At 36.5% G+C, this 288,358-nt stretch overlaps 1 protein-coding gene across 1 annotated transcript; it reads left to right on the top strand.

The window, feature by feature from the left end:
• Positions 1-55,319: 55,319 nt before the first annotated feature.
• Positions 55,320-192,342, top strand: TUSC3 (tumor suppressor candidate 3). Its single transcript, XM_082315221.1, has 10 exons — positions 55,320-55,446; positions 103,618-103,787; positions 114,167-114,284; positions 116,717-116,857; positions 117,426-117,566; positions 126,651-126,740; positions 165,378-165,441; positions 181,069-181,143; positions 183,611-183,701; positions 192,111-192,342. The coding sequence occupies exons 1-10, from the start codon at positions 55,321-55,323 to the stop codon at positions 192,124-192,126; spliced, it is 1,032 nt and encodes a 343-aa protein (XP_082171347.1). The 5' UTR covers position 55,320; the 3' UTR covers positions 192,127-192,342.
• The last annotated feature ends 96,016 nt before the right edge of the window (positions 192,343-288,358 follow it).

Genomic DNA, 288,358 nt, shown 5'->3' with positions numbered 1-288,358 from the left:
AAGAAAAAGAAACTACACAAAACAAGTGATACAAAGGCATTCACTCACCATCTCCCACAAGCAGACTGATGGATGCCCAGCCAGCCTCCAAGCAATGGCTACCTCTCCCCAGTTTTTATTGTTGAACATGGTGTTATGTATTAATTTGGTCAATCCAGGTGTGTCCTGGCTGTGTCCCTTTCAAAATCCTTGCCCACTCCCAGCCTACTTGCTATGGGGGGCAGAGTGGGAAACAGAGAAAGCTGTGAGGCTGTGCAAACATTGTTTAGCAACAGCCCAAACACTGGTGTATTATCAACAGCGTTTTAGCAACAAATCCAAAACACAGCACCATAGGGGCTGCTAAAAGGAAAATTTACTCCTTCCCAGCCAAACCCAGTACGCAGTCTTACTCTTTCCCTTTTTAAAATTAATCCTTGTATTTCATTGCAGCACAACGATTTTGTCATTTAGCCAGGTTAGCAGGAAAATGTGAGCATCCTGAAAGGTTCCAGGGCCATCTTCACCTTCTGTAGGTGTCCCACTTATATCTAGATAAGTGAGTGACATAGATCACTGCATCAAGGTGTACATCTCTGGTTAAGATAAATTATTTTCTCCGTCAGTCTTGGAAATGCTGCTGGAGCTTAATATAAATTAAATGTACTGCTAAAACTAGCATGTCTCATAGAGTATAGAAAAGACAGTTGGCTTCTGGAATCTGGGAAGCCAAAAACATCTGCAAATATCACTTGGTAAGTCAAGTTTAGTTACATATTGGCCATCACCCAAGCCCAGTAGCATTTCATTAATCTGAGGTATTGGACGTACATCTGTACCAGATATTACATTTAGCTTCCAGAAATCGATACAGAAATCAGATATGTTGGTAAGGTTCCGGAACTAATGTAATTAGGCTGCAGCATTCTCTGTGTGATGCTGTAATGACTAACTGTAGCATCTTCCATAATTTGCCTTTTACTGTATTCCATAACTGTTCAAGATCTGAGTCATTTGTAAAACTCTTCCAGGTTCAGGTGTTTCTGCTATAGAAGTAATCACATCCAAAAGCTTTTAATTAGCTATCTAACTTCTCCATGCTGCCCAAGAGCTGAGTAATCCCAAATGGTATTTCTGGTCCTTTCATCAGACTTCTGAGGCTCCAGCTGCTTCTGAAACAAGGCGCTTGCCATGTGTCTTCTACGTCTACCACTGTTTCAGGACAGTAACAGGATAAATCTGAGCTCTTCGCCATTTTCTCAGTAGCAATTTTTTTGCTAAATTTCCCTACGTGCCCATAACTTCAAAAGTCTTTAGACCAATAATTCATTTTCTCCAGTGGAAAACAACAATACCCAAGTGCTTATTTCTGTATCAGTAACAGGGTAATCTTATTAAAGAATTGCTCTGAGTACTGCTGCTGACTGTAGGGTTTTTTCCAGTGAAAGGATTGAAAATGTTTTGTATTTTCTTCTGTCCTAGTATGTGCTGTATAACATTCTGATTGGTGGTCCCTTGTTTCTCTCAGGATTCCCGAAGGTGGATCAGCAGTCCCTGTAGATTGTTTTCCAGAGAGTAACATAAAGGGTGAAAACCCTGTAAAATCTTCCAAATTTTGAAGATCTTACTGATTCTGGCATTCAATGATCATTCATTGGCTTTTCAAATGTTTTGTTTAGTGTACATTTGCACCATGCAGACACAGTGTCACGGGCAAAAAAAGATAGCTTAGACTTTGAACACTGAGCAGATAACTGAGTGTATGGGGAGGGTGAATATCTAAAACTGAAGCACACACAGACACTAGAGAAACCTGATGTAGGGGCAGCATGGTAAAAACTAAAGGGGTGTCAGAACAGCCTTTACAACGGTGTTGCAAGTACTTGTGGCCTCAGGTACCCCAGGGCTGGCACTCAGCTAACGTTGTGCACACATCCCTGGGACTGTCCGCTCACGCTGAGGGACTGTGCCATTTCAGACTGGGTCACCACTGATGGACTGGTAGTGATTCCAGTAGGCTCCAGGTGAGTATAACCAAGAGTCTCAACCTTTCTACTAAATCCCTTTAGGGATGCAGGTACTGGAAATAGGATGTGCCAGAACTGACTTTTGTAAATCTGTCTGTGACCCAGCCTGTAGGCACTTGATTTTCCTGATGTACATGTTTCCTGTACATGTTTCCTGTTTCTTGTCTGATGAGACACCATAATAATTACCTCTGTTACTGTAATCTTAGCAGGCAACATATCAGAAAATTACTCTTTTTCTATAGCTGGAATATCTTCACAGGGGTGAAGACGGGAAATAGATACTTAGCTATAAATTCATAATCAGTCATAATTTGAATTCCATGTATATCCATGGGGACAAGCTTTAAACAGCAAAATGTTAGTTTGCTTGCTACGTACTACGTGCTGTTATGCACTTCAAAATTATTGTATAGTTGTTGTCTGCTGCTAGTGCTGTGTAAAGCTGGACATTGTAGTTCATGGAATTTGGACACTTTGAATAGTCTCAGTTACATGGTTTTACATCATTTAACTGGTAAAGCACTTGTGGAACACTGACATCTTCTTCCAAGACTTGCTCTTCAAGGGTGTTCAGATTTCCATCGGATTGCTTCAAGGGAAAAAATAAACTGTTATTACTCCCTACACCTGGCAACACTAGAGAGCCAAAACAGCCGCAGGGCTGAGATAAATAGCTGAATAATGTGCTAGGGAGGGTTTTCCATCTCATACATCTTCAACAGAAGTGTTAACTAAATTCCATTAATGGTGTCAAATTCTGCCTTCAATTACGCCTGTGAAACCTAACGGAGAGAATAGCATGTGCAAAGAGAGACTTTGGCCTCGTAGGCACTTTTTTTGCCAGTAAATATATGACAGCCTGAAAGGATATATCATGTCTGAAATCTCAGGCTGAGCATGCAGGGCTGCAGCTGGGAGGATTTTCATTTTTTACCTAGTGGCTGAGTAAATATGGTACAGAGTCACTGATCATAAAAAAGTCCTATCATGCTGCTGTAACACTGACAAAAGTCAAGACTATTCTACAACTCAGGAAATAAAGATACCTCTATTGTCTCATGGTATTCCAGCTTAAGTTAAATAATATATGTCATGAACCCAGCTCGCATCTCAAAATCTACATTTTCTGAACTATTACATCATCAATTCAAAATTGGCTTGTTAGATGAGAGTGGAATAAAACTTGCTGTTTCTAAGAAATGGTAAATAGAAGTCTGAATATATTTTGTAGACCCTCTGAAATATGTCTGAAGAGTGTATTTCAGAAACTCACATAGAAAAGAATGAAAAGACTGCTGTGCTGCCATTAAATAAGAAACTACACTGTAAATCTAAGATACTGTTTTCATGATCAAGGTGAGATTTCTCGAAGATGCTGGACAACTGGAAATGAAGGGATACTTGTCTGCTAAATCAGGCCTAAAAAGGAAAAATGGCTCCTGCAGTACATGGCTAATCCTTTGCTATCACACATTGCTGGAATATTTCACTTCAAAGTTACCTAGAGAAAATATTTGTGAAGTTATTAACATTTTTTGTATGAAACTCCCATGACAGCACTGCAGGGAAGTTTTGATGCAGTTGCTGTATCTTTTCATAGAGCCCTGCACTGTGGATTTCAATGATTTTATAACACTTTTAGCACACACTTAAAAAAAAGAAAACACATTCTATCAAATTCTATTGACAGTTGCAAAGATCTCACTGCAGAGACCTTGTAAATCTAAACCCCAAGTGTTTAAAATGCAATAAAAAAGGATTTCCATATGTTATTATTTTTAGGAGAACATGATTTTTGAAGGTGTAAGTTTGGGAGTGTTGAGTAAACAGAACTCTTCCATTTCCTGGGAATCAATTTTATTTTACAGAAACATTTGTACTTATTGATAAAAATGCCATGCAGAAACAGCCAATTACAGACAAATAACAGGATCAAAGAACAGAAGACAAACTTGCAGAACATAAACAAAGAATTATAATATTGAGAACAGGAAGTTGAACTGCAAGCTCAAAGGCACTACATAAGAGTAACTTAGAGAGAAATATATTCAGACAAGTATTCACAAATGAATGATCCTATAGAGTCAATCACACCACAACCAGGGAAAAGTGCATGGAAAGAGAAGTGCATCCAGCTTGCAGCCCTCCCTCCCTGGGAAGCCTTCTGAGTGCACTGACAGATGCTACCACCTCTGCTCTTCCCCGCAGGGCTCTGAGGCATCTGTACTGAAGGTCAGGTCGTCTCTGACATGCAGCAGCCCTACAGCCCTGCACCAGACACCTGTGGCAACAGCTACGGTATGCAAAAGAGCTGTGGGAGCCTCCACCCATGCACCCTCTCCTCATTGGCTTGGGACCTGCATTTAAACTCCTGCCCTGACTTTTTTCTTGGACTTGTTGCCTTCTAGGTATGTATGTGTGTAGCTTTCCACATTGCTAATCCTTGTTCCACCTCATCTTGGCTTGCTGATTTGACTTCCTGGCTTCACCTCAGACCTGCCTTGTTGCTACAGGCTTTTCCAGCAGTTCCTGAGCTGTGGTTAACCCCAGTTACTGCTGTGGGACTTGCTCTGCTTTTCTTAAGTGCTTAAGGGCTGTATTGCTTGGTAGTGAGCATACCTGGCCATCATCCTCAGCTCCTGGTTTGTCCTCTGTTGAGGAGTAACTCAACTCTGGATGCTCCCTACCATCTTCCTGGTAAGTAAGTGTTTCAGATATATATAAACAAGAGTCTTTACAGAGCCTACTGAATCAGTGGGGAGACCGAGTTGCAAAATGACTAGGCAGAGTGTTAAATCTTCAGTTCTATAGTACAATTTAATGTGGAAGTAGAAGCTTTTTTGAATGCCAAGATTTAAGTAATGTAAGTGCCAACAAGCAAGGTATTTAGTGTACATATGCCACAAGATGGAAAATGATAAACACTAGCATCTAAGAAATGGGATTTCAGTTGCCTCTTTGTTCTCTTCACTTAATTATTACAACATAGTAGCATGGCAAAATATTCTCACTATAATTAGTCAAAGGAGACATCATAAAAGTCCATTTACAATGTTTAAATTTTATAGGTGTATATACGGGTCTACATAACTACACAGGTCTCTAGGGACTATGTATAGCCATAAGAGATAAAGGACTTATCTGTTAGCCTTTGTCATTGCTACATACCTAAATGTTTAAGGGAACTTCAGAATATGCCTTTTGTGGCTGTAATGCTAATATCTGAACTTGTATATAAAACCTTGAAAAGTGAATATTAGCACTATAATATATACCCCAAAGGAGACAGACTTTCTGTCAGTATTAAAAGATTCTGAATGCTTGACGTAACTGTTCGCTTCTGTAGATTTTTCCTGCAGTCTGGAAATACTTTAAGCATTGGAGGTAAAGAGTATGGTCAACCATCAATAGGCTTTTACTTGTAACATTTGACTTGTGGTTTATGATAATGACTGTGTGGCAATGTTTTGATAGCGGGAGGGCTACAGGGATGGCTTCTGTGAGAAGCTGCTAGAAGCTTTCCCCATGTCTGACAGAGCCAATGCCGGCCGGCTCCAAGACAGATCTGCTGCTGGCCAAGCCCAAGCCCATCAGTGACGGTGGTAGTGCCTCTGGGATGACATATTTAAGAAGGGCCATATTTAAGAAGGGCGGGGCAGGGAGGAAACTGGGCAACTACAGCCAGAGAGAGGAGTGAGAATGTGTGAGAGGAACAACTCTGCAGACACCAAGGTCAGTGAAGGAGGGGGAGGAGGTGCTCCAGGCACCACAGCAGAGATTCCCCTGCAGCCTGTTGTGAAGACCATGGTGAGGCAGGCTGTCCCCCTGCAGCTCATGGAGGTCTGTGATGGAGCAGATATCCACCTGCAGCCCATGGAGGACTCCACACCAAAGCAGGTGGATACCCAAAGGAGTCTGTGACCCTGTGGGAAGCCCGTGATGGAGCAGGCTCTTGGCAGGACCTGTGGACTCATGGAGAGAGGAGCCCATGCTGGAGCAGGTTTGCTGGCAGGACTTGTGACCCTGTGGGAGATGCACACTGGAGCAGTCTGTTCCTGAAGGACTGCACCCTGTGGAAGGGACCCACGCTGGAGCAGTTTGTAAAGAACTGCAGCCCGCGGGAAGGACTCACATTGGAGAAGTTCATGGAGGACTGTCTCCCATGGGAGGGACCCCACACTGGAGCAGGGGAAGAGTGTGAGGAGTCCTCCCCCTGAGGAGGAAGGAGCAGCAGAGGCAACATGTGATGAACAGACTGCAACCCCCATTCCCCATCCCCCTGCGCTGCTGGAGGGGAGGAGGTAGAGAAATCTGGAGTGAAGATAAGCCCAGGAAGAAGGGAGGGGTGAGGGGAAGGTGTTTTTAAGATTTGTTTTTATTTCTCATTATCCTACTCTGATTTGATTGGTAATAAATTAATTTCCCTGAATTGAGTCTGTTTTGCCTGTGACAGTAATTGGTGAGTGATCTCTCCCTGTCCTTATCTGGATCCATGAGCCTTTAATGATATTTTCTCTCCCCTGTCCAGCTGAGGAGGGGAGTGATAGAGTGGCTTTACTGGGCACCTGGTGTCCAGCCAGGGTCAGTCCACCACAAGTGATAAGTAATTGGTAAAGTCTAGAAGCTATTTCCTTCCTTGTTATGCTGGGTGGAGACTGTTTAGCTAAATATCAACTTCAGTGTTTCTATTCCTGCAAGTCCCCTTTTTCTAAGTGGAAAAGATGCTCAGATCCATGAAGCATCTTCTGTATGTTAGAGTTGTCATCTAATGCTAAGTTTATTAAAGTCTAATAAGATCATATAATCAGCTGCTTATACCACCAGTAAATAGGCATGAAAATCAAAGGGAAGTAGAAATCTGAACAAGCTGTGTGTAGTCTCTGCAAACATTCTTGTGTTATACTTCAGCTGAATTTTGCTTCTGGTTAAGAAACTGTAGGGATCAGTCATCATTAAAACTGCAGAAAGCAAGCTGAGCAAGCCATTGCAGTATTAGCCTGTACTCACCCAGCTGAAACCACAGCACTACAGCTGCTGACATTTCTTTTCATTCATCTGTGCCTCTGTTACTCTTCAGTAGGCCACCCATTGTTTGCTTGCATATTGCTGTATATGCACATTGGAGATTATTGCACTATCATGCTCTATTTCTCTAAATTTTCCTTTAAATAAAAAAAAAAACCCTAGGGCTTTCTAGATGCATGGCTTTCAACCAATATAAAGCTTGAATTAATGATGCCTGTAAACTCTTCTCTGGTAGGTGTTTCTCAGTTTAACACATATTGGCTAAAATAACAAGTTCACCACCTGTTGGTTTTATTAAGTAGTACTGGTGTCTGTAAGTAATGTTTGTTTGTCAGATTCAGATTATCAGAATATTAGGAATGTGGTAAAACTCAAAACTATTGAGGTGTCAGAAAATATTCTTAAGAATTAAGATTTTTTTTTTTTCCATCAAGAAGCTATTAGCCTGGAGCAAGTATAGAAAACGAGCTACACTGCATCCACTTGTCTGAAAAAATCTTCACATTTTCATGAGACAAGTGGTTAGGGTGACTGGTATTACCCTATTACTACTGCTAATTAGCCTTTATAAAAAAAGATAAAAACAATTATGTCAAAAGGGTTAACTGAAAAATGAACACAGGCTGAAAGAATAACCATATTCAGTGCCTGACTTACAAAATTCCATTGCAGTATTTTTGCCTTTCTGACAAGGGCAATGAATGTGTTAGTCAAATCTGGACAGCAAAGTGGCCACCAGCAGCCTATATTTGCACTGAGGAAGGAGGATTCTGGGGTTTTATGTATTAGGTTTTCTCATAGTCCCCTTCAAATCTGTTTATGGACTTGTACTTATGTACATCTTGCAGAACCCCCATGCTTCAGTGCACTGAATCCATCCTTCCCATACTAGGAGAACCTTGTATATTAGGGTTTAGGCTGAAGGAAGGTTCAGCTGTAAATAATCACTTTTGGTCCAGCTGACTAGGATTTGGAGTATAAAAGCTATTAGTACCATTGCTTGCTTGATGTTCTGACTTCTCTGCCTTTTGGCTAGGACATTTCTGTCATTTGTACATTAGGAACCAAAGTCTTGCTTGTTTTTCTCTTCTGAACACTGTTGCAGCCTGGAGTGTCAGAACCATGCTGAGCTTGGCTTTCTGGTCATGTTTCTCACACCAGCAATCGAAGCAGGCAAGGAGCTTGCACGGAAAATATAGTGTGGCTATTAAGGAGACAAAGTAGTCACACAAACAAGATCTGTATGTGTGATACAGACAAGTAAACCGAGATATCTGTGTCAGACTAATAGTGGTGGACTATAAATTTGTAAAGGCACATTGAAATTTATTCTTGCAAAGATGCTGTGGGTCTAAACTAACGTTCATCTTGGCACTCAGCTGGATTGGCAAACTTGAGCCTAAACTTGTGCATGCCTACCTTGAGGCAGTTGATATGTAGCCTTTCAGATTCTCTATGCCTCCATTAATGTAAATACTAATAAACTTAGCTCCTAACTTTAGCCTATTCACAAAAAACATAGATGCTGTTTATTCTTTGTGTCTCTGCTCAGTAAATGAATCAATAATGGATTTTTTTCTAAATATGTATATATTTGAGAGAAGTCAGTACTAGATTTACAAAAGCAGGGACTAGAGTAATTTTCTCATCAACAGGCTGGGTGAATGGCTCTTACAGCCACTGTGCATGCTTCTCCACATTATTCACCTTACGTGTACTACCGGCATATGAAGGTATCAATATCCACTTGCATCCTTCTGAGCCATGCATCTCTTCAAGAATTTAGTACGGTGGATTTCCCAAAAACCTGGTAGCAGTGTGTTTCATGATAAAGCAACCTTAACCCAGCATATTTCAGAAAATTAACATCCAAAAGGCTTTATACTGTGCAAGATTGCTTCAAACACAGCTCTGAAGTTTTTCTTAAAGTTGAAATATTTGTGGCAGACACTTATCTTTAGCTCTGCAATATTTAGTATGAAAAGCACTAGCTAGCATATTGTCCCCTGAACTAGCAGAAGTGGGAGGAAAAGATATTAATTACTTACAATGTAACATGTGACCTAGTTCTGTGATCAACACTGACTCATACTACGTAACTGTAAAAGCATTGGATTGGAAATTATAGAAGATGAGGGGAGGGGAAGCTCTGACTAGTGTTGTAAAAGCCTTTTTGTTATTTCTTTATATTACACATTACACTAATCCTTAACATCACTTTTAAAAAAAAAAAAAAAAAAAAAAAAAAACACACAAAACTTTCTGGGCCTATTTCCAAATTCTACAGAAGTCAGCCCATAAAGCAACTCCAGCTCTTCTGGAGATTTTTCTCATGATTAAAACATGATTATCAGATAAAGGGTACCAGAATATTGAAAACAGTCTGAAAATGTATAGATCAGAGATTTTTTTCCTCTGATCTGTTTGACCCATTCTATATGGTTTAAACAGCATACAGCAGGAAAGAAACGTATTAGTAATTTCTGTGGGATGTTTCATAAAACTTTGAGGATGTTTTCTATTATTCTAGCAAATTCCCTGCTACTAATATCAAAGTGAATAAGATTTGACAGGTGGAACTAGTAAGAGCTAATGTTCTTTCTTTCATTTTCAGAAAACACTGAATATTTATCTATGCTTTAAATTATAAGTGCTTAATTAATAGGATACCTAACCTTCTAATATTACTGAGACACAAGAACTAATAATTTCTGTGCATTAAGAGGAACACATTAACTAAATCACCAAAAGTTCAAGCTTACAAATGATTCTTTTGCATCATACCAATACATGTCTTAACACCCTTGGAGCTTTGTATTTTCTAGAGAACTTTCTTTTTTTCCTCCCTTTACTGAGACTTCCTAATCTCTCAAACAGGCATTTTCTTGTAATCTTATTATAGGGTGGCACTGTAAGAACTTGACTCCGTGTTCTTTTGTTGATTTTTTTACTTACTGTTCTAGACAGAAAGACTTACTGATAACTCTAGGAAATAACTCTGAGAAATAATGGCCACCCCAAAAGAAAAGTGCAAAAGTGAAAGGGGCATAGGTGAAGGTTTTGTTAGGAATTAAGGCTTGGAAAGGAAAATAATCTTGTAAGGCTAAAGTTTAGGACTAGGGGGGAGATGGACACACAAAGAAACAGAAGAGTTCAGGTTCAGGAATAATGTTATAGGATTGGGGATTTTGGAAATGTAAAAACTAACACGAGTTTTGGGGTATTCCCTAATATGTCAAGAGCAAAATGAGAAAGTAGAGCCCAGGAGCAGATGAAGGAAGGATGAAAGAAGCCCAGGCTTCAGAAGACTAGAGGCTTTCAGAAAATTCTAGGATGAAAGACTTGTTTACACCTAGCTCTGTGAGTCTGCAGTCCTTCCAGACTTTAAATTGGGTTTAAGGAACTGCTGAGATACATCTCTAGCTAAAGGTGCTGCAACCTGATGAGCAACAGACACAAAGGGAAACGTGAAACAAAGGCATGATCCTATCCTGGGTTTGAAGAATCCTGCTGTTTGGTGATACTCTAAAGAAATAACTCATTGGCTGATGGATATGATCAGCAATGATATGCTTGATCTGTTTTGTCTGGTAAAATGAAGTATAGATAACTTGTACAAATACAAGCTTTTTCTCTTGACTCTGAGAGGATCAAAGATTATTTTCATGTCAAATATATTTAAGTGAAATGTTGGAGGGAGCATAGCTTTTAGCAGGAAGTCTTGAACTCAGATATCTGTTACTGAAAGCATTAGCTTATTGAATCAATTTGATTATTCACTGGAATGAAGGTATACATAAAACTATCTGTTAGTGATTTTTACACTATTACCCATGGTTTTCAGCATAGGATTTTGGCAAAATTTGACTTGTAACTGAATATATTGTGCTCAAACTGTTCTGCACATTTTGCAGGATTTTCCAATAGTTTTCATAGTCTGGTAAAGCAGCACTTATCAAACTGGTGTTATGATGTGAGGGCAGGAAGAGCAGACAAGGTATAAAGCACTGCAATGGGCTCTTATCCAGCTGTCATTGTTCTGCAGCACAAAGTTGTTCAGTTTGACTGAACAAACTTTCAGTCAAAGTTTGTTGAAAGTTTGGTGGACCAAGAAACGGGTCTTAATACACATCTATTTACTTGTGTTAGTTACACAGATCATCCCTGTCCCATGTCCTATACTTTTCCTCCCAATAATCTTGATGAATCAAGCTAAAATGTAAGATACAAGGTTTAAAACTCTTTTCCACACTGATTCTAGGGCTCGGACAACTTTCTCTTTGCAGCATGTGTTTAATAAGAGAGGAAACTAAGATGCTGCAAAAGTCTGAAGTGAGTTGCTGGGTACTGAAGAATAGTAAGCAGTTTTTTCTGTAAATATGGGTGCTAAATACTTTTCCTAATTCAAAAGAAAATTCTCATGTTCTGAGAGACAGGCTTTATGGAATTTGTCAAATAACAGACTTTAAAAAGTCTTTTGATTGTTTCTTGTATAACTTTATCTGGCAAACTGGATGAACTTCTGATGATTAATTTCTCAGTTCTGGAGACCTCAAGGAAAATTGTTATATTTGTGTTAGCAGAGCCAGTCCTGAATTGCTTTTTGTATTTATAGGTGTATTTGCACTTATTTGATTTCCAGCTCCAAATCTGAAGTCATATGAACTTCAAACAAATTCAAGATTTTGGTTTCAGTTAAATAACGTACTACAATTTCTTTCCTATAGATATTTAGGACTTCTCATACTTATGAGCAGCAATTAAATAAGATCCAGTGTTAGTGATGGAGACCACAAAAGAAGTCTTGTATGGGTCTACAGAACAGATATTCTGGTGTAGTACAGAATTCAGTCTTAACAGCCCTGGTGGCAATACTCAGTCCAGAGTTATGCTTAAAAGAATATAATGAAGAACAAAAACTCCAAAGATCTGGAGAAATTATGTGCTGAAAGTCTATCCCAAGAATATTATTTGAACATCCAACTTTCCATGAAGTGTTCTGAAAGTTTAGTATTTGATCTCCATTGTATCCTGCTAGTCTCTAACTCAGGGTGATGACCTAGATGTGCTGGACAGACATAAGAAAACTGCAGGCATAGTTATCTTTTGCAACATCTATGCAAATGCCACTGATGTGAATGACTTTACAGAGGATAGGATTTGGGTCCACGTTCATAATTCTGTTCTCGCTAGAAGCAGTTAGCTTTGGATTTAAAAGAAGTTTTATGTTTAAAATCAGTCCTTGAAGGGAAAGTCTGCATTCTTGCTCTTCCTGAATACCAAGGAGGGATACAGAAATATATTACTGGTGCTGTGCTAAGAACTGAGTGAGAGGCAGTAGTGTTTAGATAGTGAAAAGGAGTTAATTTTGAGGGCTTTTCTTGTAATGTTAATTAGCAAAAGAGGGAGAAAAAATGTTCTACAATTCTTCCCTTCAAGGACTTCCATCTCTTTGTAGGGAGAACCACAGAGGACCATTGTGCTATAAAATCCATGAACATCAGTTCACTTCCTGAAAGTCTCTTGGCTGTGCAGGAAGAATTATCAGACTGTCTTCCAGTGCCAAGCACCAATTCCCTCACCAGACTCCTTTGTAGAGGCTCAGTTCCTCCCTGTTCCCAGAGTCTGGCTCCCTTTTCCCTCTTCCTCCTCTCAGCTGGAGCCACTCAATAGACTGAAGGAGCTCTTGTTGCTGCCTGTTTTGGGAAATGGCAGATAATAGACAGAATTGGAGCCCACCACCATTCTGAAGGACTCCAATACCACAGTTGGTGCTTAAAGTGATGTGAAGTGGGGTATCCCAGCCTTTGGCTTTCTGCCCTTCTATTTTCAGAGTATTTCTCCTTTTTTTTTTTTTTTTTTTTTTTTTTTTTTTTTTTTTTTTTTTTTGAGAAAGACCTGTACTGTGATAGGTTCACTTGGAGTGCCTGAAAGAAGTGCTATATGGCTAGGACCTTCTCCGGTTGAGTTAGAAGACACTGTTGTCATTGTGTGTGATAAAGTGATGGTCGCCTCCCCTGCAAAAGGTGGGGATGTCTGTACTATACTGCCACTGAACTCATAGCTGCAGGACTCTCCTACCAGAGCCAAACCCCCTTTGATCACAGAAATTGGCCAAGCTGTCACACAAATCAACTGTTGACAACCATATTCTCCAACTTTACCCTAGTACCAAATAAAACCTGGAGATGCCACTCACTATCTTTATTTCTACTGGATAGATAGAAATAAATAAAGACTTTGTTCAGTGAGGGACAAAGTCTGACCTGAACTCACCTGAATACAGATGAAGACAAATTATCTCACAACATATCACACTGAATATTAGATGAGTTATATTTGACAAGTTTTATTGTTTTTAATTTGGGGGGACTGAGAAAGAATTAAGTAAATGCTAAATGTTACGCCGAAATGAGTCCCAAGATGGAGGTTTGTATAAAATGTCTATTAACAACCTTGTAACACCAAAGGCATTAAGAGAAGTATAGGGAAGGACTGGAGGAGGGAATGTTTGACGAATAGTAAGGGGGTGGATAAATAAGGAAGAAGACAGGCATTAGCCAAGAAACTCCAATGTCTCAATTGCCATTTCAAAGTGATTTTTTTTTTTTTCTCCCAGCATACCTTTACTAGGTATCAAATGGATTTCTATATATAGATCTTCCTTCACTGATTGGTGTGGTACTTAGCCAGGAATCTTAGGCAACTGTTTTATATCTCATTGCATAATTTCAGTGCTAGACACATGTTTAGTGGTGATATAGCTCACTGACTGCAGAGAACACATCATATTTCTTCTATTTTATTTCTGTCTCATAAAACTAGAACTTCAGTAACTTTTTGAGACAGAATATCCTTAATATAGGAGAACAGTGAATCTTAGGTGGAGAAATTTTACTTTAATGAAATAAGTTATTTAGGATGCTTTCTGGTTCATAATATTTTGTTTCTTTCATATCCCATACTTTCAGCAAATGCTGACAGGCTTTTTCAGGGCTCCAGTGATAGTCTTGAAACATTCCCAAGAGCCTGGCAGCTATCCATCCCCTATAGATCTCTGCTGCTCACTGAATGTGCCATTTTCAGCTGTCTACTTGGGAAGCTTCATTTCCATATGCTCCAGATTCTAGTAATTCCAAATATACCTTCCCTGCTGAAATGGAAAATAATTCCCTCTCAAAAGTTTCCCACATAAACATGATTATTCTGAAAAATAAAAAAAAATCCTAACAAGACTGAAAAGAAAATTCCTCACTTTTTTTTTATTATTTTAAACAATAGTCCTCCATTTAGTTGTGAATGCCCCCTGTAGTACATTGATCCCAAACTGAAATGGCATCAGTTAATTGCCTATGCCTTGTTCCCAAAGTAAAAACTCGTACTTGCTCTCTTTCCCCTTGAAATACTGGGAAATGGCTGTGGAGTTGCAAGAATCCACATTACTGATAACCACCACAGTGTTTTGTTAGCGCATGGACATAATTTAATGAGTTTCATTCCTCTATCTTACCAGTGCAAAGAAGTTTCATTTAAATTTCAGCTTACTGGGCAAGAAGTGCAGGGGAAAGGAGGAGTTTCATTCTTGAGATCAAAGAGATAAAACCCATATAGATGCTAATCCTAGAATTTCCAGAGGCTGACTATAGGTCCTTAGCGAGTGCATTAATTAACTGTTACTGTCAAGGCTGCAAATAACTATTTCTAAGACTATATTTTTAAGCTGTCATTTCTCTACAGCATAATGTACACGGAGACATTTTCTCTTGCTCACTTTGGCTTGGTGCTGATAGTGGAGCACTGCAAATGGGGCAGCTGACTACCACCAGAAAGTTTATTGCTGTGTTTTGTAGATTTATGTCTGCATGTTTAAACAACTAGAACTTGAAAAAGGCAGTGTTAGCCTGCTGCCCCCTTGATAGAACTGCCACATATCTGAGCTCTCCCAAGCAGTTTTTCCTATGCAGGATTACTTTGGATGACCTTGGAGACTGTGTTTGGGATTTCCAGATGTATTTCAGCTCTGTGTCGTAGCTTCTGTGCATCCAGGAAATCCTGCATGCGTTCACCATATGTGGCTCAGTCCAAGGGCACATACACCATACAGTGGATGCTCTTGAGAGCTCTCACACTGACGATGGCATTGCAGGGGAGTAGCTGGTCTGGCGTATAGCAGACCCAGCAATGTTCAGAAGAGGGGAATGAAACACTGATGCACTGCACATGTGCAGTGTGAGTGACAGTCTGAAACCCTGCAGCTGACTGCACTACTGATAAACTGTGGTACGTACTTGCAAAACTGAGAAGGGGTTAAACCGTTTTCTGGCATTTGAAGGCTACCATAGAGGGGAGAGAATGAACTGTTCTCCATGTCTGTGGTACACAGGATGAAAAGGAATGGCCTTTATGGCAGCAGAAGGTTTCCAGTCAGACACTGGCTATGTTTTCTTATGTGTAAGGACTGCAAAGCACTGAAATGGGTGGCTTAGGGAGACTGGAATCTTCATCACTGCAAATACTTAATGACAAGTTAAACAAGCACCTGTCAGGAGATAGATCCTGCTTTAGAGACGACACTAGGCTAAATGATCTCCCCAGGTTCCTCCTAGGTTTATTTCCTTATGATTGTATGCACAATAAGTCTGACATGTCCCAAAAGTTTCCAATTACTGTGCATGAACAGACCATCTGTGCAAAGCAATCTCAATATGCCTGATGCTTCCTGGAAGCATTTTACTTAGTGAAACAGGAATATAACAGTTCTGCCCATTTATACAAATGTCTGTCCAGAGTCACTGGAAAAAAGTCTGTTAGAGACACCAATCAAAAAATGTTTTGTTTGTTTACTTAGCATCTCCTGTTGAATTTGAGTAATGCCTGATTCTCCTAAGAACAGTGTATGTTGAAGATACCTAACATCCTGCAAGTGTTAAGATGTAGTCATGCCTTTCCTTGAAAATTACCATAGGATCCCATCCCATGAGTTCTTGAGGGAAACGATTCACCTTAGACATGTAAAGCAGTATTTGTATGTTTTCAGGATCAAGTCCATAACAACAATTCTTGGTATTGTATTGAAAGAGTTACTCTTGTTTAAGAAATGTATTAAACCTCTTTCTTTAAACATTTCCTCATGGAAGGAAAAAACACATCTAAAGCTGAATTACAGTACTAGTGGATGGTATTTGCCAAGCTGTCTGTAATTGCAGTCTTAACATGGTAGGCAGTCATTTGTAAACAGCTGAACTGAATGGTTGAACATGGAGTCAAAGCCTTTAAGCGAACTGAAATTCCTCAGCCTCAAAAAAGGTGAGGTTCAAAATAAAAATTACTCTTAGATAAACCACTTATCATGGAAGGCTACGTGGGCAAAGACGATGACATTATGGACATCTGAGAGCCAGTGAATCAAATCTTAAATCACCCATGATCACTTCTGAAACTTTCTTAAAGTGATAAGCATGCCTTCAGTTTATATTATTTCTGCAGAGTTGCATTATTCTTATAGACATGAATATTATAATAACGTTTGAGGTTTATATAGCATATGCAAAGAAAACTATCAATATATACAGAACAATAATCTTTAAAGCCTATTTGGTAAAAATGCAATATGTAGTTAACATAGGAACCTGTCTATTCAAAGAGTGGAATTTGGTAAGAACAAAAAAAAAAAAGTATGTGAAGATATCTCTCTCTGTCTTTTTCCCTTGTTTGTTGCTATTGCTGCTGTTCTCTAGTGGTAGTAGCTCATGGTACAGATTACATCTGGGATAAGTTCAGAGACACAAAAAAAAAAAACAAAAACCTTATCCTTTCTGGTGCTCATACTGCAATGAATTTTGCAGTCTTGGAACCTCTCTCATTTCTAAATGAATAACATTGTGATAATGTAAGTCAGGAGTGAGGGGAGTTTAGTATAGATTTTGAGTCTAAAAGAATGAGGCAGAAAAAAGGTGGAGGCTACACACAGAAAGAATAAGCAGAGGAAAGTTTGCCCAAACCATCTAATATTAGTTTGTGTTTTATACTTACAGCTGATCTTGTTAAAGTTCCACACTGTAAATTGGACTCTGCTGAATCAACAGACATAGAAAGTAAGCTAGCAAACCCCCAAAATAATATCTGAGTTTCACTAAAAGCCCGAAGGATATCACATCCATCCTTCAGCCCTCGGGGGATGAAAAGGAGCTCTATTTGCAGGAATATACTGAGAATCAAGTTTTCTAAACTAAATGTTTAGTATAAACGTTCGATGTGTTGGTACATTCCAAAATTTTATATAATAAGGTAAAACTTTTTAATTCAACCAAGTTGTGCTGCTTTTAAATAATTAACTTTCTGAATAGCATAATAAAAAAATCTCAAATGCCTGTTCCCTCTACACAAGAAAAGAAGAGAGAAAAGTCAAAAGACTCAGATCTGAATTGGAAAGTCTGGGTGTGGAAGCAGTGAAGGAAGGGTAGAAGAATAAAATTGGCATGGGTTAACAGCATCTTCGTCAGAAGGTCATGAATATTACTGTAAATCCACATGCAGCTTTCAAAACACCTAGATCAGAAAAACAAGACAGCCTAAAACAAACAACAAAGGAGACACCCAGAAAAAAGTGAGGGACAGACTGAACGAAACAATAGGTGGAAGCCAGTAAAAGATGATGGCAAGAAAATAAAGAACAAGTTGGAGCCGTTAGACACCGAGATAAGGAGATAGAAGCCAGTGAGTAGGAGCATCACGCTCATCAGCATACCATCAGCAGAGATGCCTAGTGACTCACTGACTTGAGGCTGGAGACAAAAGATCACAGCCATTGACAGCTCCTAATGTGTGCAAAAAACAGCACATTGTCCCCAGTTGAAAAAGAACTCAGAAAAGGTGGGGAGGACCTGAAAGCCAACATGTTTTTGGGTTTTTTTTTCCCCTTCACCCTGAAAAAGCCTTTCATCTGGCATCTAGGGCACTCCTGGGGAAGTGGCTTTGGTCCCTGCAGGAGATGAAAGCTGAGCCTTAGTCTTTTGCTTCCCAGGGACTGTTAGGGGGAGCAGAAGCCTCTCCAGTGACACAGGCATTGGGGAAATGGAGGTGAAAAGGAAAAACAACATCCTGGTCAAATACGTGGTGGGGATGGGGAGGAAGGGTAAGGAAGTCTCTTAGGGGACTATTTTGGGTGGTGGATAGAGGGTCACCTTAGTGCTCTGAAATAAGATGCCCGAGGGAATTTGAAGAACAGCTCTTGTACCCAGTATTTCCTATTAACTCAGTGTCTTCCTGCTCAGCTTGCTGGGTAGCTATAGCCCATCCCAAGGCACTGATTTGCCTCAGGCACTCTTTTGAAATTTAAGCTCCCTAAAACTAGTGCTGGGCTTAACAGGCATCACTTGCAACTGTGTCATTGAGAAAACACTTTTTTTTTTTTTTTTTTTTTTTTCCCCAAGAGTCTTAAATCTTTTCCCGCTGCTAAAATTTAGTAACATTGCCTGAAGTAATTTTTGTTTTTTAAAAAAACCTGTCTTTGGCTTTGCTTTAATTGTTGAATTGACATGTCAGTTACTTAATGATGGGAACAGCTGAACACTCTGGTTTAAATCAAGTTTCTATACCTTCTAATTTGGAGTAAGGATGTAAAGAAAGTATGCTGACTCTGTCCCTTTAGACAAAAAATACCTGGTCAAAAGACAATGCAGAGGGTGGTGATCGGAATAGAAGCAGAGTTTAGGTGGGATAAGTTTGCAGTTTCAGGGACGAATTCTTAGATTATATGAACCTGGGTAGTTTCACTAAACAAGACTTATATACCCCAACAAAGATTTTATCTGGCATTGTCTTCAGTAATGGTTCTGTGACTTTGTAGAAAGAACATTTTGTTTGCATCTTTGGTGCTAGGATAGCTCCTCATTGTAATCCCTTTAAGATAACTCAATTTAGGAAAAAGTCATGAGAGAAATTTGTCTGCTGAATGCTACTTAGCTCTGTACCCTATGTTGACTGCAGTTACAGAGCTCCCTCTGATACTTCTAATGTAATGTGAAGACTGAGGCTCTTTGCTTGATATACTGTCTGTTGATGAATTACTGTTTAACTATTGGTCTCTGTGTTTTATATACATATTTTCTTGATGTCTTGCAGTGTGGAAGAAAAAAATTCCTTTTTTGTTGTTGTGGGTTTTTTTGTTGTTTTTGTAGAAGCGAGCCAAAAGAGAAAATTAAGTAGTTGCAGTCTCAAAACTTGTAATGGCCAGATGAGAAATCTGTGTCACTCCTATGTATGACTGAAGTATTTGATCTGTTCAGGAACTGCCTATTTTAGGATGACATTAGTTACCACAAATTAGTAATCAAGCTAGATAAACCTGGAGGAAAAAAAAAGAAAGATTAAGGATGTAGTGAACAATTCATGTATATCTCTGCCAGTCGTAACAGCTGTTAGAAATGTCTGTTAGATGCTTTCATCAGCTTTGCTTTCATCCTATGACGAACATGATAGCTGAAAAGACATGTATGGGCTTTTAAATTTTCTTTTAAAATTTATTTCATAAGATGAGTTACTTTAGACAAGAGGTGAATAAGAGGGCACGTAAGAAGTATACTGACTAAAGAAGAAAATGGAGACATAAATTTTATAGTCAGATCCTCTCTCACAATGAAAGAACATTAAAAGAAACTGGAAGACAATACACTGTAAAGCTAAGTATATTTGCAGGAAAACACTAAATTAGAAGCACTACAGATGGCATAGACTTGAACCCTTACTGAAAATATGGCAGTTTCTCATTGGCTTTAATGAGCTTTAGTCTCTTATTGTGAGATGAATTTGAAAGCCGAAAGAGGGAATATGAAAGGGACTTGTGCCTAGTGAGAGAAGAGCACACCTCATTCCGCTGGGGGTTAGTTTTGCTGCGTTTCTGCCGGTGGAAAGCTTTGCATTGTAAGGCATCGGCTCAGAGCTGGAGAGAAACTCCCTCTCTTTGATCACAGCAGAGAAGGGAGAGAGATTTCTAGACTTCTACCAAAAGACAGGTCTGTTTATCACCAGCTTGAATGTCAAGAACAGGTATAAAATATAGCACCAGAATTTTTGTTACAAGATATGCACCTCAGGCTAAAAAGGATCCATTTCAATATGCAGAAGATCATCTGGCAAATTTCAGAAAATAATGCTTATTAGGACTTACCTGAATAGATGCAAAAAGTCCATTGGGGCAGGCAGGAAAGATAGTTAAAGCAGTGGAAACTTCTTATTTTCAGTGAAATTTTTTTGACCTGTGGGAGGAAAGGGAAACACAGCAAGGAAGATGAACAAATGGCTCAAACGTTAATAAATCTTCAAGGGAGGTTGAAGAAACCTTGAGCACTTGGAAGTGTGAATAGAGAAGGGATTACTTACATTGCAGCCTAGAGAAATAACATTGTTTGGGCTCAGGTTGGTCTGAACTGGCGAGAAAAGCTTTAAAAAATGAAGAATTTTGGGAGGTATGTATGTAGCTTTACACGTGACTATAAAACGTACAGAGAAGCACTGATAAATGAGGGTATAGCAGTAAGTAAAACAGTATCAGACACCAGAAAGATGTATAGTTACAGGTGAGAACTGCAGGTAAGTAATGTAAATAGTGAAAGCCTTGGATGGGATGACAAAACAGCAAGCAGTAGCTGAAAGGCTTGTGCTCAGTTCAGGACCCCAGACATCAAATAGTGCCACCAGAATTACTAGTGTAGAACCTGAAAGCAGTTATTAACATGGCAATCATGGCAGAGCACAGCTGCTGACAGGCACAAATCGTTCAGGAAAGACAGATATAAAAGTAAAGATGATGAATACCACTGCATGTGGTTCTGTATCAGATGCAAAGAAAAAGAAGAGACAGCCAGGAATAAACAAAAATCTGCTTCAAGACAAAATTCATTTTGGGGAAGGTTAATAAACCAGATTGTATTGGAATAGTACTATAATAGAGTCCCTGGATCAGATTTGGATAGGAAAAAATGATGCAGAGCAGGAGAATAAGTACAGAAGATTGTCAGTAATGAAGACCTTAATTTCCTAATGATAGACCTGACAACATAGTTACAGGTCTGTATATTCTGGAATCTCATAGCTGACAAAGTTCTTCACTGGCTAATCACTAATAAAAAGTGATGCCAGAAGCAATTTCAGTAAGACATTAAAATATGATCAAAATGGTGGTCACAGGGGTGAGAGAGGGGTGGGGAAAAGTATTATCAACAATCATAACTTTATTTCTGTTAAACAGAAGATTGATAGGGTTCTGTGAGAAATTTTTGCATTTCAGAAGCTCAAATTTAATCAGTGAAGAGAACTGGTTAGTAAAAGTATCTAAATTAAGAGCTGAAGGGCTTGAATTTAGAAGATATTCAGAATTTCTTGAAATCAAAGAAATCTGATTTCTAAGCAAGGTAAAAATGTTATCAGAAATTTAAATAGATTCAAAATCCCTTCATAGGACATATTAGGATTAAAGGGTGAATTTAGAAAAAGTGGGACAAAAAGCTTGATTTTAAAAAAGCTGAATGTTAGAGATCAAGAACTGCAGGGATAAAATAAATATAGCCTAAGGTGGGGCTTAGTTTGATCTTAAAATAGTAAAACCAATAGTAAACATTAAATGTTCTATGTACAAAAAGCAAGCTACACAAATAAAAGCAGAATAAGGAAAGAGTGGTCATTAGCAGTTCAGATGATGTCGATACAGTCCAAAAGACAAAATGAAACCTGCATCTCAGTTTTTCCTAACAAGGGAAAATGGTGAATAAATTGGAAAACCAGACTATTAGAAATGAGGATAGAGAAATTTCCATTACCAATTCAAGTTGAAATCATTCTCTAAGAGTTTAATGCACTGATATTTTGAGGAACCAAGAAACTCTTACTAGGAAATTCAGTGAAAAAAAACACCACAGTAATGAACAAATGAAGTGTCTGATTCAGTAGCAAGGATTTTTAGTAGGTCAGCATGTACCATATGACTCTCTATGCACATAGCTAAAACAAAGACGTCAATGAACAGTTTGAATTCTTTTAAAACAATCCTCACAAGAAACTTGGAAGATTCCTGATGAAACTTTCAGGTGTCACTAAGAAGGAAAATGCTGTCAGTGCACAAAACAGAGGAGATATTGTACTGAATGTGCTCAAAGAATGGATGGAAGTCAGTGGTGCAACATGCAAGGTACCTCTTACACATTAATAATTCCTGCTTTGATCTTTATCTTGTTAGAGAGAAATAACTGTGATGGAGACATGGTTGAGTGGTGTATCAGTGAGCTTGAGGTACTAGAGAGGCACAGGATGCCCAGACTACTGCTGGCATATGGCTGTGCTGAAAGAGGGAGGGAGAGAGGAAGATGCGGCTACCTGATGCATTGGAATGGGCATTTCCAGTAGTGATGCAGGGGAGAACCAGAACTCAGTTCAATGAAGCAACATCTGAGGGGATAACATTTCTCTCCATAAATAAATCAGGGGCAGGGATATATAGTGGGAGGGAGAACTGTTTGAACTAAATGATGGTGCTAGTAGAGAACAGGGGGTTCAAACAGGTCGCAACAAAATTCATCTAGAAGGTTTAAGTATTGCAGGAGTGATGGTCTGAATGAATGAGGCTACCAACTGGAGTATAAGGAGACAAGAAAACTTCTGTTATAGGTAGTGCAGTCAGTCTAAGAAAAGAATTGCATGCTATACTGAGCGGTAATATCTCAGGACTAGACCACAGAGGCCCCTTCTAATTCTTAATTACTGGAGTTACTAATTCTAATTTTTCTCATCCTTTTTCCTACGAAATTCTTCCCTCCATGACATTTCAGGGCTTTAAATGTCCAAATGAATTATGCAAGGGAGTTCTCCTTTGTCACCTTCATTTTGACAGACTTCATTCTTATATCTTAGGCATAATTTTTCTTGCAAAATTATACTGACTATTCAAACACTCAAAGCAAAAATCAACAGAAATTGGGAAAGGAAAAATTAATCTGAGTTGAATGTATAGTTTATATGTATTAAAACTGAAGTTACAGACTTTGTTCATTTGTCCTTTCCAAAAATTTTTAGGATATATTACTTGAAATTATTGTGGAAACATTGAAAGGCATTCAAGGCATCAGTACAATAAAAACAAAGCCAAAATCCTAACAAAAAGAACAACAAAAACTACATACAAGAAGATTAAATGCTTTGCTCTAGCAATCGGTTTTATTTCAAAACTAGCTCATCCTTAGTTCCTGCTGTGCCTCTTTAGCAGAAATGTTAGTGCCTGGGTCTCTGTCTGGCCTTTGCTGTAATTAGTGCTAAACTTCTGTTCAAAGCACTTCTGAACAAGTTGTCGTTGCAGCTTCAGTCTTGAGCAAAGCTAAGCTTCTCTTCGAAGTATGAAACACCAAATGAGTCTTAGCATTTTCGGAAACAAACCTTAGTTTGATGCTCCCTGTGTCTTTCTCCCCATGACCTAAGCACTCTTGTGGTTCAGCGAAAACTAATTCCTTCCTCTGGGAACTCCTGCCAAGGACTGGGAATACCACATGGTTTTGATTTCTTATGCTGCAGAAGTACAAGCCATAAAATTTCAAAGACCCTCCAGCTAATTTTATTAAGGAAAATGACATCACTCAGCAGTCCTGAAATTCTAGTTCAGTGCACATAGAGGGGAAAAAAAAGTTAGAGATCCAATAAAATCTCTCTCAAAGTATTATCATTAAGTTTCAAATCTCAGATACCATAAAGAGTAAAGCTTTTCTGCCTGTAAGCTGTCTGCATAGAAAATGTTGGTTTTGGGTTTTTTGACCTATCTTTGTTAGGCTTGTAGGAAATTTCAGTAACAGAGATGAAAAATGCAATTAATTTGCTGACTTAACATACCTGCCTATCTTTGCACATACAAGTTTTTATGTCCATGTGCTGGCATGTAACTACACATCACTGCAAACTACTAGCTGAAACATTCGTTAGACAATCCCTAAGCCAGTAAGATTTCTTTTGAGTTGCATAAGGCCTTTCATCTGGCAGATGAGCTCAGTGCCTACAATGCAATTCATTAAAGATTGCACACAATTTGCTTGAGTCTTTGACCGAGTGATATTGTCTGACAGTACATTCAATACATCTTGCATGGAAATTCAGACTTCATTACTTGTTCATTGTTTAGAATGTTTTAGTTTATATGCTTGTATGCCTTTACTGTTCAGCATATTTTCCTCCAAATTCTGATTTTTGTTCATATACTTGATTTGATTTTTTTTATGTCCCTAATTCAGTTTTAGTACTTTCCAAAAAACTTACTCCTTACCAATGATGGCTATTTATTCCCTGGCCCTTTGGCTTATGTCAGGTTTTAAACACACTTCTGTAAAGTAGTAACTCAGGGTTGCTAGGGTTCCTTCAAGACACGTAGCTCATAACATTGGTGATAGAAATCACAGCAGTGTTCTTAAGAAAACCTCTAGGAAAATGCCATTATGCAGAATTTTGCTGCAACCATTACAGTATCTGTTTTCCTCTACTTACTTATGATCCTAAATGGGAAACAGTCTGACTTGAACAGTTTTTCATGCACTTTTAAATAGTCCCTTTAGATGTACTTTAGAGATCAGTAGATCCATATATGTTACAACCAAAATACATCGTACAGGAAGCCGTGTACAAAATCATTGTATGAAATCTATGAGTTGGTTTAAAGCGGGGTTAAGCTCATGCTTAATTCATTGACAAGACTCACACCAACTTCAGCTGGAGCTGAGCTCAGCCCCAACTTCAGCCCCTGAAGACAACCAAAACATTCTTAAATTTCATGCCACAGTATGCCAAATGTTGTGTGACACTGGAGATGCGTTTCTATGCCTACTGCTATAATGCTTAGTCTTTTATCACTTAGACTAGGAGAATCGCCATTAATTATTAGCAATGTTGTACCCATAACACAAAATCAGGCAAGCCTGTTTCTGTTTAGTAGAAATCACAGATATGCTGTAGATGAGAACATTGATCACTCTAATCCAATATATTCTGCCTGACAATGATCAGTGTAAGTCAGAAAAATGCAAGAATAATGCAGTAACCTACTTTTAGAAGTTTCTGTTCAATTCCCCCCAGTTAGTGGTTGCACACATCCTCAAGCATGAAAATGTCAATGGCTTCTCTTCATTTTCTCTAACATAACTGTGGAAGATCTTATGGTGAATTCTGAACTTGCCTACAGAATCCATACATTTATAAAAAGATATGTAGATTCTAAAATGGATTAACTACACATTCAGGTAACTAAAGCATTTCCTTTATCAGCTTTTAATTATCTGTCTTGTAACTTGGGCATGGCTTATTTTGAATGACAAGATGAAGGTTTTTTTTTTTTTTTAGTTAACTTAAATGCTGTTAATGCAATTTTATTTATCCTTCCCTTGTTTCCTTATTCTCTTATCCTTAAGTGGTAGGAAGATTTTCTGTTGAGCCATAAAACTTGATTTTCATTTTGTCATTCATGCCTTGTGATATGAAAGTAATGCTTTCATTATCGGATGAAGGGCTCCGGTGGCAATGTTGATTTCAGGAACCCCTGTCACCCTCTGATCCCTCACCATGTCTGCTCTTGTTATTGCTCCTGCAACTTGCCAGGTTGTCGGCTGTGTCAAACCAAATCATTGCATAGCCATATTCAACCTGTACCAAAATACTCCCTTTAAATACTTGTCTCTCTTCCTCCCTCCCTTTTTCTCTGTGTGCGCTTATGCTTTAAGCGGCCCTCAGCCCACAGGGGAATCCAGCAACCAGCTGAACAAAGGGGACAGTGAGCTGTGACAGCTTGCCAACGCAGGAACTCCTTAAGCCATACTGTTTCCACAAACCCAGCATCTTCAAATTGAGGCTTTTGTCTGTTAGAGAAGCTATTTACTAGATTGGATTTTTCCAGGGAATCAGGAAGAAAGTTTCATTGCTTATATATAATCATCTGACAGGTATGGTAATGTGCCTGCATTAACCCCCGTTCAGAGAAAGCCTCAGCAGCTATTATTTCTAAACTTCTGCTGATACAGGTGCAGTTCTTGCAGGTTGCACTTCAGTTAGCTGTAAATGTTGCTTTAACTTGTTTGAGCAGATTTAAACTGCTGGTTTTCCCTTGTATAACTCCACTGCTTCCCAGTTCACATCAAGTGGAGGTCAGACTCTTATTTCTCTTACAGCCTTTCAAATATAGTGTGCAATTTTCATTTTAAATTAGTCAGGGGAAGGTGGTTGTGTGTAGTCATTTCCTAGTTTTATAAAGAGCAGCGAAGAACCTAGATTGTAGTAAGTGATACAGTAGATATTTGTCTGATTACAAGGTCTAATTTGCATGTATTGATCTGCTCAAATGTCCATCAGCTTTGTGTTTTACTCCACATTCTTACAGCTGTTGCTTAAGGTTTTGCAGATGAAGCAGCAAAGACCTGCTACATAGAAAAGTTTTCCATGTTATGAAGGCTGAACAACAGTTGAAGCCTTCTGTGACCGTTCTAAGGAAGACAAATAAAACAATTTTACCAGCAGCTTAGTTCCTCTAGATCTGCTCCTTGTTCGGCTTTTTTGCCAAGATCTCAGACAGTTTTCAGCCCATTATTTACATCCAGGATATGCTATTTCTGCCTCAATTCAAGTGCTTATCCTGATCTGTTGCTGAATTCTGTTTTTTCCTGAAAGTTGTAAGCACTTAAATATAATCTACAGAAGCTGTAGATCATGCCCAGAAACCATCTTGGGTTTATAACTGCACAGAGAGAGTACTTTCTCAAGCTGTGTGGCTCCAAAGATGTTAAAGTTTATAGCAGCCCTGCCCACACAAAGTAGGTGACATTAAATGTGGTCTTTTTTGCACTAAGGACACTTTATATTTTTCTAGCAATCTAATTTTGTCTTTTTTTTTAGGCTGAAGCTGCACTACTAGAGGTAAGAATCAGCCATTAGAGAAATGAACTAGATCTGGATTCTGGAAATCAGATTTCTTCGGATTTTATCATTCAAACTTGACACCTGAACTTTCAATTTCAGTTTGAGACAAGGAGGAAATGTGAAGCTCTAACACATGGGTTTTTCTACTACATTCTTGGATCACTGAGATTTGCAGACACCTGGTTATGTCTGTGGAGTATAACCAGTTCAACCATACAGTGCATCTACAGTAGGGCCAATGTCACACCAGCTGCGCATGTATTACACAAATGATTCGACTTGCTCAGGGTGCATGGGATATATATTCTCCATACATTTGCAGTTCATGCCTAGCTCGTCTGACTCCTCCAGAAGGTATAAGGCTCACTGCATGCATGCTAAACAGGACCTGTGTACATACCCCTGCTCAGAAGAGCCCCAGCCAGAAATAAGGCAGTCTTTCCTTGAAAATTAGCTGGTATGTATTCCAAAAAAGATTAATGTGGACAATAAAACCAATTTATAAACAGTGTAATTTTCCCCTGTAAATTATAATGCCAGAGTTGCTGTACATAAAATGACTGTTATTCTGGCAAGTATTTTTTTTTTTTGGGGGGGGGGGGGGGAGAAATGCAACTTAGTAACAAATATGAAGCATATAAGGCTTATGTTTTTAGGCTTAGAGTTTAGCACTATGAGTCATCTTGTTCAGAAGTGGTAAAAGTACTTTTAACAAGAAATCAGTCATTATTTAATGGATTAGTGAATCCATCATACATGGCCAGTTAAGAAATCATTATACTGTGAACAAAATTTCTGGTTAAATATCATGGATTATTTGGTGAATCAGAAGTTTTGCTGCTGGTCATATTAAGGTGCATATTTAAGAGCTGAAAATGATATTGATGCATATCCTAAAAAATAGAACTTAATTGTCCTTTAAAAAGGCGTTGCAAAAGATTTACGAGCATCTTACTTTAAAAATGTAGATGCGGTCACAGTGACAGTGACCACCATTCACTTTCTACAAGGAAAATGAATTTTTTATTTTCTGGGAGAAGAATGGAGGAGAAGGGAAGAAGGAGAGGGATGCCTGATCAGAGATTTTCTGTAATTAAATACTTAATAACTAGCAGTCCCAAATCCATTCTCTCTCATCAAACCTTGAGTGGTGGGGATACAATTTAGCAACCTCACTGCCATTTCAAATAGTGTTACCAAATAAAAAGAAAAAAAAATAAATCCCTGTTTTCAAGAAAACATAATGCAACATTTGGTAGCTTTTTATTTCTTCTTTCTTAATTCCTATAATGCTTGGTACAGAGGAACCATGTGAACTGCTTAAGCATTGTTAGAAATGCTCACTACTAGTGATGAGGATGTTTTATAGTTTTTCATTTATGTTTCTTCACAAAAAAAAAAAGTATATTTTCTTCACTCATTTCACTTGCAATCACAGCACATGGTCACTTCTTATCTTGGTTGTGGGGAGCACATGTTTTTCATGTGAACAATTTATCTGCTTATAATGGTCTCTGCAGGGCTATTGTTTCCAGTTTTGTGAAAATGGAAGAAACTAGGTTTGGCATGTTCTCATTACCCATGAGACCCAGACATTTGTCCAGTCTTTAAAACTTGCTTAGAAACTTAAGCCAGATAATTGACACAGATTTCATAGAAAAGTTCAAGGAATGTCTGTGCTATAGCTTGCAGCGGACTAACGGATGCTATGTGCTATAGCAGGAGACAACTTGAACCAGTGGAGGATGAGCCTCACAAGAAGCAGTGCAAGTCCAGCAGTGACCTGACCAGAGCTGGCTTCGGTGCCCAGTAACTCCATGCAACACATCACCTCTCCTGTCCTGAGTCACCACCATAACAGATAGACCCCAAGTCATAGACTAAGTGAACTGAGTAGACATTTTACAGGAGTGGCCCATAGACTAAGGGAATAATATCTATATAAATCAAAGGAGGGGAAGGGGATTGGTGGTTAATGGAAATGACTTAAATGGTGTGGAATAAGGGGTGGAGATTGTACTGGTTTTGGCTGGGACAGAGTTAATTTTCTTCGTAGTTGCTGGTATGGTGCTGTTTTGGATTTGCGACCAGGACAGTTTTGGTAACACAGGGATGTTTTATCTGTTGCTGAACAGTACATCAAGGCCTTTGCTTCTCACCTTGCTCTGCCAGTGAGTAGGCTGGGGGTGCACAAGAAGTTGGACCCAGCTGACCAAAGGGATATCCCCTACCATATGACACCATGCTCAGCAATAAAAGCTGGGGGAAGAAGGAGGAAGGGGAGGCATTTGGAGTTATGGCATTTGTGTTCCCAAGTCACTGTTACGTGTGATGAAGTGCTGCTTTCCTTGAAATGGATAAACATCTGCCTGCCAATGGAAAGTAGTGAATGAATTCCTTATTTTGCCTTTCTCGTGCACACAGCTTTTGTTTTACTTATTAACTCAACCCACGACTTTTCTCACTTTTACCCTTCCAATTCTCTGTCCCATCCCACTGAGGGGGGGCTGAGCAAGCAGCTGTGTGGTGCTGACTTGCCTACTGGGGTTAATGCATAACACCACAGTTAGTGAAACCATGACAACAACAACATTGAATAGGAACAGCACTGCGGATGGTAAAAAAACCCAACTATTTGATTTTTAAGAATATAGTCATCCATTTAAAGTAGAAAATAATTTGTATTTTACTCTAGTTCACAATTGTATATTTGATATGATTAGATACATGGGGAATGGTGTTACTAAGGTTGTTGACATGAAACGATCACCGTTTGTATTTCTGCATATTGCAGACGCAAGATCCCATATATAGAAACCTTTTCTTGGTAGCACCACTCTATCATAGGACTGAATGAAAAAATCAAAACCTAGAGTGCAGAGAAACCTCTAGAAATACAAAAGTAAGAGACAGGGCTCAATTCTAGGAGGAATTGCTTGTCACTGGAAAAGAGCTGAAACTTGCTGTAAAAGTTAGGCGAAGCAGATAAATACCTACTTGGGACTGAAACTTTCTCATCTACAGGGAAGCTCTTATGTTGCTTCAAGAATATAAAGGGTTTATTGGGCAACGGTATGTAACAGAAGACAGTGCTTAGCAGACTGGCAACCTATCATGTACACTTGTAAAGAAAAAGCTTTCCCCCTTTCCACACTAAGGGCTTCCTTTGAGTTATCAAAGGAGTTACTCAACGGGCATCTATGTCCTGACCTCAAATGTGGAGATATTTATGTTCTTTTGTGTCTTGCCATTAACAACTGTAGTCTGTGCAAAGTCTTGTGGAAAGACATTTTAGACAACGTGGAGGTTCAAAACATTTTCATCCTCGCAGTTATATTAAAAGATTTATGGGAGCTTGTCTGCAAGCGGGTGTTAGTACACAACATTCAAGGCTGTACTTTACAGCATTTGCTACTTGATACTACTTCCACATATTGGCACTCATAATGAGCATTAGTTGCTCAAAAGCTTACCTCGCTTTTAATGTTCCCCTGCCCTGGGTGTATGAGCCAGCAGGTGAAGGCAGACATCTCTGCCTACACCATCTTCAAAAGAGAAGTGCAAGGGAATAGAGACAGTCAAGTTGAAAGGCTCATCTCTGGATGTAATGGTCAGCTTTGTTTTGGGTTTTTTTTTTTTTTTTTAATGTTACAGATTAGTGAACTACACTTCATCTAGACATGAGCTAATACCCTGTGGCCTTAGTACTCTAGGTGTCCGTTGCTCAGATGAGTTCTTTAATTCACGTTATGACATGTGTCTGCCTTCAGTATACATTGAGAGTATACAGGCTAGGAACTAATAATGGTTTAACTAGAGGAACTATAAACTCACAATCTAAACTAGTTGAAATTAACCTCAGATAAATCTTAAAAGGGTTGCCATTGTCATGTTTGGAGATGTAAGCTAAACAACCCTTTTTCTTTTCTCTTTAGTAGGGGTTGTTTTAGAAAATTAGTAAAGTGGTTGTACTAACAGTAAACCATTAAAAACACTACTTTATCACTGATCTTTGTAAGAAAGATGGATATTTTTCTTTTTATCATGAGCCAATTACAGTATCTTCCATAGTAAACATAAAAGAAAGGAGCTATACAAAGACTTATTTAATTACATAGACTATTATGTTTTTATTAGGCTAGAATTACATCAAAATGTAAACTATTATTTCTATTGCATCTCCATAAAGGGAAAATTCAATATAATACTAAAGGTTGGGCAGTAAGAGGACAGCATTAAACTGCTCTAAAGCAAAAGCTGCATCTTTTAGATGTTTTTAGAGATAGTTCATGAAAGTGAGATTTTTTTTCTTGATTCAGCTGTATTTCACATGTGCCTTTTGAAATGTGCATTCAAATAGGTTAGTGCATTGGTTTTAGAGGAGGAAATAAGGCACAAATGATTCCCATTTTGACTCTTATTAACAGGCCAGTGATTGAACCATGACAGTCTGTGCGCTTTGTTTCACAGGCAAAGACGTTGTACAGTCCTGAGTCAGCAGGATCTTTGTTAATATAGAAGTAGGGGCTATACAACTTTACAGTGAAGGCTTGACAATTCAGAAAAGATCAGATCAACCTTGCTAGGGTCCCAGCATGCTCACTGGTAATTGAAGTGATCATTGTGATCTTTCTTTAAGAGCTACTACTCCTTTTGCCACTGGCAAGTACCTTCAAAGATGCTGCTAAGCCAGGAAGGATGGTTTTCTTGCAAAACAGATGTGTATTACCTCACAAGGGGCCATACTGTGCCCAGAAATTATGCAGATGTATGCAGAGAGAGAGAGAGGGGAATCAACTTTTTCTCTTCATCCAGAGCCTGTGAGGCTTACATAAGGCCATTGCATAATTGTAGCCTTTGGACTTGGTGGAGCACAGGGATTTCTCCTTTGCTACATTTCTAGGAGTGTGAGGCTGCCCCAGAAGGGAAGTAGGAGGAGAAGTAATGCTTCTTCTAAGCCACCTATGTCAACTTGAAATATGTAGAAAAGAGAACATAGGTGACACACTTTGGAGATCAATTACCCAAGCAGCATTCAAGTGCCTTGGCTTTATGGCTAAATACAACTAAGAAGGTACCTTATATGCAAATTATCAAAACACTCTTAATTTACTCATTTGCCCTTGAGGCATTACTGAGAAAACCCCTACATTAATAGTAATTACCTCTAGAAACAAACTAAGCAATGTCTCAACTTATTGTCAAGAGCAAATTTCCTGCATCATTTTCTGAACTGTGAAGTCTTTAAGCTTAGTCATTAACATGCCATTTAGATATTGATTATGAACTCTTTAATCCTGGTCATAGAGTTGCTAATCAAAATCTACCTATGAAGTCTTGCACTTGCTTCTGAAATTGAGATGTTCTGGACCTCACTATTACAGATATAGGAATAATCTTTTATTGTGTGTACTTTTAATTAATTTCTCTAAAAACTGTCTTTAAACTCAGACACAACAAATATTTCAATGAAACAGCCTTTTCTAGGTATTAGGACTTATTACCAGCCACGTTTTTAGATTTGGCCGCAGAGAAAAATATCATCATATTAATTTTGACTTTTGTTAATTTGTTGCATTCATTCTTTTCTCTGCAAAAAATAGTGTATTTGTCCATTCATAGAATTAACTTTCAATCTTTAAGAAAATATGTAAATGAGGTGAAGATCATTTTGGATGAATTACAATTGAAATTAAATCCTCCTCAGTTTTCTTACGGTTGGCAAACTTTTGCAGATATTCTTTTCTAGTACTACTTCTACTAGTATTATAGGATAGTATAAGGTAAAATACCCAGTTAAGGTTTTATTGCCTACTAAAAAAAGGTTTTGTTAAGAATGTTGATTTTCTTCTGGCTTATATGGCTAAATCACCTAAGTAATTGGATCAATTCTTATGTTTGAGTACATAAATGACAACCAGAGGCAAAGAAAAGCACAGACTTAATTTATCTAAGGAAAAAGAATGACTGAAATTAATTAATAGCCTTTGATCCAAAGTTTTGGATGGTTTTGACTGATTACCATTGATGAGTTTGGCATGCTGTTATGTGGTGGGAGAGCACCTAACATGATGGGTTAGGTGGGAGCCAGGCATTGCTGATGCCAGCCTCCTGATGCAGAAGACGTATATGCATTGCAGTATAGTCACTCATGATCTGTTAAGTATTCCTGGGCTCCCAAATAGCTGTGTGAAGTTCCTTTTGAAGGGACTTGGCTCTTTACACGCACTAGATTCTTCTGCTGAAAAAAATATTTTGTGCTCTAGCAGGTGGGATCTGCATAAGGAGTAGGAGCAATCCTATTGCTAGACAACATAATGTTTGTGGTGAAAACTCATCTGCTGGTTATCTGCTTGCCTACTTGATGAAGGATACAAGTGACTTGCTCTTGTTGATACAGAAACAGACCTATATTTTACTTCACTGGGCTATTGCGGCTCAGATTTTGTCCACATCAAGACTCTAACTCAATTTATATACCATCGTTTGAGTTGATTATATCACATGAATTAAGTAGCTTTGTTTGCCATAATATTCTACTCAGATTTCTGACTGTAGAGTTCAACACTCAAAGAAGTAGATGTATATTATTAGTATCTACTAATGAAACTGATTATTAGCATCTACCCTGCAACACACTATTGAACACAGATGTCATTTAGCTTTGTAGTTCTGATACTTAATATTCATAGGGTTTTTGGGGAAGGTATTTTTTACTTGTGTTTAAGGCCAGAAGGGAGCATTAGATCATCTATTCTGAACTTATGTATGATATCTGCCATTGAATTTCAGCCAGCTGATACCAACAGCTTATTTCATAAAAAGACATTTGGTCTTGTACCAACAGTTCAACCAAGTACCAACCAAGATCAACAGTTAGACTCTGTCTCTTTCCCTCAGTTTGAATCAGTGCACAAACATCCCTCTTTTTAAAAATACATGTCCTCTTTCTACCTGGACTGTGTCTGGCTTCTAGTTATTAATGGTTTATTAAAACCTTTCTTTGCTGAGGTAGAAAGACCTTTAATGCCAGGTATTTGCTCCTCAAGGAAATACTTACGCATTGTGTCAAATCACCTTTCAGTCTTCTTTTTGACATGCTAAACAGATTAAGTTTTTAAGTCTCTTCCTCTAAGGCATTTTCTCAGCACTCAGTGATTTTTGGTTCTTTTCTCCAATTTGTTAAATGTGAACAGCAGTAGAATATGTAGTATTCCAACACTGCAGTCAGCAACATCACCCTGAGAGATTAAGTTCCCACTTATTTGTTTACAGTGAAGGATCAGATTACACTGAGGTTACTGTGAACTGGTTTTCTCTTGTAAATCATTTTCAGGATTCCCCTGTCCGTGACCAAGGACAACAATTCTTCTTTATAGATGTATAAAACATTATTTTCTTGAATATCTTCAGCCTGCTATGTGATCTAAGTGATTCAACAAGACTGTTTTGTTATTATCACCAGTCTCCAGGTTTTTTCAGCAGTGTGTCTAAGGACTTTTTTTTCTAGAACAGTAATAAAAATGTTTAATAGTAAGTAGCATTCAGCTGCTCTCTTCAGAGCCCTGCTAGAAGCATGCTGATGTGATGATTATTAACAGATATCCTGATATACGAGAAGTAGCTGTTCTAGATCTTCTTTATTGAAGATACTTAATGTTAATTTGTTAAAAAACATGTTCTTGCATGTAAAAAACGTGTCAAAAGATCAAGTTTATTAGATTTACAGTTACCTTTATTCACCAAAACTGTACTCTCATCAAAAGGTGAATATAATCCATGTGGGTATATTATATCCCCAGTAATTCAAAAACCCTGAAGATTTCTTTTACATGTTGGTAATGGACATGGAGTTAATCTGAGTGTTGTGTAGTTGTTGATAGCAAAGTTACACTAGGTGTCATAGTGTGTCACTCTATTTGCAATTCGAAGTGTCACAGAAAGCCAGAACAGCAATTCATCCTCACTGTAAATTTCACTAACCAACCTCCTTTAAGAAAGGAGTGGGCAAAGTGTCCCTGCTAGTTGGCTGACCTTACTGGGGAGTGGTGGTAGTCATCAATATACAACACCCATCACAGAAAAAAGAAAAAGTAACTGGGAAAAATCAAAATAGGTGTTCATCATTCTGCTAGAATGAAAAAGTCTGTTCAAGCAGTTGTGACCGCCACATTACCCATTATTAGCAACCTAACTAAAAGGTCAGGAACATATTTGCAGAGGCCATAAAAGTTTGCCATTTTCCTGATCCCTTATAATTTCTTAAGCCAGCTAAGTGGACTTTGCTTTCTGAAAACAAGTAATCAACAACCAGAGAGCAAATCTAGACATATCAATCAGGAGTTGAAAACTAAACAAAAGTAAGTGAAAAAAAAACTTCCCAGAGCAGAAGTTTTACAATAACTGCAAGCCTGATCTCAGAGGTCTATGGGTTAGGAAATTGTGCTACATTTGTTGCAAGTAACTTAGCCAGTATCACGTACAGATCACAATCTACCACAAACAACTTAAAATACATTGTCATTTAAGGTAAAAAAAAATCCCAACATGTAATTGCTCAACTTTAATCACCTGTAAGAACAAAAAATAATAAGCATAGTAAAAGTAATTCCTAAGTGCATTATGCATAGCTAGTCAACTGAGATCATGTGGGGGTTTTTTGTATCCAGCATTTTTAACATCTAAAAACGTTGACTTTGTGTAGACACAAGTATTGTCCGAGTTTCTCCTAGAGAGGAACACACACACACATATTCTTCTGTTCTTGCATATAGATTTGACTTCTTAATGGTCAGAATTTTTACTTCAAACTAACTTGAAAGTAATTTAAGACTAAAGGAATATTACTCTCCGTGTAAAGAAAAAAATTACAGTATTCAAATCTGGTAAAGGCTTTAAGGTTTTTTTTTGCTTTGTTCCACAAACAAACAAGTATGAGAGCAACACTCTTAAAGGTTGTTTCCGAATCTGGCCATCCAACTGTGTGTATTGCAGTAAGTCACTGAGAGTTAGTAAGCAATATGCCAAAGTAACTTGTCAAAAGTAGTAAGATCTTATGTGCCCTCCTTCTTGCCTGAGAATCAGTCCAAGGTACCCAGCTGAACACCAGGGTTCAAGCAGAAACTATATAGAGTCTTTACAAGGCAATCCACCACAAGCAAGGGCTTATCGTCTTTTTAACAATGAAAGAAGGAATGTGAGTACAGTACAAATATTGGGTAGGTGGAAGGATTTTCCAGAAGATACAGTGGGTGGCATTATTGACTCTACCTTTCAGGAGGGGCATGGGGGGAGGAAAAAAGGGGGGAGGAAGATGAATTTGAACACTCAACAGAGCATAGCATGCAAAGTGCCTACAGCTTTATTTAAGCCAAGACTATCCAGCAGCATATAGGAGACATCAAACTCTGAAAATAGACTCTGACTTCTTCCCTTAGCATATGCTAAGGGAAGTAAAAAGCCAAATCTTCAGATTTCTCTTAAGTAACTGCTGTTTTCTGTTATTGCCTGATACCATATTCTGTGATTGTTGTGGTAGAGGGTGATAACTGTAGCAGTTACATCGCAGTTAAATAGAAACAGGTGATCTCAGTATTGGAGGCTTAACTGCCATCAGCCTGAAATTGTCTTCCCAGACTCTTGGGAGACTGTCAGTAAAGCCTACAAGATTAAGATGCTTACATCTCACGGAACTGCCATAAGGACAGGACATCTACTTCTACGGGTCCCACAGGAAATTCCACGTCATTTCTTTCGACTTAAAGATTAGATTTTTAAATTTTAAAAGTAATGCTGCAGTTCAAAAGTTGCAGATATTATTCTGTGTTTCAGTACTAATAAGCACAGAAATCTGAGTAAAATACGCAGGCACACTTGTCTTGAAGGTTAGTTATCTATAGCAACAGAGGGAAGATAGATTGGCAAACAGTATTGTGTCCTCCTTAACCTGCACCATTCAGGTGTGACACCATCACAAATACACTCTTCAGTTTAATGCAGGCATAATAATGATGAGGCTTCAAGAATGAATGGTTTGAGACTGACTGACCCAAAAGTGGAATAATGTGCAATATGCCTGTCACAGATATTATGTTAGCATAATTAAATTGGAAAATGTAATTAATCTAGCATCCCAAGTAAATTTGTGTGGATAATTTTAATTTACACCTGTCCAAAGGCAATGTAACAGCCTACTAAATAGGGATGGTAAAGAATTTGCCCTTTGCATTGGTTTAAAGGTCTTTGCAAGGCACTGTTGAGAATCAGGTACACAGATTTACTTAAGTATCCTTTTGGGATGCTGCTAATTCATCTGTGACAGGTATGATTCATGGAAATATTTGTGAAGAGCAAATGTTTCTGAGTGAGTTTAGCCCAGATCATCAGAAATGTGTACTTGAAGTTTAGTGAACGTGATACAGCATGGTACTCAAATTGCATTGTCTGCAATCTAAAGACAAGACAGGGATGAAGACCTTGAAACTTAAAAATTTAAAATGTTTAAAAATTTAAGTGCCTTTCGTTAGGAGTAAAATGAACATCAAGTAAGTGTTTTAACTCCTTATACAGTTAAGGACAAAATAGTTGCTTTAGATGGACAGAAATGAATACATATGATGTTTTACATGTATCCACTATGGTAATGGCAGGCTGTAAGAAATTGTGACTTTAATAATTTTTTTTTATTATGCTTCACCTATACTCCTAGCTTTACTAAAGGAAGGTTTCCTAATTCATTTGCCAGTGTACAGAGGTTATATCTTCCAATGTTTAACCTTCTAAGGGACTGCAGTTTTGTTGCCTGTTGGGAAAGGACCTAAAGTTCACTGCAATTATCTTTCAGATCCTTTATGTGTTGTAACTTTCCTATTACTTCTCAAATGGAAACCAGTATGTAATTACTGACAGCTAAAACTTTAAAAAGCAGGTCAAACCAATATTTTGAAAGAAAACCAGTGCAGGTAAGAGTATGAGAGTTAGGCTGGGTATGTCTGATAATCACAAGAACAATCTGTTCCAAGCTTCTTATCAGGAAGGTATCTGCTACCCACTCTACAGAGCAGAGATAAGGAAAAGCAAATGCTCCTTCCCATTGAAGCAGAACTTGGAGCTGGAGCATTCAGCTTACAAGAAAAACCTTGTTAATGATTTAAGGTGAGGCCCTCTCTGAACTGAATTCAGCTTTCTCAGTCTTTTCAAACTTCCCATGCAGATAGATGGTATAGTTCAGCATATTGAGCTTGTTTTTTTAAAAGTGAGATATAATTATACTATGAACATATAAAAATACAACTTAAAAGGTGTATGTGAAATAACAACCAATGCAGTTCTACTGTTCTGCAGACAAAATAAACTTTGGGTGCTAGTTTCCGCGTTTCAGCACAAATTTTAATTGTACTCATATCATATCCAGTGTTCCCTAGGACATCACTGTTTTAACATTTTATTTATATGATCTGTTATTTGTACAAACCATCTAACTTCCTGTCCTTGGTGCCTCTCAACTGTATGGTAAAAAGATTACACCCTTCTTTTGACTAATGGGTCCATTCAGGTTTGTACTCCTCAATGTGTCTGTGTGTGTGTATCAACCAAGTGGCCAAGGTCTGTGCCCAACTGTCGGTATGATTTCTAAGGCAAACTCATTTTACCTATTTACGGTGGGACTCCATCTAACTCTGGACAGAAGCATGATTGAAGCTCAACTGCTGAATAATGTGGGTCAGGCTTTGAAATTAATTTAAAGCACCTTGCTTTACCTTGGGCTTGCGCCCAGTTGGATGTAAGGCAGGTTTGGTGTGAAGTGTATGTTCAGGCCTGTGCTTAGAAATAGAGTGCTATATATTCACTGCAGCTATAGTTTAGTAGTTTTACCCTGTATATTTTCCTTCATGGTTATTTTTGTTCGCATCCCCTTTTTTATTTTATATTTTTTGTTCATAATGATAAACTGGTAAGCTCTTCTGAAAGTTAATCCCCTGTTAGCTTTGTAGCTTCTATGCTAATCTCTTGTTAGCTTTGCTGCTTGTATTCCTGGAGCTGATTTGCATTCCCTAATCCAGAGCTGAATCTCTTTGCTCCAAGTACTTACGTTTGTATGGATACGTATTTTTTAAATAATTAGCTGAAGGATCCTCCCCATAGAACTTAACACAGATTGAAGACATTTTATATAAGCTGATGTTTAAATGGCCTTCAAGCCAACTATGATTTTTTTTCTGATTTATCTTTTCATCTGGGAACAGACAAACCATATGTTTATGATTTTTAAAATTGACTCTCAGCTCTAATTCTAGCATAATATTTTTGAGAAGCTTGTTTTAATGCTTGTGAAAGGATTGCAGCAAAATTATGGGCCTTCCTCCATCTGACTTGTGCAATTCTAGACACACAACTGTAAGGTAAGTAGGGCTGGACTTGTGAGAATCTTCCTTTCCCCGCGATCCTTGGGAGACACAGATCTGTTGCCTTCATTGTACTGTAGCCATTTGTGCAAAAAGGGATGTGACCACTGCAGTCGCCCACTCAGATTATTTGGTTTGCAAACAGGCATTTACAAACAAAAGCAGCTCTACCTTGTGTAGCTAAGCCAGGAGTGCCCAAAGATGCTCAGGATTTCCATCTCCTATCCTTTCTTCCCCAGTGACTGTGACAATAGGAGCTCTGTTGTATTAGGAACACCGCAAAGACTACATCAATCTTAAAAGCCAGATAAAATCCATTTTTCCAAATGGTTATTTTGTTTCTGAGAATTCTGGCAACATAACTCCCAGTCATCTACTCCACACATAAATTACACACATTTTTGTCATGATATATTCAGCATGGGTCCATAGAATGTAAGAATGGCTGTACTCAGAGTATGTAGCCTGATATCTGATCTTGAACAGTGAGCAGTACTAGATGACCAGGGAAGAGTATAGAAGTGGAGTATAAATGGCATTTCTGGTCTCTTTCAGATTGCCATACTCTAATTTCAGTTAAGTATTAGGAGAGATGGTCATTGTCTGCTTGCCTTTTCCATGACTCTCTCCTGCAGGTGAAGAAGCCCAGCTCCCCTTACTGAAGTTGTTTCATATCTTTGATCATTCTGGTTGCTGTTCTGTTGAAACTTTTTAAGCTCCATTCTGTCCTTTTGGAGCACCCCTTCAGTACTGTACTTTTCATTTCTAGTTTAGCACAGACTCCAAAATGGTCAGAGAACCAAACTGTTGTAAAGCCGTTGTAACCAGATGTAAGAAATCTCCCTTATTCCATAGTTCTCAGTTTTGCCTATATTGTGCATTTACCAATTTTTAACACAGCATTGTTGCTTAGTCACATATAATTTCTAGCAAGAGCTATTAAACAGTCACTATTCTCCTTTGTATATTTATGGAATGAATGATTCTAAGCTACATATAATAAAAACATACATTTAAATAAATGCAGTCAGAGAAGATATTACTTCCACCAACTGGCTGCCAAAAAAGGGCATATTTACATTCTTTTGACACATCTGACTGCAAACAAATGTATTAAGACTAAGTGAACTCCACTTAGCTGGAACTTACATTCAGAGTTACCTTCATGCAATAAATATGAGTCCATGTCAGGCAGAACAGCACGGCACAGGACATAAGGTTGAAGAGGTTGGACTGGTCACCAGGACTAGAGATTACTGTAAGCCCTTAAACGATTTTACATGCAATAGAAATCTTACTGAGTACAGTAACAACCCAATGATCAATCCCTTTGAGAAGGCAAACTTGGGTGCATGCCCTGTCTATGGGATTGTAACCCAGCTCTGACAGGCTGGAGGAATTTTCTTGGGAGTTAGCGTGGCATCAGATTCTGCTAACTGAAGAGAGGAAACTAGAAATCAAACCAATCATGTATGTCCTGTTTTACTTTCCTGTATCCGTTTCCAAATATAATATTTGATTTCACTAGCTTGGCTTTTTACTATAATAAACTTACTTAGCTTTTAGATCAGAGCATTCCAGATAATGTAAGTGATCTCAGGGGAGCTGCCGAGTCACAGGAATTTAATTCCCTAGGAAGAGACAGGTCTATCCTCACGTGCCCAGCACAAGGTCAGATATCCCCTAACAGCTTCTCAAGGCTCCAAAGAGCAACTGGAAGCTGGTATCACAGAGAACTATTTAGGGAGAAGTACCTTTCAAGAGAAACTATTAGCTAAAGTCTCCTTCCACTGCAGCAGAACAGTGAGGCTGTTGGTGGAATATTTGGCAGACTACTTGAAGAAAGTAACAACTTAGGTCATGACCTAACATGAAGTTTATTATGTTCAAGTGCTAGGTGGAATACTATGTTGAAAAGCTAGCCAGCATTCCCTTTGATGCCCATTCTATAATGAAATGATAACAGAATGGGTAGTATTGTCAGATTGCCACAAGTTTTTTTTTTCTTTTTATTATGTTTCCTTCTTTTGTTCCCCTCAGGATGCCTCAGTTTGCTTGGTTATTTAGCTCATTAATATATATTGTTATGGCTAATCATAATTCCTGAATGTTCGTTTTTATCTGTGGTTCACAGTTGTATGTGCTTGCCTGTCAGATATAAACTGGAAGCTGCAATTTGTCAGGCTAGGGCCATAACAATGGTGGAGGCAGAGGTCATGCCTTATAACAGCCCCAAATTGTGACTCTTCATAAATTAAATGGTAAGTGGTACTAGCAGAAACACTGTTGTTCTCTAAGGAATGTAACAGTCTGAACAAACCTTTCTTCCATTACACTTACCTACAGGGAAGAAATGCCTCCTTCCATACAACTACAACAAAGACATTCATACAAACATTCACTTTTGCCCTCACTGTCACAAGTCCTGAACATAATTTATCAATTTAGTATGCTCAGGTTATATTTTGTTTTGTTTTGTTTTGTTTTGTTTTTCACTTTGTTGTATTGACTGCAAAGTGGACACATGCCTGGATGTTTTCTCAAAGTCTGAATGTCCTATTGTCAGCTTGCAGCTGTAAAGCCAAATGAGCTCAGGTGTCCTCACACCACTTGCGTCACTGCACTTAGATCAAATGCACACAAAAGTAGCATTCAGATGTTTTACACTTGCAGTGTAGATATGTTCTTACTATACGATGCTGACTTGGCTCTGACAAGTGGGTTTTTGTCAAAGAAAAATGACCAAAAAGGTCAATAAATATTAACACACCTCACGATACTGGAAGTAGTAACAGTATAGTAACACAGAGAGCAGATTACCTTATTGGACTATCTATGAATAACACTTTTTGTACTTCTATGTGTACTGGAAAATATATTACTGAGGGAGGATATAATTGGTGGTGATTAGATTAATTAGACTGCTGGGATTCATTTTTCAAGAGGTTCTATCCATTTCATGCTTATATAACCCTAAATTGTGACTAAGCCATCGTATTAATACAGAACTGAAGAGCACTCGCATTTCATATTTTCTGAATACCCCCTAATTGGGAGAGATGATTCAATAAGATTCCCATTGAAGCGCTTAGTAAAGAGTGTAATTTTTTTTCATTTGCCATGATAATGATAGCACAAGCATGACACGACAGTTACCTTAAGTTCAGTCAAGAAAGGAAGAGTTAGTTGTTTGTTTAAAAATTAAGTCTAAGTCCTTGCTTATATAGCAAAAGGTTATTGCAACACTATTCTGCAGTGCTGTATATCTGCTGATTAATTTGTTTGATAGCGTATGGTGATACACTCATCTGCTGACATAAGATTCATTGCCCATCTTTTAATTAAATTTCTAAAGATGGAGGACACTAGATTGTGAGAATACTGATTATATTTTACTAATTTCAGTACAATTCTAAAACTTTAGATGTAAAAGCTGACTTGAAGCTTAGTAACATTTAAGGTATAATGTCTTTTTTTTGAGTTTTAATCCCAGCACACCTTTTCTGCACAGTTAGCATTTTCTTTGTATACTCTGTTTAGATGTTAAAAGTCTATGTAAATCATACACTAATTTATATATAGGCAGAAATAAAGAATGTAGTTATTTTGGTACCAGGCATATGTTCCCAGGCACAATTGTTTCATTCAAGTAATTTCATCTATTGCTACCAAATAAACAATCATCATAGTGTAAATGTAATGTAAGTCTGGAACACATTACTTTTGTCTGCGCTAACTTTTATCATAAACAGAGACCTCAAGAACTTAAGCATCTTGATTCTGTAGGACTGGTGATCACACCCAAATCATGGCAAGTCTTTCTATTGACTGAGTTTTGGAAAATGAAGGAACAGAAGTTGTTCCTTCCTGAAGTTCTCTTTGTTCTAAATCATCTGAATAAAATTTGTTTCATCACAGATTCTGTCCTCTGGGTTCCACCTATACCACAATACATATAAACTTCAATTGCTTGGCACAAAACTTGTCAGCAGTACTTAGTGAACAAACACATGCAAAAAGTTTTGCAGACTGAGGCAAATTTTTAGGAAACTATGACTACATAAGTCTGAGTGAAACAAAACAAGACTAACATCTCTTGTTTAATCATTCATTTTTACATATTTCTGATTATGTTTGTGTCGAGAATAATTTGTTTTGACATACTATTTCAGACAGTTTTTACAAATAAAATCAAGCAAGTAATTTTACCTTCCATAAATGCCCTTAAGCTGAAAGACATCCTTAAGCTTCTTTACTGTTGACTTTCTTAAAAACCTGCAGATTTTTTCAGTGTTTGAGGGTTAAGCTTTGAAAATAAAAATTGAAATATCCATTAATGAAACAAAACAAAACTCAAGCTAAACCATTGTATTAAAATATCACACAGATTTAAATGTAAAGAATACTCTTATAAACATGCTTTCAATTACCTGAAAGAGGCCACTGAATTTCATTTGGTCACTCCTGAAACAAGCTGTAACTTTGGACTACAATATATCTGTAAGAATGGCATTCAGTCTTGATTTCAAGTGATAGAGAGTATCTAGAGAAGCTTTTCAAACAGCACGCTGCTAATATTGTTGACATTTTGCACCTTACTTTGTCTGAATGAATCTAACTTCAGTTTCTAATCACTGATTCTTGTTAATGTCTTTTTCATATATGTTGAAGACCTATTGTCGGATGTCTTTTCTCTACACGTGTACCTGTAGACTGTAATCATGTTATGCTGTACTCTTCTTTGGAATTTAATAGTTTGAACTTCCTCAGCCTTTACTGTAAGATAAGCTAGAGCTCACATTAATCTTGTGAATAATTAGCCTTTATACATTATTCTGGTTTTAACTGCATTTCATGAAGTGTAGATATAATGTTCCAATTTTGGTCTCACTAGCTGCTATAGAAAAGCAGTAATACTCTCCTAATTCAATTTTATATCTCTTTGCTTACGCATGGAAGCCAGCACATGGCTACTGCATGGCAATGAGAGGTCATATTATGAGAGTTACTAACATAGCCCCTAGGTCACATGTAATTGCTGTTTTTCTATCCTGTAACTGTTCTCTAAATTTGTTCTTATGTTTTGGCTTTCATTCACTGTTATTAGAACGTGGTACCCAAGTTTAATAAATTAATGTAAATGATATTTTTAAAAAATGCAAGAGGATGCAGAATGAAGCTTCAAAAGGACAAGGATTTCCTCCCATGTTGTGAAGCTGATTCTATTAGTGGCAGCAGCTGTAACAAAGCTCACAAAACTAAGAACCTATTATATATTACATCTGGCAGACTTTGCTTAATCATGCAAGCATTTGAACTCTGCTTTGGCAATGGTCTTACCATAATAGCATCAGGTAACAGCTGAATCATTATGTAGGATATGTGTGTGATGTTTATAATAAGCTGTTTGAGATCGATGGTTTACAATTTTCTATCAGAGGTCAGAGATTATATTAAAGCTGGATGGAGAAAGGGTGAGGTGAGAGGTGGTCTTTACCAGCTAACTGTGAGAGAGATGATGTATGACTGGCAATAGTGGTTCTTGAAGCTCTCAATATACACAGCTTATGGAGGCATATTAGTCCTCATGTTAGGGAGGGCAGTACTGATTAATCTTATGAAGTTCACAAGATGCAGGCTGGCAGTTCTTAAGGGTACTATCATTTTTATTCTTTAAGGTATCATCCCAACCCATATTAGGAAAACAGAAGGACGTAGTGAAAAAGTTGTCCATCAGTCCCATGTCTTTACAGACTAGCAGGGGAAGCAGAGTGAAGGGAGATTCTTCTCACTACCCAAAAGGCTTCTTGTATGTATTTCCTCTCTTCCCTCTAATACAGCCATATAGGTAAGCTTTAAAATACATGTAAATGAAATGTTAAAAGTTTATCTATATGTAGGGGAGAAGACTGACTTGTGATAGCTTGAAAGACTTGTTCAGTGGAGAAAAACTCTTTTTCTTAGTATGAGTATTAAATAGCTTGCAGCATTCAAAGAATGCTGAGATGATTTCAGAATGATAAAAATGAAGTGCCACTGGGAGACATTCATAGCCTGTAAACTGAGCTGCCATCCCAACAGTATCATCTACTAGTCTTCCCACTTGGAGAATCTCTCCTGAAGACTTTCAAGAGGGTGACTAAGGCCTGCCTCCAGTGGAATTGATGAGTTTTTTTAGGAAATAAATAGGTATCAGCAAAAATCTCTCCCATATTAAATACAAAGTAGGAGACATACCAGTCATTTGAAATATGTGATCTTTCAGGAACAATAGTATTAAAAGTAATAATAGTTAGAAGCCTAGGAAATTCAGTGTCATTTTCTATCCTTATTAAGTTAGAATTGCTTTCTGTGAGGAATAAATATCCATAGGGATGCAAAAGAAGTCATTAAGAAAATTATAATATTTTACTCTGATTATTATAGGTCATTAAAATGTTTCCATTAACTTCACTTAATATCAGATGTTTAAAATTATCCTCATATGCTTGATGAATATCATCATTTCCATATTTATGTTGTTGCTTACTTTATTAAGTAAAATATTTAAGACAGTTAAACTTAGAAAATCCTTTTCCTCTGAAAATGTCATATGCAAAAAGCTTCAATACGCGTGCCTATTTTTGTTATGCCAGAGAGAGACACTTTACTCAAGTTACCATGTTTTGGTTTTGTCTTGCTAGAACCATTTGATTTTTCTAGATCATAGGGAGAGCTATTGAAAGCTGTAACTTATTGTTTTAACTAAACTTACTGTTTTGGTTAAAACAATAAACAGCCCAGGGGAGTTTCTTACAGAGCAGAATCCTGCTTCCTCTTTGAAGAATTTTGGGGTTTTTTTTAGGATCTTAAAGAGGTTCATACATTGCCTATCCATCCATGGTCTAGTCACCTCTCACAAACTGAGTCTGGGGCCCTTTACCATATTTTCATTCATTGCACACTCTCTAGAGAAAATTGGACCATTTATACTCACACAAAAAAGTCTGAAAGTGATGAGTACTAAAAAGGGGTAATTAAAATTTTGTGTGCTATCAGCATTCACCTAATAGTATGCTTAGGTGAATGCACATTAATTCTCTCTTAGTATCATTCCTTAAGAGATTATTTATAACTGAAATGTTGCTATTGCAGCTGACTAAATCCTGTAATGCTTATTTAAAGACACTAAACCCTCATTTTTAGTTTCATCTGATATTCTTGTCACCTTTACTGATTAAAAATTGTTTTGACTATCCACAATAAACTAGGCAATATTCAGTAGCCCTTAAATTATATTCTTTTGACTAATCAAACATTAATTTGTTCTTCCATGAAAAGTACACAATCTGAACTTGTGTTTAACAGAAATATTTAGTACCTTCAAGTAAAACAGCATTTTGATACTCTATTACAATTTTTATTGGAACAGATTAAACCTTACTCTGTGCAATAAAAAGACTCATTATTGATACAGAAATGACGTATATCTGTCTTAACTTTCCTGGAGAAGAAATAACTAGCATTCTCAAAGCTGTCATTTTTATTTAAACCTTTCCACAGGGAGTCATGTAAAAAGATACTGTTACTGAAATAACCACCTATGCTGCTTGACTTGGGATTTTTTTTCCATACTCCTCTCTTTTAATTTGTTAATGAAATATTCATACCTAAGACTCGTAAGTATTTTACATGTCCTTAATTTTGATAATCCTCAAGACATAGTAAAAAATGACCTGTGATCTTGGCATGCTGCACCATGTCCCTAAATTATAATCCACCAAGACAGTTATCAAGACAATGATTGAAACTGGGACTATAATTTTTCAATACTATAAATTTTTAAAATTTTTGTGCATTCTGTCCCTCAATATATTTCTGTCTTCCTCTTATAGGTCCTATACCAACTATATATTTACCATTGTATCTCTAGAAATCAAAAGCCATACTTTGTGTGGCAAGAGAAAGTTCCTATTCTAGGCAACCATTAGGAAATGTGACATTCAGGGTTCTCAGGGAAGTAACTGTAGTGACTGTACTTTAAAATGCAGACCACTTTCCATTCATTCACCCAAAGTGTTAAATTTATAGATATTTCCACGAATGGTGTTCATTTGTCCCAACTTCTACCAACCAACAGTTTGATGTCTACTCTGAAATAAGCTGCCTATACTGTCAATGAAAATAAGTGCTCTCAAAGATTCATTCATCTGATCCCTGCAAAAAATTATCTAAAATAGCTGGTATGTTTGATTAGTTTAGAAAAATTTAACTGAAACAGAATTAGATTACATGTATTCACTCTATATCCCTGGCAGGGATCACTTTGACATTCATTCATGCCTGTCAGTGTTCAAGAATCATTTGGACAATGCTCTTAGACACATGGTTTAACTTTTAGGCTGCCCTGTGTAGAGTCAGGAGTTGGACTCAATGATCCTCATGGGTCCCTTCAACTTCAGATATTCTATGATTTATATCAAACATTTACTTTGGTGTTGATTCTGGAGCGAGGTATTAAAATGCATAAGCAATTTCACATTCTTTTTTATAATCAAATGCCAAACTTTGACTTTTCATACAAAGTAGCATAGTTATTGAGAGAGGAATGGGTTATGGTGACACTCTTTTAAGAATTACAGGTGACCATTGGCAGTGTTCTTCTTAAGTTTTATTTTGCTACTATTTGCCAACAATGGAAAATTTCAAAAAGCTTTTTAGCCCAGATATTCATGAGTAAGAACTGGGCAGGTGACCCACAAATCAAGTATATAGCTTCACCATCATTCTAACCTCTTTAAGCTATTGAATATACAAACTTCTTAAAGACAAAATAAAATGTACATTTTAAATTAATTGGAAAATTGTATGAGTTTGCAGTTATTATAGAGTAGTTAAAAACCATATTCATTATTTGCAAATGATTTTGTTGTTCATGGGGGAACTGAAACACTTTTTCTTAATGTTTTGGTTTTCACTTTCCTAACTCAAGTTTTTCACAATCCAATATTGTTGATGTATGTCTGTAACTTTTCTTCAAGATTAAAAATATTTCTATGATATTATAGATGATACACCACTGCTTACAGATAAATTTTAGAATAACATTAGCCAAAAACCGTGTTAAATAACCAAACCAAAACAAGGTTTGTAACAAGGCTAAGAAAAAAACCAATCCAAATCTGAATCCACTCAAAATACAACTATGAAGACAAAGATCCGATTATACATTTATCCATAGTAATATATTCTTCCTAATTTAGTCTTTATGCACAGAGAAAGTGAGAAGTATGCTGCATTGACACTTTCTCGATAGATAAAAGCTCTGTCTGCTTAAAAATTTTTATTGCATGTACTAACGTACCAGCACTATGAGTTATTTACCTGCCTGTCACATTTTTCCCAGCCTCCTCCATTTCTTTATAAAATGTTTCTTTTGGAGTCCCAAGAGATACTTGCACAGTGTTTCTTAGTGCCTGACAGTTTGAACAATCCCAGGAAGTCTAAATGTCATCCCTGTCGCTTACACTCCCATTTCTCCATCATACGGGTGTACTGTAACAGCCTGAGAGTTATTAACAAGGGTCAGGATCCCTAACCATAACTACTTGTGTTTTATCAATATGGGTGCAAAATTAGACAAATCAGTAATGCAATCTGAGCTTCGGTCCTGCTCTCAAACATAAGAACCCCCATTGCTGATATACACTTACATCTATGTATATATTTATATCTTCAAATATAATATGTACTAAGAAAATTCTTGGTTATGCTTAGATTGCTGTTTTAGTTTTCCTGAATATATGGATTATTCTATTCTGAATGTGAGTCTGTTTATCCAAGATAACATGCAATGCATTCATCATAATAATATGAAATTAATTTATGAACAAAGCAAAAGGAAAGTTTGCAAACCAAAATAAATTTAAATGTATGGTGTGTTGGTGTAGATATAAATTATTTTGTTGTTCAATTCCATCTAGTAATTTTTTGTATAATATTTCTTGGAAGCTTAGTCAGTGAAATAGGACAATGATAGAAAAAATTACATCACTTGAATTGTACACATAAACACGAAGTTTACTAAAATTAAATGTAATGAAAAATACCAAAGTGAAGACGGTATGAGGTTTTGTAGTCAATCTGGTTTCATAGCACTTACCTTTTGTATTGCAAAAGGGGTATAAAGCATGCCAATATAAGTTATGTGCAACAGCAAACACAGCATACTTTGTTGTAAGTACCATAGCTGTATTCCCAAGGAACAGATCAGTGCCTTGTTCAGGAAGAAAAGATTATGAAAAAACTGTTAGTGTGGTTTCAATTTAAGAAGGCATTTTCTTTTGTTTAGTGAAAAAACCCAAACAAACAAAAAAGAGGAATGCAATAGTTCACTTCATAAATTGGTAAATTTGGATGGCTGACAGGTAGCTAGGTAGTTTTATCTTCTTTACTTAGAGTAAACAAAGTCCAGAACAGGAATCAGCAACTGCTACACTACTGCCAACCATACGCCATGAGTGTATTTTTCCTAATGGCATGTGTTAGGATCCGTCTGATGCCAAAACTCCAAGAGCCTCAATATCTTGAAAAGCACATCTCTGAGAGGTAATAGTCCTGTTAATGACAGCAACTGATTAATGGCAACTTGCCTCTCTGGGAGGCAGCATCTCCCAGCAACTCTTAAGTTTTGTTTTCCATGCTTCATCTTTAACAGGAGAAAGGAAAAATATAACTCAGTACAGCACCCTTCAGACCTGACTTGGATGTGATGTGGCTCATTGGTTAGAGAGAGATCAATGGCGCATGAATGAAAAAGAGCTCTCTGAAGGCTGACGGCTGAAAGCCAGAAGAGAAGATATCATTTCATTTGATTGTAGGAGTAAATCCATCTTTCAACATTAAAGTTTGCAACTTCTGAACTGTGACTGTTAAATGACCATATACAAGCAATAAAAGATTGTCCTTAAGAAACTGTGTTTGTACAGAAGTTTGTAATCTTTTCTCTTGGAAGTAGCCCTTGCTACTGCCTTTGACACTTTGTCTGTATCATAACCTACACATCACACCCACCTCCTACAGAACAGGGTTACACTAATATGGATCACTTTACAAGCCTATTACTTCTACAAATTTCAGATACAGGGATTAGAACAGAACTCTGAATTTCTTGCAGAAAGTTCTGACACATTATTTTGATCCCATGTCACAATGAAATTTACCTTTTTTTCATATCCTTGAAACTTTAATTAAGAAACATCAAAATATTTTAGCATCTTTAGTTTTAAGAAAAACATAAGCGTTCCCAGAACTAAGATGTTTCATGATAGCTTAATAAAATGACCAAACTGCTTCATTTCAGGTCAGTTCAATATTAAATTATACTTAACAAATAAAATTCCTTTTTCCATGAAGCTGTAGCACATAAGCCTCATGTGATATTTCTCTCATTGGGCCAGGCTGCTATCGTAACTAAATGTTCCAGTGATGGGCTTGATAAAAACCAAAACCACACTGCTGAATGGGTGTGTAGTTTCAGAGGATATAATGCAGTACTGCTGCAGAAAATGGGGGTTTGTGGAAATTTTTTCCAATTAAAAAAAAATACGTCCAACAAAAATAACCTAAATAAAACTAATGGTGACTCAAAGAAGTAGCAGACGATACCTGACTACCATAGTAGTAACTTTTTTTTTTTTTTAATACAGCTGGATATGGCTGCCTAACTCATATAACTCCTCTGTCAGGACTTGATCGGCTGTAACAAAGGTCACATTTAAATTTAAGGGGATTACTTAAAACAAAAAAAACTCTGCCTTGTTCCACCTATAAACATTTGGATAATTATTTTAAACTTTCTGGTTCTGTGAGAGCTGATTTTCCTCACCCATGAATACAAATTAAATAGCACACAAAGAATATTCTTATTATAAGAAAAAAAAAGCTAACAGAGCAGGTATGCAAGGTAAGACTAAATAATTCTTGAAGTGTTACTAAAACGCTTTTAAATAGTTCACATTTTTTTTTCTTCTAGGAAACTGCTAGACTACTGTTTTCCCCTCATGCAATAAACTTCATTCACTCTTTAAAGTTTTTTAAGTGTTTCTGGATTGCAAAGTCTGATTTGAGCTAATCTGATATGTTGGTTTGTCATGTTCATGTTAGCTGATCCTCATTTCACTCTCTGTAGCCAAGTTTCACCGCACTCCTTGGCTCCAGAGCCACACATTGGGCAGCTGCTTGCTCCCCTACTTGTTTTCATTTACTATTGTTTTAGGCACCCTCACTCCATTGCTTGCTCATGCACTCATCCCATCTCTGCTATCTGAGCCTCACGCTGCTTTTTTTGCTCTGATAACCACTCTAGCCAACTTCCACAGCTCTGCTCATTGGTTTTTGTATCACCTCTTAGGAGGGCTCATGTAATAATGAGAAAGAGCATAGTCTTCCAGTTCACAGAAGGCTTGTAAACACTCTTGTTTAACACATCTTGCAGGAAAGTTTAAGTTCACAAGAAATGCATAGGTCACTTTTTTTTCTCTCTTAAACCTTAAGACTTTTATGCAAAATGTACCATCCTTGTCCCAGTGTCTTGCATTTGTATCCCAGTACCAAAAAATGTTCTGTTTTCTCAGGTCAGGACACTCATCCCAGGCACATTTACACAGTAATTTGGGCCAGATATATGTGCACTATTACAAATACAAATTCTCTGTATAATTTTATGACAGAACTAACTCAACAGAGCTAACTCTCAAGAACAGTAACACAACAAATGTAAAGCAATGTAATCTTTTCCATTAATCTCCCCTTCTCCAGCACTGCACTTCTTTTCCAGGCTTACACTCCTTCCTCTGTCATTCCTTGAGGAAAGACGCAAGGCATGTTTTCCTTTCGCTTTAGGCTCTCCTTAGCAGCTATGCCTGTATATAGTATCTATGAGGCTAGTTCTATCAGCATAGACTCCAGACAGCCTGAGAGTCCAAAATATGTAGGAAAACACTTTACAGTTGCAGGTTCACTGGGTCACTTGTTGTATAGTACGTCCCAGTTATTGCATTAGCTGTGTGAAGTCTTCTTTATCCAGTGAGCTGGGAAAAAAGTATGAAAGTTCTGATTTATATGGAACTCTGGTTAGAAATCTGAGAGGAAAAAAAGTAAAGCTGTCCCTTTGCTGTTTCCCGCTTGGGGTCAGGACTTCAGGTGCCTGAAAATGGAGATTTTTGATTCAAAATAAATGTAAGGATTTTGACAGAGTTGCATTCTTTGACAAAAGAAATTTCTTAGTCTTTTCAGGGAACGAAGAGCTCCCAGTGGTTTTCATGTTCTCAGTAGTTTTAATGCTCTTTTCATACAGTGAAAACATGAAACGTCCACAGTTTATTAGGCTCAGGAGGAGACCAACAAGTTTCCAAACAAGGTTCCAATGAAATCACCTTCTGGATTTAACAAGAGTGGCCTGAGACTTTTTAATGAAATGTTATTTTTTTAGCACACTAATTAAGATATGCCTCTCTTGATCCAGTGCAAAGGTTCTATTGAATTCTTAGCTCCTAAATGAAGAGAAGGTAAAAAGGTCTTTTTTTAAAACAGACGGTTCTGATCGATAGGTATATCCTGTCTCTATAGAGCAGAGGTCTGTGTTAGAAACCTCTGTAATCCACTATAACAATGGCTATGTTACTCTTTTTCTAACCACTTACTATTCTTGTCCTCATTTTGGGGGCAAAGCAGGGAGAGAGGTACGACGGTTGGCCTGCAATACTATGTTCACGCTATGTTCACTAGGTCACTTAGCTTATTATATGGTTAATTACAGAAATTACTTAGAAGTGGCTAACATAGTATAGCGGTACTGATAGTGGAAATACTGAGACACTTTTTGTCACAGTCATGTTGAAGCATCTGTACTAATACAAATAATATAAGAGAGACTATCTTGGAAGTGTAGGCTTCTCAAGGATATGGCTCTGTCTTCCTTCCCGGTAAGTTGTTCCTGCTGTTCCTTTTTTAGCCACACCCTAGAAAGTAGGTGTGAGAATATTTGTAAGTAGATGTTTTAAAACAGCTGGGGGTTTTCAAGGTGATAAAAAGGCCAGTTCAATTAAAAGCCATATTCTTATCTGAAAAAAATACCCTACCTATCTGAGGTTAATGGAGCCTCAGAGATTAATGGTAGCACAAGGGGTTCCATAACTGAAATAGGATGTCTCCCTCCTTAGTTCACAAAAAACGACAGAAAAGATGAGATATAGTGATTTCTCCCTCCCTTTCTTACCCAGCTCATATTGGGGAGGATAGGTCTACATGCTCCAGAGGACAGGGGATCTCCAAAACACTGGAACACATATGGAAAAACCAAAGCTTCTCACCTCTAATCTTCCTACATTCACTTCACTCATTAATGTGACTGTCTTCTCCTCCATTTCCTTCTATTTTCAGTCTTTCTTTTGAACTCATTCCTTCCCCATTTGGAAATGGGGAGTAGCTATTTACTGAACAGTGTAAATTTGGGGTAACTGAGATCTGGAGTGACAGGATCTGTGATTTATTTTAAAAAAATAAAAAGTTGGCATACGGACATCATCTTTTTTGAAGATTTATGACAGCCCTGGTGTCTGCACTCAAAGTCTATAGTCAAGGCCTGTTGGGCCAACCTTCCTAAATACTTGAGAAGCAAGGCCCAGATTCCATACCACTTTTGATTATTATTGTCCAATGACAGTCAGAATCTGATGGATGTGGATAACAGATGGCCTGAACTCTCTTGACCTTAGACAGATCAATCTTAAGTGTCTGGTAGATGATTTGAATATGAGCTACAGTTCCTATGGATGTAAGTAACTTCTGAAAGGCACATTGCAAATATAACTGAAGGGAACACAACAGACTATTTAGTGTTTTAAATGCTCAGTGCTAAGATGTCAGCAGTATCATCAACTTAGCATCTGATATTATCATCAAAATACCATCTAAAAATTCTTTGCCCAAAATAAACAGATACTTTTGAATACTCTCTCAGTGCCTCAGCTTTCTATTTTATCATGGTGTTTTAATTATAAAATTCTTAAAATTTTTGAGTGATATAGCAAAACCTCTGAAGAAATGAATACTTCTGTCTTCGGAGCCTTCAGCACAGATGTGTGTAAATAACTAATGTAGTATAAGGTAAGTACTTGGAATTCTAGGAAAAAAAGAGAAGAAAAATTAAGTATACGCTCATTAATTTAACATTACCTAGCCCGTGCCTTGCAGTGTGTACTTTCATGGAATAAAATATGCAATCGCTGATTTGAAGACTGTACCATAAACGAGAGTATCAAATTAAAGCCACATGGTTAATGCTCTGGGAATTAAATTCAAATTAATTGTATTAGTGCATTACATTAATATTATTTTCCGCAAAGAAGGCTTGCTGTGTGAATAGCGAAACCTGAAAAGTTTATGCATGCAAACGTGTAGAAATAAAGGGTCTTTAGTTTTCTTTTTTTTTACACAGTCTGGATTCACGATTGCAGTTTGTGCTTCAGGTAGCTGTGGCAGGGAATTTAGAGCAGCGGGTAAAGCTGCTCACCCCAACGCCAGACGGGCTGAAATACCCACCAGCCCTGTGGGGACCACTACTTCTGGGGCCACAGCCCTTGTACAACATAATGCCCCTGATAAAGCTGACAGCAAGCCTCCATCGTGCATCACCTGCGTGCAGGGCAGGTGGCCAGCACCGAGGCCTACCTCAGCGACGGCCCCGGAGGCGCCCCGCCGCCGGGCTCTCCGCACCGCCGCCGAAACGGCGTCGAGCCGCCGCAGCAGGCAAGCGGCGAGGTGAGCGGGAGAAGAACTACATTTCCCAAGAGCCGCCGCGCCCCGGGGCGATGCGATTGGCCAGAGCCCGCGCCCAATCAGCAGGGAGGAGGTGGGCAGCGGTGCCGCAGGTGCTCGCCGGCGGAGGCCAGCGGCCGGGCGGCGGGGGGAACATGGCGCTGGGTACCAGGGCACCGCGGCGGCTGCTGCACCTGCCGGCCGGGAGCTGCCTCCTCCTCCTGCTGCTGCTCCTCCTCCTCCTCTGCGGCCAGCTCGGGGGAGGACAGAAAAAGAAGGAGGTAGAAACGCTCGCTTCTTTCGCCATCGCGCCCGGCTGAGGGGCTGGGGCTGCCCTGCCGTGCTGCCTCCCCATCGTCAGCGCCGCTGGGCGCCGTCCCCGTCCCCCTCCGCCCGGCGCTCTGCGCCCTGCCTCCCCCGCGCTCCTCCCGCCGCGGCCGCGGGCCGCCCTCCTCCTGCCCCCTCGGCTCCTCTCCCTCCCCAGCCCTGAGGGGGGCGCCCGTGGGGCGGAGGGCGCCGGGCCGCCGCTCGCCCCGCCCCGCGGAAGATGGCGGGCTGCCGGCGGCGGCGTCTCCGGGGCAGCCAGCGCCGCGCCGGGTGCGCCGTCCCCAGCGTGGTGTCCCAGCCCAGGCGGGTGCCGTCCGTTGTCGTGGGCCTTTAAGTCCCTGGTTTGGAGCAAGTAAAGGCAAGGGCCGCCGTCCTGTGCTCGGCTGGCCTCCGCGGCGGGCCGCGGGTGCCTCGGCAGCAGCCGAGCGTGAGGAGCGCTGGCCTGCGGGGAGCCAGCAGGAGAATGGAGTTAAAGCCCCTGTTTGTGGTGGCAACTAAAAGGAATGCCCAGAGTTAATAAATAACACTGAAGCGATGGCAGCAGGTGTGTGCGTGTGCTGGTGTAGGTGCTGGTACCGTCTTCAAGGTGTCTTCTGGGAAAGAGAGGCGTGGAGGAAGGAGCAGTTTTAATTCGGTTTCAGTAGCAACAGTCTGTCTTCAGCAACTTTTGTATTTAAATACAGAAATGTGCGAAAATGTGTAGTATAAATATTTGCCTTTTTCAGGTTTCAATGCTGCTAGAGGTTACTACATTCCTCTCTTCCTAGCTTGCCCTCGATTCCAGGCCAGCTTCTCATATACCCAGTGCTAGGCCAACCAGTAGAGTCTCTTTACAGTTTCTCTATAACTTCACTTAGGGGGCGAGATAACTTTTTACCAAACTGTGGAATTTTATTTTTGTTATTTTTTTTACATCTGTTTTCTGTTGTTAGTGTTACCAGAAGATTTGTGCTTTGCGGTGGTGTAGGAGGGAAAGAACAGTTTTGCTAACAGATCCTCTCTTTGAACTGTCTGCTCAGAAAAAGAGAAGGATGGTCAATAATTTTTTTGTTGGTTTTGATTTTCTTTAAAGAACTATGTAGGTTACTAAGGCTTATAGGCCAAAGAAGTAAAATAGGGGGGAGCGGAGAAGGAGGTGCTGATATCTTTCTTCTGGTGTCTGGTGACAGGACTTGAGGGAATGGCTTAAAGCTGTGTCACGGGAAGTTCAGATTGGATATTAGGAAAAAGTTCTTCACTGAGAGGCTGGTCAAGCACTGGAACAAGCTCCCCAGGGAAGTGGTCATGGCCCCAAGCCTGTTGGTATTCAAGAAGTGTTTGGACGATGCTCTTAGGTATATGGTTTAACTTTTAGGTCGCCCTGTGTGGAGTCAGGAGTTGGACTCGATGATCCTTGTGGGTCCCTTCCAACTCAGGAAATTCTATGATTCTAAAAGGCCAAAGTTAGTATATAAAAATCATTATTTAAGTATCTAAATAGTGATCTGACTTTGTGGTCTTACCAAGTTAAATAATAATCTGACCATTGAGATAAATCCCTTGGGTATCAATGTAAAAAACGAGCACCCTGCCTCTAGGCATTCTCTTTTTCCCTCTTTATGGAAAGAGTAGGCAGTAATGTGTTGCTTTTCTGCTGCTATAATTAACTTCTTTTCAAAACTGTAACTTATTAGGTTTTTTTAATAAAATGTGTTTAATGTTTGACATTCTTGATTCTCTCTTGCTGTGATGTGCTGGCATTGCAACTTCTGTTGACGCTTTCACATGGAGTGCCAGCTGTGCTACGAAGATAGCTGAAATAATCTTTATTTGTTTTTAAATGGAATCCTTTCCTGACAAGTAAATAATGGCAAATTAAAATGGACATCTAGAATTACTTTCTATAAAGTTTCCCAATTCTACTGCAGAGGTGGTACGTAACAGGATTGAAATGGATATATTTTGCTTAGCCACGTGGTACTACTGCTCAAGCTGATATTTCTCCTCTATAAAGGAGGATCTTTTTAACTGATTTAATTGATCAACCCTTCTGACTCTTCTGCACCTTTTACCTCCATTCTTTGTTCCTGCTTAATATTTTTCAGTTAATGCAATGTACTAAATACTGCTCATACAGACATAACACTGGTTTTGTGTAGACATACTGTATCTACAACTGCAACTGTACAGAAACTAGTGCAACATTGTAAGTGCTTGCTTCACTTTAAATGCAAGCTTAAAGGAAAGTGTAATTTGGTGGTTTTCAGGGTTTTTTACATTGTATGTATATTATGAATGTTGCTTTGTATGTGTCTGTGTTGTGTATGTTACAGCTAAAGTCTGGCTCCTTTTCTTGCCCTAGTAACCTCATGTTGAAAACTCTAGCAGTTTGCCCAATATATATGGGGGAAAAACATCCGTATGCAAAAGATGAAACTTGAACTTTCTTACAGTAAGTAGTTTGAAAATAACATTTTAAAACTGTTCTGAAGAAAATTATATGAGTTGAAAGAGCACAGGATCTTGTGCTGTGGGAGGTTCCTGTTCACAGTACTGTCCAGAAGCACAGTGGTAAAAGGCAATGATGGAGGTTAAATGTGTAAAGTGAACCAGTTTTTCTATACAGAGACTGATAAGGTTGCCATAGCTTTTATGGAAGTTGGGAAAATAGTTGAACGTACAGTGAATTGTTTCAAAGTGAACACTGCAAGAGGGAATTTGATGTAGTAGGGTTAAAATATATATCTCATGAGGTAAAAAGAAGTCACATCTCAGTTTCCTCTTTCCTACTTGCTTTGTGTGTGTCTTTGTTGGGGTAGTTCTATGGAGAGAGAGGTTTAGGACTAGAGAAAGGAAACTTTTTTCCCAATCAACTTTTTTGGAAACCTTGAGTGCTTGAAAATAAGAAGGACTTGAAATGTTGGAATTGGAGCTTAAGGAAGGAGAGTATCCTTGGTGAAGACAATGTGGGTTTGCATTTTTTTTTTTTTTTCTTTTAAAGCATTGACTACATAGAAAAGTATGTATAAAGTCTGAATGATTAGAGGTGTCTGGATCTGTTGTATGAGCCTGGAAGATGGAAATAATGACTTTGCAGAAAGGAGAGGACAGAGTTAAGGTTTTAGATGTTTTTGAAGGGCTTATTGCTAGCAGAGAAAGGTGAATGGACAAACTAGAGAACATTGGCTTAACTTTCTGTGTTGATTGTGAAATACTGTTATAGCTGTATTTAGAGTGGAAAATATGAAAGTTCTTAAATTACTAAAATACATTGTCCCGTACAGTAAAATATTCTTAATGATAACTAAAGAAACTTTCTCCTGTGGCAAATTACTGAAAAGTGCTGAGATCCATCTTCAATTTGATTAAATTTGTAAGAATTTAAAGAACTATTAGAGAATGGATTTGAATTCATTGATAATTAGTTATCTGGTGTCATGGAAGATATTTCTAGAATGGCAGCATGAATATATAAACATACAAACATTCCTATTGCTTCTCTTTAATCCTGCTGTTCATTTTTCTGTATTGTGGACACCCACGACAACCTTCGCCACTGAGGAGATAAATAGAAAACATTGGACTGTCTTAAACTGACGACAGATAAAATGTAATAATTTGGAAGTTAGATGAAGAGCGAAACCATAACTTTCTCCCATGGCTCACACTTAAGAGCTAACTAGATTTGAAAAGACTGCTTTTATGATTTTAATTCTGCTGCGGAGCAGTACCTTTATTTGAAGTGAAGTAAAAAAAAGTTCCTGGTTATGGAAACAGCAGCAAGTAACTGAAGAAGGACTGTTCTCTTGGAAACTATATTCATAATGGGAGAACATAATAATTGACTGTTTCCGCAGCATCTGAGAGAGTATATTTGTATTTACATACATGCATTTTCTGTAAGGCATGTTCCAAATCCTTTTGATGCTTTTTATATATCTTATACAATTTCTAAGGAGTTAAAACTATTAAAAATTGAAAGGAATCAGAATGAGAGTATTGCACTTGGCTTTTTATTATAAATTGCTCCATGGGCAATTTATATTATATTTATATAGATAAATAAGATTCTACTCTAGAACTTCTATAGGTAACCTATTACCTATGGCTTATTGTTAAAAGGAATTTTTTCCCAAAGATCTAACCTAAATTTCTGTGTGTTCAGTCCCCACATTTTTGAGCCTGTTATTTCTTGTCCTCATCATGACCATAGAGAACAGATTCGTCTTTGATGCATAGTTTTCTCCATTTAGACAGGGATTAAAGGTAGCATTTGACAGTTTTTCCAGGGTTATTTTTTTTCTTATAGGTAGAAGCAAATGTGTTTTTTTGTTTGTTTGTTTGTTTGTTTTTAAGACTTTGAGTATTAAATGTGCTAATTTTCCTGAGAGAATCTTCAGTCCTGAACATACTTTCCTCTGTTTTATGTGAAATTAACTGGGATAGATTGGCAGGATCCTCTTGTTTCTGCACAATGTGTTCTTGTTTTCCTTTGGGTTTACATATTAAGCCCATCTTGTTTATTCAAGGTTATTGATGCTTATTACTGTGTTCCTTCCCTTGCAGCCAGGATGGTACCTTTTGCTTAAAAATTCCTTTCCTCGTCTGATTCGTGATGGTGTTTTACCATAAATGTAGCAATTCTCACCCTTGCAGAGCTAGGGCCCGCAAAATGTGCAGCAAAGCTGCCCTTGGTCTCTGTTGCTCCAAAATGGAAAGGCTGCTACTTAGGTTCTTCCTCTATCTCCTGATGCTGTTTTCAATGACCTGTAGCATTCTTTCCTTCTGATCCATGTTCTGCCTCCATATTTAATTTAAAGAAAGAAATTATAAGAAACATGGTAGAGCGAGTGGAGAAAAAGAAAAGAAGAAAAAAGATGTATGATGAATGAGGAGTGTGCGGCATAGATTTAATGGCACATGTAGTATAAGAGACAGATTCTTGATCTCTCAGGATCTCTGATACTGTTTCAACAAAATAGTGATAATTAAAACTTAAGTTTCTTCTCTTTATCTCTTGGAATTTCATTTAACATTAAACTTGAATATAAAACCTTTTTGGCCTTCTAATCATTAAAATGTTGGTTTTTGGTATCCAGACTATGGAGCACTGCACATCTTTGCTTTTGAAACAGCATGCAAGAAAATGTTTGGCAGTTATACCAAGTATAGACTCCTCTTTAAAAACTTTATTAAAAGTTGAGCTGTGCAAAAGTTGAAACTTTGAAGGGAAAGTCAGTCCTGACTATAGATTTGGCTTTAAGCAATTTTACAGATGTATTTTAAGCGGAGGGTTTATATCCATTTGTGTAATTTACCATTTTATCTATTGTTGCAGTAGAGAGAGGAGGTTTTTTCGATCAATTCTTAAAGCTTTAAAATAACTGTCCTGGGTTTGAAGTGAAATAACAGCGATAAGTCATGCCTGAAAATGTAAAATTCTTTAAATGCAATTCTAAATGTTTTTCTCTACTCAGTCCTAAAAGGAATGGGGGGAAAAAAAGTGTTTGCAAGAATGCTTTATTTTCTGCTGATTTTTACAAGCGGCAAAAACCTCTATGTCCCTTCCTCTTCTATTCCTAATTAACTAAACTTTTGGAGAAACTTGACAAAATTAGCTAGCAGCTCTTATTTTAACAAATATGTATAAAAAACCTTGATATCTTCAGTGATTGCATATAATAAATGAAATAAAGGATGCTTACAGCAGCCTGATAGCATTTTGTAATTGGATTACTGAAACTTTTCTGTCCCAGATGTCTCCATTTGGCATCCTTGCTGTCATAAGACAGATCAGTGGCGTAATTGATCTTTTCCCCCTGTTCTGTTCTATAACCGTTTATGCAGCACATCCTGTGCAACCACATGGAAAATACAGATTGTATCTGCTTGAGTTCTAAGTGCTCTGGAAAAATCAGTCAGTACAATTAGAGTGGGAAAGCACTGGCGTTTTTTGTTATTGTTCTGGATCTTCAGATTTATTCTCATCATTTTAAAAAATGTTTTGAAGGTCACATTTTATTGGCTAAGCTAATGATCAGAACTAAAAAAGGAACTTTACCTGGTATTTGTTTTAGGCCTCTTGCTCTAATAAATCTGAAAGCAGGCATAATAAAAAAGTATTGTTATCTTTGCATCTAATGCTATGAGATATTATAATATATATATATAATAATTTCTTTTAATGTTTGGTGTGTATATCAAATGTAATAAACATTCCTCTTTTTTTTTGTTAGAACTTTCAGTAATGGGGGATTGCCATGAAATGAATTGAAAGATAAAATGTAGAGATCCTTAAAGCTGCATTTCAGATAGAGAAACTCATATTTTACGTGCTATTATCACAAGTCCTTCACATTCTAAGAAAGATAAGCAAATTGATATTTGCATTGAATTCATTGCTTCTCTTATGACAGAGTTGAAAGAACCTGGCAATATTTTGGTGACAGAAAATAATCTCAGAAATTTGAGATGTAAAAGATTTGCACCCTTGCCAGGGCAGACTTCTTTCTGACAACACTCTTCATGATTGCTAAAGTGGTGGCAGGACTTTTCCTGTTTCTCTGGGGAGACTGTTCTCCCACCTAATAAGATTTACTGTTAGGATTTTACTTTCTTCTGATGGTTGTATTTGATAATACCATTTTGGAATACCCGAAGTTCTTGATCTTCCCCTTAAGCAGTTGCAGACCTTAGCCTAATTATGCCATTCCATTACTTTTTTTTGTTCTTTTCTTCTGAATCTAAAGCAACTTATTTTTGAATTTCAGATGTACCGGTTGTTAAGCTTAGCAGAGTTTGGCTATATTGCATAAAAATTTGTATATCGAGTTTATAACAGAAGTGGTAATTACAGTTGTGCAGTCCCTTTGTGGAATGACATTTTGAGCTCACAGAGTTGCTCAGGGTTATAGGCTATAGCATCTGCTGCTTGAAAGATAAAAACTATTTTCTATTCTGCTTTTAGTTTGCTTTTTAATAATTTCATATCACTATTGCTGTTTGTTCCACTATTACAAAATTAACATTGACAGTTACTTCCCTTATCCAGTTGCCTTACATAGGCCAACTAAGACAGGGTCTAATCCCAAATCTTGCATATTTACATTTCAGTTTAACTTTTCTAGATTTCGATGTGTATGTGTTCATGTCTGAGCCATATAAATGTCTCTTCAATGGAGGTTTTTGAGCTTGTAGAGCAAAAGTGTAGGTAATATAGTAAAAAAACCTACTTAAAGTATAAGGTTCATTTCTGGGTTTTATTTTATAACTTCTACTAAACATTTTGTAAGCTTGATTGTTTTAGGATGTCCTTTGATACTTAGGCTTTTTTTCATGACTCATGAAAATAATTGACAGTTGTTCAGCTAATTAATTAGCTAATTCCCTTAATACTGCATTATCAGGTCCTGCTGACTACACATTCAGGCTTTTTCATGTATTTTGTTTCTTAGATCTTGTCAGTGGCAGAGGTGCATTCTGAATCTAAACTTAAGCCTTAAACTCAAAATTACACTATCCTCCAAGAGTCTGTTTGTTTAGAATAATGAATTGTTATATTTATATTGCAGTGTTTTTTTCTTCACTATGCTGAAGAATATGATTGTTTTAACAATGAAGTATGAGAGGTATTTTTTTGGTTGGTGCTGCTTAAACTTTGCTTGGTAATTGTAGCTGCTTTGTCTCTGTTTACTTCAGTGATTCAGATTATTTCTTAAAATGTTTTGTTCTTTTTCATTCTCTTAGTTATCATCAACTTCATATGACCCTCCTCCACTTTTAGTAGTAAACTAGAATGAAGTCTAAATTGCATTTAATCCATAATTACTAAATTCACTGGGGCACTGATATACTAAAAATATGAAACTTAAAATAATTTTAATTTTAATCCTATTGAAGTATTTTAATGTGAATCTTCGTCTTTCTATAAAAGACATAACTAAAGACTCAGATTCTGCAGGGGAGATTAATGTAAGGGCTGATAAAACTGAGCAGACAGGATGCTTTGAAATACAGCTCCTGTCTTTACTCTTTTTTCAAGGTTATCTAACTGTATAGAGAAGGTATTTGAATACAAGTAGAAATCTGTTTTGACTGACAGAAGTAATGTATATTTTTCTAGATACCCTAAAAGTTGCAGGTGTAGGGCTACATACAGTGAAGGAATAAACTAGTTATACCAGCATATGTTTAGGTGTTTTTCCAAAGAGAGGAATTCAAGCTACAATTAGGTGAGGCAATCGTAGAGCAACTTTGTAAGGGAAGGAGTGGGACACCTCATCATAGGTTGCAGTGGTAGCACTCTGTATAGTTGGTGATCTTGAACTAGGGAATAAGAAATGCAAAAGGATCTTTCTGAAATCTTATCCTTCTCTAGACTTTGGATGCTAAAGTCAGAACTATAAGGCTGTGCTGTCCACTCTGTGCTGTCCAGAATTTGGTATAACTTCCTAACATAGAACATGTCTTGGTAAAGTATTGTGCAGACTTCAGGTACAGGAGGAGATAGTGGTGATGACTGTATACTAATTCTTCAGCGAGGACTATATACGTGGTCCCTAATGGTGATAACAATAAAAAAGTTAAATAAGAATGTAATCACTCAATTAAAATATTGCTTGCTTTTTTTTTTTTTTTTTTCCTCCACATGGTGAGGTACTTATGGTTAAGGTAGTATATACTCTGGTTTCTGTTCAGATCAGGTAAGGTGGTGCAAGCATGCCCATTGATTGTTGTTTATAGGATATGGTTACAGGGGTTTCTCCTGAGATGTGGGACTTAAATACTTCCAGGTTGATGAAGATCACATTGAATCCACTTCTTACTTGGCCAAACACTCTAAAATTTAGAAGAGTGCACAAATGCACACAGCAATAAGTGGCTTTTGTTTTCAGGCTTGCTTTTAAAGTAAATCCTCTGTGATGCCTTTTACTGAGATGTTTTGAGGTATTAATTAGATATTTTCAGATTGTGCTTAAGATCAGATGCCTAGGGGAATTAATGCACTCGCTACCTACTTTATCAGTCTTCTTAGTGGGGCCAGACTTGATCTCACTGCAAAGTCTGACATGTTCAAGTGCAGGGCATGTTCAGAGGACTAGATAACATTGAGAATTCTTCCTCCTCCTTTACTGCTGTGTTTGAGTATTTTTTTACAAGTTGCAGATGCCTGTGGTTAATGAACTTCATTACCTTCTATCCATGGATCTAGCCAGTGCAAAACAGGTTAGCTAAACATGCAAACCTCATGTTCAGTGTAACATTACACATCCTGGTGACTTAACTGGAAATCCTATCACGTGTTACCCTGAACAGTGTGTTTTGGAAAACAAAGGCAACTCGCTGAAGTTAACTTCTTTGATAAAGCTGGGGCGTTTTATTATTATTGGGCTGGAGGATAGAAAAGGTACATATGGGAAAATAAAAACTATTAAAAGTTGTCTTGAAATGAAGAAGGCATGAATTGCCAGGGATTTATGTTTATTCTAGCTTTATTGTATTCAACAATCTCTTTGAGATGCTACCTTGCCTTACTTTTTTGAAATAGTCCTAGAAGATTTTTACTACAATAGCTAGACTGGCAGAATTAATGGGATATATACATAGGTTAAAATGACACTAAATGCAATGCTTTGCTGTAAAAGCATGAAGAAGTGAAACTTTTTATTTGCTCTTATGCTTGTACCTTTCTGACCTTATTTCCAAAAAATGCTTTAGGTTTTCATCAACCATTTATGTTGCCATTACACTGTAAGAAAGTTTTCAGGCTATCTATGAATCTAGTAGTTGAGTATTGCAAAAATCAGTTCAAAGTGGATCAGTCTTTATGGTGATGGATGACTGAAGTTGATAAGATTTCTTCTGATCAGCTACCAGACATATGCCTTAAATGGAATTGCTGTTAATGGCACATAAAACTTCATTAGTAGCCAGATTTGTCCTGCATGTTCTCTGAGCAAGTCCTAGATTCTTCTAACTTATCTCATACTGAAATGTGACTTGCTTAATGAGTGGCCTGATCAGGTAGTTGAATTTGATCAACTTTTTCTTTTCTATGAGCAGTTGATCTGAATTTGAGGCAAAATGCCTATGAAATATGATACTACAAAAATTGCATGTAAATATATTAAAAAGCACACAATAAGATATATGCATTTCTAAAAAGACAAGTTTTGATCATCCAAAAAATATTGTTTTGATCCAGCAGGAATATTTTGGTCATGCTATTTAGATGTGTCCTTTTGTTACAGTTAAGCAGGAATTGTCATCACAAAATCCAGATGGTGATATTTGGCAAATTCATTCAGGAAATTGTTCTAACAGTATTTTTTTTCTTTAAGGAAACGTGATGTGACCTTGCCTTAAAAATAGTAAAAATGTTTACCAGGTTTAAATATTAAGATTTAAGAGAAGCCAAGTTCAATGATCAAATGTATTCAGAAGTGAGGGTCCTTAAATCTTTTAGAAATCTGTTAGAGGAGAGAAACCAGTAGTGCTAAGTTGTCTGAATTCTATATTATTTTTGCATCACACTTCTAAATATTTTACTCATACTTTGTACTCTTGGTAACCCTATGATGGCTCAGCTTTAATGCATTTCACTGGAAGCTTTTTCATCTTTCAGTTCCATGCCTGATTTCTACCAAAGCTTCCAACTGAAGTGGAAAGTGAATGGCAGGAATTTCATTGGAATTTCAAGGAGAATGTCAGTCCTAGGAAGCTTAATCCAAACTTAGGATGTAGGACTGTTATGCCTCTTATTTGTCCACAGCAGATGGATTCAGTTATTGACAATGTGACAGTGCTTTGAGTGGGTGATGCAGAAATTGTTCAGAAATTGAAAGGAATGGTGCATATTAATGCTGAACTGAAGTTACTGTGTAAATATTTTCCTTCTGTTGTGAGACACTTTCTTCTAAGCTAGGTGTGGATAGAAGCTCTTGTCTATATTCATAAGTAAGTTTTCTTCAAATTTCTGGTTATTGATAGCAGTGCACTAACTTTAGTGGGCAATTTGTTTAGAAACTAAGATAAAACATTATTAATATCTGCTGGACAGGGTCCAGATATTATCATTGTTTTTCATTTTCCTTTACATTTTTTTTTTTGTTCGGGGCATTGCTAATGACTTTCCACTTAAAATGCATGGTAGGCTTTCTCATTTTTCTGTTTGTTTCCTCGAAGATGGATAAATCGGTCAATACAGATTTTTTTTATACATATATATGTACGCGCACGCATACGTACTCACAGACTGGTTTGCGCTGGTCTATATGAAATAGCATTTACCTTTGTGTTGACAGCTGTGAGTTCTTGTCTTCCTATAACTCTAAACCTAGATCCTGTAAATGATAAAAGTGCTTTAGCCAGACGCCATATATAATGTAGCTTTCAGAGTAAACTTTTCATCTAAAATGCTCTTGTGTAGCTGCATATTGGTTCTGGAGGCTGCTAACATTATTCAATTTCTTTAGAAGTAATAGGCACCTGAAGTTCTGCTTTTGCACATACAGAAGACAATCCTCATCTGATTTGGTATCTTGTATTTTAGCCCAGTCTGTGTACAGAAACTAGGCATTCTTAAGTCATTGTTTGCTATGAACTTGTAACATTCACAATAGGATTTAATTTATCAATGAAATGTGACATCTCAACCTTTTATACAGCAGCATTGTGGTTAGAGCGTGTGCGGGAAACTGAAATAGTGGGAACAGTTGATATTCATTTGATTTCTGGGAAAAGACATCCTGCTTCACATAAAGTACCCTAAAGACTTGGCGCTCTGCTGCTCTGGGTGCTTGGATCCTCTTAAGGTGGTCTGGATTATTGTTTTAATGCAAAAAGTAGGCTCCTGCTCTGAAGTGAATCCGTTGTTTCCCCCCCGCAATGCATTGTTTGTGCTCTGAAATGGTCTCGTGCGTGTGTGAGCTGGATTCTATTACTGAATTAAACTGAAGCATGCACTCCAGAAATGCAGGTAATGCACTCCAATTGCTCATCCGCATTTAGTCCTTGCAACCAGTTTAGAATTAGTTTGAAGCAAAATCCTACAGTATGTGGGTATTAAGGTTTCAGCACCAGCTATTTTGTTCTACAAACCTATTTGTTCTCATTGCACTACTTGCTGATATCGATCTAGTCAAACTGTCCTCTTGCCCAAGCACAGAGCTTCAGAGAAGGTTGCAGGATTTACTGGGCCACAGAGCAGTGACAAGAGGGAAGAGAATTTTCTAGATGAATGATGATATTTGGAAGAAGGAAGTCCCAGTTCCCACAACTATTTGTATGTCTAATCCAATAACTGTTTAGTGTAAAACAATCTGTTTAGTGTAATACAATCTGTTGAAGTAGATTTACTTGTCCACCATCTGGACGTGAGTGCTGCCTGCCAAACCTTTAAGTTGGGGACCACACGGAGGGCAGTGAAAGAAATCAAGGTTACTTTTAAGTAGCGAGGGTCAGGACAACTGCTGTACACTGACTTTCTTCATTTAAGCTGCTATCACCTTCTCAGTTGTAACTGCCTTTGTTGGTGGAGGTGGCTGAAGGAAGTAAGTATAGACTGCACTATGTCCAGTGCTCAAAGTGCCGGCCCCTGAATATTTAGAAGTAATGGAGACCTTGCTGGGAACATAAAGGTGCTCAAATCAGCATTTTTATTTTGCTGTTCTAGGCCGTTTGTATATTACAAGAATGTGGAGAAGGAGGAGGTTACACAAAATCTGAGCTGTAGGTACCAGTGTCAGGCAGGAGAAGCCTGTTCAAATCTGGAATTTCTAGCTCTCGTCTCAGTTCCTGTTTGCTGTAGATCCGAATTCCTCAGTTAACTGCTTCTGTGTGGCTTAGTTAAACTAAGTACTGTGTTACACCTGCAGGTACCGAGCAAAAGAGAGTATAGCACAAGATTACAGTGGTGTTTCATTTAGTTTATAGGTGGTCAAATATCACCATATTTGACTTGGTTTTAATGGAATGTGAGATGGGGGGAGAGGCACTAAAGCTGATAAGTTTATTTTAGTGCAAAATATTTTATACTGTAGGAGACAGTAGTAAGTGGGCTACACCAGAGAACAGTGAGGCCTGAAGTCATCCCGCTCTAGACTTTTAGTTGAGATATTGCTATTGGATGTTTAGCAACCTTTAGTACCATCAGTGGCAGTACCGATGGAGACGGTTCCACCTATGTAAGAACTGAATGATATTTCCATCCTCAGCCTCTTCATACATTTAGGACAAATGTGCTGATGTCTTAGCCATGTTCATTTTACAAGAACCCCAAGTGAGCTATGTTGACGAGATTGTAGGTCCAAGTTTATATTGCATATTCAGATAACATGTAGTTTCATAGAAAGTAGAAGTTTCATCTTTAATTGCATTTTTCTTGTCCCACTGTTCAAGTGATATAATTATGGTTGTGTCAGTGTATTAGTCTATGGGCATGTATCTTAAGTGATTCAAAAATCTAGCTGAAGCTGTTCAGTTATAGCAACATCATTTTTTTGAGCAATGAATGCATTGTGCTCTCATGCAGAACTCATGCTCGCTTGGCTGTGAGAGAGAAAATTACAAGTTCATTAGCTGATACAGCAGCTTTGTTTTCCAAAGTAATTTGAAGTCTGTACTTCTCCCAAGAAGTGAAAATGGAACTTTTCCTGAATTTAATGAACTGTTTTGATAGTAAAAAGTGTTCTGGAGGAAACACATTTTTACTCAAGTCTTTATGGTGAATCTTCAGTCTACAAAGAGTTAAGAGTGTGCTTTAAAAATGAGCTTAGAGAGACACTTTCAGCTGTTTTTCATCATTAGATCTATAGTCACTTTTTCTAAGAATGCAAAATGCATCTTTAGAAATTTGATTTCAGGTTAATTCTGGAAGTTAATTTCAGAAGGTCAAAATTTAGACTTCATGATATGTCCGTGTTTTTATGAGAATGCAACATTATTTTGGTAAACACATCAAATTTTTACTTTTCTAATGTAGATATTAATTCCACTTCCAATTTTCTCAATGTGAGTTATTGAGTTATCCACTATAAAGTACCTGAAATTTTAATATTCAACACAGAAATTAATGCTGAGTATGGGTGTTTAAACAGCTGTTTCTTAATATATTTAAACCATTAGGTTTTGCATTAAAGCTTCGTGTCCACTTGTATGGTCTTGATTTAACATTCAACAATGAACTTCTGCTTTAGTCTTATTAATTGCACTTTTTTTATTTAGATCAAAATTATGTGCTGGTATCTATGAATAATCTTTCCTTAAACTACTTCAGAAATAGATCTGAAACTGCAAAGTAATTATTTTATGTTAAAAGGATTAAGGGCTTTATCTATCACTAGATATTGTCTACCTCTTGTTGAACCACAGAATCCATTCATTAATTTAGCACCATGCTGTGTTCTTTGTCTTCTAAGGAATGACCTGCCAGGGAAGGTAGTATTCTGATGAAAGGAACTCCTGCTCAAGGAACTGCAATACTGCTGTCCCTTAGTGTATGGGTAATTGCAAGTATGCAAGAACTTCATCTGGCTGGCTGACAGAGGAAAAAGGAAAGCTTTGTAAAAGGTTTTGTTGTTTGAAAATGTTGAAGTACTAGTCACAGAGAAGAAGAATGGAAGAATTTAATGGTTCTATCATATTTTTGTGTGTTTTTTTCTCCCGAGAAATAGAAATTGCTAGGAAGCTCTGACAGTAAAGTGACCAATGAAAGGATGGCATAATAGAATAAAACTATGGAGAATAAATGTCAGAGATGGCGAAGAATGTATGAGTAACTATTAGTAATAAAATGACTGTGAAATAATGTAAGTAAGGATAGGTGAAGATTTTTCTTATGAGAACATCAGTCATGATCAAAACAAGTTCGAAAAAAGTATTAGGAGGTATACTACTGTCGTGGTTTAACCCCAGCCAGCAACTCAGCACCACGCAGCCGCTCGCTCACTCCCCCCCGGTGGGATGGGGGAGAGAATCAGAAGGGTAAAAGGGAGAAAACTCGTGGGTTGAGATAAGAACAGTTTAATAATTGAAGTAAAATAAATTAGAACAATTAAATAGGCAAAGCAAAAACCGTGCACGCAAACAAAACAGAACAAGGAATTCATTCACTACTTCCCATCGGCAGGCAGGTGTTCAGCCATACCCAGGAAAGCAGGGCTCCATCACGCGTAACGGTTACTTGGGAAGACAAACACCATCATGCCCAATGTCCCCCTCCCTCCTTCTTCTTCCCCCAGCTTATATATACTGAGCATGATGTCATATGGTATGGAATAGCCCTTGGGCCAGTCTGGGCCAGCCCCCGCGGCTGTGCCCCCTCCCAGCTTCTTGTGCCCCCGGCAGAGCAGGGGAAGCTGAAAAGTCCTTGACCAGTGTGAGCGCCGCTTAGCACCTATTCAGCAACAGCTTAGCACTACTTAGCAAGAACCAAAGCATCAGTGTATCATCGACATTGTTCTCATCCTAAACCCAAAACACAGCCCCATACCGGCTACCAAGACGAAAATTAACTCTATCCCAGCTGAAACCAGGACAACTACTCTGAAACATACATTAACACAGGGATAATGGGTACAATATACAAATTGCCTAATTTTTAAAAGTGGAGCTTACACTCAATTAATTTTGATGCTTTCAAAACTTTCTTTATTGCCTAGTTTTTTCTCACTTTGTTTAATTACTTGTGGAATCTTTCTACTGAAATGTTTTACCAAAAGAAAAAGAAGGAAGAGGATTGCTTTGCCTGTGATGAAAGGAGAGAAGGAAAAATCAACAGTTTGAACTTGAATCCAAACTTTTGCAATTAGGTCATTGTGTCATCTGAACCCTTCTGTATTAACAATTTGCCATTTCTAGCAAAGGATAAATTTGTGAATTTTCCTTTGTATGAAGTAGGATTTTTATTAATTTGGATTTTTTTTTTTTTTGGATGGCAAGTCATGCAGAGCAATGCTGTGCTTTGGAACCTTTCCTTTCTTGTTTTATAGTAGATTGTCCATTGAATTGACTAGATCATGTTCCTGCTGTTATCCATGTAAAGTGCTGTAGATATTTGTGATTGTCTTTGATAGGTATTGTTAATGCCCTTAAGATGCACACCTGTTCAGAGAGGCAGGTTGACTGATATTTGGGGAAAAAAAAACAAACTCACCATTAATTTCTTCATCCTGAGAACAGTTTGGCCTTGAAACCAAAGTGAGCTTTCGCTAATTTCAAGTGAAGCAATGAAACAAGGTACTACTTTCTAATATTGTTGCAGAAAAAGGAAGTTTGCTATCTTACCTTCTCCACTTGAGAGAGAGTGTCATTGCTAAGACTGACCCTAATGTTAAAGCATCATCTGGAGACTTGAGGTATTTGAATTAAATTGTTAGATGTGTGACTGGTTTCCTGTGTAACTCTGCCCAATCTTCTTTTGTTACTTTTCCTTTTTATAAAATGGAAAGGTTGGTACTTCCCTTTGTTCCTGCCTTTTCCTCTTCATAGCCAAGAAAAGGATGTGTTAAGCAAATAAACTGCTTCTTTTGCTTTTGAGGTATGGCAGCACAAATTCTTTCTAATTCTTTTTGGAAAAAGTAAGTGTCTTTTTTTGGTATGTGCTCTGTGCAATGTAATTCTTCTGTAAATTCAGAAGCTTTAGAAGCCCTCAGTTTTTTTTTAAAAAAAAAAAAGGTACTTGAAAAGCCCATCTTTCCTCCAGCTCACTAATGTTAATGATTTTGATATTTTAATGCCTTTCTTAGTAGCATGCAATAAGTGTCAAATTTAGTTAATTTAATTTTGAAAAAAAAGTGCTGTAAGTGCTCATGATAGGTTTTGTCAATCTGCAAAAGCACTGTTAAATCTATAATCAAAAGGATTTATGAAAGTTTATTCTGTATGTTATGAAATTTCATGAAAGCGGATTAAATGGAATGTACAATAAGAGTCCATCAAATATACAGGGGTGCACATGGTCAAACAAAACCAACTTCCCCTTATGTCTTTTGAAGCACTATCTATGATTTTTTAACACTAACACATTTGAAAAGAAAAGCCTGAAAGTCTGGGGTGTTTTGTTTTCTTTTGCCTTATAATTCTGGACACTTTTATCAATGACTTTCCTCTTGTGCCATGTTAAAAATTATCTTTTAGGGAAATGTAGGAACAAGAATACATCCAGATGGTTGGCTGCTTTATGAATGAATGTGTAATATTACGTACATACTGTAATAACTTTACTTGAAATACTTAAAACAGCAGTCCAAAGAATAAGTGATTTTTGTCATCAGTTCTGTATACCACTTGGGTTGTGAAGAAAAGTGTATGTGAACTAATAAATTGAAGGAAATTCTGAACTTCTCTAAAACCAGTTTCCAGGATACCAAGGCCCCCCTGGTAGTGTAGATCCCTTTAGCAATATTCTGCACTTCTTTTAATAGAGGAGGATGGATGACAACTGTCCTGTCCTCTTTCATTCCCTCTTTATGAAGATTGTAGGCTTCACATTAGTGAAACAAGGACCTGGGTTAAATTAATGTAGATAAAATTCATAAAAAAGGTAAGAGAAAATAAGAGCTTAGTAAAAGAGTTACAGGTCTTTTCAGAAAGGCCTCTTTTTGGCAACAGTTTATTAAAGTGAATTTCTCTCATTTAACCTTGCTGCTTTTGGTTGGATATGGGATAACTGTAAGCAAATACTAGAGGAGGCCATCTGATCCTGAGCTTTCTTCCTCCATCCCACTTCACGCTCTTCACTGCATACATTCATCAAGCCAACACAATGTTATAATTACACACTTTTCCCCACCTGCCTTGTGAGATTATATTTTGTATGGATAAGTTTAATGCATTTAAAACTGAAGTTACAGAATGATTAAATCAAATTTTTGAGTCAGATCTTGCTTACATCTCAGTTATGGCTTTGTTGGAGTTCCATTTTAACAAATGTTAATTTTTCTTTACTGCTTATCTGTTTGAAGTGGAAAAAATAATGTGTAGAATGAAAACTTTGACAATATCAGAATCTTTCATGCAATCTTCAAAATGTGTTGATGCAAGGATGCTTATTTTTGTATTTCTACCTAACTCTAGCCATAGTGCTTACTTTCTTTTATAACATGGTTTACATGTAGTCTAAGTCCCTTATTGGAATTTCTTTGGGCTCTTCATTAGCCAATTCAGTTATATGAAGTAGATTACAGGGTTTTTTTTCCACCATAATGGAGAATTCGTGTACCAGTATAAGACCAGTGGATTTTTACTACATATCTGCCATGGGTCAAATACGGTTATCTGCCTGATAAGCATATGGATGAAAAAGGAGGGAAATACTTATATTTCTACCAACTATCTGCCTTGTCTAGAGGGCTGCTGCCAGAGATATGAACAAGAAAATTGAAATGATGCTTGGAAAGTAGGAAGTGGTATATTTTCCAAATTAAAAAAAAAAAAAAGCTAATGTAGGACTGAAAACTGATTGTCCAAATCTTACCCGCTATCTCATCCTGCCTTTCAAAGTGACCAAACTAATTTGCCACCTCCTTTCTAACCATTATTATTTCTCAGAGCTAGGAATAGAATCTAGGCTTCCTGACTATCAATATTCTCTTTTCAATAGCAAAGAAAGGAGGAAAAAAAAAGGTAACTTAAGAGAAATGTTTCATTTCCTCTGGAGGCTGGGCTGTGTAGAAGTGGCTCGTTACAACTTGTTTTGCTCAATAGCATCTAACATATTGAGGTTTTTTTTTGATCCAGGGCATTCATGCTGAGGTCAAGACATTCAAGACTTTGCAGTTACGAAGTTAGAATTATGATTTGACAGTGTGGAATTCACTCAATGCAAGATAAAAGAACATGTTTTTTTTGTTTTCATCACATTATTTTTGGGACAGTTCATTGGTTGATCCTCTTAACACAATTTGTGGATGTAGAGTATGCAACAGATTTCAAGATTAGAACTGTGTGATTAGCAAAAAGCTGTAAGGGTTGAGCTTTTAATTATAAATTTGAGTGATAGTCAAAATGTCAGCTGTCTCATATGCATAAATGTCCATTGTCAACATAAGATACATTTTCCCCTTCCTTACTTACCAGTATTGATGGAAAGTATACCACACTTGTCCTAGTATAAGGCAGACTTTTATATCAGCAGCTGCTGATTTCCAGATACCCATGAGTGGTGTTTTAGAAAGTGAAGATATAGTAACAGTCAAACTCATATCCACTTGGTCAGTGGCATCACATTTTCTAATTACATGAGTTTAATTTTATTGTAATTAATTTCTCACTCAAAGGTTAATACTGGTGGTATTATAATTCATACCATAGAATACAAAAATAATAAGCATGTCTCAGCATTCTTCAAAAGTTTGATGTGATGCAAGGAATAACTTTTCTCTTTAATTCCCCTGCTGGTGTATATTTTTATGAATTTCTTCTTCAGTTAGAAATATTGCTACACTGTAGTACTGAATTTTTATTTAAATTAATAACAGTAGTTTTTTGTGTCTGTATGCTCGCAAGAGGATGTTATGTTTACACAGATTCTTATGAGTATAAATAAGATGAGCAGAAAGGTGTGTGTGCTCTTTTCCGATTTCATATTGCCTATATTTTTCCTTGTTTCCATTATTTTCAAGTTTGGGATAGATGTGAAGTCTTGTGCCACTACAAATAACTGCTGTATATAGTGTGCTTCCAGAAGTCATAAGGTAGTCATATAAACAGCCATAAGCAATAGCAAAAAGTCATTCTGACCTGTAAGCTGTGTTACAGACAGCTTAGAGAAAGTTTCTGCACTTCACTCGTGCCTGTTTTTGGGAATGCATCTACTGCAGTGGTTGAAGGGTGGATAGCCATAAGTTAATATTATATAAAAAAATTCTCAGATGGGTGCTCAATGCATTCCCTCTTAAACAAAAGTGCACCTTTGAATTTATGTTGTTAGAAGGTATATGCTAGGCTGTTTCAAATTTCTCTTTGTGAATGTTTTAGTATTCATAGCTATATTGAGTTGGCTGAGAATTTCAGCAAACTGGTTCTGAAATAAGATGAAAAATCCTCCAAACCTCTCAATGTTCAGGATATGCTACGATGTAATTTAGTGTTGTCTCAGGTCAAGGGCTGCTGTTGGTTCCTTTTCCCCTGCATTTCCAATATCTTCCCGGTTGGATTTTTGGATACATTCCAAATGCATATTATTTAACTTAGCGGTGTGCATTCCAGGTTGTTGATTTGCCTCTTTCCCTGGTAGCTCCACATGCTGAGCAACTGTGTCTGTGTGTCTTGCAACTGCCTTTGCTAAGGGGAAGGCAGCCAGCTTACACTCAACTGCAGTAGAAATAATTCCTCCTCTTAATTTCTTTGTCCATAAAAATATGGCCATCATTTTACAAGACCCTTTAGGTAGCATGTGCACCAAAATTAGAGAGTTATTTCTTTCAGGTTCAGCTGTTTGAGTGCATGGATTATGTGTATTGAACCCTGAAAAATGGATTAAAGTCTTTAGTCTTGCACACTTACAGACTGATGGGAAGATGTGTAAATTGTTGCTGCAGCAGTATGAGGACTATAAAATTACAATGCAAAATGTAAAATACACAATTTGTAAAAATTGTACCATTTGATAATTCAGGTGAAAGCTTCTAATTCATTAAAATTTGTGGGGTCATAAATTACATTAGTAGATGACTTCTGAACTCTTGTAGGAAACTTTTGAAGTCCAATTCTTCATAAAGTTATAATCAAACCATTTTTGCTGGAAAGTATTGTGCATTGTTAAACTAATGACAATACATATAGCTCTAGATGTTTATTATTAACAAGACACTATGTGTTATATCTGCCAAAGAGCTACTTACTTAATTCTCTGAAGTCATACATCAAAATGTAAACAGGTTGGTCCAGACCATTGCCTCCAATACTCTTCATTTTGATGATGGTAAATATGTAGAAACCAGTAAAGTTGTCAAAATAGTGCAGTGTGAACAGATCTAAGGTACCATACAATTATGTAGGCTGTCTTTTTATTTTTAGGAGTTTTTCAGGGAAAAGCAGCATCGCTTTTACATTAAGGTTACTGGTTGCTGAAATGGTCTCTTGGTGATACAGAGAGAGTTAGACATCCTGTGTTTCGCAGGCTGAATCTGACCTGTTAGAACAAATCCAGATGGTTCCTCTGGCACTACCTCTCTTAGCCTTTCTTGCAGTTCCTTACTATACTGTAGTCAGATGTATTTGTGCTGCTGAAATGCACGTATTGCCACATGAAAGGTATACTGGATCACATAACAAATACTTGAAATAATTTAACCTAAACTTGCCGTTCACAAAAACCTACCAAATGGTGTAGCACAAAGTGGAATTAATTTTTGAGTATATGACAATAATATGTATTTTAGGTATGTGCAGTAGATATATACCTACCTGAAATAATGTATTATAATGTTCCTTTAATAATGGATGACAAAACTAGTGTGCTATTACTGGTTTATGTAGAGAACCCTCTTTTCAAGGAAAATTAATCCTGTGCTTCAATTTTGGACTTCTGAGAACAACGGTCTAAATTAAAAGAAATATTCTTTATGGCCTCCCCAGATTGGTGTCTCCCAGAATATCTGCTCTCTTAGGTGTAGTCAGGTACATTATACTTAGTATTTTTCACAAAAAAATTCTTTTATAAGGTAGGTATAAAATGGAAATAAACCAATTACAGCCTCTCCCTCATATTTCAGGTTGGCTTCTTTTGCATTCAGGGTATATCCTTGTCCTTTCCTTGCTTTAGTCTCTATAGTCATCCCTTTCTCCTGTTAAAACTGTATAAATGTTTTAGTTTCTTAACCATTTTCTCTTGGATTAATTTTTCAAAAAGGGTGAGTAGTTTTCTAAGAGTGTTTTTTTTTTTTAATTACAATGTAGAAAGGGGAAATTTAGACAACTGAGAATATTGCTTACTGATATGTCTATGTATCTTCTAGAGAGAGATGGCCTAACAGTTACCCACATAACACTATGTGTTTGATAGGGAGAGAATGTGTGCCTTGTTTTTAATGGCACCATACAAACAGACAGCAAAAGCAACACTTTCTAGTGAGGGTTCCCAAGGAAGCCTGAATAAAATGGGTGTGGGGTGCATTTTTATTTTTTTGTCTCATTTTCTCCTACCTGCTACATGTCCTTGCATAGTCTCAATTGGATGCTCATTCTTAATAAACAAATTAAGGAGTAGTAATGAGTGCATCTTAGATATGTTTCTGTGATACAGAATGGCATTTCCAGGTTCAGGTTACTTCATTCTCTAGATAATATATAGATCTTTTAATAAATTTGCCATCTCAGCAGATACTCTTCTTCACTCTTCTACTAGAGAGTAGTCATCCTGACCTATCATTTCTCCTTTAAAGTCCCCTATGTACTCAGAATAAATTCTTTCCTAAATTTATGGTAGGGAATGCAGTTATTCTATAATAGCTGTAGCTTGTTGCATTGGCTTTAAATGACTTCAGATCAGAAAAGTATTTATCTTCTCATTATTCGGACTGTTTTTATTGGCTATCTTCCTTTTGTTCTTGTTGTCCCTTTCTGTGTAATTCTCTTGGGGAGCAGGTTAGTATCCATGTCGTCCTTCAATATTTGTATATAAAACCTGTAAATAAAGAAAAAGCATAATAGGTCAGTCTCTTATAACCTTGGTTTTTTCCTCTGTAGGGATTTTGCAGATTTTTGACATTTCTAGAAATAACTTTCAACTCTTCTAGTACAGTTTTCTATTGTCTTTTTTCCCTGTATTTTCTTTTGTTTTTCAAGGTATAGCTTGTCTTCCAAACCCTCCGAATTTTTATAAAATGCAGAGTCACCAGCTGCCGTCTCAAGTCATCACAAAAAAAAGTTACTGTTTTCTTCCTGTGGCTACATTCATATTCTGCTTAACCAAAAAGTCTGCTTATTTCCTTCCTGTATCCCAGCTGGTGGGGTTTTTTTTGTGTCTGGGTTGCTTCCTACCATTTAGTTCCTCTTTCTTTTCGTTTTTGTTATCATCTTAGCTTTTTTCTTTACTCTAGAAATGGAATATTCACATATTTTTATGCGGGCTCAACTGAGAAAGCAAACCCCATCCTGGAACGTTTGTGGCTGCCCTGGGGAAAGTTACTCCTGTATTTTCTGCCAAAAATTGTTCTCTAGGTCTGTTCAAAGTTAAATTCCAGACTGCCTCCACTCACTTCCTGTATTATGTTGTATTTCTCTTCCCTTTAGGGTTAGAGTACATTATTTTTCTTCCATTCTGTTTCTTGATGTTGTAACTCCCAACAGTTCTACTTTTTTCTTCATGTGATGTTTTTCCTTCATATGTTTTTCATCATCATACTTCTCGCTTAGTGTCACATTTTTGTGATTATCTAGATATTTTTCCTTATAGCCTCTGGTTTCATCTTTCCCATGTTTCTCTGGAATATTTTCCACATTTTCTCAAGAATTTTGATGGTTTTTTTTTTTTCCTTTTCTTCATTTTGATATTCTGCTTTTCTTGGTATGCACAGATGGATTTTAAAAAGTCATTCCCATGATCCGTTTTATACCTGTTGTTCCGAGATTGTCACATTTTGCTCTCCCTTAAGGAGAGAACTGAATGAAATAATAAGGTAGGATGAGTCAAATTTTGATGTATCTGAAGAGATCTGTATTGTTTGGAATCTTTTCTTTTTTTCTTTTCCCCAAAATCTCAGTATCATCCCTCTGGATTTGTTTGAGGTGGGGGAGGAGGGCACATCTGTAATCATTATGGTATCTGGAGACAAATGTGGAAAGGAATCAAGCGTTTGATTTCATTATTTGGTACTCTTCTCTCACCCTCTGATATGTATGATCTATTCAAAAATCAGAGACCATGTGCACGTTAGTGCTGGTATGTGTGCAAATATATCCTGTCAGTCAGGACCCAAATGGGCTCAGTTTACAGTATTCAAGAAAGAGTAGCTCATGTTATGTTGTTCTTCATCCTGGTTTCCATCAGCAGATGTCTGCCACTATTTGAGTTCCTCCCCATTGCTGAGTTGACACTGAATGTTGCATTGGTTCTTACTTCAGTTATTTGTTTCTGCTTCGCATCAGCTTTCCTTCAAAGTCCATACCCCTTGCAAGTGAAGACAGAAATTTAAGGATTCTTTTTTTATTACTTATTTATGGGCTTTTAAGGAGTCAACTTTCCCTAAAATCGAAACGTCAATTTGCTGCTAGGTTGATCAAATCATTGTCTTAGAAAGCTAGCTTGCGGCTTGCACTGCAGAAAGAAATACTCAAAATCTGCTTTCCCATTGCTATCTGGTGTGATTCAGGTTTTCTCTGTGAAAATTCTTAGTAATACTAATCTAATTGTTAGCATATACTTAAGTGTCATGTGCTCCCCTGGTGCTTCCAAACACTGCAAAGTAAGAACAAGGATAAATCCTTCAAGGACCACTATTACTATTTCTAACTGTAAGATGCTAAAGGACTTTTAGCTTTACAGATACTTGACACAGATTGTTAATCTGAAAGGTAAAATGTTTTATTAATTCTGTTGGACCTGGCTTTCTAATCATGACCTAAAGGGAAGAGGTTCTCAGAGTTTCAGCACAATTCTATTTCTCTGTGACCTATATCCTTTTGTCTTTGAGATTTATTAGGTTCCTCGTTTTTGGCTTGAAGGTCTTCATTGTGACTCATAGGTCTTGAGTTTGTATTCCTTCCCCGAAAGTTCAAAACAGGCTGCATGAATTGGCTCTATAAACTCTTTTTTCTTTGCTACGCTTGGAGAAGAAAAATAACTGGGATGACATGGTGTGAAATGCTATCAAAACTAACGTGGTCTCTGTTAGATGTTTGTATTTTTCCCTCTCCAGTCCTTATTGCGATTCCCTGATATGTACAAGGCTAGTAATGGATTCTGATCTCATCATGATCACTCTCTGCACTAATCTATAAAAGGGATGATTTTCATTCATTAAGCTCTAATCGTTGCCTCTTGTGTTATCCACCTATTGACAGGAGCCCTCATGGAAGTGATTTTTTGTCCTGTTGCTGCATTCTGTTGAGTGAAAATGCTTCAGATGGTATCTCTTTCCAGAACAGCAAACTGTGCGCCATATTGTGATAATCAGAAGAAATCGTTTTTTTTCCTTCCTTCCTGAGCAGTGGTGAAAAACTACCTTGTGCTTTGAATATTTTATTGCATCAGATCAGCTAGGATCTCAATATAAGATGGAAAAGAATGGCTTAACTCATTCAGGCTGAGTTCACCTATTCCTGACATTTTTATCTCAAACAGCGTCTGCAAATGGATGCCTAGGGGAGGGGAAGCGTTACCCCTTCACCAGCCCATAATCTCCCACCCTTCAGCTGTTTTCAGCTCTCATTTTCTTGAGTCTAATGTTTTCCACTAACAGATCTCTCTCTGAAAAATGCTCCGTCATGGTTAATTCAGCAATCCTAGATCTTGCACCTCAGTATGCTTTACAGAACGAGGCTGTTAAGAAATCTAGATCTGTAGTTACAGCTGTATCTGGAGAAGACTGACCTGGCACCAAACTGAGAGTATCTTACCAGATGTAAATTCTACTGTTTTGTGCCTTCTGTTGCAGGAATGTGGTATTCTCAATCCAGAGATTGGTAAAACCATGCATGAAATGGTTTGTTTAGTTTTTATGTTCATTCAGCATCCTCTCAGATGCTAACACAAAGAAACTGAATTTCAGATCTTACAAGGTTGGCTGAGGAGCTCAGGCAAGTCTTATGGCTCACACATTGTCATTTTCCTACTCTTTGCCAAGTATTTTGGTGTCAAAGAAAGTGAGTGCTTTTCTTTTCTCCTACTGTCTAGGGTAGGATTGTCCATTGGACATTCCTCTGCATTTAATTAATAGAGTTACTATTCAAAACACCTTACAGCTACCTGGCTCCATAGCTGTTCTGGCAGGAAGTAGGGTTTTTTTTTTTTCCTCTCTCAGCCTTGAGTACTGAATGAAGTGATACTGCCAAATCAGTCTGGACTCAACCTTATGTTTTACCATGCACAAATTTGATTGCAGTGATGACTTTACAACCTCTGTCGAGGAGGTTTGTTGACATCTTTAGAATACTTGCTTTCACATCTTAATCAGTGTTGCATGGAAATATATTCTTCACAGAGGGTCAGCATTCTTGAGAGTAGGGTTCTCCTTTTTCCACTATACACTGCACCAAGACTCTACCAAAATATTGGCACCTTAAGATGCGAAAGAGCCCATTCTCTTGCTGAAGGGCATATTTCTTTCAGGATACTTGGGCTGATATTTGGACCTTTTACTGATGATGTTCTTAGACTGTAAACACAAGTCTTTCAGCTTTCTGGGACTGAGAGTAAATGAGATTGACCTGGGAGTAAATTTGTGGTCATTCGGCCTTTGAATTGGGCACTACCCTTTTGTCTTGAAACAGATTGAAAATTGCAAAACAGGACTGCATCTTACTGTTATGATAAAGGTATGTTTGGTTCTTTCTATGCAATATACTGACACAGATGGCATGTCAGACTTAGCCAGTTTTTCAGCTGGTATAAGTTTTATACTGTAAATGCTCTGAGCAGGGATTCTTCCTTCCTGTGGATAACTGTCCTTCTGCAAGTCATGCAGTTTCTGAATTGGTGAAAGATAAGCTGTTCATTCTTTTTTTTTTTTTTTCTTAACTTTTTCCCAAGAAACATGAGGTATGGACATGTCATCCGTAATCTAGTAGTTTGCATAGTGAAAGGACAAGCAGTGAGGGCCACAAGATTCAGCAAAATAGGGAATTTTCACTGGATATTGAAGGAAAAAAAATATTCATAATGAAGAGGATGCCCAGAGAGGTTGCAGAACCTCCATCCTTCGAGACCTTGAAAACTCTACTGGCCAAGGCCCTCAGCAACCCAGTGTAACTCCTGAAGTTACCCATGATTTGAGGAGAAGGTTGAAAGGGATGATTTCTAGAGATCCCTTCCTACCACGTTTTTTACCATGATTATATAATAAATAGGATAATCTTGGTTCTTAAGGAAAGATTGAGCTACTTATACTCATTTTCAATAATGGGTACTTTATGCAAAGAGGAAGATTTTGTTTTATAAGTATTAAAGATAAGATAGGTCTTATTTTTCAACATTGCAACTATATGACTAAAACTGATTCTTCTCACGACTTAAATGAAAGTCATTACCTAGCACAAAAAGTTTTAATGGAATACCTGAATAAAATTTTTATGCATTTGAAAGGCATTATATATTCTGATATGTGAAATCTGATATATTGACTCCTTCTGAAGAAGGAGTAATGCCTTCCCTCAGCCTGCTTGTGATGCTGCTCCTACTGCGGGACAGGGTGCTGCTTTGCCACAAGGGCTCATTGCTGGCTCAGCATTCAGTTTGCTGTCCACCAGGACCACCAGATCCTTTCCTTTCCAGCTGGTGGTCCCCTAGGGTGTGCTGGTGCATGGGGCTTTTCCTCCTCAGATTTAGAAGTGTGCATTTCCCGTTGAACTTGAGATTTCTGTCGGCCCATTTCTTCTGCCTGTTGGAAGTTCTTCTGATGGGCAGCACAATCATCTGGTGTGTCAGCTACTCCTCTGAGTTCTGTATCATCTACAGTTTTAGTTCTCTAAGTTCAAGATTTTCTGTAGCAAGTACAAGATTTTAAAAAACAGTATTTTGACTAGTTGTATAATACAGATTCTTGGACTATGTATGAACTGTAACACTTTAAAGACCATAATACTAAACTTATACTTATTTTTCTTGATTCTGAATTGACCATTTCTGCTTGCATGGCTCTTATGCATCTTTTTAAAGACTATTATAAGATAGTCCTGGATTACTGTGGCTATGGGGGAAAAATAATCAGATAATAAGAATGTAAGGAGACAGGATATAATATTTGATAATATGTAGTCCTGTGAAGTGTATGTCTGTGTAGAACACTGCAGTTTCTGTCCATCAGAACATTAGTACTCCAACAGTTGATTTAAACCTAATTAGCAGATGTGCTCTAATGATGAAAATCCTAATGAATACATTCCCTGAACAGATTATCTGCAATACACTCCTTAATTTTACATGGACTTTTCATTTGCTTGTAAACTGAGAAGAGGCCATTTTCATTTCTCATTTTTATAACTGTGTAAAAGTGTACTTTCTAGATGCAGTATCACAGTACAGTTATTCATTAGAAATTCCTTACGGAACATATATGCGATGGATATATGAACAGTGCATTGGATCTGTGTATGCTCAGTAAGCGTACCTGGGATTCCTGGTTGTATATAGTAGTTCTGAAAGGTCCAAAATGTAAATAAATGTGAAAATTCCTCAATCTACATGGACCAAATTTCCAGGAAAAAACATTTTTGGAGAAATGTCACTGTTTTGTGGGTTTTGTCCAAAAGCTGTTAAGTGCACAACTGCATACTTTAATTGGTAACCATGAATGAACTGTAACAGAAAGTGCCTGATAGGAGTGATTTAAATATATGGGGGGAAAAAAAAAATAAGCTTAATATGGTCAATTGGTAAAGAGATAACAATTGTCACTTGCAAGGTAATTGTCTGCCATCTGTTCTGAAGATCTATTAAAAAAAAAAATACACTTCTGTGAACAAGCAGCAGGATGATCATTGTTTTGCCTGTATTTATTGCAGGCCAAAATTTCTGTGTTTTAAAGACACAGTGACAGTTCATTTTAGTGTTTAGGATGGCCTGTGTGAGGGCACGAGATAGTACTTTCAATGGTAGTCCTTCGCATGTGGAATGAACTTGTGATGGAGACCAACCCAGTATAAAGCCTGACTGCTTTTCAAGTACATGAGCGGTTTTTCTTGAAAAATTGAACTAAACCCATGATCATATACAGTAATTTACATTAACAACACCACAAAATATGGTTTTATGTTTTGAATGGAAGAACCTTGTCCTGGTTCCCAAATCATAATTTAACTCTGAACCTGCCTTAGTAACAAAAAAGAACTTTCATTATTTGAAGAAGTAGTTCTCTGTATTGTATTTTTATTAAAGATGAAAGCTTGGAGTAGAAAAAAAACATATAGAATAAGTCTTACACCTCCAGAGGAAAGATGCTGACTACCTGAGGCATAGAACACAAAATAGCTTTCAATGTGTAAAATTTCCACCATGACAACAGATCAAATGAAACACCAAGAATTGTAGAAACGAGAAGGTCCAACTCAAAGTTCATGGTACTCATGGTTAAAATTGTAGAAGCGATAAGTATCAAGAACATAGGATTTTTGAAAAGCATTGTAATTGAATCTACATTACATCTTGATAGAAGGGATGGTGCTATGGTGAGTGGTAGGCTCCCCAAGTCATTAATCTTGAAGTAGCGAAGAAGAAGAGATGCTAATTTAACATGACTGTTTTCAGTGAGATGATTCTAGAAGTCTTTTTTCAGTCAAATAAATCGGTCATCTTCCATCAGTCATTTGGAGAGAGACAAGTAGGTTTGTACATGACATGGGTTATTTCCTGTGATTAAAAACTAATGGGGCAGTAGTTCTGTATGTTGAACTCGCCCGCCTGATTGCTCTGTGTGCTTGGGAACAAAGTATGAAGGTCGTTTTTACAAGATGGTCCTGAAATACTGTGGCAAATGGGGGCGGAGGCGGGTCGGAAATAATGGCAGCCATTTGGAAGTGAATACCAATGCTAAGCTGTTGTGGAGAGGGTGAGTGTGATTTCTGAATAAACAATTGAGGAAATAATTACCTGATGACTTTATTGAATATGCACATAGTAACTGGCATGGATGAGACCATTGATAGGGTATTATAGCCAGCTCTGATATCAGTGCTGAAGAATATGTTTGACAAATAATGAAGTATTTGGGAAACGATTACAACAAATATTTGTAATCTGCGTGGAAGGGAAAGGCTTGAATTCAGTCCTTGGCTAAAACCAGACATTAAGGATGGCCTTGACCACAATCTAAAACTACTTATATGAAGAAAAATATGTTAAGAAAGGTGTCTCTCTCCTATCAGAAAATTTTATGTTTGATTTGACAGCTGAAAGCTGAAGCTTAGGCAAAGTGAGGTAAGAGATTAGGTGCAAATTTTGCATTGTAAGATACTTCATTAAATTCTGGTTAATTTACTTGGGGTTTGAATTTATTTTGTATTTTTTGTCATTTAGATTTAGCAATTGTAATGCTGCTTTTTGGCTTAAGCTATGAAAATTATCTATAACCAATACAATTTCTAGAACTGATTTTTGTTTTCCAGTTCATTTTGTATGCTGTGTCGTCTTTCTGTATGCCACATACTTGTATCAACAAAGCATAACTGCATTGCAGAGTGACAAACTAGATATACTGCTATCTTGTTAATCATTGGGTTTGGGGTATTTGAAAGTTGGTTGGATACAGTTTGTTAGAATATAGCTGAATGTTTTTATCAGAGTACTCAGCACTGAAATTAAGTGCTGACATTCTAAATGCCATTTGTAGACCTCAAAGTCAGACGGGATGAATAATGCAAGTCATGCTTTCATAGCTGTTGAATTTTCCACAACCTGAGGAAATCAACAGTGCGCTGATGTCTAATCAATCAATTCATTTATATGGTTTTCATCATAAGCCTCAGAGTTGGAATTAAGATTTTTCTTTTTTTTAAAGTTAATGTGATTTCTCCAAAACCAGTGCAGTTTTTCACTTCTTTAGAACATTTCAACATTGTTTTGTCCTCTCTGCTCCTCCCTTCTCTATCCCCTGGATGACTTGAATATGGTGGTATTATGTGAAAGTAACATTTGCTGTTAGGACAAGATTACTTGCATATATGCAACCATCAGTATTCAGTTCAGTGATCTGTCATATCTTATCTACCATCTTGGCTTGTCAAAAGAGGTCTAATGAATTACGTGAAGTAGATGTATTGGATTAAGTAGTTTTAGAAATTGCACTTACACTATCACTAGTTTCAACATGAGATCTCATATCCATATAGTGGTAACACCACTTGAATGTCATTGCTAACTTCCTTGACGACCTTAGGCTACTTTATATGCTAGTGTTTGAGCAAGAATATGAAAACAAGGCTGTCCACTTGCTGAGGGTGGGTAGATTTCATGCTTAATTTCACACAATGATTAGAACAGCATTATTTTAATCAATTACCTGAGGAAGTGATCAGATGTGGTTTAGGCTGTAGGGATGATACCAAGTTCTGGAGACTATATCCAGACAGTATTTAGTAGTAATAAAGTAGTCTGTCCCTGTCATGAGAACTAACAGATGGAATTATTACAAGAAAAGAAATTGGCAGGTAAACTGAAATCAATTTTTTCCATACCGTTAATTTGGGGAGAAATGCTTTAGGGTTTGCAGAAATTTAATAAATATGCATAAGGTGATATTTTGTGTTCCACATCCTTTACATTTATACTGACTTATTAAAGATTTAATTAAGTTTTCTAAAAAGGGAGAGGATGCAGTCTTGCAAAAAAATGTAGATGACAGTGTAGGTTCACAATAATTAGGGCTTCAGGGATAAAATAAAGGGTCTCTACAGTTAATGAATATTAAAGCAATGGCTGCTTTGAAAACTTACAAAAATGACAGCATTTTAGTTACCACATCTGTCTTCTGTTTGTATTCTAGCCCTGGTCCTTCAATATTTGTGACAAATGACATACCATTTACTTCTGCAACTATGGATAGTAAACAAAAATTACAGAAGATATTTTACTTTGCTCTTTTTGTGCATAAGTGAATTCTTTTTACCAACTTCCTACTCTTCATTATCCTGCAGTGTCTTTCTTTGTTGTCCATTCATTTAAATCTTAAAAACAAGTATCTCTGGATGAAATTTTCCTATTGAAAGCACCTCACAAAGCACTGTAAAGATTCCCGTTCTTTTAAATCCCTCTTTAAGTCTATTTTGCTGTCAAGGTTCTAAAACCTTGATGCTGGTTAGACAATAAACATGGCGCAGTAACTGTGGACCATGTTAACCCATGGTCTTCATTGGTCTCTTGTGTTCTGTGTGCAGACATACATAAATAAGCAAATGAGGTCTGCTTTGTCTTCTTTGATACGTAGCTTCCAAACTCCTGGGGACAAGAACTGTCTCTCTTATGTGCTTCTCTAGTACCTTGCACAATTAAATTCTGCTCCTTGACTAGGATTTCTTAGCGCTCTGATTATATAAATAACAACAATACTGAAATAATAATTCGTTGCACAAAATTAATTAAGAGCATAAATGAAACCAACGATATGATGCTTGTACCCTGGACAACATAATTTGGTCTATAAATTCTTTATCAATGTAATATTGGAGAAGAAATATATTGTTCTGCATTTTAAAAGGTGTGTCCAATTGTGAGTTCAGTACAGCTGCCATGAATTCTTTTACAGGCTTTTGTTTAAGGCCTTGAATATAACTTCTTGCTGCTTTAAGCTTTATAGCACATATTAAAGTATACTATTCCACCATATGCTGGTGGGTATGGCAGAAGCTTGCATCCTTTATGCTTATACCCTCTTGACAGTTTTCCAAGTCTGCTTTCTTCCTTCTATTGTTGTTGATCCTGTGTTACTTTTAGAATATCTTCTGGAGATCTTCTGGATCTCCTCTTCCTAGAAGAAGAAATTCCATGGCTTTCTGAATCTTTCTTTTCTGTTCTCCGTGCTCTGTTTACAATTCTGGTGACCCTGTCTTCTGGCAGTAAGTCAGCAGTCCTTTCTTCCCATTCATTTCCAGGGGAAAAGTGGGTACTTTCATGTCAATGAGTGACGGAAAAGGGGAAAAGAGAAAAAGGAGTGGTTAACGGTAGTATGGACTGTGAGGAAAGATCAGCAGGTAATGGAGCTTGCTTTAAGTGGTTTCTACAGTTGATTCAGGAACTGAATTCTCTCCAGCACAACTTTCCTTTAAAACCCACAGCCTCTGTGAAAGCATTGGCTTGCCTCTGGTACCTAACCTTTTTGTGTTGAAGTTTTTAAAATATACCCTTTCCTGAAATTTATTGTGTTCGTTGAAAATTGCAGTTTTAATTGTCTGAACACTGCTTTATTTGCATCTTGTTTCTTCTCCCTGCCAGCCTGTTCAAATGCCATTTAGAAGTAGCAGGAGAGTAAATTTTCCTCTTGTGTTAACTGTATTTTTTTAAGTGGAAACTGTTATGTGCTTCAAACAGGGTATTTGTTTTTGTATAAATATGAAGTTTTATTTTAGTGTTACAGATTCTGGTAACTTATCCTGAAGACAGAACTCTGTATATGCAAAGTGACTTTGTCACACTACAGGTTATTTTCCCCCACCCCCTTTTACAAAGAGCTGGTAAAAAAACCATCTGGCCCACAAGCCCTGTCTATTCTATTTTATGGGATCTTTAAATACTGGCATTTCTGTACTCTTATTTGTCTTTAGAACCATATGTTTGCATAGTTTTTGGCAAAGCAGTATTTTTTCAGAAAAATATTAAGTGTCTCTTCCCACCTTGTACCACAAAACATTAAATTGTTGGGTATTTGGCCAAACCCAATGAGCCAGACTAACAATGTGTCAGTTAGGCAATCAGATGATTTCAGTTAAGTCAGAATGCTATTTGGATTGTGTGTATAAAGCAACCCATTTGTATGGTTGATTAATATTCATCCAGTTTCAGTCCTGCATATGTAACTCCGCGTGTATATATAGTGCAGAATATTTAACTACATTATTTTTAATTTTTATATTTATTGTGTTATATAAGTTTCATAATTTTATACATTTTATAAATGTTTTCATTATTAGAATTATATTGTTTTGCAGAGTAAATTCAATTCAGTTGAACTACATTCTTGGAGTGGGAGATAAGTACTTATGTACCAGGAAAGTAAATTGTAAAGTAATGCTTCATGTACTTATTTTTAAATGTGATTCAGACCTAAAAGTTTATAGCAGATCTTGTGGTGTTCTTGTAAAAGGATAGGTTTCTGTCAAATGGAGATAAAGTGTATTCTCTGTCTTTGTGTCTGTAGGGGTTAGGACGGTAATTGCATCTAATTTTTGGTGATGCTTTCTCCTCCCTGTGGTCACTGATGTATTATTTCACTGAAAATGTGTGGGGAGGAGTTGAAAAGTCTGCAGTGGATTTCTTAAATCTGAATGTAATTTCTATTACTTTATGTTTCATCTCTAGGGTTGTCAGAATGAGAATTTTTTCCATAATTGTTTTCTTCTAAATATAGAGGGGAAGAAATTATTTGTGTGAGCTGAGAATTTTATTTAGGGATGTGCACAAGCATAATGATAATATTGACTTTCTCCCCTCCCTGCCCCCCCTCAAATAGGGAAGGAAGTTTTTGTCACAATGAATAGTACAGTTCTGTAGGAAATGTATTTTTTTGTGTCCAGTTAATGAAATATGAAACCCTGACTCCCTTGAACAACATGGAGCGTAAATTGTGCCAGACTAAAATTAGAACGAGCTGATAAGTGGTATCTACTTTTTCTCTGACATCTTTTTAAGACTGTTAAGAGGTTTCAACAATGAAAATCTCCCTGATTGACTATATTTAAAATGGTGCAACCATGTGAATGTTCCCGATTGGCATTTTTCCTTGTAATGAGGTGATTTACTGTTTGTTCTTGCATGTTCAATGAATATTCACCAATTTTGTTGCTAAACATATTGATGAGCTTTGCATTTATTTATCAGATCTTATAATTGGTTTTAGGCCTCTGTAATCTTCCTCTCCATAGCAATTATTGTTAATCTATCAAAAGTATCACCCTCTTACTCCCTTCCTGCTCCCTAAAGTCGAGTAAGCTTATCAAAGATTTTTTTTTTTTTTTTCCCCCTCACTTGATCTTTGACTAGTTAGTTAACTCCTCCTCTTAGGTCATCTTCTTGTAAATGAGTTTGCAATGTTAAATTGACAAATGAATAGATCAGAACTGTTCTGTTCTTTTTGGTCAGTTACTGCTTCAGCTTTCATGAGTTTTCCTTCCAATAGGCTAGACTTAGCTTAGACCATTGTGCTATTCTAAAAAATAATAATGGCAATGTATCCTATCTTTTAACTAAAATGATTTGTTTTCACTTTCTGTCTGGATCTATTGGGTGGCTAACTTTGCTAGTTCATTATCATAGCAAATGATGTAGCATTTGTGGGGGAACTAGGGAAGTGGCTGTCTTAAGGTCGCATGGGAGAAAGTGCAGTACTGAAGACCTCACTCATAAAGGCAAACTTTTTGTAGGGAAACTGTTTCTGCAGATTCCTCAGGCTATAAAATATGGTTTCTGAGATGCATTTTTTTTTTTCCCCATGCTGATTTTAAAAACTAGGTTGAATGGGAGTTGAAAGTGGGGTACTGGAAGGTGGCATGGTTAACTAATGTGCTAATATTGACCTTAAAGAATGCAGATTTCAAAACTAGAACATTTAAATGTGAGATAGTAAGTTGAATTAGCTGCAGTGTATCTTTTCATCTAGCTGCAAACCAGGACAAGACAAGAAGCTGCATAAATTTTATTCACATACGAAGGGATGTATTCTTTAAAGATAATGCAGCCTTTGACTTCAGTAATTTTTCAGTGTTTATCCTTTGTGGAGTTCTTTTAAATACAAAGATAGCATTTTCTACCTCAGGATGTCCCTGGGATGCAAATGGTGAGTGCTAGGAGAATATATACTAGGATATATAATATGTTTGCTTAGTTCCCGCAAGGTTTTGTAGGAGTCCACTATTGAATGTGGACTAGGCTGACTTTTGGCCTGAGCTGGTACAGCCTCTGTTGTGTCCTTCTGGCAATGGACTTGGGATCTACAGAGGATTTCAGAATATATCTGAGTGCATTTAGGTAATGTCCTGGTTTCAGCTGGGATAGAGTTAATTTTCATCTTAGTAGCCAGTATGAGGCTGTGTTTTGGGTTTAGGATGAGAACAATGTCGATGACACACTGATGCTTTGGTTCTTGCTAAGTAGTGCTAAGCTGTCTCTGAATAGGTGCTAAGCGGCGCTCACACTGGTCAAGGACTTTTCAGCTTCCCCTGCTCTGCCGGGGGCACAAGAAGCTGGGAGGGGGCACAGCCGGGGGGGCTGACCCAGACTGGCCCAAGGGCTATGCCATACCATATGACGTCATGCTCAGTATATAAGCTGGGGGAAGAAGGGGGGACATTGGGCGTGATGGTGTTTGTCTTCCCAAGTAACCGTTACGCGTGATGGAGCCCTGCTTTCCTGGGTATGGCTGAACACCTGCCTGCCGATGGGAAGTAGTGAATGAATTCCTTGTTTTGTTTTGTTTGCGTGCACGGTTTTTGCTTTGCCTATTTAACTGTTCTACTTTATTTTACTTCAGTTATTAAACTGTTCTTATCTCAACCCACGAGTTTCCTCCCTTTTACCCTTCCGATTCTCTCCCCCATCCCACTGGTGGGGAGTGAGTGAGCGGCTGTGTGGTGCTGAGTTGCTGGCTAGGGTTAAACCACGACAGGTAATCAGGAACAATGATGTCTCTTCTTCAGTTAGGAAAAAAAAAAAAATAGGGAAAGTGCTTTGTGGAATTATACTTCTAATTGCTTTGAAAGTAAATCTCTAGGATAGGTCTGTGGAACATCAAATTTTATAGTCATGCTTCCTTTCACCTTTTATATTTTTCATTATTCTATGTCAACAAACTCCTTAAAATCAACCACAAACACCAAACTGCTAAGTAATTTTTTTCTTTCCCTTTCTTCTCTATCTTTAAAGACCCTGCACTTCAAAAGCACAAGTATTCTTCCAGTTTTCCTTAACTGTAGTTGCAGAATAGACTCTACTGGGTCTGTTACAGAATTGAAGCTTAATATTTTTTGACTTGTTTAGGCCTTAAAATTGGCATTTTCGTCTTTAGCAAAAGAATAATTAGTATTTTTTGTGGAAAATCTGCAGTTATTTTCAACACTGATAACTCCAGACTTAGCAGATGTAAGAGCTATCATTTTTGTATAGTGAGGATAGTAATGATATTTTATGTAATATTTGTTTCTTTTCTACCATGTATGTACATTGGAGGCTTAATCCTATGGGTACTTGGGTTTATGGGTAAAACATGAAGAACACCTGGAATTTTAAGGAAGAAATGCAACTCGTGTCTGTGATTGATAGGTAGTTAGAAGATGTTTTAGTGTCTTTGGTAGTAATAATAACTTTTTCCACTCTAAAGATTGGTAACTATTGTGGTAGCAACTTTTTGATTATAATATTTGAAATTCTTAATTTGTACATAGACTAGTTTGTGCATAGTTAGATATCTTATTTCAGAAAGTACATAATTGTCTTGTCACAAGATAGAAAGTGTTTATTGCTTATCACCACCACATCTTTCCTCTGCCATTAACCTTTTAATTTGTTTACTATTCAGTTGCTGTGAAGAAGCAGATTAGAAATATAATTCTATTTTTTAGTTTCACAGTGTGCTAATCAGCAAGGTAACCTTTCTTATTAATAGTAAAGGTGCCAATAAGGAATAGGTACTTGAGAATCCGCTCGGTAATACCAAAAAGGCAAATCCATGACATCTGCCTATGTGGTGTGTGGGGTTTTTTTGTTTGTTTGGCTGGGTTTTTTTTTAAGTTTTGTGAGATGAAGTAGCCAGAGTGTTCATACCCAGAATGTTTTTCAACTAGATGCTTTATGTGGCCTTTAGATCAATTTAACTGGTCTTTCTGTGCTTGTCTGGAGCAACTTATTCATAAGAACTCTGCTGATTTGTTGATTTAGTTGAAGGTCACTTAGCTTCCTCTAAAATTCTTTTATGTTATATACCCTCAATTTAACTGTCTGTTATATAATAACAAAGTAAGGTAAAGTACTGTTCTATTCCTTCGTGGAGCAATTTAAAAAAAAATAAAAATTTTTCATTCATTATTCTTAAGGGGATTCTGTCAAAATTATTTCAGTATGTTTGATGGAGGTCTCATTGTTTCCCTGTTCAAGCAGTTATATTTCTGATTACCAAACAGCGCTTAAGTGCCCTTATAACAATTTAATTTCTGCCCTTTTATTCCTCTTCATTCCAGTGTGTTTTCACTCATTTATGGAACCAAAGCATCTCTGATTTGTATTGTATTTACTATGCATTTTAAATTTTAAATGGTTGTTGAATTAATTTGTTCTTAGCATTCTTTCTTTTAACAGGACAGGCTCCTGCCCCTTCCCAGTCTTCCTTTATAATCTAATACACTGTACAGTCTTGATGCTTTTTCCATAAGCTTCTTTTTAAAATAAAACTTGTTTTCATTTCAGTGACTGAAAATACAGCATCTGTATTTTAACCTGTCATTTGAAATAACTTAGAAAATTGAAGAAGAGGAAGAAAGTTCTTTTTTAACATTACCCATAGTTGGACTGTCTGGGTTGATTGCTGGCTAATTCTTCAGTGGTAGCACAGTACTTCAGGGCTTTGAGTGATTAGTCTCTATGTGGTGACTCTACAGTGAACAGAGCTCAGCTATCAATGGCTTTGTAAAATGTCTTTCTACAATCCCTGTTTACAGAGAGCAAGAGGATCCAGATGCCATTTAAGTTTAAATTTTCAGAGAGAAAAATCCAGTAATACCCTGAACTTTTGTTGCTCTTCTGGTTTTTTGCCCCCTTTCAAATTGTGATTTGTTGCCAGCATTCCACCAAAGGCAAAGCAGCCTCAGATTTCTAAAGTGATTTACCTCTGTGTGGTGTTACCATCATCATTGCTGTATCAACTGTCAACATAAAATCTTGTTGTTCCACAAATATGAAGAGGAATGTGCAGATAAGGGGGGTGGGGAAGAGGAGTAGTGGTACACTAATTCAACAGCACTGTGTACGTGTTGCTGGGAAAGGAAGATTCTTTCCAGTAATGTAGACTTCTGAATTACTTTATCAAGAAACAGAGAACAAATACACTTTGAACAAAAGGGCAATTTTGTTGGTGTCTATGCTTGTTCAAGTCCCCTTTCCTCTAGATGCTATTTGCTCTATGGAGTAGAACTTGCTTTACACTCACAAAGAACAAAAAATAGAGCAGAACTACTGTTCAGTAAAGTGATGTCTTGTCATGCACATCCTTTAAATATCATGCTTTCCATCTAATGTTCTGAAGCGGAAAGTGTTCTGAGGAAGGGCTGAGAGAGCTGGGACTGAGAGAGCTCTTCCTGGAGAAGAGAAGGCTCAGGAGCGATCTTGCCAATGTATATAAATACCTGAAGGGTAAAGTGTAAAGAAGACGTAGCTAGACTCTTTTTTAGTGGTGCCCAGTGACAGGGCCAGAGGCAAGGGGCACAAACTGAAACACAGGAGGCTACAGCTGAAGATCAGGAAACACTTTTTCACTGTGAAGATGACTGAGCAGTGGCAAGGGTTGTGCAGGGGGGTTGTGGAGTCTCCCTTCTTGGAAATACTCAAAAGCTGTCTGGGCATGGTCCTGGGCCACCAGCTCTTGGTGGCCCTGCTTGAGCAGGGGGATTGGACTAGATGACCTCCAGGACTCCCTTCCAACCTCAGCCATTCTGTGATTCTGTGAAATTGCTTTAGAGTTGTAAATTGAACCTACAGCCAGACTAGATAAGAAATGGAAACTGTTTTCTTCATGTTCAGACTTGAAGTCAGTATTCTGATTGCCTGTATTGTATCCCAAAGAAACATGAAATTCAAGTTAATGTTGACTTTTTTATTTTCTTCCAGTCTTTTTCTTACGGATATAGAAAGTATTACAGGACAAATTATTCTAAAGAGTTTTTTTGTTTTGTTTTGTTTTTTTAAAGGATCATACTATGTAAGTTATTTGCATTTCTCCCTGGGCAGCATCTCCTTATTCTATATAAAGTACATGAGCTACTTGCCCCGATATGTACAAAACTATTTAGTATATGAGCAACCTGATCCTGGATTACCAGGTTCTTATGACTTGCTCAGTAATGCTATTTTTTTTTAATAAATCTCTTATTTTAAAGAGAATCATCTGAACAAAATAATTTGTAATAAAGTTTACAGGGAACAGTTGGTTATGTAGCACTGTTTGGAGAAATGTTAAACATCGTCACGAATAGTGCTTGAGAGTAATCAAACAGGAATCTTATTCAAGACAGACCTCACTTTCATGTTTTCAAAGACACTTTGGTCTCTAGCCTTAGAAGACAACAGAAAAATGACATTTGGGGGGAAAAAAGGAGAAATGGCTTGTGTCTTTCTGTGCTATCGAGCCTTTGCTTTTAGTAGAGAAATGCCATTTCTTCAAATGATCTGGATAGTTTAAATAAGGCTACCTGCTGATTTCAGCAAACACTAAAGAAGGGAAGGGAAAAGAATGGGATTAAAAGTTACTTTATTTTTAAAAATAAGCACAATGTTAATAATGTGTCTGAAAAGTCAATATTCTTTGTAGCAAGGGAGAAATACACAAAGTATATAATAGTTCTTGAATGGTTTTCAGTAGTTAATTCATTATTCTCCACTGTAGATTCAGCGAGGCTGCTGAATGCTGTGAAATGAGTATTGCAGCAAGCTGAACTTAATAAAATCTTGGGGATGTGTGAAAGAGTTTCGGAAACTCAGAATTGCAATATAAATAGCAATTAGTTTAAAAGGCTGTCTTAGCTAAGTTTAGTCTTACCTAAAACTCAGAAATATTTGAAAATGGCTGAATGTCACACATTAATGTCACACATGCATTGGTAGTCTGTAGCTGTGAGATGTGTTCCTCAATTTAGAAAGAGTTTTTATTTGTGAAATAATAATTGTGCATAGAATTAATGTGAAGTATCTGCTTAAAAATCATAAACTTAGCAGTCTAAAAGGTATGGTCATATCCAGTTCCCAGGAATCTGAAGGTTCTGAATACTGAAAAAATATACAGTAATTTAGAATTAGGAGGTTGATCATCTTACTATTGAATTGAAACATCTGCGTAGTATGATGTTAGTTTTTAACTTTTTTTGCATCATTTTGATATTTTCCTAAGGATTTTTTCCCATCTTTTAACCAGGAACTTTTGCAATATTTTTGCTAGGTCACCCTGAAGTGTTTTCCACTGAGAATAAATGGAACTTTTTTAGCATTTCTGTATAACAAGTACTCTTGGAATCATCCTAGTTGTCCTATATTATGCTCTCCCGAGACTAATATCCTTTCAGTGTAAAGGTGACCTAAGCAAAATGTACTTTGAGGTTTAGCTGATGCTTTTGTTGTAATATCTTTTCTCTAATTCATAATTCATCCTTTTGATATTTCTCATTATGTTTTTAATTACTTCCATGCTTGTAAGAAAAAAAAAAAAAAAAAAAAAGGTAAAATAAAACAGTAGGGAAAAAGCTTATAGTTGTATAAGGCATCTTACCTGGGCTTATTTCTATAAACTCTTACATGGTTTAACTTGTGTTTATTTAATGCCGTACAGCAGGGATTCTCTTTCCTGAGGTAAACTGTGTGCTTGTTTACAGTACTAGAGTCCTACTCTGTAATTCATAATGTTGACTTTACAGACTTTATCTAAATTGCGTGAACTTTCTGAATACTTACATTCATTAAAACATAAAATTTGTGACAACTTGTGAAAATTTTAAAAAGTATTAATTACAAAAAAGGATTAATTTCCTATATTTTGAAAGAAATTGTCAATTTTTGATTGTACTCCATGGAAATTAAGGATCTTTTTTAAATCAACTGGCCAAAATCCATTCATATAAACCATTACGCAGGTTACTTTCTATCTTGAGTTTTCTACAGTGGAAAAAGATATTAATGTTATTACTTTCTTGTGTAATGATCAGAAAATGACAGCTCCGTGTAACAGGAAATCAACCAGATTTTTCTTAAATTGCTAATGGAGCAATTTATGGGCTAAAATAAAAACCTCAATACTTGTAGTTCTCTATTCATTTATCTACTCAGCCTTAAAAGGACATTTTTAGGCTTAATACCACAAAATGTAGGCTATTTTACATGAAGATGAAAATCAGTGTCTGATTCCAAGAAGCTCACTGAATCCTCAGTCACAGCTAAATGACTTCAAGTCAGTGGAGCATAATATCAAGTCAGTCATACTGTGCCAGCTTACATGGCTTCTCAATTATGTACAGGCAATGGCTTTTTGTAAATAAATAAATAAATAATCTGAAAGGGGAAAAAAGTATCCTAACAGATTCCTGTATATATCAGTGGTCAGTAATATTTACATTAACACATCCTCTTTTTTTTTTTTTAATTAAAAAACAGTCTTTGAAAGATCATGGAAAGCTGCAGAGGAGAGGAGGACAGGGAAGGAAACATTTGCAGCACTGATACAGCCATTCTCAATAGAAGAATTAGTTTATGACCTTATGACTTACAGAACAGATTGTGCTGTGCTTCCAGTCCCTCCAGAATTTGATGTAAACGTTGCTAATTTCTGCTGCAGAGAAGTATGTTGCTCACTGGAATATCTAGATACTTAATCCTGGAGTTCTCCATTAGATCTAGGATTTCTTGTGTTCTGAATCAAGAAATTACATTTGACAAAGTTTGTAAATTTGACATGACCCATGGTTTCTATTCCCGATTATAGACAAGTTCAAAATAAGGAATAAATATTTTGGATAAAGCTACTGATGCTGCGTGTCTTACTTTGAAGAGGAGTAAACTGTGATAAAAGCAAAATAGGTTTTAATTTTTTGCCAGGTTTGAGAATAACCTAGGAAGTGTTGAAGAGAAGAGTGAAGATCTAGACAGATCAAAGAAATTACTCTTCTTTAGCACCTGCAAGTCCATGAGCCACGTGAGGTCTTGTTTAGAAGGCTTGTGCAGGAAAGTAGTCATTTATCTTCTCCCTTCTTAGTGTGTAGGGAATGATATAAGTACATAAAGTTACCTGAGTATATGCAAGTATTGTTTGTCAAGGTTTACGAATGATAAAATTGTTTGTGATACATTCAAGGATACTGATATATTGGTGGTGTAACTTACATTTATATGCAGGCATCAGGTGAACAAGGCACCACAGAGGAATGAATGACTGTACATTTAAATAGGCTGTAACAACAATTTGAATGTTAATTCCACTGTCTTTCTGCCATTACTCTAATGAAGTCAGTAATTACATATCTGTGAATGTTTATCAGACACGTTTTTAGAGGAGTTAACTATTCTTGCATCGTACTGCTGGAATGAATTTATTAGTACAGTTAGTTTCTCTATACTATTATTCTTAGCATAACTAAAGTCTGAAAAAGACTGTTAAAACAAGTTGGAATTTAAGCTACATACATCAGATTGAGCGACTTATGAGATACTTACGTGCCTTATCAGTGCAACCTTGGTTTTGTGTTTTGGTTTTGGTTTTTTTGTGGTTTTGGTTTTTTTGGTTTTTTTTTTTTGTTTTTTTTTTTTTTTTTACAATGAGTGTTGTCCTGAAATGATTACCTACAAAGCTAATATTTCTTGGAGATTTGATGCACCTAAGTGAACAAAGCAGAGTCTTCATCAAGGGTGGTCATTTGGTCTACATTAGTTGTTTTTGGTAACATACACAGAAGGGAAACATGGAAGTCAAGCCACCTCAATTTTTTTTTTATTTGCAACATCATAATTTAAGAAATACTCAACAAAATCTGTGGTTAATTTATCTCCAGTAGCAAATAAAATATCGAATCATTAATTAGAAACTCCTTGCTTTTTCTTTCACTACAGAAACCGTGAAATTTGAGCTATTGGACTGAATTTGAATTTTTCATCGGGATATGGGAATGGCTTGGTAATAACCAATGCCTCAGCCTTACTAGTAGTTGACAGTAGATTGAGTCCCTGCCTAATTTTTTTGAGGACTTTTCCTAGTACCACTATGTCATCTTCTAGATCTTGACCCCACCTTTCTAGATCTGAGGTCTTCCACGTTCACATGTCTGGTAGTAGTCAGTAGGCAACTTCTTACATCAGAAAGAGCTGAAACCTGAAAGAAGCAAATTGGTAGAGTCAGTGTGTTTCAAATGAAAGGAGGCTAGTTTGGACACTGAAGCATTGAGTGGTATTGTTGGGACTTTGTTATTTGCTTTTTTTAAATAGCCCTTTATGCCTTAAGTTGCCTGTGTGATCTTGTTCTGACTGAAGGAAAAGTAAATGAAAGGAGGTCTAAAGAAGAAACTTAATTCAAAATACATTTTCAGTATTGTAAACCCATCGTAAATATGTTTATATGATAAAGACAATCTGATAAAACTTTTGTGAGAACCAAGGAGAAACTTCCCTTTGCCATACTACAGCTATTTTGCTGTAATGTATATTTCCCAGATTAGCAAATCTGAATCAACAAGTATTTAAATCTTAAATATTTGTTTTGTTTTAAAAATAAGAGGTTTTTCTTGAAAAGGTCAGTGGCATCCATTGGACAGACAGAGCAAGCAGCATTTAGGAAAACCTGGGTGTTTTTTTTATTTTGTTTTCCCTGGAGAGATATGGTTTTATTTGGCCCAAAAGAAATTTAGAAAATCTGGCCAAAGAAGATTAACAGTCAAGTGAAGCAAAATGTGTGTATACAGGGTGGTTGTTATTGTTGTTTATGCTTTGTCTTGTAGGCACTGTGTCTTGGGAGAGTGAATAAATAAAGCTGTGTTTTGAGTAGCTAATCTGCTAGTCACAGAGTACGAAAGGGAAGGCTTGTAGATGCCAAGATCTATTGGGTTAAGAAGCAGAGAGGAGATATGGGGGATCATTGGGAAGCAATCCCTAATAGGGAACTGCTTCAAGTACAGATGCCAGAAGCTGGGCCTGCCAGCATCTTCTGTTTCATAACTTGTCACAGCTCGCCTACGTTTTTGACAGGTGGCATAGTTGTTTCATCACATCACTGGAAACTGGTATCTATAATAGATGAACTTTAACTTTATTCTTTTGCTTTGTTCTTGATTCAATGATATGGACAACTGCAAATGGAAAAACCTTTTGCTAGCTATAGGGGCAAAAGCAGAATTATTTAGAATTGCTGTCCCAAGCAGCTTATTTCAGTGGGGAATGCTCATCTGCTTAACAAGATTGAGAACAAAATACCAATGACTCTGCCCCTGCTCCAGCAACAAAAATAATTTTCATAGGTGATCTCTTTATGGAGAAATCCCTGTCCTAAATAAAGAACCGCTTTCCTTGTTGCATCAGAAAATTCCTGGATTCTGGATTTTCTCAGTTACATTTTTAAGGGTTATTTAGTTTTGGAAAAATACCGTTGTGCCATATATTTTCACTTGTTACAAAATAATGTAGGAACAGCAAGTAATATTATAGTTCTGTTTGTTTTACAGATATTAGCATTCATGTTGTTTCCACACATACGTCATACATGTTCTGCTTGGGACATCAGCTAATGAAAATAAATAAATGATACATGGCTGCTTCTTCACCCATTGATTTACATGTTCTTTATGCTTTTATCAGTAGTCTGTTATCTGTTGACCCATTTGTAGTTATTTGCATCAACAAAACTGCAATTTTCTTCGTAAAGGAAGAATTTCCTTTCTCAGACTTATGCTTCTGTTTTTTTTTTTTTCAGTGTTTCAACTAAAACAGTCCCCTTGAGTTACCAGCATAAAGCTACTAAACACTCAGAGGAATTCTGTAAATAAATGGGTTTAAACAAATGTAGGGTCTTTACCTATATAGACTGTGGAAAGGAGCAGAAAATTAGTAGTCTAGGGCAAAAATGAGATTGTGTGTCTCATTTTCTGGACATGAGTAACAATTGTTCATGTCTCTCAGTCATCACTAGATGTGTTTTGTCTAGCGGGTCTGATTTTAGCCATCCTTTCCTATTTCCAGATATTCTCTGGCAGAAAAGTTTCCCCAGGGGGCAGGAAGAGGCGAGTTAATACAGTTTTTGCAAATGTCTAGAATCCTAATGGGAATTCATTATGGTGACAGTTTTATGTATGGTTTGTATAGTTGGATGGTAACTGGTAAAAGAAAAATACTGGAGGACCTGTTCAGTTTCACTACCTTCATGGCAAGATTAATTTGGGATACATCATTGTTTTTTCTCACAATGCTTTCCTGGCTATTAATAGATCATTATTTTTATTATTATTCCATTAGGGCAATAGGGAAAATTCTGCCTTTTGTTTCTAAATGTTTTCTATCAATTTTTCTTCACTTTTCGACACTGTTCTTTTACAAGGAGAAATGGAGTGCCTCATGCAAAACTAGTGAATCTTTTGAAATGAACAGAAGGATTTAATCCAGGCACTGATAATCCAAGGAAATCTTAAAAACATGAAGCCTACTCATTTGTATGTAATCTGCTTTGTGATTCTTTTTAGAGAAAAGAACTTAATATCTTTTTGAAGCAAAACTACCAGAAACATATTATGTCTTTTAGCAGAAGAAAAATTGTACTATTAATTGATTCATTGGTATTCTCATACATACAGAGATGTAATCTCTTTCACATTTGTGATTACAAATCTCAGATAAATTCTGAGAATAAGACTGAAAACCTAAAGGATACTTTTTTGTTAAAGGCTTTATAGGGTCAAATAAATGTGGCTATCTTGAAACCGTTCATGATTTATGCTGATCAAAGCTTCTTTTGGACTCAAAACTTCTGATGACCAGCTGTACCTTATAAGGAGCTCCAAGGGGCATCTTCTGCTAATTTTTAAGATCGAAGATCTGACAGGCAAAATGTAATTTTTCTTTATCCTTGTAGTTCACTCTTTCCTTCCCCTCATATATCTATCATCTCTGCTTTTATTTATAACCTTACTGATTTGTCAAAATGTTACTAGATGAGCTCATTTTTCTATTTCATTCTATTTTTTTTTAAATTCCTAGAAAAGCCACCTTGTGTCCTTGCTCAGTTGTTCCTGCACAGTATTTGAGTTTTATCCTTGTCTTGCCTGTCTTCATGTTCTCTTTTCTCAGAGTCCCTGTTTCAATATGTTTTGTTAAGCTAGTTTATTCTTCCCTTCCACAGCAGACCCTCATCAGTGTGTATACCCTTTCACTAACTTATGCATATTTTATCAGAGGTCTCACACCTTCCAGTTTTCTGAACTTTGTTCCTCTTTTGTTTGTTGCTCCTCCTTCACTTTCTGTCTCTGCTTGTCTGTCCCCCTCTCTGTCCTTCCCACCTTCTCTCAGCACTCAGCTTCTGTGCAAGTTGTAATATTCGAGTTTTCTGCACTCTTTTTTTAGCTCTTATTTGATATAGGCAGCTTCCACAATGTCCTTGAGCAGGGAACTGACGACTTAAAACAAGATGGATTGTTGCATTGATCCTGATATGCTGTGGGTGTAGCAATGCACCTAGAGCATGGGCAGTGCAACCTCACTGAAACTAGGTAACTTAGGAGACTAAAAAGTCTGTGCTGAGCATGTCAAGCCAGCATCAGGCTGGCTTGATAAAAAAAAAATCAAAATAGATTTTCGTAGGAATAGTTAGATGAATATTTAACTTGAGGGTCATCTTCTAATATGTCTCATAGCCTGTTTTTAAATCATTCATGTGATGGAATGCTTTCATGCAAAAGAAAAGCAACACACAAGCAAATTTTGTTTCTTATACGCTTATAGTTCAGCCAAAATACTTTGGGGATCTCAATCCTGAAAGCAACTAAAAATGTTGATCTCATAACAGAATGTGCCTAGGTGGGTTTATAAGACAGTACACTCCTGTCTGTAGCAAAATATAAATCTTACATTAATTTAAATTCAATATGATACATATTAGTAAGGAAATTCTGAACATCATACCTATTTCTCTCTCTTTGTAGCTACATTTTTCTTTCATCTTAATATCTGAGTGACTGACAATATCCTGCTGTGATTTTTACTAAATAGAATAAGTGTAATATAACGCTGCATTTTCTAAAGCTTCCAATTTTCAATGAAAGTTAAATGATTGCTGTACTGGTATGTTGTATTTAGACAGCCTTACTTGACGCCTTTGCCTTCAGTAGCAACCTATTTGATTTCATTTTATGTATCTTTTCTGTTTAAGACCACATTGAGTTATTTTTTTAAGTACTTAAAATCCAGTCGTCTGCATAGAAGACTAAATTGTGCTCTAAGCTATATAGAGGTGCCCCCAACCTCCTGCTTAAGTCCGTAGGAGCTCTAAGGATGCAAAGGCAGAATATAAGTATGAAGTGCTTGAAGTTTAAGCTTAAACATTCCTCATCCTTGTCCTCACTTACAGAATCTTTTGGCTGAGAAGGTGGAACAGCTGATGGAGTGGAGCTCAAGGCGCTCCGTCATCCGCATGAACGGAGACAAATTCCGAAGATTTGTGAAGGCTCCACCTCGTAACTACTCTGTGATAGTGATGTTCACTGCTCTCCAGCCGCAGCGGCAGTGCTCTGTTTGCAGGTAATTTATACCTTAGTGATCTTTTTCATCTTCCTCACCACAGTTTTCAAGTGAACGTTTTAATCAATGTGCAATACACTGAGTAGGATTGTCCTTTGCATGGGATAGATGCTTGCTGTATTACAGGCTCATGTGTTTGTTACACCATCTTTTCAACTGCCTTTTAATCTATGTGTCAAATTTTAGAAGTCTGCCTAGTTTGGGGTTTTATTAATTTACAGTTTAATAAAATGTTCGCTACTGAGGAAGACTTTCTCTTTAAGAAATCTGCCTTGCTTTATTATCAGTCAACCATGATCTTTCCAAAGACATTTTGTGACAGAAGTGATTCATTACCGTTTAATGATATGACACTTCACTGATTTCTTCGGTTAAGAGATGTCTAAGGCTCTGATGCAGACGTAAGTTACCCCGTGATTTCACAGCTTTGGACAGTTCTTGCACACAGGCACCTTTTTCCACAAGGACGTGCTTATTGTGGAATACTGTCTGGCACTGCACTTTGATGTGTTCTGGTGGCTCCTTTTAGAATACGTATTAGAGTGGCTCTGGTATTCCTCTAAGTTCAAGATCTTTCTCTGCAAGTTCCTAGTTCAATAAGTTAATCCAAAAATGACTAATGATAGACATGGAAATAGAGCCAAGGGACTGAAAGGTATTCATGCACTTAATTACCTTACTAAATCAGAAACTGAGCTAATAAAACCTTCTTCAGCCAAAATATGCATTAGAAATTGTGTTTAGTAATAGATGGGATTATTGTGCAGGGAGTTCTAAACAGTATTTACATAGGCAGCAAAATACTCTATAGAACTACGAAATACGTAAGCTGTATATGAGATACATAAGCTGTATATGAAGAAATACTATTTCTTGGTTTTAAATAGGTGCACTTTTAACAATACACAAAGTTGTTAAATGTAGCAGCTTGTTAGATTTCTTAGGTGTTGGAATGCGACATTTGCAATAGAAACTTTACCTTGTGTACCTGTAGTCATATATGGTTTTTAATGGATTTTTTTTTAGAGATTAATTTTTTGTCATTGAAGTCAGCTGGTCAGTTTTCAGGGAGAGTATATAAATTGCATTCCCATGAGTTCATCCTCCACATCTGAACTGTGAAGGTGAAGGAGTAGGTACAGAAGCTTTCCAACATTCTTAAGTCAAAGGAATTTTTTCTTTAAAACTTCCAGCACTTGGTTGCTGTTATTTCTTCTTTGTGTTGCCAGAATTCAACTTTAGGAGATGAAACAGGAGTTGAAAGTTTACCATCTTGTTTTAAATCATTCCTTATTTTTCTACCCAGTAGATAAAGCTACAGGAGATGCACTAAGTTCAGCTTTATAAGGGTCAGCGTATTCGTCATTATAATGGCCATAGCAAATTCTTTCCCTGTGTTATGTACAGCTCTTTTGTAGGGCATGTGAAAACAATATAAATATTGCTGTTATTAAGGAAGTTAATTTTGCTTACACCTGTATATTAAGGAAGTTAATTTTGCTTACAACTATATATTGTTTACTGTACTGAAAAAGAGCTTATAAACTTCATCCTGTAATATGCCAGGCTAGCCATTTATGTACAGAAACAACTGAAAATCTTTTAAGCATAAAATGAAGGAAAAAATCAACATACTGCTTTCATTTGGGTTTGTTTAAATAAATGTGAAGTTGCGATCCACTTTTTCATGTGAAATAAAAGGAATTTAATGAGGTTGATCGTACTGCACATAAAACCATTATCAGGAAAATTGACGTTTTCAAATCAATGGTTAATTAATGGACAGGAGCACTGAAAAGATACACAGAACTGAAACGCATGCATTACTTTATTGTTAGCTATTCACTAGCCACTTTGCCTAAAGGAAAAATAGATTTTTAACTTAATCTGTAATGTTCTGTGGGGATGCTTTTGTCCAAGATTTAAGTTAACTGTTACTCATCAAAATATTTTCAGAACAAATGCATATGAAAAAAATCAATGTTGTATTTCAAATACAAAATAGCACCTAGACTGAAATCTTTGACTTTGAATAACTTTGTCACAAGAATTACTACTTCCCCCCACCCAGCCCCAAAAACTAAGCCTGGTTAGTTTACGCACCACAGTATTATCTTAAAAAAAAAAAAAAAAAAAAGTTTTTGTGTTTTCCCTTTGGTGACTAAATTTGACATTTCAGTATTTTATCTCTTCTAAATGTCCAGTTTATAAAGAACAGGGGCGCAGTATTTTCACAAGGGAAAAAACGATGTTTGTGTGCTACTGTTGCATAGAGCTACATCAAATGCTAAGCATGAAAAACACAGCATTATACACAAAAAAGATAAATAACAGGACAAAGAGCAATGGTAGAAATATGGTCATCTTCTGGAGAAGAACAGTGAAAGCTGATCATCATTAGAGCAAGCCTTTGCAGATTTGCACATTTGGGGCCAGAAGAGGTCATGTGTGTCCTATCTTGTTAAAATAAACTATATTCTTTGTGTATCTGATTTTGCATGTGGTTATATTTTTAGAATGTTTGTTGTTAAAATGAGCCCCTGCTTACAGTAAAATTCAGTATGACTTTTCTGGCAGGTGTTTTGAATGTTTGTGCCACCAAAGATGGAGAGGTAGTTTCTTGCATTCAGAAAGTTGGTTTTGTTAGTTACTTTTGGCACTTTTGAAAGGGAATGCAAAGTCAGTTTGGTGATCCAAGTTCTCTACCAGAATAAGGACTATTGTGCCTTCCATTGCTGAAAAGTGCTGTAGTTTGGACCTTGTCTAGAAGGTGTGCAGGAAGGATCCCCCTCCCCCCCCATCCGTTTTAACACCAGAGGAGGTCCAAATTTTGGATAGAACTTGGTTGAGGTGGTCTTAGCCAAGTCTTAAAATGTTTGGAGGCATGATATTTAAACATTTTAAAAAAGTCTTACCTATCCATATAGCAAGGACCTACATGTGGAAACCTGACCAAATTTGTCTCAGAAAATCCAGGGCTTTTCTGTGCACAGCAAGGACAATATTGTAACATCAATCATGTAAATCACTTTAACTGTTAATGATTTGTGAAAGTATATGGAAGTAACACCAACTTACTCTTGAAATGCCACATATGAAGAAGTCCCTGAGACTCCAGATATTTGCATGAAACTTTTGTATGCAAAAAATATCCTTTCAGTCAAAGGAGCTGATCTTTTTTCAGTAAAACCAATTCATATTGTGTATTTTGTAGGTGTTCTCTAGCAAAAGTTACTTAAGATCTTTTTCTTTCCAATGGAATGAGAAGGGTTTCTTTATCATTACAGGAGATAAATGCATAATCTTATGTATCATCTTGAGAAGGATCAATTATAAAATTTTTTAAATGTTTTCTTTGCCAATTTTTTGAAACTTACCTGTTCATCCAACGCCAGGCTTGTTTATTCCTGATACACGTCATATACTTGTATTTAATGCTTTCCATTTACTTAATTTTGCTTGATTTGCTTCTAATTTTTGACATTATCCCTTTTCAATATATACTTTAAAAAGTTAGAAATCATATGTCTGCATTACTGATTGGAATTTATTCTGTGCCCAGAACAAATTAGGTTGATTTATAGGCGTTTCTAAAAGACAACTTCCAGTTAGTCGTCTTTGAGACAGAGGCTGGTTCTATATTCATCTTAATGAAATATTTTCACAAACCGTGGACTGGAAAATATATCCACAGGCTATCTGAATCAATCCAGTCGTAACACATGAAGGCTTCTGTAAACCAGCAGCTCTGTATACATGTTAGTAGTGCCTCTAGTCATGCCTCTAGAGTGTTTTTGAAGGAAATTCTGTCTTTATCCTAAAGCAGAATTTGGAGTACAACATTTCCATCTAGCTTTGTGGACATGTAAGTTTCAATTTTCTGGTCCAAAAAATTATTGAAAGCCATCTGATGCCTTCACAACTGTGTAAGTGGTAGCATAAATGTCAGTTTTGCTGTTGACGCAATTGTTTAGGTTCAGTATGACATAGCTGGTATGGAGAGATGAATTAACTGTAACAGATTAGATATCCTATGTGCTCTCAAAGGTGAAGTCATTGATGGGGTGGGATGTGTTTCTAACAGTTGAAGATGTGGGTTTTTTTCCATGCATGTTTAGAAACCTGTTTGGTTAAACAGTTTTGGTCCCAGGAAATTAAACTTGGTTAGTCTTAATTGACTTTACATGTTATTATTATTCTTGGTCTATATACTCTGCAACAGCACATTGGAAGCAGATACTAAAGGGCTCTTTGATGCACTGTGATGATGAATCAGTTTGGATTTTTTTTGGTTTGGATGAACAGTCAGAAATAATCTAACTCTAAACAGTGACTCTTCAGGATGTAAGACCAGCTTCCCTTTTTCCTTTGTGCTTAGGTATACACTCAACTAGATAGTTTCTTCTGTTACCCGCATCAGTCACACTACTGAAAAAATTACTTATGTATGTAAGAAGGAGAACAAAAGAACAGTCACTCTGACAACAGCATCTTTACAGAGATGAAGAGACTGTTTCTCAGCCTGTACTTTGTATTGCATCCAGGCAAACGGTAACTACTAGCCTGACTTGAATGCATTTTTGGGTGTAAATTCTCTTCCAGCTTCTCTGCTCTTCGTCTTCTTATGTCTTGCAATTTGTTCCCCGATTTTATTATCACTACATTTTCCCAAAGGGATCAGCACCGTTTTGCCAACCGGACTTCAATGCCCCCCCCACACACACACTTGGCTGAGTATGAGTGCTTTGATTTTCAGCTGCACATGGGCTTTAGCTCTAGCCTGCTGAAACCATCACTGTGCTGACTGTTCCTCTGGATTTTTCATTGTTATCATTAACTTGTTCCTTTTTGTTTGTTGCTGTACCATCTAATCACTCCATAAGCAAATTATATGACATCTTTTATTTTACTTTCTCAGCTCTGCTTCTCTCCTCTCACTGGCAGAAGCAACCATCTCTGCTTTGCACACAGGTGCATATCAGAGATGTCTTGTTTGTTGTCAGACAGTTCACATTTTTGTCTGGTTCATTTTCCAAATTCATTGCTGGGCTATTTTCATTTAGAAAGGGATATCTGGGTCAGAGAAATGAAACTGATTACTTGAGTTTTTTCCCCAACAGCTGAAGTGCATCAACCAAAAGATGCATATTTTGTTTAATTTTTTTTTTTTCCTTGGTGTTCCTTGAAAAGATCAGAGCAGTGTCAGAGGCTAAAGATACGGAGTTTCAGTACATAGGGTCTATACCTTGACCTGTGCCACTAGTTTCTTATGTGATAATGGTTAAAACATGTAAATTAGACATGTACATATCTCTGTGAATTTCAAGCTACCTGAAACAAATGGATTTTGTTTTGCATACTTTCTGCTATGCTCGTTTATGCCTGTGAATTCTCAAACGTTTCTTTTAAAGACGTAACTGATCCTGTTTGAATTATTGCGAATCAAGATTAAAGCCCAGAATTAGCGTCATAAATGATCAGGAGGAAAATGGGGAAATGCAACAGAGGAAGACTATAGTAATGGCAGGTGACCGCTTGTGGAGACAAACTTGCAAACTGCACAAACTGAAAATCGTGTTGTTTCAGTCCTGGGTGATGTTTAATAGTGTTTTACCGTGGAAGTAATGAACCTGCTTCCAGATTCTTGGAAAACACAGTTTTGCAAAGACAGTATTTATGAAGAAGCAGCTTGAAATGGCTGGTAATGCAGAGTAGTTTGTGTAGCCAGTAATTTTCTTCGCCCCCATGTTGACTAGACTATTGAGTTTTTAAAAGTATCAGAGGTTTCATTATATTGAAAGGAGCACTGATTATTGCCATTAGCTGCAGTTCTGTGTGTGTCTGTAAATACATATGTGTGTGTAAATATACATATAAAGTATATACATAAAATATATATGTACGATGTGAGGGAGATGGGTCAATCTTGCAGGTGTGGCACATGTTTTCTAAAGACTTATTTTGTTTCATTTGAGTGACAAGGCTGAATTCTGTCAGAAATTATTAATGGTGTCTATTGGAACAAGCTTGTAGTTACTGCAGAAAGCCTGCTGCAGAATGAGCTCAAAGTCAAATGCTTAAGCTATTCCTTCTGTATTTCTTACAGGATTATATAAAAGGTAAGTTATAATTCAACATATACTTCATCTATTTTTAAGTTTCGAGCTTAATGTAGTATGTGTTTCATAAAGGGTTCTGAATGTAGCTACCTTCTGCTGTTGACTCACAATGTGCAGAAGGAAATGACAAAATATATGAAAGAAGAGATTCCACATAATTTTATTAACGTCTACCCTATCAATGAGACCTCCAAGAGGAGGTTTTTAATCTGGAAAAGAGAAGAATTCTGTTGGTTTCCCTGTTCAAGGAGATATCTCAGAAAACTGTTTTCAAGTAGCCAACCAAAGAGTAGGTCAACAACAAAAAGAATTCTGACAGTCAAGGAGGTGTCATCAGAAATAGGATCCTCTGCCTTTCAGTTTTTTGCTGGTTGATCAAGAGCAGGTAGTGAGAAAATCATTGACAGTTCTCTTAACTGTGCTGAGAGGGAATTATCTTTTGAACTTTTGTTCAAAGAAGGAACAGGAAATGTGGAAGGAGCTGTTGAAAGTTCTGCAATTGCTTTGCCAGTGCACTTCAGGATCTTGATAGAAGTATTGAGTCCTGTTTAACAGGGCAGTAATTTTATACTTGGATCATAAAAGACTCCTTATTCTTCCTGTGGTCACAATTTTTTTCTTTTTTTTTTACTTTGCAACTTATACAAAATATGATCTCATACCTTCCCTTCAGCTGCACAATATGGGAAATTTCGAGTGATGCTGTAAATAGAATAGCATGGATTTTTGCTTGCTTTCTTCTACTATAGATACCTAAGTTGCATAAATGATGTAGTTTTCAACTAGCGTCCATACTCTCTTCATTTTGTCATGTGTGGTGAATTTTCTGGACACATTTGTAGATTCTTCAGTGCTTTTCATTGTGACATTATGAGTCACCCTAAACAAAAATAAAAGCAAATAGGCATTCTGAATTTATCTTCTCCATGCTGAGAAGTTGTCAAAATATGCACTTAGCCCCTTCTTCTCTTTATTTTGGGAAAACCATTACAAATATAAAACAAAAGTTGTTTTGGAGGGAAACTGCAGCATTGATCACAGTTTACTTTAAACAGATGGATAAGAATGGGTAGGTGACCTGGTAGTGCATTCTTTGCCAATTGCACATTTGTAAGTGTTTTATACAGTCCATGGTGTGCCAAAAAATAATGCTTTAGTGCTTTCTTTGGCAAATAATTCCACAGTCTCTTTTATTCTTTTCCTAGTATTCCGTTTGTGTTTTTCTTACTATAATGTTGGACTAATAGAATAAAATTAATCTAATTTAACACAGCTCAAGCTATACAAATCTGATTATCTGCCATAGACACCCACATAATTAATCTTTTTAAATAAAGCTTTTAATATTTCATGAGCACCTCTTGGGTAATGGAAGAAATTTTTGTAGAGCATTTACTTAGCAGCTTGCTTTTCTATATGTTGAATTTTCTAGGTAAATCTAATAGTAGCATTCCCTTTTGATCTGACCACTTTTTCCTAGTAGCTGGTTAACATTACTGTTGTTGTCGCTAGTTCCTGTGGTGCTGTTGTTATGAAATTCTTAAGAGGTGGCTGTAGCAACAATAACATTTAAATCTCCTTCATCTATCAAAAAATCCTATCAAACTAACAAGAGCAGTGTTAACGTTGTTATTCTGATGAGTTCGTACGAAGTGTAGTTCTGCCCTATGCCTTTATAATATTTCATATCATTATTATAATAATTCCATATAATTTACATTACTTCATAGAAACAAACTGATAGAATTTATATTAACTGATTGAGATAGGTAGATAAGAAGTGACAGAGTTGATGTTGCCTGATGTTAATTGGAAGCTGAATTTTTTTCAGCCAAGTGCTTTTTACTATTGTTATATCTGAAAAGGAGTAACCAACACTACAAAAAGTTAATGTGATTGTATCAGCGTTGTATCCATTGGAAATTATATAGTGGACTGTAGGATGTTCTTCAGTTCTGTGTGTAGTAATCTTGTAACTTTGTATTCCTGCCCCTCCTTGTTTCACTCTCGCTTCTCCACACCCCTCAAGAGCTGCTATGAGGATGTATTACAGAATGCTTTGCTGTCTTCAGCGTGTGGGGATGAAATTGTGGTTTGAATCTGCTATAGAAAATCTAAGACAGCATTTTGCAAAATGATGCTTTCTGAAGTATACTTTCTACATATTATATTCATTCAAAATAGTTCACAGATGCAAAATACATGGAGATCAACAGGAACAAGAGTCTTCTCTCAAAATAGTGGGAACATAACTGGAGTATCTGAATTTCCCAGAAATACTGTTTCATCACAAGTGAAAGGCAGACTAAGAAGAATGATGGCATCAAGATGAAGTGATTTTTATCTTGTTCTTATAATAAAAATGGTCCAGCTTTAATATAGCAGGTTTAACAGAACAGTGCCCTACAGATGTTACTTAAGATTTTACAGCATTCCTTTGATGTTGTCTCACTGCCCTCTTCAGGATGACAGTGAATATGTTAGTTTGCTTAATGTTAGTTATCTCTTTCTAGAAGTAACCAATCTAATGCCTAAATCACATTTTTTTTTATACTTGCAAACTCTTCCCATTGAGCAAGTGTGCTAAGTAGCAAATTTTACTCAATCGGGTAATAAGGGCGAAAGCTGAGTTTTGTTGTGCTTCATAAGACTTATTCTTTGGGGGGGCAAGAGATCATAAAATTTCATTTTAACTTTTTTGTTATGATAGATTTTTTTCATGTACAATATATTCCTTGATACGACACAACTCTGCTGGAATTGTATGTAATATATTTCATGCCTAAGGCTGATCTCAGTTATGAGGAGATGGGGAGGATCTTATGACATCTGTGGTGCTGTCATCCTCTTCCCCCTCTTTGCTCTCTCAAAATACAATATGTATTATGTGTGTTTAGTGCAGAGTTGCTCTTGCAACAAACAGATTTTTGCATCTACAGCTTTTAAGTAAACAGCATTCTGCACCGTCGAACACATGGAACTGGTTTTATAGAAACACTATTTTAAGAAAAGCTGCAGAATACATTTATTTACAGTACTTCTGCATCTTACCACATGCAAAGATAAGGTGCCAAGTGGTAGAACCTTGATTTGGACTCTACAGCAGGTATGATTAATTAGCAAAGGAGCCTGTATAAAGCCAGGAGTACTGCAAGGATCCTTTCAGGGTTTTTTCTTTTTTTTTCTTTTTTTTTCTTTTTTTTTCTTTTTTTTTCTTTTTTTTTCTTTTTTTTTCTTTTTTTTTCTTTTTTTTTCTTTTTTTTTCTTTTTTTTTCTTTTTTTTTCTTTTTTTTTTTTTTTTTTTTCCCCCCTGAATTATTCATTGATATTGATTTGTCTTGTGGAGGAACCTGTGGTTTTATGGTTCTGTGACTGTGTGTTTAGAGAACATCTCTGCTGGTAAGGATCCCAGAATTCTTCTCCTGGAATTACTTTTTTCCTTTCCTCTCAGTGGGGACAGGGAAAAGTTGTTTGGTTTTGTTTTGGCTTGTTTTTGTCTTTTAAAATGAATGAGTGAACAAAGAAAACCCAATCAACCAAAAAAACCTCACCTGAATATAGTGCCACAAGCAAAGCCAAGAGTAGTCTTTCTGACAGCTTTGAGTAGTAGCAATATGACTTTCTAGTGATGACAGAAGAGATTATTTAACCCTATATGTTGTGCAAAATTATCCTTTATCACTTTTAAAACAAGTTTTATAGAAATGATCTTGAGTGTATTATGTTACGTACAAGCCTGCTGTTCATTTAGATAGTATAATTTCCCCAGTGCTTGGCAGTTTCTGTGGCTCTTTCTATGGCTCTGCTATTTTAGGAAGATTACGATGGTCACGTTTCTGTGCTATTTTTCCACTAGTTTCAGAATTCCTTATGTGCAGCTGTCTTCAGCAAGTAAATCCTGATACTGTTCTCAAGGGCCGCGTAAGCGTTTCCTTGCATGGATCTGTTAGCAGATTTGAGTGACACTTGCCACTCAGGCCACGCCTGTTTTCTGAGACTTTTAAATATGGAAAATGTTACTTTTTGTTAACATCATCTTGGGATGTGTCTGGTATAGTTTGACTTAACACATTTCTAATTTTGGAAAAGGCAAGTTTGAAGCAAAGAGTTGCGTAACTAGCTGAAACTTTTTTAAATTGATAGTATGGGTGTTGAGAATGATACTGCAAGCGTAATTCATCTGACCGCTGCAGCTGGTTGTAGAATCTTTTTTGCCAGCGAATACCACATGGATGTACATTTGTTTCTTTCCCTTAACAGGCAAGCTAATGAAGAATATCAAGTGCTGGCTAATTCATGGCGCTATTCATCTGCTTTTTCAAACAAACTGTTTTTCACAATAGTGGATTATGATGAAGGGGCAGATGTTTTTCAACAGGTAAATGTTGGATACTGTAAAACATCTTAATTTTTAGAATTACATGTTGATTTGCTAAATGCTACAAGACAAATTATCTTCTGTGTATAGGTGTGTACTTCTGTGTTTTGTATACAAATTCTTCTTGGTTAAAAACACCAGGCACTGCAGTTTCTATGACATTAGCGAAGACAGATTATACCAGTAACCACTTCTAGTTTTTTTTCCAAGTGTAGTTTATGTTTGTTTATAGATTACATTATATGTATGTGAATATTTTTTCAGCCCATTGTTAATGTCATTTTTTTTTTAGAATTAAGCGCAATGCAACTAACATTTGCATTTAAAGATATCCTTTATTTTATCTTCAGGGGAAAAAAGCTCTTAACTAAAAGAGCCTTTTAATTGCTTTTATGTAATACAATATTCTTCAACTCCAGTAATATTTGTATTAGTCTGGAAGCTCTTCAGGGAAAAGAGAGGAGACTGGTTGAGATTTTATATATTGACTAGGAAGAGTTAAAAAAAAAAAAAAATCAATTGTTGGAGAACAGTCTAAGGCTCCCTCCTAAATTGAGTAGTCAAGTCAAAATGCATCCCTTGAAAATTAGTACTAAATACTGACATGCTTTTCTCTGATATTTATCCATTGATTGAAGCTAAAAATGCAGATTAAGAGAAGTGACAAGTTTTGAAGTTCTCTGTATTTTTAACTACCTTTTGGTGAAGTGTGTGATTTAAAATTTTTAGGGAAAAAGTTTAGTATTTATTTTTAAAATACTTTATAATTTTAAAAGTTTAATTACTGTGTTTAGTAAATATTTTTGCTTCTAATTGAAATCTTAGAATGTATTGTGTAAAGAAGGGCTATTAATGGCTTAAGATTTTGCTTTAAAAATTTTAGTTCAAATATCCTTTAAAATAATCTTACATTGCTCTACGTGGTTACAATAATACAAAATACATTGTTTGATCTTGCCTTAAGCCAATATTAGAATAGTCCAGTCCAACTTATTCCTTGTGTAAAAGGGCACAGATTCGGTTTATTTTCAGGTGGTATACATTTAAAGTCATGTAAAAGTTAGACCAAATTAGATAAAATGTGTAAGTTTTTGACTGTCTTTGAGAAATACAGTGTTAAGAATAAGTGATACTAATGATTATTTTAAGGTAGATTTGGGAGAAATGTAGTTCTGACCTTGTGTTTATGTGTGCAAACAAGTCATGTAATACTGATGTCATAGCAAAAAACACCCAAAAAGTAATGTGACTTTGATTTTTCAGCTTTTACTGTTTATAGAGAATGACAACGCAGTTGCAAACCAACTGCCCCCAAACTCTATAAAATGTCAGGTTTCTATATCTCAGAATGTTTCTGTATCTTATAAAATATTTTATTAAACTATTTCACAGCATTTGTCTTAGCCTTTCTCAGATATTTTTTGTTTCCACATCAGTTCACTAAAGAAGAGGGCTATTTTTTGCTTAGATGGAAAATATTTTCATAGCTGATAATTCCTATTGATAAATTCAGTTCTGTACTTGATTAAATATTATGTTTTGGTAATGTGATAAAACTCATTTTGCAGCAATGAAACAAACAAATTTACTCTGCATTTGTTATTGAAAGATCTCCATATTGCATCATCTTTAAGTATTTCCCCTGATTTTGTTTATGTTAATTTTCGTTTTTTCAAGTGATTTATCGTACTGTTTCTGAGATAGACTGAATATGGAGGAATTTTATATAGTAAAATTATATTATCCTATACCACATTGCAAAGTTGAAGTCAAAATTTACAGTGGCAAATGTAAATGTAAATCTATTTGTTTATCACCTTTGAGTTTGTTGATATACCGTGGATAGTTCCAGTGACATCAACACATGGATTAACAGTCATGTAATTTCTAGGGCAAGTTATGTAGTCTAAGCTAGTTATCTAGGCTTTTCTGGACTCAAAGAAGACTAGTAACTAGTGAATAGTCTGTCTTGAAGCCAGTGGAAGACTAGATGAATAGTTTAGTTAAATTTGGATTGGTGAGAGTTAGGCAAGAGAAACAATGTCAAGCTATTTGAATACTTTTTTCCTTCCCTAGAATTATAACCTAATGTACTTTAATAGATTGGATGGGTGTGGGGGCTCTGTTTTCCTAATTACAGGAAAGTTCTTACAGTGCATGAGAACTTTAAAGCATAAGATACTCGTACTCAGAAAAGCTTGTGGGTGAAATACTCTGAATAATTAAACATCGCAAAGAATCTAGGGGAAGGAATATTCTGAGCACTCTTTTCTGGGGGACTATATATGAAGATGTATAAAAAAGAGTAACATATGGAGGAAAATAATATTTTTCATGCTAATTACACTTGTGTTGTCTTATACATAAAAGGTAAACAATTTGAGGACAGAGTTACTAATATTTTTTTTCTGCTATTTTTCCTGGTTTTGTAGTTGAATATGAACTCTGCTCCGACTTTCATGCATTTTCCTCCAAAAGGTAAACCCAAGAGAGCTGACACATTTGACCTGCAGAGAATCGGATTTGCAGCTGAGCAGCTAGCTAAATGGATAGCTGACAGAACAGATGTTCATGTAAGTCTTTTGACAATTTTAAAAGTTGAAGCCAAGTGTATCTTTGTAGTCTGAGACAGGCTGATGACAAATTCTGTCTTTCCTTAATACTTTTTGTTCCTCAAGTGTAGGTTCCAGAACACATTAAAAAAAAAATATATATAGTCATGGTACTTGTGGTAACTTCTGCAGTTTGCAGATTATATTCCATTCTTGCTTTGTTAAATTTTATGTAGTCTTATTCTGGATGAAAACAAGCAGTGATATTGTGATAATTAGTTGTTAATAAGTAAAACATGCTTTGCAAGACTATATACAAAACAGATAGTTCCAAAGGTAGCTGCTCCTAATTTAGACACAACCTGCAAATCTGTTGAAGAAATAATGTTTTGGAGTTGAACAGTTCAAAATGATGCTTAAAATTTCTTCATATTATGTGCTTATTAAAGGAAGTAAAATTTTAATACCTTTAGGGATTAGTCTTTCTGACTCTGAAACCAGATTTCAGATGCTCCCTGTTTGATTATGTGGAAGGTGATCTGTATGTACACATTTATTTGTGATCTGTATTTGCATTTATCTTTTCCAGATTAGAGTGTTCAGGCCTCCTAACTATTCTGGTACAATTGCACTGGCTCTTCTGGTGTCTCTTGTTGGTGGCTTGTTATATCTGCGAAGAAATAACTTAGAGTTTATCTACAACAAAACTGGCTGGGCCATGGCAGCTCTGGTATGCAGATTTTCCTTACTAATATGCTTTTTATTAGTTTCTTGTCTTAGCATATGTATCTTCATTATTTGCATGGTAAATTAAAAACCATTGCATTAATACATTGTTCAGTATGGTACTATCAGATAAAGATTCATGATCTAGATTTTGGGGCTAATTCTCATAAGCAGTGAGTATCAGTTGTTATGAGTGATTCACTGAAAATTAACAAATTTTTTGATAGCTGCAGATTTTTGTTTGACCTTTAACAAGGAAATATTTCTAATAAAAAGTGCTACTAATGTTCACTGCTATCGTTCAACTTTCTCTTTTTTGTAAAAGCAGTAATGTTATGATTGGTTTAGTGTGGATATCAATGTCAGACTGTATTGCTTTAGAGTAATGAAAGGTTAAGAAAAGTAAGAAAGGCTTTTATATGTTTGTAAGAAAATGATAAAAGAAGTAAGAAACAAAGAAAAAGGTGGAATTCTTTCCAAAACTGGTTTTAGTAGTACTGACCTTAACATTCCACTGTTAACCTAAATGAGAATAGGATGATTTTATAGTGTTAATTCTGAGGAAATTCTAAAATAGCCAATAGTCCGTTTGAACTATTAGTCAACTAAATCCTCAAGGCCATAAATAATGAATTAAGGTTTAACATGCTTAATAGTGTATTGCAATGTGTTTGTTTATATCATAGTTTTCAAATAACTGAGTAGACTGATGAAAAGTGTGGGCTGTGCCGCATAGTCAGCTGTCTCAGTTTTAGATAGGGAATAGCATGCAAGGATGGTAGATGAAGGTTAAGATATATCAATAAGTATTCGTCACTCTGCCACCATTGTGACTGACAGAAGAGGAAAAATCTGACAAGCGGCATCTAAGGCTTAGTTTTCAGGGACACGGAGTCAGGAGCATGGTTATCAACGCTAGAATAGTGTCTAGGGTTACCAAGTACAATCCCACATTTTGCAGCTTAATAGAGCTCCTTCCTTCTGTATTACCAATAGATTAATTGAGATCAGTACTTTTTAAAAATTCGTCCAGGTATTTTATACAACATAAGCCAAACTTTTCTTCTTTTTCCGTGTAAATGGTTATTTATTCATGTCATCGTTTTAAAGACTTTTTCCCAACTTGCGTCAATATGAATTAACCTTTCTTGAAAGCACATGGCTAGGATTGTAAATGGAATTATGAGTTTACTTGTGCAGCAGCATTCATATTTTATTTCTCATCTAGGCTCCCTTTCCCATGAAAGCTTGGACCAGATGGTCTTTTGACGTCCCTTCCAACCTGGGCTGTTCTATGATTCTGTGTATTTTAGCCCTGCTAGAAGTAGGTTACTGACATATCCTATAATTGTTTTTGCCTTTTCAAAGCCACATCATATTGGTGGTTTGCTGTTCTGCTCCGATTCAACAATATGAGAAGATACCTTCTTTTGTGACAGTTTCAGCTGATGGGCCTATTGGCAGCTTTTATTGCATCATTTCAAAGATGCAGTTGCCTAGTACCTGTTGGGCTGTAATTAATTTTTTTTATATCTAAATGATTAACAAGATCTTAAAGCAAGCTCTTTGTTCAGAGTTCCTTAATACTTGGCATTACTCTTGAATAATGGCTACTGATAATGCTGTTTTCTCTCATGTGCTATCATAGCATTTTGTACTAGTGTACATGGCATACATTCTTTGTTTAAGCAGTTTGTTAATCTACCCTGTACATTGAGGGAGGAATAAAGAACAAGATTTCAAACAAACCACCTACAGGACTAGATTTCAAGTAGAATGATGTTTCCTTTTGATCTAGAGAGCCAGGGGCAGAATGTCTTCTTTGTTCCAGGATGTCATTTGGGGTATCGTGAGCTCTAGCACAGAGTTTTGATGAATGTCTTCCAAAGTAAGTCCGTCATATTCAATTCCACATATTTTTCGAGATTACCAGTATTTTTCAATGATAATACTTTTTAAAGATACACTACCACCAGAAAGCTCAAATTTGATACGTATCAATCTAACTTTTTTTTGAACTCCTAATTAAATATCTTTAGACATCACCTGAGTAAAACAATAATTAGCACACCAAAATAGATGTTTGTATCAAATATCAAATAAAGATGTGTAATCAATGATATTTCCTTTGTTTAGCCATGTGCTGTATCTCTGGAGACAGCAATTTTATTCCAATTTCATACCTCAGGGTTCCAGATCAGAAGTTTAATGTATGAATGTTTTGGGCAATTGTGTTTTTTCTCTTGCAGAGGTTAAAAATCAGTTCTTCAAATCAAGAATCATTCTGTTACAGTCTGCATTCAAAAACAGTTGAAGACATAATTAACTAATTAAATTAAGAAAATTAACACATCGATTCTTTCTTAAAATATTTGCAGTTCTCCTTAGCAGCAGCTGGACATTTTACATTGGAACTTAACTGCAAATTACAATGTAGAAAACTTCTAATCACATTCAACTGAACCCCTGTGGATAGGGTCAATGTCCAAATGTGATGAAAAATTTAAAGAAATTGGATTAATGCCGTTCAGTAATTGTCATTCTGCTGATTGTATTGACAAGCAATAATAGAGTTAAAAGGAATTAAAATGGCGTTAATGCCATTTATTGTTGTTGCTAATACTATTTCCTGTAAAATTCTGTTTACTTTAAAAATGAATAGCACTTAGAGGATGTTTTAGAAAAAGGTCTTATATCTGAAAGTACATAGCAATTAATTATGGCGTTGAGTCGATGCTTCCCTTTTTTAATCATTACTGTTTTTTTGCCTTCACAATGTTGTCAAAGCCCCATACTGCAAAATGATATTTTAGCAAAGATCATGCAGTTACCAGAAGTCCTTTTGGTTTTATTCAGATCTACATGGACATACAAGTTAATGTTATAAGTTCTTTTTGGTGGAATCAGCAGGGACTCTAGATTGCAGGCTTTTGCACAGATGACCTTAGTTCTGTAAAATGACTAGAATATGTCAAGATCCATAGAAGAAAATGGACAGTCATTAATATATTCATTCTAATGTGTTGTGTAGTTATGATTCTCTTAGTGCTTTTTTCTACCAGTAAAACTTAGAGCTTCTTTTTTCATAAAAGCTCATTAAAAGGAAAAATGGAGAAGATGGTGTCTAGTTAAGGGGAGTGAGTCATGCCTAATAAAATGCTTTTATGAAGTGTATAAATAATAAATACTTAATTTTAAAGAATTACATTCTTCATTAATATTTTTTCTTTTTGAACTTTAAAAAACAAATCAAACAGGGAAAGCCTGGCAAGATGCATAAAAACTACAGGAAGCCCATGTTTTTGACAGGAGTATTGGCAATTATTTTGTTCCTTATTGGCAGTTCTTTTTACAGATGTTGCAGAACTGAGAAAGCACAGGAGCTTTTTTCTAAAAGCTGTAGTTTTGGGGTTTGATTGTTTTTGGGGAGGCATTGTACTGCTAGGTAGCCAGCATTCATTAATCTTATGGAAAATAACATTTTTAATTTCAGCTGAAACTCTTTCATAAATATCCTGGAATTCAGTAACTGAAAACTGTATCATTGCAAACAGACAAGTCTCTTGTTTTCTTTCCTTGTTTTTTCAGAGCTTCTTAGTTTATTTTGAAGAGCTTTTATGCTCCCAAGTTGGATACTTTTTATTTAAATGAAAAATGGACAGTGCCTCTCTGCCTGATTAAATGATCTGTTCCTAAAAATTAGAAAAAAATTCTCAGCAAAAAGCATCTCTGCTGTTTTTACTAGCAGGAGAACAGAAGATCCCAGAAATGTTGACTGAATTTTTATTTGATATCTCCATTGATACCAGAAAGTTGTGTCTTCTAGGTAATATTTCTAGCACTGTTTTAGGAGAATATTTAGGAATGCAGTTTTCAGTGATGCATCTGATGGTTTTGATAGACTTTCAGAAGCAAGACCAGAAAGCTTTCATCTCACACATTGATTCCAATGCCAGTTCACAGAAGACTGTTGAATTGGTTTTCTCCTCAACATCGGATTGCGAAACAGCAATGCTATTAACGGTTTCATTCCCTCATTGAAGCACTGCAGACTCTGGAAGTATCTTGTATGCCTTAGGCATTTTTACTTGCAACATTACTCAGAAGACTTTTAGAATGGCAAACCATGATGATTGAGTCACCGTACATGATATCCCAAAAGATGTCTTTTGAGATCACATTCAAAATTTATCCCCTAGATTATCTTAGACTTTAATTCAAATCCTACTATTCATCTATGGATATTTTTCCCTCTGACATGCTAGCACAAAGATGAGGAAGGGCTTCGGTCCTCAGATATTTGCAGAGTCCTGTCCTTTTATACTGATAACAAGAAGCAATTCAGATTCTTGTCAAGACTCTTCATTTCTTAAGCAAAGAGAAAAAAAGGTCAGATGGTATAAATGGGGGAAATTTCTAACATTTTAGATAAGGAGTTTCTACATTTTAGACAACAGCACTGGTGCTGAGAGTTTATTTGTTCAGTTGGCTAGAATGTGGGCTACTAGGGGGCTTTTTAAAGCATTTTCTTTTCCAGGCTGCCACTGTAGTTTTCTGCATGTAATTTTCAGTTTTATTTTATGTGTATATTTCAGATTTGCCTATATACCTGTGGAATCTGGGAAGGCAAAGTCTGTGCTCAGATTCGAAGGTAGCTTCCTAGGAGTTGACTCTCTTGGGCAAAATATGTCAAGTCACTTGAATGAGGAGGCAAAGCATGTGTTTACTGTTGTTGTAACAGTTAATGGTTATGAGAAATGTGTTCTGTGCTGATACACTTCCACAGTACCTATACTGTACAGTACATTTGTCATCAGTTATTGCTGCAAAAGAGCTTAAAGGGTATCATGGTTACTAGTGGCTTCTTTACCCCTTTCTGTGAATGAGGATAAAAAAGTAATGGGTTTTATTCAAAGATACAGCTAGAAAAACTCAGGCCCCTCTACGTGAGAGATAGGCATCTCAAAAGAACAGTAATAAATATAGGTTATTAATTTCCTTTTCTTCCCATAGTTAGAGGTTTGAGATGCATAGTACCTTTTGAAGATACAGAATCCCCTTCTCTTTGCTTCTGTGTTGGTACTCCCTGTCCTTGAATTGTCTGTCTCTTACTGGAGATTCTAGTAAGTGATGGATTATTATTTAAAAATTAAGTACAGATCTTGCAGCTCTGTAGCCTTCGTTGAGTACAAAAGCAGAGTTAAACTGGATAGAAAGGATTATATTTCTTTAAAGCAATAATTGTGAAATAGCTAAAACTTACATATACAGAACAGTATAGCAGTTAAGTACAGAACTGGCTGCCTGTGTCTCCTCTTTTTTTGAAACCATGCTTGAATTTAACTATATTCATAAATGAATCTAGAATTTCATTATTTTTCTTATGTTACAAAGTATTTGACATGTTCTGGGGTCTAACCTTGCAGAGAAAAATCTAATGATCTGCTTTGTATAGTATCTGCTAGTAGGAAGCTTCACTTCAAAATGCATACCAAATGGCTTTTTAAGTCTCTAGTAATTTTGATTAATAAACTGGCAGATGGTGTTAAACAAAACTTAACGCCTTTGAGAAACTGATGTATTAAATCCAAATCATTTGACAAAGCTTGCAGGACCAAGAACAGTCGAGAAATTCTGCCCATGTACCTGTAAAGTTGTGTCTTGCTAGCGATTCAGTGTTCTGGTGGGACTCTGGGTGCTTATTTACCTTGCATCTGTTCTTAGAAGCCTTGTGGTACACACACAGGTGCACCATGGGTGAGCTCAAAGCAGTTTCCCTCTTAGTAAAACTAAGGCTGAAGTCATGCATTGTGAAGCCATCGAGGAAAGCACCGCTCGCAATTTGTTAACAAGGTCCTTGAGCTGTCCTGTCTACACATACAGCGTACTTACCCAGGACTGGCAATAGGGGTGAACTTCATTGCCACTGAAGACATCCTGTGGTCATTTGGTCCTGGAACCATGATGTGTTGTAGCAAATCATTGTTCCTTCCCTCTCTGTACTGCACCAGTCAATAATGTAGGTCTACTCTGATTGCTTTTATCATTTGGATGCAGAATAAGCTACCTAAATCTGGAAGCTCTTAAAATAGCTAAACCCTGAACTCTGCTATCTGTAGCATACCAAATGCTTGCTTAAGGGATATGATGGAAATGATTTCTTCTTAGGATACTTAAAGTAGATGAAGAGTGAAGGAGGACAAGGGAGAAGCTGGAGAATATTTTTTGGCTCCTGAAAAGGTAATTTTGAAATACACAGTAGAGAGGTGCATGATGGAAGGAAATCATGGCAGATCCAGGATGTGGTGTACTAAATTAGTTTTCTTGGTCACTAACAGTCTGAACTCGACAAATATGAAAGATGCCTTCAGGATAAACAAACATATTGTTAACTCTTTCCTTTTCAATAATATTAATACTTGGAATTTGTTTCTCCCCACTATTATCTCTCTTGGATATTTTTTGTTAGATGTTACCATGTTGTGAGACAGTGTATTTGTATTGGCAAGCAATAAAGATCTTCAGTAATTAGAGAGATTTATCCGTTATAAAGTATATGACTGTATAAACTGGGGTGGGTTTTTTTAGTCTTTCCATATGGAAGCAGATTTGGCCCTAGAGAATGTAAATTAAATACAGTAATTTAAGAATGAGTAAAATGAGTTTTCATAGAAAACTCACTTTCAGAGAGCCACAGTTTGTGCACGCTATGCATCTGTTCTCTTTCGATGTTTTACTTTTCAGCTAACTTTTGGCCTTTCAAAATTATCTCTTTCACCTCACTTGTTACACACATTTTCAGTTTCTACACTTTTGTACTTTCACATAAGCTGTCTCTTGTGTGATTCATCACCAAAATTGCAGTATAAATTTCTCTGCTAAAACAATCTGCAAGGTATAGAAATAACTATCTATTACCCTTTTGCAGTAACGGAAGCATATACTCTCTTAATTTCTTTGCATATTATTACTTAAAACATAATCCATTTGGTAATAATCATGACCAGTATGCTTTCATTTGCCATATTAATTACTATGCTGTTATATTACAAATACTGTTAAGGGCAAAATGAAACACACCTTATATTTAAAGCGAAGAATCTGCTCTTAGTGTAACTGAAATCTTAACACTACAACAAAGAATTATTATTAAAGCGGATATGAAAATGTTTCCTTTTTTTTCATTTTTTTTTCTGTTACAAGGGCTCTTTCTGTTACAAAAAATCTCAATAACAACACAATAAAAATTGTTACGCACACACTTCCTAGTATCTTTCCCTTTCTCTGACATCATGGTTACTCTTCCACTGTTTCTCTCTGGATCTTGAGATCATTCATTGGCTTCAGTTTGGGGGTGCTATGGTGAGTTGTCAGCATTCCAGGTTCTTTGCTGGGAGGAGTATGATGCTGCTGCTTTCTTCCTCCTTGCTCTAAGGTCTACTTGGGGCTACTTTTACACTTTGTCGTTCCTTCACTGATCTGCAACTACATTTTACATCAAAATTTACTGGGTAAATGGGGATTGTCTTACATATGTTGGATGCTTGTCCTTTGTTCTCTTTGTTACCCCTAAAGCTGGTTTTGACCAGCTCCCATGTCTGTGTTTCTTTAATTCATCGTTGGCATAATATTTATAGGCTTGGTGTCTCCAGTATAATCCTGTGCCCCCTTTCTTATCATTCCATACTGGTACACTGCATCCTGTGTTTCCACTTTTGTTGTCTCTCCTCTCATTCCATGCCTACACTACATCATTATGTTGGTCATAATTATTTCATCCTAAATAGAATAGAAAAAAAAAAATTATTACTCCATACAGAGATAAGCAAAAGTAATGCAAACTAGGCATAGCTACCTGGTCTTTGGAAAAAATGCTGTCTCAGCTAAATAAGTTAAAAAAAAAAAAAAAATCCAGGAAAGCCAAGACAGATTTGTTTAAAGCCTGACAAGATTCAGTCCTGAGGCCTTCCAAAGTTTGTTCAAATCATATTGCTAGAGGTGACAGTGCTGTATTTATGGGGTTACAGAGCTACACTAGCTTACATTTATTTCATAAGTGTGTTACTAAACATTCTTTAAAGAAAACCCCTTAAAGGGTTTTAGTAAACCCTGGTTTAGTTAACGATCATGGTATGAATTTTTGCATTCATGATCCGTCTGCTTAAATCACCATGCCTATACTATACTGGTGGGTATATTGATGTACAGTAAAAATGAGCATATATGTAAAAACTGTACTTAAATTATCTTGGAGTTTTTGTAAGGATTATCTGTACTGATAAGACAGAAGATATATTTAGATGATCCAAGTTTCCCATTTCTGTTTTCCTGATTTGGTAATCAAAAGATACCATATTTTCATCTTTAACATAGCCATAATGACCCTTGCTATGACTATAATGTTTGTCATGTAGATTCTGCAGTATGACCTTCTGCAAGACTTAATGTCCATTTTTACAGTTTTCATACATTCCTAACCTAACTCCACACTTCGTTCCATAGGGAATTTCACCTTTCTAACAACTCGACCATTGTTATTTGTCATAGCTAAAATGAATCACAGTCATACAGGACACACAATGAGAATTTCATGAAATGGGACAGACTTTCTTTTGATAATTGGATTTTTTTTTTCCGTATAGTTTTTATATATCATTTCGTACACCTGGAAGCAAATAGTTAAGCTAAAAGTTTGCATTAGATTAGAGGCAGAAATAACTTCATGGAAGGTTATATAAATCTCAAACACTAGTTTGCAGAATATTTGAAATGAATGCCTTCTACTGCTATGAGTGCTTTTTGCCATAAAGGTGTGTAAATGTGGCAATTCCAAGTGCACATAAAGACAGGTTTATTTCAAGTGAGATTTTTAAAATCTCTGTCTTAACTCATTTTCTAACAGAATTCATTAAGAATTTTATGAGAGCAACACATCTGAAAACCCTATTCTAAAAATCAAATAGAGGTAGATACTGTATCTGGTTAGGTAAACAATTATGTATCTAAAACAAACATCACCAGCAGAATGGTTTTCTATTCAATTCTTCTGGGTAAATAAATGAGTATATTGTTTTCTGTTTTCTTCTAGTGTGTTGTATTTGCTATGACATCTGGTCAGATGTGGAATCACATCCGTGGACCCCCGTATGCACATAAAAATCCTCAGAATGGACAAGTGGTGAGTTGATTCTTTTAATTTTATTTTGGGAGGAAATATTATATAGATAGTCACTACCTACAGTGAGTCTTAAGTCTCCAGTGGCAAGCAGAGTCTGTTTTGGAATTTCAGATGTTTAGAAAGTTCCACCATCTTTGATTTGAGCAATGAAGTGAGTGGCCATGTTTTTCAAAATTCTCTCTATCAGGCTTCCAGCTGTAGTGAATGTGTTACAAAATGTTCCATACTACACAATTTCTGCTGTCCAAAGATAAATGGATATTGTGTCTTTTTGTAGAAACATGCTCCTTCAGAAGGTGAAAAGCAAGTTTTGGGTTTTTTTTTCTTCTTTTCAGGCTCCATTTACACAAATCTTTGAGGTTTGTAACTTATGTTCCTCTTTCTTGAGCATTTTAGTTAGAAAAGGAGACGGCAAATATTTTCATGTGCTTTATATTTTTCATGTGCATTTTTTTTTCCATCATGCCTGTAACTCTTCCACTGAACTTTATGGAATGCTTTTTCCTATATCACTTTACTCCTTCGGTTTAGATTCTTTATCAGCTTTACTAAGAAGTTACCACTAGTTGATTACTGTCAAAATTGCTGTTAGATCCTTCTACTGCTGTCTTTGAAGGAATTCTCTTACTTGCTCCATCCTGCTCACAAATTAGCAAAAGTTCATTAGAGTTCAGAAGGAGAAACTCTCTTTGCCTGCTGGGAAGGTAAAGAGGACCTTGGCTAGTTTCTACCACTCTTTGTTATTTACCACTTTTCAAGGAAGTTGTTAGTATGGAGTCTGCAAAACTTGCCATGAACTTAGTGGTCAGGAAGCTTTTTCATGACTAGTGGCCTGTCAAGCTTTTTTCAGCTTTGACCATCACTGGTTAAGGGAGACTGGCTTATGTCTTAAAGAAAAAATTTATTTGAAGCTCTCTTTCTGTCATATCTTAATTGGAGTAGCAAAAAAATGATAGTTTGAATTTGATTACTGGTTTGCTTTGTATCAGGAATGTAGCAGCATATTGATGTCATAAAATGACGTGATTCCATCTGTCAACTCTGTTTTGCAGAAGTAGAACAGATAATGTAATAAATAATCTCTGTAAAACACTGTGTTTATAAAAATTTAGAGTTTTTCATTACTGCCTTGCAGTATTAAATTTATGATGCTTTCCTACAGAGTGACAGAAAGGAGAAATACTGCATAGAAAAAGCACAGTTTGTAACAAACTAGCTTTTACCATATCCAATTTTATAGACATTGCCCTTCTTAAAGACCTGTTTCTGAAGTATAGACTACGTTAAATAATTTAAAAATATCCCTTTAATTGTTCCTGAATTTGTGCCGTCTTGTCTGTTTTCAGAGTGTGAACTCTGAGTGTCTGAAAAACTACTAGTTTGGGAGTATTAACATACAAAACTAAATAATGAAAATAACGGTAGAGGTGGTTTTAAGTTCGAGTTACTAACCTACTGTATTAGTCAACACACATACCTTCTTTCCTGGTTTTGCTCCATTATATGACTTCAGGTAAGTTATTTTGCGCCTCTGATTCACCTGTCTCTCCTTGTTCATGCGTGTCAGTACTTTCACCTCCGTCATGGTTTAACCCCAGCCAGCAACTAAGCACCACACAGCCGCTCGCTCACTTCCCCCACGTTGGGATAGGGAAGAGAATCAGAAGGGTAAAAGGGAGAACTCGTGGGTTGAGTTTAATAATTGAAGTAAAATAAAAATAGAACAGTTAAATAGGTAAAGCAAAAGCTGGGCACACAAACAAAGCGAAACAAGGAATTCATTCACTGCTTCCCATGGGCAGGCAGGTGTTCAGCCATCTCCAGGAAAGCAGGGCTCCATCACACGTAACGGTTACTTGGGAAGACAAACGCCATTGCGCCGAACGTCCCCCTCTTCCTTCTTCTTCCCCCAGCTTATATACTGAGCATGACGTCATAAGGTATGGAATAGCCCTTGGGCCAGTCTGGGTCAGCCATCCTGGCTGTGCTTCCTCCCAGCCCTCCCTCCCCCCTAAGCAACAGCTTAGCACTACTCAGCAAGAACCAAAACATCAGTGTATCAACATTACTCTCATCCTAAACCCAAAACACAGCACTATATCAGCTACTAAGAAGAAAATTACCTCTATCCCAGCTGAAACCAGGACAACCTCCTTGGAGTCATATCTGTGTCAGTAAGTAAAACCAGTCAGATTCTAAGAATTAAAAATAGATGCAGGCTCACCAAGTTCCTGATTTATTTAAGGTATTACTGACCACCGTAACTGTAACTTAAAGCTCTGGTTTTTACCAGTGTTAGAAGTTTAATAAGCATTCTGTAAACCTTTACCTATTTTACATCGCCTTTTTTTTTTTTTTCAAATAACATTATTGAACATTTTCCTATTTCATTTTTCTAGCACTTATCTATGTTCCTTTGAATTTCAAGTCATAAAAGTGCTTATCTAACACTTCTGTGAGATTTATTCAACCATGATAATTCACTGTAACACTGTTCTGCGTTAAGTTAGCAACTGCTGTCTTTACATCTGGATGAAATTTAACTCATCGCTTTCTTTCAATGTCTAGGATTTAGTACCAATTCCAAATTTCCATGCTAATTTTGTACAAGGATTACTTGCATTTAATACCCTGAAACACTGTTAAAAGTCTTAGCCTGTAAAATTCTGTTTTTAAGAGGAGGCATAGAATAGCTCACCAAGCTTAATTATTTTATTGTTAGGTTCAAATTTACTAACTCTTCACTTTTCTTGTTTCATAGGAGTTAGCCATTCAGTTCTCTACTAGCTGTAGAGCCTGATACGCCACCAGACTTTGAAAGTGATAATATTCTGTCTTCATAAACTTTTCCTTGCCTCAGATATCTCCCATTGTTTGCTTTGTTCTTGTCATAACCGTAGATGACACTTCATTTCTCTTCCTTAAATTCCTATTTTTTCAAAAGATGAAAAGACATTTGTTTGCTTTGCTTAAACAATACTACTTACTAGTGCCAGTATCTTGTAAAAGTAACATTACAGTTCTTAAAATTTTTGGCTTGTGCACAGCGTTTATCATTCTTTGCTTGCTTGCTTAAATTACTTTAATTCTGTGATTGTATTCTTTGAATGAAGCTTTTAAAATGTATTTCTGTAATTCTGTGTGGTTCTATTCTATGAAGTTGATGTGCTCTCTTATTGGGGTTGTTGCAGTTACTTCCTTTATTCCCCATTGCCATCAGCTAATTTCAGTTTTTGGGTCCACATGAAAGCAGTATCAATTTTTATTTAGAAAGCTGAATCACACAGTACCATTGTTTCATATTTCAGTTCTGGTTTAGATTGACGAAACTGGTGCTAGTCTTCTATCTTGACACGTTCTTTATTTCTGTTACATTTTTGGAGTTCTTCATCTTTTGCCTAATAATTTTGTTAGGATTAGGCCCTTACTGACTGTGTGGCAATAAAATCTGCACCTATTTTACTGGAGTTGAGAGTGAAAACTAAACAACCCATTGGTGTCTGTATATAAACAGTCCTGGGAGAGTTCTGATTTTTTTATTCAGCGCTTGATCTGTATAGAGATGGTGGTGAGACAAGTAGAGAGCTGGAGAAAGCAATTATGTATTTTTGAGCCTCCTGCAGAGGTAGTTCTGTTGCGGTTTAATTGACCTAATAGCAAGGAGTTCTCATTAGATTTTCATCAGCTTTTAATCAAATAGCAGCAATGGCTAAGAAAGCATTTATGTATGTCTGTCCAGGGATTAGCAGCCATTTTTTTGATTTGGATACAAATTCTACAATTTTTATTGTGCAGTATGCTCAAGACTGCATCTTTAAAATGGTTGAAAGTTTGCTATAAATGAGAACAGGGGAAAGGACAAGCTTGATCTAAAATACTGAATTAAGATGATTTTTAAAGCTCATCATTTTCTTTCCTTCTCAGAAAAAATTATTAGAAGTTGGAAAAGTTTTTGTGTGAAGAGGAAAATACAATATTTTTATTGTCAGATATTAGATGGTTTTCCTACATAAGCTGATGCTTTGTGAAATGGATAATGGTGTTATTTGCTACTACATTAATTGGATTTTTTTTTACATGTCTTATGTTTTAAAAGCTTGTTAAAATTGCTTAAGCATAACACAAATTATGTCCTTAGGAAGCAATTTATATCTGTTTAGTGGATGTTTTAGATAGAATACCTTGCAATATCAGATCAAATATAAATATTTGTTCAATTGTGGAGTTTATTCAGCCTTTTTTTTTTTTTTTTCCTACTTACCTTTCACAGTTTTATAACCACTGATCTTTATTCAGGAACAGTCTCTAAAATGTCACTTTTCAAATGATCTGGCTGATACTAGTGTCTGGTAATCTGTATGTTTCTGAAGTTAAATGAAAAATGTTTGCTATTATTATTAAGGTATTCTATGTGAAAATTTTATGCTTAGAATATAGAAATTCTTAATGCACATTAGTCCTCTACTGCTAAGCAGGACAAAATGTCATTTATTAAAGTATATTCTGTGTTTTCTGACATGATTTTTTCATATGAGTGTAATTAAAATAAATGGAACTTTCTTGGAACAGTTTTAAAGAATGACTCTCCCTTTCAAGCTCAGTAAGTCGCAGTAAATACATTGTCCTTTTGCCTTTAATCTATCTGGAAGCATGTTTGAAGTACGGTTCGCCAAGATTGTGTTTGTAATGCCCAGCTTTTCTGAATGTGGCCAGATTGCTTGGTAGCAGTTTCAATATATAAAAAAGTCACTTTGTTGTGTGATATATTAATATATATTTGCCTTGCTTTTGGATAAAAAAAAGTTCATACAGGTTATTATATCAGTGTCTGACATAAGATATCCAGATTGGCGTCAGTAGTACCACAACAATATTTTGGTGCATCTATCAACAATAATCACAACCATAGTGCTATTGAAAATACTTCTTAATATTTTATTGGAATAGCCGATTATTTTTGTTAATATGCTTGACAGAAATGAGAAGTAGTTAATTTATGAGTGTATTTAATGAAACAGCTTTCCTGTGGTCGTGAAAACAGTGAGTCTGCTCAGAAACTGCAACTAGTAAAGGGATTCTCAAGCCTTTAATTTAAACTTCTGTCTTGATTTAGTCAAAAAACTTAACAATTGGCAGTGTAAGATGTAGAAGTAGTATAAAAATATCTTAATTCTGTTAACAGACCAGCACATTAACAAATAGGCAACATCATATCTAAACTAGTGTTGGGAAAACTATTAACCTGTACAAGACATCTGTCCTCATTTTTGAGATTGCAAGGGTGATCGTAGCTGGCATTTCAATAACTTTCTGTATAACACCTTGGTATTAGAACAGGGAAACCTTACACAATATTGTGTACCCTTTTTTATTGTGGGAAGAAAAGGAGGTAGGAAAATAGTAATGACAGGAGGGTTGCTCAGATGAGGCGTTAGAACCTCTAAATTCTTAAAATGGTCAATTCTTGAAGTATACATGCTGTAAAAGTTCAGATTGTATTGCAAGTACTGTAGTTTTGGCTGAGTAAAGATGGAACATGTTCTCATCAAGTAAAACTGGATTTTAGACAAGTAATCAGGCAGCAAGTAGTCTGTCATGATAAAATCCAATAAAATAAAAAAAAGGCACTAGATTTTAATTGCTGCTTGTAACAACAGAAATCCAATTGTAATTGACTGATACCACTTTCAAGCAGCAAACACTCCTCCTCCCCCCTGCACACCTTTTGCTAAGTGTAGATGGGCTCCTAGAAGCAATTTAGTTTCATTTGAAAGAAGAACTGTTTTGTGCGGAACAGCTCTTACTATGTCAGAAGTCAGAGAGACCTCAAGTATGTGAAGTTATGAAGTATTTAAAGATAGAATGATAATGCAATACAGTAAAATATACTTTTTTAAAGACAGAAAACCAGAATAACACAAGGGAAAACCTGTTCATGTTCTGTTACTACTGGAACAAGAGCCATTTTCTTAAACCCAGCTTGAGTGCTAGGTAGGAATATAGGTTTTCTGTCTTCCTGGACTTTACTGGTTTTGTAGATGTTAGAAGGTAAGAGCCTTCTCTAATAAAATAATTTGGCTTGGAAGGTACCTCTGAAGATCGTCTAGTCCAGCTGCTTGCTCAAAGCTGGTCAGGTTTCTCAGGACTTTGTCTAAGATAATTCTGAATGTCTCCATGGTTAGAGATTCCCCAGCCTGTTCCAGTGTTTAACCATCCACATAATTCTTTTAATTTTACCTTTTAATTTATTTTTATCCTTTTTATTTCCCTCAGGAACAGTCAAGGTAAATTTTATCCATCTCTTCAGTAAAAGCTGATCTAGCCAAGTTCTTAATTAGAATTTAACACTGACATTAATAAAACTAGACTTAGCCCAGCAGTACACCTTTTCAGAGCTGCTGACAGCATACCTTTGCTTAAGTAGCACTAGCCCTGTTATGCTATCACTACAATATCCACACTGGAAACGTGAAAACATTAAGCCTGGAGTAGTCATAGAGATTTTTCTCTGTATAGTTCTGTTCTCTGAATAGAGCTGTGCAGATGTTCTTCTGGTAGCTATTAAACGACCTAAGCATGTCTGTTTTCTTCTAAAATCTTACAAGTTTTCAACAATTTTGAAAGAGTGGAGAAGGGAAAAGAGAGGAAAGAACTCCACCATATTTTCCCTATTGCATAACACAGTCTTTCACTGTTTTAGATGGATTATTTTGTGAATCTTTCCTCTTCCCTGCAGAAAGATAATTTATAGTACAAGGGTGCAGATGTTCCTTTTGCTGAAGTAAAATTTCAGCAGTTGGGAATTGTCTTGTGAATTACTAAGCAAGTATCAAAATATTTTGTATCCTGCAGAGCCTTCTAGAATTATAGACCTGGTACATTTTTCCATTGGAGAGCTCTTGCCTCTCCATATAGTTTTGCTAGTAAGCTCTAATGCTGTCATTTCAATGTAAGAGATTAGATTTCTCTTATGCCTGTGAACAATGTCAAGAGAAAGAACATGCATTTGAGTGTGTTAGTGTAAATGAAGCAACGTACTTCAGACAGTCCTTCATGGACTAATTCACCCATAATCTCTGGTTCAGAGAGATACCTTTTTATTGTGATGGTTCTCTTTTAATGGTGGTTATTTTTTATTGAACATAAGGAACTTTTGATACTTTTTTTTTTAATCTGCAAGGCAACAGTTATTTGCTACTTGATATTTTGATAAATATAAAATGCTTTTTGTATGTTTTCACAGAGACAAAAATTATTCTGACATTTTTTCTTGTCTAGCTCTGGTGCCAACATTAATTCCTTTCTTTGGCTAACCTTTCATGTTTACTGACTGTTCCTGAAGGAAGAAACAATAGAAGAAGACATAAAGACTAAATTAAAAGGTAAACTAAAAAGTTTTATTGTACATGCGGGTTGTTCTTCTGAGCCTCTAAAAAGCAGTAAAGTAGTACTATACATCCCACCTTTTAGATATCAAATATTTCTCAGAGTTCCTGGATGTTAAATGGCGGGATATGTGGTTTTTGTTTTTCTGTTCTTTGAATCATTCATCATAACTTTTTTTTTTTTAATTTATAGATGTTGACACCCAGATCTTGTAGATAATATAATGAGGGACAGGCACACAGACCTGTTTTCATTATTTTCCTTACATATTCTTTTGAAGCATTATGAATATTCACAAGGTTAATGATGCCACCACTACTGTTCTTCGTACCTTTCATTTTGAGACTTGGAAGTGTCCTGTTTTGGTTTTGGTTTTTTTTTCCCCCACTGCCTAGCAGCATACTTACATAAGAATTCAACAGAGTCTGAACCCAGGTAGCTGAGGAACCAGTTTTGGCTTCAGATAGTGTGCTCAGATAGGCAAAACCTATTCCTATACTAAAATTAAAATAAAGTGGTGCTTGGGAAGGTTATACATATGAGCAGAATGTGAGAGTAGGTGCTCTGGTAAAAGCAAGGGTTGACTACTGGGTTAAACAGGGGGTTTTTGTTTGGTTGTTGTTTTGGTTTGGTTCCCCACCCCCCCAAGTCAGTGGTAAAATTAGCACTGATTTTTATAACAGTAGACCTGTTCAAAGCACCTTTGAAAATCATATCTAAGGAACGTTATGTATCTGTTTTTCTTTCTGCACAGTAATGCTTCAATAGCAGAAATGAAATTTGGTCTAGCTTTAGAACAAAAAATGAGAATATTTAAGTAAATGAAGGACCTTGTTTCCTGATTTTTTTTGCATTTCTCAGATTAACTTACCCAGTTTATTTATCTAATGTTAATTGGTTGGTATTGTACTTCTGTTTATTACAATGGTTATAATTATAAAAATTGAAATGTATGTATATACTTTCGTCTTCTCAATACTCCTCATTGCAATATATCTTGAAAATGTAAAAGCTATTTCAAAATTGTTAGACGAATATACTCACTGAATCTATAATGCTTGTGTTGTCAGAAATGCCGTACAGCATGTGTTATTAAAGCTTTCTGCTGTTCTGTTATGTACAAAGGAAAAATTCAACCTAAACTATTGGGATTCTCTAGAATATAGTCTAATATGCAAACTGTAGTCTTATAATTTAGGATCCTGGTGAAGAGTTCAATTTCTTTAATTATTTTTATATTAGTTTAATTAGATTTTACTCACAAGGATAGCTTGCATGGCTGTTACATTACCAATGCTTATATGTAGAAGCAGACATTGCTAAGAATTGTCTTGCTGTGGCTATGTAAGTGGTAAGCTATCTTTATCAAAAAAGTCACCAAAAATGTTTGAAAGGGAATTACTATTTTCCAACTGTGCTATCCATTTTCCTTGGAGGTGCCATCCTTTCCTTGGAAGATGAGGAGAAGAGAATTTAACTTCTATCCTGACTGCTGGTCAGGATTCAAACTCTCTTTATGTCCACGTTGTTGAGAAACAAGTTCACAAAAGGAGTGGGCTTTACACAAGCTTTAGAACAAGGAATTATTTTCATTTTGCACTGCCCTTTAGACAAGCACCCTCTTGTCTGCTGCTTTAAAGGCTATTGCAGAACTGCCTTCATGTATTGGTGAGAAAAGTTGGTCTAGAGCCCTTCTGAGGAGACCTTACTTCTGCATAACACAACTGACATTGATCTGCTTTTTAGATGTTTTAAAGGCATCTTGCATCAAGCTAATATGATGCCCGGAAGTGGGTTGAGGAGCGCATTTAATGTACATCACATTTTCTTAGTATTCAATACTTACAGAATTAAGCTTTTGCATTTATTAGAAATAGACTGTAGTTCTTTTGTACATGTTTGTACTGAAAAGAGGAGGCATTTTTCACTGTTCCCCTTGAAAGTCTATCATTAATATTTCTATGAAAGCTGTTAAAGGCTGGAGTGCTATAACTTTTAGGTACAGTACAGATTACAAAAGAGTTTTTTACTGCAGGTCTTGCAAATCTAGCTTTTGAGCAATAAACAAAAACATGAAATAACCTCCTTCATGTTCACGGGTCCTGAGGTCACTTAGCATGGCAGGATGCTCTACATGAAGAGAAAATAGCATTATCATTTAAAAGAGGGAAGTTGTCTGCATTTACCAGCCCTTCACACTTCTAATATGGGTCAATAGAATGAAAGAAGAATTTGGCCTATGATTTTTTTTTTATAATCACTGTTCTAAAAAACATTCCAAACAAAAAAATGTTCGTGTGCTTTTTCCACATCCAAAATTCTGTAGTTCATATTAATCAGACTGAGTAATCCCTGTCAGATAAAAGAAGAAATTGTTCCATAGTCTTCTCTGTGGCTAAATACCAGAGTCATAGAACTAAACTGAAAACTCTTTTTTCAATTATTGTTGTTTTATTTGCCTATAAACAGAGAACACTGCAATGAATGGTATAATGAATGAATAAACACCATCTAATCTTGTCCAGTGCAGTCATTTAAGATACTATTAATGCTGGAAATGGGGAAAAAAAGACATCCATTGTCTTTAGAACACAAGTAGGTATACTGCCATTAAAATGCTTTGTGTGTAAAAACAAAACTTTAAATTTGAGCTCTGGAAATGTGCAGAAATATTAGAACATAGTAGTACTCATAGCCCTTTTGTGTGCTACTGTAAAGAAATGGTGAGGGTTTTGTCAATGTTAGTTACTTCACCTTCTGAACGTGCATTTAAGTAGAACTATGCTACAATAAGTGGAAACAATGCAAGCATTGGATCAGCTGCACAGTTTAAAAATGGATTTTAAGAATCGATTTAAGAACCAAATTTAATTAAATTCATGCTGTTAGTCATTTAATATCCCAGTAATTTATCACTTGCATTATTATTAATTATCTCTGGAAAACACAGAACCACAAGGACATGATGTGAATGTATATGCCACTTTAGGTAGTGCTCACAGAGAGACTATAGTGTGTTTGCTACTGTGAGCTTTCCACTGTATCTCTCTCATCCCTTAAAAACACTTGATTACATTCAGGCCTACAAATATTTTGCAAACCTTGAGTAACTGGAAAAGTAAAAACAGTACACAGACTTTATTTCTTCTGGCTTTTTTCCTCCTGTTTGCTTAATTTCCTGTTTCCCTCACCCTACTAAAATATTGGAAAGCTTCATTTACTGAAGAACAAACAATTGAAACCCCTTCAAACGAGCCTCTTTACAGCTGAGGAACAGATTCTAGAAAAAACAAATTAGAGAGACATTCAAACCACTGTTACTCAATAGATTATTTTCTGTATAAGTTGAAGAACATACCTTCCAAAAAAGATAGCAGATATAGCACGGGGTAGAGTGAATCCTGAAAATAGACAGCACAACTGAAATAGTAAACACACAACAGCAATCTGAAAAAGAAAAGGACAAATGGAAAAAAAAACACAGAAACAAATTCCAGCAGAATCCTGGATGTTACTGGTATAGGTGACCAGTACATGTCTGCTGCTGTAATATTTAATGTCTTTAAAATGAGCCTCTTTTCCGTGGAACTTATTCCCTTTGAGAGTTAAAGCATACTGTAAGGTTGGGTTATTAACATAAGTATACTACCAAGTTAACAAGTTCAGTCCAAATGCGTAATACTGATTTGAAGTTTTTTTCCTTCTCCTTTGCCCCTTAATTTTTCTTTTTCCATTTGACTATCTAGACCATTTCATATTGCTCTGATCTAGCAAATAACTTTAATGCTTAATTCATAGTTCGTGATTGCACAGTAGTGGGAGGGCCCTTGTACATCGCCCAGTCATGGGCAAGTACATCTTATAAAAATCTTTGATTTTACTTAAGATTTTGCTCCCAGACTTATTTTACAGTGCTGTTGTACCACCTTTTGTGTTCAAATGAAACTTCTTTTAATTGTTTGGTGGATTGCAGATGCAATACTTTGTACCTTGATTTTGACTTAATTTTTTAATAGGCAGATCAGATTAATGAATTATATTCAATCCATACTTATATAGTGGATACTTTTTTTCTAGCCGAGTTCTTTCCAGATAATGAGAACATAATTTGTGGAAATCCTCCTGACATTTGAAGCATGTAACTTTCATTTCTCCCCATGTAATGTAGTGGTGTGGTTTTCCTCAGTTCCTTTCTGGCATCAGCTGAATTCATTAGTACCTATTTTTGCACTCAAGTCATCAACTTGAAACATAATAAATTAGTCTCAAGATCTAGAGTTCCTTTATGTGTTTTTAAACAGCCTATTCTGTCTCCCATTGAGCCAGTTATTCAACCTGCTTATACTGTTCGTTCCAAACCCATTTTTCTCCAGCTTTACATGTAACAGAATGAATTGCCAAAGTCCAGATAAATAGTTGCACATTTTCTTTGTCAAGAGGATTAATTACCTTAAGAAAGAGATTGTGCCTGATGAATCTGGTACCTATCTGTTTGGAATAAGTGTGCTGTATTTCGTCTCATTTTTCATGTTCCGTCATATGTTTAATTGTTCTTTATTTCAAAATTTATTCAGAAGCATTTCATGTTATTGAAATTTAATTTCCTTCCTTCCTTCCTTCCCGAATGTGTTTTGTTTCTGTGTATGCCTGTTCTATAGATTTACAGTAACATGCTCAGATAGACTTGGCTAGAATACATACATAGAAAAATAAAATTGCTACTGGGCTTTAAGATTTATGTACTAGTTCGGAATTCTGCTTTTTGAGTTTTCCTTCAACTTTCTACATGGTATACATGCATTCTGTCAGCTGTGGACCCTTGTAACCCTTTTATTCATCATAAGCATTGCAGAAAACGGAATTCAGAAATTGGGTGATTACCACCCTTTACTGAGTATTAACTTCTTTGCTTGTTCTCTGTTTTAATGGATGAAATGTGAGCTGTTTTCATTTCATTTGCGGGGCCACCTCAGATTACCTCCGGACAACTTTCATTTTATTGCTAAGCTTCTTGACCTTTTAAGAGGGAAATGTATTTGCTAGTCAGTCTCTTTCCATTCTTTCTAAGCTCTGGTTGTTCACTGTATTCCATTTGGGATTATTAATCAGTTAGGTCTAGAATCCTTCCCTGAAAGGTCACTAAATTATTTATTTTTTTATTTTTAGGATGTGTGGGATGCAGATTCAAGATAGCTTAAGAAACTTAAACTGTTAGTCTCTGACTCACTCAATTCACCAAGTTTTCCTGGTGTAGGTGACTTCCCTTACTAATTTTTAATCTCCGTTGAACTGTTTTGAAGTGTAAAGGTCTTAAATTGAAAGTTTTAAATGTGTTACTATTAACCTTTCAGTTTAATTTACTGAATCAACTCAGGTCATTTTATCTGAAACAATTTTATACTTCCCGTGTCTTTATAGTGCCCTTTTTTCTATGAAAAATGCACTTAAAGTGTTATTGCTTCTTGTTGAACCAGTGGGTAACTGAGGATAGAATCTGCCAGGTGTCACATACTGATCATTGACATCTGCTGTTAGTAGTAACTGTTTCAATCTATTAAGAAAATTAGTCTCCGATCTACCACGAGGAGTTCTTTTTCTGAATGCTTTTCAGTTCTTCAGCTTTGTAATGTTCTTTTCTGTGAGAGGGGTCTGAGTTATCTCTTGACACATTCTCCTCCTCCAAAGCCTGAAATGTTCTTCTGAAGGTCAGCTTATCTTTTCATTTCCATTTTTCTGTGAGTTCACCCACACCAGTGCTTAGTTCAGATAAGGGGTGTTCTTTTGACACCCATGCCACCTTCATTCCCACCTTCTATGCTTTGGTTCACATTACACAGGGCACATCAATTATGATCCTTTTGGATGAAATGTAGCCAGAAGGTGGACTCCAGGAATTCAGCCAGTAAACTCCCAGCTGCTACTGATTTGTTTGGTCTATTGGACCAAAGAGGAACTAGTGTGAAGTAGAATCACTTGAAATGTGTATAGTGTGGATATTGGGTTTGGAGAATTAATATGCAGTAGACTCTAGTATAAGCATAGCCTTTGAGTCCTCAGCAGCTCAACATCAGCATCTTTGCATCAGTAATGGTGGTATTCTTCCAGTCAAATTTTGAAATTTGCTCTGATATGATGGGTGACGTTGAGCAGCAGGCTCTGCTTCTATGAAGATATTTCAATTGCAGATTTGTATCTGATATCCCTTTTCCTAGGAGAAGGTGTGTCTTACATTTTACCAGATATATTCTGGTAATGGATCATCAACTGAATGTGTATCTATTTCCTGCTAATGTATGTATATACAAAAAAAGCTAGATAGAGCTTTCAGTCATGTCTGCTTTTATCTTAGTAGCTCTGCGCTGGTCTGTTCTTTTTTTCTTAAAAAGACTGAACCTCAGTAGGCTCCTCAGAATTTTGACTTAAATGCTTTGCTGCCTGCTTTGCTTTTATACTTTTAAGGCTTTGCTAGACTGTGTGTCAGATGAGAAAACACATTTTCTGAAGAGCCTACTTAAGTTCAAGATTTTTCCTCTTCAATCTTGTAATTTTCTATTGACATTTAAAATGCCTCTTTGAATGCATGTTTAGAAAATATTACTACCAAAGGGTAAACTGCTTTTTTCATTCCAAATTTGTAAAACAATTTTGGTGTTGAGAAGAGATTCTAAATAATGTGTTGGGGGGGGGGGTGTGTGTCTGTATGTAATAGCTAACTCAAATTCACAAAAATTTTAATCCTTCAATTTTACATCTTGACTTACTTTAGGTCTTGTAGCGATAAGGTTGATGTAATTTTTGTTTAATTATCAAATCAAGATTTTCTCAACTGAGAAAAGTAACTTAATACCTAAATGCTATTAATGTGTGATAATAATTTTAACATATGTTGTGTCCTTTGTACATAACAAACTTTTCAATGTGGATTTTCTGTCACATTTTTAAGTATTACAGTGGGTGAATCCTGGCAACTTTTGTCATATATTTGTTTTTAATATGCTCTGAAGATAATTTCCTTTCTTAATGTGCTATGAATATAATTTACCTATATTTAACAGGTCATACTATAGAAATATTCTTATATCCTCTTATTTATGGCTTTCAAACACAATATTCAGTCCTTTAACATTTTTATAATTCTCTACAACTCTTTAGAAACTTTAGTAAAAATACATAGTCAAGTCGCTAATTGGATCCTAGACATAAACAATTAAAAAAGCTCAATCTTTTAACAGAACTAAAAAATACCTTGGTGTGTATAGATATATTTCCTAATTGCAATGCTTCCTCTTTGCATTTTAAAGATCGGTTCTATTATTCCTGATGATTTTATTTTAATTTGGCAAGCTAAAAAAAAAAAAAGGGAGTAGAACACTTTCAAACATAGAGAAGTTGCATTTTAATATCTACCCAAAAATAGTGCATTTCTCAATAGAGAGATTGCCAGAAAAGGGTTGCTAGATGGTACTAAAAATACCAGTTTCAAGGGAGACAAAAGAGTAACCTTCAAACTTTTTCTGACTTTGTCTCTTATCAGTCATGCAAGTGTCAGAGTCATAATGTGAATACTCAAGAAGGCTTTGAATTGTCAATAGAGGAAGCTTCCTCTTTGAGGTTATATTCGCTGGAACAGAAGAGATAACACTATTATCAATGTTTTTATAGTGTAGCCAATTTCTCATTGCATGTACTGAAATGCAGTTTTTTAATACAGTTTAGATATTAGTATAATGATAAATATGACAGACTCTTAAACTAAATTCTGAATGTTTCTGTCAGTCTTGATACAGTATGAAATTCCACTCTGGTCTTTTCAGAGATTTTTATGAGCATTTTCTGGAAAAAAAGTAATTTTCAAACACATTTCTAACCTCCTTTTTAGGAAATTGACATTGAATATGCGTTTCTTTCTGGGATGTGTGTTGAATTGTCAGCCAGTTGGAACTTCAAAGTTTAGCACTGGAGTGTAAACATACAGAATAAAAGCTAGCACACTGTATAATATACAAATACTGTTACAAGCTATTTATGATCACCATAGTATGAATTTTTATGCTGTTTTTGATAAGGCATTCAAGCCCTGTGTTTCAACTGCTGACTGTGTGAATTGGTTTAAACTGCTGTTCGTGGGCTTGTTAGTTTTATTTCTTACATACTGTAATTTTTTCCCTTGTGCTAGTGAATGCACAAAATCTCAATGCATTCAAAAGTATTGTACAAATCTTGCACGATAATTGCGCTAAACTCTTACACATGTCCCACTTCAAATTTATCAATATTTATACTGAAATTAATCAAGGGCTAGTGGACTGTAGAGAGCTATGAAGGATTTCTTTTCATTTGCGTTGACTTGTAGGTCATTGTTCGCAATATGTCAATTAACTCAATTATTCAAGATCATTTCTATAAGAATTATGTGTTATCTCCACTACCAGATTTAGGTAGTCTTGTGAATCATTACTGCATTTAGATATTCTGAAGTAATATTTGTGTTTTACTTGAGTGAAATTCTCATCCCTGATCTTCCAACGTACAGGTTAGCAAGTAAAGATTGACAAGTGTGCCAGGGCTTAGGGTTTCACCAGCAATCTCAAATATTTCAGATGTATGAAAATAGCCCTTAATGTCTAATATGTCATCATGAGAATTAAAATCCAATAATAATCAAATATGCTAAGTGTCTGGAGAATTCTATGTAGGCAAAATTGTTGCTCTGCTAAAAGATAGACCTTTTCTTTATTAATATCACATAAAACATTCCATATTTTGTGATTGTTGGAACTAATTATTAGTGAATATAGATCTTCATTTGGTGTTAACAGTATCCCATCTCTTATAAAGTTGGCTGTGTTTTCCTGTTAGCATCACTCAAGAGGCTGATAACAAACACATTGTTTTTGACAATAAGATTCCAAATGAATTCGTAAGGTGGCCTTTAGGTCAACTTTGGATGTTGTGCTAAGAACTCTGCCAGTGGAAAACTGCTGTGTTAGAGGATTACTGGTTTTAGCAAGCTACATTTCATGTGTTATAAAATATATATTATCGACAAGGTCAGGCTATAGTATTCACCTTACAGAATGAGGACTACATTTTATCTGATTTCCACTTTGTTGTTCTTAGTTGCCTTATCTCTTCCCCTGCCAATCTACCTGTCTTCAGGAAAGCAAAAATGGTTGAAGTAGTGGTTAAGTGCATTCTTTCTCAATTTTCCTGTTACCAATGGAGTAATTCATTAAACTAAAAAAATAAAAATACAAAAGAAGTTAAAATCCAATGCCTAAACCATTATTATTTTCAAATATATACTTTCATGTTTCTCTGCATACCTTAGCAGGTTGAATCCTAATAGTTTTTGTAGTTCTAAAAGGATCCAAAATGTGAAAAGGAAGTAAAGAAACAATTGAAACAAATGAAAATGCAGAAGCAAGACTGATGAAAAATATTTTACTTATTATCCAACTTTTCTTCCTATTATTTAGCTTGTATAAGATAATGTACAATCTTCTTTGAGAAAGTGTCCAAAGGCTGTTGTCTACTGGAGAATAATTCAGATAGTAGTGGCTCAGTTCAGCTTTTCTGCTGTAGAAGGTAATTTTTTATTTCTAAATGTATGCTAAAGACTGTCTTCAAAGTACCAGATACATATGGAAGTACAGGAACTTTATCCAAAATACTCCAACAAAAACACAGATTTACTGCTAATATTTTTACTTATGATATCACAGACTAACTTTTAAAAAAAATTATTATGTCTTTAAGATAGCTAAACAGGTGGCATCCATATTTTAAGTTGTTTGTAGATTTTTGTTAACCAGCTTAGCTTACGTATTTTGAAGGACATAGTAAATAAAAATCAAGGGACCTGTTGTCATGAATCTTGAATTACTATTAGGATGAGACTGAAATATACTGAAATATCTGGAATGACCTCCCTCCAGAAGCATAGCATTAATCTTTTTCAGTGATTGTAATCAACGTTTTCTGAAAGTGGGACATGGTGTTTGATGCCATAGATTAAAGAATGGCACTAGCAAGTATTTTATAGCAAACATGGCAAAATAAGTTGTATGTCGTTTCACATGGGGTAAAAATAGCCTTTGTAATTCTTGGTTGTAGATTGTCTTGTTAAATATGATTGCTTTGGCTCTCTAACGTGTGACATTTTTACATTTAATATAAAGAGAAAAAGCTTGTATCAATACTGATATTGTCAAACACTGATATTAAGTCAGTGATGTTGTACAAAACTGGTCACCTCTATTTAAGGATTACCTGAGGCTGGCATAGAGCAGGACAAATGAATAGGAATTTATTTTTGATCACTAATCTGTGACTATGACAATAGAGTTAAACCTGAAGTTGCCTGAAAACTTGCTGTAAAATATTTATGTCTTATGACTACTGTCTAGATATTTGTATTTTTTAATTTCCAGAGTTGTTTGTGGATTTGAAAGATACTTTTCTACTAGCTTGTAACACAGATTTGGATTGCTCATTCCTTATCCCTAGTTCAAGAAATAGTATAACTGAGTGGGAGGGAGTGGATGTGAGGGTGGAAAAGTCCACTTGATAGCTAAAGTGAAGCATTTCTTAGAATGGTTAATGATACAAAGCTATAAAAACTTTCACGTGCATGTGCAAAGGTATGTGTGTGCATGTATATTTATGTGTCCTTATATAAGGATATGTTTTACAATATTTTTTATGGCTTTATGGCCATTATTGGTGCTCTGTCTGTAACTTTTGCATCTTAAATTGTAATATTGGGGGGGGGAGAAGTCAGTGTGCCTTTATTTCAAACCTATAGTCATTATTAATCTTTATAGTGTTGCTGCTGACATATTAGTTCTTCATTGCTATAATTCTCGTCCAGAATAACTTTGTATCAGTGTATTTCATTTTTCTTTGGTTCTCTTTACACACTCCAACAGCTTACTGCTTAATGTTGATTCTGAACTTCTTGAAAATATGGAAACACTCAATATTCAGATATATGCCACTGTTTACCACATATATGAAGATATTATTGAAAGAAAATAAAAAACATTACTGAAGTACATTTTTTTAATAAAGAAAATAAGTTACACCTGAGAGCTATGAGGTCTAAAGCTTTTTGGTTTACTAGCATTATTTTTTATTCTCATGTTCTGGAAAGCTGATAAGAGTCTAAAACTTCAGGGTTCTGTCAGCTTAGTTCCAGGGCTGCGTTTTTTTGGTGGGATTGGGTTTTCTGGATTTTTTGTTTCTGTAGAAACAACAGAAGGAATGTTCTCATAGCCATAGGCAGTGCAGTATGTAGTTACTCTTGGGTAAAACAATGACGTGCCTCTTTCAGATCTTTCTTTAACAAAGATCTATGACAAAAAGGGCGACAAATTCTGGTCAGCTTGTTTTCTTAGGAAGCGGGCTGTATACAACTGCTTCTTGTTTTTGATGGGCCTGGGCCTCCTTGAAAACTAGTAAAACGTAGGGGAAAGTTGTGTAGGAGGGGAAAAACGTTCTTGAGTCTGTCCTGTGTTCACTAAAAAGCTTTTGTGCTAGCAATTACAGTTCATAGGATGTAAATTTTCCTTACTAAAATATAAATAAAATCTTTAATTCTTAAAGATACTATGCCATCTTTGGAAGCAGTTTGAGGAACATATGCGATGTATCAGAGATATGTAGTGAATACTTCATTTATAGTGAATTGACTTTCAAGCTAAGAATGGAATATTGTTTAATTTACACTGAAAGGCAGTGGACAATGTGAGCTTTTAAGAGAGGGGGACAAAGGATGAGGAGATTTAAGATACCACAGCTTTATGTTGCCAAGAGGAGTAGTGAATCCACGTGAAGATTGTTGCAAGAGTTTAAGTATTGCATTATATTTCTTTAAGTTACATTGTATGGAACGAACAAGGCACACATTTAATGGATTAAAAAGTTGCTCACTACTTAAAAGGTTTTTAACAGGGAGAGATCAATAAGGATGATTTTGGGAGACCAGTGTTTCCTAGTAATCTAGACACAAATGTTCTATGTCATTAAAAGAGTTTCAAATAAAATGAGAGGTAGTGTTGGTACTGGAGGACTGGGAATGTGGTTAATGTGATGTCAGTTTTAAAGGTGTGGGGGTGTTTGCAAGGCCCACACTGAACAAAATGCTCTAGATAACAGCTGTTAAGATAGGGATATGTGTGTGAATGGAGTACAAAAACTAAGTGAGAAGGTATTTGCCCTAACACTTTGTTAAAGAGGGTAGCAACCATCAGATGGATTAAACAGTAACCAGGGAATTACAAAGAGATTTTTATTTGAAATAAAAGAAGGAGGCAGTTTGAAAATAAGTGTAAAGGAAGAATGAGAATTTGTACCAATGGGGAAGGACCTTGGAGGGAGAAGAGAGCAGCAGTAGCAACTAGCTTTCTCACTGCTGGAAGTGACCCCACTGGCAATATGACACTGCCTGGGCCTGACAGAGCAGCCTCTCCCTCAGACGGTAGGCATAGCCTGTGTCTAGCTAGTAGGCCGGTAGTATAGGATGCAATAAGTGGGGACTTGCACATTGGGTGTGTGGGATGCTTTTACTGGTGTGTGCCATAGTGGATTGTAGGGAGCTTCATGGATATATATATATATATATAAAGTGAGAGCACAGTGGGGGAGATATATATGAGCAGGAGAAGCTGTGCTTCTGGGATCCTTGATTTGGATAAAACACTGAGCTGTTTTTTTCATCAAGGCTCTTGAGATCTTGGGAACTGAAACCTAGTAAGCATGCTTTCTGTGTTGGGCAAACTAATAGATACATGATCAAATATGACACACTGGGGAGAGCAGCATGGCAATAGAAGGAAGTCTTGCCTCATGTATCTGCTCAAGTTCCTTGATGGCATCAAAAGGAATGAGAGAGCTACTGCTGACAGTCCACTTGAACTGATGGAAGTTTTGTCGTCAAACAGGTTTGAAGAAATTACAGAATGAGGTCTAATAAGCTCTTCTCATGAATGAATAAGGAACTGATAGGTGTAAATTATCACTTTTCAAGGTGAAAGGAATGATAACAGACTGATTTGAGTGAGGTCATTAAATAATGACTGACATGGAGAGAAGCATGAAGGGAATGTTTTTCAATTTATTCCAATTAAATTTGAATGTAACATTTTCAAATAAAATGTTTCAACATGTTACACAACTGTGGAACTCTTTGCTGCAGGTTATCACACATATTAAAAGTTTACAGCTTTCAAAAAGCTACTGTACAAATTTATAGCTATTAAAATGCCTTCAAGATGGTAGTTTCAAGGTAGTCTGCCTAAAAACCAGGAGTAAGTTTTGGGATTCAGTGTCTCAGGGAGAGATTTAAAGAGACAATTCTAGATCATAACCTCAACATAAACATTAAACAGTAGTGTCATTAAGAGCATCTATCTTTGAGTATGTGAAAAGAAGACCATCAAGTGCAAAGTTATTCTTCCTTTGTCCACAGCATTTAATAAAATAACGGAATAAAATTTGGCTGCAAATGATTCAAGTGTGTGTACTTCAAGAGATGTGAAAATACTGGAAGTATTGTCACAAGAATAAAGATTTTCAGTAGTTGGTCATTAAAAGGAAACTAGTGGATTTTTAATGTTATGTTGCATGATTGAAGAGTCTTCTGTGCGGTCATGCTACAGCTGTCTTTGTGTCACACCAGAATACCCTCATCATTCATGTGGTGTATATACTAATTCATATCCTTTGAAGTTAGCCAGATTTAAAGAGGAAGGGAAAATGAGATGTGGACTGGTAGGAAGCAATACATAGCCCTGCTAATACATGCAGTCACAATGCATGCCAGCTGTTCAGATTAGCTTTTGAGAGAATATGGATCACTGGAGACAGATACTTAAAAACAGAAAAGATGTTCGCTAGTAGGGGGCTTTTAAACTGCTTAGGCAAAGCGATAAAAATGTACTTCCCAGTGTTGAAAATAACTTGCATTTTGGAGTACTTTATCAAGGCAGATGCTGCATTCCGTGTTACTTGAAGGAGTTTTAGGACATGTAAAAGATGCTTAGATTGAATTGGGAGAAACTTACCTCCCACTAAAAGAAGTTGAGAGGCAGTAGTAGTACTTAGGAGACAGTGACTGTCTGTTCTCGTCTTGATGTGTGATCAAATCCTTTTCCCTTCATAATCTTTGAGAAGAGTGACCACATACATACCTTACATACAGTAGCTTCTAGACATCACAGTTCCTTCTTGAGATAAGACATTGCAGTAAAAGTCAGTGCTTCATCTGTCAGTTGCCTTTTGGAGTAAGCAAGGAGTAGTTGCCTCACTACAAAAAAACAAACAAAGTATTCTGATAAGGGGCAAAGAAAAGAGCTCACCCCAGAGAAACTTCAAATGCTAAATAAGGGATACTCAGCTGGATGTGGAGCATTACTGTGAGGATGTCATGAAGTGTCCCCTAGATGTTTTTTCTCGTTCAAGCGCTTAGTGTTAGCCATATTTTGGTTCACTAAATAATTCACACTCCAGGTCAGTTTAGAAGAAACTTGGGAGAGATGCATTTCTAACCTCCAAAACATATGGATGACAGTTTACATGCCAAATCTCTTGTCTGAGGTTATTTGCAGAACTCTTTCTTTTATATTGAGAGCTTGCTTTTTTCTTGTGGCAGCCAGTTTAGTCTTCTGCAGCTAAATGTTATTTTGAAATAAAACGTTAGATTGAAATTCTTTAATATAGAGTAAATGGTTTTCCTTTATAGTTTGTTCTATGCAATTATGTGGCTTATTGTATACTATATATCTTTCTAAATATTGATGTTCTGAAATTCTATCACCAATAAACCATCAGAATGAAATATTGGCTCTGTTGAAATCAATAGCAAAATGCTTATTGACTTCTTTTGAATCAGCATTTCACCCAAATTATTTTAGGTACAGAGAAGAAACCTCTGTGCTCTTCTATGAATATCATGGGACTGGAAATCTGCTTAGGTCAAAGTCACTGTGAGGTTTTGTAACTAGAGCTTCATACCATGTATAAACTAAAGGGATAGGTGTGTGGCGAAAACTTTTTTCCTTTTTTTTGTTTTTTCTCCCCAATAAAAGATACTTTGAGAAATTACCTGTTGTATTAAAAGAATTGCCTAATTAGTCTATAAGACCTGAAAGGAATCTTGAAAGTCCAGAGAGGTCAAAAGGGGTAAAATTCATTATGAAGCCAACAACTGCTCCTCCAACATTGGGAACAACCCTTTGTACTAAAGTCATGGGATGTGTAGAGAAGCAGTATTCAGATTACATGTTCATGTTGGTAAATTAAGACAAACTGCCTGTATAGATGAGTTTTGAAAACTGGCAAAACCACTGAGGGTTCTTGGATTTCTTGACTGGAGTTTTGCTGCAATTCATTTAGAGAAAACAAGAAAGATCACACTGGAACTTGCCTGTCTCAGTCAGCAGTAATTTAGTGAATTAATTAAATTCAGATAAATACAGCAAGTTGAGGTAGTGTTCTGCTTGTCAGACCCTGATTCAGGCTCAACTAGTGAATAAGTTTCACTCCAGCACACATCTAAAATGCAAATTTGGAGTTTTTGCTTAGTTTCAGTGGGCTGCAAGTACTCTGCAAGTATTAAGAAAATACTATAGATGTTGTAAAAGTCTTAATCAGATTTGACATGCTGTCTTGAAATTCTGTTGTGACAAAAGAACCAATGAAAAATATTTTTTAAATCCTATGTATTTACATACAGTGTCTCAGTTTATGTACAATGGGACTAAACTTAAGGAACTCAATGAGTAAGCAAACAATTCTTTGCCATCACATGTGTGAAGGCTGTTTTGCATGCTTACTTTATGCTAACTTTGTAAGCTCAGAAATCCATGCTCTTTTCTGCCACTTTGCTAGAGAACCATGTCTTAGGTTCACTATATATGCAATAGGTTTCCTATACTGGATGTTTTTATTTGCAGTTAGCTGCTATAGGCACCACAATAGAGTACAAAAATTTTTGGCTTGGAACAAATGTTTGGGAAAACATACCCTTTTAACAGAAAAATTAAACTATAGTAGTGCAACTGTAATGCAGGTATTTTAAAAGTCTAGAAGTTTGGATCTTTCTGGATGCCAAGAAAAGAGGAAAATAGTACTTAATGACCTCAAAGTTGATGAAGTTTCTGAATGTTCTCAAAGCATTTAGTCATCTGGTACTGTGATGCATTTAAGTATCTGAATGCTAAATTTGTAACTACTTAAGCCACCTGAAAAATGACAGGATGTTTTTAACTAGAACATTTTTAAAAATTTACTTGAACGCAGATCTGTCTCACAGTGCTTCCAGATCTTTGATCAGTTTGTCAGGCTGTTCTTGTGAATTAATTTTAATTTGAACAATTCTTTTATGTTAATTTACTAGACAACATATGGTCCTTAACTTGTTCAGTTTTTCCTCTTCATCTAGAATCTTCAACTCTTACTCTTTTTTTGCCTTGGTGGTTATTTTTGTCTTAAGATGTAAAATTTTTCTTCCTTGTGCATGAAAACTATTGACCCTATTCTTGCAGTTCCTCATACGATGAAGTAACCCTGTACACTATATGCATACTTAACACTTGCTGAGAAAATTGTTGTCTCTTAAAGCCTTCCAGGCTTTCCTTTTACACCTATGTTACAGCATTTCACAGGTAAGATAATAGTACTAACTTTGTTTTGCACCGTCCTAGACAGCAGATCACTGATGTTTTTATATATGCAATTTTTATTGACAACTTTGCAGCAGACTATTCAATGTAATGCCATGGTTCAATATAGTATATAGAAATCCCATGCTGACCATTGCTAAGTGTCACCAAATGAAATGCCCCTAGTGAGGTACAAAGAATGTTTTAATGCTTATATAATTTTTTTTTTCAGTTTGTTTGTTTGGGTTTTTTTGTGGTCCTGAGGCTTGCTACATCTTTGGCCTCCTCAGTTTTTTTTATTCTTATTGTTCATTTAATATTTATGGTTTTATTGTTTCATAAATTCTTTTCAAAACCACCTTCAACATAAAGCACTAAATACAAGGCACCAAAAGAACATTCTGCAATTTGTAAATTCTTTTCACTTACTGCTGGTTTTGGGAGGCATGTCAGTTTTCTCCAGATATCTAGGCTGCACAGACTGAAGCATCTTTTCACTGCCATTCAGCCTGAGGACATCCATAGAAATGTTTTTCAGACCTGGGACTTTTCTGTTCTTGCTTTAATTGGGAGAACAGTTTTGTATGTGCTTTATTTTATATTTCATTTATGTTTATATTTTGCTGTGATATTCTTTCAGCTGCTTAATCAGTATCATGTAGTGTGATTCTTCTTTGTATGGCTTCTTACAGCATTATTTCCATTCTAATCCATGTCTGTCTCTCTCTTATATTCCCCCCCCCCAGTACTAATTTGCATTTTAACCCATAAGAGCCCTCAAAATCATAAACATCTCACTAGATTTACGCACTTTGTTGCTATCATCTCCTTCATGGTATATCAGCTTTTGAGAAATTCATGTGAGCAATTTAACTTCTGGATTTTTCTTTTTTTATATTTAGCATTGTCTTGTCTTTTTTGCCTATACACAGTGCCCTTCTCAGTCAAGAAGTTAATATTTCTCTTTCCCTTTTCTTCTTCGGATGTTCTCATCTATCTCTTTCAGGCATCATGGTGCTTTCACATTGAACATATGAATGCTATTACATAAAATTTGGTGTTAACATCAGTATTGTGCCTTTTTCTGGGTAAATTAATACACTGTTCTAAAAAGTAAACCATCTAAGGTTTCTGCTTTTCAACAACTTTGCCCAAATTAAAAGTTCTTATTTGCAAACTTCCCTCATTTCTGCAAAGCCGTGATCTACTAAAGGGAAGTTATTTCTTCTATGTTCCTTATCACAAAGAAAGGAAAATCATTTATCATGAGGTATTGTATCTGTTCTTTCAGGTATCTACTTTCTATTTCAGTCCTATTTGTTAATGAAATTCATTATATGGCCTTTGCCTTTGACCTAAAAGCTTATTTGTCCACAGTGGCCTGTTATTGGGTTTTTTGTTTCTGGGGGTTTTTTTGTTTGTTTGTTTGTTTTTATTTCAAAACACTAAATGTGTCATGAAAGTACAACTTTGTTATCTTATTAAGTTAGGCATAATAATTGAGCTTTGAACAACTCTGACTTCTGATATTTGTAGAATATGACTCAGCTTATTCTCTCCTTTGAGCTGAAAACATACTGCAATTTCACAATTCAGTACTTGTAATATTCTTTTAACTTCCTCGTATAGCATAGTACAAGTGTGAAAGTCTCACATGAACAAGCACTTATTACATCTTAAGAGAATTTTTCATTTGGCCTCAAACAATTCCCAGGTTTCTTTGTCCCAAATACATGGGCATTCAATGTTCTATTGATATTTCCTCTTCTAGGTATTATTTATGACTTCTTTAGTAAAGCTAGCATTTTAAATATTTCTGTATAAGCTTGAATGTAATGGTCATTCTGAATGTCTATACGATTTGTGTTGTTTTTCACAGTCCTGGAGTTTTTCGGTTCTTGACTATTTGGGTGTTTTTTTCAAAGACAGATGACGGAAGGAACTTGAAATGCAACTTGTCTTACAGCAGTATTTGATTTGTATTCATTGCAGGCTGGAATACTTGCTAGGGATAGCACAGCAAATGGGTCCAAGGTTTTGTGTCATAACATAAAATTTTTAGCTACTGGCTTTTATGGTATATATATTAAGTTAATGCCTGCCATCCTAAACAGAACTTTATAAAATACATCATCACAAATTTGGTAGTTGCTGAAGTACAAGATGTTTAATGGCATAGCACATCCATTGAAAAAAATATTCTTACTCTTATATTCTAATAATTAGGAAGCATCTGCCAGTGCATTAAACAATGAATTTAAATAAGTGACTCCCCTCGCTGCCTTCATAAATCATGGATTCAAAGCATTTGTTAGTGTGAAATAAATTCCTATTTGTCAAGTGTAGCTACTTTCCAATTTTATATTCTAAACATGGAGAGATTCCTTTGCTCTCAATTTGTCCTGCTAAAGGCTTCATTTTGCTCAGTTTCTATGTCATGTCAGCAGTACTTCTTCCAATGTGCTAACTAGACCTAATATACCATGCAAAAATTTGCTCTGGGCAACACAGAACTTTTTTAATAACTCAGCTGTACAATTCTGAAAAATATAGGCTTATTCTAAAATATTGATATGAAGATTAAAAACAGTACTGGGAAGAAGTTTAACAAGCATATACCTCTTTTCCATTGAGAAAATTCGGGTGTAGATTAGAGTTTTCCATCATAATGGAAGTTACTAAGTTAGCTTGTAGAGGAATGAGGAGAAGAAAAGAGAGATTAAATACAAAAAACAGGGTTTTGGAAAAAGAATTGGAGCATGAGTGCAAATAAGTTTCCCTCAAGTCATGCGTGCCAGCCTGAATTCTGTTTTCTTAAAAATTTGATGAGATGTTCTCTTTATCCCAAGAGTAATGTTAATATGTAATGCTGTGCAGCGATAGTATGTAATGAACTTAAAATGTCAGTATTTAGAGCTTTAGATCATTGAAATGATCTTATTATAACCACATCAGATGATAAGTTACACCTAAATCTGAACAGAATAATAAAACTCTTCCTGTAGAGAAAATATACTTCCCTCTTTTTACTGACTTAAATGTTGATACTTTATGTACTTGCATACTTTGGTACATAAAATTGGTTTTAATAAAGAATGTTCATTTTTAAGGTTTTATTCTGGTTCACTGTCACATAATGACAAAATCCCAGAGGATATAAAATCCGAGGACATGCGTGTATATATGTGACTGTATGTGCTATATGACATGTAAATCGGTTATAAAACTGTGTTGATAAAATTTCAGTATTCAAAACAGTTATATCTTTCACACAAGTATCATTTTTTTTGTTGCTATAAAAAAAAGAACCCTGAAATACAAATAGCTGAAAGCAAATACATTACTACAAATATGACTTCTTGTCCCTTAATGACAGCTGTAGCTCCATTCCCTTGTGTTCGTGGTTTGTTGATTAGCTGTCAATCTTCCTCTCAAGAATAATCCAGTGTTTACTAAAAAGTGTAATTTGAAAGGGCATTGGAGACCTACAGTTGTACTCAAGAAATAAACTTTTTAATTCATGAATCTGTTAGTTTATACAGTGTTCACTCAGATAGTTCTTTCTAAAGTAAGTGTTAAGGTTTATAAATTGATGTACAGGCTGTGCTTCAGATGGTACTAAAAATTGCTTTGGCAAGAGAGACTACCATGGTTTTCCTCTCTGGCATGTATCTAACTACTCAATCATATAGACTAATTTTTCATGCTCGATTTTCCATGCCTGGTTACACCTGCCTAGGATGTCTCACCTTCCTAGTTAATTAGCATTTAAAAAACAGCATTCCAAATATACAAGTATTTCCCCTATACTTGACAAGTTTCTCTGCTATTGCAAATCCAAAAAATGACTGCACCTACTATTCAACTTGCAGTTAGGGAAACCTGTAGTTGAAGGAACTTAATATATATCTCCAAACTCTGTGTGGCTGAATTAGGTGCAGCATCCAGTTTTCTTGGAGTAGGTAACTGCATCAAACACAGGATTATTCTCACATTCTCCTATTTTTGTTAATTGGATTGTGGCTTTGGGTTAATTTGGGATTTACACCTCCCCTTGCTTCTGCTACAAAGTAAACTTTTTTGTTTGTGTTTTTCACAGCTGTTTGAATTCAGCCGTCTATTTTGGAGTTAGTGTCACAGTAAAGCCTCTCTTTCTTCACTTCTGCTTCCAGCACTAGCATTGAGGTCAAACTACCTTTTTTGCCTCACAGCTTGGAAACCAATTGAAAGAACACTTTGAAATTTCAAAAGAGAAAATATTGTAGGTCCTGACTAAGAAATTAAAAACATCTCTGAGTTCATAAATATTACCCAAAGGTATAGGTTATTATGGTGAAGGCTATATCCAAAATGGCTGTAATTTCTTTGTCAAAAGAAAATGTTACTACAGACCCAGAAAACAAATGGGAAACTTAAAGGTATAGATATTTTCTGGATATCTACAATCATATGACACTTCACTAGCCTTAGATTCTAAACCATAATTTAAATAACAGCAAGAAAATGAGCTTGGCTAGATGGCTATTTCAGCTCTTCCAATTCTACAATGTATAAAGAAAACTTTGAGTCTACTATATGGTAGTTGTCTTTCCTGTGTTACGCCATGACAAGTCTTTGTCCATACAGCAATGGAGGGAATATCATCACACTTCCACCCTAACTTGGACAAAAGGATTCAGGAGATGGGGTGGAGAAGAGTTCCTAACCTACAACTTGCCAAAGGGAAAAGTAAAGTTATTTAACTGTGGTCTTATCTGATTGTCTGGACTTGTGTCATCAGTGCTGCCTAATCCATATATTGAAAGTAATTATAGGTATACAGCAGCATCTAGGGGAATATTTTAACTTTGACTATTAATTTTTATAAAAGGAAAAAAAAGCTGAATAACTGATGAGATATATCCCATATTGTGCTTAGCGTCAGAATGAGGGTGAAAAGTGCAGGGATATTTTAGAGTTCAGAAAATGGTTCTTGTTAACAATGTGTTTGTGTTTTTAGGGGAATGCCGTTCATGAAAAACATCTCAAAATCTCTTTTGTTTCCTAATTAGAAGTAGTACCATAGTTTGGCTTCCATGTGTTAAGCAAGCTCTCTGTACTCCAAAACAACTATTAACAGTTGAACTTTAATTGCAGCTTTTCTTTAGCTTTTCTTTCATTAGAATCACTGGTTTGGTTGGCTGTAATGAAATGCACAGGAATGTCAGTTTTCTCTGAGATTTTTTTTTTTTTTTTTTGTTCTCTTACGTTGATTAAAAAGTTGTCACGTTGTTAATCAAAGCTTCACAGTTGCAAAAATTTCCTTTCCTTAGGCAGCTAGGCTAAGCTGTGTCACGTAAACTTCCCGGAACTTCCAGAAAGCTCTTTCAGAGATCCTGGAAATCATACCTTCATCTCTATTAAAGTCTCTCATGTGGGTACTGTGTGTCCATTATGCCCATTAAGAGGGAAGACATTTGTTGCATGCCAATCTATTAGGTAACTTGGGAATTAAGTGCTATAAGGGTAGCGGTGTTTTATTCCTAATGAGAGGTTAAGTTCTGTTTTTTTTCCTGAAACCCACAAAGTAATGATTCCTCAAAGGACTGCTGTATCTTCTGTCTTCTTATTATTTAGAAATTAATAAATGTGGGAGGAATCCCTCGGAATAAATTCTTATTCAGCCAGTTGTATCAAAGCCTCTGTATAGCTGAACAAAGTGTTTTCAGTTTTGGATTTGTGAGATTACCTCTACTAACTAATTCCTTTGATAGCACTTCTAGGCACCCTAAATAATGCCATATAGCTATAAAAACTGTCTAGGGACAGCCAAAGCAGCAGCATAAACTAGGATTTGTATACTATTTTAAATTATACCAACTACCCTTTCCAGCCAGCTAGTCTGCAAAAGTAGGCAGCATTTCTCCACTTTTGCTCTAGGGCTGGGAACCCAGATCATATTCTGTGCTCGGTGCCAGATGGACTTTGTGGAAGACAGCCAGCACAGCCTGTTTCAGCCAGCCAGACCTGTGAAAACCAACTGATGTCTCTGGACTCTGTTTTGGTTTGGGGCAACAGTGAATGCAGCAGTGAGCTCATGGAAGATGTAACTCATATTCGTTGAATTAATATGAGTGAATCAGGGAGCCTGTATGAGATTGTCGTGCGTATCTGTATTATATAATTTTTAAAAAAATGCAACATTAAGTATTTCTTAAATATGCTAAAATTTATCCATAGCTATTAAACTCTTCCATCAAAAGTGGCCGACATGTTTTATGGTTGCGTTTAGTAAGTGGGAGTCTGAACACCTGCACTAACTGTTACACCACGGATGCTGAGACTGGTGTAAATACATGGAGTTTTATTTGTGGGATCCAATGTTGATTTTTCTAGATTATCCTGCTGCTTTTTACAGTGAAGCACTTGAGTGTAACCTGAACAAAATCACTAAAAGAGCACAGTCACCACCTCTAGTAACTCTGTCTATTCCTCACCAGTTTGTGTGTGCATGTTAGATGTTTTCTTAGTCCTAGTCTTGTTGGCCTGTAGCTGAGCTGGGCTGGATTTCATGTAGAGTCATTGCTTAGAGCCATTGCTTGCTAGGAATATAAAAAACGAAATTTTCACCAGAGTGCCATTCTGGTGGCTTATATTTGAATTGGAGATGTTCATAGAGCTAATAACTGTCTAAAAGAAAGTGTTTATTTCAAGTGGGTTAGTGCTGCACTAAAATGTTCCTGTTTCATTGTTAAATAATACTAAGATCCCTGAAAAAACTACTGGCTCAAATAGTTGGCTGCACATTTCTTACTATAGTCGTATGTAGTCTACATTTTGCCAGAAACACAAATTCATTAATTCAGGATTTCTGTTAGCAGTGAGTGAGTTTAGATTTATTTTGTGTTTAATACTAATTTAAATTTTGAAGCAGTTAAGCATCATTTTCAGATAATGCCCTTTTATAACTGGGTATCTACAATAAAAGAAATCCCCCTATTAAACACTTGCGCGTTATCCTAAGAGTTGGAAATTAATATGTAATTAGAATAGTCAGAGGTTTCTGAGCTGTTATAGTAAATGAAGTCAAGACATTTTGTATTTCTTTAGGTTTTGAGATGTTACTTCATATATCATTGTATATGAACTATATATAAATATAAATTACTCAATTTCAGTGTTCTTTAAAATAAAGTCATACCCACATTACATCCCCTGTCTAAAAAAAGGTTTAAAATTATTTTAGCAAATCGTGTCCATACACTAACAGATGTTCTAAGTTGGTAGCTATTCTTACACATGTGAACAACTTAGGCCCAAAACAGCATCATCTCATGTTTTTCACATCAGTGATCATGATAAGGGCTTTTGAGGGCTGGCTGCTACAGGGAAAATCGGCTACTGTCATGTACTATCCCCAGCAGATAATAGTATCTTATATGATGGAAAGAAAATGGAATTACATTAGGTTTCTATTTTCAGATTTTCACAGACCTGCCTAGGCTAATAACTTCATATGAAGTCCCCTGTTGGGTTCTTAAGCAAGTTAAAACTGATCTGCCTGTATGAACTGAACAGATACTACTTTGTAGTAATCAAATAAGCATATTTGGAGAGCATTGCTTCAAGTGAAGCTATGCTGTTCTTTAGAAAACATAATATTTAAACAGGTGTAAGAGAGTCAAGAGTCTGAAAGCTAGGTTTTTTTGAGCTGCATAAGATTTGATTCTTGCTGGGCAGGGTGTTGCTTTTGAAGTGTTACATAGTTAACATGGAAAAAAACTCGTTTGGAGAAATATGCATATGATCACGAAAACACACAATAAAATGTCAAATTAATATACCTTGGTGTTTGGTCTTGAAGTGTTTGCTCTACTGAATGAACTATTTGTTCTCTGTAAGATGTTTAACCTTTTTCTGAATTCACACTTACAATGGTAGAGTGTATAAATGGTATTGTGAAAGAATGTTTTAGATCTTTTGCTTTTTAAACACTTAAATACTGATAAAAGTCATGGTACCCCTGGACATTAATTTTAAAACATATAAAATTGATGTGATAAAGAATGTGGTACGGTTCTTTTTTCCCCTCTAAATTAAGAGAAAAGAACAAGTTCTTATAGCTAATATATGTTCTTGGCAAAATTGATGGACTTTAATTGAAATAGGCCATTCTGAAGGCTTAATCGTAATTAAGTAATCCATGGCCTTCCATAATGTTGTTCTCTCTGATGAATTTCACCCTGAATGTTAATGTGGTAAAGGAGGACAAATTAAATGTTTATCCTATTGGTGTGGAATTCATAACTCACTCTCTCTTTGGGGGCAGTTAACTAATGTGTTGCTTCACCTCTTTCCACATATAGTAGCTTGAATTTGGCCTGTTGTCTCCTTCAGGGGGTAGCATCCATCTAGAGGTTTCTTCAACATGCAATACAAATTCAGCTTATCATTAAGAAGGATGATTATTATCAAAATTGTCTGCTTTTGATTGGTTTCCAATACACTTAATTAGATGTGTGTCATGTCTTGTAAACTCAGGACAAGTTATTTCTTAGTTATCCAAAATGATAATACTTCATAGAATCATAGAATCATTTAGGTTGGAAAAGACCTTTAAGATCATCAAGTCCAACCGTTAACCTGTCACTGCCAAGTCCACCACTAAACCATGTCCTCAAGCACCATGTCTACCCTTCTTTTAAATACCTCCAGGGATGGGGACTCAACCACTTCCCTGGGCAGCCTGTTCCAATGCCTGACTACCCTTTCAGTGAAGAAGTTTTTCCTAATATCCAAACTAAACCTCGCCTGGCACAACTTGAGGCCATTTCCTCTTGTCCTATCGGTTGTTACTTGGGAGAAGAGACCAACACCCACCTTGCTACTTGATGAAGTAGCTTTGTATGGTATGCTATTACTAAACCCAACTCAGCTTAATCCAGTCTCTCTACCCCAGCCTCCATCATTCACATACTCATAAAAAGTAAACATCATGGTGTTTATCTTAGGAAAGAGTATTGGAGCACTTGAAATCATGTTTCAATTTTAATCTTGGGTACTCCAGAAGTTAATTGTATTGCCTTAAGAATTAACATATAACTCACAGAGGCCTTATTTCCAATTACTTTGTTTCTGTTTTATTTACATTGCATTAACAGAAAGGAAAGAGCACAGATTACACTTAACTCAAATATTTTACTGAACCATGACAACTACCACTCTTGAAGGGAAATCACAAGCATATGCTGTATTTAGGAAAAGTTAAAAATATATTACGTTGTTGTTATCGTTGGCTATCCTAGTGAGGGATTATATTTATGTGCCATCTGCAGTTCAATAACACTAAATATTTAATGAGTTTATGAATACTAGATAAATATTTAACATAGCTTTGTAGAAATTTGCATGCATTGAACAACTGTTTGTCACTGCCAAAGAAAATGGCCTGATTTGGGCACATGATTATTTCAGTTAGCAATTCAAATTGCTTCTGTGGAATCAGACCTGAGATAGGAAAATGTTGAAGTTGGAAAAGGACCCATTGTTCAAAATGTCAGTCAGTTATGCTTTGGTTCCTCTATTAGTTCTACTCGCATGGCATTTGCTGTTGCATCCGTTGTGTGGCTGCGGTAATTGTGTGGCTGTACAGCTCTTCTGCTCAAACCGTGGTTGCATCTCTTCTGACAGACTTTAGCTTTGTATCTTACATGGTACTCCCTCTGGATGCCTCTAAAATGAAAGGGAAATGCTGAGTTTATTCATGAATTTATTTAAAGCATTTGCCTAGAGCATTTGCAGCCAAACAAATTTCACAGAGCTTCCAAATATTAAATGGATTCAGTGTCAAAAAGTAGAAAAGATAGCAAAACCAGAAATCTTACTTCTCAGTCCCTTAATAATTTGTAACCTCCAATAAAATTTCATAAGAATATGTGCCTTGCATGTAGGTCATTCAGCAATCTTATAGAGGGAAAGTAGTAGTATGAAAATAAAGAAACCTCACATGTGACCAGATCCTTTATTTTGATTATGTGGATATAATTTTAAGAGCTTTACCCAGTTAAAAGCTGCTGTGGAACCACAAAAAAAGTATGGAGAAAACTGGTCGTGAACTGTTGAAAAGCTTATTTGTCAAAACTCCTTAAAAAAATATCGTCTATAAATGTATTCTATTTTAGGTAAGTGTGAGCGACAGATGGCCATGAATTTCAAAATTTGATGAGTCAATGGCCATTGCAGTGTACGCAACTGGTGTGTGTGGGTACATTTGCATAAATATGTATCCATACAAATATGATCTGTGTTTCAAGTGGCCTCACAGTGTCATCATATGCCTGTAGGAAAAAACACAAGGACAAATGCCACACAGTTCTCACTATTTTCTCTTCAAGAAAAGCGGTTTGCCGTCATTTTTGCATTAAGTACTGGTCTTCTGTGTTCTGAAAACTTCTACTCTGATTGTCTGTTGTTTAGAATGTAGGTCTGAAACTTCATTGCAGAAAAAACATACCCTGTAATTCCTTCATGAAGTGGTTATGATTCATTCCTCGTTAGAAGTGAGGTGAGGTACTGTCAGAAACTCACATGATTCACATTATTTTGTCGAATGCAAATTATTTTGGTTATCCTTCATCACTGGAACAGTCTCTCACTTTCGTCACTTCTTCACTACTGTGGCTCTGACTGGCCCACAGTTATGAAGGAGATACACCATGCTGCCATTTTGAGTATTTGGAGAGCAATGTCTTGGGGAAGCAGTTTGAGGAGCCTATTGATCACACACAGATTTAGTACTAGGTAACTTGAAAGAATAATCTACCTAAGGACATTTGTAATAAAACAAAGAAGTTAACAGTTAAAATGTTAAATAAAACAAAGAAGTTAACGGTTCTTTTTTTTTTAAAAGCAATACCAGACAGTAAACATCTGCCTTATTTAACATTTTAACTAATTGGCTTTCAACTAGCGCACTCTCTCTCTAAATTAACCTGAAATCTCTTGCCCTCTCAAATAAAGATGAAGCTTGGTTTTTCCATTTAAGGTGGCTACTCACTTTGCATTTGTCCATTTCTGTCCCCTCTCTGGGGACAGAGCAGTAGTTAACGATTGTCTCTTGCTAGCTTTTTAATATACACATAATGTTTCCAGGACTAAATCAAAGAACTTCCACTTCCTTGCAAGCAAGGCTATGCCTTTACCAACTCACATTTAAAGAAGTATAGTTACAACATTAATCCCTATGAGACATTTAGCCAAAAATTCATATTCATGAGCTAGTTTTCAAATTGCAGTCTGTGACTCAGGTCTTCTAGGCAAGTTTTGTTTGTTTCAGGTTTTGGTTTGGTTGGTTTTGGTTGGTTCAAGTTTCAGCATTTGCAAATAAACTGTATTTAGTCCATGGTTTTTTTTTCTTTATACTGAGTATCAGGTGGTAGCTAGGACTCTATCTGTCACCTAATTAATAGTGATAATGAGAATATCTTTGTTTTCAGGATTTTGTCTTCTTAAGGACTTAATCTTTTGAGAGACTGGTCTGGTGATGCATTTCATACCTTGAAAGCTTCTCAAACAGCCCCTTGAAAAGCCTCAAATGAAAAAATCCTGAGAAATATACATATTTTACATCATGCAATAAAACTAATTACTTTGGGAATTTAACGAACAGGCAGGCAAAGATTTCTGATTGAGAATGTCTTTCCAATAGCTGTATCCTTGTTATATCATTGTGATACAAACCCTGCTAGTAGATTAGATCAAATCAAATCACCATACCGCTGCTGTAACATATAAAAACTTGCCTTCTCAGATAGACAAGACTTGATGTTTTTTAATCAGAATATGATTAAAAAAACATTAGCAATCTAATTAGTTTTTATAGCTTTTAGTCTTGTCTTTGTGTCGTTTCAGCTTTGCATTGTAAGTAGTCTACATGTACAACGTTGAAAACTGGGTTTACCTGTTGCAAACTCTAATCATCCTCAGATTGAGAGAGAATTTTTCAGTCAGTTTTTCAAGTACAAATAACTAATCATAGAATACCAGGTTGGAAGGGACCTCAAGGATCATCTGGTCCAACCTTTCTAGGCAAGAGCACAATCTAGACGAGATGGCGCAGCACCATGTCCAGCTGCGTCTTAAACCTGTTCAGTGTAGCAGAGTCAACCACTTCCCTGGGGAGATTATTCCAATGATTGACTGTTCTCACTGTGGAAAATTTTTGTCTCGTGTCCAATTGGAATCTCCCTGGGAGTAACTTGTACCCATTACCCCCAGTCCTCACCATGTGACTCCTTGTGAAAAGTGAGTCTCCATCTTCTTTGTAGCCACCCTTTAAGTACTGGTACATGGTGATGAGATCACCTCTAAGCCTCCTTTTCTCAAGGCTGAACAAGCCCAGTTCTCTCAGCCTATCCTCATATGGCAGGCTTCCCAGACCCTTGATCATCTTGTACATACTTTGGATTCTGTTCCTTCAATGGTGTTATGGTGAATTAAATTGCTACCATAAAGAGAAAGAGAAAATAATTTATTTTAACAAAGAATAAAGCATATCAATAAAAATGACTTCTCTCATCTAAATGTTTTACAAATACAGAAGGCATTTATAGTCTTAGAAGTCATGTGACAACCAGTTTTATTAATTGGTGATAATAATGTTGTCTTTTCGACATAGAGTGTATTTATTTCTTTAGTTCCCAATCTGCATTTTTATACAATTTAGCATGTGTGTAGAGAAATAGTATGGATTATGTATAAATATATATAGGTATTCAGTAACTAAATAGTGCTACTAGACCCTGTTACGCTTTTCTGATGAAAGGCCCATTTTTTATTTCAGTTCACATTGTATTAACAAATACGCTATATATTGTAATCATTGTAAGCTTTAGACTATAACTTGGTGCTATGATTGTAAGAAGAAATACATGTTTACCATTTGTTAGGCACACTTGAATCCAGATCCTGCAAGTGTATATGTATGCCTACATAGATATATATTGCTTTAGCTGCATGAGAAATAGCAACAGAGGGTCACTATTTGCAGGACTGTGGTCACAACTGAATCAGAGTACACAATCTATTAAGTATTTTAACTTCATCATTAATTTTTGTTAATGTGAAATATTCCTATTTCCTTCCTTTGGTTTTTTTTTTTTTTTTTGTGTGTGTGTATAGCCTTAGTGAGATTTATAAGGGACCCTGCAAAAAAAATCAAGAAATACAGATTGGTGCGTCATCATATCATACTGCAATGAGATATTCTTATGAGATCAGATTTATCTTGTTAAAGAAAAAAGATGTCTTCTTTAGAGATTCGGAATCTTTAGAAACCAGTTCTTGCCTGGTTTAGCTTTGAATTGGTTATTTGAATGAGCATAATATAATTGAATTTTGAAAACAATAGATAACCATCTACTAAGTAAAAATTTTTATCACATCTTATGAACTGTATGTTTTGAGAGTGCATCAACCAGAAGTTAACCAGTATGGATGAAGGCATTCTTTTATATGCTGAAGCATTAGAGTATTTCAAATCAGAATTGTTCTGAATCTTGACAAGGATGGTATTCAGGCAGAATTATTCAGAGTAAAATGAATTAAAGGAAAGTGTATGAGTTAAAAAATAAAGAAACTAACAAAACTCTAAATCCATAAGGAGGGCAAAAAGGTTTGTTTTTTTTTTCTTTACCTTAATAGGATTGAGCATTTTTCTTTCTATTTAATTGGTGTGAAAATTGTATTTATACCTAAGAATACATAAAAATAATAGTTTGAGGACATGAATATATTTAATTTCAAATAAAATAACATGACAAGCCATACTCGATGTTTGTAATTGATGTAGTAGAGGGAGAGAATCTCCCTCATTTTGTGCATGTTTGCAGTCCTTCAAATGTTTGCTTCCTTTTTTGCTATCATAGCTATTTAACAATAAACACTAACAAATTCTGAATAATAAGCTATATGTTCTTAAAAATAAATTACAAAATGAGCCCATTAACAATAATTATTTTGGGGGAAAAAGTAGACTATGTTAGGTTTGCATTTAGTATTAACATCTGTGATTGCATTTACTACGATTCCGTATAAACAAGACATTTTATGAATTAGGATTTTTTACGGACACAATTGTACCTTCTTGGAGAAAGACGGAATAGACTTTGTACGAACAAACCACTCAATCTGAGTAAGACTAAAGTAGAACGATTTTTTAAAGGCAAGGTTCAGTTTTCATTTTTGTAAAAACCATGCTGAGACATGTCCTTGATTTCATCAACCTCACTTCTCAAAAATTGTATGTCCTGAGCAAATAAATGCATGTTCTTTATTCCACACTAGCAGCAATGTGAAAAAGAGTCCAGCATAACGCGCTGGTGTATAAAACATTTCAGTCACTATATATACGTGCTTTGCCTAAATATGCTATTTTTAACACTCCTTTTTACTAAACATACGTACATAAACTGTGCTGCTAACTAGTAGCTGTTGCTCTCTGTATTTTTCTGCAAAGCAGGTTTTATTTTGATTCTCACATATCCAATTGTGCCATTTTCAATGGATTTCTTTGTTTTAAAGAGGATTGTTTTTCATTTTTATTTCACAGAGTTACATACATGGAAGCAGTCAGGCTCAGTTTGTTGCAGAATCACATATTATTCTTCTGCTGAGTATCCTTCAAACTGGTGATAAATAGAAAAAAAGCAAGGTGAGGCACAGTGTGCTGTTAAATAAAATTGCTCTGACAGTGAACATCATTGAACTTTTGAGCAGGTATTGTATTTTGGCTTACTTTATGTTTAAATAAATATTCAATGTTGTTGCTATTTACTGCCAAGTAAAGCTGGCATTGCTTTTCACTGATATGTACCTTGTTGTCTCCTTTGTTACTTTTATGCCTGGTTACTAGTCTTAATGTTTTTTTCCTTTCAGTGTTATGTTTTCAGTAGCAGAAACTAATTTTCTTCTCTTATTCACTCTTTGTTAAAAATTCATTGTTAAAAATTATTTTATTTCTTTTAACTAACTGACAAGGAAAGCATACTGAAATTTCCTAATCATGCATGAAGATGATTTGTCCTCCAGTAGTCTTTGGGTTTGGGTTTTTTTCACCCACCTAATCTAAACAGTTTATTACTACTTCTTGAAACTAATAACCTGATCCTATTTGTTCTGACATCGTCTCCTCACAGAAAGACTCTGAGACCTACTTTTACTTTCATTCTTACTGAGTCAGAGCAAGTTAAATTTTTTTTTTTTTGTGAATATGTCTTAATAATCTCTAAGAAAAACTCATATACTATCTAATTTCTTTAAACCCTGCTTCTAAGCAGCTTTGTTCACTGAGTGAAAACTCTAGTTACCATTAACCACTATTAAAATACAGTCGTTCCATCACAAATACCTTCCTCTAAGGAGAACAAGAGGAAGAAAATAACATTTCCCAATTTGAAGTAATAGCCAGATCTCAGAGTTTGATGATCGTAGCTACTGTCTTGTTCTCTCCCTGAAGTTATGTTGGCTTAGATCCTGCCCTTCCTCTGGCTTCCCTATCTACCTTCATCTTTGGCATTTACTATCCAAAGAGAACACCATCATTACATCTTTTAGCTTCATTACATTCATTTGCCTGGCATCAATTTTGCTACCTGTGAAAATTTATTTGCTCTGAAAATAGCTATTACAAATTTAATTTCAAAGTTATGATCATATTTTGCAGAGTAAATGCAATATTCGCAATTGAACTGGAATACTGTGTCCATTTCTGGGTTCCCCAGTACAGAAAAGGTGCATACTTAGTTGAGCAAGCGCAGCAAAGGGCCACAAAGATGATTAAGGGACTGGAGCATCTCTCCTATGAGGAAAGGCTGAGAGAGCTGGGACTGTTTAACTTGGAGAAGAGAAGGCTCTCAGGGAGATCTTACCAAAGTGTATAGATACCTGATGGGAGGAAATGAAGAAGAAAGAGGTAGATTTTCTTAGTAGTGCCATCTGACAGGACAAGAGGCAGAGGGCCCAAATTGAAAAACAGGAAATTCAGTCTGAAGAGAAGAAGACACTTCATACTGTGAAGATATTCAGAACTCAACTGGACACAGTTCTGGGCAACCTGGTCTAGCAGGTTGCTTGAGCAGAGGGGTTGGATTAGATGATCTCAAGAGGTCCCTTCCAATCTCAAGCATTCTGTGATTCTGTCAGTTCTCCAGGTTTTATATCATACCCTAATTAATGTTGTGTCAAAATTACATTGTAAAAGTTTTGGAAGCACATTTATTTATTCATTATTTTTAAATTTGGTCTCCTTTTGTTGGAAAGAGAGAGTTAAAGATAAATAGCTTTACCTGAAAACTGCCAAGTCAAAACTCAGTGATTATTAATTTAATGGCTACATTTTTTTTTAAAAGTACACAGACTGCTATTATGTTTCAGATGAAAAGTTTCTTGTATAATAGATAGTATGCATCTTATTAGTGTCATCTTTATGCTTTCTTGTGTATAGTCACAATTTATTTTTTAATGTCTTTTGCTTTTCCCAAATTGCCACAATTTAGACAAATCTGTTATCTAAAACAAATCCTGTTGGCTGCTTGAGAATGGGAGAAGTAAACCCAAAAAACAGCTAAGATTAAAAATAAACCAAACTTTTGTTCGTGACGTATTTTGTTTGTCTGACTCAGGCGTGAAAGCGCTATCTTTTTGTTGGCAGAGAATGTTTTTAAACTGGGAAGTTGGCTAACTACATTAAAGCAGCTGGCTGAAAGAATCCTTTCAGTGAGGTTGTTCATTGCCACTTGCAAAAAGAATTCTCTAAGGTTTCATTTCATGGCTCAATACTGTTGAGCTGAGTTTTTGGTCACGCACAAATTTCACAAGTGACATGAAATCTTGACAGATTTTAACAGTTATGCATGAAAATTAGTATTTCTTTATCCTTTCAGTGTTGGTAGTAATTATTATCTGCTTCATTGCTTCTTCATGATTTGTTTATTCAGGAAATGTTGATAAAAAATGTGGGAATTAGAAAAAAGTATGCCAGATTGATAAACAGTAGTACATTCACTTTATCCTTTAAAGTTTAAAAGATGCATTGAATCTTAAAACAAGACATTACTATGCTGGTAATGTACATGCTTCATTTGGTTGCTTCTTTTCACTTTGTAGTAGAAAGAACAAGGACAAGGTTGTCACTTCTTGCTAGATGTTGAAATGCAATGCTGTGTTTCTCTATGAAGTGAATTTTTAATATCTGTGATGAGAAAACATGAATTTCCATTGCATTTCTATACTTGCTTTTAGATGGTGATTCTACCCAGTCTGCTAGATGATTTCCATATAAAGATCTGCTGTTTTTTCCAGAGCTGTAGCTACATAATTAGGACATGTGTAAGAAGGACTTGTGAAGATGTCAGATACTCAGTTTCAATTATATTATAAAGCAAAATTAAATTCAGTAAAATCTATACAATGTTACTGATTACATACTAGGTGTATGCCCAAAATTTTTATAATATTTAAACAAGTAGTTTTAGTCCTATCCAATGGTTACTACATCTTAGTAGTAATGCAATGGAAGTCACTGTAATAATACAGCATGTACAGTGTTAAATCAGTAAAGCAATTCCAAAAAAAAAAAAAGGCATTTTGATTATTTTTGTACTTAATTTTATTTCTATGATATGTTTTCTAACAGCCAAAATACTGATATTGCATTTAGCAGCAGATCAGACTAGCTGAAATGGGTTGGATTTAACATTTTCTGAAGACATTAAAAACTCACAGTAAGCAAGCTCCTCAGAACAAGGAGGCCTTCTTTCATTTCCAAAGTCCCAAACTGGGTTCTGATTCATTCTGAGGTTCCTTAGAGGTGGCTGATGGGGGCCATCTTACCGAGTCCACAGTATCTTATACCATGGGTGAAGTTTCCTTTTAGAAATTGAAGAAAAAAATGACCATATTTTGATAGAGACATTGTTTAATTCCAGGCTGCAGAATAATGAATAAAAAAATGAGTAGGCTATTAAAAACTGTGTTGGGTTCACCCTGGGTGGACACCAGGTGCCCACCAAAGCTGCTCTATGACTCTCCATCCTCAGCTGGACAGGGAAGAAAAAATACAATGAAAGGCTCGTGGGTCGATATAGGACAGGGAGATCACTCACCACTTACCATCACGGGCAAAACAGGCTCAAATTGGGGAAATTAATTTAATTTATTACCAATCAAATCAGAGTAGGATAATGAGAAATAAAAAATCTTAAACGACCTTCTCCCCACCCCTCCATTCTTCCCAGGCTTAACTTTACTTCCAATTTTCTCTACCTCCTTCCCTCCAGCAGTGCCCGGGGACAGGGAATGGGGGTTTCGGTCAGTTCATCACATGTTGCCTCTGCTGCTCCTTCCTCCTCAGGGAGAGGACTCCTCACACTCTTCCTTTGCTCCAGCGTGGGGTTCCTCCCACGGGAGACAGTCCTCCATGAACTTCTCCAGCCTGAGTCCTTCCCACGGGCTGCAGTTCTTCGTGAACTGCTCCAGCGTGGGTCCCTTCCACAGGGTGCAGTCCTTCAGGAACAGACTGCTCCAGCGTGGGTCCCCCATGGGGTCACAAGTCCTGCCAGCAAACCTGCTCCAGCATCAGGAGCCTGCTCTAGCACAGGCTTCCCATGGGGTCACAGCCTCCTTTGGACATCCACCTGCTCTGGCATGGGGTCCGCCATGGGCTGCAGGTGGATATCTGCTCCACCATTAACCTCCATGGGCTGCAGCAGCACAGCCTGCCTCACCATGGTCTTCATCAGGGGCTGCAGGGGAATCTCTGCTGTGGTGCCTGGAGCACCTCCTCCCCCTCCTTCTTCACTGACCTTGGTGTCTGCAGAGTTGTTCCTCTCACATACTCTCATACCTCTCTCTTCTGACTGCTGCTGGTGTTGCCCAGTTTTTTTCCCCCTTCTTAAATATGTTATTCCAGAGGCGCTACCACTGTCACTGATTGGCTTGGTCTTGGCCAGCAGCAGGTCCATCTTGGAGCCGGCCGGCATTGGCTCTATCATCAGACATGGGAGAAGCTTCTAGCAGCTTCTCACAGAAGGCACCTCTGTAGCCCCCCTGCTACCAAAACCTTGCCACGCAAACCCAATACACTGAGAAACAGTACTTTGTGTAAGAAGTAGCCCCTGTAATTCTGATATTCTTTTTACCTTATGAAATGAGGATTTATAGGTCTTTCAGACTCAGTTGTGCAAGCTAGTTTTAGCCTGCGTTGTTTGAGGTGAAATGGTTGTGTGGTCCAGAGCATGTGGAGACACGGAGCTGCCTGAGTACAGAGGCAACTCCAGTCAAACTCCAGCACAGCATGGCATCACTGCCTTTGTGCTTGTTCCAGGAGCATTTTAGTCCAGAACACTTTAGCTCCACCCTGCGAAGACAGAGATCTCATTGATCTAAACTGTAATATATCCAAATCTACAGAGTTGGCTTGGCATCCCAAAGCAATTTTCCCATTAGTAGGATTGCAGTACAAAGCACCTGGTTGCCCATGCTCAAGCTGATCCAGAGTTGAAAAACTTTGCTGCACACACACTGATGCCTGCTCAGTCACTCAGATGGCACTCAGGAACAGGCTGTTATCTTGGGTACGGAGCAAATACATAGAGCTGACATCCAAAACTCTGCCTGAGCTAGTAAAAGTCCTTGTGGGTGAGCATCTAGCAGAGAACTGTGAAAGAACATGGTTGGATATGGTGGCGCTTGTTATATCATACACTTCTGTGATTTTCAGGCTGTTACTACTCTGAAACTTTGAGAGGTTTATGTTATGCTGACAACATGACTATGATTCAGTTTTGTTTTTATTTAGCTCCCTGTTCTCTTGTCTTGGAGAGTTAACTTCAAGAAATAATCATGGAAATCATATAAATGTTGATTGAAAGAGACCTCTGAAGATCACATACTCCAATCTTCCTCTTAAAACAGGATTATCACCAATACTGGATCTGGTCTTCCCTATCTTTGTCTAATGCAAGTGTTTAAAAACTCCAGGGATGGGTTTGCATATTCTCTCTGGGCAGTTCCAGAAGTGAAGTTGTTCCTAACATCCAGTCTGAACCTCCCAAGCTGCAATTCATGGCTCGTGCTTTTGTATAACAATCTTGTCTGTCATAAGGTTTTGGCTTCCCTTAGGATTTTTTGCCAGCCTTGTAAAATTAGTGGAGTCTTCAGTGATGTTTTCATTCAGAAATGAACAGAATATTCTGTGGGATAGAATAATGAGATCCATTATGGTTTAGCTTTTTTATTGCCTAGGAAAAAAACAAAAGGCAAGGTTTGCTTTTATTCATGCTACTTTACAGCTCATTCCTAGCCATAGATTGGCAGGTAAAACTTTTTTTTGTTTTTTTTTGGCACAGAGAGAATGCTTTAATATTTATTTCCAGAGAAAAAGTAATACTGAATAACAGTTAGGTATAAATTTCATTTGAGGTTGCATTTAATCATCCATAAAAACATGCTGGTCTTTTAAGTATCTGCATTCAGTTTTCTTTGAAATTGACCAACTTTGATTTCCTTCCCAGGAGCAACAGAACCTTGTTATCATTTGCAATTGAGAAGGAAGTTTTATGTAATATATAATGATATTTATCCCCACATCAGCCTGATGATCACTGCTTCAAGCAACTGGGTGTAATTTACACACGTAATAATTTGGGGGGTTATGTAGAATTATATCAATATTGGGACTTTCCTGTGAAGTAGAAAAGTTATCAAAAAGTTGTCATAAAAATGGACATATAACTGCTGTAGAATAAATGTGGCAGACTACACAAACTAAAATTATTTAAAATAAGACCATGGAATAGATTTTATTTAAACAGAAATCTTTTTTTGTTAAATAGATTTGAAAGCAGTAACTTACGTGGAGCTATACTAGATATTGTGCAGCCTGTAATGCAAGGTTTTTGCTTCTGAAGAGTTTGAATATCTCTGAGGACCTTAGGACTGCATAATTTACACAGACGAATAACTTTGTTCACATGAGTAATCCTGGTAAGACAATCTATTCGTTGGCTAGATATCTAATTCTACCACATAAAAAGAGCATATATCTAAATACGTTATGATTTAACAATAAAGTTTAGCATCTTTTCAAGTTATCATCACAGTTTACATCCATGTGTATAAGTGCAGCAATGTATATAGAAGATAGAGAAGGATTGTGCAAAACAAAACATCCAACCATGATCAGTGATTTAGGGATTTTTAAGCCAGATCTAGCATGCAGAATATTATAGCTCCTAGCCACCGATGAATACATTCTTATTTCCTTTTAATCCCTTTTTGAATTAATTATGGCACAACATTCTATAGCAATGAATTTTCAGTGCTAACTTCATGTAGTATGTAGAAGTTACTCCATTACGAGGTTTTTTTAGCCTAAAATTTGCACAATAACTCTATCGTGACTTTATTTAATAAGTCATGGGAAATAGTCCTTTCTCTCTCTTTTTTTTTCTTTTTCTTTCCTTTTTGCTTCTATTTGGGGCTTTATAGAATTCTCCATATAGATTTCTCTTTCTTCTCTCCTTTCCAAGTGAAAAATTCTACTCTTCCCTCATGCAGATGTTCCAGGCTGCTGGTGTCTATTCTTTCCTGACAGAAATGGGGTCATAGATAATAAGAGTCAGTGGAAATGATGAGGTATTTGTTAAAAAAAAGTGCAGGGTAGTTTGACATTCTTGGAGAGACAAGGAAGCGGAACTAAAGACAAGGATATTGAAGTACTGTTGCTAGAGTTAGGGAGGACAGAGTTATTAAGAAGACACAGAGGCAGAAGAGATACAACTGTAGAATTAAGAGCTGTCATTTTCTAAGAGGAACAATGTGAAGTAAACTGCACAATCAGTATTACCGTTGTAATTAACTATAGTTGAATACAGATAGAGTATGTTGACTGTTGTAAACTGAACAGCCATTGGAGTATGCAGTGTTGAGCTGTAAATAGGGCTCTGGGTGTGAAGATACAGTGAGAAAGATAAGCAATAGTAAGGTTGGATAGTCTGTGTTGAAGCTGAAAGATTTCTTCAGTTCTTTCATTTCTCCCTTTGGTAGACACTAATCTGTACTTCTGATGAATGTCCATTTTCATCAAGTTTTTATGTCATTCCCTGGAGAAATAAAACTGATTTGAATCAGTGTCATCTTTTTTTCCTTTTGCAGTAACAGTCAATCTTTATTATACAGAGTAAGTTTAAAAGTTACAGTAAATATTTTCATTATCAAAAGAGTTTCAGTTATTAAGCAAATTATTTGTTGTACGGGAGATAAATCTAAACCATTATTGTAGGAATTAGCAGCTACTGATAACCTGATAATGTTTCTCATTATTACTATTAAATTTAGTTAACTTTGATACTGATAAAACACAGGCACCTAAGTAAAAATGGAAATGTCTTTTCAGTTTGTTAATTTGAATTCCTAAGGCAGAGTTTAAGGTGACAACTGTGTAGGTGGATGTGAGATGTTGATTGAGAAGGAAAAAGAAATTTGATTGGTTACAAAGAAAAAGACAAATCTTTTCTGTAGCATTAAAATTACACTTATTATGAAAGACATTTCCTGTCCTACAGAGTGAATTTAAATAAAGTGTATTAAGTGCCTCTTTAGTGTAAGGAAAGTTAACCACAGAATGAATTTAAATGGGAGATGTCTTTCTGTGTGTCAGTAGGGCTTGTGCAAAGTCACTGAGCATAAGAACCTGAAATTTTGAGTCAAAGTCAGTAGAACAACACTCATTTAGCTCTCAGTAGTAGGACTTTATCAGTCATGCATAATGGAATGAAATTTTGTTCCCCAGAGATTATGTAAAAGTGAATGATGATGACAACTAAAGCAGTGAGATAAGGTTCTTGGATGCTTGATCTTAAGGATAAGAAAAAAGGGAAGAGCACCACAGTGGAAAAAGATAGAGCTAAAAGCACAAAATTATAGCGTACTTAAGCATGTTTCTTAATTAACTATGGAAATCAACGTCCAAAGCAGCCAAACATACTGCACGTTTTCTATTTACTTGTATTATCCACCAGTACCGTCTGTTAACCTTGTAGGCTCTTCTGGCTTTTCTGGAGGCTGCCTGACTCCTCCTAACTGTAACGAAGAATAAGGAGATGATAGCTAGAAAAATCAAGACATTTCCTTCCATTACCTCATTCTCCTACAGCTTGACCTTAAAATAATTCATAATATGACCTTTTAAGAAAGATACTGAAGTCTCTTAGATGTCAGAGAGATATGCAGGGACCTTAAATTTACAGCTGGGCGTTTGTCAATGCAACATGCAACGTAGTTCTCTTTCATCAGCTAATTACATGATACTGAATTTGGTGAATAACCTTCAAATATGGTGTGTGTCCTCTGCATGAAATTACCAACTCTGTAGTTCAGTGTTTTTCAACCATTTTCAATTTCTGGCTCTAAAATTTTCCAATGGAAGTGCAGACCCCTGCAAAGCAAATTTAGCTGTCAGCTGCTCTGGCAATTGCCCCATTTTTATTTGCCTTTTCTAAATACCTGACAACTAGTCCACAGACCAAGAGGTGTTCATTGACCACAGGCTGAAGACAACAGCATTTCTAAGGGTTTCTTTAGGCATTAATTAATAATTTTAATGGTTATTTTAATTGTTAAGAAACACATTTGTTTGAGTGGCTAAAAGGTGCAGAAACATAGTCCAAAGTTAAATGTTTTACCTTTTTGATTCACAGATAGCTTTTACTAAATTGAGTAGTCCTCAAGTGCATTCAGCTAAGAATAAACTGTATCTATTAAGATACTGCACAGGTCTTTAGCAACGAAGGAAAGTATAATGCTGGCCTAGAGTCATATTGATGATGATTTATGATATAGAAAAAGAATGTGTGATATTCTTAAAAAGATTTATAGGTGCTTAGAGAAAGCGAGAAAAATCATGTGCATGCATGCTGAAGGGTCAAGTGCGTACTAACAAACAGATGAGACAACGTATTAAAACAAGCCTAGTGTTTGAAATAAAGTGCTTGAAAATCAGGTAGATGTTTGGAATAAAGTGTTAGAATAGTGAGAGAAAATGATACAGTGTCATGAATGCTTATAGATAGCTCAAATAGAGTTTGTTTTAGGCAATATATCTGTGTTTAAAAGTTAAGAAATGAAGCTATTAAGAAAAAGTCGTTCAATTATTTTAATTGCTGGTATGCTTAACTTTAAGGAAACTAAAGTACTGTTATACATCTACCTGTTCTGGAGATGTGTATACTTCTGTGATTTAGAATCATAGAATCATAGAATGGTTTGGGTTGAAGGGACCTTCAAGGTCATCTAGTCCAACCCCCCTGCCATGGGCAGGGAGACCTTTCACTAGATCAGATTGCTCAAAGCCCCATCCAACCTGGCCTTGAACACTTCCAGGGATGGGGCATCCACAGCTTCTCTGGGCAACCTGTTCCAGTGCCTCACCACCCTCATAGTGAAGAATTTCTTCCTACTATCTAATCTAAATCTACCCTCTTTCAGTTTAAAGCCATTTCCCCTTGTCCTATCACTCCATGCCCTTGTAAAAAGTCCCTCTTCAGCTTTCTTGTAGGCCCCCTTCAGGTACTAGAAGGCTGCTATAGGCTCTCCCCGGAGCCTTCTCTTCTCCAGGCAGAACAACCTCAACTCTCTCAGCCTGTCTTCATAGGAGAAGTGCTCCAGCAAACTGATCATCTTCATGGCCCTCCTCTGGACTCTCTCCAACAGGTCCATGTCCTTCTTACATTGGGGGCCCCAGAGCTGAATGCAATACTCAATGTGGGGTCTCATGAGAGCAGAGTAAAGCGGGAGAATCGCCTCCCGTGACCTGCTGGTGGACCTGCTGATTTATATGTCTCTAGGCAAGAAGATTTGTAGAGACAAGTTATAAAATGTCAATAAGGTTAGAAAAAAATATTTATTTTGTACAGTGGCAAACCACACTATAAGAATTTGCAAGATGGACAGGACTAACCCTGAAACGCCATCAGATGTAATATACAAAGCCAAAAATGTCATAAATAATAAATGTAAAAATCATCTCCCCAGAGTTAGTTTTAGGTGATCCTAAAAGATGACACCAATATGAATGATTAGGATGTAAATCAGGCTGAAAACCTCTGAATGTTTGATTAGTGATTTGGCACAAACTTACTCAGGTATCTTTGATCTTTAATCTTACGTTGTTGCAGTTGAAGTAATGGATTCCAGAGTCTTTCTCTTCTCCTGAAGCTTCTATATGGCCTTTCCATGCCCAAGTGTCTACGAGCATCGCAAGAGGGACAGTTCCATCAGATTATCTGTGGATTAGAAAGTCTCATAAATTGAAGCTGAAACTAATCGAATGAATAATAAAGAAACTTTTTCACTATGGGAGGCTCTGTATTAGTATCAAACGGATTCTCTGCTCTGTTAAAATGATGAAAAAGCATCAAAAAGGAAAGTGGTGTAGTTTGGTTGGCATTTAAATGGTTGAAATGCAAACTTCCAGCAACTTCACTGTTGTGAATTGCATATTTCAAGGAGTTGGGGGGAACTCCAGTGCCAAGACTCATGTCATAATTCCTAAAATTCTTGAAAAGCCATTTGGTGTAGCTGAAGCCAGAAGGTTTTAAGCTGGAAGAATGCTCAGGGTTATTGTGAGTACAGCTAGATTTCAGGCCATTTAAAAATACTGAAATACATCTTGATTGTCTACAATTCATGCTTAAATTAAATTCATATTCAAATACATAATTTTCAGACTATGCTGCACTTTTTCAACTTCTGAGTTAGGAGTCATCCTTTTTCACTGAGACAAGACATACAGTGACTGGTATCTTAAACGTGCCTCCTTCCTCAGCCCTCAAGGCCTGTTGAATCATCCACTGGGATAGTTATGGTCTAATTGAGAATTGATTGCACATTGAATAGCATAACTGGAATATTAGAATCATTGCTCATTGTTTCCTAAATTGAAGCAGCAATTTCTTGAAAGAAACCACGAAACCTGATTCATTGCAGAACCATACTTTTTGTCTTGATTAGTTTCTTCAACCTATGATAAAAAAGTCAGATCCTTGAGCTGGGAAAAGTGACTAATACTTTGTTTTCAAGAACTGCACATAGCTGAAGAATATTTCCTAAATAGGATGACTGGAATGCATGTTATGCTTGGATTTTTCAAATATAAGTTGAAAGTTAAATCCAACCTGAAATGGTTCAGATAAAGAACCTGTAATGTGGTAAGTGTTTCTGAAATTATAGCAGGTAATTTAGAGGTTTAAGCATTAGTAGGAAAAATTTAAGACAAATATCTCTCTCAGTTATCAAAATATGCACCCCTCATAAGGGACCAGCAAAGAATTTCTCATGTTCTAATCATCACCCCCCAGCCAAAAAAAAAAAAACCATAAAAAAAAAGAAAAAATAGAAGACAAAACACCGTAGATTTTCCTGTTGATCACATTACTCCTTCACAAAAAATATATCTGCTTTTCTTTGTTCTATGTCTAATAAAGTGAACCAGAAGTTTTTAAAGTTTGTGTGATAATCTGTCCACATTTTAGTTAACAGTAAACTGAGCACAGACTCGAGTGGATGAATATTTTGTTCCCTAGTTTTTCTTGCTCATGTGTTATTAAGCAACTGCATGATCCGCAACTAAAGGTAGTTTTTCTTCACGTGTAAAATCTAATGCCGGGTTTTGTACTCTTGGCAGAAATCCAGCGGAATATGAATGAGACCACCAAACTTTTTCCACAAAAGTAACCAAGTGTTAGTCAACCTATTTTCTCTCCTTCTTTTATTCCCCACTCAGTACTAATTAGGACTAAATTTGTGAAGTAAAGATATAAATTATATATCACATTAATAAACTTATGAACTATCAGGTTTTCTTGCTTTTGGGCATTCTGGCTGGAATTAACAGTAATTAAATTTTCTATTAAAGTATGCTAATAAAAAGTATCCAGAATTTACTAGTAATCACTTTCATTTTTTTAGGGTATCGATCATTCTGGAGTTTATTGATCCAGTCGTCTTTGTTTTGGTTTGGGTTTGGTGTTGTGGGGTTTTTTAATACTTCCAATCAGGCATCTTGATTTTTGCAGGGCTAAATATTATGCTCTGTTACTGCTGATCATTTTCTGAATAATCTTACGAATTTTGATGATCAGTGTGTTTTTCATCCTACTTTAAAACTGTTCTTCTTCAGGTATCAAAACATTCAGAACCTTTTCAAAAGCACTAACTGAATAATATATGTTGTCAATTTCTACAAAAAGCATGTAGCAGCTGGGAAAAGGAGCAGCAGAAGTTTAATATGTAAAATTGAAATCATTCCAAATTTGAGAAGACATATAACTGGATTTACACAGAAAAAAAAATTGCTATAGAGGGATACATTTATCAGAAAACATGAGTATCTGAATTTAAAACATTTCCTAGCTGTGGTTTATCTGAGCGCCACATTCCCCTCATCTTTTCAGAATAGTTTCATAATGCATAGTGAGGGAGATAAAGATGAATTAGAAAATAAGTACATCTTTTGATGACATCTCATTTTTTGCAGATGGAAAACTGTCCAAGTAACCACTTATCAAAATTTTACATTCTGCACTGCTAGAGAAATATGATACCATAAGAGATCATTTTCAGAGCTAGGACTGTTGCTTTCTTTTGTAGAATATTAAAATAATGTAAAGACATAACATACAATATTAGGAATGAAAAATAATAAGCTAAGTATTCTGTGGTAATGATTGTATTGAAATCACAACTCAGTAAGATTGAATTTTTACTTCAACATAACAGAGCTGAGGCAAGTGACAGGCTCAGTGTTAGAGTGTGAAGTTATGAAGCTGATGTCATTGAAACTAGAAGGCAGCCAGTGAGGCTGAAAGCTCAGCAATGATGACTAAAGTTAGAAAGCAACAACTGAAGCAAAAATAGTGACAGTGTGAGGGAAGCTTTAGGGGTAATGATGTGAGACTCCAAAAGACAAGAAAGAAAATCAGCACAGTTCAGCTGGTTACAGATCTAAAATTCTCAGTTGCAGAGCAAAGAGTTACATTTATGAAACTGTTCTTCCTGATGTTAAGAAAAGTGAATTAAAACTCATGGTCTGGTAAGAAAATAGGAACTCAGTTACAGAATAGTTGTCTGGCAAATGGCTTTTTAGTGTGTGGCTGGTTGGTTTGTTTGTTTCTCAGAAGCAACCAGGTATGGGAAATAGCAAAGGACCACATTATGTGCAATGTCACATGAGATAATCAAGCAAATAAATTCCATTTACAAAGCAGTCCAAAACCTTCGCAAAAAGTAGCACTTCCCTGAGAGGCTCTGGTGAGTTACTCTCACATCTTGGCACTATTTTTTTCCCATGACTTAGTTAAACTAAGAACAAAAACACTACTATAAATCTTAAGTGAGGGATTGGTAAAATAAAGTTGTTATTAGATAATGCTACATTAGGGGCTTTTCTTAATAGAGTAGAAATATGTGTGGATTTTTTTTCTCAGCCCTTCTTGTTGCAGCTTCCTCAATTAATTCATTTTTATGCTTTTGTAACTTTTGAAAGCAGAGAACTGAATGATTCTCTCGACAGTCTTTCCAATTCTTTTTCCTACTTGAAGCATAGCAGTAGCACAGGAGATTTCCAGTCTCTTATGCTTATGACTCTGAATCTTAACAGGCAAAATTTTTAGAAAGTAATTTTTGCCTTCCCTTCCAATTTGCATGTCTTGTGGATTCCAGTTTTGGGTTTTTCCCAATATTTGGTGAATTTTATTTTATTATTATTTTGTCGAAGCCAATAATAAGCTTCTGGAAAACTTAAATATAGCTATTTATTCATAAGAGTGACCCTATGCATTAAACCTTGTACACATGTGTGAGAAGGTAATTTGGGCTACTGTTGTGTTTCTAATAAGTGTCTAATTTAGGACTGTAGGTAGGTGTCTATATCAAACCGGGGGTATTAAAATTTACATTTCCTTGACATTGCCTGTTGGGTGAGATGGGCATCTGCCTCCTTTCACCATCAGTGTTTGCTTTTGTTAATCCTGTTATTCTTCATTAGAATTTTCTCATTCTACGTATATGAAATTTGGAAGTCTCAAGCTTGAATGGGGCTGCTAATCTCTGATAAAGTGTGATGATGTTAGCATTGACATTTCTAAATCCTTTTGCTCAGACTCAGCTTAACTGAAATTGTATAGCTGAAATTTCAGATGTCTTTGAGCATTTTGGTCCAATTTTGAACATTTCTAACATGAAAAATGTTAGTATGGATATTGATAGGATTAGTGCAAGTATAATGTTACAGGATGCAGATATTGTTTATGAATGTAGTATATTTGAAGTATCTCCCATGCATTATCTGTGTGCATAAATAGAAACATCTTCTTATTCTTAAAGTTTGTAGTCATCCTGCTACCTAGCCCTGGGGTAAGTAATGCTTAAAAATCCAACCATATTCAAGAATCGGTTAGCTCTGGTGAAGTTCATATTTCCTGAAATTGTGAGGTATAGCTCCCATGATGCACTCCTGCTTCAGTATGGCATTCAGGCATGCCTCCTCTTCAGAACAGATGTTATGCACAGTAGTAACTGTTCCTTTTTGTTTATACAATTTCAAATAAACAATTAAGTAAATGGTTTAAGATCTTGCTAGATTAGTTAAATTGTTTTATCATTATGTACTTGTTCACATTTGTAACTGTTATAATGAGACAATAAAACACTGAAAGTGAATGAGGACTTTGCCTCTGAGATGTTTCTCTGCTGAACTATTAAGCAATATGACACTAAAGAGGGAGCTAATGTCTTATCTAAAAGCAGAGGAAGATAAAGCAGTCCAACTGCTTCACTTTGCATCAAATAACCAATGAATTGTGTGCAATAACACTGAATGATTTCTGGTTCTTTTAGTTTTCATTTTTTAAAATCCTTTACTTCCAATACACAGAGTATTGGAAGATGTTGGCGAATAGCTATTTCTATAACTGTCCAAAATTTGTGTGTCCTACTTGATGACTTGTCCTTCAAAGCTTTTTGAGCCTTCTTTCCTCTTTTATGTGGAATGAACAAAGGAAAATCCTACTACACATTTTTGCCACAGGTGAGTGTATTGGTACAGTACAGATTGTGATATGCAGTTTTATATATAAATACTTTCTTTCATTTTATGAACTTGAAAGCTTTAGTTCGTAGATGTTCCTTTGTGGCTTTCTGAGGTATCCACACATCTGCTGTTTTCCTTGACAATGGCAATACAGATGCTGCTATCACCATGGGAATGGTACTCCTGAATGAAGCTGCTACCTCCAAAGGGGATGTTGGAAAAAGGAGAAGTAAGTTATTTAGTACAACTAAGACAATGTTTAGACAATTAAAAGACATTGAGAAATTACAAATTAATCTGATGAAGTTTTCAGAATGTCTCTACCTTAAACAAATTTTTACCTTTTGTGGGGTGGAGGAAGGTATAAAAATTCTATTGGTAAAACTGCATTCACATGAAGTTGTAACAGTATAAAAATGTTTTAAGCATACTCAGCCAAGCTACAGCTTGACACAGTATCTGCACTATGTAGTACTGCATCGTATAAATGCTTTTTTGGCTCTTGAATTATATTGAAAGCCAGCAAGATAAAGAACAGGAGTTTCAAAACATCATTTTCAAAATTAATTTAGGCATTTAAGATACTTAAGCTGACAACATCCAAAGGAGTGTGAAAATTCTTTTATTTTGTACGCTTTGCCAGCATCATGTCTCCAGAGGAAGGTGAAAGCCCAACAGTAGATGTAGTACAGAACGTATCCTAATCTGTAATGTCTAAAGATTCTTAGCTTGAAGTGCAAGTTTTATGTTTTTCTGAATGTTGTAGTCATTCAGAATATTTGGAAGATTTTTTGGCAATGAATTACATAAACATACAATATGTATTAAGTATTTTATCCAGATTTAAACTTCCAAAAACTGTTACGTTGAACAAACTTCTACTGAGTACAACATAGGTTGAAACAAATATGCCATCTGCCTTTGTACATTTTATAATGTTTTTTCCTCATCTCCCCTGCCACTTCTTCTTCTCATACAAGGCATTGAAGACCTTTGAAAGATACCAGACTTCCTACACTGCTTCCCCTTTCTTTCTAGATCATTTTTTTTTAGCTTCTTCTATGTAATACACAGTAATGCAGATAGGGCTGGCCAACTGTTTTCTATAAAAGCATTCTATAATTCTTGATTTTTTTTAGCTTCTTCTATGTAATACACAGTAATGCAGATAGGGCTGGCCAACTGTTTTCTATAAAAGCATTCTATAATTCTTGATAATAGCTGGTTGAATATTGGCTAGAGATCTCTGTAGTGATTTGAGGGTCTCCTTCAATGAGCTGTAGATGTATAGTTTAATTCTGAATATCTTTTACAGTATCTAGCTTTAATACTGATGTCAAAAGAGACAGTGACATGAGTTTAATTGGAATATGATCTTAGATCACAATTGAGATCTGGGTCTGTGAACATGGACACAGCAAAATAGCAGTGGGCTGCGGTACAAATTCAGACTCTCCTCTGCTTGTGGCCATTATGTGAATGCTTTCCATATACCTGCCTTGCATTGTTCGTGCTTTGCAATTTATTCATCCGTGTTTTGAAATCATATTTGTGAGCGGTGATTTCTTTATAATGAAGTGTGTTTATAAAATTTGTACATGGCTAGTTTTCTCAAAATAACTGCAGGAATTTTATATTTCAATTGATGTGTGTCAGTTTCCACATGGTCAGTTTTAATGAAAAAATGTGTCATTGTCAGTTTCCCCGACTTCATGGTTGCTCATCCTTCGCTCAAAGCCAGCACACTTCTGAAGCATGAATATTGCAATTAAATAGCAAAGATTTGTCTAAAGTAGGAATAGTATAAGAAGAGAAGCTTTTAAAATCAAAGTAGCTCACTAGAACTAAAGCATTATCTAATGTAGATTAGCTGCATCTCAATTATATGCATCAGCTTGTAACATGTTGGCTTTTTGGGGGGTGTTATTTACATGCAATTGAGCAAGCTATCATGATCAAAAAGGTTTTATGCTATTACTACACAGGTGCCAACTGGTGTTCCAAATTTTATTTATTAATTTAAGCATTTACTTTCCTAATTCATTCTTTGCCTGGAAAGGCTCAAAGCAGTTTCATCTGGATGCTGTCAGAAGGACTGTGTCATTGTTATTTATCTTCAAAACCCAAAGATTTATATTGCTATCAAGTTAAGAGTAAAAAGTAATTTGGCTACCAGCCTTGGAACTTTCTACAGTGAAATGTTTTAGCCACTAAGAACTAGATAAAGTAGTTACTAAACTGCCTTTGCTGTTTCTTCAGCCTTAGATGGTTGACTAGAGAGAACATGATTCCATTAGTAAAGGGATATTTTTCTGAATGTAATTTGTTTTCCAAAAAGAACAAGCAAATACCTGAAATTACATTGCTTGATATGTATTATTTACAGGGTTATTAAATCCATTATCAGCAGTTAGGTGTTTGCATCCACATACATTTGAGTTGCAAATTGCTGCTCTTTTTTCTTGAAAATACATTCACACTGACAAGTTATTTTTTCTTAATAACCATAAATATTATTTCCATATGTGTTTGAAATCCTGTCAGAAGATAGTGGGCATCAATAGTCAAGGCAGTAACATTTTTGTATTTAACTGTGTCAAAATTCTGCATAAATGATTGACATAAATAATATTCTTTGTAGAGATTCCAGTTTTAAATCTTTTATGTGCTAATAAACGAAGTTATTTTCTTTCCAGTAATATGCCTGGTAGGCCTGGGTCTGGTGGTCTTTTTCTTCAGCTTCCTGTTGTCAATATTCCGCTCCAAATACCATGGCTACCCATACAGGTAATCTCTCATTAAATTCTCATCTTACAGATTTTAATAGCTTTGTATAAGTTTAAGAATAGCTTTCAGACAGACAATCTTTATTTTTTACCACTGAAGTCTGTGGTAGCTGGAAGAAGCAGGAAGAATGGTGATCAGTTGAAAAGGGCTGGAAAGTTAATGTTGTTAACATGACTGTTAATGCAGACCAGTTAAATGGGTTTGAGCATAGACATGTGGCATATGCGGTGCCCCATGAAAATGCAAAAGAAAATATGTGCTTGAGTTTACAAACCTTTATTAGATATTTATTTGTGTGTCTTTATAACTAAGATGTACATAAGACAAGGCACAAAAACCCCAAACCAATGTACAGTGCTAAGCTATGATTTATCACTAAAAGTACCCTCTTATTTTGTCAGCCACACCAGAGAGGAACAAAAGGGTTATGGTCTCTCATAATTATATGTACAGCTATCAATTAAACAGTTACAATTTGTCTGACAAACAGAAAAAGTGGAAAAATAGTAAAGGAAATACAGTTCTTGCCTTTTGTAGGTGGATGCTTTCAGCTGGGAAGTCACCTACAGACGTAGTCTAGCCTTCTGATTCACATCTTCTTGCTGATCTGTTATATATTTTTTTAGTAGTCTGCCAGGAACAGATGGCGCACATACTTTTCTTTTGGTCTTGGTACCATTTTCTGATGTGCATGAAAAAGCCTAGCTAGAGGAAAGATGCAATTAAGTAAAGTCTTCAGTGCTATAGTAAACATGTACCATGCTACTGAGGTAAAAGCAATACAGTGACATTTCCCCAGTCATCAAATTTGTGGAACAAAACAGAGGCTTGTTGATTTTTCTCTGCCTAAACTCTGTTTTGTAGGATGGCTAAATATTTTTAATGAAGAGGAGTCCTTTTCCTGTTGTTCTTATTCTCCAAGATTAGCAATTTTGTTCAATTGACTTTTGATCCTATTTGAAACTATGCTGTTCTTCCTTTTTGTTTCAGTCTTTGCTCCTTTTTAACTTCTTTCCTGTAGATACATGTATAAAAACATCTATATGTATACAGCCAACATAGCCTTTAGGCCTGTGAGGCTTTACAATACAGATAGTATGCATGAGTGCTCTTTTCCCCCCTCTAGTTGGTCACAACGTGGTTAAAAAGATGAGATTTTCCTTATTTCCCGTGAAATTGATTTCTATAAACTAGTAGACTAATCCTCCACAGAATGTTAGTCTACATTACTATTACCATGGATGGAAGAGTAAATGGATGACGTGTGTTGCAATGTAGATATAGTAACACTTTGCTGAAAGATCTGGCATGATGAAATATCAACTAATACGTTTACAAATACATATGTAAGGGAAATATTAGTACAATAGATTCAGAAGGTTATATTTTGAAATAGAGAACAAAAGAACTGTATATATTAATGTTAACAGTTCTGTTGTTTTTACAGCCACTGTTAATGAATCATGTGAGGAATGCATCTACAGTTTTTCTTACATACTTCTTAGTGTTGATTTCTATGACTAGGTCTTGTAATTAGTGTAGCAGCCAGCTTTATATTCTGTGTTATGTTCCACTAGTAAGGATTCAGCCTTGCAAAGCCAACTTAGATCTAATGTTTGAGCTAATACATAAAATTTTTCTATTAGTTTTTGCTGTGAGACCTTAGAACTATTTTCTCATTTACTGAGCTTGGTGTCTTTATGCAGATTAATTGACATTTAGTTTAGATCACCTCAGATTAGTTTTAGCATTCAACAACATCATACTCAAGCCAAGGAGTATTCCCTTTGCAATATGCACAGAAGGTCTGCTCCTGCTTTTTACTCATTCCTTCCTGCTGAGGGGAGAGGTCTGTAAAGGACCCAATAGTATAATATAGCAAGATTTCATCAGTATGGAGTTAGTAGTTAGCCATCTGGGATAGTCTGTACAGCCTCTCAGCATCCTCTCTGGAGACTACCTTCTAGCTCGACTGACTTGGGGTGAAAGACAAGATCCAATTTTCCTAAGTGTGAGGTCTTCTTACTTCCCATTAAGTGCTTGAGACTTAAACTTAAAAGAAGAAAGAATTATAAGCTTGATCTGCAGCTCGTAAGCTCACTTGAGAAGCACTGCCAAAGAATGTCAGCCCATGCTCACTTGCATCTTCTCATAACAAGTTTACTAAAATGAAAAAAGCAATTGTTGTGTTCCTTGCCATGCAATTTAACAGCTACTAAAGAAAACCTGACAGTTGTACTAGTTTCATTTTTAGTCCTTTCATCTTAGGAATGTTCTTCTCACCTATTAACCACATGCATATATGGCTGTGCCAATTTCAAGACCTCACGTGGCTTTTGTGAATGTTTGCACTAGGTTTTTTTGATGGCTGTATGATACCTAGGAAGTCTGAGGTTGAACAGTACCTTGTGAACATGACTATGCTCTGTCAGTTGGCATGCCTACACAATACCATTGATGTTGTTGCTTAGGTCTACTACATATCTGACTGTATTGTAAGCTTTAAGAATCTTAATTGAAGTGACGTAGGGGTTTTCCCTCTTTTCTTGCTAATCTGTTTTCTGTAAATTTTGGGTGGGATGGATTTCTGCCCCCACCCCACCCCTTCCCCCAAACTGAACCTGTATTTAGTGAAATATCAGACATCTTTTCTTTGGAATGCCTAGCAGAAGCTGGAAACCTATGTAGATTTCATAGTCGTCTGTTAGTATCCAAGCTAAGAATAAAGGACATCAAGAACCGAGGGTGTGGCGGGGGGAAGAGGAAGAGAAAGAGAACTTGTGAATTCTAGTAAAAGTTTAAGTTCAAGAAATTTAATTTGATATGCAATGCATGTGGAAAAAGGTGCACCTGTTAGTATGTTAAAGCTGGTGAAGAAAGAAATAAAAGAAATCCAGGATAATGCTGAAAAGAATGATTCATCACAATCCTGTTAAAATGAGATAGTGCTGCATCATGTTGTTACTAGGAAGGAATTATTACATCCATAAACAAAATTCTGTATTAAGGAGCTAAGTAGATTTAATATCACAACTTAGTAATCAGTAACACCCATCAAGTAAATTCGTAAAAGAATGAACCCTGTGGATGCATAAGTACATGAGAAACATTTAATAGCTGCCTGTGTTATGCAGTTTTCTTTATTGTTTTTTATATAATGTTACTGCAGAATTAAGCAAGATTTTACAGGCTTACTTGGACTGTCCTAGATTCTTTTTTTCATGAGAATAAATTAATCATTCGATCTTAAATCCTCACTCAATGCAGAATTACTGGAAACTGTCACTAGAACTGATCCTTTTGCTTTTCTATTACCAAATTTCATTTGCTAGTTTCCCAAATGTGTAATTTACTTATTTCGTCCTTTCCAGTGTTAAATCTTTCAGGTTTCTCTTGGTCTCTTGAGTAGCTCTGACCCCATTTTCTGTTGTGTTATTTTAAATAAACATATTATTGATTTTTTGACACTTCAGTGATCTCAACCATGTCATCTTCATGACAATGCCATAGTGTTTCTTAAGAGAAGCCTCTTTAGTTTATGTGCATAGTTGTTATGAATTTTAATGAAGTGAACATGCAAAACACTAAGGAGGACCAAGTATACAAACTATTATTTTCTCTTTCCCCTTTTAATTTAATATCCTGCATTTTAACTTCAGTCATATATGCTGATATACATTCATCTTTTTGTCTGAATTCCTTAGGATCTTCCAAGGAGTTCCATGTCCCATCCGTTGATCCCAGTGTAGATATATTTTAAGATGTGAAATATGTCTGTCTTTTTACTCTCACTGGTTGTAGATTTCACCTTGAAACTATCAGTCTTTATGTGATAAATTGTCCTCGGGCTAGTAAGGCTTTGCCGTTAACAATACTAACAACGACGCATACTAATGATCTGTCAGAAAAAAGAAAGAATGTTTATGTTGGCATGCCTAAAGCAACAGTTAAAGAAAACTGAAATTGTTTTAATGCTATATGCACAATCATCTCAATCATCAATTTCACTGTCCTACTTTAAAAAAAAAGTCAAATATACTAAATTCTTTCTGTTCTCTGGCACTGAACAACCAAATAAGCCCTTTATGAAGCAGCATGCATTGATAAAAACTCAAACAGTAACACAATTGCTGTGCATTCTCTTTCTCTCCAGTGACCTCCAGGTAGTGAAGATAAATCAAAACAGAGGTGGATAAACATAAAGCAGGAGTCAAAAACTGGAGAAAGACTGTTATTTCCTTTTCTAATGTGTATAAATAAAAGTACTGGGAATGCTGTTATTTCTTTGACCCTGATAATGCCTCTGTCATTGTTAATTTCTGTGACAAACAGAAAAGTATCCAGAGGAGTGCTAGATAAGACCGCAGGTCTATAAGTGTGCCATTTAGAGGGCATGTATGTAGGAAGGGAGAGTAACATTTTGTTTACATTTTTTTTTCATCTACTTCAGACATTGTCCAATTAAGTTTTTGATTCTTCCTTCCACAGAATTTTCCTCTTGAAGGCTAGGGTTGGCGAAAAAATGTTTTAATTAATATGCTAGTAAAATACCCTTATACAATAAAGCTTTGGAATGGGAGAGGTGATGCAAAATGGAGGTCATCATGAAGGTTACTTACTGAGCGAACACAAGCGTGATGGATAAGCTGGCATGTAACAAATCTCTCTGCTAGAGCCATTTTTACCATGGCAGGGCATTTTCATGCCTGTACTAATCCACCTTTTTTATGGGAACTAGATGAAATTTTCATTTTGCTGAAACTTATTTTAATTGCTGTCATTAACTGTTGAAAGATAATGCAATAATTTTATTTTACACTGTTGAACATTTTCCCCTTTATAATGCTTTCTGGATAAGAGTGTTGATATGTCTGAGAAAACCTTTTTTGGAAGCCTTCTCACCCCAATATTTAAATTGAATAAGTGATATATTAAATATCAGATACTCAGTGATTGAGCAATAAAATTTCATTATATCAACACAGAATTTTATCTCTCAACTAATACACATGGGAATGACAGACTATTCTTAACTACAAGCCAAAAGCATGAACTCTGAGTTAGCTTTGCTAGTCAGGAAAGAGCTTGGAGAGTTCTCTGGAAACCTCACTTTAGGCAGTTTCAGTCCAAAAAGCACCCAGAATATTAAAAAGAATGAGGAAGAACAGTAAGAACAAAACAGAAGACATCAATACACTAGCACAGTAGTGTTTTACTGGGAATATTAGGAATGTAAATATTTGTAACGCTGGTTTCTTCAAGAGGACAGACAGACAAAAGTCTTATCCACTGTTTACTGATGTTAAAAAAAGTTTCTCCGTTTTTTTTTTAGCTTTGGATGAAACTTATTAACTGCCCTGTGTTGTCTTTTCTGCTTTGTTTTCTGGATGAAACTTTTAGCACAGTTTCATTATTGTTGACACTTCCAATTGTCCTTTCAAGTGTACATTTTATCATTTACTCTTGTTTTAATCTGAATTTAAATGATACGAACACCTGAAAATTCAAAAGTGTCATGTAAGTAAGTTTTCATTAACTAGCTTGCATTAGGTAGCTTTTTAAAGAATTTTTTGGTACCTGCAGTTGACTGTTTCATTATCAGATTATCCTTTATAGCCATTTTATTTGGGTATTATTGAAGAGAGTAATGATGTGAAGAGTTTTTAGTTAAACCATAAAAAATAATCAGCCCTCTAGAACTGTGTATTGGTGGAATGGAAAAATACATAGTTTGTACTCACTAGCAGAGAAAATGAACTAAGCTGCTAGAAAGCATGATAAATAAAAGATGCCTTATTTTTGTCAAAAAAACCCATAAATGTTAAGTCAGACATGAAGTATTCATTCATTGCTTAGAGAAAAACAGTCAATGGAACAAGAACAGACAAATTGCAAGATGCCCCAGAGCTTGAAAATTCCTTGCATTCACTATATACGCCATATAAGAAATGTCTAACCTCATTGTAATTAAATTAGTTTCAGTAAAGAAATCCTGTATAATATTGAGCAAGTGAATAAAATGGAATAGTTATTTCTTGGAAATATACTGGTAAAATCTTAGTAAGTAGAACAAATAGTATTTGCAGATGTATAAAATTAAATTTATTAATAAACCTGAGCACTACTAACAACTGTTCAGATGTTCCATGTTGACTTCATGCATGATTAAATTGATTCACCTGAAGTTTATGAACTGGTAAATCTACTTCTGATAAACACCAAGATTCACATTCAAGTCTATAGTGCTCAGCAAAATAGGTTACTTTCTTCGAAATGGCAGAAGGCAGGATTATTTTAAAAGACAGGAAAACAATAACACACAGTTGTCAAAACAAAGCATCTTACATTTAGCATTTTCTATACTACTTCTTTTAATGTGGCTAGACACTGTGTTCTTCAGAAAGAAGCTGCCCATTGAAATGGAAGGCAAAACAGCTCAGTCTCCTCTGTTCGTCCAACAGCACACTGAATTCATGAATATCCACAGACCTCCACATTCCTCTCTATTTCGAGTATCCATGTTCAGTGCCGCTTTCTCATCCTTTAAAGAATAAGAGATCTGAATTCCAGGTGTCTGGCCCCATAGCAGATTTCTTAAGAAGGGCGTGCTTCTTCCTGTGCCAAACAGTTTGCAAGATCTTCTATAAGTAGGACCTTCCTTCTGTGACTGCCACCATTAAGCATGCCTCTTCTTGCTTTTATGGCTTTTGAGTAAGTCTTAACAGTTTACCATTGAATCCTACCTATTCTACCCATTTCCAGCTAGTTAATGTCTGGAAGGGCACAGTTTGGCCGTCCTTTCCTGTTCTGCTTTCCCGTGCTCTGCGTAAGGGGACATGGTTTCTTTTTTCAGATCTATCCCAACAGATGTTGTCCAATTTGTTGTTGTAGATTTTTCAGAAACCCTGCCCACCCCCTACCCCCTCCTTTTTGTCTACTCTCTAGTTTATTATTTTTTTATGGTGTTTTGGCTTTTTGGTTTTCCACCTTAGGCTTGTTCCTTCTTTGTGTATCTAGCCTCTTAAACTTGTTTTAGAGCTTCCACTTTCAGGGTTTACCTTATTCATATTATATCATGTCTCTTAGCTGCTAAAGATGCAGTTTGCTTGCAGACAGAAAGTAAGGAACAATAGGTATGGTAGTGGCATATTTAACCCAAATGACACTGCCATATTTGTAATTCCCACAGTTATATCATTCAGTCTTTTACCCCTCCTGAGCCTGTCAGTGCTACTTGCCTGATTATTGTAATCTTCAACCCTTCCCACTCTTCCCCCTAAACTTTTTCACTACCAGTATTCCTCTTCTCTCTTCTCCTATACATCCTTCTTTCCTATACATCTCCTTACACAGCTATCCTAGACCTGGGTTATCTTTTTAGTCTCATGTGCTCAGCAGTCTCTTCTCCACTCAGCACCCTGCAATTCACCTCTTCATGCAGTTGTTCTTGCTAGCTTTTCCCTTTCAATAATCGCTTCACCCTCCAGCACCCAGCCAGTTGCCATCTGTTTTGCCTTGGTTTGTGTGTCTTGCCTAATGAGCTTGTCAGCTTTTTGCAGCAGGGAACATCTTTATACTGGTACAGTCTTTTAAGCTTATGGCACTTGTATTTATGTTTTGTAATGATTAATTATGCCATGAATGGAAAACTGATGAAATTACTACAACATGTGTATGCTAGAACACCCTGCATATCTATAAGGAGATGAAAGATCTTCCATGTGAAGCTAGAGGCAGTGAAAAAACCCTTCCATTCAGTAGTTCATTGCTTTTGTGTTTGTACAGTTAACTCAGTCATGCACAAGTCTTTCTCTCTGTGTTCTCATTTCCAAATTCATGACATAACTGTTCTTTGGTAAGGTACTTAGAAAGGAATACAAGCAATATATATCTACTTTTTAAAAAATACAAAGTTTTGTTCCAAGGGTAAAGAAACAGCAATGTCATCTGAAAATTCTTCGTTTTTTAAAATATTAAGAATTTAACAGTCTGCAACCCTACAGAGCCTTGCCAAGCCCTCTATGCCCTCCCCACTCTGGGACCACTTCAAAAGTAAAAGAAAAATGTTTTAAATAAATCTGAAACATCCTGGGGGAGGTAGTTCTCACTTTAAGTAGTAAGAGCAGATGCAGAACTTGATTAAAGAGAACAGATGTTTGAAGTGCATTTTCCTTTTTAATTTTTTTAAATAGGCAAATTTAAGTTTCAGTCACTCAAGTTTTATTTTATAACTTTCATGCTTGCTTAGTAATTACTAAATGGGATATAAAAACTTAAGAGATTATTACACAAATGTCATGACTTTTCAAATGAATGTTTTGAAATCTCTTGTTTATTCTTTTCAAATAATTGTGATGCTATGTTTTATATGCATTTTTCAGCATTTAATCATGTTTTCTTTCTTTTCAGCTTCTTAATTAAATGAATTCAAGAGGGATTCATTTAGAGCTGCTTACCATGAAGATAAGCTATTGCTGATATTATCTGCCCACCAATGTTACATGTATTCAAGAATCTTTTGTTGGTTCATCTGTTTTTGTGATAATTTATATAGTATGCTGATAGAGAAATTAATGCAGTTTTATGCAATGAATGCGTAATTTATAGAAACATACAGTAAACGCCTCATTGGGAAGTGCTAAAAAGTTATGAATATAGTGTGCTCAAGAATTTAAATAAATTTCATTATAATGGGTTTAAGCCTTCCTCATTAACTTTAGTACATGAATCCAACGGGTATTGCCAAGATTTTTCACCTGAAGTTTGTAATAAGGTTTTGGGAACAAAATATCATTGGTTCTTCAACTACTCTTAAGAGAAATACCATGGTGGAAACTATAATTTAATGACTGCATGCACTTTGCCACCACTTTTTTTTGAAACAGTGTATGTATATATAGTCTCTGATCACCTCAGACATGTTAAGTCATTAATATAAAATTGTATTCTACATATTTTCATCCTGGATCTCTTCTTTTCCTGGCTCAGAAGTATTTGGAGTACATACGTTGCCAGTTCATCTCTCTTTTGTGCCAAAGGATGCAATTCAAAATGGTTTGTGGAATCTTGAAGGCAAGAAGGCTTAGATCAGTCAGAACTCTGATGCTTTTAAGCTGACTCTGTGGTGGAAAAATGGGAGGATGGGGGGCAACAATATTTTGTAATCCACAACATGTTGTTTTTCTTAAGTAGCAGCAGAAGGAATGTATTATCCTGAATGATGTTTATAAATCAATACAGATGAGTCTATTGAAACAGGAGTTGCAGCAGTTGCCAGTTTTCTGTGTTCACCCAGCTTTGTGAAAAGCTTATGTAGGAATTTGTAATGCCATTTAAAAATGCCATTTTTGTAGCTGCTCACATCTCATATTATATGAATTGCTCATGAACCTTTGCATATGCCTGCATAGTGTATTCTCTGTGGCTCAAGGTCAAACAAGAAGAATCACATGATACTCTACCTCAGTCCTGCTCTTTCTTTTCCTCTCTACGAGTACTTTTCCAAGTACCAGTTCACTGTCACTGGCATTCCAGGAATGAAATCAAGTTAGAATTTCTTCATTCATAATACAGTAATGCCTCTCAATATGAGGATAAAATTGACTGGACTTTACAAAACTCACTTCATCTAATGCTCTAGCTGTTCTTTCTCCAGAAAATACCGGTATGTTAAGAACTGGGAAATGTTTTAGGACACGAAAAATCAGGAAGGATAGGTTATGTCTTACACAAAACCAGAGCAAGACTGCTGGTGTTGAAATGCTGCAAGGTTGTAGGTCAGCATTTAAACCAGAAGCTGGGGAAAAACTGACAAACTCAAACACCAGGTTCACAGACTGATACGGACTGCGAAGGGGGATGCAGCCTTTTCAGAGGTACATTGGCTGCTAGCTAGGAAGGCACATCACATTGTGTAGGGAAGGCAAATCAGAGTGCTCATGGTGCCAGTTGACTGGCATGTGCCAGTGTGGTGAAGCTAGGGCAGAATTTGCAAGAGTGTTATGTCAGTGCTAGAAGCTTGAGAAATGGATGGAGGAATTAGAATGTGTGGTATCGAACAACAGCCCTGGTTTAACAGACATTCAGAGACCTGGTGGGGAAAAAAAAAAAAAAAAAAAACTAATCAGTAGGACACTGTTGCCAGGCTACTGAGTTGAGAATGGCACAGCAGGATATGCAGGTGACAAAGTGGCACTATATGTGAAAGATTACATAGAGTGCAACAGCATGGATGTCTTACAGGAAAAAAAGCAGCATTGCAGTAGGTCTCCATGGTTGGAAGTCTGTACTGACCTAATTAAAAAAAAAAAAATCTAATTCTAAAAAAGAATTAGAACTATGCTAGTGACCCCTGATCAAGACAGCAATAGCAATCAGGAGATTAGACTAGAGAAACTGCAAGTTTCAGACAGGTAGTAATAGTGAGAGATCTCAAGATCTCCAATCCTAATGAGATTAAGTATTTCAGCTTGTGATGAGGTGTAAAGTATTCCAGTGACACATGACTGCCTCCTGGAACAACTAGTAGATCTCAAATAAATAACAACCAAATCAGAAGTAGCAGCTTGAGTAGTGCATGGGTACTAGCAGAAGAGGTAGCCATGGGAAAGCTACTCTATAACAGCAACCACAATACAGTAGGGTTAATACTGTTGCAAGAGAGGACAGTCAAAGTGAAATCTGAACTAATAAGTTGGAGCAATGTAGAAATAAAGGCAGTTAATAAAACAAAAAATCCACAACAAACAAGAACAAAAAAAAAGAACAAATAATAAGACACCTACAACCAGCCTGGGGGCTGTTAAATACTGTATTAGAAGCCCAAGTAAAATATGTGCTGCAGCTCAAAAAGAAATAAAAAAAGAATACTTACATGGCTTAATAGGAAAGTTATTCAGAGAGAGTTCTGTGCTTTGAATGGTGGCAAGAGGAACAGGAAAACTCATAGCACATCACAGATCAACTGTAAACATAACAGGTCTAAACAAATAATCCGAAGATGATGCTCAAGGTGGTAGCATGGTAGCACAGAATTCTTTAAATACATCAAAAGCAGGGGACCAGGTAGGGAGCTAGTGAGAGACCTGATGACAAAGGTTTAAGAAGGGGCACCCACTGATAAAGACTATGACAGAGAAGCCAAATTCTCTGTAGCTGTTAGGCCAGAACATCTAGATCAACGTGGTCTAGCACAGTCTGTGTAATTGCTTTAAATAGATAAGCTAGATGCTGGTAAGATCTCAGGACCAAATGGCATTTATCAAAGAGCTCTGAAGGAAATCAGATGTGAGGTTACAGAACTGCTGAGCAAGGTGCCTTCACCTATCATTACAGATTGCCTCTGTATCAGAGGACTGATGGATTACCAACACAGCTGTCATCTATAAAAAGGAGAGTCTAGAGGAAAGACTGAGCTACAGACCAACAAACAATTTCCAATCCTGATAGGATGGTCGAGTCTGCAATAAAGAGTAAGTTTACTGAGAGCAAGGGTAAACATAGTCAGCTGAGAAAGGTGTAGGACTTTTGTATAAAGGAGAATTTAAGCTCACAAAGCTTGGAGAGGGCTAAAATAGCGTCAGAAAAGCACACAGATAAAAATCCTTTGGCAAGGCTTTATTAAAGAACCTAGTCTGGAATTGGGAGAAATGTTCTTTTTGTGACTTGAAAACCAATTAAAAGATACCAAGCAAAGGATAGGGCTTAATGGTCACTTCTCATGACAGAACAGTCAGCAATGGGACCTTCCTGAAGACTGGTGCTGGGACCACTTGAATACATCTTCATCAGTGACCTCTAGAAGGGCATATGCAGTACAACCTGCATTATAGATAAGCTCATATGGTGCTGTGCTGATGCGGAGAAAAGTCCACAAGAACTTCACAAAACTTGATGAATGGGTAAAGAGTTGGAAGGTGAGCATCAATGCATCTAGAGAAAAACAAATCATGCCTTCTTCAGCTAAAACTCAGGAAAGAGATGGGGGAGAGATAACTGAACAGATTTTAACAGAATTGTTAGTGTGCACTGGCATCCAAAGAAAAGATATTTCGTGTCATCAGTACAGGTATGGGTAACAAGACAGAGGACAACACTTTGCAACCACACAAAATCTCTGTGCACTCCTGTTGAGCGAGTGCTGCATGTAGTTCTGATCTACGCATCTCAAAGACACAGGGCAGTTCAAGGTATAGAAAAGGCACTGGGAATTGATCAGGGAGATAGAGTCCCTCCTTATGAAGGGACACTAAGAAGACTGGAACTCTTCACCTGGAAAAGAAAAAACTGAGGAGTGACTATGAGTGGCTTACAAGTTTATAAACATATTAGATAAGCTGCATACAAAACATTCACCAAATCCTACAATACTAGAACCAATGCGCAGCTGATTTAAAATAAAGTAAAAGGAAGTACATCCTTACTACTTTTTCAAATTCTCATCCACAGGAGGTTGTGGAGCTAGATAATATCAGCAGGTTCAGAATACAGTCAGAAATTCACAGTCACAGTTCCAGAAGAAACTCTGAAGGAGAGGCAAGCATGCACTGTTTACCATCCTTAGTACAGTAATTCTGGATGCTGGAGAGAGTATGAAGGGAACTGGACCACATTCTCTCTAAATAGTATCTCCAATCAATCAGCCAGAACAGTGAGCTAGATGGGCTTTTGGTCTGACCTCCTAAGGCATTTTGTAAGCTCATTAAGAGCTGTGAAGGAGGAAGGAGGTGACATTAAGAGGACCTGTATGATCTGCTGCAACTTTTGTTCTCTTGACAGCACAAATAAGCAGGCCTGGAAGGCACCAGCAATCAACAAGGAGGCAAACACAGGTATTGGCAGAGGTCAGGAGGATAAGAAGCATTTCAAAAGACCCCAATCCCAAGGCTGTAGTCAGGCAAACTCTGTAGGAAAAAAGTACAAAATTTAGCAGACCAAAAATACAGAGTAATGTAATTACTCTGAAAAATACAGAGTAATCTCAAGTGCTGACTGACAAGAACACATACAATCATGTCTTTAAATATATGCAGACGTGTCATTAACAACTTCAAGACATTTTCATCATGCGTGATGCATCACAACTCTTGGGATCCTCTTTTGATGCTAACACACAACATTTTATGAAGTGCTAGAATGAATGCTATTTGTTGTAAGTCTTTTCTTCCTGTTACATTCACAAAGAGCTGATAAGATAGTTCCTGTCATATTTCATAGGTGGTCACTTCCAGTGCTATGAATTTAGCCAGCGTTCCTAAGTATAGGAACCCTAGCTATAGCGTTCACAGTAATAAAAGGACAAGTTGGAGTTTGATTTAAAGAACAAGCTGAAGCAGTGATAAACAACACAGCTGTATCACAGGCAATAAGAACTGCAAGTCTACACAGAGCAGGCAATATGGAGTCCTCCATGTCTTATGCTTGCTCTGCTGCATGCTATCTGGCACATATGTTTCCTCCCCTCCCCCAGGTTTGGATATTTTTATATAGACCTTAGCAAGCATTTTCAAAAGCATTAGCTCCATTTTCTTCCATCCTTGTGTACTGGCAGCTTCTTCCTTATGTCCCTTTTCTATATCACAGGCCTTAAAGTTTTTACACAGATCCAAGTGATGTTTGGGGAAACCTCATTCCACATTTGTTTTGTTGCACTTTGTTAGTTACTTTAACTAGATGTTGATGTAATTGGAATAACATGTGTTGTCATTAAAGGGACCATTTAGATGAAAATTAAATGATGTATAAATCTGAAGGTGGAGATAAGCAAGCAGTATCTCTTAAAAGTACCCAGATTCTAAATGAGGAGTGTTACTAAAAAGCTTGATAGCATTTTTCACTAGTTCATGTCTGCAGCAGTAGATACCTACAAACTTGTAAAAAGAAAAAGATCCATACTTGAGGCTCAAAGCACAAAGATTTAGAGCAGCAAAGCCTTGCAACTGAAGTTGCAAAGAAAGTGTAAAAAAAAAAAAAATCATTGTTCTCTTTCCAATCAAATTCAGCTCCGGATACTCTTCAGAACAGCCAAATAAAACTCTCTCCACAGTCATGTCAGTGACATTAACAAGGCTTAGTGTCCTGTTAAGGAGCTAGACAGACCTCCACATAGATGCAGGTGTCTGGTCAGGCAGTCATACACAAACTCAGGACCTCATCCCTAAAAGATTTAAGGTGTCTTTAGACCAACTTCAAAACTGCTAGTTATTCTTTCAATTCTTTGTCATACATCAACAACTGAGTATGGTTTTGCTCTTTATGTTTGGTAGTACTGAATAACTATATTCAAGACAAAAATAGCCTGTAGTTTTTGCTTGAGATGAAAGTGTAATATATACGTATACTTGCATGCTGTAAGTTGAAGATTTTATACACTTGTTGAGGCTTTGGGGTTTTTTTTACCCCATTATATTTTCTATCCTAGAGGAATTTCACCCCCATATCTATCTATCCCAGACACATGCACACATACACAAGAATGCCTCATTAGGAGCTTTTAATGAAAAAATCTTGGAGCTGTGACAACTTCTTGTTAGAACCTCTCAAGTCCAAGAGTAGACATTCACCTATTTACAATCCATGTATGAACAGGAGCACTGGATGTTCTCCAGTGAAGTATGGATACATGTACACCAAGAGCTATGCAAGTTCAGAGCTCATTGTCTGCCGTGTGGCAAACCAACACCATCCATAAAGAGGTTAGGTCAAACAACTCAAGTCTTTTGCTTTCTCTGACAATGTCATATAAAACCAGTATTTGCAGAACAAACCTTCACAGAATGGTTTTTAATCTGATGTTACCTATGCTAAAAATTTAAATTCCATGTCCTCCATTCACCCCAGTTAGCTATACTATTATGCAAGATATAGCCAACATGAATAAGCAAACCCAAATTTCTTTCTTTGGGCATCAATGCACAATCAGTGTATGATGCCGAAAGAAGCATCTTTCCATATTTTCAAGGGAGGTTTGTATTGCGCATTAACACAGGTCAGTACATTTTTATTTTATGAGATTAGTAGCTTCCATAACACTAGGCTGTGAATTGGTCCCTCTAAAACTACTTGAATTAAATAGGGAATATTTCTCTGGTTTGTATTTAGCCTTTCTGCCTTGCATTTTAAAAATGCTTTGCAAGTATAAACAGTAATGAAGAAGCCTCAGAAGTTGCCAAGTTGGAAAGCTTTGTTTTATCTTCTAATAGTTACGTTTTTGCTTTAGGAATCTTACTCTAGAGAGGAAAAAAAGCCTCAAGGTAAGTCATTACTGAGGAGTACTTCAGGCAAAAACAGAGGAAAATATGAGTTTATCTAGCCTGTAGCACACACACTTCCATAAGTATTTTTCCCCTTTGGTAGCACTTGGTGCAGGAGTTTCATTCTCTGGGTTTAAGGATAGAGAGCAGGAAGCTTTACATCATGTTTAAAGAGCAGCTGTTGGAGTCCTATTCAGTTTTACTTTGTTTTGTAATAGGATGTATTTTCACTAGCAATGGAGTCATTTTGCAAAATGAAAGCAAACAGAACTGCTTACTTCTTATCTGAAAATATTTTCGTTGGTCAAAGCTAGTGGAAGTTATTGTTAGTATCAGAGGAAGCTCATAGCCAGTTTTTGCCCTTGAGAAAGCTATCTACCACCAGCACATCTGGTGGCAAGTAATAAATCACCTCAATAATGAGGTTGGATTTGGCTGTCCATCTGTGTCAATAGAAGTTCTCCCTAGTCAAGGTATTTGGAGCTAGGAATAATTGTACGTGGTGCAGAACAGCCTTTAGCCCTTCCTTTTCCATGATTACTCGCCTCAGTTGTGTTTAACCAATTCTTTCCCCCACCTCCCTCTTGGACATGGTCATGGCCAGTTGATGGCCCTACTGCTATGGCACTTAAAATCCTCATCAGCTAATTGCTGCTCAGATGTCCTGTTTTCTCCAGGCTCTCCTCTTGCACCTCTGACTCACCGCTTCTAAGCCAGAGCCACAGAGCTCAACTGGATTGCGCTGTGACTTTTCTCAGAGAATTTCATTAACCCCAGAGGTGTCCTGCCCCAGGCCAAAGCTCCCTGCCCTCAGCGTTTCCCATGGTCCCCTGACCCAAGCAGCCTTTCACCTTTGACAGCTTCCCTGCTGGTCTCCTCCTAAGGTGATCATCTCAGAAGAGGGCTTGGCTGGCCCTTTGAAGCAAAATGGTCTTTTTCTTTTCACAGCTTACATATTGTAAAACCATAAGAGGAAACAAGGCTAAAAATCAGCCTCTGCTGTGTGGTGTCACATCAGTCCAGAGAGGCCTTCCAGCAGTTAGTGGCCCATTTGTTTCTGGAGGATAGGCTGAAAGCACAACAGAACAACAGATACAGCTTTGCAAAAATAAATAAAGTTTGCAAACAGTATTTTTCACACAAACGCTGCAGTTACTTGCACCTAAGATCTTCAGTTAACATATCATGTGACAAATACTTGAATACAGAGAACATGTAGAAAGAGCAGAGTAGCATTTCTCCAGCACTTCGAGAGCAGGATACGGTCACAGATCACTGGCTTTATAATGCTGCCACTATCCTGAAGCCGTTGTAGGCCGACGTCAAACTTTTACCCTCACAGCTCAGTTGTTTAGGAATTTTTATAAGTTCTGAGAATTTTAATGATCATTTAAAATGGCGCAAGTTAAGAAATTGATGACAGTAATCGTACAACTTCATCCTACATCCCTTTGGTAATCATGTCTGTCAAAAGCCTTAGCCCAGCAGTGCCCAGTTCTCACATAAGAGCTGTCTCAGGGGAATCTCCTCAGAGGAAGACAAGATTTCCTGCTGGGCGTACAGCTCCTTCCCCAGACCGGTTCCACAAAAAAAGTGTATAAGCCACAGGCACACACATCACAGCAAATCCTAAGTCCTAAGACTACGTTTTAGTTCACAGAATAAAACAGTGAAAGCATTCATGCCAGTCCATCGCAGTAGTAAACAAAGCCACCATCATTTATAATAAAGGCAGACAGATAACACTGAAAAATCTAGCCACCACAGCTTTAGATACAGGATTTTTTTTGTGTTTTAAACTGTTGCCAGGTGAGGCAATTCTTAAGGGGTTAAGAAAATTAGTCTTAAGTGGCTTAATTATCCAAATGTCATAAGGTACCAAGACCTCTGTCCCCACACAGACTCTTGCTAGGAGAAATCTGAAATCTCCGTGGTTTCTCAGGGATGCTCAAGACATCGGTGTCCTCTGACACCCAAGTCATGGTTACTCACATCCTAGTGTTCATATCCATAAAACCACCACGGATGCTACAACGCATGCTCTTCAGGGTTATATTAATTGTCATCAACAGGCCAACCAGCTGATACAATCCGGGAACTACTGAAGTAAAGTAACACTGAGATTTATTTTTCTTGTAAATCCCTCACCAGAAATTGCTTCTATAAAGCAATCCCAGATAACCTACACCTCTTTCCTTATGTATTCAGGGACATTTGAATGCCTCTGGGGTCTCTGTTTATTATGAAATTAAGTTGCATGAAAAACTGGAAAAACATTTTCATCACTAAGAGCTCTTCAACACCCCTGCATAATATAAGAAGGGCACAATATATAGGCAGTGCACAATAAGCCAAGGTGTCCAGTATCCCATATTAAACCTGTCTTCTGCTTAAACCACTCATTTCAAGGTCTTTCTTTCAGCTTCCTTTCTTGCCAAATCTTAGGCATATTTAAAACCCCTCAAAATTTACTATTCTTTTAAGAGGCTCTCTACTGCTATTAGTGCACAAGTATCATCACTCTTCTTTCTGAAGTGGCTTAGTACTTTCAAGTGTCATTCACACTGAGGGACACCTGAAGAAGTGCATTAAGAGACTTTGGTTTCAATTGGTCATGCTTTCTGGGTTACTCTTCCTTCAAACACCTCTTCTGTCTGATTCATTTCAGGAAAACATTAACATTTAATGTCATTACAGGCTTAAGTAGATATTTATCATCCTTTTGAAGGAGGGAATTTCCTTTTTGCAGGTCACAATTTTTGTGACACTAATATAAATCATCACTGAAGGGTGCTCTGGTGTGTCATGCATTAATAAAGACAAAAAACTGAGCAAGATAATAGAGATAAATGAAGATCTATAATAGAATGCCTTGATACAGACTAGCTTTCAGCACGATTTGTAGATGGGCTAAAGCAAGCAGCAGTACTCCCAGGACTGTCAGAAGTCTAAAAGCAAAAGTACTACTCAATATGCAGATTTATAATGTTATGTCAGTGGATTTATAGATAAATTACAGCTACAAAATGTACTCTTGATACATACCAGGCTCTCAGTTATTATGTGCTAGCTGCAGTTTACCAACAGGTATATTCATGCAAGCTTTCCTGGTTTCTACACTTGCCATACTTCCTAAACCAATGCTTGTATTAGAATCATAGAATCACAGTATTGTGAAGAAATAATGGAATTAGGCGTCATTCCCCCCATAAATATTATTTGCATTCAGATATGTTCTGTGCTGACAGTCCTTTATTTAAACGTATGTGTCAATTTGCAGTCAATGGTATATGCTATTCAGGTAAGTAACGGAAAAGTCTGCTCCTAAATAACGTAACTAAAAGCAGGAAGCCATGTTGATTGTAAGGAATTGCTGGTATTCAGTACTTAGTGCTACAGCCTGTACAAAGAACCCAACTGCAGTATTTGTAGAAGACAGACCACAAAAAGCTTTTGCATAATGCTGATTATAGGAAATGGCTGGGAAGAGTTCATTCAGCCCATACTCTGTGCAGAGAGGATGCTGCAGGTGATTTGAGTTTAACAAAACAACTATCATCTGCAGTGTTATTACCTCCACCAAGGGAAGGTTTCTCCACTCCCAGATAGCCGTAAAACAAAGAGTATCTGATGGTCTCTAGTGGAGAAGATAACCAACTTTCTAAAACAATTAATTCAGCTCACCAAAGCAGAAAATGTAGTTACCTTTCTAAATTGCTACCAGCATATTGTTTGCTACATATGCCGCCATCACCTCTCAGCTGGATTAAATTCAAATATTGCAAATTAGGTATTTTATCACATAGGCTACAACAGCTGATACAAGATACTGGGTCACATCTCTTACACAAATTATGTAAGTGGTTGCTCTCAACAATGAAATCCTAGAGATCACCTAAGGAACAGCAGTACAAAGTCTTATTTTTCAGCTTTGATGGGAATTTGATTGCAATCATATCAAAACCCAACAATAAGCATGCTTCATTCTTTTTACAGACAGTATTTTTTATCAGGTAATAGCTTGTCAGTTGTTGCGGCCTTTCAGTTCAGCATCAAATACCACATCTACTATAGAGCTAGATGCCAAAAATTATGCAAAGAGATACACGTGTTCTAAGCCACAATCCTGTAAAGGTGCATATAAAAGCACATTTAAGTACAGCTATTTTGTGAGCTTAAGAGGAGTGGGTGCATACTCAGAACCATTAAGGAAGGTATTTAGATGTGTGTACATAAGGCACAAATCAAGAAACTAATCGCTTATCAGTTGCTGAGTAACTTTGGGAATTGGAGAGCAATTCGTTAGCTTTTACATAGAGGTAATGCTTCTTAAGCGCCTTGAAATGAAAGGTAATGTTCACACATACAGTATTACTGTTTTCTGATTAGTTTTATTTTTTAAAAAGCAATACTAAATCTTCAAGATAAACCTTTTCACCTCGTATCTATAATCGTACATAAATAGAAGCCATAGTATTTCCTTGTTAAATCCACTGGAAATTTATTGACATTTTATTGTGTTTCTTAAGTACAGTTAATCATTAAAGAAGAGTAACTCTCTCAGTGTTACTAATGTTTTTTCTTGAATTACTATACTTTTCTTAGTACACAGTTAGCTTTTCTTGATCCCATCCAACGTAACAGGATTCAGCAAGAATTACCCAGGAAATATTACTTAGATCCTATAATGTCTCATCCCTTTAGCACTTCATTGCTCTAAATTATCTAAAACATGTATTATATTTATCCTATTTAGCCTCAAGAAGATATTACTTTAAAAGCAAATCTGATTATTGTTCACAAAAAAAGACAATACCACACAATTAGTCATGTCCTCAGAGTAAATATTTTAGAACCAGAGGATAAAGGATTAATTTGGCTTGTGGATCTGACATGTAGCCTTCTATGTAATTAGGATTACACCTTTATGAGATACATAATAATGAATAATCTTGGCTTATAAAAGCAACAATTGCATTTTACATTAATCTTTTCTTATGTAAAGTAGTTGTCTTCCTACTTAAGGAATAATTGATTGGTTACCAATTTGCTCAGCTTAGGAGACTGCTGGGCTGAGTTCTTCACTCGGGCTTCCAGCAGGCACACATTTGCACTACTTATCAGAATCATCTTCAAAGTCCTAATCAAAAATGACATGGCTAGAACAAAAGTTCATAGTATTTCTGATAAAGATATTAAATCAAGCTTAAAAGTCTCATACTAAAAAGCGACTTTATATTTACCAGTTATGGCTTCTATACCTGTTATTTCAGTTATTGCTATCAACACAGTAAGCCAGGACTATAAAACCAAAAGAGAATAGGCAACATGAAACAGAAAAACATGGAACATTTCCAGTTATAAATGCAAATTATGAGTTTCCATTATTTCCAAGCAGATGTGAGCTCAAGAAGATGATAAAGTTAACTGGAATGTGGATATATAAAATCAATTGGTCAAAATTAAAGTAAAAGAGAACCAATGCACCCATATACTGTTTTTCCCTCCATCTGCACGTAGTTGTCATGGATATTGTGATGGAACGTACAGGTTGTTTGCTCACTTTACTAAATACCGCTACAGTTTTTTCAAAGTGAGCACAGACAAAGAGGCAGCATTGCTCCCAGTCAGACACATCCCCAGGAGGGAAGGACATGGCATGCTCCCCGACGGTGCTCTACCTCTTCTCCTGGCACAGGTTTTTCACAGCACAGGGTTGGGTAGCAGGTTTGGGAGAGACTAAACAAGGAGGGTATCTACAGCATAGACTGAGGCACTCTTAAGAAGCAGATCCACATCTGAAACTCAGACATTGTAGAGACCATCCTGTTCAAGGAGCACAGGAAAGACCATGCACTTTACTGCAACCTAGGACAAAGAAAATCCATCCTACAATGATATAGGGGCAAGATAACTTGAAGTTAAATAACTCATATTTTGTTCCATTTTACATAGCAGTTCTGCATTCTTCTTTGGACTACCTTAATAAAACTTAGCCTTTAAAGACTGCAAGCCCTTTGGCATCCTAACTTCAAGGAGAAGATAGAAACAGCTCAATTTCAGCTATCTCTGATCAACTCAAGAAAATCCCATCTCAGACACAGCAATTGAAATGGCTTCACATGTCATACACAGCAATTCTCACAAAGGAAACTTGTATTTTTTCCTATCGGTTCCTAGCACAACACAGAAAGCCCTGAGTCCACAGGACCATGCAGTGAGTGCTTTGATAGAGAAAATGAAGTTACAGGTGAGGTTTACCTGCACATTCACACAGGAATAATTTTCACAAGCCAGTATAGTCCCAGCAACTGGCTGAAATCCCACAGCTGTACCTGGGACACTCTCTGCCCTCCAGAAGAACCTCTCCAGTACGGAGGGCAGCCTCCTAACACAGCTCTTCCCAACACCAGTCACACACCACTATTGCTCATGAAATCAATACCCTCCACATCCCTGAGGCTTCCTTACTGTCTGCAAAAGCTTTAGCTGCCTCCTCCTGCTCTTTTATTCCCAGCAGCTGAGCCCACTTCCTTCGGCCCTGCCCTATTCATGAAGCTAACCCCAGTCTTGCCATGGCACGTTTGTAAATCCTATAGGTGCAATGTATAAATATTAATCACTACCCTAACCCTAGTTGAAATTGTTACATATGTGAGTTGCAGCTACCTCTTAGAGTAGCTAAATGAAAAATAGCATTGGCTATTTTAACTTGGAAACACTTCCTTTAAAATATGTATATTAACTAATATAATTAGTATAATTAGGAAAAGGATAGATATATCTTACTGGCTCATATTATTTTTTTTATGGTTCTGTTCTGTTCAAAATAGGGAACGGTTCTGGAATTCAGAACACAGAAGCTTTGAAACTATCAATATGGTTATAACAATGAAAGACATCACTTGCACTTCCTTTTTCTTTCTTTGATTGACATTATTGCACTTACTAGTATATCTGAGCTATTGCCAGAGTCTCCTGCAAAGGGTGCATTCATTAAATTTTAAAGCTCGGGTGTGCAGTGAGTGACTGCCTGCAAAATGAAAGCTCTGTTCTAGTGAGATTCAAAGCTGAATACAAGCTCAAAGGAAAATTGCTTCTCTTGTCAAATCCTTCTTAAAACTTTGAGCAGATTTCCACTTAATCATCTTCAAATTCACTTGCCTCCTAAACTGGAGATGCTTATTTGTAGCACAGGCAAGACTATTTTGTATTTGTTATTGAAGCTGGGCACCACTTCGAGGTTGATTGTCAATAACTGGATACCTTTATCTGAGACAGTCCTGAAAGTGACGTTTATATGACAAAACAAACAAACAAACAAAAAAAGTAATCTGCAGGACTCTAGCTATAAATAAACAGGAAGCTCTTATTTTTCAGACTCTGGCTACCAATGCATGGTTTGAAAACACTTTTCATGGACTTGTTGGGAAAGTATTATGCCAAATACTTTATCATTAATATATTGGGTTTTTTCCTTCTTTGATCTAATTCCCTTTGATCTAACAGCTCATGTTTAATTAAGACTAATCTTTGCTAATGAAAAGGAAAAAAAAATCAGAAAAGAGAAAATTAATGGTCATACCATTACACATAGGTCACCCTCTGACAAGGTCTGCAGCTTTTTCAATGTGAATCCATTTGATGGACTTACTGCCTGCCATTACTGCTCTTGTCCAATGTCACAGGGGTACAGTCCATCAAAGTAACTGTTCATGAAGTATGTTGTACTGCTACTAGCTGCCAGGGTGAGAGATGTAGTTACACTATTGAACAGCACTATGGCTGAATCCATTACCACCTTCTCTCTTTACAGTAACAGAAAAAAGGATTAAGAAAAAATACTAACGTTAAGGAATGCTACTGTCCTCACAACTCCAAATGTTAAGCTCTTGCATCCTTTTCTAATTGCAAAGAATGACTGGAAAATTTGTGGGAATAAAATAAAAATAAAAATAATGCAAGTTCAGTTGCTGAGAGAGCTGAATCAGTAGGTGACATCCTGCGGTTACATTGCTCTTTGCAGGGCCACCCAGGTGGACATCGCCTATCTCCTGCAAAAACCCTCACCGAGTCCCTGCAGGGATCTAGCACAAATCTGGATACCCACTCCATTTGGTAACCTACTCCCCTTTCCCACCAATGCTTCCTGTCTTCCCCGAGGTGTAAACACCATTATCTGGACCCATCTCAGTGATCAAAGAGCATCCACCACTCTTGGCCCAGCCGAGATGTGGAGGGATGAAGGGAAAGAGGGAGCACAGCACCGCTCAGGGTACATGGAGCACACCCACTGTGCACACAGCTCCTACACCTCCTCTGGCTGGAGATCTGCTGGAGGAGTGACCGTGGGTTCCCAAAGCTCTCCCCTTCCTTACCTGGAGGCTTTCCTGCCTCTGGAGGCAGCCTCAAATGCCTCTGCCCAGAACAGGGGAGCTTGCTCTCCCATGAATTAGAAAGCACAGTAAATTCTCTATGGTCACTTTAAGTGCTGATTTACTAAACTCCAAACATTTCACCTTAATTAAATAATACTAAAAAACTTGCAACATTTCTCATATTGCATCCTACAAACTGCATTGATTCTGTAGGTTGGAGAAGGATGGGCCCTGAAGTTGTGTAAAGGAATAAAAAAAATTTGAGTTCTTTCTATGAACATCAAGAAAACAAATGAAAATTAGCAAAGTATCTGTCCTAGAGAAATATGAAAGTCACAGTTGTGGTTTGCCCATGTAATTGGTAAGATGTGATATGACCAAGGAAAATGAGAGCTTTTAGATACCAGGAACTATTGATCAGTTGAATCAATAAAATAAAATAAAGCAAAACAGAAAGAATAGAACAGAACAGAACAGAACAGAACAGAATAGAATAATAAAATGAAATTAAATTAAGTGAAATAAAATAAATAAAATAAAATAAACCAAAGAAACTGAAAAACCTGCATATTAAATATAACTAAGTGCTGGAGTCTAATCAATATATGTTAGAATGGTACCAAATCTATTGAATTCAGTGGCACTGTTTCTAAGCTGTGTCTAATAAGCTGTAAGAGTACTAAAATTAGTAAAATTATCCACCATTTGCAATTACACATAAATCTTTTGGGGAAATATTCATAGTTGCAAAATTTGACTGTAAAATAGAATTATCAATTGTGTAAATATTTCAAGGACATTAGCTGTAAGTTGTAAACAGATTTTGATTATTTCTGTGTTTTTAAATGTTTCCTTAAATTCTTGTTGATAACTTTTTTGGTTAGTTAAGCTATACATTTATAAAATGCATATTACTGTAGGGAACGTTCTTCCTTCTCCCATTCTGTATGTTACTTTTGAACAAAAATACTGATCAATACTGATCAATTCACAGGAAAACCTGAATAGTTTAAAGATTCATAAAATCTGATTCTAAAAACTCTGTTTATGCCGACAGTATGGTTAACAGTGTCTGCATTTGTTATCTTATCAGTACGTTCCTAAAGTAATAAGCTGCACAAATGTTTGGCAGAGATTGATGTCTTGGAGATCCATTACCAGGAGTCTTTGCTTTCTGATCTTTTCACCCTCTCATCACTGTTTGTATGGCAACTTCTCTACTTTGCCCTGATAAGTGTTGCCTCCCCAGTAATGTGATGAAACATCATTGATCACTGATTTTTTTTTTTCCCCCCACAACATGTCCTTCATGTTTTGTTTCATGTTTATTTTTACCTGAGGCTATTGTGGTCTCACCCAGTCAGCATTGGTGACATGCAGGGTGTAAGTGCATGCAGCTACTGGGGAAACTGCTGTAATATCCCTCCCTTTTCCTCAGAGTACCACAGAAATCAATGCATGAGGTGGGTGAGCCCATTTTGAAATATTTGAAAATATTTCTGACTAGATATTTGCAATAAAGTTCCATGTTTTTGGAATTTGCTGCCCTGATTGCTCTGAAACAGCACAAATACAATGAGCCTCACCTACATTCTGCCACTCATCTCACCCTTCCACTTTTCTAGACATTTAAAAATAACAAATTGGTTAGACTACAAATCACTTTTTGAGAAGGGGAAGGGTAATGCAATAAATTATTTTGAACTTCTAAAAGTAAACACCAACTTTGCAGATGTTTATTTTCTAAGCACGTAAATATTCCCACCGATCTGACTGCATCTGCCTTACTTTGTCTGCCTCCCACAGCATCGTTACATTGTCTTGTTAAACAACTGCTGTATCCCGAAGGTCTTTGCACTTGTTTGACAGACAGAGTAATGCCTGCATACATCACTTGTAAGGGGCCTTGGAATCTTCGACACAGGAGAGCACTGAGCCTTATCTTAGCTATGCTTCCATATTTTTGGGAGGTTTCTCGATCACTGATATTATCAGAATTATTTCTTATTACTACTTCTTTCAATGCCTCAAGAGGAGAAATCCGTTCTAATATTTCCACTGATCCATGGAGGACCATTAAAGCAATGGGGAAAAAGATATGAATGTACTTGAAGAATGAAGATAAGTTTCTCTGATGATGATGTAGTGGGATGTTTTTCTCATTACTATCTCTGCCTCTTAATTTGCATTCTTTTTGTTCTGCAAAGAAAAAGGAGCTGTGATTCATAAGTACCTTTATTTGTTTCTCATCAAATTCCTTGGGATTTACCCATCATAGGAAAAGTTTTAATTGCATTGTCAGTATTCATTAAACTGCATTTTGACTTGAAATTCATTTTCTGTCATGAATGGAAAACTTTAAAAAATTATAGCTCCTTTAGGAAAACTATTTGAGTTCCTTTAACCATGAGAACTGATGTTTTACAGACTGAAAAGAGGCAACAAATCTGACTTTGTGAACACGTAGCACAAAAATCGATGTAAACAATAATATAAGCAAACATTTATAGAACCTGAAAGCAAAGTAAGTGTTGGATAAGTGAGAGAAGAAAAAAGGCCTTGAGAAGTGGGGAAGGAACTGCCAAACTGAAATAACCTGCTGCTGTCAATAGCTTGGCCACAGAGGAAAACCGCTCCCTGACTCACCCTGTTCTCATTAGCACGGGCTGAGCTTTACAGCTGGGATGGAATGAGCAAGACGACAAAACCCAGGAAGAGCCAGGAAATGTCAGCAGTCAGACACGGCGAGCGACCACTCCTTCACCTAGTCTCCTCACCACATTTTAAATTACAGAGAGATATAAATTTATGGATTTAACAGCAGTGAGTATACAGTAAGCCTCATCTAACTCAAACTGTATTTCAATTTGATCTCTGTCAACTTTCTTAATTCTGGTGCTAGACTGGTGGTAGGAAGAAGGAGATGGCGGGCCTCGGGTGGCCTCAGAGAGGATATCCAGTGCAAGAATCCAGCTTATGGTACTGATTGTATCTACATTCAAAAAACCTAGGCAGAGAAATTAATTTCTGATATTCTCCATTTAACCAAATTCCTCAGCACATTATGTTCTCTAAAGTCTAATTAACCATTAGGTTATACATACTCTTTTAAGTGTAGGCTCATTATAAGTTCTCCCTTAGGTATTTAAGATCTTTGGATGCCCACTGTACTTTAATTTCAATTTTAATCTTCTTCTTTTTTTTTTTATTTAATCCAGCGATCAGAGAAACCTGACTGTTTTTAGACACGTTGGTTATAGTTTTTGAACTAAGTCTTTGACTGTTCTTTCTGCTGATTTACAGCAGCTGACATGATTAAAGCTCCATGTGTCCAATCACCAAGAAGTTATTTCCCTTTCTGCATTCTCTGATTGACAGGAAAGGTGAGAAAGGAAGGTTCAAACAGACTGTAGCAAATGAGATAATTTTAAATTTACCACTGTGCAGAGAAAGCAGCACTTCACATTACCAAACAGAGAAAAAATAGTGCCCTAACCGTCAAAATTTTGACACTGTCAGAATCTTTATCCAATTATGGGTTTGATTTTCTTTTTGATAGCAGGAACTAAGACATGATTATGATGTGTCCTGGATTCAACAAAATGCATCACATCATAATTTTTTTTGGTGTGTCTTTTGGAGATTTAAAGGTGTTTTAATGCTGTGCAAAATTCAGAAAACCAATGGGAAGGGAAGGGATAGAGATGGGGAAGGGAAGGAATGGGATGGGGAGGGGAAGGGATGGCAAAGAGAAGGGATGGGGGAGGGACTCTTGAGATATTTGTAAAACATAATTCCAGATGGAAAGTATAACTAAAAGATAGATGAGGTAACAACACTAGAATATGATCAGAAGCAGTTTTGCTTGCTCCTGTAACTTGTTTGAGGGATGCTCAACCAGGAATCTCTGTTTAAATCCAGGGGACCCATTAGACAGGGAGACAGATAGACTCTGCAGAAATGGAGACTGCTGTAGCTGAACAGCCTCTCATCACTTGAAGGTATTCAGGAGTTTCACATGCACAGACTTCACTTCTTTAATCCCTAGTGGTATTCCTGGGTTGAGAAATAACTGTATTAAGATTATGTGAGTCAATTTGCTCCAGTTTGGCAACTCATCACACAAGCACTTGCATCATGTATAGATACAGAGAAATATGCACACAACTATGATGCAAATTTAGACGCCTTTGGAAAGAGTACAGAGAACTCATACTTCTTGATTATGTCTCTCATGGGACACTAACTGAACAATATCCCTTCTCGCTCATTAGGCTGAAATTCTATTTCAGTGTAAACTAAGCTTATTAAGTGTCCTAGGCTTTTCGCTGTTCAGCTTAGCTAGCAGACAACAGTTTGAGTGAAATTTGGACTACTGCTCTTGTCTGGCAAATATTTAAACTCAGTATTTGAAATCATCATTGCCTAATCAAATACTCCTAGTAATTTAGAGTGCAACATAGTTGGTATTCTCATCTAGAAGAACCAGGTAACCAGTATTCTTTGAAGACTTTAAATTTGTTTGGTTTTTCTGAAAGGATGTTTGCTGTACGATAAATTCATTAGGCTGTGACTTAACTAACTAATATTAGAACTTCGTGCCTTGGCTGTAATGTTATATGAATCTAATGTTATTGAAATATTAGTTCTAGTGGTAATCCGTGTCTGCAGAAATAATTCCTGTTATTGTCACATCTATACACCAGCAATAAAAAGCAAAGATCGAATCATGATGAGTGAGATGCAAGCAAATTTCTTTTGTTTTGGTATCTTTGAGCCTAAACAAGTATGCACAGCATCCATGTTTTTTAGGAGTCTCTTGAGCAGACAATCAGGATTCCATTAGATTACATTTCCTGCTTCAATGGGTATTTGGGAATGTATTGACCCACTTCGGCTCATTTGGGATTATTTTAAGTCTTGGAAGAATGAGTAAAAGAGAAATGTAGTTAGCAGGCTACACCTGAACTACAGTGTTGTGATTCTCAAACAGGAAACCAGTGGCAAGTGACTAATAAGCACTGTAGATAGAGTTATGCTTTTTTATTATACATTCTCTGAAAACACTGGGCCTGCTTCCCACTGCACTGTGCTCACAGTGATGCAGAGAAGGAATGCAATGCCTCCTCACTTTCGACAACACGTGGCACAGTCTCAGAAATTCATAGGCAGTTTGTCTAGGGAGCTTGTAATGGTTAATGTTGCATTCCAGACATGATTTTATTCCATGTTTTTAACCCTGGGAATAATTCTCATCTATGAATTCCCTCATGATCTTGGGTTAGCTGAAAATGCTAAAGTATTTGAATGCTTTTGCTGGCAGAATAAGAACAAACTTTTATACTTTATAAATTTACAGATTTTTATGTCAGTCCCAATATTCTTCTGTATTGCAAATGATTCATCTCTTTGTCTTTGAGATAAATGCTATAGGAATAACCCAAATTTTTATCCCAGCTATTTTAATTTCCATGTGCACTGTATTCAGTGCTAGATTTGGTCATGTCCCAGGATCGTAACTGCCTTACAGCAGCAGTATGAAAGTGCTGTGGAATCTAACCTTGAAATACTTCTCTAGTAAGACAGTAACTTTTAATATTTTTCTCAAAGATTAGCTACTTGGTCAGGCTTTCTCTTTTTTTAATGGCAGTTTTACATCTGCAGAGCTCATGGTACTACTGGGTCCATCTCATTTCCTCCATTACTCAGTCTGTATGGTGACATTTCAGGACAGTGCATCCTCCTTCCTGTAACAAGTTTGGAAATAGCCTTGTGTCTCAACATTTAAGTGATTACGATAATATTTCTTTCCTATCTAAAAATGTTTAAAATTGTGAGGCTACAGGGATTTGTATGAAATTTCCTTTAATACGTCAAAGATTTCTTAGTTCTAGCATTATCCATGAAAGGCAAGAAATGTGAAACATGAGCTCTGTCCTCTGTGGGCAGAATGCCTCTGGCAGCTAAAACTGAAGGAATGGATTTCGTTACCCTACATCTCCAAAACAGTAATAGTTGCAAAAGTCACAATATTGCCTTAAGGTTATTTCTTATCTTACCAAATACCTTCAGGGGACAGTCGATCTTTGTTCTCTCTCACACACTGAAATACAGTTCACATTTCATTTATTAAGGGAAGGAGAGGTAAGAATTTTTTATATATTTTTACCTCCTCAGAAATATGTTTATATAAACTTTCATATTAGTACAAGAACATAAACAAAATGTACATGCAATAAAAGAGAGGAGGGTTGGTTTAAGAGATCCTATTCAGCATTGAATATTTTCATGCTTACTGATGGTTGACTTGTTTGGGTCACTTAAAAATATACCTTTCTCACCAGTGTAAGGTGCTTTGTAGTGGTGACACAGAAGATGGCATTAAAGAAAGGAAAGAGTACATCTTGCTTATTTTTCTCCTTCAATAAAAACTATGGATTTAAAAATAACTGTAATACAACCATCTAAAATCTGCTCAATGCTTTTCAGTTTGAAATTGTGTCTAGTAAAAATATTGGCAACAGTTCTGATAAAGACTTCCATTTGCATTTCAGCAATCTAGAGTTCTGGTTCTCAATGTCAGAGGTAGCTTCCGCTACTCAAGAGTAAACAGAAATAGCTAGAGTCTGGGTATAGACAGACACAGAAGATGTCAAATATAACAGAAATATTTTTTGCTTTGCTACAAACTGTGCTGTATATGCCATTCCAAAGTTAAACCAAAGATGAAATATAAATTTTTGTATGAAAAGTAAATGTGCTGGCCTAAGACAGAAGAGAGCCAGGAGATCATGGGCTATTATTTTAACAGCATCTCAAGTATCAAAAGGACTTGGAATGGAGAGCAAACCAAACCAGTGCCAATGTTTTGGCAGTTGTATAGTCTATGGGTCAAAGCTTCTGAACCTCATTTCTAACATCATTCCAGCCCAAGACAGCTGTCATGACTAAATGTTGGGTCTGTATTAAAATATTAAAAATACTAATGCTCTGATAATTTTCATTATACATTTAGTCATTTTGATTCAATACAGGGGGCAAGCCAGAGGGAGACAGCTGGAGAGAAGTAAACAAGGTGATGTGCAGTAAGACGGAATTTCTACCTTCAGGGACAGTCAAATCACCAAGCCGATTTGGAAAGCTGAGCTTTCTGTCATAGGAAAAGAAGAGACAGTGGGAAAAATGCCTCTAAAGTTAATAACATACTGGTTTCTGTATAGGTAAATGGCATTAGGAAGACACAATGTAGTTGAGAGTTGACAGAAGGTGAGCGTAGTCCCTCATAATAATGCCTATGGATAAGACAGAAATGTTCATGAATATTCCCTATGTTAGCTCTAGGGGAGTGAGAAATCAAACAATGAGCCAGACTGGACAAAAGTAGAGGTAATTTACCTTCTGAAAAAGGGGAGGAAAAGAGAAGTACAGAGAAAACTGTGCTGTTAGAAATTTGATTACTTCTCAAGATAATGTGCAGTAATTATTCAGCCAGCATGAGACCCAAGCAGGGAAAAGTGTCTAATTCTTATTTGATTGAACTAAGCTTCCAGTATTGCTATAACACTCTACATTTCATGACCTGTCCTTGCCATAATATCCTATAGAGTGCTTGGGATGTAGCTCTTTGATCTGTTCAGGTGTCCAAAAAATTTTCTGCCTAGTGCTTGTTTCCTGCTTCCTTTTGTGATCTGTTTCCATCAAGAAATATGTCTTCTGAGGTGTAGTTCCAGCTCTCAAAGTGTTCAAGTCCAAGTTCAGAAGGACCTGGGCATAAAGCCTCTTCTCTTATAGCTGTGAGAACCTGCCACCTTGACAGTCAAGGCATCCTAGTTCTCACTGAGCTGGAGGGTTCACAGGAGCCGAGGAGAAACGACCTTTCATAAAGCCCGTATCCTGCCTTTGCAAAAATTTGTGACTTCCACTCTGTCGTGAAGTAATCATAGGGATTACTGCCTCCCATAGAAGCAATATCCTACATCTAGATGGAAATAAGTGCTCCTGTCTCCCTGCTTCCCCTGGGTTCAGACCTCTGTGAGTACAGGGATGCAAGCTTGGGGTGAGCCCAGCCTGAGATCCAGGATGGGTCTGAGACACTGCAGACCATCAGGACTTTGCAAGTGGAAGAGATGCTGCTCTGGAGCCAGTCTGCTCCACCTGGAGTCACACCAGGGATCAGGGTTACTACTGCGCCTGCAAGCACACAACAAAGAGGCCCTTTCTCCCGGATGAACCTAGGGGCAGGGAAAAGAAGAATGCTTCATCAGAAATACCGTTTTCCATTATATACCACCAATCTTTCTCGCTTCGTTTTCTAGTAAGCTCCATATTTCTAGCTCTGCCTTTATTTACATTTTCTTTTGAGAAACTAATCTTGATCATGAGTACAGCATACAGGCACTAGTGAGAATACTTTTTGTGATAAAATCTGGAGCAAATATGCAGCGATGTGTAGCAGTGTATGATCCATTTTATGTTTATCCAGATCACAGCAGTATTTATAGTGACTGCCAATATGCAACTACCATTTAAACTAAAAGAGCTAGAACGCTCTGATGTACAAGTAATGTCTGACTTCCTTTCTTATCATGCTATAAGGAATGACGTCAGCATTCCTGTGGTATGGCTGTTTCTACTGATGGTTACAGCCTATATGAGTAAATACAGGTCCTAATCTTAAAAAATTATCTTTACTTGTTTGAAGAGGAACATAATGAAGACTATCAGTTTCACAGGGGATCACTGTTCCTACTAATTGGCAGTTATTCTAGAAAAGGAAAATATGATAGTACAATGAATTATATAAACTATACTATACTGATGGTTCAGGATCTTTATGCTCCTTTTAATCTTCTATTCTACAAATATCTCTTGATCTAAGAAAAAAAAAATCAGAAAGTTTCCCAAAAGAGAAGAATACTATTACTAAGAGCATGGCCTTTCTGACAAGTGTCAACTGACAGTGCCAATTATTCTAGCTGCATACATAAAATATAACAGCGTCTTGCAAAGAGTGTGATGTTCAAATTCTGTCATAAATTTTAATCATATAAAAATATGGTAGATGACCGTGTGAAAATAATTACTTCTATTTGCCTGTATGTATCCGCTTTGTGAATTTTGAGACAGACAGTGATGATGTCAATACATGAGTGTCAATACAACCAACTATGAACTTCAGTTAAGTCTGATTTATTTTTGGTGATGAGTATTGAAAGTGAGTAATCCAATGCATCAGTTGTGACAATGCAAGCAGATTGATTACATATGTACCTAGCACCGAGGCAGGCAAATCTGCTGTGACTCCAACCTTATTATCAGTTTGGGAGGAAGTTTGTTGCATACAAACCCTGCTGCATATTTAATGACATAAGGAATCCCCTTGGACCAATTAAATTTTTTGTTTACATTTCCGTTAGGTAAAGTTGTTTCCCAGTTTGGCATTACTTACCGCAGTTATGCAGCCAATACAGGATTTATTGCTCATATGTTTTTCATTGGTCATAAATCTAACATATTCAGAGAACTGTTCCTTAGCAATGATGATCTTATATGATCCATTTTTAAGCTGCTACATATTATTGGCAATTAGATCCAAACCCACATTGTTTCTGTCTCCAGAGTTTATGATTGACATTTTGAATGGAATATGTAATCTTTATTAACTTTGTTCAGTGCTGTCCTAAGTTTAGAAATGGTATATAGGCTGTGAAAGGATATATTGCTATTTAATAGATCTAGGGCAAATGGGGGGCAAGGGGGCAGTGGTAGAATGCCACAGAAGGACGTAAGCTCGCAAAAGAAATTACCTCCAGTGAAGTTACACCAATGAGGAAGTTGATCTGCAATTTTCACTCCACTCTGAATCATTTAAAGAAAGAAAAAGGCTACAAATTTCATTTTCTTGCTGTTACAGAAACTTTACAAAATTGTAAAACTGTACAGTGAGGTTTTTTTTCTTTTATTTATTTTGGGGGAGTAAATTTAATTCATATGGCTCCGCTGACACAGGTTGTGCCAGAAACCACAGTTTTTGTGGCTAATACAGTTAAAACAACATCTGACTATTCACTCCTGACAAGGACCTTCAGAGGCTCCAGAGAGCTGCTGGAAGGAAAGGAGGCAGATGAAAAATGGGATGGGAAGGACTCGGGTACTTCCACTTGCACATCTGAAATTGGCAATAAATGCTGAACATGAATGACATCTACATAAAATCATGCACAAGAAAAAAAAAATAGCATATTTCAGGTGTGGGTAAACAGTGTCCACTTTATAGTCTTGTTGTCCATGATAGTCTAGACTTCGCTGAAGAGAAAATGTATGTAAAATGACATAGGGAAAATAATAGTGGTAGGGATTTCATTTGTTTGTTTGTTTTCACCTGAATTGTTCTCAGTCCAGGTAAGTAGATTAAGCACTGGTGTTGACTGCCACTTTTTGGGAATAGTACATTTTATATTCTCATTTATTGAAATACTCTAGTGAATGGCTATATACCAGTTTCAAATATTGTTTCAATATTCATTAGTATTACAGAGGTTTAGGTGTGATGGAGGATAAAAAATCATATCCAGCTTTGAATATATTGGCCAAAATGCAGCATTATCTTGCCAAAAAATCCCAAATCCCTGGACTTGAATCTGGATTTCAGAGAGGCATAAGGACTTTCTGTAAATTTCACTATTCCATTTTAATTAACTTCCATATACTATTTGACTTCAAAGACATTTAATCATGTGCAAGTTGAATATTGTAGCTAGGTCTTCCAAGAGACAACAGAATATCTAGTTCTACTTTTACTTGGTCTGGGGTCTACTTGCAATTACTCAAATGACAGCAGGATCATACCCTAAAACAGGTAATTCCCTGGCAGGGGAAAACTAAAATTAACTTTTAGTCCATACTGGATTTGGTGTGGCTGGGATGGAGTTAACTTTCTTTATAGCAGCCTGTATGGTCCTGCGTTTTTGATTCATGATTAAAATGGTGTTGTTAACACGCCAGTGTTTTATCTGTTGCTGAGCAGTGCTTCCACAGTGTCAAGACTTTCTCTATTTTTCACTCTTTCCAATGAGTCTGGGAGTGAGCAAGAGGTTGGGAGGGGACACAGCCAGGAGAGCTGACCTGAATTGACCAAAGGGATATTCCATGCCATGTAACATGATGCTCATAATAAAAACTGGTGGAGCAGTCTTTCCAAAGTGGCCATTGCCCAGCGACTGACTGGACATCAGTCTGCTTGTGGGAGGAGCAAGTGATTGCCTTTGCATCACTGTTTGGGGTTTTTTTTGTGTCTTTCTTTCACTTATTAAACTGTCTTTATCTTGACCTGTGAGTTTTTCTTGCTTTTGCTCTTCCAATTCTTTCCCCCGTCCTGCTGGGGGCAGCAAGTGAGCAAGTGGCTGGGTGGGTGCTTAGTTGCTGGACGGAGTCAACCCACCACACTCACTTAGAGCGTTATTTTTCACAAACTCACCAAGTTGCACTGTATTTAACTTAAAAATATTTTAGTAAATGTAGACCAATATGATGAATGCTTCTGGAATCCTATACTATTGCCATCCAATTTATTGCTAATATTTATATTTGGCATAAGGTCAGCGTAGTCTAGGGACAGAAATAGCAGTGAGACACTCTCCTAAAACATTTCTAGTTCCTAAAGATAACAAAATAATCGCGGACAGGCATATATAACACATCCAGCCGCACCCCTCAGGCAAACTTGCCAAGTATGAAAGTGATGATCTTTTTTTCCAAAACAAATGTAATGAGTAAATTAGAAAAAATAATGAAATGCAGATCACACTTCCCAAAATGGACTTTTAATTGCATACTTTTAATTCTTTGTCAGTGACTACATCATTGCTTTTCTGTGTATGGCATGTTAAGGTGCTGTACAATGCCAACTAAACAGACACAACTGTTACATGTAACTTGCAGATTCAAGATGACTTCTCATATTATACTATAAACATCAATGACAATGTCTGGACAAAGTTTGTAAGGTTTTATTTTTAGAATCTAATTTTCAAATGAGAAACACTTCAGTTAGTTGTTCAAAGTGGTGCAAATACCTCCCCTAAATTCTGCCTCTTTTTTTTTGGTAGCTAAACTTTGTCCATGTACAAATGCAGTCATATTGCTTAACTGAGAAACTGCTTCAGAAAATTCATTCTGTAGTCTGTATCATAATATTCTTGCTATTTTTCGCTGGTACTCTACATTATTTTGCCTAACACTTGAAGGATACAGTGGAAGTATCCCAATGTGTACAGGACTTAGAACTCAACCAACCTTTACCACTTTATTTTCATGTATTTTACTTTGGGATAGGTTTGAACAAGTAAAACAAAGTTACATTCAATAATGTGTGCCATATATGTTATATCAGATGCACTTACATTTCCGAATTCTTAGAATATATTCATACACCTACACATCAATTTCAAAATTACTGTTGAAGCAATGCAACATTTTAAAAGATGTTGTGATAAAGAACCATAGCAGCTCAGGGCATTTCTGTCCAAGTTGTTTTCTATTAAAGGTATTGTTTGATATCATTCATCTTCACCATGTTGTGTTTCCTTTGGGCTTCTATTACTATACCTGCTATGTCAGTCCCATTGTAACAATGACAGTGATTTATCAAGCACATTAAATCTGCAGTATCTCTGGATAGAAAAGCTACTTTTTCAAATATTAAATCTCAGATGTGTCACATTTAACCTGCCCTGAACTCCTGAAGCAACTCTGTGCTGCTTTTAAAAAAAATCAAATTTTATTTTATTAGCAAACTTTTTACCTCAGTATAAAATAGAGCATTATCGGCTGCTGGAGAGGTGTCATAGAAGCATAAGAATTACTTATACAAGGAAAACCAACTTATCCCAAAGAGTCTGTCCCTCTTAAGCTTATCTTACCCCTTACCCTCTGATACGTCACTGTCTCCTTCAGTTTTCTCTCACCGTAAAAATGTCTAGCTGTCTCTTAAGATGATTTCTGCCATTTGCCTCACTGGGCACAGTGTACCAGGCTGAGCAGGTTACCTTGCGTTACTTTGTCAAACAAATTCCTGATTTAGAGCTACCTATTAGATCATCTTGAAGTCTTCCCTTTTTCTGTGATCACTAATGTTGACACATCTAAGAGAGCACAGAGAGGAACATAAAAGACTACAAGAAGATGCTAAAGGAAAGATGAAAAGAGCAGAGCACATTTAGCTTTGTCAGATATAAATGAATAGATGTAAGATGACAGGTACTCAAAGTACAAGTGTAAGGGGTTAGAAGAATTTTTCAGGTCAGTCAGAAGGAAATAATCAACATTCATGGAATAACTGTATATGATGGATGTTTTTATAATGGTATATACGATGGTGTCAAGTGTTTTCCAAACACACTAGGAAAGAAAAGTTTCTGTTCTGAAGAGCTTGAAATCTATGGTGGACATTTTCAGAAGTGTGGGCAAGAAGCACCAGCACCTATAGGCTTTCTTCTACTATATGTTGTGGGGAGTATCTGTGCTTCTGAAAGTCTTTGCTCTCTCCTAACCATTCTTTCTACATGCAATATATTAAGTAAGGGTGATGAAAAGGAACACAATTAAATGAACAGTGACTGAACTAGATATACATACATGTCAGTTGTGTGCATAAGAGTGCATGTTCAGAAAAATAAATCACATTTGCTTTCACATACTGACAGATAGGTGTAAGAGCTCCTCACTAGCTTCTTTTTTTAGAGTTGATAAGACTTCTTTTGGGAGGGGAGCTGATTCCCTCTTTGAAGCAAAGATATTAAAGTTATAACAAACCATCTACCTTTTAAAATTATAATAAGATAATATTTTCCAACAGTGGAATCTCTAAACTATAGACAGTAGTATAAAAGCTTTGTGCTGGCTTGATACACTTGAATGAGTTTCAGCCTCTAATATTAAAAGATGTATTTACTGTATCTCTGATTTAGCTTTAAAATGTAAAGTTACTTTATCCCACTCATAAGTAATCTCACTCAGAGCCAAACCTTCATTTTATTTTAGTCAATTGCAAAACTCCCTTTACCTGAAGTATAATAATACAGACCCAATAGATATAGCCTTCAGATAAGTTATCATCCACTCTTGTTAGGTATGGCTATCGCTTTCCATGTAAGATTGTATGCCAGTGAGCTGAACAATCAGCTGAGGAAGATGAATAATGTTCTCACCAGTGCCAGAGTTTCAGTCCCTGTCCTCATGGCTTTCTGTTATTGATTTATGAAACAAAATATTTCAAACAAAAAACCCAAGTCGCTTCAAACAGCCAGAAAATTTCCAGCTTCATCCCAACTACTTCTGCCCTTCAGGCAGGGTGATAAGGTGGAAATCCTGGCTACTGCCACCTTATACTTGCCTTAATAATTCTGTGACAGGTTCCACATTAACCTCTCTACAAACGCAGCATCAAAAAATTCTTTAATTTCTGTGGAATACGTTTCACAATGGTGCAATTAATATTAGTTTTATACTATCACATATGATGACAAATGGAAGATACAATCAGGTCTTGCAGCTTGCTTTATTTGCTGCTGTATTTAAAAACACTGAATTGTTTATAGTTATCTTGTGCGAACAGTGAGAATATTCAGCTACTGGGTTGTTTCACTATACCAGCTCAACAGCTTCAGAACAGTGTCTTGGATTTTTTTTTTTTTTTTTTAAATCCATTCTCTGCAGCTCTTAGATTACCACTGGAAGGTGGTGATGAAGAACAAAATACTCATTATTAACTCTTTCATGAATATATTTTCCCTGAACTCTGATATAAGTAGGGCCCAGGTTAGAAATGAAGGCAAAAGATCAGGATAGAGAACCATTGTATTGGATCTTATGGGCTCAAGTGGAAACATACGGCATGATGCAACATCCCTGGTTCACTTTAATTTTCTACTAAGCCTCTGCTTCTTCTTATTATTTTTCAATTAGATAGCATTACATAAACACATTTTAGAGCACACAGTTTCATAGGTGTCATGCAGACCAGGAGGTCTCTACATTCATTAACCTGCCTGACCTTTGGGAATAATGCCTGGTGTTTCAGGAGAATTAAAGGACATGGTAATTTGCATGAAGGTCTAATTCCATGGTTTTTTGATTGATTGAGGAAAGTTTCATTTGACGAAAGCTGTACTCACAGGTTCAGAACACCAGGGACCGAAACCAGAATGGCTCTTTTACCTTCTCACTTTCTTGTGCCGTTCTGATTACATTGGGATAAAATAATTTCTTACTCAACATATAGTTTATGGATGTTTTTCTAATTGTCCCCATTCTATTAACCTATTAATGCAGAAAAACTCTCCAGATTAATTGATTATTTTTACACACAACACAAAAACAAATATGAAATGTTATGGCAAGAAAATTAAACAAGTAAAATCCTGGCTGTTAGAGTTAATGAATGAAATCTTCCCACAAAGGGTGTCTTCTCTGCCAGTATGGCTCTCCCACGTTTGCAGCCTCTTCCAGAAACTTCCTTTTGATTTGGGAAAGGAGCAGATCTGACTGACGGGAGCAGAACTAAGTTTTGCTGAACCTTTCTTCAGATGAATAAACCCCAAACCATCTTGAACTCTGGCTCTACACATGATTTGATTAGGTCAGACTGTCCCACTATCTCCTCAAATACAGCAATCAGACAGTTGCCAGCTAGGAAAAGGTTATGTAGCAAATACAATGTAAATTTCATAGCACAAAGTAACTGCTAAAACTTTTCTACTTAAGTGGAAGCAGCAGGGGATTTGGCAGCAAGAATGCAACAGCCACATACACTTTGTGCTCCCAGAAGAAAAGATTCCTCAGGGTTATGTGAGGACTGACATGTGTACCTTCAAATATTCCTTATCTCCTGTGTATCAGTGAGAGGAGCTGTCTTTATAAGCATGAACATTAATTATTCATATTTTAAACTTGGTTTATGCATAAATTTTAATCCAATGTTGTGCTTGTAGAAAATAAAAACAAGGTTTGGAACAAGGTCAAATATAGACCTTGTGAATGAATCTTCACCTATACAGCTAGGGCCATTTTCTCAAAGGTATGTAAGGGGCTGTTCATCTCCAGACAGCAATGCCAAATGCATAATTGGACCATCTCCTTAAGACTAAGCATGGAGGGAACGGGTTTGCAATGAAGTCAGCAAAAAGCTGGCAAAGTAGCCATTAGTAGCACAGAAGGGACTCAGCTGTTTTGCTTGAGTTGAGATAGGCACTATGATTCAGCCTCAAGACACAATCTGAGAATTTCTATGAATTTTTGGCATTCTTGGTAAGACAAGTGTTCACCAGCTAATGCATTTTATGCTTTTACAGAGAATTGTGTCTACTTCCAACTTTTGTGCTGAGCCCCAACTTTTCTAGGCTTCTTTTTAGAATGCTTTCTGTTCCCCTACTAGCCAATCTTTGCATCTCTGACAGTTTGAGCAACTGGAAATGAGCACAATATTTGACATGAAATCTTTTCAGGATCTATATACTCATACAATTTTTGTCTAAGTCTACTGGACATGTCTCTATCAATACAGGTTCATATTTGTCTTCAGTTGCTTTCAGAGAGTGAATTCCTATACAAGCTGAAGTATGTTTTGTCTCCAAGTGCAGAATTGCCTTTTGTAAATGTGAATATATCTTATTTCTTTTCTTTACTCTAACCAAAGGTGCCTTCCTTTTCCTGAGATTGATCTTTCCTTCTTCATGCTGAGTGCATTTACTGATTTTGTAATATCAGTTGATTTCATCCATACCTGTTGTTTTTCTGCTAAGATCCTTAATGAAAATATTTAAAAACATTGAGTTGCAAATTTATCTTGTAGAAACTCCACTAATAATCTTTCAGACAATAAACTCTCATTGCTGTGTTTAATAGGTTTTGTGAGTTCTTCATCCATCTTCCAATCTCTCCATTCTCTCTTCACTACCATCAATTATTTCCTATAAGTCAAATGAGTTTACTTATGGAAAAATCAAAGTAAGTTATTAAATTAGTTTGGTGTGATCTTCATTTGTCAAAACTATACTGCATTGTATTCAGTTTTTCATTTGTGTCCAGGTTCCATTTTACTCTTCTTCAAGCGTTTTTTAAAGCCTTTTGTAATCCTTGTGAAGGGATGCACGATGGGAGATCCCCAGGACATTTCACCCTCTTTGTTGATATGGGTTCTCTCTGTCTTTTCTCTTCTCTATGGCTGTGACTACCCTCAAATGAATAGTCTAGTCTAATCATGAATCAGACAATAGGTTAAAAAAAAAAAAAAAGAAAATATGCTAAGAGACATCCAGTATCTTGTACTAGCTTTTCTGTGCTAGGATTATCCAGTCTTCTCAACTAGCGTACACTTTGCAGGAGTAAACTTCATCTCCATATTCATTCATATGCCTGTTTTGGTTTTGCTTTCATGGCCAATAGTGTCTTTGTAACTTGAACACTGAAGCTAAATATTAATTCAATTTGGGGACCACGCACTAGCTCTTCTCTCACATATCGTCATTGTTTAGTCACCTCCATCTCCTTTCCCCAAGAGCAAGCTTTCTTTGTTTTAATACTTACCTATACTTCTTGACTTCTAGTTTGACATACTTTGCTGTTCATCCCTCCTTTTTCCCACTCCTTTCAGATGCTATATATAGTTTGAATATCTATCTCAAGGTGTTCATGCTGGTAAGTGTAGTTTTTTTTTTCTCCAAGGATTTCTCCGTCTTTTTCTGAGACGTAGATCCTGAGTATTTATAGTACCTTCAACTGAAATAAATTCTTGGCTTCTGTCACACTTCTGTCCCTCAGCAGTTTGCTTGATCTTCCCCAACTTGTTTCATTTTTTTTTTTCTCTAAGTCTGCCATTTCAAAATCAAGTACCTTAGTTATTCTTACTTATTTACCATTTCATTTACAATCTTCCAACTTTGGTTATTTTTAACAGCAGCTATATCTTAAGTACTTACAAAATTAAGTTTAAAATAACATTTCCTCTTTTGTACCCTAACTTTTTGATGAAGAAATCTCTCAAGTACCATCTCCAGGATTAACTGATCCTTCATTTATTTGTCAGTCTACCTCCAGTAGCTCTGAAGATTCTCATAGATATATAGCGGCTGATAATATTTCTCCCTCTAGAAACTCCATGAAGATCTCTATCCTTATCTATATCTGACCCAAAACCTCCCAGTATCCTACCTGTAATTCATCTTTTATCATGCTTCCCCATGATATTGACTCCAAAAGATTGTGCTTCATGCATCTCATATCTTATTATTTCCTGAAGTTTTTCATATCCTTAAGATACAATCACCTTATGTCTTTATTTCTGTCTGTCCTGAACAATGCATATCTTTTCATACCTGTGTTCCTGTCATGGCTGCTGTCCTAATATGCTTCTGTTATCTGGAGAATATTATTTCTCAGGTCCTGCACCAACAGTTCTTATTCCTCAGTTTTTCCACTGAGACTGCTGGCATTAATATATAGCATTTCAATTACTTTTTACTGACCAGAAACTAATTTCCTTAGCTGGATTAATCTTTCACTATCAGTTTCAGCTAACTGGCTACAGCTCTCATCTATATGAGTACCTTCTGCTTTCTATCCATTCTCCTGACCACTGATAATCTTTTATCCATTGCTGTGCCTTATCTATCTGATTTCTTTCTCCCTGTATATTAAAACTACAAAAAGATGTGTAGAAAGGTTAATAAAATAGAATATTAACCCTTAGAAGGGCAAGTAACTGTTTTTCTTTATTTTAAAATTCATCACAAAATTTTCTTTTAAGGCCCTGGATTGGAACACACTTGAGGGAAAGGAGGAGATGCTATGTAACCATAAACTTCATTTATTTTACTCCCAAATATCCATTAGTGCAAAATGATAATCTTTAGAAGCCATTGTTGATCCTCATCATCCCATTTCATTCTGTTTTCATTCATCATGAACTGGATCTGAGCACAATGACAACTAAAGAAGGCTGCTTTCTTTCCTTTAAGCACTATGGAGGGAATTATTTTTATTTACAGTCCTTTCTGGAATGAATGCATACTGGGCATTTGTAGAACATATGAAAGCCAGCTATTACTGAGATGCCTAAGAGCATATTTACAGGACTGCAACTGACTGAAGTGCCATCACTTAGTGAAATACCCCTTGCGAGTATTTTACTCAGATTTACTGCTGAGATGCAGTAAATGTATGCAATTAGTCCATTACAAATGTAAGATAAAATGGATTAACTTATATAATCTGAAGATTGTTAAAAATAAATATAATTTGAAATTGCATTGAAACCCACTTCCTTCAAGTTTCTGTTTAGGATTATTAAGTAATGACTGGCTATAGTTTGCTTAGAATAATAAGCCAGCAATGTCGCAGTCAACTGGCTTACAAGACATTATTATTTTGGTTTTCTAATTATGTTGTTTAACCCTTAACTGGTTTGCTGTAATTTAGAGTGGTTTAGCTTTAGTCTTTTTCATTCCCCCTTTTCTTGCTCGCTATAAAATTAAAATTACATTGAGTTACTCTTGGTTAAATGAGCAAAATGGGTCAAAATCTGCATTACTCAAAGTCACTCAGATTCTCCAAAATACTTCCTTATATTTCCCTGTTGATTTTCACTTCCTAAATCTTCTGTTTCACCCTTTAGAAAAAAAACAACAAAAAAAAAAACAAAACCAACAACAGGATTCTTACAGGACTACAAACATACTGCAAGTATTTATCTGGGGAAATCTACAGACACTGAAGTTGCTCGGGCTCTTCCAAATAAAGGTTGAGATTTCGCACAGGATTTTGCAGAGAAGAGTATTTCATTGTTTCCTCCAAGCCTTCTGTGTTCAAAAGACACTGCAACAACTGCACAGAAACCTCTTATTCTTCTTTTGTGGAGCAGATTCAAACCACCCACTGCAAGGCTATGATGGTTACAGTACACTATTTGACCTCTTTCTGCGCTCCCTCTTACAGGGGAGAAAGTCCCCGGCACCGTGCGTCTGCATTGCTGGCAGGTCTCCACAGCTGCATCTGTTCTCCTCAGTGTACTTCGACATACAGAGTTGTCAGAAGCCTTCTTTCTTCATGGCTCAGTAGAGCATTTTCTTGCTCTACTGACAACTTTGTCAGCAATGTGGGGTTTTCCTCTCCTCCTTGCAACTTTTCCATCCCAGGTATCACATTGCTTAGTTTTGGCCCAGCACTGGGCTAGCTAGCTGCTATGCTGTCATATGGCTCTGGCTTGATGTTAAATCTGATGCCCAGTGACTTCAGGTTGTCGCTGCCTTTAAATATGAGAGAGTGGAGGCAGAAGCAAAATCGCTATTTGTACAGAAATAAGAAAATTTGGGTTTGAGCATTGTGTATTCAGTGGTCTCAAAGAGAAAGCCGACGAAATATAAACTGTAATGACACTTAATGCTTACCCATGACCCTGAAAAATCTTAAAGATGCTTTTCCTGTGGACAGATGGCTAAGGATATTTCAGCTGATGAGATAAGACAAATGGTAAGTACCCATATGCACAGAAAATAATTACAGTATTTGTTTAACAGACCTGCTCTGTAGCTAACATTTCATTAGGTCTTTTACAAGAAACTGGTAGTTTCAGGTTTTTGCATGTTTGGTCTGATCTTGATTTAAGAGGAAAGAGAATGTTCTGGTTTTGGCTGGGATAGAGTTTATTTTCTTCATAGTAGCTAGTATGGGGCTATGTTTTTGATTTGTACTGGAAACAGTGTTGATAATACAGGGATGTTTTTGTTATTGCTGACCAGTGCTTACACAGAGTCAAGGCCTTTTCTGCTCCTCACCCCACCCCACCAGCGAGTAGGCTGGGGGTGCACAAGAAATTGGGAGGGAACACAGCTGGGACAGCTGACCCCAACTGAACAATGGGATATCCCATACCATATGACATCATGCTCAGCATATAAAGCTGAGGTAAGAAGAAGGAAGGGGGGACATTGGGAGTGATGGCTTTTTGTCTTCCCAAGTAACCATTACGCGTGATGGAACCCTGCTTTCTTGGAGGTGGCTGAACACCTGCCTGCTGATGGGAAGCAGTGAATGAATTCCTTGTTTTGCTTTGCTTATGTGTGCTGCTTTTGCTTTACCTATTAAACTGTCTTTATCTCAACCCATGAGTTTTCTCACTTTTACCCTTCCTATTCTCTCCTCCATCCCACCAGCAGGGGAGTGAGCGAGCGGCTGTGTGGGGCTTGGTTGCCTGCTGGGGTTAAACCATGACAGAGAATTTTTTAAAAGTAAAGAAAACACTGTTCATTCACTTTTAGGTTATGTGAGTTATTGATATTGCCCAGATAATGCTTGGTAAACCAGATGCACCTGGTTTACATGCAGTGACTTCTACATTTACTTAAGATATCTGAAAGGAAGAGGACATGTGGACTCCTAGAGGAGAAGATGTGTTCTGAAGACCAGAGCTGAGGACTAGGGCCAGAAACTCCTAAAGCATATTTTTTAATCTCCTATCTGGTTCTATATTTCAAAATGTCTGTTAATTTGTCATGTTTGCGAATATGAACAGCGATAAGCAGGATAGCCTGCTCTTCAGAAAGTGCTGTTTACTGGCAGTCCCATTGACTAAATATGTTTTTGTCAACATACTCAAGGAATTTGAATGTCACATTGTTATTGTTTATTCTAAAACACAGTACACTAAGCAAAATAAAACCCAGTTCTGCATGCTAATAAGTGCTAATTGCTTCCTGAGCAGCAGGTTTTGCTGCTCTCTAGAATTAAACTAATTTATAAAGTTATTAAAAAAATAAAGTAAAGATGAGTAATACCTTGGAAATAAAATAGTTTGGGAAATGCCCTTGATAGTTTCTCCCTGTTGGAAAAAGCACATGTTAAAATCATTGAGCAGCAATATATCTGAAAGCCTGTAAGAAGTAGCTGCTTTTTGTACAACTCAAAAATGAGGGGGGAAGGGGCAAAAAGATAAGCATCTTTTTATATCATACAAATGCTCAAGACTCCCAGGGCTCTCTTTGAGAAAGTTAAAATCTCACTCTCCCATGGGAGCAATGGAGATAATGCACAGATAAGCAACTTCATGCTACTCCAGAACCCACAGCACTTGTAATATGGAGAGTCTGACAGGTCCATTATGCTATAGGTGGCATGAAAGGATAGTTTTCAGGACAGGATGTGGCCCAGAGGGACATTACAAGGACTAACATATATATATTAAAAAAAAAAAAAGAGGAAAACAACCACAAAAAAGTGTCTCTTATTGTTCTTGGAAGTACTTGAGGCAATAAAGTAATATTATCAGCTAAATCATAGTGTCAGTGGAGGATTTCATTAAAGACGACCTGCTTAGCCTTCCCTAGAGCAGAAGGGACTCTGTTCCTTTTCAGGATACAATTTATTCTCCAGCATGAAACTTAGGTAAACATCAAAACAAAACAGTTCCTCTGCCTACCACAGGTAAGGAAATTGAAGAAACATATACTCCCCACTGTCTTCTCTTTAATCCCCCTGCTTCAGGCCTGTTGCAGGATCCTATCTTCCCCCCTGCAGCTCTCAGTCAGAACTGAGCCACTTGCTGATTTTTATAATCACCGGTTTCTTTCCCAGTAGGTCTTATAATTGAATGTGTGCAGCTGACTGCAGGCTAAGCAGGCCCTAAATGGCCAAGCTTCCCTGTTAAAGGAACCGGTGTCCCTTCGGTAGACTACTCTTGTCATAAAGAGAGTCCCCTCCCACAGCCCTCTCATGGACCACCCCATGCTTTCATAGAATTTCTTTCATAGAGATTCTCTAAATGACCCCTATTATTTAATTCTGTGCGGCTCAGGCTAACAGCAGCACTGCACATATCCACCTATCAAGCTTAGCATTCACAACATCAGCGGCAGACAAATAGCTCTTATTCTTATGTCACTGTTTTTTTTCCTTGATCATTTATATTGTGGAAGAGCATGAAAAAAACCAACCAACCAACCAAAAAAACCCCACAGAAACAAGTGCTGAAGACAATTTAATCAACACTTTTCAAAAATAAACAGCCCATTTCTCCTCATCTCCTTGCTTTCCTCCAGATGGGCTCAGATTCTGTCTTTGGAAACACTCGGTGCAGTGAGATGCAAGAGAAAGACATGTTCAGAGAGTAATTCAGATTTTATGTGGGCAAGGTATACATTAACTCTAGAAACTGCTTGGGCTTCTGACTGTCCTGACTTATCCAGGCTCCTGACTGAGACACCTCTGCTAACTGCCTACGTTTAAGAAGTATGTCGTGTAGTTCTGCATCTCTAAAAAGGACATCATACTTTCCTATTTTACAGTGCTACTGTGAAGATAATACACTAGAAAAGAGGTCGACTGAGAGATGCTAGTAGAGAAGATTGTTAAGATAGATAGTTAATTCAGTGAAGATAATGTACTATTGTCCCTTGAATAAAACACACAGCTCATCTTGGCCTCTAACCACATTTACTTCATCATTTGAAGGCAAAGTTTTAATTATTCCGTTGCTTTTTAGTCCTTTAAAACATAACATTTAATCATTCGTTCATGCACCTGTAAAGTAAATTTTGTGGCATGGTGTGGTAAACTGCAAAAGCTGTTACATCAGTTAGTGTTTTAAAAAGTCACAAGAATAATCCGGTTAGGTACCACAGCCTGCTAAGCTTGCTTCTAAATGAGTGATACATGCCAAATAGGAAAGGTAATGTTCAAAGAGGGAAAACTATTCAATATTCCATCTCTCTGTGACATCTGCAGCTGAACTGCTGGTACCAGCTCAGAGGAAACAAATCTTTTATTTCGTCTGGCCAATCATCATAACAGATCACATAGCTTATCATCTTGGATACAAACTAAACCACATCATACAAATGGAAATCTTTTTTTTTCTGACAGAGCACCAGCAACAGATAATGATTTGTTGTTTTTTAGTCATGTTCCTTTTATGTATCACATTTAGCTGAGTACAAGAAATAAACATATTTATAGATCAGTATATAAATGAAACTGTAGATCTCAGTCATGTTTCTGTATTAAACCAAATCAGCTTACAAATGAGGTAAAGTGAATATTCATTTTAGACACACAGAAGTTCATGAATTATCCCCCAAATAAATGGTGGAGTACCCCTCATGTTCAGTTACATTTGAAATAATGGAAATTGGCTTAAAATGAATTTGAATGCAAATTAGAAACACTATAAAGCAGTTGATTTTCAGTTTTCTTGGAGTAAGTAACCATTAGAAATGTCATTCAATGCAGACATATCTACATGTTTTCTGGGCAATGTATTATTCTTTTAGATGACTTTAGGAAAATGAATGTCTGAAATTCATATTGATTTGTTTACATTCAGCAAGTCCAAGGCTGAAAAAAAGCCAGGGCAAGTAAATAAGAGGAATCTGTAAAGCTATCTTGCTGAGATGATAATTGTATTTTGACTATGGTTCCTTATTTCTGCAGTACTAACACACAGGAAATTGTATTACATTAAATAATAATTGTTTTTCTAAAGGGATAAAGTTCATTTCATGCTGCAGTACGTTAACTTAATACAGTAGCACACTACTGCATTAATACATTTAACTCAATTTTATAGAATGCCTTTATTGCAGAGATCTATGAAGCTGCATAGCTTGGCGTTGCTAGGCTTTGTAGGAAACTCTTCATTAGTTTCAATTTACATGGATATATGCCTCTTGAGGTGCACTTTAATTTGTGAATTCAAAGCCTCAAATAGCACCTGTGTTCCCATCAAAACATAAATTACATATACAAAATTAAGTCCAAAAGGGTTGTATACAAGAACACAGTCAAACTCCTCAAAACCACCCTCTGTTTAACCCTGGAGATGCTTGAAAATTCGAGGCACATCAGGTGCGAGACTAATTTTCCCTAGGCATCTAAAAATCAGCTTCAGGATAAGCCCTAAAGCCCTGGCAGAAGGACAGTGCTGAACATCTGGATGTGTGGCTCACACCCAAACTTTGCCAGATGCCCTCAGTAAAGGTATTTCTCTTTCTCAGAGGTTGTGCCTTGGTGAGCCTGCTCAGGTCCCTATGGAGAGAGTGACCTTGGCTCTGGTCCACAGATCCATAGACAGGAGAACCATCCGGGCTGGGGAAGGTGAAGGAAGCCCAAAAGGAGGGCAAATATACAGGGGAAGAGATTGTCAAACCAAAATATAAACACCAAGAGCATGGCCTCAGTTTACCTCTGATTGCCTCATTAGCCTCTCTTTACTCCTATTTGCTGACTCACCATCAAAAGAATAAAGAAGTTTTCTCTAATTAACATGTTTCCAAAGAGCCACCTAGTTTTCTGGATTATTGGCTTAGACCAAAAAATGCTTGCCTCTCTTAAAAATATTTGAGCATGTACTTGTGGGGGTTTTGGAGAGGAGAGGAAGAAGAGGGAAAGGAAAATGACGTATTCTGTCTGTTTTGTCTTCCAGACTGTGAATCAGATATACCAGCTGTTACCATTAGGAACACACGATGCAGCCTTCCAATACCTACCTGCTGGACCAATGTGTATTGAAGTCCTCCTCAACAGTTAATCCTGGAAATTAGTGCAGTTTCATTTCTTTCCTGGCTCTATGGAATGAGTTCAGTTATTTGTCTGGAACAGGATTTTTAAAGAACTGCTCTGTTCAGTGGTGTGAGAGAGAGGCAGAGAGACACACACGCACTCTTAAGATCTTCAGTGCCTGAGGGCATTTCCTATTTCTTGTAGCGGTGAACTTATCTGTGCTCCTTCAGAGGAGCAAAAAACAAGATGAAATAACTACTTTATCACCAGTCTCTGAATGTTTCTGTGCTACCCTTTCCTGTCACCTAGCGAGGGCTGCGTTCTCCTTCCCAGTCCCAGATGATTAAACACCATGATTTCTCTTAGACTCTGAGAGAGCTGCTTTTGCGTTAGGAGTATTAAAAGCTAATCACAAGGAACAGTCCTACATGAGAAATCTTCAGTGTTTTCCTGTCCTCATTATCAGCAGGATAATCAACTGAATTATAGAATCAGCTTTTTTCCAGACAATGAGCTCTCTGAAGAAAACAAAAGTAAGCAAAGGCTGTTCACTTTTCTCAGTGATACCTCTGGGTCACCTGGAACAAAGCATTAACAGTCCTAATTTTCCAAGAGGTCAGCACTCTCTCAAGTAACTTAAATGACCTAGCCATAATTTTCAGATGTGATGGGATCTATCACCATCCTGCATCTTGAGCCGTGCAGAGTGAACTTTCTAACCCTGATCAAAAGAAGCCAGGCAGAATATAGGTCTATCACATAGAAAACATCCATATATCACATAGAAAACATCCATACATCTCTCTAAGCTGTTAACCACTGTGACATTCAAACTCTTCTTGTACCTCTGTGAAACAGGTTAGTATCATTCAACACTATTCTACAAATAGGTTCTTTAAAAAATTTGCCATCCTAATTCCCTGGTGACTCATTTCCCCAAGCAGTTTCAGAGACCATGTTCCACAGTTGTGAGCGACTCAAGTGCATTTAGCACACCAAAAATGAGTGGGATTTTGCATCTGAATTCCTTATGAGCTTTTGCAAAATGTATCCTAAATAACTTGCTAAAGGTCACAGAGGGATTATTTAGTGAAATTAAGAGTGTTGCTGTGATTTCTTGAGGTCCCATCTGGTATTCTTACCACCTCGACAACCTGTCTCAGCAATTCTAACATTCCTCAGAAAACTATATTTCTATTAATACATTTGTACAAAACACAGCAGTTCCTGATGTGGCTGTCTTTTTAGCACAAATCAAGAACCTGTTTTACAGAGAACTCACCCGTTAATGAAAGTTTTGTCAACATAGAGAATTTTTTTTTATGAATGCAATGTTTGGAATGGTGGAGTAGTGCACAGCAGAGAGAGATGACTTGTGTTCTTCCGACTTAATTTTAGCAGGTTCATAATGCTCTCTGGATATGGATTTGAAGGTCCTCACACAACTGACCACTCCCTCCATGCACTTCAATATATCCTGTTTCTTTTACCCTGTGATATGCTGGCTATTTATGAAATTATTTAGGATATTTAGAGTGTGTAGTAACTATATGTTTTGAAATAATTCCAGAGTTATATTATTCTAAGGCCAAATATGAGCGCAAAGAGCATTACAAATTTACAGTTTTTGGAGAAGTGGGGGAAGGGAGAGGAGTTACATGTATAGCCACCAGCTCCCAGGGAAGCTGGAAAGTGTCTTTTGAGCTTTTGACATGCTGCAGTGAACTTAAGAAGAGTCACTCAAAATTCTAGACAAGCTTTAATACTGATGAGATTGGCTTCTCTGACCTCGCAGGTATGAGAAACACAGCTTAGATAAAACCATCCAGTAGGAAAGATCATTTGGATTATAAATGAGTGTATTAGGGAGCATCCTGGGAGAGGGGTGACTTGTAAAAATTGAAAATAGGAAACATTTGCCCTGTAGCTAAATTCTTCGTAAAATTTAGTCTGGCTCCTCAGAGAGTCTCCATGTAAGTTTTAGAAGATTTTTTTTCATAAGATTGCATAGAATAGTTTTTTCACTTGTCAGCTAAGGAATGAAGAATCAAAACGTACAAAGAAGGTTCAAAAGATGTAGAGGGTTTTTTCATCTGTGTTGCATATATGTAGATAATTCACATATAAAAATATATGCATATATATAGATGCAAATAGTTATCTATCTACTACATGATACTATCTCTTTAAATTGTAAAGCTAACAAATTTAATGAGTTTGTTAAAAGGGATGACTATTACTCTGCAAGTGGACAGGATTAAAGTCACAATTCCGTCAAAAAAAACCATTAAACTTGAGAGTAAAATATTCCATACTGCAGTAACTACAAATTATTTCTCCTATAGTTCAGATAATCCAGGTTCTTACTATCAGCTCTGCTTTTTATTTATGCTGGGAAAGGGCTGGTTTTTACAATGACTGAAACCAACTGTAAAACTCCTGCTTATTTTAGTATGAGAAGGGTTCAATTGAGATCATATTGATTAACCTCCATTATTTAAACACTGAATTCCATCTACTACCTAAACATAAATTTGTCAATACCTAATGCATCTACTTGATTGTTAAAAGTGACTTGGTATTGCAAAACTAGCTGTATTTCAAAAGGCAGTTTGTCTGTCTAGCCTCCTCTTTAGATTTTGTGAAATATTTTTCTTGAGATGCTTAAAAGTGACAAATTTTACACCTCAAGAGAAATTGTTAGCTAGTGGCTAAAGTTTCTGGAGGAGTAAAAACTCCAGTTCCAGTTACCATTCAAGGAACACCTTCAGTTCTTCCCTGCGTAGGATTCTACTTTTGTCTAGTGCAGGACATACACACACACAGGTAAATAGTCTTAGGTTTTACTTATCTTATTGTTAACTGTGATGAAGACATGTCTGATGCTCTTACAGGAATTCCAGCCTACATGGTAATTGAGTGACCAAGCAACCAAGCACCCTGTAGTACGCCTGGGATCTGAGACTCAGTGGATGTCTGATGTGCAGCAGTTCTTTTTGTGAGGCTATGGTATGTCTATGCAACTACAAGGTAACACGCCAACACTTGGTTTCTTTGTCTTTCAGAAACCCTGCACACCTGATAACCTGATAGCAGTTTCATGCAGGGGAGTATGTGTCATCAGTCCTTACAATGGCCTTACAATCCTGTTCGTGCTCTTTATGTTGCCTGTGCTTGGTGAATCAGGAGTAACCAAACTGCACTTAGAGAGGAGAGGTCAACCGCCACACCTCTTTGAGCATCAATATTGGCTGGGTCACTGGATGAAAAGGCAGATTCTGGGTGGCTGGCTCAGTTACAAAGACAGCTTGCTTTTTTTAATATGCTTTATTGTTTTTGCATACAGAGCTTCTGTTACATCTCCTAGAAGCTGGCTTTATTCACAGTGCATTTTAAATAGCCCTCTTCTTTCACAGTAAATGATGAAGCCCTCTGTTGAACTGAATGCTAGAATTTAATTTCTGATGCTATGTTTGTTGGGTTTCCTAACCAACTATATAATCTGATGAATACTTGTAATGAAACAAACTAGCCAGCTGTTTAACAGAATCTAAACAAAATTAAATCCTGCTTTCCCAAACTAGCACACATTTGGTTTGGGATTTTGTACTTTTCAACTGTAATACCACTAGAAATCATCCCCAAGAAAGGAAGAAAACATAATTCTGGCCAATACTGCTACTCTTTAAAGGTGGGGAAAAAAAAAAAAAAAAATTCTTTGAGGTCTTTCTTGATACCTGAGAAAGAACTGTTTCAATCTTTATTTTTAGGAAAGAGATCAGAGCTGAAGACAATCCTGTTCAAGTCAGAATCAGATGCTTTTTACCACATTCTGTTTCCCTGGCATGGTAAGCTATTTCCTTGTGGACTGATATTTCCATTTTTTTTTTTTTTTATTTGTCTGGACTGGACTTTTTGTGGTGCTGGGATTGATTTTTTTTTTTATTTTCATTCCTCTGCCATCTGTAGTTTGACTCTTTGTTTGCTCTAGCACTATGCGCATAAAACTCATTTGTTCTCCAAGTTCCCCAAGAGCCTGGCATCTCACTGAAATGTGAAGAAAGCAACAAGAAAAAGCTTAGGCTCAGCGAGAAGTTATTACAGAAAGAAAACACTAGTAGGGGCTCAGCTATCTTTCAGATGTAAGAGCTCTTTGAAGAGTGGAAGGAGAGGTTATTCCTAGCACGGCAGCCTTAAATTTCTGGATCTCCTGGAGTGCTCTCGATGTTAGCAGTTGTGCACATGTACAAGAGGTGTATGCTCACCCACACTCAAAGGCATTTAGGTTTCTAAGTCCTGCTGATTGGTAAATGGTAGAATTTCATGGGAGATCAGGTTAGTGATAAACTAGGAAGCTCTCATTTTTCACTGCATAGAAGTCAGGCACCAGTTTTCCTTTGCTGAAAATCAGCCAGCAGTGAAAAATAACTTTTAGAGTTATTTTAAAATAGGACTAGGTGATGAGTGCAGGGTGAAAATGATTGTGGAAAAACAGTTCTTTTGACTCAGGGAATATAAATAAGTCTATTTGACCACCAGTATCTCTCTGATTTATGAGAGCCCAGAAGTCACAACTCCAGAGGGCAGTTAAAATATTTTATGTGACTGATTATGACCACACATTCACCTCCTGAGGTAGAAATGTCTCCTTTGTATTCATTAGATCAGAAGTGACTCTTTCCCACAACGTTGTCCTTTCACCGCTGCACTCTTTATATCCTGAAGGCAAAAGACGACTTGTTTTTTTTAAAAGAAAAATGTTTATGTTTAGAAACAAGCCAACCCATACAAGAAAACAACTGAGATCTGACTATAGTCAGAGGAAACTGCAATAATAATGAATTGCAATAACTGCAATAAGTCAGCTATAAAAGCTATGAGTTCTTTCACAAAAGCCCCCCCAGACAGACCAGGCTGACGTAGGTACACAGCTCCTGTCTGGCACTCTTTTCTGTAACTTTAAGATACGTAAAGTTGTTCTGAGTTGAAGCTGTAAGGGAAGATAAGTGTCTCTAGTTGGATTTCACTCTTCCCATCACTGCTAGCTATTTTATTGTTATAAAGTAATATTATAAAGTAATTCTTTTCCATGCTTTACCAATTTTAAGCTCCATGGTTTTTGTACCAAAAGTAAATAGAAATCATTTTCCTAAATAATTGTGAAGCTTTCAAAAATTGTGCACTATCAAACACTTAAACCTATAAGGCACTGGATCCATATGATGTACAGCGCATTCATGCAGCAATCCTGAAATGAAAAACTATACATTTTGGCACCACTGCAGTAGAATCAAAACACTGTACAGTAGGAGGTATAGAGGTTATGGAAAAACTCCCAGGTGTTTGAATTCTGTTTCTAACTGCTTTGCCTAATTCTGCTGTGAAGGGTGAAAGAGGAAAGAATGCTTTTATATGTAAACTGTGTGCTAGGACACAGTCAAAACTAACAAAGCAGAAATTATGATTTCACAACATATAGGGCAAACTTTTAGTAAACAGAAGTCACACAGTTTATGGGTTACTGGTAAAGTGAACTGTAAACCTCAGGTCCTTTTTCACAACAGCTACCCTATGAAATTCATCATCTGATGAAAGAAACATATAGTGCTCTGTGTCATCAAAGGCACGATCATGACCTAGACTGCTTCAGCTCAGGATATTCTGAAGCCAGAATAAGGATGAGGAATGTGTAAGACTTCAACACTCTCTCAGGTTTCCAGTAAGCATAAAAGCTGTTTTTATACAAAAATTGCCATTACGCACTAGCAGTTTATTAAAAAGGAAAAAAAAAAAAAAAAAGAAAAAAAAGAAGAAAAAAAAGAAGACAAAAAAAAGAAGAAAAAAAAAGAAGACAAAAAAAAGAAGACAAAATAAAGAAGAAATAAAAGACCTAACTGCTTAAACTCCTCTAAAGTGGTTTGAAATTCCCTGAACTTAATGTCATTTAGGAGCTAGGAATAGCTTTGTATTTTAAAAATGTCATGATATTACTATATAATAGTATGAGTAGATTTCTATTCTTACTTTATTCTCATTTCTTATTCTTATCATTCTTACTTTACTGACTTGGAGATTGGTAGTTTGCAAAAAGCATCTAACCTTTCGAGGTTCAACCTTTCAATCTGTTAACAGAGTAATTTTAATTAAAATGGTAATGCTTTCAATTGCCAGACTTCATTTTTATTTAAGTTGAACACCATGTACGCATTTTAAAGAAATGAACAACTTGTTTGATATCATTTGATTTGTATTGATTTCATCTATGAACTTTAATGAAAAATTTCAAATAAGAATCAGTATATGATACAAAAGCTAAGAATAATCAAAACCAGGTTCAATTCACATAAACTTCTCCACTAGGACAACTTTTCTGGCTGAAGCCTATGGGAAGTTTTGTGTAGATAAGATGGAAGAATAATAAAAGAGAAAACCAGCTTCCCCAAGTCTGAAATATTATGTGTTATAGCGTGAATTTCAGAAGTCCTTAAAACATTTTAGATCAAATCTTTTCATTGAAAAAGGCAAATTTATCTTTCTATATGTTGTATTATGTATTAGTATTTGGTGACTGGTATCTGGTGACCTCAGTTCTGTCAGAACACAACAGAGCACTTGCATTTTCTGCTAGCATAATTTTGGCATGAATTACAAAAGTAAGAGAAAACTGGTGCTCAAAACCACTGTCTGCAGCATTCCTTTCATATTTCATCCCTTTCCATCAGATGCTGAAGAATGCTTTGCATTTAGCTGTTGTTATGTCTCAGTTAAAAAGATTAAAATCTACAAATAACAAAACCAAAAATCCCAAAGCAATATGTTTTCATTTGCTGACACAGGCATGCATTGCTTGGCTTGAGATACGTTGGCTTACCTCCTATATATAACAACATTTCTCTCATACGTACATCCCCAAAAAATGACGTCTCAACATTTGACTTTTGGTGTATATATTACTTCTGACAGAGTTTATGTCTACAATGCCCGCTAACACAATGAGAAAGAAACTCTTCTGCTTTTCTGCAAACCTTTCTCTAGAGCTCCTCAAAATATCTGAATACCCCAGAGCACATCATACTTACGCCTATAAGGTCTCCTTCACCCCTGTTTCTATAAGGCACTGCAATGTTCCACATTTTTTGCTTTCACCTCCTGGTCCACATTTCCTACAACATTCAACCATCCTTGCCTGCACTGCCCTCTGCAATATTGCTGGGCTCACACATGGAAAATTCTGGGTTGTTTCCCCTCAAAAGCACAGTGTTTCTAGATAATACTTCTGGGAATGTGGAATCACTTTTAGTTTCCAAAATTTTCTGCTGCATTTGAGTCACATTTCCAAGGTCTTACTTACAGTTATGATGTCTGGAAATTTATCTTCTTGATGAAGGTTCAGTTGAGATCCCAGTGACTGCAGGGATTAGTGCTCTAAGAAAATATTGTGAGTTGGCACCATTATTTCTGTGACCATAGGTGGATGCAGTGAGATTCCTAGGTGGAGTTGAAGGGCATACGGCCACCTGACTTTCAGGTCTGAAAGTGGCCACATGTAGAGTAAGTCCATGCTTCTGACTGCAGACATTCTTCTTCATTTAATATGTGTGTAATGTACAGCTTATTGACATAACTGGCCAACGATTGCAAAAAAAAAAAAAAAAAAAAGCCCTCTTAGAAGAACAGCTAAAACCATTTATAAAATTTGCGAGCACCTTTTGGCTGAAAAAAAAAAAATTGGGGGATAATGAAAACCTCAAAATGCTTGATCCTACCATTTTCAAAAAAAATGTTTTAATTTCTTCTTTCAAGAGGAATTCCATTCCACAATTTCTTTTGATTTAATTAAAACACAGGGACAGAAAACAGAATGGAAAGTTTCATATTTCGTCAAATAGCATATTTTCTCAATCAGAAATTATTGCGGGGGGGGGGGTTGCAGTGTGCTATTCAATTTAATAACATTTATAGAGGAATTAACTTCAGGTCACTTCAGAAAAATATCTGCCAACATTCGTGTTCATGCAACAACAATGAAAAATAATTTATAGGTTTAGCCCCATTTTAGTTCCAGTACACTGCTTTGGACTGCAGCTTGGACTGTGGATTTGCTTGATATACACTTAGTTTCATGTCACCTGTCTAACACTAGATACTTCTTGTAAACCCCCAGACAGTATTATGCAAACAGTTGAGATTTTATCATCATTGTTGAACTTCCATTATAATAGCAAATAAAAATCAAGTGCTGAGACAGAACAATCACTTCTGAATTTAGTAAGGTTTTAAAGCAATCCACTATTGTATAATCATCCCACTTCCATCTCAGACTCTGCCCGCTCTTTGCAAAGATGGTTCAGGTGGCTAATACTGAGCTGCTGAGCTGATGAAGGAGTCTATAACCTTTCCTCTCTGGGTATCCTGGACTCATCCTGGACGTGCTGCCTTACAACAATTCCTCCAAAGTCAGTATATCATTAGTAACATGGCATGTGACAGCTTGGCATAATATTAAGAAATAGACTTAGTTAACAGGAAAAGAGAAAAAAAAGGTCACCTAAAAGCTTTGTGTTCATACTATGCAGCCTGACCCCATCTTTTCTGAGCCTATTATGAGCAGAATAGGTCCTTACTGAGACCCAGCTTTCTCTAGTTCTCCATGTCAGGCTGGGTAGCAGAGGCCGTTTTCTCAATTGGGAACTCAGAGATAATAATGCAGTCAGCTGAAAAACACAGCTCATACCTTTCAGCCCCCTGCCTACAAGCACATGCTTGCTATGGTTTTGCCACATTCTGTTCACACTGGATAGTTACATTATTGTTTTCAGGTGTGAGGTAATTTCCCACAGTTCTTTTGTTCAGAAGTTAATTGTATGTTATGATGACTCATATAAAATATATATAGGTAATTGATCGAATTGGCTTTGCTGATTTTATTGCCAAAGTTAGTGATGAGGACACTTGGCCTAACCATTTGCATATATGCTAAAGCAGGTACTCTCTTGGGGTGAGGGAAAGTCTTCGGAACTGAAAGAACAGTCTCAAGGAAGATCACAGAACAGATGGAATCCCACAGAATTTGTACTTTTAAAATAAACACATCTAATATGAATGTAAATCAAAGAAAGGTCATCATTGTTAATAAGAGCAAGTCTACTCAGAACAGAGAAACAAAATGAAAAATGAGACCGGCCAAGTATACAGTGTGCATTTTTAAAATATATAATTAAAATGCTCCTCTTCCTTCCTTCATAGTCTGCGATTGGTGCTTAAATGACGTTTCAAATAGTAAGTTCTCTTGTAGAATTGTGTAGCATGAGTTTTTAAAACATGGTAAAGGTATTAGTGAAGACAGATGCATCAACAAAATGACCCTGTTTCAATGTAACTTCCGTAGAATTCATTCAAAATGGATCAATAAGTAAGTGTTTCATTTATTTTTCTGGTATTCTATATAAGCAGGATTTTGTTAATACATTGTCTTGGTTGGCAGAAATCACATTCAGTAATATTGAATGATTTCATTGATACACTTCTATTTTTGAAACTCATGGAAAAGGTCACACAATTTTACATTTGTTTTCTAAATCCCTTGAAAAAGTAAATCTATACTGGAAGCAATTAGTTTTCAAACATGAAGTCCTTCTTAAAATGAAATAGATTTAGGAAAAAAGGTCTAGATATTATTTTCATGTCTGCTAAAAAGATTAATACCTGCAAGAATATTTTAACCCTTCTAATACCTTATACTTTTGCTGACATTTTTCAGAATTTAATTTTATTTATCTGATCTGTAAAAGTGCCAGAACATCAGAAATTAACCTTTGATTAAGTGCAATCATAATAGAAATCAATGGAACACTTTTTGAGGAATAATGAAGCAAAAGAAGTGCCAAAGAACAACTTTTTTTTTTTTTTAATTTATTGCACTATTTCAAACATCATTGCAAAGCAAGGCTCTCAAGGGCAATCTGTCGTTCTTCACCATTCAGACTGTAACCATAGTAATTCATATGTTCCAAAACCCCCTTGCTTAAACAAGTAAAACAAACAGTAATAATCCTGAGATAGTGATTGATCAGGAGTCCTAAAATAAGTGTTAGCTACATAAAGAAAAACATCTTCTGTGTTTGCTTACGTAAAAAATTGTGATCTGAATTGAATCTTTAATAACACAAGCCCCTTCAAAAAACCTTGGATGTCAGTTACAAGCTATAGGGCTAGAGAGCTAGAACTGGATCCTGTCTATTGTGGAACATTACTAAAATAGCCTAATTAGGTTCTAGATCTATAAAAATGGCCACCTAATTCAATGGTGGGAACAAAGATGGCAATATTATTGGAAACACATTCTTAAATAATGTATTACTAATGTTAACTTATTAATTATTTTGAGGTAACATATGTTTATACTAAATTTCCAATACAGAAATGGACACAATGAATTGAAACTAAAAATTTACTAACTGCCCTCCAGTTCAAGATACTTCCATTTCCTGAAGCCCAATAACACAGTACCTGGAATGTGAATGATCAGCAGTATTCAAACGTATTCAGTGCCAAGGAGCTTCTACTGACATCTGAATTGCCACGTAAGGAACCTCTCTCCATTACCCAGTTTGAATTTCAGATTTGAAATGGGAAGGTCAGAGCATAAATGTTATCACAGTGTCCTTTTTCGGGAGAGATTGAGCTATTGGCACTCCCACTATGGAAGTTCTCAGAGTATCATAATTTTTGAATATTTTTGTGAAATGTAAAGACTTCCAACAGTTTCTGAAGTTCTTCCCTTATTGACTCTGAATTTTATCCTTCTCTGTCATGGTTGGGGGTTTTGGTTTGGGGGATTGGGGTTTTGTTTTTTTTTTTTTTCCTTTCTTGTTACTTTGTAGTAAGAGAGATAGACTTTGGAGATTATTTCACCAGACAGGCATGCCTGTGGATGAAGGAATGGGAGTTAATGAAAATAGAACCCTGTGGTGTTCCTTTTGCCTAAGGATTTAAATGGCTATATTAATAAATTTTTAAAAACCACAAATGTTCACTTAAGTTAGGTATTTATTTGATTAAGTCATAGACTGTTTCCTTAAAAAAGTGGAGTAGAATTAAAATTGTCATGGAAGGAAATGCAAGTTTATTTTGATCTACATCAGTTCAAATCCAAATCCAAATGAATTCCTGTGGTTTTATTAAGGAGAGTATAATCTGTCATTTTTACTGATACAATGCCTTCTAAGTTACTGGTAAATAGCAATCCTGTATATGGGTTTCCACTTATTTTGGAGAAAAAACTGCTGCATATATTACACTGTGGCAATGTTTTAAAACATTTAAACTGTTCTGGGTTTGAGGAAAAAAACATCATGCAGTTTCTGCAAATAACATTAAACTACTGTTATTAAACACAACTCATTGCTGGCAGAATTTCATATTCACAAATATTGGATAAACAGCTTTGTAGAATATTCAGAGGAACAATTTCTAAGTATATGATTTTAAAAATTAGGTTTCTGTCACACCAAGCAGAGATGAGATTAACTGGACAAAGCATGTTCACCTATGGAAGAAATTAGACAAATGTTTTAGCAGTGTAATAGTTGCAGTTTAAGACTACAGATATGCTTACTCTTCACTTAACTCTGTCTTTAATCTAAAGATTACTCTAGGTTATTACTAGTAGTGTAACTGCCCTGAGTTCACATTTTTCTCCAGCACCCTTCTGCGTATAAGTTCTTATCCAGGAGATTCATACTTTGTACTGTGTTATGCCCTTGCACAAAGTGTGTCTGGGGTCTGGTGGCTGGCTGAGAATGGGTACCTGAATTTCTGGTTCATCAGAGCATGATGACTTTCATATTAATTCTTGAAATTTTTTCTGAAGTATTACAACATAAGACATAAAGTTGGGATGATGTGGAATCTGTTTATAAATGCCATCAATATGTCTATAAATATATCAATAGAAGGTCACCATCCTTTCAAACAAAAGCATCTTGAGAGGCTAGAATGGCTGAAGGATGCTATGCCAAACAATCTTCCTCCAGTTCCTTTGTAAGATATTGGGAGTTACATTCAAAATTTTAGACCAATAGAAATTCCTCATGAGCATGAAAAATTATCTAGTACTCTTTAAAAACCCCAGACTGTGACATTTTAAACTGGGGAATAAGAGCTGTCTTTGAGGGTAGGAGAGCAAGATGGTGCAGTCCAATGTTAAAGAAAATTATAAATAACTATGCCATGGGAGTATGCCGAAGAGACCAAAAAATGCAAAATGCTATGTACTAGACACACCAAGGAAGGCTTAAGGATTGAAACTAAGCAAGATGGTGAATGTAAAGCTAGAGTGAGTTTTCCATATAACTTCTTATCTGTAACTGCAATCCAGAGGTAAATTCCCCCTACAGAGGCAGTGCTGTCATGAGGCAATGGTACAAATAGCTATTGCTGCTTCAAAGTCAACCTTCCCTCTCCCAAACTCCCCTGTATCTAGCTTATATAATAGCAATAACATATGAAGCAGGGCTGAGGCTTTACCACTTTAGTATTTTAAGATGCTAAAATTATAGTACTGCCAATTGAAAATTCCATTAGTTCTACATGGAGATTGATAATATCAGAAATGATAATATACTCTTAAATAATTTTAAATGTGTGAAAACTCTGTCACTAGACATGTACTAGCACATCTAAACATGATTCAATTGTCTATCACCTACACTGCTAGTTATCAGCCTCTTATGCAATATCGTTTGCTTTATTGCCCAAACAACCCATTGATTTATCCAGTTAGGCACAATTTCCACATCAGTTCTTCCAGCAAATATAACTATATACTTAGTGCTTACTTGGTGTAAAGGAACTAAATCCCCCAAAAAGACAAACTCTATCCGTATAATTATTTCTGATGTTTATTATTACAGTACTTTCTTAGTGCTTAAGAAAAACTTGGCAGGAGAAGAGATTTTCAAATTATAGAATGAGGCACAGATGAGAAACTTAGCATGATAATTTATAAAGCTACATTGCTTAAATATTGAAATGCTGATTTGACAACAGCTAAACTAGACTAACACAGTAAGTCAGAAATGACGAGTTTTCAAAAAAGCTGACTCTCAGAGTGGGGACCATTGAGAGATTCTCTCATGAAAGTTTCCAGTTATATGACATTGAAATTTGGTTTAGCACAGCAAACAGTAAAACACATGTATATTTGGAATACCATTACCCATAAGTTCCCTACTGTAGTATTTAAAAAAAAAAACAAACCAAAACCCCCTTACATTTGAAACACCTAGGATTCAAATATGAGGTATTGTGTGTTAAGTGCAAAGCACTAGCAAATGCATTGGACATGTTACTTGCTTCAGAAGACCCTCCTTTGGAAACTGGTTCATGCCGTCATCGGTGAGACTCCAAATATGTTACCTTATATTAGCATTCAGATAGCTTGTCCATCCTGCTGAGCATGCTTTTCACATACTGGAAGTAAATATCATTGGCTGGGGTTGACTGCACACTGTGCAATGCATAGGAAGAAGTGCCCTCAGATGAACAATGTGTTGAGTACACCTGGAAACACTTTACAGATAGGTTGGTGAGAAACCTCTACAGTGACATCTTGTGGTTTTTGCCTATTTTACCACAGATATCAGTCAGTAAAATGGACTGAATTAATTTTGGACAGATTATCTAGTACTATAGTATAGCCTTTTCACATCACTTTTTCCTGTTCCACATTGGCCAAACATTTTAATGTTGTCCACAGTCAGCCACATTTTAAAACTTTTCCTCGTGCTATGTGATAAGCAGGAATGAGCTGGCCTGTCTAGAACTAATTTCTAGCAAATTCACAAGTTACTGTAAAAAGTGTTATCTCCAATGTGCCTATCTTTGTTCCTTGATGAGCTACAGATAGGTTTCTTAATTCAACCTGAAAGGAAACGAGAAGGTGAAAGGAAAGGAAATAAAATGAGAAAAGGAGTAAATGAAATGCTGAAAAGTTTGGTTTAGGAATGTGACTTTAAAGACATAAGATCCTCTGGAGTGATATTTCAGATGGTAGAGATAGATCATTCATGACAGATCTGGAGCAGGTGTATTACTGCGGTAGGCGTACTATCTTCCATAATTGTTAGAAAGTCATCCTGCTGCCTGGCTTAATGAATAGAAATACACTCTAAATATTGAACTGAAAGGCCGAAATCTTGACTCAGTTTCTTTTCAGTCCTGAATACAGAAGGCATTCCCCAGGGTTCAGTATGGCCTCAGAGCAGGGATACTGAGTTGAAGAAGAAAATTTGGAGTTCTAGGTTCAGCCTTTCAGTAGAATTAAAACTGCCCTGTACCAGATTACTTACCGATACTAAATGCCTTCATTTGTGTGAATGCCCAGGCTGAGATCTCAGGCTGGTTTATAGATATTCTGTGGTTTTGCTGCTTCAGTTATCACCCAGAGTTGAAACGGGTGCCCAGCTCCTTGGAAAATCAAGACTGCGAAGTATCAACTGCCAGGAATTGATCAGGTCAAATTAATTAGCACTTCTGAAAATGTGTCCATTAATTTTTCTTGATGTGATTAACATTTGGTCTTTGTTGGAAAAGAAAAATTGAACCCTGACATAAATATCAAAGCAGAGGAAGTAGGAATGTAGTAAGACTGACAGATAAAACCAGACACGACAAAAGTAACTTTTTATTTAGTCTATATAAGGGGAGGGATTTTCTGCATTTGCCAGTAGGGTTTGTTGGCCATACTTAGAATTCACTAGATTTACCTAGTTATGTTTTAGGAAAGCTTTCCAATAAACAAAGCAGCTAATGGAAACAACAGAACAACTATTTTAAAACAGCCTATATTAATGCCAAGAAAAGTATTCTAAGGGGTTTTTTTACACTATAATTTGATATGACTGGGAATACTGTACAAGCAACTCAGTGAATCAGATACTTCAGAAGAAAAAGCCATCACTAGCACAATTGCTTTTGATGTCTCAGAAGAGGGCTTTTTGAAAGCTTTGGTTTTCTCGGCTCATACCATAGGAACAGTCCCTGTAGCTAGCAACCTTGGCAATGCAAGCAATAGAGGTATAGTAGTGGGAATGGACACTTGAAAGAAGAAATCCTTTTCAAACTTTCCTACACATGCAGTCAGTATGCACTCTGAAAGGATTCTCATTTATTATGGGAAAGAGATAGCTCAAAATCCTTGACAAAGGAGAAAAATTAAGCACCTCTAAGAAAAAAAAAAAAAATTGAAGATCAAGCTCTTTATCAAATCCTGCATTGGAGGAGAAAAATTAGCTTTAGTCCCGTTCTTCAGCTATAAATTTATAAAGTTATAAGCTTCTTTATAGCACCTCAATCATAATTAAGATTACCATTAGGACAAAATGAATGCACATGCAGCTAGAAGAACAAATAGGCTTCATTTTATGCAACTCTTACAGTGTCATTGAAAAAAAAGATGTGCAATGTTTTTTAAATCCCCGTCCTCTACTATTAATGAAGTCTACTCTTAGTCTAGAAATGCTATTCCAATTCTTTGGGGGGAGAAAAAAAAGCAGAGATAAGTAGACCTACATATGTGCAAAGAGCCAGAGATTATCATATAGTTCTACTCCTAATTTCAGGATCTTTCTGATCATGATTTCAGGAGATAAGGTATTCTAATCTTCTAGCAGAGTGGTGGACTGTTTGCAATGCACTTGAGGAGCAGAGCAAGTGAATATTTGAACAGTTTATGTATATTATGTATATATGCAAATGTGGAGCACAGCCTATCTATAAAAGACTAAAATGAACCAATGTTTTCCTTTTCTGTACATTATGCTATTTGTAGTGAGATCTACTGTTTTGTTTTGGCACACAGGCAATATTCTCCATACTAGTAAGATGAGAATCAGTTTATATAATCAGAATTTCACATGATATAAAGTTGAAAAGAAATCAGAGATGGAAAAATTGTCTTTAAGGCACTGGCTTATTTTTTGTGTGTTACCTCTTCCAACACTTGGCTTTAGCTTTCTATCAGTTTCTTGTAGCCCAACAGAGCTGATCATCTCAACTGGGACATTTCAGAGCTATTGCTGATAGTATTTTCTAGAATCTTCCTTAAGTCCATTATGCATCTACTTCTTTTGTTTGCAGTGATATGCTCTCATTTTTCCAGGATTTCCACAATATATTTCATATTTATCATTTTATTCCTTTCTAGCCCATTTTTGAATTCTGCAGAGGTCCTTCCATACAAGCGTCCAAACAAGTACCTATCAGCTCACTACTGTCTTTGATAGTGGTAGGCTTGAAAGCCATGCTGGCCAAAGAAGTCACAGACAAATCTTTCTTTCAGGAATTTTGTGAACATTATACACATTGGGAACACTCCTGGTCTCTGAGGTCTACCACCAACCCTTGCTAAAACCATTAATAAGAGGTGAGAGATGACTGCCAAGGATGAACACGAGTGGGCTCCCCCACAAGGGCGGTGAGCTGGGGGCAGGGGGTGAGGCTGAGGCACAGGCAGTGTCCCCCAGCAGGACCTGGCCCCCAGTGTCCAGCCAGGGTGAGCAGTGCAGGGCTGCTGACAGCGACTGAGGTCAGCCATGGCCATGACTGGGCACCAAGCTGGGACATGATGCTGGGAGAGTTGGGGTGAGGTCCTGCAGGGCTGGGACCAGGCACCAGGGCAGGGCCTGAGCCTACACGTAGCTCCCAACCCAGAGGTGGAGACCCCAGACAGGGTTTCTTGCACCTCTTCCTCACTCTCTCTTTCGTACAGCTAAGCAGATTATAGTAAATCTGGTGGTGGTGGACACAGGGAATATATCTCCTATATGAAGGTATCCATGCTTTTATTAATCAGAAAAAAACTAATAATGTAAAAAAAAAATTAAAAAATTACCCCTCTTAGAGCAGCTTCCTTTTCAAACAGAAGTCCTGTTCCATTTCCAAGAGCTGCACCTAGATTCTGCTTAAAGAAAGTTCATAGAAACACATCTGCAGTATTACTGTGAAAACATCAGGTCTCCACATAACTGATAAAGAAGTGGATGAAAAACTGCACTCTATGCAGAAGCTTGTTATTTATTTTTTTGTTTTGGTGTGCATCAGCATTACTATTCAACTTTTAATACTCAGATTCATCCCTATGTCAGCTGCTGTGGCAATGTCTCCATTCAAAATAACTTTGGGCATGGCTGACAAGATGCTAGAAAGCTGAAATGCTTGCATTTATTCACTAACATGAACTTTTTGAGGTATAAGTGTTGCAGCCTACCTTCATCCTTAATCTGTTGTGCTAATCAAGGATTTTTTTTTCTGGGACTAATTTTATTAGACTAAAAGCAGCTCTTCAACAGAATTTTATTGGTACGGAGAAGATATATATTTTACTTAGTTCAGGGTGAAGGTGAGATATAGTGGCCTAAAGTAAAGGTAGGTCTACAGTATGGCTACGGAAAGGTAGTTCTGAGGATGGCTCAAGCTCTTGGTCTGGGTCAGAACTCTAGAAAGTTCTTCTCTATCAATAGAGCAGTTCTGTGTCTGCATGAAAACAAAACCATTTTCTGTACTGTCCCTAAGTTGGACTTGCAAGGACATGGGAAAGAAAAGAGGTGGCCAAGTAATCCAGAAAAGCATTGATTCAAAGCTTTTAATTCCTGCCACTCATCCAACAGGTCACTGACAGACGGTGTTTTAGCTCAGAAGTTTGAAGAGCAGCCATGGGGAGCTGAGTCACCCTTATCATGGATCTGGAGAGAGAGTTTGCCTCTCTGAACTTGCCTCGTCCTACATGTTATCCAGACAAGGTCTGGTTACGTATGCTCTCTGAAAGTGAAATCAGTCATCCTCTAAAGGAATGCTGAGCAGACAGCTTTCAAATATCATCTCTCTGGCTCTTCAAATGCTGCCTTTTCAGAAAGATGTTATGAGAGACAGGTGGTTTTTATTTGGTTCAAAATAAATCAGCAATGTGCTAATTGGTATGCTGGAATGAGAATCCCTGCCTAGTGCGATGTTACGGATGATGCCAGAAACAGAAATATGCTGATACTGGTGGGGCTGCTTGTTATGCAAGGGTGACTTTTTTAAAAGGACCGTGCAACTCTGAGACTCTTTAATGGCACTGCCAGACCTGTTTGAAAGTGAGAGGAAGCTTTTTTTTTTTCATGGAAAATGATACCTCACTGAAACCATACTAACATCAATATGGTTTCAGTTTCTGTCCCTCTAATTCGTACGGCAGAAAGGCTCAGCAGCTGCAAAATGTAATCCACGTAATACACCTTATCAAATAAAGCATCTTGTCAGCTGAAATACCTTATTGAATGTGACTCAGATGGTGATATGAGGCAGTGAATGTTACTGAAACTTTATTACCTAGTGGTATTTAAAACTCAATTGGTCCAACAGATAAAAGCTTATTGTGCATGATGGAATGGAGTAATATCTTGTATCCTAGCTGTGTGCTCTTCTAAAGTCACTGTAAATATTGGAACAGACTTATTCTGAGTTTGAAAATATTAAAGAAGTTACATGAAAAAATACTTTTTTCATAATTGCTTTTAACAAATTATGCAGGTAAGACAAAAGAGATCTCCTTCCTCTCAGTTCCTGGATCAGAAACCTGAAATGTCTATGACTTATAGCTGGCAGTTTTGGTTGGGGTCTTTTTGGTTTTTTTTAATCAAAATTGAGTCTGTGTATAACAGAATGATCTGTATGCAGAGTATGAAGTTAACCACTGCTATTCACCACCAATAACACAGATGGATCTGCCGATTTAAGTTGCGAAACATATGGCTTTAGTAAGGAAGAAATGACAGCTGAGCTAAGTATCTTTGACAGAGTAACTCTAGAAAAAGAATAAAAAGTTAGTTGCTTTGAAAATTGCCTTGCTTTCTTCAAAGCCCACACTCTTCACCCTCTGTCATCTTAATATCCATGAGTTCTGTTTCATGTAAGAAGTTTTTCATGTCTTTGTACCTTTCAAAATTATATGAGATACATGGCCAGGAGCAACTGCCAGGATTAGCATTACTGAGCACAGAACATGCTATTTCTTTCAAGTCAGAGAAACCAATTGCTTTTATTACATTAAAAACTGACCATGGATTATATCTCTTCTTCCATTACATTTAGCCTTTCTTTTAAAACGATTAGTAGTGTATAATTTTGTTAAGGTCCAACTTGTCTCCTTAATAAAAAGCTTTCAGCTGCTTCTGATTTTAAAAATTTAGAAAAGGCCTAGCTGTGACTAATTATACTTAGTTTCACGAGTTGTTGAAGCTATAGTTCTGTGAAAATGTTTCTGACACCTAAATATGGAACTTTTAGAACTTCTAGTTAGTTTTGATAGTCGTCTCAGCCTGAAAATTAAGAAGAGGTGCCACATAACTCTAGCTTTGTTCTTTTCATGCAATAAAGAATTCAGAAATTTTATACAAAGTATTTTCATTTAGGTTAATTGATACAGAGCAGATACTGTAGTTTTTCCTGTTTCCAGAGAGACTGACATATGTTCTGTTTCAATGCTACACTCAGTTAGGTAGTCATGGTTCACACTGTTTATACAATAGTAGCAGTTAAGGTTGCAAACTGTAAAAATAGGAAAGAGCTGTGCTATTGGGTATCAGCTATATAAAAAAACTCTAAAACTGAATGATGATTGTGGAACATGAAAGCACTAAGGCATCATTTTTAGCAGAATGTCCCCTAATGGGAGAAAATGTGTAAGGACTTCTGAGAAAGTTCAGTGGCTAAAATAACACAAACATCTGGTTCTGTTTTCGCGCTCTCTTTTGTACAAGTTCCTTACACAAATCCTGCATATCTAGCATATTGTCTGTGCTCTAGGTATATGATGGTTTCTGCTGTAACTTGAGGGATAAACAGGCCTCATTACTCTAAGCAATATTACAAAACTCAAGAACTCAGTTGAATTAATTTTGACTAACCCAGTACATCTATGAATTTAAAATATAGCTATCATCATCTAGATGTCTATGACTAAATATAGTAGCTATTAGAAATATTATTATAACCTGATTACAAATGAAGGATGATTAATGTTTTATTTTTTATTGGATCAGTCTTTTACACTGTTTTGGGTAGAATATAGACATGTATCTTAGCAACTTTTTTTAAAGAAGAGGCATTTATTTCTGAGGTTCACAAAAAGCTTGTACTCAAGCCATAGAAGTTTGAGTCTCAGCCAGCTATTAATTTGATGGAACTGTTCTTCTAGAAAGTCATTATAGTTTTACCCTGGCTTCCCTAGATAAAGGGTTGCTCATGGTATTCACATTGAATTATGGGGGTCCCAGAAGTATTTCAGCTCTAAATCGTCTTTCAAGACAAGGAACACAGAAAGGCACTTGGTGAAACTTCTGTGTCTAGTTTAGAAGTATGAAAATTGTTTAATTTAGTATTAAAATCTGGACAAAAAAAAACCTAGACTGAAACTGCATAATTTCTTAAAGACTTTCTTAGTAGAAGCAGGGGTTTTGGCTTATCTCAAAGGTAAGGCAATGTGATGTTAGTATGGCAGCTGTGTGAGTACGTTAAAGCTAACATGGAGGAAAACCTGTGGTCTGTTTGGATGATCTTTTTTTCTCCTTCATTCCAGTTTCTTATTCATGAAGCAATAACAACTTTAAACTTCCCAAGAGCTTCTATTTGAACCTATCTGTTTTGAGGAGGAATATTTTTGTAGGTTACTAATGGTAATAACTGCGACAATGACTGCATCAATAAAGCTGTACCTCAATGAAATAAAAATGCTGCAGTTAGTTAGGTTTTCAATATTCTTGCAAAGAAATACTGTGGTATATCACACTAACAACTCATGTCCAGTGTTGGCCACTGTAATTAAATTCTAACATCAGAGGATCTAATGTAAGGAAGGAGGGAGCATATTACCCCAGAATTGTTCTCCATTTCCTTTAATTTTTTAGGTTTTGTTTATTCTCAACTGAATTAAAATTGTTACTAATTTTTGTTGCTGTCTTGTCCATACATTGGGTTTTTTGCAGTTGTGATTTTCATATAACATATTGGACTGTTGCCATATAATTTGCATTGGCATAAATAAAATGTATTATATCTTTAGTATAGCAACTTAAGACATTATCTGGCATTGATATAAATAATCTGTTTTCACAAAAAATGGATTCTGTGTTTCATACACCATATCATAGTTCTCATTGTCACGCTGAGTGAATGCATCAGGTGAAATGGTGATGTGACCAGAACATTTTCTTCTGAAGATGTAGTTCATTGCAGCATTTTCAGTCTTAACTGATTATTATTTACTGAGGTCTCTACATACAGAATGCTATTTTTTTTTTAGATGCTACAACACACTCTATGTAGATTTTTGAGGAAAGTCAAACTCAAAATAACAAAAGTAGCCTTATTTCAGAAACTACTGGAATTTACTGGCCATTTCCAGAGCTTTAAAAGCAAACCTAACTCTGATACACAAGTATAAGCCTATTTGCTTAGCACTTGTGGGAAGAACAATGCTTCTCCATATAGCAAAAAATATTGTACATTAAGGAGAAACAATTTTGCCAAGAATATATATTATATCATAAATCTGTGTACATAGTTGTGTATACAATTATGTTACACACTTTTTTCACTTAGCTGTATCACATGATTTTAAATATTTATTATAAACCCTTATGTGACTTAAAAACTAGTTTAACATAACTAATAAAATCAAAGAGTCAAGACTGGAGAACTAACACAGCTAAAACTTATAAACTCATAGAAACACAAACAACAGTAACAGTTAAATATAATAATTAAATGACAATAGACTAGCCATACAATATTCAGTACATGCAATTCAAAATAAAAGAAGGGAGGGCAACTGGATTTTAACAATAAAAAGAAAGAATCGAGTACTTGGAAATTTGATTCGTTGGCAGACAGGAAACATTCTTCATATGCTAGTCATTGTATGGCATCCAATCTGCATCACATAAAACCAGATACAAATCCCAGCTCCAGAGAGAATAGTCAAAACTAGGTAGAGAGTTAGAGCAGTAACTGATAAAAGCAGAGCTGAAGGAAGACATTTTAGATCCTGGCACATGCCACACTCTTTTCCTTATGCCTTGTCCAGCTTTTCCTGTATTCACTTCTCTCCCCTTTGCTGTGGACATGCAATTCCTCATTCAAGATCACAGCAGCTGTTGGGAGTTAGCCCTATATGCTGCTTCTTCCTATCCCTCTCACATAAACTTGCTATATCTTTGTTTCAAGATTTCGCATGAAATGCTGATATTATTTTAAAATATTTAAGAATCTTTCACAATATTCAAAACATTTAAGGTCACAGTTATCTCTAGAAAATAGAAACTGTGGAAATCAAGCATGAAAACTCTCATTAATTTTTAGCGTTAAACCTGCTAAGGTCTCCTGAAACTTACCCTTCCCCTAAATCTATAACAGATAGATAGCCATTCTCAATGTATAGTTAATACTGCGGATGTAGCTGCCTCTATAAACACTCTTTGAAATATATGTCTTTTGACAGTCAATAAAAGCGAATGTTCCACAAAGGACAAATAATCAGGTTGTACCAACCATCTAATAGAGTTAATGCCAGAAGGAAAACACCATAATGCAGCACTTCAGACAAAACTGTAGACTCTTGAGAGCTTGATTATATGTTTAGTGACACTACAAAAATGCCTTTATTCATTATTTTAATGTTCCTGAACACGTGTCATGTAAGACCTACAATAAGTATTTCACGTATTTGTGAAAATTGAACCATAAATCTGAGGAAACAGCTGCCATTAAAACCAAGATGGCTTTATTATAAGCCACCAAGACTTAAAAGGATTACATTTAGAAGGTTAAATTCAATGTCATTCTTTTTTCAGTCATGAGTCGTAAAATCCATTCTGTTGGCTAGAAACCAGCAGCAATTCAAAGCTAGAATGAAATATGTATTGGGGGGGGGGGGGGAGACACAATTAATTTTGGAAAGAAGAATGTAATTTCTGAATGCAGCAATAAAGATTCATGAAAGCTGTCCTTGGCTATTAAATAAAGCCAACAGTTGTGCATTGTTATCACGGTACCACTTTATTTCTGAGACACTACCTATTCTGAAAATCAGACAGTACTCTGCTAACTGTCAGAGACTGCAAATGTAAGGAACAACTTGGATATTTCTGAAATCTGCTCTATGGTTTGTGAATTTTTCTGGTGGGGGTCACAGAGAGTCAATATTGAGAAATATTTGCTTCTGGATTGAGTAATAAATGGAGCACATCTTTTAATAGGGAAGGCTAAAATAGCGTGGCTTGTTTTAGTCAAGCAAATGCAGGCTATGGAGGATAATTGTCTATAAATAAAGAGAAAACCATAGGGAGGGGGGGAAAAGCCCCTCAAGCTAAAGGACAAGTGTTGACACAAGAAGTGTGTATAAAGTGGTTCTGAACACATTTAGATTATAAACTGGAAAATTCCTAGTCAGAGTAACAGGAGCATAACCTAATTGCTTTTAAAATGGGTCACTTCATGAAGGAGTAATATGGGAACAGCAAGGGGCTATTCCAAATGCCCTGCAGGTTGTTTGAATGATTTCCATGCCCTCACTCTCTGGTCCCATTTGTCTATATTTCTACTGATGTCTGTAGTTTTTGTGTTATGTCCATTTTGTAAGGATTTAAAAAACAATTTATAAGTATAGTGTACTCTTAATCTCAGCCATTCCTAAAAGATATAACATATAACTTGTGCTTAAAATTTAAGCAGGTATCTAAGCACATTGCTAAGATGGAACTAATTGTGTTTAATCAGTCATATTCCCCTCTTGGGACAAAACAAATTGCTCTTGTGAAAAAAGTCTTCAGTGTATCCAACCATTATCTACACTACTATTTCCATCTCACAGTAAAATAATTGCTGTTTCATGATCTATTCTCTGCTGCTGTACTAAATGCCTACCATTTGCCGTAATAACAAGTATACAGCTGATTTTTGAAGAAGGCACAAGGCATACAGAGACTTGACTGTTCACAACTACACACATATTGATACAGTTTACATTAAACTGCTAAAGGACAGAAGCCTTAAGAATCCTGAAATCAGGGAGCAGAATCCAGGACTGTCCCATCGCAACAGAGTGCTCTCATCCTTACCATCACGATTTCTGTAGGCACATATGTTCCTGGCTGCAGAGACAGGGAAAGGCTCAGACACACAAGGACTGAAGTCCTGACCCTCCTAAAACATTGCAGCCATTGTGCCTGTAATGTCCTGCCCCATCACTCAGAGCAGTAGAGATTTCTGACTCTGAATCACAGTTTCACAAATATCCCTCACTGCTGCCTTTGGTTAGATACCACAGTCCAAGAAAGGAGCAAGATTTCCATCTCTCTGTCATTTCCTAGAAGTTGATTTAAGCATCCTTCTATCAATCTGTGATTATCCTGAATCCTGCTCCCAGGGTCTGTTTGAAATTTTGCATCTACTTTTTAGGCAATCTGAAAATGGCTTTTACAGTCTGGTCTTTAGTGTCTGCTTGGTTGTACTCAGACCAAAATCTACATTTTGCGTAGCTTCTTTTCCATTTAGTGAACTGGTTCAAAATTTGGGGAGAAATTATTTCCCCAAATATTTCTCAAAGAGAGAGATTGCATAAGTATTTCAACACCATGAACAAAAAATGCTGTTTCATATGAACAGAGTTTAAGACATAAGCAGGAAGCATTTTAAACACCTTAGTACTATAAGCAAATAAGGGAATACATGGAAAGTGTTCACAAAGAACTGAACCACTAATATCAAGATGAGCCAGGAGCTGGAGAAAACAAGGTCAGATTTTTCTTTTTCACTCATCTATATTTCAGGAATTATAGCTGTGTTTAAATCAGTGTTAAAGGTGACACCTAGAAGGCTGATGATTCTGAAAACAAATCTGTCATGGTATTGGACTGATACGAATGACCAGAATTTTGAATGGGTCCTGAATCCATGGCATCATATGAAAAGGTTATATCTTTATAGGATAGACAACAAAATGGAAGAGTTTAATAACATCTGGATCTCATTTCAAGACATAGAAGTGGAGAAGAAAAGTCAGGAATCTGATTTAGTTGTATGTGCTTAGCATAAGTGAAGAAGTGATATATGCTTGGGATATTATATTCAGGCAGAGGGACTGGGGCAGAGCAGAATGTACTGATACATTTAATAGTTACATTTCTACTAAATTGTAAATGTCATTAGTTGTTTTCCAAATATAATTTTGGAAAAGGCTTATATCACATTTTCTTTTGTTTCAGTTTCTAGGGCATTAAAAAGTGACAGTATGTAAGCTCAGGTTTTATGAGCAGACTAGCATACATTAAAAATGCTGATATATACAATATTACCTCTGGTTGCAGTGTCAACAGAATATAGATTTATTCCAGGGGAAAAAAAAAAAATGTATTTTCAACAAGCTTTCTTATATATCTAGCAATCTTATAAATTAGTCTAGTGCTCATGAAAAATACCAAGCTAGAAGAGAGGAAGGCTGGAGCCATCTTTTAATCCCAAGTAAGGCACAGCATGAGCAGTAGTGCAGCTTGCTCCAGACTGGCCACCACCAAGTTGCCACCAACTTAGTTTAGGCAGAGTAGACTGAATTTTACCAGAAAGAAATAGCAGGCAATGCTAGCCAGAACATGAAAGCTGGTTGTGTTACAAGCATGTTAGATTGCACCCTAAGCCCCAGTTCTTTGTTGAAGCACAGATCAAAGCTCATTTGTCTTCTAGGTCTTTTCAGAAAGTACTGTGCAGACTGAAAGTTAAATCTGTTGTGTTTAAAATAAGAACTTTAAGGGTTTTACATACCTTTATCTCACTGAACTCTGCCTCTTTTCCTTCCCTGAAGTGACAGATCCAACTTTTAAATTAAGTAGTTAATATGTAAATACAATTTCCATAAGCTTCATTGGGTCTTACACATGACAAAAGCCTCCCTTCTAACTATTCCCTTAAACTCATAAAACACACCATAATAAACCTCACATGAGACTGACAAAGTTTTCTCTAGCAGATAATGGCCAAATTTCTTATGCCTGTGTTGTGGTTTAACCCCAGCTGGCAACTAAGCACCACACAGCCACTCGCTCACTGCCCCACAGTGGGATGGGGGGGAAGAGACTCAGAAGGGTAAAAGTGAGAAAACTCAAGGGTTGAGATAAAGACAGTTTAATAGGTAAAGCAAAAGCAGCACACACAAGCAAAGCAAGACAAGGAATTCATTCACTGCTTCCCATCAGCAGGCAGGTGTTCAGCTGTCTCCAGGAAAGTAGGGCTCCATCACACATAATGGTTACTTGGGAAGACAAACACCATAACACCAAACATCCCCCCCCTTTCCTTCTTCTTCCCTCAGCTTTATATACTGAGCATGACGTCATATGGTATGATGGAATATCCCATTGGTCAGTTGGGGTTAGCATTCCCAGCTGTGTGCCCTCCCAACTTTTTCTGCACCCCCAGCCTACTAACTGTTAGGGTGGTGCAAGAAGCAGAAAAGGCCTTGACTCTGTGTAAGCACTGCTCAGCAATAACGAAAACATCTCTGTATTATCAACACTGTTTCCAACACAAATCCAAACCATGGCCCTAATACTAGCTACTACGAAGAAAACTAACTAACCCAGCCAACACCAACACAGCCTGTAATCTGAAGTAACACTGATATAAGATCTCTTTAATGTTCTCCTATTGGTGGTTCTTTTTCTATTAGTACTAATTTTCTTCAGTGGTTGGATGTGATGGCAAGGGCTGATTAATCCTTTATGCAATCTGATTTTCTTTGTGTGCTGATCAATGCACTTCCACAGTTTTCTAAACCCATTTTGGTTCTCAGATGTTGTGTTTTGACTAAAATCCATGTCTTCAAAAAGGTAGAAAAAGGGATGAAATCAGAAGACTCTGGGACAGCGTTATGTTACACGGCTCACACATTTAGATTAGATATAAGGAAGAAATTCTTCACTATGAGGGTGGTGAGGCACTGGAACAGGTTGCCCAGAGAAGCTGTGGATGTCCCATCCCTGGAAGTGTTCAAGGCCAGGTTGGATGGGGCTTTGAGCAACCTGGTCTAGTGGAAGGTGTCCCTGCCCATGGCAGGGGGGTTGGAACCAGATGATCTTTAAGGTCCCTTCCAACCCAAACCATTCTATGATTCTATGATTCTATGGATAAAAATGAAAATATCAAATATGAAGAAAACATCCATAAGAAGCAGCTAAAGTTCTGAGGAGGAGAAAGTTGGAGAGTTGCCAGTGTTGTGATTATATGAATATTCAACAGGAAACTTAAATTCAGCACATCGGCAATGACAAGGTAATTTTAAAGCCTGAGAGTTCAATGATGTATTTTTTACTTTTATTTATTATAATTACTAGACTGCACTTTGCATTTGGGGTTTATATCTAACATGTAAAAAATCAGTGGGTGAGTCAGAGACATTTTAAGAATGAGACAGAAATTTTCAGATGTTTTACAGATACCTTTAAGAACATTGATAGAAAGAGCTAGCAGCGGTAATAAGCCATGGTTTAAACTAATCTATTTACCTTTTGGTTTTCATGGGAAGCAATGACAAATAGTAAGTCTGTATTAATATAATTATAATATATTCCTAGTTTTTTTATCTATGTTTACATTCACTTACATTAATGAGTATATGGCCTAGAAAATTTTCATTTATTTCAGGTCAAAAAAGTGCATAGGATGTTCCAAACTACAAAAGGGAGCCATTTCTGAGGTATCTCTGGGTGAGATGTCCACTACACATACATGCTGCTCAATGAAAAAAGCCATATCCCCTTACCATCTCTGAAATCAGGCTATCAAGTACCACTCATACAGTATTGGAGCCATTTACAAGAATGGCAAAACTGCTATTGATTTCAAGAGAGTGGTATCTCATACTTAGTTTTGATTGTACATGTCTGGAAAAGCAGTGTTTGAGTTTGCTGGAAAAAGGTGTAAAAAAATAGCCCCCTGTACAAACTTAAAGTAACATCCTATTTTCTAGTCAGGCTTTTGGGTGAGTTAATTTTGTAATTTATCAGTGAAAAATTGGAAGCATTTCCATCTTTTAGGAACTGCTGCTAACAGCAGCTTCCTTACCAGAAATTCATTGTTGCATCTATTTTAAGATTACTTGTACATGTGAAATATATTAACCTAATAACTTGAAATCTGGTATCAAAGACCAACACCAAAGAAATGTTACTGTCTTCATTTCAGTTGGATTGCATCCTCCATTCCAGGGACTGTCTTTAGATACAGAAATGTTTATATGTAGGATTTCTATTCAGGCTTATGAATGTTAATTCACCTTTATACCAGACTTACCACAGCAGTTTCTGCATTGTGGACTAGTTTAAAATGACACCAAAAAAGGGTCTTTGTATATTACTCTCCCACCTCCCTGCTTTCTGTAAGGAAACAGGTACATCTGGCTTCCTTTTTCCTTTGCATCTGCAAAGTATGTAAACTGTTCAATTCTCACATTTCTTGTCCCATATTTGACAGTATTTCATGTTTTAAACCCAGTGAATACTTGAGCAAGTCATTTGTGTGCTTGCAGCTTTGTAAATTCAAGTCCTTGCATGCTAAACTCATTGCTCTATTTAAATTAATTAGCAACTGAATTAATTAATTAATCATCTATTAAAATGTTTATGCCTGGAACGCTTGTCTCGTGACTCAGTTATTTGTTTTTAGGGTAACACACAGTTTTAATGCAAGGAATGTGTATAGTCTAGATAAAAGAGATGGAACGTGGGATGGTGCCGGATGCTACAGTGTGGCATTAAAGTTTGATTGACATCACTTTGGGAAGGCCACGTAGTTCACTGAAGAAGAAAGCAGGAACGAGTTCTTACCCTGGAACAACTTCTGAGAAAAATTTCTGTCATTACGTTGTCATATGTAATGTTCTTCAGGCATTCACATGCTGTGATAAATAGTAATATGGAATTACAGTAATTGAGTCTGCTAATAAAGGTGAAGACAGAAACCAAAAGTAAACTTGCAGAAAGCTATACGAAAAAGCAAAATGCCCAAACAAGCACCTGGGCCCAGTGCAGCTGCCTGAGCAGCCAAGCAGCAGCAGATCTCTTCTCAGCCAGCAAGAGAAGCAGATACTGTCCCTCAGTCCTAGACTTCTGAGCTTCCATCTATCCCATCAATTCAGCTACAACCCTATGTCCTTGAAAAAGCAAATACTGCCATTTTGCTACATATAAAAATAGTTCTGGTAAACTGAAGTAGTAGTCTTCAGCTGCATGAGGTGGCATACGATTCGTACTGCACTACTGATTAGAGTCATAATGATAAAAAGTGGAATACTGGCCTATTTAGTCCACTTTCTTAATTAAGAAGTTGACCCTTGGGAACTTACCTTTAATTAAGTACACTGAATACCACATTAACTTCATTATATGCTGCTGTAAAGTGCAAATGAATGTCCTGAAGGTGGGTTTCACCTGGCCAGACTTTGCTGTTCTTAGGTAAAGTACCCTCATCACCTCTGAGAGTGCTATGGATGCTACATCTCATATTTGCTGCTAATTCAACCTTAATTATGCATGAATTCGCGTTCAATTTTCTAATAAACCCTAATGAAGAAATTACTTTGAGACTTTATTCAGCTCCTGATTTGAAACTCTTGTATTTCATATCAGTAATGAATTATGTTCTTAACTTTACTATTACATTTCCTGAACAATCAGAGTTTCTGGTTCATGAATCACATCATTATTATTTTATTATGATTTTAGTTTTATATGATACACTGTAGTTCTGAATTATAGATGGACTTTGGTTTTATTCTGTTGCCTACCAAAAGGAATGCACTGCATTTTTTCCCCATCGTCACAACTGCAAACCCTTACAGTAGTATGTGGAAGAGTTTACTTTCCCCAGAAAAAAAAAAAAAAAAGTAGTAATATGTAGAAAAGCTTCAAATACTTCCTGAAAAAAAGTAGTTTGTTTCCATATTTATGTGTAGAAGCTCACAGGATATAGACTGGCACACTGCCATTTAATTTCATAGAACTATGGAAAGCTAGATGTATTTAATCCTGCTGAGATTCCAGCCTTTTGTGCTTCCTGCAACAAATCAAAATTATTAAAAACTAGCTGCACTCAAAGTTTCCATAACTGGCAAGTTGTTTAATATAGTCCAGACCACAAGGAAACACAGATAAGAGATCTAAAGTTATTAAAACTTGATCAGTAGAGATCGATAGAAGCAACATCATAAGAAAGGGTGACTAATGTTGATATTTAGAGGGAGCAATCAGATAAAAAAAAATCTGTTTCAGAAGACCATAATGGATAATGTAAAAGGATATATCTTTTATCTGGAAAATTATAACAAAACTTGTGGGAAAGTTGAGACCAACAAAGATAGTGATACGGCTGATGGCAAGTAACATCACGGTGTTTTTAGAATTATTGTCTTATCTGAGAACATAAACAGCATACGACACAAAATGCTACATATCAGAATAATTGTAAAAGCATGTGGACTTAAGTAGTTGATATCATTGTGGAATTTTTACCTTTTTGACTAAGTTCAAGTTACTGTATTCTTCTGTTTCATTATAATACACGGTAACCTGGAAGTAGTAGAAAAATATAATTATTTAGAAAAGTGATTTTACTTTTTTATCGTGGTTGTAACCTGTTTGACATCTGTGTTATTATATAGACATATGCTGCCTATCAACCAAGGTCCTCCTTGGGACGAGTAGTATTTCTCATTCCTCTTGGGCTGAGCAGTTGACAGAAATCTGAAGAAGCGAGGTAACTCTTGGTCCCAATACCACATCAACTATTTCAGACAGAATTTTCAAAGGGTGCCTTCTATAGTTTTTATTTTCATGACCAGAGAAACAAAAAAAAAAAAAAAAAGAAGCTACACAGAGCAGTGATTCTGCTGAGTATTTGTGGACTGCACACTGAACGGGGTGAGTTTTGTCAGCAGGCATGCGTGTATACCTTCCCATCTCTCTCTACCAGTGGACACTCATTCTTTCCTACCCTGTAACTTGTTCAGTCTCAGAAGAGTGTAAAGGTCCTACATGGCACATGAATTGCCTCACATATTAGAATGGCATTTTATATCTACCTTGAATATGCTTTGTGCTTATTAAAAAAAGACTAGGCAAGATGCAAGGCAACACAGGATCAGAGCTCTGATATTTGTCATAATAGAACTGATTCTTGTCCTTGATTACTTATAATTTATTAATCTATTTTGCCCAGTTAATTTCTTCTGTACAGAAGATTTTTTGCACATTAAATAGTTTGAAAATAATTTGTCCATAAAAAGTCTCACTTTGCCTTCCCTCTCTCTATTAATTTTTCTTTACCCTTTTATAGCTTTTCTGTAAGTTTCAATTTTTTCCTATACTGTTTCTTTTTTGAAAGACAGAAGATTTGGTATTTTCTAGTCATTGACACATAAATATACATTTTCTGTTAAAATATTATCAAAAATTAACTGTCTTGTTCTGACCCCTCAATCTCAATATAGGCAAACTATAAATTTAGCCATTCTATAAATTCTATACTGTTTCTTAACATTGCCTTATCAGGTAATATGCCCTTGTGCTTTGACTTCATTTTCACACTTCATTCCAAATCCTTTTGATAACTCCTAGAGCAAACATACAGGCCAGGCAGGAAAGAAGAAGATTAACCCTTCAGTCCCAAAGGTAAAGAGACTTTGTCTGGATTAGCAGAGAAAAATGTTAGTAGGGAGGGAGACTGAGGACACCACCATTTGAGTAAAGGGGATGAAGTAAGCACACAAGAAAAATGCCGCATAAACACTATATATTTACTGCTAGCTTGGTAGTGGAACATATACATTCCTTTGCATAATATTCTGTAATTTACTTCGAGAATCTATATGCCTGCAAATTGCTTAATATGTTAGGAGTACTGCCAGTAAAAGAAATACAGAAGAACCTAGCATCTAGTATGGCTTGTCTGGAGGACAGAAATGGTGAGAGAGGCAAGTTTCTCCACTTTATAATCTGGGAATAAATTATGGGAATTGGAAGAAAGATTAAGTCATCTGAGAAGATTACTCTGCCTGCATGGAATACATTTAACATCTTCAGTTTCTCTGTGTGGATAAGGCCTCAGGATGGGCATTTAGTACCTGACAGTCTTCCTGCATCTGTCCAGGTCTGTCTCCTGGGGCATGGCCAGAGGCAATTTATTGTGAAGGATAAACTAAGAAGTGGAGGGGGTTTTGACGTGTTGGCCAGTCTCTTAATTAATGACACAGCTCCCTTGCAGAAAAGGTTGGATGGCACACATGAACTGGAATGTTTGTTCCAAAACACATAGGGTCACTGGATATGATGGTTCCGACAGAACAATTTTTGCTTATTGGATTAGGAGGGGAGTACAATCCGTATGAGAAAAATTATCTTAGCAGCAATAATCACCTATGGGCAAGTTTACACTGAGAAAACATTCTGTAAAGTACCAGCAAAACCAGTAATCAGTCACTCTTGCTGGTGACTGACAAGCCTTCAAGATGCTAAGATGTAGGTGGAATTTGAAAACTGGTGCTGGAAGCATCAAAAGTATAGTTACAACTGGCTGAGTTTAGACTAAATCAACCATCCTCTTGAATATACAAGCATACAGTGGAAGCTCAAGGAATGTACATCATCTGAGGGCAGGGGAAAGTCATCTCAAACAAGAAGTTAGTAATAGTTCCCATATTGTAACCTTTTTCAGTTCAGAGACTTGAAGGTTCATTAGAGTGCTACAGGTAAATGTAGTAGTATTTGGAGGAGTTAAATGATTCTAAAAACTTGATTTTCTGTGAAAATCCAAAACCAATTGAACACATTCAGGAATAAACTGTAGTGGGAGGTAGTATAATTTCTTTCAGTGCTTTTACAATCAGAAACTGGTTTATAGTCCTGTAGTGTCAAAAGAGTGACTAAGAATTGAGCTAGATGTTGTTCGGTCACAGAATAGTTGGTGGTCCCTGTCCAAAGATATGAAACAGGTCAACAGAGACATTTGGCTGGGAATAAGGAACAAAATACAAGAATGAATGAAAATTAGAAACAGTAGTGGCAGCAAACAGCATGTAACTCCCACAGTTTTTAAGGTTAGATACATGGAAGGTAAAATGAAAGGAGATGAGACAGAGAGACAGAAAAAGGGAGAGAAAGGAAGACACAGAGTTGTAATGAAGCTGAGAAGAAAAGAAATTAAATCAGAGCCCTCAAAGTCCCAAAGTTTCTGCAGCCTCTTCTGCTACCTGAAGCATGTTTTCCTCCACAGCCTAGTGGAATTGGATTCCTTACTGTGAGTCTCCCCATTATAATTCTGGTTTGAGAGCAGAGGTGAGCCCAGTTCACCTTCTTTCACAGTGGGACAGTAACGAGCTATTCTAGGTATTCTATTATCTGGATTTTTTAGCCTACCCCTCTCTGTTTTTATACATTCAAAAATTATAAAAGGCTTCTATAATAATCTAATTTAACTTTTTGGACACCACAGACAGTAGGCTTCCTTTAATTTTGAGCTACATACTTTTTTCCATATATATAATGTTTTATTTGGCTATACTAAAGAACATACTGTTTGCTCATACTCCGTGACCTGTCAAACCCATTTTTATCATTCTCTCAATCTTTATGTCATCTGCCAACTTTGTCAGTACTGATTTTATGGTTTTTTCCATTACTTAAAATGCTAAACAGAATGAGACCCAGAATCAATCTTTGTGAGACCCAACTGGAATCGACCCCCTTGGTGACAATTACCATTATGTTTTGACTGCCCGTTAGTCAGCTCCAATCTAGTCAATGCACATCATGTTAACTTTGTATCATTCTACTTTCTTAATCAAAATGTCTTACAGAAACAAGACAAATGCCTTACTGATAATTACTTTTTATCAATTGGTTTATAATCTTATGGGGAATAAAAAGGAATATCAGATTACCCTGACAGTATATATTTTCCAAAAATCCATTTCATTATCATTACCTGCCTCTATTTTTCTATTAGTCAAGTACCATATCAGCTCTTCTGTTACTTGCCCAGGACTGACACCCAGGCTGTACACCTTATAATTACATTGGGCAGTCTGTTTACCTTTTCAGATATTGAAATAACACTAGCTTTAATCTTTATTTGAGCATATAATTTTAAAGAAATTTTTGGTATGTTTCTTTACCTGATTTATAGTTTATAGTATCAGTGGAAACGGTCACTTACCACTATTCCTTCCTCTGCAACTAAGTTCTATTTACAGTGACTTCTCGACAGAAGAAAAAAAAAGACTTTCATTTTTATCAAATAACAGATCATTGTATTTTGCTTAAAAAATAAAGGCAATTCATATCCCATGTTCATTCAAAATAGTTGATAGGGATTAGGAGGAGTCCAACCAAGCATTATTACGTAAATTAATATGATAACAAAAAGAAACCAAGCCAATATTTTGTAGGGGGCACTAACCCCTTACAAAAGATGGACATTAGAAATATGGTTACTATCTAGGGAAAGTCAGTGACAATTTGGAATAACACATCACATGTTCCTGCTTTTGCTTTGGTAGAAGACATGGAGTATTCCCCTCCTTTCAACCATAATGTGGAATTTATTACGTGTGAAAAGAACAGACTGAGCTACTTAGCTGAAGTTTTTTCTCTGGTATAGTCTGCTCATAAAATGTCACATGTCTTTTCTCCCATTTTTCCCCCGGTGAACCTGTTTTCTGGCTATGTTGTTAAACTCTTAAGGCTCAAACCATTATTCATTGCTTGATTCTGATCACGAAGAAGCATCCACTAGATATTTGCAACTGTTAGGTGCGTAAGCTCAAACATCCACCAGATATTTCCAGCTATTATGTGAGTAAGCTCAGTACTTATTACTATTATCATAGATATTTATTGTTCTCTCGTTTCTCTTTTTCAAACATTTTTTTTATTAAAAGGTAGCATCTGTGTACAGAATTCATGATCCGATGTGGTAAGCTATGAGCAAGTACGCAGCAAGTGTTGTGCCTTCATTCAAGAGGTCACAGTTTAATATGCACATGCTTTTTGGATCTCACAAAAAGATAGAAACATAGTGTAGTTAACAATAGCAGTTATACAACTTTTTTAGTCTTACAACCTTTTATTTACAGACACTTCAATCCACAGATGAAAACAGTCTCTGTTCTGAGCTGGTGAAAAATAAGTTCATGAAGTTATAGTCTCCCTGGCTTCATTATAGTGACCATAATCTTGTTTTAAAATTGTACTGTGGGGGAACATTTTACATGGTAGAGACAGTCAGACACTCTTATAAAACAGTGCCAGTTACTAATTTAAAGAATGGCACCTTAACACTGCACTTGCAAAAGCAGACTTTGGAGTTAAAAAGATAACCAACAAAGTAGGTATCATTGACTGTAACTATGCATCTAACAGCATATGCCAAAAAATAAAGTGAACACAGGACAAAAATAAACATGTGAAAAGTTTAACCATATGAGTCCTCTCTTTACCTCTTTCATTCTTTCTCTTCATGGCAGCTGTTTACAGATTTCTCAGTGAAACCTGAAGTAAGATTTTAAAAAGATAGTTATACAATTAAATATTGTCCTGTGCTTAGTGAATTTTTTTAAAGTCTATCCATAAACCATACTGATTTCCAATGCCTCAACTTCCATTTCCCACTGTGTATTCCTAAATACATACCAAATGTGGATGTCACCTTTCTAAAACCTTTGGGATTTCCAAGAATATACATTCAGCTCCTAAAATACAAAGACACATTTGAAAAATGTATCTTAAAAAAAACTCTTGAAAAAGTGCAGTGAGAGAGAGGGGATACAGTAGGATGCAAAAAATTTTAATGATTAAAATTTTTACAGAGAGAATAATTACACCATATCTTTTAGGCTCCTAGTTATTAGATTTGAAAGAAACTATTTTAGGAGTAACTAAAGGAGCTCTCCTAGAAAGCACAGACATTTTGACAACATAATCACAAGTGGAATACAATGTATTTTTATTCTTTTACTATTTCTTTCTTTCTGTAGTAAACAATGGAATAAACTAAATAAAGCAAAAGGTAAGTAGTGCTTTTATACTCATATTTTTTGTGTCAAATTTTTCAGAGGACATTCTGATTTACTCAGCTTACAGATTCCCATTCAACATTTGAGTATCTGTAATAAGGACAGAATTAAATTCCAAAGGAAGAGAAAAGAAATTCAAATCAAACTGTATTTCTCACAATATTCTTTCTATCTTGTTTATATAGCCTGTGAACTAACTAATTCAGGGTTACTCCTTAATATATTCCTTTAGTGCATTTACTCTTGGCCCTTTCTGTCCACATTCCTTTAAAAACTACAGGTCAGAATTGTCCTCAGAAGGTCATTCTCTGTCTAGTCTAGACCCAGACTCAACCCTTGAGTTGCTTGACTTCAACAGATTTACATCTGAAATGAGTCTAAGCGATCAAGCCCTTTGAAAGTCCACTGGGAATAATTTGGTTGGCAAAGAATAAGTCCACAGTCTATAAAATAATTCTGGGAATGAAAGGAGAGGCCACACTGAGATGAAAGATACTGATAGCTTTCCCCTGAATTATTCATTTTAGATTTTTGTGTAGTGCTTCTTCCTATGCCATATAATATTTGGCTGTATAATCTATGTGGAGTCCTCACTGAAGCTTGTGGTGCTATGCTGCAAATGAACACGTCTCATTTCGCTTCTCAAAGCTTTGATTCAGCAAAATCCCTAAAATATATTTGGCTTTGATTATATGGTTAAAATCACTTCATCCAAACCATGTGATCAAGTTCAAGGGTGAAAATGACATAAATTAATTTTAAGTATTCAAAAAGTATGTGCTGTTTAAACCAGATATCCAGGCTGTCTTTAGAGTAGTTAGACTATAATATGCCTCCACAGACTGATTAATTCCCTCCAAAGATGGAGCCTAATACAGGTGGTGTTAACTGTCCTCCAGAGATGCTTACTTTTCTCCATTAATTATTGAGGGAGCCTAGACAACAAGCTAGGGCAAGACAATTAAAATGCCTTTCAAGAAGAAAGTAGGCCCAAATGTCTTCAGTGGGATTTAAATAATAATTCTAGCCTGCTCTCCTTAACAGTAATGGCAACATTTCTACAGGTTTACACAGAAGATGAGGCAGGTTAATCACAACTTTCTGACTCAGGAGTATTGCTGTATTGCTGTTAAATAACTTTAAATAAATTAACTTTATTTAACCAGTTTTGGTGTAATATCAGTACGATGCCCCAACCCAAAATAACATTACCTAAAGTAAAATTTTTTCTGTACTCTCTTGTTCCTGAGATTGAAATTGGTATCATTTTCAGGGATCATAAAGTACTCTGAGCTCATCACAGCTGATCTCATTTTTAGTTTTTACCATTTGTTTTAATGGATATCTTGTCCTGACAGCACTTGAGCTTTCTTTTAATTGCCAGTGACACTACCAGCAGAAACCAACAATCTTTCCAACCTATTTTATGTATTCCTTTTTTGCTCATTATACGTCCACTGGGCCTCTTCCACCACAATTTTTCTTTACAGAAATGCTACTATTCACTCTCCACTTTGTTCCAAGCTATCACCGTGGACATTTGTTACTGTGTATATAATTTTATGCTTGAGGCTCCACCTATCAAAAATTGCTGCATCAACATCTTGTCCTCTGATCATAACATAATTATCACTTTCAGAGATAATGAACCTCATCAAGGTCTTCTCTTCTCATTTTCATTTATGAACAAGCTTGGCTACCACCAGGAGTTAATGAAACTAAAAAGGGAAAGAGAGGAGGCAACACTGCCAGACTGACATAACATTGCTGAGAGAGTGACAGGATTGCTTTTTAAAAAGAAGATCACTGATACAAGTTGCCTGCCAAATATTCAGCTGAACCTTGAATGGGACCAGGTGTCCTGCTTTAAGATCAACAGAATTTTATAGGATATTTAAAAGCATGTTAGATGTTCTAATTAATGACTAAAAAGTTTTATGAGTTCAGAAAAAAATGAGTTTGACCCTGCATTGGAAAATTCAGCGATTTTCCAGTAAAATGGATATTTTCAAATATTCCATGACAGGAAACAAAATCATTGCTACAGCTGACAAAATCTAGCAATTCATACATTTTGATATGCTCTTTTTGACAAGTTGACACCAAGTGTTGGAGAGAAAGATGGAAGAAACATTGTAGTGAATAATTACAGCAAGAATTTCTCCAAAATCCATTGTCAGCTTACACAATGATGCAGGTGGACCTTTACTCATTTCAAATTTTTTTTCTAAAACCTAAGCCAAACCAATAATGTTTTCTTTAATGTAACTAGAATAATGTCATTCCTCTATGGTTCATATTCACATTAACATTCTTTCTATACAGAATCAAAGACTAATATATGATTTGATATCATAATATGTGTAATCGATAATGCATGTCTTTCAATGTATGTGATGAAAGGTTATCTAAACTCTATAATAAAAAATGACATTCCCACTTCTGGACTTCAGATCAAAGTATATTTTTTTATTTACTGTATTTTAAACCATATGTACATTACCACTTTCATGAAAGAACTTTTAAATAAAATAGTTAGAGGAGCTACTTAATATTATCCCCTCTGTTGGTGAATGTGAAGAATTAGACTTCATGCTATTTTGATGTTAGGAATTAGCTTTTTTATAGTAGAAATAGATTAATACAATATTTCTTTCTACTATGTCTTGTGCTTCTGTGATATGAGACACAGTCATTTCCAGAAAAACAATGACCTTCCTGATGCTGTGGTTCCTATTATTTAATGGATTAATTCTAGAACCAAGAACTTGGTGGTCTACTTAGAATTAATAGGGAGACTGACAAAGACCAACACTGAGAACCTGATACTTAGTGAAATTAATAGAACAGGCACCTAAGTTATTTTCAGAATCCTAGCTGATATTCTTATCCTATTATTATTATTGTTATATTATCTTAGTAAAAAAAAATTGATTCACAATAACCTTATTTTTATAAGTTTCTCTGGCCTGGGACCTTTTTCACGCAACCGTAATTCTGACATCTGGTAAGACTAGTTTACAAATTATATTCCTTATAACCAGTCTATAATATAAAATGTAGGAGAAAGCAATCTCAAACAAAACCAAAAACCCAAAGGAACAATAAGCACTCAAGGAAAAGGCAAAACCACAGAAATATAAAAAGACGATTCATGTTTATTTAATGAGTGCTCCTGATGGGGAAGAGAGCCAAAATAACCACTGACATTTTTGTGATTTTGACTTTTTAATTGCTTGTTTGATCCTTTGGGAAGCTTGCTCAGGCATCCGTTAGATTTTTGCTAGCTAAATAAAGTGGTTGTTCATGTACTTCAGATTGCATTTGTAACTACCTTCATTTCTTATTCGTTTTCGAATTCACTTTGAGCTGCATTCTGATTTGAGCTATAATGCAGTGTTGCAAAAAACTAAATTAATCGTACATTAGAACCTGCATATTCAATTAGACTGCACAGAAACATAGAAAGAAACTAAATGCCATACTGGATTAGCCCAGTGGTCATTTTATACAGTAATTTATGTTTAGAAATAGCAGGACCAAGGAGCTTGAGGGACTGAGCTAAGCAATCTGCAGTTGGCATATGTATGGCATAACCTGCCCCCTTACATAGGTCACCTGCTGCTTTCTAATTTTTAGAGACTAATTTAAGCATAAAAGCCATAAAAGGCAGAATTTAACTTCTGAAGTTTTATTTGTCATTAATTTGGAGGACTCTGACCTGATCATTATGGAAATACTCAATTTCTCTTTGACTCTCACTAAATTTAACCTAAAGAAGTTCTTGAAAGCGGAAGTGTCACAGTTTAACTACATTTTATATGAAAAATTACATATAGTCTTTCAGGTTTCCACCTTTGAACGAAATTGAATGTCCCCATGTTCTTGTGTTATGAAACAAGGCGATAAGTATGCTGACTCCACCTTGTCTGTCATTGATTATATTATAGGTTTTCCTCATGTTCTCTCTTATTCATCTCTTTTCTAAAGCAAATAACCCTAACCTTTTCAGCCTCCTTTCATGTGGCATTTTCCCCTACGGCTTTGGTATTTTCACTCTTCTTGAGCTTCTTTCATTTTGAAGCATCTTTTTAAAAGCAAAGTAACCAAAAGGCCGGATAAGACTGCAATATTGACTTATACACTGTTTCTGATTTGATACTCCAAATATCTTGTTTATGACTGGCATTTTTGAGAATAAAGATTTGCATTTTTCTTTCTTATGCACTCTACCTTGCTTTTGGTAATATCACATTTCATCTGCTTATCAAGTTGCTCATTGTCCTGATTGTTACATCTTCCTGGAGTTCATCACAGTTCCTTCTGCTCCTGATTAGTCTAAATAATATTGTATGATTTGCGAAATTATTGTCTCATTGCTCACTTTCTTTCCAGGGACAGTTCTTGTGTGAAACACAACTATTAATAATTTCTCACAATGAAACTTTTCTTCTCTTTAGTCCTCTAGGTAGATTTTTATCCATAACAGTGCTTGGCCTTTGCATTCATGTTTACTTCATTTCTCAGAGTCCTGATTGGAGTCTTGTCAAGCCTTTGACAAGACTGTGAAAGTCTACCTAAATTATACTGACAGGATCTCACTAGCCTTGTACATTCAAAGAATTCTAAAAGATTCAACCGTGTGTGCTTTTCTTTTTTAGCCTGGTTTTCTCAGAAAATGAATGTTCTTAGCCTTGTTCAGTATGTATGAGTTAATGTAAAGGTTTGTGTGACTATAGGTCTGTTAATCCCTCCTAATAACTTTTGAACCCAGAGGTAAATTGCCAACAAATCTCATGAGCTTCAGAGATGTTAAATTGCTACAAATTTCATAAATGTAAGACTTCAAGCAGAGACTAGATGCCTTATTAGTATATTAACTGCAGGACATAATGCAGTGTGATGAGCTCAACCCTTATTATACATTAGAGAAACCAGACAGGGGAGATCTGTCGTCAATATTTGGATCACAGGAGAAACTCCTGACCACTTACGTCTTAATGGATATTTGAAAATCTGCCTCTCAGAGAAAACCTCTCTTCTGTGTGGATTCTTTAACGTCTGGTATAGCACGGATTTCAGCTGGTGTAATTAGCTAAGATGAAAAATCATACATTCAGGGAAAAAAATGTCTGGAAATCAGGCTTGATAGGCTCTGATGATCCTAAGGATCTGATCATGTCCAGCTATCAAGTAGATATCTTCCAGGCCTTGCTCACTATTCTTTTTTTCAAGGTTTGGTTGTTTTTATAATGATATCAGAGTCAATATTCAGATATTTTACTTAGTTTTACCATTAGTTATACAAGCCTTTTTTGATGTGGCGCTCCACAGATTTGTAAAACGTGGCACTTTGGTCAATAGTAATTTGTCCCCAGATTATTACTACTTAGATGCTGGTTTATTCTGAAAGGTTTTTTTCTCTATTATTTTGATCAACTTAAAAAAAAAAATCCTCTCCCTCCAATATCCCGTTTCTCTTTGCACGATAGCAGACCTGTAAGGGAGTGCAAAGGACAGAAAAGACCTACCTGCAGTGAATTACAGTGGGATGGTGACAGTAAGGAAATACTGAAGGAGATTTTTTCCTGGCTGACAAGGAAAATCTCTTGTTTAGTTTTTATGGCCATTTAGGATTAAGCTTCTACTGGAAGCACTTTACCAGGATGCTGCAGTAGAGGTCCCTAATCTGGCTGTGTTTCACATTGACAAATAACCCATTTGTTGTTGGGACTCTTTTATTGAAAACTTGAAGGGTTTTTTTCTTTGCAACTAAAAGCTGTGATTCACTGGTCAGGTAACAGGAAATTCAACATCAGCTTTTAGTTTTACACTGAAATACAATTTTTTTTCTGAATTTTCAGTGTGGAATTATAAAAGGTTCCAGAAACTGGGATGATATTGTAACGATTTCTTTTTTAACAGCCTTCTGTTAAACGTGTGACTATTTTTTTCACAAATGAAACAGATGTTCTGCCTTTCTAGCATGTAGCCGCCAATTAAAGTTTACAACAGCTTTCAGGAAAGGAATGGTGGATTTCAAGATGCCGTTTATATTTTTGTCCAACCTTAATGATTTCCCCAGTATATTTTACATTGCAAGAGGGGTTTATTTAAGCATCCCAAGCAGTTCTGAAATTTTGCTTATGGTTTTACTGAGTTTTTTACTTCTGATTCTGAATTGTAATACAGTAAAATACATGTGGTACTGGTCTTTTGTCCATAAAACTTAAAAATGAGGCAATCTCCATAAAGAACATAAGAGAAACTGGACATTTTCATAGAATAGTGTTCAGCATAGCAGCAAATGAAGGAAATAAAGGGGTCTATTTCCCATCCCTGACTGGTGCCGAAGAGCTGTGAACAGTCCCTGAGGAACTGTGGGGAAGCACAGTTTGAGTGGAAAGCACTTCCACCTCCAGGGGAGAGAAAAGATCTTGAGAAGAACTTGAGAAATGGAGGAAGTAAGATAGAAATTCAGGATGCAACTGACTCCCCAGTGCTAGTACCAGTTATGTGAAAGAAACTATTCAATTAATAACAAGAGATGATGGTCAGAAAAAATAGAAGAACATCCAGGCATAGGGAATTGTACAAGAATCTCAGACACGAAGGATAGAGAGGATCCGGTTACAACAAACTCTCCAAATAAGGAACAAATTCTGATTTAAATGATTTCAAAACCAGACTTTTTCTGAAGTCAGAAAAGATGATGGAGTTGGTGCTCTACTGAGGGCTGAGAAAAGCTAGTGGAATTAGAAACAGCTCCTCTTTACTAGTAATGAATTGGGCAATTGGAGAAATGTAGTTAAATAAACTGTAACAGTGAAAGAGGAGATACCTCAGAGGCTTAGTGTGCAGCTATCCAGCAGGCATCCATATATTGAGCTTTTATTTTGTATAGTAGCAAACATAGTTTGACAGAGATTTATGGACTTCTAAATATTGAATTGAATATGATCTAACCAAAATCCTGCTAATTAAACATCAATATTTTGGTGGTTCAGAGAGTTTGAAAGAACCCCTTTTTTATATGCTACAGTCTAACACTTGAATTCCACAGTTGTGCAATATTAATGTAGAATATATTAGAAATGAAGCTAGGACACTGTTATCACGTTGTTTGTTTTTTTTTTTTTTTCCTTAGGGTGTGATTGTGTCACCCCTTGTAGCCTGCTGAATTGGAAGCAAATATTAGAATTCTCTTCTTACAGAAAACACAATGTTTTTTTAACCACTGCTTTTAGATGTTTAACAGTGTTGTACAACGCACCCTGAAGGGTTCTGAGCTAGTCACTTTTATTTACAAGCAGAAGACTATCATCAGAATATGACTTACCATCAGAAGACTAAGAAGTTTGAGCACAATTATTTGGCAGGTTCTTGTGCAGGGGCAGGGGAGGAGGACAAGCATTCTTGTTTCTTTTTAAAAGGGAGTTGGGTCTTTGAGTAAGATGTCAGCTAGATTTCTGCTGTAGCTTTCACAAGAGACAGTGTAAAGTTATTCTAGTAATCAGTTTGTCTGGAGTGCAAAGAATATAAGCAATTTTTATCTAGAACTCTTGAAAACCAAATACCTGTTTACTAGTAACTCAGGTGTAAACACAAAAATGTTGAGGGCTTTTTTTTCAATACGAGATATTAGAAGGTTTACCTACTTTAGTTGAAATGTTGAGGACTGAACAATTTTAACCTGATAATCTCTTTATAGTTGCTCCTAAATTTTCTCAATAAACTGATTACCAATGTTATCTACCCTTGTAAGTCTGCAAGCATAAATACTTACCCTTGTATTTAAGAAATCTTAGCCTCCTTGGAGAACTTGTATATACGAGTCTTAGGGACATTTAAGAAGGAATTGGTATTGTGTCCAAAGGGAGATCTGCAATTAACTGAATTTGCTAAAGATTTCAGCACAAATGGCACTGTGGAGTCCTTTTCTCCTATCTTCAAATTTGTAAGTAGTCTAAGTAAGTAGTAAATGTAAGGGTTCAGTAGTATATGGGTGGGGAGATTTACAGGATTCTAAAACTACTGAAAGTTAGAAACACCCACACATTCAAATGTGATCCTCCACTGACTATGCCAAACAAACTTATGAAACTTAAATATAAGAAATAGTGGTTTTATTTATTTTATTAAAAAAAAAAAGTTTTCTTATTCTGATTTCTGAAGTTGTTACCACTGAAATTAGCCAAAGAAATCTTTATACAACAACAAAAATAACAGTTCCACTTAGTTTTACACACATTATGTGACCATTTCCAAGAGCATAAAGAATTGAGTAGCTATTGATACTGCTTTCTACAGAGTTTTACTAATTTACTTTCGTTTTTTTAACAGTTTGGAATTATTGGCTAGTATTGGATATAATAACATTAGTAGATATTTTCTTGAAATTTATTGCACATGGGATGTTTTAACTTGATATAACATCAATTACATTGGTGGAAAGAGGCATATTGGACAGGTAAGGGTTATAACCATTTGCCTCATTAAATGCTAACAAGCTTGTTTTCGTAACTCTTCTAATTTCATTATATTCCCCACATTTTTCTCTGCTTGTTAACTATAATCCTCATAATCACATATCTGCTAATAGCAGCTTGTCTGTCTTCATTCACTTATCACTGCTCTATGCTTTCCCCTGCTATCTGCAGCTTTCCTTAGTTTGTCAAACTTGTCAGCCCAATGTAGAGCAAAGAATTACTTGTGAAGAGAGAAAGAAGCAGTGTTCCAGAGAGAAAACTAAACAATATTAAGCAAGTAGCAATGAGTTTTGAATTTAGACAGGTAAATTTAGGATTCTGCAAATTTCCAGGATTGCTCAAAAATTCTGGCTGAAGAATGGTGCATGAAATGGACAAAGAAAAGGAATTAGACTGGGCATGAAGATTTATGAGACCAAAGTATTTGAAAAGTTCAAAAGAAAACACATGGGAACTGTACTAAATAAAGAATGAGGGAATTAATGCAAGAGATGGGAAGTGATTAAAGTTTCTTTCTTCAAACAAAATCTGAAAGGATCCGAGTGCAAATGGTTGTCATCACCCTAATAGTATGGTTACTGACCCTATTTGTCTGTTTAAATGTTGCCTTTCTAAATATAAATGCACCTAATAAATGATAATTAGCACAATGACAAGAAGTTAAAAAGAAAAATATGAGAAATTCCACACAATAAACTACCCAGTGAACCTCTCAAAGTCAAATGGCAGATAAATGGAAAAGTAACTGGAAGAACATGGAAACTTTGAGGTGTATTACAGGGAGGAGAAAAACCCTAGAGAAACTCTGATCTTAATAACAAGTAGCAGATATTTTCCCTTTGACAAAGAAGCAAGTGATAAACTGCAGGTGATCAGCAATAGTATTCAAAACAGTAACAAACTGAAAAGCTGAAAAAGAGTTAAGTGGCAGGGCAAAAAAGAGCTCTGTTTTGAGAGAATAAACCCATATAATCTGTACTACAAATAAAGAGACTAGTTGTCACAGTGCCTTCTGATTACTGGAACAGATACAGGTTCTGGATTTCCTTGATCGTATATGAAATCCAGCCAGTACACGATAGTCCTCAGAGGAGCAGGTAAGAGTGAAATTAGCTTTCCTTGAGGAGACTGGTGAAATATCTTAGACCTTTCAAACACTAAACAGGAATGTGAAAAGTAGAGAAGCGTTGCTAAAGATTATACATCATATATGCCATGGTGTGCAGAAGAGAGGGTTTGGGATTGTTTGTGATAGTGAAGGATTAGAGAGATTTTGAACTAGATGAATTCCAAACCAGAAAAAAGAAACACTCATATGTAGTTTTGAAGTCCAATAAACAGGCAGCAAAAACACTTTAAGCTAGTTAGGAGGCGCGGGTTGGGGAAGAGGGATAGAACTTCTTAACTAATGCATGCGATACAATGTTCTAATGCATTAGGATGAGCAGATGTGAAATGTAAGTAGTAAGACTTAGTATATTAGTACATTTGCATAAATGCAAGAAAAAATAGATATAAAATGTCAGGGGTCATTCCCTAGTGATTGTGGTAGAATTGTTAAAACTTGCTCTTGCACAAAGTAAAAAGCTTAGCAGATTTTCAGTATGATAAAGTCTGATGCCTACAGTATCAGCATTTACAACACTAACACATTACTTTTTGATTAGATGAGAAGACAATAGTTGATATTCTGTAAATAAGGGCACAAAACATAAAAAAAATTGTCTGGGGAACTGTGGTAGTCTCCCTGTGTTAGGAGAAGAATTGAAGCAAATATTTCCAAGACCATCCCATAATGTAATCTAAATCAGAGAATACTGCACTTAACTCTCCAAGTGTTTTCTGGTAAAAAAATAGGTCTAAAATAGCTTATGAAGGATGTTTTGAAGTTTTAATTTTAAGATAAACACTGGAATCTAGGAGTTACTTGGTTTATTTCTATCTTGTAACATGCCATCTCTTCTTCATTTCTTTTGATAAACTAATGTGCAGTCATGTCATGATGGCTAGAATGCAGCTTCCATGCATATGCACTTTCTGCCTGTTCAAAGGCCCAGCCAGCAGCCGTGTTCACTGAGCTTCCTCCATCCCCCCGCATGCAGCAGCCAACTGAACAGTTGCAATAGCTAAGTGAAAACTTCCTCTGCAAGTGAAAACTTTTCCTTATAAGAAGAATGTAATTTGCAAGCATTTGAAAGAACATGTTGGATGTCCTCTCAAACATGTCTCTATGCATTGACAATGAACATCAAGAAAACAGTTAACATATCAGCTCCTCCCAAAGCACATGACAGGCCCTTACTCCAAGGGTAGAATAGAGCCTGAGGATTAGATTACAGATTACTCCTTCCTGCTTTGGGAAACATTGAATAAAATTTCTTTGAAAGTGCAGAAGTCTTTTATCTATTACTGTAATGACGTACTACAGTACTCAGCAACAAAGTTACAAATTTTCCTTTAAAACTGATGAACTCTCCTTCTGTTTTCTCTTCTGATTCCTTTTATCATGGCCTACATTTTTTTTTTTTGTGAGTAGCAGTTCTTTTATTTGCATGTTTGCACCTTATACATTATGTTTCTTTCTCAGGATCAGTCTGGGAAGCCAGAATACACTGGTTTGTCATGTCCTGGTTGCTGCATGCTTTGTCAAACACAACTTTCTAGAAGAAGGGGGAAGGGATTGACCTCTTTGTGGGAGAAGATGGAAATATTCAGGGGATAATGTTTCAGAGTGCAAGTTGAGGTAGGCAGAGGTAGCTCCGCAGAACATCTGAGTTTGGGAGACTGCTGAGCAGAGAGTAAATCCAAAGTTATCCCTCCTGGGTGACAGAGAGACTGTGTAGGGTTAGTTTGTTACAGCCCAAGAAGGCAGTAAAGGTTGCTGGATGAAAACAACCCTAAATGAAAGGTTCTGTTCCTCAAGGACATGGCTGGCCAAGGGACTTAGATTTGTTTCCAAGTCCCCTCCTTTCCCTATTCAAGTTCTACTTTTTCTCTCTTTTTTTTTAAGAAGAGTTTCTCTTTCCAGTTAAAGTTCTAATAAAAACAGGTATTTAAAAGCTGTTTGGTTTTGTTGGAAAGCTCACATAAAAGAAAAAAATACAGGCAGAACTGCCTTAAAGCTCTGGCTGGTTTGGGATGTTGTGCGAGTACCACAGTGGTTATTCACTTGCTAGTTAACATTAAAAAGATAAGTTATTCTTCATTAAATACATTCATGTGTTAAACTTCTTGTCTCTGTATCTCACTTTGAACTGTATTACTCGTTTGGAGCAGAGCCATCCTGGGAGGATGCCAGATAAAGTTTCCAAGATTTCAATAGCTGGAGGAACCATACCCATGTAATGCAAGGGAGTTCTCTGCTCCATTTTCCCTGACATATCCCTTAGATGCAATTATTCCATTGGATGCCTCCATTTGTGCAAAGGGAGAGAGTTAGTTGTGGGCCAGCCAAATTCTAACACATACAAAGCTAAAATCCTTTCTGGACAAGTTGCAGTGCTTTCAATGTGTGCATGATTCCCTCTTTTTCCCCTTAGGTACTGCAGACTCTGCAGGATGGAAGTCAGATGATGTGCAACAACAGAACTTAAGCCAAAGCCTGCTTGAGAGGATTGGGGACAGAGCTCTCCCACAGGTACCCTCCATAAAGAGGGTACCTGCATTTATTCCTTTCCCATCCCAGTCCTATTACTGCATATGCTGAAAGCAATAACCTTTGTTAGATTCAGTCATTTGCTGAGATGAGCATTGCAAGTGCTGCTGTCTAGTCTGCAACACTCCTCCCTTACTGTGATTGATGAGGCAGAAAACTGTGTATTTGGAATGCAGCTTAGGATTTAAGTGACCTAATATTGTCCCAGAATTCAACTAGATATAATTTAATTTTCTATGTTGCAGAGTCTGAATAATGTCTTTTTAATTAAATGTATCTTGGATTTAGTTTCATGCTCTTTGCACAAATATGTCCAGTATATCTTGTGCTATAGTTACTATACATGGACAAGTATTACTTTTCATTTACATTTTATAGTAAATTTTGGCAACAAATAAACAATGCAATGAATCAAGTTAATGGATAGGAAATACTTACTGTTCCACATTCTTTCTGTAGAAGTTTGGCTGCATGAGGCTGCTGTATTTAAGAGCTGATTTAATTAATACAGTGTTTTTCACTGGATAACAGCCATCTGTTAGTACTGGACATACATACGGCAGTGGTAACTGTAAACAGATTAAGTTTAATTTGCAAAAAGGTACCAGTTGTGCCTATTAAGTGGTCTGAGAATTACGACCAACAAATTATTCACACTAATTCAAAAAATAAAATAGAAATAATGAAAATAATACAAAGCTGACAACAGAAACGACAGCAAAATTTAAAAACATTTGAGGAATGTTTGTATTTTTCACTACCTACCACTTATATTTTTCAGCCAAAAGGGACTTACAGGCAGTTAATCCTGTAAGGATTAATCCTGTTACTATTTTAGTAACTACATTCACCATAATTATATGTACCTAAGATTGTTTTGAAAAAAGCTAGTTTTCTGATCAATGTTTTATCTTTTTTTTTTTCATTAAACATTTGAGTTCCTTAATATGAATGCATCTTTAATCTGTTTGAGTTGAAACATCCACATTTTCCTAAGTATGGCTTGAAAATGTGAAGGTAAGAATATTAAACTATCCCCATGGGGATTAAATGCATTCAAGGCAAAGATAGTTTGAAAAGTTTTGTCTAGGTATTTAGAAGTTTGGGACAGTCTTTGTGAAGCAGAAAAGCTGGGATGCTTGCCGTAGCATGACGAGGTGTTTGATGTAGCACAAAGGCAGAGTAAGTCCCAGATGGAGTATTACTGCCTTATATATGCAAAAATTTAGAGTTTTAGTGTACCCTCTCCATCTGTTACGTCTCTAACTCGCATGCCATAGTCAGCAGCCACATCCTCTGACCAGATAAAATACTTTGTCAAAAAGTTCATTGGCAAAAGTTTTACAGCAAGAAGGAACTAGACTTGCTTGACTGCAAGTTTCCTTCTCCAACCATGGAAACTGTAAGCACTTTCCTTAATTAAGAGTTTTGAAGCCTTATTCATTGTATTCACTGTACTCACAGACCTACAGTTTGTGAATGTGATCACAGCTACATCGTCTTACCCTTACCTGCCCTATGCAAACGCTTTTCCCATTTTACCTCTCTTCCTCAAAACCAAAAGAGGCCAAGTAGACTGTAGACAGGTGCAAATTTCTCCCTAAGAAAATACACATTATTTAGTTCCTTCATTCTTTTGCAGAGAGTTCATTAAGGAGAAATAGGAAACTCTCCACTAAGTGAAGAAACTTAGTCAGGGAGCCAAGTCTATGGATTTCAAAGTCCTGAAGACCCTTCAGCCTCCATATAGTCAATGTGGCAGTACCCTTGCCCTCCAAACTGAAAAATAATTCTCCTTGCACTGTGTCCTAAAATATATTACAGCTAGGAAAGTGGAAAGCATACACATGCATGGAAGTCTGAAATATCATCAGATGAACTTGCCTGCCCTGCCAGGCTCAGACTATTTGTTTTAGAAAAATCATCTAGAAGTGATACCCCCCCTCATCTGCCCCCTTTCCCTTATTTTAAAGAGATTGAAATGAAAGAAACTAGCTGTGAAAATGCACTATGTTCAAGGATAATGGGTGAATGGATTCCACTTTGTTATAGTGGCAAGCACTGTAGTCAGCGATTACACTTCTATCAATACAACTGGAGCGATAAATAGTTGTTTTGGGGTATCCTCTCCGCTTCAGAACTGTGAGAAGAGCTCTTCTTTAAGAAGAAGCTTATCACAGTGTACAACAGTGCAGATTCAAAAAGCATGAATACTTCAGCTAAACTTCATAGATTGACAGACCTTAGGGGCTCAAGGGGCAATCTGATTATATACTCAGATCACTTCCCATAGGTCATTATATTTCACCCAATTGCGCCTGAACTGAGTTCAGTGACTTGCATTTCAGCTAAAGCATATCTTCCAGGGTAGAATCCAATTTTTATCTGAAAAGAAGGAAACTTTAATCATTCCCTTCAAAAAAGAATGAGAACTTGCTAGATGAATTGTAACAATTTGAAATTTCTCGATCAGTAATGCATTACTAGCCAACAGTGGGTCAGTGACCTGTATGAAATACAATAATGATCTCAAGACACATCACAAAATCTATCTTAACTCCAACTAATTGGCATCCCTGTTGGCACTTTCAGAAGAAATTACAAGAATGAACACTGAAAATGAGCTACTCTTTCATTCCTACATGGGAATCTTTTTAGCTTAAAGTTGAAGGTGTTTTGGAAGACACATATAAAAATGTGCAGTACTGGTGGCACTGCAGTATCTGTTCTCTTGGGAAATACAGAACTTCTGTTTCCAGAATTTTCAGTGAAACAATTCTGTTATTCCCAGTTATTTCTATTAAGAAATGGGAAAAAATCCAGAAAGTATGGAATAAAACAATCCATTATACAAACATACAGGCACAACTTTGTTGTACCTCCATGGCTGGACATTAGAGATGGTAGAACAGTTTTTCCCTCTTCATATCTTCACTTACATATGGTGTATTTAAAACAAGTTCTTCACCTACTGTTCTCATTGCTTTAGGGAATACTAAGCAGGCATGCCAGTCTTTTTACTGATTGTTGTCAACTCCACTTAGTACTTTGTTATATTAGTATACATTAATTTGTGATTTTATTATTGCTTCAGGGCATATACTCATCATTATGTTTCAGGGCAGTGGCTCATCATTATGGTGATTATTCAAGAACGATGTGTTGATGGCTTTAATGGGCCAATAATCCAGTAATGAAGGCTCTGTAATGGAATTCAGTACTGTTGTGAAATTATTCAGTACTCCATAGTGATATGATTTGCAGAGCTGTAAAGCTGTGCAAGTGGAATAATCTGTTAATACATCTTTTTGCAGCTTCTCAGGGTTGTTATCTGTGTTTGTTTAGGAATGCTGGCTTTCACACGTGTAAGATTTCCTTGAGCTATTGGGGACTTTTTTGATAATACAGCAATTTTGTGTATTATTTTACTAGTTGTCTGTAACCAGATTTTTTGAATACTTCATTCTTTTAGATAATAAGTCATGAAACTAGAGAAATTATAGGAAGAAAGCATGACTTTCTGTAATGAAAATAATTTTTTATACTTTGTAAAAGAACATATGAAATGGACATTCCTTGTACCTTTATGAAAGTGAGAACAGATATAATGGAAGGATAAAAAAAAATATCTCTTTTATTACTTTAAATATAGGTACATGTGTGTACATTTATGTATACATGCATGTATATATTTTGGTATTACTCTCTGATGATATACAAACATAAAAGTTTAATTTCTCTGTTCAATTGTAATCTGATTTTCTGTGAACCATGCAAATATAAACTTTCTTTTCTCTGCATCTCACCTTCGGCAAAAACAATACAGTAGGAAATAGTATTGTTATTTGCAACGATGTGTTCCTGAGAATCTTCTGAGGTAGGAGCAAAGAAGTCTCTAGAGTGGATGATTTTTGTTAAGAAATCATTGGCATCACAATGAAACAAAACAAAGTAAATCTACTTGAGACCACAAAGTCTAATAAAAATACAACTATTTTAGATATAATCTGTGGTGCTACACAAGGATGAATGCTGCAGGAATAGAAGACAACAGCTTGGACCCATTAAGTACGTACAAAATGTTTTTCCAATGAACTGTCTAAAGAATTGCTGCTGACAAAGAGATGGAAAGACAGTTATCACAATGTCTTTACTGCCCTTACATACAGCTCTCATTACTTTCTTTACACTCAGCTGCACAAGACTGTAAGCAATCACAGGCTGATCTCACTGTGTAATATTTCTCATATTCATGTCCCTTCTCTGACTTAGAAATTATTTTCTTGATGCTAACCTTAATCTGTGAGTACAAATACAAACTAATATTTCCTTTTGAAATCAGCATGGGCTAGATGTAGCATACGTAAGTTGTCATAGCTAATGAGGCCTCTTTGTTTGAGTTAGTATACAACAATAATACTCAGTTTCTTTACTCCCTATAATTTTTGGATATGCAAACCTCAGAAAACCTAAGATAATCTAGTGTCCAAATATGAGCTTTAAATTTTTTTAAGAGTCGTTCACTGTTTTATAACTTTCTTTGTTCAGCAAAGAAATTTACTGTTATTGTTTAGGCACTACAGGTTTGATACATTGTCTGTAATCATATTTAACTAAGAACTTAGCAGCTGTTTTTAAATCGTATATGATTCAGGTTGTACTGCCTTCAGTGGGTACTAACTTTCAAAACCTTGATTTAAGATTTTGGGAAGCCCAGATAAAACCTGAATACAAGGTGATAACAAGTGATGGTCATGTTATTATCTTAGTGCAGTAAATAAAAGACATTTCAGAACCAGTCTGATAACATGGGAAACAATTTCACATGACAAACTACTGGCTTGGCAGCACTGGAAAAACTGTGTGAGGTGATCTGAAAGAACAGTACAAAAATAATCACAGAATTATTAATTTGAATAAAAGCTGCAAGTTTGCTTTGATGTCATTCATGACTCTCTTATTTTCAGTGCTACGGTAGTGCAACAAAATAATTTAAAGTTTGATGGTCCCCAATACACCAGGACACTAGTCTGCAGTTCTTAGGTGATTTCATGGCTATCTCTTGGTAGTTTTTCTTCATATGCTTCAAAGATAAAATGACATCAGTGGGGTAAAACCTGTCACACTAAATCTTGAATCAGCAATGCTAGAACTTGTCTTGTTTCATGACAATCTGAGAATAAAATTATTTAAAAATGAGAGAGATAATGTAAATTGTGACAACCTGCTAATGGAGAAAGACGGTATAGATCAAATTTTTGTGTACCAGATAGTTTACATGCCGTAGTTGGAAGGTTCATTAAGGGATTTTTTTTTTTTTTTACTACTGCTGTTACTTCCTAGAACACAGTATATCCTATGCAATATGCACATCATACCAAAGTAAATACTGACTACAAATGATTACAAGGCTGGCGGAAGCACATATGCAAAGTTCTGGGGGTTTTTTGTGGTTTTTTTTCAGGCAGAACTGAAATAGTATTGAAAAAGAGAAAAGCTGTACACCAAGGTCATAGAATACTTTTTACTTCATGGAGGTACTTGACTATAACAAAAGAGAAGGAAATAAGTCATTCAAGTAGACTGGCTGAAGATATGATCAAGTCACTATTATCAACATTTAGGATGAATAATGTAAAAATTATATTTGCTCTGAAAAAAGATGTTAATTGTGTGGTACACTGTGAGTATACCATATAGCACTGATTTAAAAAAAAAAAAAAATAGAAGGTATAAACAGAAAAACATTAAAAATGTTCCAGAAACTGGAGCATACAGAACAGAGAAAGACAGCAAATGTATTCTTGTGTGAATGAACACTGTTTGTATAAGAGGAAGTGGAAGAGTCTTCAGGTCTCTGGGTAGACGGATTTTTCTTATTGTTTTTTCTTCATGTGCATCAAGTAGAAATGTCTCTGATGAGGCAGAGCCTGATCTCTAACTCCCACACATCAGTCATCTTTGTACAAGGCAAACTTGGCCAATCTGATTGTTCAGATTCTAGTAGAAGGCACATGTCCTGAAATTAATTCAAAAGACAACCAGCCTGAGAGATTTAGGAAGATCTGTGGTTGGCGGAATGCAGGGTATCTTCAGGATCCACCTTTAGATATAATCAAGGACCTTTGATTAAACAAGAAGATTTTATCTCCAAATACTACTATATTCTGAATTATCTCATATGGCACTACTGATTTTAAAAGGGTTATCTCTAAAAGAAGTTTCTTTCCTTCTTTTTTCTTGCTATTTTTAGTGAACTTGTGGTTGATTTGTGTTTTTATTGATTAAAAAATTAACAAAATTAACAATATTTACAAGAAACGGCAGGCAATCAATGGGCAGAAGACAAGCTTTCACTGAATAAACATACATTTCTATAGTAAAAGGCCAGAAAAAAAAAAAGACTGGGTTACTATTTGTTTAATCTATAATTCCTTTTGATGAAGCATCATACCAGAATTCTCCAACTTGAGCTCTTGGAACCTGTAAGGAAATTTCTCTGTGTAGGTGATTCAAAGAGATCAATCACTAATCTCTGTTGTTCAGTCTGTCAGAACAGAAAGGAATCCTAAAAATGTTCAATATGTAGCATTCATCTGACACTGAAAGAAAGGAAATAGATGTTTTTACTTTATGTTCACAGAATCACTTTCTGCACATCTGTGTGAATATTTTTAAATTCAATTTAAGCTTTTATTTCTGTCAATTTAACTTCTCCATATGCATGAACTTACAGAAAGGTGACACAGAATGGATACTGGACTAGGAATGGGAACAATATTTTTTTTGTCTTCAAATGCTGATCTACACGTGCACAAAATTTACAGACTGAGTCAAAAGTACTAAAACTTAAAATCTCTGTCAGTAAATATCCATGTCAGCTGACATGACATCCGTAGCTAATAAAAGACTTCTGAAATCTGGTCCAAATTGGCTACCAGTAGGGTTACATGTCCCCAGGTCTTTTGCAGGAACAAAAGGAGTGGCTTGGGTAGCCTGAGAAACAGCTCAGCAAGTAGCACTGTTGAAGAGTTGCAGCCATAGATCACACCAAATCCTTAACATTAAGATGTTATATCAGCATCTCACAGCTGTCATTACATTGTTATATCAGATGGTTAGTAAATTTTTATTCTTGCCCCACAATCAGGATTGAATTCTATGGCAAGATTGCAAGCCCTT

The sequence above is a fragment of the Platalea leucorodia genome (assembly GCF_965183815.1).
Source record: "Platalea leucorodia genome assembly, chromosome: 6".
NCBI classification, from domain to species: Eukaryota; Metazoa; Chordata; class Aves; order Pelecaniformes; family Threskiornithidae; genus Platalea; species Platalea leucorodia.
This window is presented reverse-complemented; position numbering and strand designations above follow the sequence as displayed.

Coding starts and splice junctions, on each gene's coding strand:
- TUSC3 (XM_082315221.1), top strand. CDS start 55,321: ATGGCGCTGGGTACCAGGGCACCGCGGCGGCTGCTGCACCTGCCGGCC. Junction 114,285..116,716: donor GGGCAGATGTTTTTCAACAG/GTAAATGTTGGA, acceptor CTGGTTTTGTAG/TTGAATATGAACTCTGCTCC. Junction 126,741..165,377: donor ATCCTCAGAATGGACAAGTG/GTGAGTTGATTC, acceptor TTTATTTCACAG/AGTTACATACATGGAAGCAG.